Raw genomic sequence first — 271592 nt, 5'->3', positions numbered from 1 at the left:
CGCCCGCGGGACGTTTAGCGCAATATTTTAGGGTGTGTTTGTTGCTTCAAAGGAGCCGAAGTCTAGTCCCAATGTAGTCGAACCGGTGTAATCCTTTGAGTGGCCACCGTGAGCGCCCTTCTTAAGGCAACGTGAATTAGCATCCGTGCAGCTAACTGAGTGCTAGCCCTAAAATGCAGCTCTGTGGTGGCGCTTGGTTACCTTTCAACCTCTCGTCGGGCTGGTTCCAGCAACCACGGCCCCCAGAACACACACGCTTTACAATCCAGTTAGCATAGAGAGGCTAGCTAGCGGGGCCATTTCAGAGGCTTGATTGAGCTTTTGCCTGTCGATCTGGTGGAGCTGAAGGTTTTCTGCCCTTTGTTTTGTTTGTAACGACATTTCCATGAATGTATTTTCTAATCCACACTTAAAGCTACGTCACGATCCGATCTCCACCTGAGAAGCTCCGGCCTTTTCCGATGGCCACATCAGTTCACACACACATTCTGATATTTTCAGGATCTTTTTCTCCTCTAGCTGTTTGGGCTTTTTTGTGTGTTTTGGCCTTTTAACTTGATTTTCTGGCATTTTTAATTTGATTTCTGACATTTGTTGCCTTAGTAGGACTCTTGTTTTGTAGCGTAACTTGTTAATTAAAATGCGCGCACACACACACACACACACACACACACACACACACACACACACTCGGGTGGAGACTGTTTGGGCATTGAATTATTTGTCACATCACTGCTTTTATCCTGTCCCGGCTGGTTGAAGCCCGACAGTAATTCTCTCTTTTTTAGTCAGGTTTTACACATGTATAAATTGTAATTATTATTAATGACGTGTGATCGTTTGCTCCCCACTTGTCTGAGCTGTCAGGTAGTTTTGCTTCGATGTCATTGGGCACAGACTTTGATCCTGTTGGATTTTGTGTAAAGATGTTGACGTCTCGCTCGCTCGTGACCTCAAAGGTCACATCTAGAGAATCTGTGCAAAGTGTTTTAAAAAAGAAAAACCCACTTATACTGAAATAAAAATCCAAATCTGTTGTGTTTGGAGTGTTTTTTTTCTTCTCTAAACCGGGTTTGTTCGAGTATCAAGATACTTTATGCTGTAAACCACTGATTGCGAAATGATTCAATGAGGAAAAGTACTTTTTTTTGTTGTAAAACATATAAGTATTTGGAATTAAACGGCAGAATGCAAATATGCTAACTGGAGTTATATATTTATTTTATATTTTAGTTATATTCAATGATTTGGAATAATAAAAATCCACCTTTTCGTTCTCAGAAACCTGATTTAAATGACGTATTTTCAGCCCTCGTAGCTGTGGTTGCTGGCAGCCGCCAGCAGGGGGCGGCAGTCACCGCGTTTCCGGCCGCGCGCTTCCGTCTGCGCGTCAAAAAGTGTCGCGTGAGGTCAGCTGACCTACGGAGAAGATTTCCGCTAAATTCAATTCAGTTAAAAGAGAAAAGCACGACGACGTGTACAAACAATAAAATCAAAGATGATAATTTCATATAAAATAAAAATTAAAACGTCCAGCTGGAATATCTTTAATTTAATTGATATGTATTAATATGCGGCTTATGTTAGCTTCGTTAGCGTCTGCCTGTTAGCATGCTATCAGCATTTTACAGCTACATCTGAAATTACTTGTTTTTGTTAGCTACATACTTTTGTGGCATCTCAACACACCTTTAAATCAAAAGGAGGAAAGCGCACGTAGGACAAAGTAATTTAAGATCCTGAAATATATATTGTACCTGTATTAATTTTTTGGTTCAATGTTTGGATTTAACTTACTGAAATTCAATTTAGAAGCACATAAACTCAACCTATTGGCGTTAACGGTTTCTGTGGTGCCATAGAAGCCTTTACTTACGTTTTATCTGTGGGCCAAACACTAATGTTAGCAAGACTCAGGACTAGCATCGCACAGCTGGTGTTTGCTTGTTCTGGTGACGCAGGTCCAGCGTAATCAGGCTAAAAGCCCCACACAAAGTTAAAGTTTATTTACGATTTAAGTTATTTGGCTTGGCCGCAGCTCCTGTTCACCTTCAGAACGCCATGTTTTAAGGGAACTTTATGGGTAAACAAGTTACCGTTAAAGGCAAGATGTTTTTGGTTTTTTTTAACGCTAACTTCAAGTCATTATGTCATTTTACGCGTCTTTGACATCACCGGTGGTGATATTTTCATCTGGGAACTGTTTCTTCCAGAAACGTTGAGGAAAACATGAGGAAAAAGGACAAACATCCACTATCGCTAACGCACTTAGTCAAAGGTCAAATGTCAGAAAAGGTCAGACTGCAGCCTAAACACACACACACACCCAATCCACACACACCATAACAAAGCATTCGTCTGCAAAGGCCACGGGGTGGTCAGGAGGTTCTTGAAGGTCAGTAGACGGGTGTTAAGTCAGGAGATGAAAGAGCTGCCATCATGCTCGGCTGAAGGACGATTACCTTCAGAGCAAAGGAGGATTATACACATTTGAACAGCAGCTCTGCCTGGAAAACCAACATTTCCTGGCTGATGCAGAGACGCCGTGGCGGCAATGACCTTTAGCCACACCTCCAGGTGACCCCACAGCACTCGTCAACGAGTCCGTCCCCGAAAGACGTCGACTCTTGAGGCCGATGGGTCACAGCAGGAGGCCTCAGGTGAGAAGAGCAGCGGGAAGCTAAAAGCTACGGCTAAACATCAGCATTAGCCTGAGCCGGTATCAGCAACAATTAACGGCAGGTCAATAAAACGTCTCTTTTATTATTGTAAAAATGAGGGGAAAAAAATCTTCAAACTTTCAGATATGATTAAAGTAGCTGCAGTAAAGAAACAGGTGGAACGGTAATTATTGTTTAGCTTTAAGATAATTACAGTGTGTGTGTCTGTGTGTGTGTGTGTGTGTGGTATCCAGTGGCAGCTCCGTCGTCCTTGTCTTTGACCTTTCTGACAGGTATTTGAGGTCCACTTCAGCCGGTGCCGCTGTTAGAGGCACCACAATAATTGGATCTGTACGGATGTGGCGGCGCTGCTGCCAGGATGCCTCTGATTGGACGAAAATCCCGCTTGTTCCGGCCAATAGCCAGGATCCGTGTTCCATCCTTCCTAGTAACAGGGGTCCCCAGCTGAGTCCTGCTACGAGCTAAACGACTGCTAACTGGTGGGAGTTGTTGTTTGTTTTGTTTTTTACTGCCAAAAGAGACAAAATTTGGAGAGAAAAATGTGATTTTAAGATTGAAAAATTTAATATGGAGTGGCGTACACTTATTAAAAGATGAGCAAAACTTGTTTTAAAAGGTTCAAACCTTTCATTTATCTGTTTTCTGACCCCTTTTTTTGTTGTGTTTGCAACGAGCAACTTTAGCATCTTTACGTAATCAAGCACTAGAAATCATCAAATATTCCCCTTTTTATATGTATCTTTAAATTATTAATGTGTCATTTTTCTCAGTAATTCTCTTAATCCAGGTTTCCAGGTTCTGATATTTAAATCAAAGCTATTTCAGATCTGTCTTTGATCTTCGTTTTTTTCCCCCATTTTAATTTATTTTGGGTTTTTTTTCCCCCTTCGGTCTCAAAATGACAGAGGAAAAATTCCAGATTAATTATTTCACTTTTCTCCATAATTCCAAATTTTGTTCCAAGAATTATAAAAAAAATTACAACAAAACTAAAAAAAAAAACTTCACTAGAATTTATTCTAGTAATTTCTAGAAAACTAGAATTTACTGCTTCCTGCAAATCCTGTTGGTATTTAAATCAAAATTCTTTTTTCCAGTTTAATCTGATTTCTACTTTCCCACATTTCAGAAGTTCAAACTTTCCTTTCTGATTCTCTTCTGTATTTCTTTGATCTCTTTGATCTTTAGAATCTCAGATTAAGATACGAATTCTCCCAACTTTCTCCGTTACGATCCTCCCTACGTTCCCTCATGGGTACTCCCTGGTGTAATCTGATTACTCCAGTAATCCCACCTCTCCTGCGGGCTCAAACTTGTGCCGATGTCTGTTGGATTTCTGGACGTGTGAAAATATTTTTATCTGTGGTGTGAGAATGTCCCCCCCCCCCCCCCCCCCCACACACACACACTATAAAGAACATGTTTGTCCTCGCCGATGCGCCACGATTGTTCCTCAGGCCGCTAACGTCCGTTACAAATCTGCTTACTTTCAGATTCCTTCAGCGTGGCTGCGGACAAAGGCGGCGCCATACGTGGAGGACGCCATACCCGAGGACAGGCCGCCAGGGTGTCCCCGCCGCCGCCAGGGTGACGTCCTGATGGCGGATGAAGACGCCAGCAAAGGTTGACAGGAAGTGACAGATCCATCGCATGGATGACGATTTTTGGGAGGCTTTCATGCTAACACCATCATCAGACTGGTTATAGTGGGAGGGCGGGGATGAGGACACTGGTTATATATGATGTTATACATGATGTATAGTGGGAGGGCGGGGATGAGGACACTGGTTATATATGATGTTATACATGATGGTATAGTGGGAGGGCGGGGATGAGGACACTGGTTATATATGATGTTATACATGATGGTATAGTGGGAGGGCGGGGATGAGGACACTGGTTATATATGATGTTATACATGATGTTATAGTGGGAGGGCGGGGATGAGGACACTGGTTATATATGATGTTATACATGATGTATAGTGGGAGGGCGGGGATGAGGACACTGGTTATATATGATGTTATACATGATGGTATAGTGGGAGGGCGGGGATGAGGACACTGGTTATATATGATGTTATACATGATGGTATAGTGGGAGGGCGGGGATGAGGACACTGGTTATATATGATGTTATACATGATGTTATAGTGGGAGGGCGGGGATGAGGACACTGGTTATATATGATGTTATATACGATGTTATATATGATGTTATTTATGTTATATAGGATGTTATATGTGATGTTTTATTTATGATGTTATTATGATGTTATATGTGATGTTTTATTTATGATGTTATATATGATGTTTTATTTATGATGTTATTTATGATGTTATATATGATGTTATATATTATGTCTTATTTATGATGTTATATATTATGTTTTATTTATGATGTTATTTAAGATGTTCTATTTATGATGTTTTATTATGATGTTATATATTATGTTTTATTTATGATGTTATTTATGATGTTATATATGATGTTTTATTTATGATGTTATTTAAGATGTTCTATTTATGATGTTTTATTTATGATGTTATATATGTTTTATTTATGATGTTATTTATGTTATATATGATGTTATTTAGGATGTTATATAGGATGTTATATATGATGTTATATATGTTTTATTTATGATGTTTATATATGATGTTTTATTTATGATGTTATTTATGATGTTATATATGATGTTATATATTATGTCTTATTTATGATGTTATATATTATGTTTTATTTATGATGTTATTTAAGATGTTCTATTTATGATGTTTTATTTATGATGTTATATATTATGTTTTATTTATGATGTTATTTATGTTATATATGATGTTATATATGATGTTTTATTTATGATGTTATTTAAGATGTTCTATTTATGATGTTTTATTTATGATGTTTTATATATGATGTTATTTATGATGTTATATATGATGTTTTATTTATGATGTTTATATATGATGTTTTATTTATGATGTTATATATTATGTTATTTATGATGTTATATATGATGTTTTATATATGATGTTCTTTATGATGTTATATATGATGTTTTATTTATGATGTTTTATTTATAATGTTATATATGATGTTTTATTTATGATGTTATTTATGATGTTATATATGATGTTTTATATATGTTATTTAGGTTGTCTCAATAGACCAACCTGTCTTTTCCCAACTGTAACTGACTGGTTTTGACTCCTGGTTTTGACCCCAGTTTGGGAGCTTTTAACCAGTTTGACCATGAATCCGTTTCTCTTTTTCATGGTTTATCACAACAAAACTGATAAAATAATCTGCACATGAACAAAAATCAAGTCTGGGCAATAAAGAGAGCTTTGATCTTATCAATCTTTATTTCATCCACTACATTATTTTTTATTTGATTAAAATGTTGGATAATTTTTTTTTGACAAAAGGAAGCTGAAAATGTGATTTCCCTTTAAAAAAAACAACTAAATTTTAATTTGGATCAGTAAATGTCTGTTATTATTATGTTATTTTGAAATTTGACCCGGTTAAAATCTGGATTTCAATTTAAAAATGTAACTTGTTTTCAGCATAATTCCAAGGAAAATAATCCGATTATTAAATCTTGATTGGTTACATTTTTCTCTTATTCAGGTTTTGGTTTTCTGATAAAATATCAAATAATTTTTTGATAATAAAATAGTGAGAAAATGACTGTTGTTTTTCCTCTTTTCTAATTATTTTATTTCTTGTACATTTTACATTTATTGAATAGGCACCATTGATATAAATATATAAGATTTAACATGATTAAACTGTCAACTCACCTGAAAATTGTTCTCTTCATTTCTTATGTAATTATTCTCTGAAGTGACTCAGCATTTGTAGCAACAAAACGATACATTTGTCACGTTTATTCCTTAAAGTGAAGAACATTGCTTTGATCTCAGGGATGGGCGGAGCCAGATGAGATCGCCCGTCACCGTCGCGTCGCTACAACTCTGCAGTAAAAGTTGGTGAACGAGACTTTTCAGCAGCTGCAGGAAAGGTTGGCCACTTTGGATGAGGATCAGAGGAGATTTTGTTAGCGGTAACGAGTCTTAGCGTAAAAGCTAAGTTGAGAGTGACTGATCTCCAATCAGACCTCGATCCTTTGATCTCTGTCACCTGAATCATCTCATTAACAACCTGGAAAATCTTTGATCTTAATCTGTCATCAGATACTTTAAACAAACCAGTCAAATAAAGTTAAGTTACTTTATGGACGAGCCAACATGTCGCTAACGTGCGATTACCGCTCGTCTGATCTCAGGAAACAGATTAAATTAGTTTATTTTCTGTCTGACTAAAGAAATAAAATTCACCCCTAAACATTTGAAAGTGAAACGTCTTGTTACTATGGCGACATATATGTTGAAAAGCAGGTAAAATCTGAAGTTAACAGCTAAAACAGTTTTACGTGGATTTTTATGCATTTTCTTTAATTCGTGGTAAAAATGTGTCCATCGACCTTTTTTTTTTTCCTGCCACACAATCAAAAATGTTGTATTTACAGGATGTGTTGCTGGTGTCTGAATATTCCTGTTGGTACATTATGTCGTAAACCTTTTTTCTTCTCCGTCGTGATCCACACACACAGTCGACAAACTCGACGTGCAGTTTAATTGAGCTATGCTCAAAATTTGACCTCATGGCGTCCCGTAGAATCCGGTCCTTGTCCCAGTTTCCATCCAGTGGGGAAATTCGAACCTACGCTAACATGTCCTCCACCTCACCACTAGGTGTCGACATGCTATCGATTTCCAATGGCATTTTATGGGCGTCTTAGTCGGAGGACTCCGATATTAGCGGGACTAACTTGAGTTGGACGAAAGCAGGACGTCAGGTGACGCCGTTGCAAAGCGTTCTTGAGTTGTGCTACTAGCTTGTTGCCGAGGGCAGCCGCGCCTCATTAAATTCTAAAATCTTCTCTGTCCAAATCTGACCAACTATTTCCTGTAGATTTTATCCCGTCACGTGTTTATCGGGTTACGTTAGCTGGCGCCGCGGACCTGTGTGCTCTCATTGTGTCTCTCTTGTGTCGTGACGAGGGCACGTCTCCCCGGTGATGAACCCTCGTCAATTTAATTATAGACACACTGCCCCCCCCCCCCCCCCCCCCCCCACCCAGAGGCTCCTGTGGCTAATGAAAACATAACAGACCATTTGGCTGGATCCCAACCGACCCTACCGCCGGCCCACCCCTGCTGCTCTCGCCCAAACTGTCCCGTGTCGTCCCCCCAGCAAGTCACGTCCCCCTCCCTCCGAGACAGTCAGCCTCTGGATTTATACCCCTCCAACATTCTGCGACCATTTTGCCCAGTTTGAGCCCCTGGATCCCTCCCAGCCTCCCACCTAGACCACCAAATCTGATCTGTCCCCACTGTATTGGGAGGGGGCGGAGCTTATTCAGTTGTTGTAGCCTCCCGCTAAAGGGCGATCAAGAGGCGTTGTTACTGCGTTTAATAGGCGCTAGCCTCTAAACTTAACGATAAAGGCTACGTGGTTCACTCTGCCCCCCCCTCCCCCACCTTCGCTCCCATTTTCTGGTCCCAGATTCTGAGGACTGGTCCACTCAGCCCGGCACCGGGAGCCTGTCTGGTCCGTCTGAATGCAGCCTGGGAGACACGGAGCCCTGCCAGCTTCCGATGTCATTACTGGGATACGACATGGTCAGACAAGCAGACGCGGACACACACACACACAACACACACACACACACACACACACACACACACACACACACAGGCACAGACCAGTTTAGCCCACTGTCATGCAATAAATTAAGCATCCTGGATATAACGATAATGGACTGTTGAGCCATAACACTTGTTTGAACGACTCTAAAATTAATTTATGCGTTTATATTTTCAAGAATACATTTTAGTTTCCTAAAATCTGTAAAATCAAGAGTCAAAAAAACCCAAACTGTATATGTGAAACAAAGTTTTAGGGGTTTTATTCATATATAAGTCTAAATTTGAAAAAAAAACCGAAGCTCTGAACTTAATTTGGATCTTAAATTTTACGCTGCTGAATTGTCATGAAACATGTTTCAATTGTGACTTTTCTTCATCAGTTTTTGGATTTTTAGTAGAGCTAAAAAGTAAATACCATTTCACTATAAAATACAGCCAGATGAAAGGAAACTTTAACCGATATTTGCTTTGATCTTTACTCATTGAAGTTTTACGTTTTATTTTAGACAAACTGGCTGAAGCCGCCGTCCTGGACGTGGGTCGGCACCTTTTGAGATCTTTGTGCTCATAAAAGTTTGTTTTTTTTCCGATCAGATTTGCCTGACTTCATTCTGACCCCTTTTAGGGTCCATTAAAGTGAACAAAACTAATAAAAAATGTTGTGTGATCACAGGTAACAGATCATTTCCTGCTTGACTTCCAAACAAGGGTATTCTCTGTGGCAAATTAAAAGAGTAAAATCGATCACAATTGTTAGCGGTGGTGCGTTAGCATCGCTTCCTGGTCGTCTTTTGTTCCCACATGTTTCCACAGGAAGAGTCTCCCATCACGCCTGAGCTGATGTGATTAGTCTGAAGGCTTACAGGACGCAGATGAAAAGAATCCAGACGGAAGCCTTTTGTTGGCTTTTCCCATCACACTTGAATAGACGCTCTGTGTCTCCGAGGATAAAGAACGCTTAATTCACTGACGGGCTCAGACGGAGTTTGACTCAAGGTGGCCACCGCGGAGATGGATCCAGAGATATGGTGATCGGGGGGGCAAGACCAATATCAGGCGGGAAAAAAGACAAAACAGAACAAACACCTGTGGAGTCCCACAGGGCTCAAGACTCGGCACTCTCATTTTATCAACCAATCCGTCCTGAAATCAGCTTTAAGTTAACAATCCCGACTCAACGGCTCCCAAACAAAGAGTGAGATTCCCTCCAACTGCGCCACATGAACAACACGAGTTAGCTAAAACACCAGTGTTTTGTTGGGGCAACAAACTGTGTTTGTCTTCGTCACTCAGTGGTTGCTAACTGATTAGCTCACATCAGAGCTAACATCAGAGTAGCATCAGAAGACCCAGTGTCACCACAAACAGTTTAAAAAAATAAAAAATAAAAACAACTTCTACCAGAAGAGAGTCTGACCGGAGTGGGCGTGTCCTCCTTTAAGGCCTTCAGAAGGGGGCGTGGCCACAGCTGGTTCACCTTTATCATCAGGAAACAGGTGATTAGCTGTAAAACCTCTCAGACTTTTCCCAAAAATACGCACACTTTCCTGCTTTTCTGATTCTAATGATGCTAATCAGAATAAAACATCTAAACTGTGACAGAAGGACACACCTGTCAGGATGTGCTTATCCTCAATCTCCTTAAAATTCGCCACAATATTAGACAGAAGCTTTTACTCGACAGAAGAGATGCATGATGGGAGATTGAGTTCCCTGTGTGTACTCATTCAAACTCCAGAAGAAACTGCGTTCTTTTGTTCCCTCTCCCTCCCCTGAGCAGCTGAGTTGGGGACCCGACTCAATCCCGCTCTTAATAACGCCACAATCAGTGATGGAACCCATCGATAGTTTAAGAAAAGCCAATTTGACGAGGAGCGGCGTCGCAGAGAGAGATCCATTTGAGGGTGGAAACCATTTTTACTAAAGCTAGAAACCCAGATAAGGCAACTTTTTATCCGATATGTCTGGAACCTCCAGGGAGTTAGCAGGGAGTTGCTAGCATTAGCTGCACGAGGACCGTCCAAATGTGCCTCCCGGAGAAGAGTCGCCACTTCCTGTGGAACCTTTGAAAGTTGGCGTCTCCGTGCCGACGTCAACTTGTCGGTCGCTAACGGGACCGGTTGTGTTTCTGTCCCACAACGTCCAGGTAACAGTAACACCCGGCAACAGTGGAGCAACACGACCGGAATTAGTGACGGCGAGCGGGTTAGCCGAGCTGCCGTCCGGCCCAATGGAGCCGCCGTGTGATTGGCCGGGAGTTCTGGCCCGCATACCTGATCCCAGCCCTGCTATAATCGTCCTTTTCCTGCAGCCGGGCTCGGACAACGCTCCTTTCTCCTTTTATCTCAGCCCGCTTTACTCTGGCCTCAGATCAGGTTGCTGAAAGAAAACCGCCGTCCACCCCCCCCCCCCCCCCCCCTCCCCGCCCCCCTCGCTCGTCCCCTCTCACTCCCTTGTCCGTCCTCGTCCCCTGTCCCCCTGTCTCTCTCTCATCGACCCCCCCCCCCCCCCCCCCCCCCGATGGCAGCAACCTTCTCCTTTGAGTAAAAATCCTACTGTTTTCTTGTGCTCCGACACAAAATGGCTGCCGTGAAATTCCAGCAGGGACGACACGTTCAAAAGGCGGTTAGGGAGGACATTCCGGACGGGAGCCGCTAACAGGTGGATGAATTCTAAATATAATTCTGAAATCGTGAAGTCGCGGCCTCTAACGCCGCTGTGGGAGTCGAATGCGTTCTGAAATCGTCCCCTTTGCTGGAATCACATGAAACAAATCTCCTAAACACAAGAGGACGGAATCTTTTGGACGCCGTCGGGTTATCGAGAGGTTCCGGGTCTGGACGCCCTCAACGCGGATCAGAGCAACTTCGGGAATGACGGACGGATCGCGGCTGAACCTCTTTAGACCTGCGAGACTGAATACGATCGTGCCGGACTCGTGTGGCCGCCGGTGTTCCAGGCGTTGGCGTGGAGGGGTCCTCGCCGGTGTTCCAGGCGCCCCCCCCCCCATGGCTCGCAGAGACCAGGTGTTGCTGCGTGTGAATTTTCAGTGTCACAACAGGCACACGGGGAGGACAAAGGCGCCATTGAGGAGGCGACCACGGAGCAGAGAGCAGCACAGGATACTCTTACAGAGCCGCCGCCGCCGGTGCCAAGTCCTCCTCACAACAGACACTGTGTTCTTTTCCTCTCCGCTCCCGCCTTTGTCCTCCTCCTCTTCCCACTCTCTCCTTTCCTTTTTCTTTCCCCTTTTTGTCCACAACAGGTCGGTTTGCACCGGAGGGCGTCTAAGAAAGAGCTGTGGGCTTTCAGGAATGTTCTCCCCTCCTCCCGGGTCCCGACAGGTGGAGGATGGAAGGAGGATGAAAGAAAGGAGGATGAACACCTCTGAACTCGGGGAAAAGCTCAACGACCACCAGAAACATCTGTTTTTGGGAGACAACCTTGATTAAAGATGACTAAAAGATCAAAGCCAACGGCCACATATTGGACCAGATATTGAAAAGTCATGTGTTGGCTGGACCAAAGCGCCAGGATGATGAAGATGATGATGATGAAGATGATGAAGATGATGATGATGACGACGAGCCGTTTTGGGATGAAACTTTCCCGCGCTCGAAGGAGGAAGGCAGGATTGTGTGGAGCGGAGCCGTTAGCAGGAGGGCGGCTACAGACACCTGAATAAATAACAGGCTGCACAAATGCTAATGCGTCTGAAAGGGGACCTTTAAACAAAAACCCTGGAAGCGCAGGGAAGGCTGCTGTTGCCATGGTTACAGACTCCTTGGAGACTCCGTCTCTTTGCTGTGACAAAGTTAATTGGCTGAATCAGCTTGAAATCCAGCGTTCAGTCAGGACGAGTGTCGATATCGCTGCATCTCTCAGGCCGATTCCGCCCTCGTTTACATGTTTTTGGTTTATTTGTCCTCAACCGCCCAGCGATCCGTCCCAAAATCGGACCTCATGGACACCTGGACAGGCTGTCCTTTCAGACAAAAGGCTAAATGCTAAAGTTAGGCCGAATCAAAGCAGATGAAACAATCCTGAGGAAAAAATACAGCTCCTTTCCCTTAAAATGAAAGATTTGACAATTAGCATGTTAGCATAAGCTGTAAACTAGGGAGGCCAGGGCGTCCCCAGCTAATCAGACAGATGTCTCCTGGAGGCCTCTGGCTGCTAACGAATGATGTTCACGCTCAGCTAATTATCATTCAGCCATTAGCACATCTTTGTCTAGTGTGTTGGCTTTGGCTCCACCTGGTGGTGAGAATAGGCAGCAACACCTGCATTTGGAGAACAAAATAGATTTTTCCATGAGAGTTTCCACTCCAGAGGTTCCAGAGGTTCCTCTATTCACCTTTAATGCAAAACTGATAGTCGGAAACGGTGATCGCTATAGCATCATGCTAGCTTCATCGGAGGGGGCCCCGGGTCGAGTGTTGCATCGTACATGAAGACGAAATCCCCGATTCACCCGTTTAAATCAGGCAGTGATAAAAAGACACGGACGCTTTTTAAAAAAAAACACGTTTAAATCTCCATTTAAGCTGAAACGGGACGAAAGAAACGCTTTGCCGCGCTAAAGCTGCAAAGTTGGGAATTCCTGGGTGGTGGATCACCTGTGGCAGCCTGTCACATGTCTGTGTTTTGTCTTGTAAATTTCATTCAGACCAACTGGAGAAGACAGTTTAGACTCACGCCCACCCACACACACACACACACACACACACACACACACACACACACACACACACACACACTTTTGGGGTTTGAATAGATGCCTGCAGCAAATATTGCAGACAATGAGACGGTGAATAAAGCCGGATTTAGGTGGAAGTGAGTGAAGCGAGACGGGTGTGGAATGATTATACGTGTGTGTGTGTGTGTGTGTTGTGGTGGAGGCACCAGCGCTTGTCCGCTCCCCGTGCACGTGCACTGGAGTGGGTGTCAGTGTGTGTGTCTAAGATAATCAAGCGTCCACAGAAGCGTGTCATTCCCCCATTGTGCGTGAGCGGACCGCCGGGGACCTGGGAAGCATCGGAAGTGCTGATTTAGGACCAGCATCCTCTCTGGCTGCTGGGCGGAGACACCTCCCAACTCTTACCTTCCGTCCACCTGCCCGTTGAGCTTAGGGCGGCGGGATCACACGCGCGCACGCGTGAACGCACGCGGACCGGAGGTCCGGGCAGCGGCCGCCGGCCGTCTCCGCGCTCGGGAATTCTCAGGATGGGCTTTCTTCTTGTAGATATTCCACGCCGCGCTGCGCCCTCAGATTTCACGCTGCAACATTAACGCGAACTGACACAGCGGATTAAAGGCAGACAGCTGGAATGCCCGGACCCTTTGTGCCGCGTGGACCTCAGCCAAGAGCTCTCGCGCTGGGGCCAAGAGGGACCTGGGAAAGAGGGCGCTCCTTGGAAATAAACAGGAGAGGGGCTGGGATTTACCTGGTGGAGGAAATCCTGCTGCGGCTGCACAGGTGAACCCGGAAAAGGGATCTTCCGGGTTTGGGAGATGACCAAAACAACCTGTGGGAGAAGCAGGAAGCCAATTTGAGCATTTTCTCCTTCCCAACGTGTGTTTCCGGAGCTCGCCGCCAGAGGGCGCCTCACGCGGCTCCACGCTGCCCCTGCTGGCGGCGCGTGGGATTGACCTTCCGAGGGCTGTTTATTTCAGAAGTAGCTGCCGATTTAGCACATACGCAGGAGCGTCACGTGCGGCTCCGCTGGATAAATCAACTCGGAAGCTGCTCCGATTATATTTTCCCTGAAATCCGGGCCTTTTCTCTCAAAGGTCACCGTCTGGATAATTATGAAAAATAGGGTCGTTATGTGCGGCCTCAAACAGCTGCCACCACAACATTTTAATACCTCAGCGTTCGCTTTAATCCGCCCTGCAAATGAGATTCGCACAAATAGGCGTTTAAAGGCGAGAAATAAGGAAGAGCGAGAGAGGGAAAGTGGGAAAACTCCATGGCAACGGAGCAGCCCGGTCACGCCTCATTATGGCAGCCTGGCTGTTTGTATTGGACGGCCAGTTCCGGAATGTATCCTCCCCATGCTAATAGCCTTCAGATGCCATCGGCTCATTGCACTCATCAATGTCACCAAACACACACACACACACACACACACGCACACACACACACACACACACACACACACACACACACACACACACACACAGGCTGGCACTTCTGTGCCCTCAAATATTTCCCCCCAGAGATCTGTCTGAACCGATAACATAATCATTCCTAAAATCCCGCCGGCTGGGACACTGGACCGTCCCAGCGTCTGTCCGGCGCGTCCGTCTCCGTAATCTCCGATATTCGGTCGCAGTTATCTGCTGCCGTGCAGACGAGGACGCTGACGCACGTTCGCTCGGCCAGGTTTCGGGCAGAAACGTGCGCAGACGAACCAGCCTTTCAGAGTAAAAGCGTAGCGCTTCTCTTCCTGTTGGGGGTCGTTCAGGCTCAGCCCCCCACAGACAGTTTTAGGTTCATCCAACTCCCCCTGCCCAACACTAATCCCTGAACGCTAATCTCTGCGTCTCTTTTTAGACTTTAAAGTTTCTTAATTAAAGGTGCCGACTCATTTTAACGTGACGCTAATGGGACGCTGCGCTCATTAGCTCTTCAAAATCGGATTCCTGCGTTAGTTAGCTTAGACAAAATGCACACAGATGGCGTAGCTCAGCTAGAATCAGCTCAGCGTAGCGCATGTAGCTGGTCTGACGCCCCCAGTTAGCACTGTGATGCCGATCTACGCATGTACAACATTTCGCTTATGTTTCCTAGAAACAGCCTCCGATAGAGACCTAGCATAGCCAAGTATTAGTGAAACGACGTGGAGACACCGCGACGCTTGTACTGAAGTATCGGCCATCGCTGTTGTTGATTTAGCTGTGGTGGCTACCTCGCTGGCTAGCTTCTTTAGAGATTGTCGCAGTCAACCGAGAACAACAAAGTAAAACATTCCACATCGCCACTTAGCTAGGAGGGCTAATACGATAATACGACCACTGCAAACGGCTCCAGTTGCGTAAGTTATGCACGCCAATCGAGCGAAAAGTGTCGTCCGATTTCGCTGCTCACGTAAACACGCTTAATCATGCCGCTGTAGCGCCGCGAAAAGAAGAGAGGCTAATGCCGTCTGCACAGACGCTCTTTTGGGACTTTATGGGGATTTGGTTTTTCCCTGGCAGCTCCTGAGAACGACGCAGGCTCGCTAATCTGCGCCACACAAGGCTACTTCTCCTGGAAAAAAAAAAATCCCTTCACGTTAAAGCTAAAGACGCTAGCAGCGGCTGGAGAGGGCGAGATGGAAGGAGGCCGCAAACAAAGGAATAAAAAGAGCAGATGAGGAAGGATGGAGGGAGGAGCTGAAGAAAAGGGTTGATTAAACTGTGGGGGGCAACAGGAAGTCTGGTAGCGCCTTTTACCCGCTAACGCCGACTGTCTGTGTCAGGCAATCGGCCGGGATAGTGTTAGCATTCCCCCGGTGCTGCGAGTCCAAACACGGCACCGCCCCAGGAACCTTTGGCAAGCAATTGCTCCGACGACAAATTCGCAACACAGCCCGTGTTTTTCAAATAAACAATCTCGACGTAGCTTAGCATCTACTTGAAGACAAAAAGGACAACACACGAAGAAGAACCTGGGATTTTTCTGCTTTCTTGGCCCGACTTTCACGCGTCCTAATCGGCCGTCTGGCGCCATCTTGTCCCGCTCGCCTCTCCATCCATCTTTTTCTCAGGCGCTGTTGGTTGCCGCGGTTGCGTCGTTAGCAGCGCTAGCGCCGCGGCTACCAGCTGAAGCTGAGGGTTGTGTCACTCTTCACCTGCAATTCTGAAAAACACTTAATGAGTAACAGGCGATCACACCCCCATCAGACTAATGAACCACCCACATACACACATCCCTGTTCTTCTATATTTGTGAGGACTCTTAGGCATTCCCCAGCTCTGTACCCTAGCCTACCCCCAACGCTAACCTCAACACATCGTCACACTCAGACAGTCCACTGAAGCTGTGAGGACCAACAACAATGCCCTCACTTGGCTTGTAATTTGGTACTCAGTATGTAGCAAATTCAAGAACACACACACACACACACACACACACACACACACACACACACACCCCGCTGGGTAGATGGACACCCATGCCAGAACTAGCAGAAGCTACAGGTAGCTCAGGTTGGATTTGGAGCTTGTTGCAAAGGGAGATCAAAGGCGGCAGGTGATCAAAGCCCCCGACAGGTAACAGTGGCGTCACAGTCGTTCCGGGAGGGAAACTAAAGGAGATCACACACGGCGCTGCGAATGGACCGACAACAAAGTCGAGGAAGAGCTAGCTGCTCGAGACACCTCTGTCCGATTCCAGGCTGGAACGGAGGCATTGAATAGAATTCCTCTGAAAAGATGAAAAGAAAACCTACAAACAGAACTTTCATGAGTGGAAAACAGGTGTTAGTAATACCAGGAGGTCCAAATGTTTGCTGTTGGATGAGGAGCTTCCTGGGTCCTTTTCCCCAGATGCTAAAATGCTAAGGTTGGGAAAAGATAAAGAACAAAAGAAGCTCCTCCTCCTTTTCTACTGGTTACTATGCTAGATGGTAAAGTGATCATAGCGGCGTTTTGCTGTTTTTTTTTAGCGCTATCGTTGCACAAACGGTAGCGGCGAAGAACACGTGGCCTCAGTGAGCCGGTAGCTTTGTTTGCAGGGCTCGTGGTAGTCGGATGTAATGGAGTGTGGCCAGCCGGCGTGTGTTTATATGTGGGTTTCCTGTGTCTGTGCTGCCTGATAAGTGCCCTGCGATTGTGCGTATCTGTGTGTGGGTGGGTTGAAAAGGCACATTAAGGCCGACAGGCGAGATAAACGGCTACAAAACACCTACGGCAAAGACTGTTTATGTAGTTCCGCACAGTTGGCTATAAATAGCCCGTGATACGAGGCCTTTCATGGTTTGATTGCGGTGGGATGGCGGGGCTCGTGACGCGGCGCCGCAGGCACGCGCGGAGAACTCAAACGACGGTATCAGCTGGTTCATCCGTGCGTTAAACGACCCCGGCACCTATCTGCCAGGAAAATAAACAGCGTTTGCAGCTGGGCGCAGATGTTGCCCTGTAGGCCGTCGTGTGCGTGGCGGCGTGCATGCAGGCGGCCGCTGCTCCCGACGCCGAACCCGGACGAAAGGGGAGCACGTTTTTCCTGACGCGGTGGACGAGGCCGATGGGTTCTACCAGTCTGGAGGAGTTCCGCGCGCTGTCAACACAGGGACATCCTCAGAAACCACCCGTATGCCGATGATGCGCAGGTGTTTGCGTCAAACGCCAATCACAGCGGGAAAAAGAAACAGCAGGACTAGCATTAGCATTAGCATTTGGGAGCGAAAACGGAGACTTTACAAACACGTCAGCAAAAACGGATGAGGGCTGTTTCAGATAAGCCATAATTAGCTTCCCATTAGGATCCAAAGATCACAGCGAGCCCGGTGGCCTGAATGTAGCCCTGCCCCTCTTCTTATTGTCTCCTCCCGTGAGGGGGCTCAGACCCGGGGGAGCGGCAAAGCTAGCAAAATAAAAGCATGAAAGACTCAGCATTGGGCTTTCGCTTAAACTTTCATCGGCACCTGAGAACAGACGACAAGGAGGAAGCCGAATCACTCAGGAAGACGGAGGTCAAAGAAAGGTCAAAGCACCGAGCCCCAAGAGGTAAAGGTCAAGGTCACCTTCAAATCTGTCCACCGACTCATTGGGAGACTGATTAAATTCCTCTGACGTGCTAGGACGCTCCTCTGGTAGGAAACCCAAACTTGATGACTAAGGACCCTCTTAAAGGCTATAAAAGACAGTCGATTTAAGATAAAGTGTCCGTATTAGTGTCCTTATTAGTGTCCTTTTTAGTGCTCTATCTACAGAACCTGCAGCGTCCGCTCATCGTCTCGTCTTCCTACTGACCAGCAGCACTTTAACGTCCTCTCAGCTTCACTTTCAACGGGTAAAACAAGCAAAACCCCCCGAGTGGATTAAAACCTGCGAATATCTCTACTGTGGCAGAAAAGTGGGATCTGCGCTTGATGGAGTGGAAAAATGCTCCAGTTCTGGTTCCGTGAAACACCTCCGGGGTGTCCTTCATTTGGACAAATGGAATAAAACGTCCCCGAGGGTACAAAGAGTCCACTGAAGCAGACCAGATTTCAGGGACCATTTAAACCAGAAATCGCAGCGTTTCCGTCTAAACTCGTTCTTTGTGGGGGGAGGGGGAGCGGGTGGGGCTGGGGTGGGGGGGGTCCCAGGATGGGACGTCCAGGTCGCCGTTGGAGACCCGATGGAAAACTTGTCTGTCCCGTTACAGGTTCACCAGACTCAGATCGGGACCTCTGGGCTACCGTTAGGACTACCGCGTCGGCCATACTGGTCCCAGACTGTGGCCCCGCGGCGTCCACGTCCCCCGCAGGTCTCCCGTAGGGTCCTATAGTTTTGTCCCCTCCCAAATCCTCTCCTGAGACGGCGCTGCGCCACTGGCCGACATATTGTTCAGTCTGTGGGAACCAACAGTGAGAACCGGAGCAGAGGAACGACTCAGGGTCCCACTTTCAGGAGCACAAAAGCTTCCCGGGACTGAGAGACATGAAAGACGTTGAGAGAACGATGCCCAGTCTTCACACTTGACTGGTCCTTACCCACCGCCCAGCCCTCCCTCCTCCCACCAACCTTCCTTTTTTCCTTTTCCTCTCCAGCACACACACACACACACACACACACACACACACACACACTTCTTCTTTGATTCTTTTGACAGCTACAAGAAGAGGGCCAGATCAAAGGCGGCCCCGTTGCCACACAAACCCTCTGTCCTCTACATTAACACACACACACACACACACACACACACACACACACACACACACACACTCTTTCCCTCTGTCTAACACTCGCCAAATCAACATCTCAGGTAGGTTTAGGTTGAGGTTGAAGGTGCAATGACGGCGCCGTTTCTCCACCAGAAGCTACTTCCTGTTACTTCCTTCCTGCCTTGATTTTCCACACCTCCAGACCCCCCCCCCCCTTCCCGGAGCATCACAAGTGTCAAGGAGCTAAATCCGGCTCCACACCTTGCGAGGGACCGTATGCTTCCCTGTACCTCAACGCGGCACCTTCGTTCACAGCAGTTCTCCTGGAAGTGAGATGTGAACATTGCAGATGTGGAACATTCAGCTTTAGAGGCTAATTCAAATTTTCCATGATGCTAACAGCGTGCTAGCAAAATGGGAAAACCCACTTTTGGCCTGAAATGTGATTTTCTGACAGGAAATTCCATGAAGACGTCAGAGATTTGCCCCGGTGGTGGGATCCAGCATAGCTCAGGATATATGTGGCCGTAGGATTCGAGCTACGTTAGCTATCCGATTAGCTGAGAGGCTTTACGTTTTTCCTGTAACGCAACAGTTCGAGGGCGTTACCGCTGACATTTAAGGTCAGAGGTAATAAAGCAAACAGCTTCTTATTTAAATAACACACATGTCAAACTTCCCTCGCTGAATGATTTATGTTATCGCTAATAGCGTGTAGCATTGACCTCATCTCCAGTGTTTAACGTTCAGACACGACGACATCATCCGTTTAAACAATGCCGTAAAGGTGTCTATCCTGACATGCTAATTAGCAAGAGTTAAGCTACAGTTGAATTAGTAAGAGTTAAGCTAGCATGAGCTAAACTACAGTTTGAACTACTGTGCACTACTGTCCGTTGAGTACGTTTAAGTATGTAAGTATGCTTCAAGTGCCCCTGGGGACTTGGGAGGACTCCGTATCCCACAATGCTTTTCACCTTGCCCAGCGACAGCAGCAGCTAAGGAAGGACGTACGTCAAACTACGGACCTCCAAGTTTGAACTGCGGCCACGACAGCTCTCTTCCGTCGTGGACGGGGACGTTAGCCTAATCTAGAAAGCGCCTGTCGGCTGTTTGTTGCTACTTGCTAACACGCCGTCAGCGGCGGGCGTTAGCTCAGAGTCTTGTTGGCGCTTCAGACCTGGTGTCACACACCAGAGGAGCACAGAGTGGGAGGCGTCTGTGGAAAACACAGATCTCCGTGTCTGAAAAGCGTGTTTGGAGCTTGTGCGGCGGCTGATTAAACCATCTTTGATGTCTGCCGTACATCAGCCCAAAACTCTTCCTCTGCTCTTTAAGCTAATAAGCTTAAATCTTCCTGCCGCTAAAGCTGCAGCGAGAGAGAGGCAGCGAGTGAGAGACACTGGGAGAGAGTGGGGGGGGGGGGGGACCTTTAATCCCGGCTTTGATGAGACACTGAAGGAACACTAAAAGTTCTCTCTGGAACTTAAAAGCCATGTCGAACCATCCGGCTGCTCTGGGAGAAGGATAGCATCTGGGAGAGAGCTAGCGTCCCTCGGTTTCTCTGGTTCCTCATACGTGACGGCGTCAGAAGAACCCGCAGACACAAGCACAAACTTGACATGACCTCGCTTTCTGCAGCCGCAGCACTTGGCGGCTCAGCCGGCGGAGATTAAGCTTTTGTGGTGGGGGGGGCGAGAGCGAGGGATTAGAAAAATAGGAAGGAGGGCGAGAGAAAGAGTGGGTCAAAAGAGAGATCTGCTTTATTGTTCCTATGGCAACATCAGCCTATTATGGCGGGATGCGACTTGAAGGAGGGAAGACCCGAGCGGGTCGGACGGATCCATGGAAACCTGAGCAAACGTTCCTCTTTGCTAATGCTAACCAGCTAGCTGTTGCACAGCAGCCTCCAGTCTGAGCTGATGGCCTCAACGACCTTCGTCGCCATCCCCGATGACGAAGACGCACGTTTTCCGTCCCCATTTAACTGTCTTGTCGCCATGTCTTCACTCAGCTGCTTTGATGCTTTTATGTTCGGATGGTAACCGCGTTCTAACGTTGCTAAACTTTTATTAGCCTTATCGGGTGAGTCGACAAAGAGCAAATATTGTAGCTTTTATGTGAACATTTCCTGAATAAACTGGATGCTGGGCTGTTTAATGCTAGCTTTGAGTGTCGGATTTGCATAATTGCAGCTAATTTTAGCTTCACATTCCTTTATTCCGTCTGGGTTGCTGCCGTTAGCTTCAGAGTTACCTAAATGAACTAGAGATGTAGTCAAAATGGAGCTAATCACGCTCATTAATGCAGGATATTGAGGCCACGCCCCCTTTCTTAAATCCCGCGCACTACACTTGTAGATTAAGCATGTTTATGCTAATAATATGACATAATGTCTAATGAATAAATGCTAATAAATAAAGCTAAAATGCAATGTTAACACAATTGAGGAGTGCTTATCTCTGCCGCTAGCTTATTTCTGTCTATTCAATGGCGTCAACACAATGCTCCATTTGTTTCGCTAACCATACGTCTGTATTCCAACATTCGCTAGCTTCATTTCAAAAGAGAAAAAGCACAGCAGCGCCTTGGTTGAGATTGTCGTGAATGAAGGCTTCCCGCGCTGGCGGCAGCACGCAGTAGCGCTACTGTTAGCAAGGTGGAAATGATTTAGGAACAGGAAGTAGCTGCTCCTTGCGCATGGAAAGCTCCCCGGTGCACATGCCCTCGTGCACACTGAACGTAAACAAACACAAGTGCGCTAATAAGGGCTCGTTACGGGTTTTTCCGTTTGTTCTGTTATAAAAATAAGATGGAGGGATGTGCAGGAAGGAGGCGGGAGGGGAGGAGAAATCAGATATGGAGGCCAGGATGGAAATATCTCGCTTGTTTTCCTTTTTTCCTCGCCTGCGCTGGGATCCCTCCCTCCCTCCCTCCCTCAGCCGTGTCCCGCTAAAAGTGTTCGGGGAACGGTCCAAGTGGAGCTCCAGGTGGGCCCCTCCGAGTCCGGCTCATGTCACGCTCTGCCTGGAGGTCAGTGAGTTTGTTCTGGCGGCGGCTAACAGACGTCACATCTGATCACCGCTGGAACCGGCGTGCAGGAGACTCGTCAACGCTGTTACCGCCAATGCTAGCACGTTGGAAACTATTACGAGCTGTTTCATGGCCCAGTTCACGCTGATGCTACGTGTGTTATGAAGCTAGTTAAAAAATAAATCAGCCCTGTGTAAATGTAAACGAAAACGCCGTCAACTTTATTCCCCCTTCAAACTACCGTGAAGTTGAAAATGGAAGCGTAAATATTGGACGTATTATTGCAGCTACTATAGCGGGTTTAGCAGCTGCTTGTTGAGCTGTAGCTAGCAGCGCGCCACAGCTTGGATCATCTCGGTTGTGCACTTGTTGATCCAGTTTGATGCTCAGTTCTCGCAACACTGACGAAAAATGAACACATGACAAAGAACTAGACACACTACGTAAGCTAGCACACAGTTAGCATCTAAGGCAGTGAGGATCAGAAAGATGAGATGAGAACCTTCACGTCTCTCCACAGACTAGCAACGATTAGCCTCAGACCTTTAAGGAAGCGTTCTCACGTAGACGCCAGCCACCAATCTTTGCTGGCTCGAGCTAAATCCGATCAGAACGCCCTCGGCGGCTAATAGCATGCTAACGGAGGCACACGGCTAACGAGTAAAATGCTTCAGTGCTGCAGAAACAAAGGTTTAAAGAGATAAAACAGACGCAGAAAGAGAAGGAAAGAGACGGTAAGAAGTTGCTGAAGCAGCCTCACGGGAGATGATGTCATCCGAGTGACGTCATCCGAGTGACGTCATCGGTGTGACGTCATCGGTGTGACGTCACTCGGGCTCACAGTTTAATTCTACCTCAGGTGATTTACCTGTGAAAATGAAAGAATCAGATCACGGTGATACTTTGGTTGTTTTCTCGTTATGTTTCTCGTTATCGTCCACGTTTCCGATGTTTAAAGGAGCAAATTCTCGTCAACATTTTCAATTTTGCTTTATTCTAAAATTGAGTGAGGGAGAAAACAGAGGAACGATCCTGCAGCCGATCCGGTTTCGTTTTTAAAGTTTATTACCTTCACCGATGCGCTAGCCGGAGTTCATCCGTCCGTTTAGCAAAACAACTCAAAATGTTCTGAACCGATTTTCATGGAATCTTCAGGAAACATTTGTCCAAGGAAGGTTATTAAATTATGGCCATTTCTGATGGACTTTGATCTTACAATAAAAACACCTAAAACATCTTAAATCTGAACATTAAAATCTCGTGAGTTTGTGATTAAGGTCGTAAAATATTATTCGATAACATTTTGACAAGTTTTGACGAGTTTTATCATTTTAAAATGACAGAAATCAAAGCTCATCAATTTAACAGTTTAATACAAAAAACCTTCAAAGCAGCTGATAAACGGAGTAAATCAAACATGAATTTCCGTTAATTAAAAATGTTCAGTTTCATTTTTAATCATTAAAACATTTAAGTGTTGAAATTCGGATTCATCAAGAAGCTTTGATTTTTAAAGTCATAAAAGTCTGATTTGATCTTTTGTAAACTCATCCGATTATTTTTTTCTTAACTGGATCAAAAACAAACAAACAAGATCCAGCTGTTCCAGACAAACTTTGGATCCTTTGAAAGATGAAAAAGACCCAAAATTGAAAAAAAGGAATAAAATTCAGACTTTAATCTAAAAGTTTGGTTTTCTAAAATGTTCTAAAATTTTCAGTTGTGGCAAAAACATTTTAGAATAATTATTTTGATTAAAACAATCTGAAGTTTAAATATCTGATATAAATTAGTATAAAGTTCCGATTAATTCCAAAATCCTAAAAAGGGATCATAAATTATAAAATGTTAATAAAGAACAATTTAATTTGAAGCAACTGGCCATAAAATCCAGTTCAGAAAGTTTAATTAATTGTGTTTAAGAATTTAATCTGTATTTCTGTTGGCAGGAAAATTAAAAAGTTTTATTTTTGCATTTATTCCTTTTTAAAGCCTCTTTTGCTATTTAAAATAATTCACTCACTAATTCATGTAACTTTTATTAAAAATCAAAGGTTAAATATAATTATTCACAAACAGAAATGTTACATTTTCAAAACTGAGAATTAATTAACATTAATTATTTATTCTGAAAATGATTTTTTAGAGTTTATTTTGTGAACTTTCATATCCGTCACATATTTGAGTGAAAACTGAGGAATTCTGGGAAGTTTGATGTACCGATACTGTAAAAACGTTGCTGCTGTGATCTTTAAGATCAAAGAGCCGTCGGCCTCCTCCTCTTCCTCCCTTCCCTCCTTCCTCCCTTCCCTCCTTCCTCCCCCGTCGGAACGCGGCTTTTGGCCCAAATTCAGGGAGACGGAGACCTTCCTTTGATCTTTACGTCCCGTTTGGTGCAAATTTCCTTGACATCCAGCTCGAAAATGGAAATAAAAGTTTTTAAAAATCCTTTTTTTTCGTGCTTCAGCTGTTTATTTGCTTTGATCTCAGATCTCCATGGCGACCAAACGCTCAGCTAAACTGCGAATGACGGCGAGTTACGGTGAGAGTTTAACTTTTATTCCTGGTTTTAACTCCGAAATGTTCAGAATCTGGATTCATTTGTCCGTTGATAAAAACACTTTAAAAACACTTATTTTGACTAAGAATATTTTAAATAACTGCATTAAAAAAAACGCACTGATAGAGCTAAAAAAATGCTTTAAAAGCTAAAATAATTTCAGGGTTTCGATGTAACTGCTTCTTGTATCACTTTAATTTACGTGAATTTGTCAATCAGCAACGTTTTTGTCGTGTTTTGTGTCTTTGTTTTTTAAGCTAAACGTCTGGACAAAGACAGGACTCAAACTCACAAACACTCGGGCTGATTGTGGAAATCTGCTGAGTCACTCGTGCTAACGCAAAAATGTGGCGATCCGTCATCAAACTACGGGAAAAACGAGCTCAGGAAATTTACCCAGAATCCTAATCAGGATGCTACAACATTAGCATGACTGTGAAATGTATCTTACTATATGTAACATCAGCCCTGTGCCTACAGTACGCTATTAGCATTTCATAACTTTTCTCTGGAATGAATGCTAGCATAATAGCATGGATTCAATTTATACCAAAACATGATGAGTTTATGAATTGTTTAATTATATTTAATTACAATTGATGTACCATCATCAGTTAGCAAAAGAGGCATATAAAGCAAAGTTAGACTTTAGATATGCTAACATAGACACGTTAAACTGTGAGCAACTGCTGAAGAGTTCGCTTGAAGCTAATGTAGCATTATGCTACCGAATGTTAGAGTTGAATCCTCCTTTAATCAAATATTTCTTTAAATAAAAGCAGCTTGTTGTTGTAGCTTGTTTTCAGCAGCACATGCTAAGGTAAAGACGTCACTTAAAAATGTCCCAGACACAAAAGACAACATGTTAAATAATGACTTTATTACATCAAACACAGAGAAAAACAACAATTATTACGAGATTTCCACAGATTCCTTCAGGATTCTACAGCGTGTAGCTTAGCTTAGACATATCTGCTAATGTAGTAAAGGGGAAAAAAAGACATTTGCAACATTTACGTCACCCTGATTAGCATCGACATAAAATCTCAAACACTTGGACGTTTTTGACCCATTTTGCTAAATAAAACCAGAAATTTGTCGGACTGGAAGAGTTGACGATACGACACCGGCGAGAAGAAAAAAACACATCAAAGCTTTTATTTCTGACAGCGATACGAGGCGCTTTCATCACAGGAGGGTAAAAACGGTGTTAGCGTGTCACGGCGTCAGTGCCGATGCTACGGTTAATGATCTGTGATGTCATCGAGCTGCTTCCTGGTGACACCGCCGAACAAAACAGGCCGGAACCACAAATGTCGCTGTTAGCGCACACGCAAAACACAGCTAAAGTTAAAAGCTAAAGCTAAAATGTTGCTTTGGGCCCAAAGGTAGAAGTTTACAATGAAGTCACATGACAGTCTCGAAGGAGAAACTACCCAGAGGAAGAGGAGGAAGAGGAGGAGGAAGGGGAGGAGCCAATATCTGACCGCTAGAAGGTGTGTTAGCCTCTCAGATTAATGAGGTTAGCTTTAGTCTGGTTAATCTGCTGGTGTGATGCACCAATCCACAAGCTGCTTTTAACTGGCTTTACACACACACACACACACACACACACACACACACACACACACACACACACGGGCCTCGTCTGTTTATAACCACATTAGTGAGGACCGTATCGATTCACCGTCGATTCATCGTGGTTTTTTTCGCAGCAGCTCCTCAGACGCTGAATCGGGTATCGACCCGCAGCCGATACCTGTATTGATCACTGGTTCCTGGGGATCGATCGCCGCTGGTCTGGCTTTTAATTAACGGCACTCGTTAAAGCGACTGATTATCAGCGATTAATCAGAGCGACGGCATCGATCCAATGGAAGATTTCAGAACCGCTCTCGCCGCCATGAGGCAGCGAGCGTGACGCCACGTGGCGCAGCGACACCATCTTGTTTCAGCAGCAGCTTGGAAACACACACACACACACACACACACACACACACACACACACACATGCGCGCAGCAGCACAGATTATTGATGAGTGTGTTTCAGGGAGTGGCAGCAAAAACACCAATAAAAAAGGAAACCGGGACAGAACGGGTCCACATCCGCCGCCACAATTCCTGAAAATTCCGATTCCTGAACAGTCGAACAAAGAATCCGGACTTCTGGGCGTCACCCTGCGGCAGCCGGGGGCACCTGAAACTCTACGTAATCCACCTTTACAGAAAGAAGTCCACCTTAAAAGGGAGCGCCGCCGCCTCTGACCCTCGGAAACAAACGATCCGGATCAGGCGCTGCATCGTGGGACGGGCCGGCGGGCTCACACGCAGATCCGGATCTGCACCTTTGTTCACCAAATCCGTCAGAAATCAGACGGCGGCGGCAGCGGCGGCGCCCCTCTCATCCCTTATCTGGGCGGGCGTCTGCCTCGCACGGAGAGACAATGGAGAGCGAGACTGCCGAGCTAAACGGCTTAGCCGCTACATGCTAACTGCTTCAGGTTTGATGCAGACCGAGACGGCAAAGAGGCCAAAGGTGTTACATAAGAGGAACGCTAAAGCTGCAGATTAGCAGCAGAGAGAGAGTGTGTGTGTGTGTGTGTTGGGGGGGGGGGCTTTCCATGAGACGGGCTGAAGCGTCTCTGGCAGCATCGATGAAGAGCAAAACCTGGGCTTAGCTAACGCTATTAGCAGCTGCGATCCAGACATCTTCAGCACTGAATGACAGATTCTGCAGCAAATTTAAAGCTCCTCATCGGTGCTACGTTAGCGCTCCGTCCTCCCCCTTAATAGCGATGCTGTCGCTGGAGCAGGAAAGGGGGGGGGGTGCTACCTGCTAACAAGCTACCATGACCAAGTGTATCGTAACAGGAAGTCCCAGAACGAGAGTGTGCAGTCGCTCCGCGGCTAACCTTTCCAGAAGTGCTCCGTCATCTGTCCCAACGGGCGTCCACAATGTCCAACACTTAGGTTTCTCCCCGCCGTGACCGCGGCGCGCAGACGTCGCGTTAGCATGCGTGAGTGAGCTTTAGCATCTCGCTGAAGGTTCGCTGAGGTCAAGCACATAATGTACGGAGCTGTCATGGTCACGCTCTGAACATTACACTGTGCTCCTCTCAAGTCATAAGTCTCGTGCACGCACACACGCACACACGCACACACACACACACACACACACTCGGGCAGTCAGGCCTGGAGAAACAAAGTGTGCTCACAATGGCAGATGCTACATCCACTTGTCCACGAAGAGGCTAATGCTACCACAGCAGCACTAGCATTAATGCTGGTAATGCTAACCAGATGTGCGCCCCGTCGGTCCAAGCTGCTGTTACGTCTGCGGTCCACCAGAACCTCAGGTGATCCAAAAGAATCCATCAGCTCGTCCAACGTTAGCAGTCGCCGCCACCGGCGGCACCGCGGCGACGCACCGGACAAAAAGCAAGCGTCATGCTAAACGCTACCGCCGACAGTCACACCTCGGGCCTGCCAACCGGTCACATGACGCTAAACAGGCCCGCATGCATCCAGACGTCCTCCCGTCGCCGCGGTAACGCACAGATAGAGCTGGCTGTGAATCCCTCTCAGCTCCCGAGAGCCTAACCCGTGGACATGAAGGCACAACGTCACAAGTTAGGGTCTCAGGGACGGAGAGAGACACGACGACAGACCTCCCGGGCCGCTCTGGCTCCGGAGGACCCAGGACCCGGGACCGGGACCCGAGGACCAGGTACTGGAGAGACCCAGCCCCGACCCACCGCCGCTGATGCGCGTGTGGATGCACAACAAGTGTGAGTCTGAGCCAGACACAACATTGGCGAACCCACCGCCGCCCCCACACACACACACACACACACACACAACACACACACACACAACACACACACACACACACACGCTGCGTCTGCCCCCCCCTCCCCCACACAGCACGAACAATACAGCACTTTGAAAAAAGCCTCCTCCGTCAGGTGCAGCTCCAAGAACACCTGAGAGCGTCTCGCCGACTCACGGCGTGGGAAACGCGGCGCCATGGCGCCGCCGAACCCTCCGGCGTGGTGCGCCGGCGCTCGGTTATCGGCGCCGATCCCCCGTTCGGGCCTCACGGGGGAGAAAAGACGAGCCGGGTAACAAAGCGCCTCGGTGCCACCATGGTGGTCTTAAGCTCGGGAGACAGATGGAGGAACAGCGTTCGCTGGTATCGACTCACCCGCCCCTCCGGATCCGGCGTGCCCCCCCCCCTCGCCGCCGTCCGTCCAGCACGTTTCCTGCTCGGGGGGAGAAAAGAGAGAAAGAGAGAGAAATCTGAGATTCAAACCATGGCGACCAGCTCTCCGACGGCCGGGAACCGAAGACGAGGACGGAGGCGAGAGGAGAGCGGCGTGAGGGTGGGTGGAATAAACCATGTGCACGCCGCTCGCTCGCTCGCCCGCTCGCTCTCTCTCACACACACACACACACACACACACAGCGAGTATCAGGATGAGAGCAGCAAAGGAGAGAGCGAAGGGATCGTTCTTTCAAGAAAACGAAACACAGAAACCGAGTGGTTCTGCCAGAGAGACGGAGCAGGTAGAACAGAGAGAGAGAGATAGAGGGGAGAGAGAGGGGCGAGAGACATAGACGTAGACAGAAAGAGCGAGAAAATAAAAGAGCGAGCGAGGAGACGGAATCAGCGCCTGCAGCTCGGCCACAGTGCCAGTGAAGCATACCAGTATGCTGCCTCACCGGAGGGAGAGGGCGGGGAGGGGGGGGGAGAGGGGTGTGTGTGTGTGTGAGAGAGAGAGAGAGAGACATGCACACACACACACACACACACACACACACACTGACGTGCAGGCAGTACACACACACACATGCTTGCTTCTACTTCAACTCAACTTACTTTTTTAATCCGGAGCTGCTGCAGGTCTGAGGCAGGTCGGCGGAAACACACACACACGCACACACACACACACACACACACACACACACACACACACACGCCGCTGCGCCTGCTGATCTCTTGTCTCGCTCTACTTTCCCTCCCTCACATTGTTTTCTGTCTTTCAATCACCAGCGGCGCTGCAGACGGGGGGGGGGGACCATAACTCACCCCTTCTTCTCTCCCCCCAACATCAGCCCTCCACCTCCACCTCACAATCTTGCACTTTTCTGCCCCCCCCCCCCCCCCCACGGCTTCCTGTGGCGATCGCCGGAGGAAAAGAGGGGAAAAAAACTTTTCTGTTGGGGAGAAATATCGTCCATTAATTTGCCTCACAGCTGTAATCGCTTACAGCCAGAGGCCCACTTTTTCCTCTGTATCGCACCGGAGAGACAGAGGTTGGGGTGGGGGGGGTTGGGGGGAGGGGCGTGGGGGGGTGGGGGGGTGGGGGGGGGACGTAGTCCTCCTTCGGCTCGCCGCTGTCCGGAGCAAATCCTCTCCTCTTCAGCATGCAAAAATAAATAAATTCAAAGTCCACTTCCAGGCTCTGCAGCCGCTCCTCGCTGCACGGCTACGGCAAAAAAAAAAAAAAGGAAACAAAAAAAAGCGGCGCCGCCATCGAGCGGCGTTCCCATCAGACGGGAACGAGGGAGAGAAACGAGTGTGGGAGAAAGATGGGACCATAGAAACATTGCTACATGATGTGCTTTGGCTTATAGAGGCTACATTTAATCTCCCCCAGGCTTTGGTATGGAGAGAGAGAGAGGGAGAGAGAGAGAGAGGGAGGGAGGGAGGAAGGAGAGAAAGAAAAGAGATGATGGGGGAGGGACAGATGGAGCGGAGAAGGAGAGAGCGACGTGCAGACGACTGTAGGCTCAAATCAGCGACAGCGGGAAAAAAGCAGAAAGAAAAATCCCTGAGACCACACTGCCCTCTCTCTTTTCTTCCCTCCCTCCCTCCTCTCTCTCTCTCTCCCTCCCTCCCTCCCTCCTCTCTCTCTCTCTCTCTGACTGACTGATTGACCGCCTGCGTCTGCAGCGCCGCTAATCTCCAATCCTCTTTGACCGCTGCCTGGCAGACGGTGCATTGTGGCGTGATTCTATGCAGCTCTATACAGCTGCTGCCGCAGGAGTGTGTGCATCTGGATTTACAGCGCCCCCCCCCCCCCCATCCCCCCCCCCCCCACACACACACACACAGTCAACCTCATTTATCACCTGCTTTGTGTTCACATACAGCCTGTCTTCTGCAAGGCACTAATATTAGCATGCTTTGACTGCAGTGGCAGACAAAGGCGCACACACACACACACACGCGCACACACACACGCACACACGTGTGCACGCATGGGTGAATAGGGTCACAAACACACTGAAGTTTGTGCTTCAAGTTTTAAGCTCAACATTCACGTCATCGGCTCTTCAGCCAGGCGACGACGGTTCAGTTATTGATTCAACAGCAAGCCCCGCCCCCCCAGCTGCCCCCCCCAGCATCATCAAGTGTTGGTTACGCGATGGTAATGGCGAGGAACCGGCCCCGGCGAGCCAGGCAGTGCATCAACGGAGACCCAGATCTGTCACGCTAGCCCACACATACGAGAACACATCAGCAGGCCCTGCAGAACCAGGTGTGTGTGTGTGTGTGTGTGTGTGTGTGTGAGTGTGTGTGAGTATATGTGTGTGAGTGTGTGTGTGTGAGTGAGTGTGAGTGTGTGTGTGTGAGTGTGTGTGGGATTGAGTGAGTGTGTGTGTGTCTGAACTAGACGAGACACTTGCTGAAACATCAGAGTCGCCCTCCAGCATGATTGGCATCTGTCACATCCGACTGACGGACCTTGCGGAGGTCAGGGGGGGGTCGTTGCTCCGGCAACCACCAAAATGAAAACGCGGGCGGTTCGGCAGCAGTTTTCTCATTTCACATCCGTTGATTTCCGTGCGCCTCTCGAATTTATCAAGCCGCACGTCGGTCAGAACTTGCCACGGGAACAAGAATAAAATTAGCACGTAGGCTAAAGGTGCACGTGCTAACGAACGCGCCATAATTTCCGTTGGGTGATTGTTTCAACCTGAAAGCACGAGGATGAAGGAAAGGAAAAAAAGGCCAGGAGTCAGTACACAACAAGTGTGTATGTGACAGAAAACAGAGGAAAATGACCTCACACACACACACACACACACACACACACACACACACACACACACACACACACACACACACACGGCGGATAACCTCAGAAGTTTCATATTTTCCATCCTTTGTCACTGAGTGAAGCTCCAACAGCTGGACACTTCCCAGCAGGCACCAACAGGGGGCAGCCTTTTGCTCCCGTACCTGTTACCTCAGCCGTCCCCGGAAGACCTGAGCCGGGCCGCTTTGTGTCTTCACAATGTATGCGATGCGAGCGCTGGGACACACACACGTTCCACACGGAAACAGCCTGACAGGAAGTGAGGAGATGAAAGCTCGGTGGAAAACGGAGAACTGACACCGCCACGCCGCATCCAAGGCCGTTTCCTTTTTTCTTTTTTAGACTCCTGTCAAAGCATGTCACATCCAGATTGGAAATATTTTGACAATAATTGTTGCCGCTGATGGCTGCTTTCATCGCCGCGGAAACAGAAATTTTCAAACGTCTGGGGGGGGCTTTGTTGCCTCGCGGACGCACATCTGGATTGTTCAGCACACACTGGGAGAAAGACTCCGATCTTCCCGACACACACACACACACACACACACACACACACACACACACTTCTGAATACACCCTAAGAACACTGCTCATAAAAACACACACTTAATATAGCGAAAATGCTAAGACAAACAAGCCCCCCCCCCCCCGCAGAGCCCCTCTACCAGCTGGGACTGGCGTTGACCCGAACGGTATCACCCGCTAGCAGGCTGCTCTGTTCTTTTACGGACGGGTACAGCAGCATCGGGATCCAGCTGTGCAGAGCGCCATGCGTACCTCAGGGAAAGCTAGGAGGTTGTACAGTTATCTCTGGGGGTGTAATTCTCAACTATACAACCTACTACCTCAACCTAGGAGCAAGCAGACCTGGACACAGGGGCGCCGGCGGCTCGGCAGGGGCGTTTGGACTGCTAGCGTCTGCTGGCGTGAGGCTTTGTGTCGCTTAGATAAACACCCTCGATTCAGCTCTTTACGTCCCCCCAAACATGCACAAACCTCCCTCAACCGAAACGCTGATTGCAGTTTTTGTGTGTGTGTGTGTGTGTGTGTCCCCGTCCCAGAAAAGATTTTAACGGCTAACACGTGGGAGGGACTGGCCGTTTGAGAGGAAGCGCGGATTCCTCCCGCCACCCGTGTGGCTTCTCTAATTAGGCCGACGTCTGCTTCATTAGCACAAGAAAGAGCTCGCTGCTGCTAATTGACTGAAAAAGCCGTCTTGTAGCGTCTGAAACGCGCAGGCTTTAATTATATTTACCCCAACTGACTTCTGGGAAAGACAAACTGTCAACGTGACGAGGACAAAACAACGGCGGCGTTCTGGTGGCGCGTCCTTCGCGAGACCCTCCACTGTCGCATTTTAAGCCTTTCCGCAATCTAGCGTGACGAAACCCGTCTGTTTTGTTCGATGATATGTAATTATCACAAAAAGACTGGGACCTTTTTTACATTTGTAATTGCTAAATAAATGCTAGCACTACTGCTAACTATTGTCTGGCTAAAATTCAAAGCCACGCAAAGTTTTGAAACAAAAACTTTCAAAGAACTTTTTTTAAAAAACTGTTAGATTGTCTGATTAGCTTAATTAGCCTCAAATAAAGATTTTTTTCAATCTGCTTGCGTGTTGTTTTTCTTTTTGAGTAATATTTGTTGCCTTAGTAACTTAGTATTTTAGCAAAAAAGAAGAAAAACTATGATTTAAAACATATTAACTGATAAAGAGTTTTAGTAGCCACGTGGGGACATGTCGCTAACTTAACCTGATGCTAATATTAAGACGCTAATTCCATTTAGTGTGTAACAGGATTTGACTATGTAACATAAATGATGTTGATGTTGAAAAAATCGTGCGATCCAGTGAGGTGCTAGCTAGCATTAGCCTCGGTACATCCATTAGTTCCATTGTAAAATTAATATGCGGAGCCGCACACTCTCAATCCATGTTTCACACTTTTTAGTTAATAATAACACAGTTTTTCCTTTTGCGTTGCAGATTTTAACATCCGGGAATGTCACAGTATTAAATTTATCCCGCTACACAGGTAACAAGCACGGTTAAATATCAGTCTCGAACAGAAGCAACGGGCCACACGACGTTTCACTTCAGCCCTGTTGAAAATGTGCCAACACAAGTTTTTAAAAGGAGAAGCAACAAACTGGCCTCAGAGTAACACTTCACCAAACTCCAGAACCAACAAAGACAACGGCGTTTAGCTACTATCTAGAGACAAACGTAGCTAAATCCTGACGCATCGACCTGTGGATTGGCATTGTCGGTCTGGCCCCGCCTCCTCCGTAAACACTCCCACCCACCCGATGCTTTGATCTTTGAAAACCAGGCTGGTTTGCCTGCAAATCATCTTCCCCCCCCACACACAATCTGTCAACAGACTCATAAATTAAAAGCTGACATTCAGAAGGTCAGAAGGTGAATCTGAGGAAGGAAAGGACGCGACGCCTTTAGCTCAAAGCTACAAACGTAACCGCGACGCTTGCTGCCGACGAAGCTCAGAATGAACAGCGCGAGCGTCGCCGACCTCTCCGATGGGAAGAACCCCCCTTTAAACTGACCTTGGATGCAATTTCTGTCCAATGCTGTCCAGACAATACAGGCTGTCACTATTGTCTTGATCAGATCAGAGCGACGTTGCTGTACCAGAGAAACGGTGAAAAACGCCGGCGCGGGCCGCGCTGGTCGATGGGGCTGCGCGGACGCAGACCTGTAGATTCAAGCTTGTGGCTTGCAGTCACTTAACACAAGTTCGGATCTACGGGTTCGAGTCCGTCAGCGGAGCCTGCGTGGGTCGGACGCCGCCCGGAGGACACGGCAGCGCTAGCAGCGGCCAAAGCTGTTTCTATCAAATCTTAGCCAGTTCCACTGATCCCATGATGCATTGCAGCGCTGGTAACGGCGCTGCGGGAGTGTGCGACGGGCAGAAAGATCTAAGTGGCACCCAAAGTCGGAGCCGGGTTTATAAAAACCCGCCGGGAGTTCCGCCGGGATTCATGGAAAAACGACGGAAAGCTTCAGCATTTTTTTCCTGTTCGGCTAATTAACTGCGGAAATAATTAAGTTGTTATTATAATTCTGGAGGAAAAAAAAAGAAGACGTTACTGCCTGAATTTAAATGAGGTCTCTGACGGTGAAGCCGTTGCCGAGTTGCTCAAAGTATCAGTGGGACGACCCGGGCGACACCTCCAGACTGGCCGAAAACACAAAGAGTTGAGTTGGAGCCGCGGACGCCGCCACGCCACGCCACAAAAGAGGGAGAGAGAGAGCGAGAAGGAGCGGCTAAAGGCCAAAACCTGCACCGCTGTGCAGCCAAACCCACCCCGGTCACCCAAATCTACCCGGCAACTGAGGTGGCATGTGTGCAGAGGAGAGAGAGGTTCGACAAAGGTGGAAAAAAAAACCCAAAACGCCAGGAAGTGGCGTGTTGTTAACACTCCATAATCACGCTGTTTTAAACAAATAGCTTCGGCTAACCAACCAACAGGTAGCGTTTCAGGTTTAAGGCCCTTAAATGAAGCTTCCCCCCCCCCCCCCACACACACACACACCCCCAACCACGATGTTGAAAATTCGCAGCCACAAAGCAGCGTTAAAATAAAGCCGAGAGCAGGCGGGGAGCGTGTTGACTTACCGTTTCTGTTTAGTTTCCGACTGTTTTTCTCTACTCTGCAGGGCCTACGGTGCTGGCAGAAGGTACAGGCAGTCGCGTCCGCTGTGGCCCGCCGAAAACCCCCCCAGAAAAAGCAGCGCAAACATGCTAGTACAGTAACAAAACCACCCCGAAAGGGAGCTAGGGGAGAGGGTGGGAAAGAGTGAGACAAAAGAAAAGAGCAAAGAGGAGAGTGAGAGCAGGAGAGGAACAAAGTGAACGATCATAGAAACAGACTCGTTTCTTTGGGTGTTTTTGCAATTTCGGGTTAGCGCGCGCTGGAAATCAGTGCAAATAAGCGATTGAGCCCGTAAAACCTCGACAGCGCCTGACGAGCAAATGACAGGCAACATCTGTTTGTAAAGACGGGCAAAATCCCAGAAACAAAAAACAAAACAAAAAAACCCCGTAAAAAACGGAGGAAATTTCTCTCTTTTTCAGCCTCCAGACTCCAAACTCTCCTCCTCACTCGCTCAGCTGGACCAGGCGAAAGAGAAAAAGGGAGAAAGAGGAGTGTTGGAAATTCAGCGCTGCCATGAAGCCATCCTCCTGTCACCCCTGAACCTCTCCCCTTCCCTTATTCCCCTCCTCCTCCCCGCACACTCCTTCTTCCCCGTCTTCTCCCCCGGCCCAGAGCCCGAGAGGGACGGTCCAGCCGAGGAGGATCCACGGCGCTGCCCGTCCCTTCTCTCGCTCAAACCGCCTCGCTACCCCGACATAAACACCCGGACACGCCGGCTGGTATTCGGTCGTCTCCCGAGTCAGACACAGCCAGGAGCAGACTGGCTGACTCGCACGTACACACTCATGGATGCAGGGGGGGGGGGGGGGGAAATGCATACACAGAAATACACACACATTTCTTGGAAGGCTTCCACACACCAAAACCAAATACCGATCTTTAGTTAGCCCCAGCTGCGAATAGAAAAGAAGGAGTCATTTGGGGACTTGGCTCCAGCTCGGCGAGGCACCGATGCAGACGCCTCCGGCGTACGCGCCAGAGACGCGTCTCACCCCGCCGCCGCAGCGGCGAATTAAAAACATCCTCCGACAACGACTCGGTGGCAGCGTCGGTCGCACACGAGGCCCCAACTCAGCTGGTTCTGGCCGAGCGGGCTCGCGCACGTGAGCGGAGGACAACAATACTTCACTTCATACAACAATAACAGTAATATTCTTCACAATTCTAGGTGACTATTTTTTTTTTTAAAAATCGAGATGACATCGACAGCATTAGCGTGCTCCGGCGTTAGCGTTAGCATTAGCCAGTGTTGCGCTGGACGGCCGCGCAGACCTGCTGAGGAACAAAGAGAACCATGCGAATTGGAAAGTGGGGAAATTGGAATAATTCCACTGATACAGACGTCCCCCCGCCCCCCCCCACCCAGGCCGGGCCGCGTTTCAAACACCCCTGGACCCCGAACCAGCAACAGGTCCAGACACAGAACACCGAATGGTGATTTCTCTCCAAATCTGACTTACAAAAACAACTGTGTTCGTTTGTTTTTGAGTTCCGAGCAAAAACGGATCAGATCCAGAAGAAATCGGGAGCTCTCCTAAGATGAACCCCCCCAAACAAACACACACACACACACACTTGAGGCCGTATCCCTCCACGTATAAAACGTGGAGATAAAAAAGTGGACGCTGCTAAACAACACGTGAAAAGCTCAAAACGCCTGAATTGACACCTGATACGACCTAAAAGCGGCGTGCTATTCACGCACCGTCCCATGAGATCACCTTGGTTTTCCCAAAATGAAATCAGGAGATATTTCCAAGAAACTTTAAAAATATCGCAGCCAATCGCTGCCAACATCCACAGAAGCCTGGACCCGCTAAACGCCGCGTTTGCTCGGTAAACATCCACTCGGCCATGTTGACACGACAGGAAGAGGAAGGAATTGAGGGTGGCGAGATGGAATAAATCACCCTAAAATACAATTTATCGCTATTTTTGGCCCCAGCAGTAAGAAATCTAAACAGTGCAAATCTTAAAACATCCATTTCCTTATTAGGAGGCGGTGGGTGTGGCCTATCGAGGCCCGATGCTCAAGTGTTGCTACATCAGTTTCGGGCCCCACGAACCCTCCAGGCTTCTCCTTAGCATCAACTTCGGACATAAACTACACCCAGACGTGTCGCTTAAACCGGTCCTACCTCCTTCCACCTCCTCCGTGATTGGAACTTCCTGGGATGGGAAGAGGCTCCTCGTCTGTCCTCCGTGACCTCTGACGAGACCAACCAGGCCAACATCTTCTTTGGGGGGGCTTGAAAAACAAATAACGGCCTTAAACTCGGAGTAGATCCACATAATCTGGCTGTAATTAAACCGGCCTGTGTCCGGAGTGGTGCTTGTTGCAGAACTTCGCTGCTTTCACGGATGCTCTGCCTCCGTCCAGCAAGTGGCACCCGGACTTTAGCTTTCTGGGGCCGGTATCGGCGCCGTCCTCGGCAGCAAAACTGGAGGCTTAACCGTCCGACTTTGGACGGAGACCCAAACGCGGACGGCGAACTTGTTGTTTGACATTTTTGCCGGAGTTTTCTGGCAGTCGGATTGGGCCCGAGCGGCTCATCTTTCAGGCGTAGAAATATCACCCTCCTTCCAAAAACCCAGCGCCTGGACCCTCTCCATCTCCGCTCCTCTCCCTCTGCCTGATATTCTGCTCACGCACAACTGCGGCAGCCCTCCTCCAATCGCTGGCATTAATCCACACCTCAGACCCCCCAGACACACTGTCTGCTCTCCCACAATGCACCTCAGCTCAGAAACTTTCCCAGACACATTTGGCCTTTTCTCTATCGCTTATTTCTCCCTCCCTCTCCGGCCCCCTTTCTTTCAGCCGGCATCCCCACGGCTCTTCATCGGCCAGTTTCATTTGCTATGAGCCTTTCTTTCTGGAACTCTCTAAATTTCCCCCTTTTCTTTCCCTCTATTCATCCACAGCCCATCTGACAAAAGTATCTCCTAATCTTCTCCGGAGTTCGCTTGACAGAAAATGGCGGCACCGCGGTCGACCAAGGCGGTCGTCCCGCTCGCTTTTCCCCTCAGACCTCCACGAAGAGAACCGGCTTCAGATACCTCCTATGAAAGGGAAAGGGGGGGGGGGCCTCTAATTCTTAAAACTAGAACTACTTTCTGGATCGCTTTCTCCCTCCCCAGATCAAGGAATGATCTGAAAGCGGTTAGCTAACATTAAAAATCAAGGCCCACGAAAGCGAGCGGCTCCTTCTGCGGTCGAGGGAACGACGGCGGGATGAAACTCCAGAGGCCTCCTCAAGGATAAAACCCCAACAAACGTTGATGGAACCCCAACGAGGAGGCGACGGGGAGCACTTGTTGAGGAACATCCCCCAATGAACTTGTCAATTGTTTCCCGCTAATCTGAAACAGAACGCCAATCTCCTCGACGTTCCTCCAACAGCCAACCTCTCATTTCCAGCTTGCTCGCTAATTTATTCTTTGGCAGCGGAGCGGTAAGAAAGAAAGGAGTCACGATAATCAGCATCTGCTGGCTCAGCCCCGTAGACTCCCCTCGGACGGAGTTTTTTTCCCTCATAAGGGTTTGGATGTTTATCCGTGATCTCGCTTGGCTTGGCTTCTTGGGAATCTTTCTGGAGACAAAGCAGATTGATTTTGGAGCTACAGGCGGACATGATGGGAAGAGCAGATAGAAAACGAAACCAGTCCGATAAGAGAGGGATGGATTTCATGTTTCTGACGCGTGACTGAGGGACCAGATGAAACGGTTCCACTAGAATCAGCACCATATGGTGCCGAGGGCCTTGCAGACGTTCCTCGAACCCTCGAGGAGGAAGTGGCCCTTTCTCTGCTGAGCGGTCGAACCTACAGGGTCCGAACACAGGAAGTACCGCTCGCCGCTCTAATCCGACCAGGACTAGAACAAAGACAATAAATTCTGTTCTTGATGACGATGATCAAAGCTGCTTAAGACAGAGCTTCTGGGGGGGGCGGATAATTGGACCCACCGACCGAGCCAGCTCGTACCGTAATTAAGACGCGGATACAGATTTTATCGTGTGGAGACGAGACGTGGCCGACAGATGACAGTCGACGCTCCCGCTGCGACTGCGACCACGGAGATCCAAGCGGGAACTGGATTCCAGGGGAATTCCGCAGGTGGCGAAACGCCAAACATTTGCGGGGATCGGTCCAAAACCGCCATCAAAGACGGGCATTGAGTTGCCATGTTGTCGCACTTGTTGCTCCAGGGAGGAAGAGGAGGAGGGAAAAGAGGAAGAGGAGGAGCCACGGGGGTCGAATTCCCTCTCAGGAATTCCCATTGAAGGCCTTTACTTCAGCCGGCCACCAGAGGGCCGTCGCATCAACAGATCTCCAAGGCAACCGGGGCGGTTTTGGATCGGTGATCCATTTGGCCAGTGAAACATTGAAATGTTTTGCTTGTTGTCATGGAAACCAGAGTTTGTCCGCTCCGTTGGAGGCGCTGCAGCTGCTATAAGTTGCGTGTTGGCAGGTGTTTGGGGGACCCTCCTTTCTTTAATGGCGATCGTTGGTATCACGCCCTCAGACTCTGGTGTATCGAGCAGATTCGCCGCCGCCGGCCGGCCTTTTGTTTGCTTTTCCCCTCCTTTTGTTTCCTTCATCCTTGCAAACACTCCTCTCTCCCTCCCCTTTCCCTCCAAACCCTCTCTGCCTTCCTCGCGCCTTCATCCCTCCTCCTCCTCCTCCCCCCTCAGAGAGCCGTGTCCTCGTCTGACCCTGCCCGGCCTGAATTGCTTTGGATGCCCATTTGGATCGGGCACAGCTGGTGCCGCCGCTGAAAGATGAGCGCCGTTACCGCCGCCGCTGTTTACTGCCTGTCCTCTGCGCCCTTCTGAGCCAGCCACATCTCCTTAACGATATTGTCCATTTTCTCCACATTTTTACAGTTCTGGTGCCATTTTCTTTGTTTTCCCACAACTCGTCCCCTTCTCCGACTTGCCGGTCACGGTCGCTCCGGCAGGGAAATCGCTAAAGCGGCCTCCGGAATTACACAACAAAACACAGGAGGAAGAGGAAAAAAAACCCATGTCAGCCATTTCAGAGCAGGACAGCGAGGCGTGGACAAGAGAACGTTTGTGCTCCTCTCAGTCCAATCGGACGTCACGGATCGATAGAGACCAGGAAATGGAACGCGCCTGCTGGCAGCTGATTGGGGGGCGGCGCGCTAGCGGCGCTCGCTGCCAGCGGCAGCTCGCTGCCAGCGGCAGATAAGCCGGGTGAAATAAAGAGGAGTGAATCAAAGGCTGTTGTGCAGAGAAGTGAGACGGAGCTCAGATGACAACAGAAACGTCACGAGAAGGAAAACGGAATAGAAATTAAGTCAACATTCTGAAAACCTGCGCTCACAACGGGAAGATTCGGCCAACGGAGGAAGTAGAAAAGTGGAAACATCAGGAAAACAAAAGCCTGGCCAATCGATGTGACACTGGAAACTCCACAGAGACGTTTGTAACCAGAACACCTTTAGTTTATCGGACAGGAAGCGACGGCGCGGCCCAGAGGGGCGGAAAACACCAGATTTTGCGGAACTTTCAGCACAGCGTGATCCGGATCCAGTATCTGAGATGAAAATCTGACCCCCGCTGGCGAAAACAGAGCCTGCAGGAACAAGGAATTCACTGAATTCTGACGAGTTCAAAAGGATGAAAATAAGAAATAAAAAGAAATTGTCCAGATTTTTGCCCTCATATAATAAAACCTTCTTTTACTCGACGCCAGACGGCTAAAAACCCATTTCACCAGCATCTCTGAGGCCAGCGGCCGTTAAAACTCCCCGTTTGCTGCGCTTAAAGCAAACTTTCCCTTTTAAAGATGCTTCAATAAGAATCTAAAACTGAAAAACCTGTTTTCCTGACGCCGCTACAGGCAGAAAAACGACCATCTGAATCCCGCTCGGCACGTTCCAGCCCGAGCATCTGTTTAGCTTTTGTCTTAGACAAAAAAAAAGGGGCAACACTTTTGTTTTTCCCTTTAAATTGGCCGGCTACAGTTGTGTGGACAAATCTGCCTGTTAGCAGAGACGTGCAGAGCGCTCCGAGGCGCAGCTGCACGCAACCAATCAAATTCCTGGCAGAGCGCTCGCCGCCATCCAATCAGACACCAGCGGCTGTAAATTAACTTTGGAAGCAGCTTGAAGTAGTCTGGACGGCGGAGAAATTGCCTGTCAGCCTGATCATGTGTAGCGTAACACTGTTTCCTCCCCGTAGGTCACCGGGCGGCCCCGCCCCCTCCACCGCCCCCTCCACCGCCACCAGCGGCGACTTCACAGACGGAAAGATGCAACTTTCCTCCCAGTAAATCAATCATTTCTGGAACGACTGAAGAAATACGAGGTAAAAATATAAAAACTCGTCGGGCCTCTGATGGGACGGCTTTGATTTGACACCTTTGGCCACGCCCACCTACCTGATTTCCTGTCACATGACCCCCCCCCCACACACACACACACACAGACCCATACAGTTGGGGTCAAAACTGACAATTTAGCTGTAGTTTTTCTTGGGGATTTGATCAGATTAGCAAGCGCAGCTGTGCCGCGCAGACTCCTGAATATTTATTTTGGATCTCCAGAGATGCTAATTTAAACACAGCCCGCACGCGCCGATGGGAAAATAAACACTAAACAGATTAATTAGACGCCCCTGGAACACTTAGCGGGGGTGCGAGGCCTCACGGAGGACGGACACCAGGTGGACGCCACTCATTACTGATGGGAATCATAAAAGCAAAGGAAGAGGCTTCATCCTTAATCCCACAACAAACTGCGCGTTAAAGGAGCAGCGTGTCGGAAATTAACTGGCATAATTATTTTAGGAAAATAAGGAAAACAAGGATCCCGGGACGCCGTCACACCGTGGAAGGTGGTGACCCGAGTTCTGTGGGTGCAGCTCCGGACGTCTGAGGCCCGTTTCCTGGACCCTGGCCTGTAGAAGAAGATGCTGGAAAACCGATCCGCAATTCCAACAACCGGAGGAGAGATTGAAGCTTTTTGTTGGCAGGAATTTCTGGCCGATTCACAGCTAATCACGGCGTATTGTTGCTAACCGCCCCCGACGCGAGCGGGGTCGCCCCCGACGGGCCCGGCTAATCAAAACCAGGTCTTCCTTTAATCAAACTGTGAAGCGGCTTAAACGCGGCGGCGAGCTCGACTCAAGTGTTGCCAGGATGCGGCGGGAGCGGCGGCGGTGGCGGCGGCCGGCAGGAGGCGGCGGGACGTTCCCGGAGGACGCGGCTACAGACGCGGGGCGGCCGACTCTGAATGAAACAAAGAAAAAGGAGGGAAAACAAAAGTCCAAACACACGGTTCAGGTGCTGGAGACGGTGTAACAGAGCGCCTTTGTCTCCAATTAGAAAGGAAATTTACAGCGAATAAAACGGATTTTTGTGGTAAACGATGGATCCAGATATTTAATTAATTTCATACGGTCGTGCTGATTTAAGGATTCGGATCCTCCGGGTCTTTGTCGACATTTCGGAGGGAAAGTGGCGGGAACGCCGTTTGTTGGACGCAGAACCTGTGAAAACACATCTGCATCCAGCTGCTGCGGGACGTGGCGTGAATGATGCTGCTGGATCCTGAGCGACGGCGCTGGGGGTCGCCCAACCCAGCGGGAAAACACGGACAACAGCTCCAGATGTGGTTCGGAAGCGAGGCTGTGCGACTCCGAGCGCTGAATCATTGGTGTTGGGCGGCGCTGGGGGCGGGGCTCCGCTGCCTCTGGTGAGGCGGGATGCTAATGGTTGCGAGATGCTAAATTCTGAGGGCGCCTGCTAGCACGGGGGGGGGGGGGGGGCTCAGCGTTACGAGCGTCTCTTCCTCTGGATTTGAATTTACATGCGAGGGCGCCTGGGTCAAAGGGGCGGAGCCAGGACAAGGCGGCGGTACGAGCCCGCAGACACGTATTTAATTTTCGCCAGCGTGGATTTGAAGCTGCGTTCAAATGGGAAGAACTACTTGACTTTGGAGCCGCGCAGCGGCCATTCACGGCGCTACTGACTCGCTCAGCGGGGCAACATTCATCAATGGTCAGCGGGCGCCCACTCGTGAAGACGGTGCCATCAAAGGCTCCTTCACCTCCGTCAGAGCAGCGGTTCTGAGTCCGAGTGGACGGGAGTTTAACCTCAAAGTTTCCTTCTCAATGCGGAGCCAAATAAGGAAAAAGTGCTGATGAACGGAAGGATTTTATTATTTTCCAAGGTCATCGCCCAGTGTCACATGACCTGAGTGTTCCTGAAAGCGGCTAAAACCTTTTTTTCAATTTAGCTAAATCTTTTATTTGCACAATAAAGGCAGAAATACAATCACAAACGAACCGTCCGGGTGCTAAACGACAACGGAAAGGTCAGAGTTCATCAGCAGCCACCCCAGGCGAGGGCGACCTGCCACCGGTCGCCGACCAGAGCCAGACATGCTAACGTTGGTTTAGCTAACTGAGACCCTTCAGAGACAAAGCGAGCCGGATTAAAGTGGCTGGGAACCAGCTGACTTTGAAATTTTTTTAATTTTTTTTTTAAATGAAGCTTTTTTCCCACCGATTATGCAAATGCCCCAATTAAAACCTTCCATCAGCCATCTTTCACCTCGCGATGCGTTCAGGGTCACGCGGTAGCAGGGAGTTCTCGTTAGTCCGACTATTTGATTTTAACTCTGATCGGCCTCATTTGGTGGGCTGGGAAATAAGCCCCTCCCACCCCAACCGGAGGCTAACCCCTCGCGTCTTTTATCGTAAACGAGCAGCGTCGAATGTTTTACTCAAAGTGGCTCGGCGCCACTTTGGCTGCGTCAGAGAACAAGGACGAGCGGCGACGGCTCCTGCGATGAAACGGGCGATATTTTTAGCCGAGACAGAAAAAGGTCCCTTCTAGTGCGGGAGGAGACAAACACGAACCCGTTTTCATCTATTTTTACCACAGGAGGCCTTTTAGCCGGCGTCTCTGCTGACTCGCGTATTTTTGATATAGAAAACGTGGCCAGACGTGCGCCGCGCTCGTGCGCCTCGCTCATGCGCCGCGCTCGTGCGCTCAGCCCTTTCGGGCACAATGACCCCAGCGGCTGGGCAGCTTGGCTGCACATGAGAAAGCGTTTATTTCCAGCAGGCTCCTCATTTATTAGCACGTGCGTTTTAAGAGGGCTAAAGCGGAGGCGCGGACGCCGGGGAGCCGCGCCGCGCCGCTAAAGCAAGGAGGGCACTTTAGCCAGGGCCCCCCCGAGCGGGCGGGCGGAGGGGGCGCAACGCGGGGCGGCTGGGACAGGGGATCAGGGCGGTAAGCCAGCAGGATACACTCGGGTGGATAGCATGTCTTTAATGTTAGTGATGGACGGCCCAACTGGCGCCCCGGCTGACTGGCGCTGGTCCTGGCGTTCTTCCACCGGCTGAGCAGCTGTATAGCTTGGGTGGCTGTTGCGAAACACGCAAGGAGAGTCTGGAATGACAGACAGGCGGACGGACGGACGGACGGACGGACGGACAGGCCGCGACAGCAACAGACCGGGAGGCCAAACTGGGAGTCGCCCGGTTCGGGCTTTAAACTACGGGGCTAATTGGTGGATCAGGTGGTAGCATTTAGCATTAATATCTCTATTCTATAGAGAAATGGGAGGTTTCGGAAAGCCGAAATGTCCCAGTTCACCTCACGTCCCGCCATCGTTTAAGTGAAAAGTCGTCCCGATCGGTCGGAGGCCGTAGCCGACGGGTCGAACGGAACCATTAAAGAGGTGAGATCGAGGGGCGGGACGATAAAATGGAGGATCCGCGTGACGTGACGCCAGGAACGCCTCTTTCAGGAACTGGTGAATAATGACGAGGAGACGAATATCCCAGATTATTTATGCTGCGGCCAAAGCAAAGGATCCTTCTTCTTCTGTGGTTTTGTCTTTTCTCCAGGTCCCTGCTGCCGACTCCTCACCAACTATTTATTTGAGAGGAGCAGAGATCTTTATTTGAATCCGAGGCGGATAAACACGGCGGCCTCTGACCGGATGCAGTGGGAATCTCGCGGGAATCTTTAGGAAATCAAGCTGTGTTTGGCTGATCGGGCTTTTTAGCCGCTGCCGCTTCTCCCGTAAATAAACAGCGGCGGATGGCGGTCTGGGATCCTCGCGAGTGTTTGGTTCAGCGGCGTTGGAGGCGTCTGGACGGGCGTTGATGGTGTTATTGTTCAATCTGGGATATTTGGACACGAGCGTCGGCCTCCGGCGGGAATAAAGCTCGTAGCTGCGAGCTAACGCTAATGCTCAACCGATTACTGGCGAGTTTAATGGCATAAATAACCCCCCCCCCACCCACCCGCCCACCCAGCCTACGGCGCTAGCAGAACCACACCAGCGCTAATTAGCCGAGTCAATTGAACCCACTCATCCAAAATAACGTATAACAAGGTAACGACACACGTGAGCCACAGCTAAACCAGTTCTGGAGTCGACCACATTTTTCTGAGGTATTGATATTCAGTCCTGACCCCCCCAAAAATCTGGAATCACCTCAGCAACCGTACCCCCCCCCCCCCCACAGAACGTGGCTACTCGCCGTGCACCGGGAGCCTCCCGCCGGTTCTTATAAGAAACCCGAGTCGCACATTAAAGATATGCAAATCCGCCTGTCTGGGGTGAGGAGCATTAGCTAGCGTTAGTAGGATAGCTGCCGCTATTTTTAGCGTTAGCATGTGCACGCGGGAGCGTGCGCGCGCGTGCGTGCGCCGCTCCACGCCGCGGTGCGCGATGACTTCCTTAAGCCCGGGCTTTCATGTCCTGGTGAGACGTTCTGGGCGCACAGATATGTCGGCAGAAACATTCCGCCTAATTGAGACGCTTCCCAAATGAAGCCGTCAAGCTTCAAACGGAATACGCAACAGCAGTTGAAAGAGAATTCTGGGATGGAGTGAAGGAGCCTCTTCTTCTCCCCCCCCCCCCCCGGAACAAGTACAGTGCATTAAATGATTACAGGTTGGCTCCCGGACAATCATCAAAGTTGCCGAGGAGGTTGTAAAAAAAGCCGCATCCAGGGAGCGTTGAGGAGTCAAAAATAGCCGCCGTGCCGCTCGCGTCTGCATGTCGGGTGTACGTGGAGCCGGGGGGGGGGGGGCTTTAACTTCTTTATTTCGTACACACGGCCTTGACATTACTCAATGTCAGAGCGCTCCAACCTGGAGGGATTTTCAGGTGACGTAATGCAGCCTCAGCCATGTTGAACTTTTCCGGGTTCCTGGAAACGGCGCCGTCGTTTCCAAGCGTTCGAAAATCACCCCGTCGACATTTCCAGCCCAGAAGAAGCATCTCTTAGATACGGAGTCACGGCAGCACAAGGAGGCCTCTGTCCTCTGGAGGAGGGGGGGGGAGGGGTCCCGCAGCGATCCTAATCCAGCGTTAGCACCTTTTCAGGTGACGCGGGCGCACAAAACGGTAACGCTAACGTTAGCAGCCTGTCCCACAGTTGAATGGGAACGCTGGCCTCTGCGATGCTAAATCGGCGCCGCTTCCTCCCTTCGTGGCGCTGTTGCCCGGGTCGATGGCGGCCGCAGCCGAGGGCGGCGCAGAGCCGCTCGGAAAGGAAAACAATACGCTGCTCCGCTCCGGAACGTTGACGGGGAACTCCGGGACCCGACTGTGTTTGTCAGTGGAGTCTTTGTTTGGACAAGACGGGCCGAGCCCTGAGAACAGCAGGCCGCTGAGGCCGGCGGCGGCCAGCGATACCAGCGGCTACGGATAGCATATGGCACCGGGAACAGGATACTGCACAAACAAACACAGAGCACTGGGATGGGACGATGGGATTACATACGCGTGTGTGTGTGTGTGTGTGTGCGACACTTAGCATAGCAACATTTTTTTCCCTCCGTCAGCATTTTAAATGAAATCCGTCTTCGTCTTCGCTTCAGAAACATCGGAAACATGTTCCGCGTGTCGACATTCGGGCCCGGATGGGGGGAGGGAAGCGAGCTGGAGATCTGGGACACGTAGCTGCGCTGCTGCTGGACGCCGCCACAGAAACGCACGCCGTCGGGGCCGATTGCACACAACTGGAAAAGGAAAACGCGAGCCAGCGATTAATCACACGGCCTGTGGTGGGACCGCCGAAAAGGGACGTTAAAAGGGTTTATTGTGAAGCTTCGCTAAAGCTGGGAGCCGCTCCGCCTCTGAACCACTGATGGAAACAAGATTCACAACCACCAACAACTTCCTGGAACATCTGCCATGGCGCTTAATTCGGTCATTGTCAGACCCCCAGAAAATGAGAGAAACCAGCTAGCGGGTGCTAGCATGTTGCTCCCCCGCGCAACGTTAGCAGACGTATCGTGGTTTCAAGGCAACGCCGTGGAAACGAGCTGGTTTAGCATTCGCTGCTAAGGTAGCCAGAAGACAGAGAGGTGAGCGGGGCGTGATCCGACGGTCGGAAACACGGATGAAGACGCGAGAGGCTACAGGAAGCACAAATCAATCCAGACCGTCTGATCTCACCTGCGTGTGCGAGAGGTCACATGACAGCAGGAGGGCGGAGAAACGTCGGCCTGGCCGAGCTGTAAAGCATCAGGAAGCTAATCTAAGCTAATCTGAAAGCTCTCGAATAACGGCCGCTTTTATTCTGTCGGGGCTCCAAATAGCACAAGAGGGGCTAATGCTAATAATAAAGATGAGCTAACACGTCCGAGATGGCGACGCCAAAGGTGAGCGAGGCAGATGCACGGCGGCCCATTTATCTGGTGATCCGGACTCAGAACCAGCCGTCTGATCATCAGACTCCAGGTTCTGACGTCCGTCCCGAGAGCTCCGGGTCTCCCTCCGGGGGGGCGTGGCGATAGACGCCGTTCCTCCGTCCGCTCCTCTGGCGTCGCAGCGTGGAAAGTTTGTTGTGTACTTGTGGAGTTTCTGGATCGGACCGGGTCGTTTTTCATCCTGACAGCTTCATTAAAGCCCTGAATAAGCTGAAAATGTGTGTGTGTGTGTGTGTGTGTGTGTGTGTGTGTGTGTGCAGCTCCTCGTTGCCCCTCTAGTCTGCTTCCTTTTCTCTCCTCCTCACATCCATTGTCCTTCTCTTCTCCATCATCCATCTCTCCACGCCTCATTACCCTCCCTCTCCCCATCCTTCCCTACCTTTACACCTCCTCCACTCCGCTCGCCGCCATTTTACCCGCCGTCCTTCCTCCATTACGCTTCCTCGGTCGAGCGAGAGGAGGGAAAAAACCACACACCCTTGTCTGGCGCCTTTGTCTCCAGCCTCCGAACCTTTCCCCACGTGGCCATTGGCTGTCTGGGGCGTTTGCTGCGTTCCTATTGGCTGATTGCAGCAGGTGAGGACACTTGATCAATGCTCTGCAGTGGGGGAAGCCGGAGCCAGAGACGCAGCCCCCATCGGCACTGGCAGGTCTCCAGGATTCTCCACACGGGGATGGCATGACCTTCACATGACCGTGACCACGCACGCACACACACACACGCACAGCGGCTGCAAATGAGCTAGACATCATGTGGTTTCCCAAAATAAGCCCGGGACACGCCCACAGCTCCGCCCTCCCCTCTGCAGAGGCTCGGTGGGACGTCCTGAAGGACAGCACAGGTTCGGGCGGTGCACGCCCACGTGCACTGCAGATGTCTGGTTCCAGACCGAGTAGAGGTCCTGGAAAAGTCTACTTCCTGGTTTTAGACCAATCCCGGAGAGCCAAACTGTGGAACGTCTGAAGCGACGCGCTCGCCTCCGATCCTCTGGGCTGTTAGCATCGTTAGCTAAAGCTGAAAAGACGTTAGCTCAGTGTGCAGTTCCAGTCCCCGCCCTCTAGGGGGATCACGTGACCTGGTCTGATCCTGCAGATGAAAGTGGCCCCTGCTGGACGCAAACATGTTTCCTCGATTTCGCCTCTGCCCTCCGTCGCCCCCCCCCCCCCCCACCTGCCGTGCAGAGCCGACCGGCCCCCCACGTAGCGAAGACCCATTAACAGGCCGCGGTTCTTGTAATGATGCTTCTCCTTATGTCTGTGCAGCTGCCGCAGTAACGGGGGGATAAACGCCAGATTCCCAACATCCGGATTATTGTCAGTCGGACATTCTGGGCCGTCGGGGTTGTTTATTTAAATTAAACCGATCCATGTAAAATGCCGCCAAAAGGCCGAGTTTTCCATCAATTGGTGAAAAAACGTGGACCATATTACGCCGCTGTCGCTAACGGCAACGTAGCGCGCAACTAATTAACAACGCAGTACCTGGGTGCGAGGTGTGGTGGCGCCAGAGAGCAGCCGTGCGAAACACAAGCGTATTACGACAAAATCAAAGCGTTTTTCGCTAGAACCCACCCGCTCTTTCATGCTAGCACCTCTTTTAGCTGCTTTGATTTGGCCACTTTGTATTTTTAGCTGAACACATTTTGGAGAGAATCGTGACAAAAGTGAAACATCTAGAAAGTTGAGGTTTTATGAGCGGTACTTACTGATGTGCGGGGCATCAGGACGCACCTGTCCGCTGCGTGGAACACCTGCGCACATCTACGGGGGATAGGAGAGAGTCCAGATTAACACAGACAAACACCTGGAACAGTCTGGATGTTCTCAGAGGTGCCCCGCCTGTAGAGGTGCTAATACTGTTAGCAGCCGCGCGGCTAGCGGCTGAGGACGAAGAGCCACGATTCATTCACGGTGGCGTCCTCGTCGCGGACAAACCGACCTCAGACGGCGTGTTAGGCACCGTCTGAAGGTGACCGCTCACTCGCTCATTAAACATTAGCAACAATGCTAAGTTAGCCGACACCATCTGGAGAGTAAAAGAAATAATAAACGGTTTCGGAGACGTTAGCACAAAAGCCTAAATAGAGCATTCTTGCTAACACTGGCAACCAACCAACACCCCTCGTCAACAGTCTGACGCCCGCGGACGCACGTCACCGCGGCGACGCCATCGAGTGCTAGCGGCCGACTCGTCCTCCTGGAGGACGCAGGTTCTCGGTGCTGTGACGCGTCCGCGGGAGGACCGGAGCGGCCTCCACATCCCGTTAAAGCGGGATCCGTCCCAGTGCACGTGCACGTGCTCCGTGCGCCCCCCTTAATTGTTAGAGTTGGCTTGGAGGTGCTTTAAGGTCAGCGGAGACCAGAGGGGGGAGGAGCTAGAGCTCAGCTGTGATGTAATCGGACGGAGGCTGTGCCGCAGTCACTTTAGGAGGCCGTATCCTCAGATGCCCCCCCCCCCCCCCCCCCCCCCACGCTGGTGTCATTTATCTCCTCCAAATTCTCCCTTTTTTCCCTCCTCTCACTGCAACAAAAATCTCGAGCCGCCGTCTCCCGGCGCTCTAATATTATCTCCTCCCCCCTCTGCCCCTTTCACCCCCCCTCTCGGCTGTCAGCTCGTCCATGCATCACTGCCTCTGCCCCCCCCCCCCATCCCCCCCCGGCAGCAGAACAACGCCTAATTTCAGCGCAGCGGCGACCGTCCACCCTCGCCGCTGCGCTGGTGGCTCCTCCCCCTTTGGTGCACCTCTGCAGTTTGATGCTGCAGCAGCAGCTGGAGACGGCGAGTTAACGAGTTCCAGAGGACTTAATGCAGGCGAGGAGATTTGCTCCTCTCCCCCCTCCTCTCCTCCCTCCTCTCTTCTCATCTCCTCCCCTCCTCCCCTCTCCTCCCTCCTCTCCTCTCCTCCTCCCATCTCTTCCCTCCTCTCCTCTCCCCTCCTCTCCTCTCTCCTCCCCTCTCTCTCCTCCCCTCTCTCCTCTCCTCCTCCCCTCTCTTCCCTCCTCTCCTCCCCTCTCCTCTCTCCCCTCTCTCCTCTCTCCTCTCCTCTCTCTCCCTCCTCTCCTCCCTCCTCTCCTCTCATCTCCTCCCCTCTCTTCCTCCTCTCCTCTCCCTCCTCTCCTCCCCTCTCTCCTCTCCTCCTCCCCTCTCTTCCCTCTCCTCTCCTCTCCTCTCCCTCCTCCCCTCTCTCCTCTCCTCTCCTCCCCTCTCTCCTCCTCTCCTCCTCCTCTCTCCTCCCCTCTCTCTCCTCTCCTCCTCCCCTCTCTTCCCTCCTCTCCTCCCCTCTCTTCCTCCTCTCCTCTCCTCTCCTCCCTCTCCTCCCTCCTCTCTTCCCTCCTCTCCCCCCCTCTCCTCTCTCTCCTCCCCTCTCCCCCTCTCTTCCCTCCTCTCCTCTCCTCTCTCTCCTCTCCTCCCCTCTCTTCCCTCTCCCCTCCTCTCCTCTCCTCTCTCCTCTCTTCCCTCCTCTCCTCTCCTCTCCCTCCTCCCCTCTCCTCTCTCCCCTCTCTTCCCTCTCTCCTCTCCTCTCTTCCCTCTCCTCCTCTCCTCTCTTCCCTCTCTCCTCCTCTCCTCTCCTCTCTTCCCTCCTCTCCTCCCCTCTCTTCCTCCTCTCCTCCCTCCTCTCCTCCCCTCTCTTCCCTCCTCTCCTCCCCTCTCTTCCCTCTCTCCTCTCTCCTCTCCTCCTCCCCTCTCTCTCCCTCCTCTCCTCTCCTCTCCTCTCCTCTCCTCCCCTCCCTCCTCTCTCCCTCTCCTCCCTCTCCTCCCCTCTCTTCCCTCCTCTCCTCTCTCTCCTCTGCCCCCCCCCCCCATCCCCCCCCGCAGCAGAACAACGCCTAATTTCAGCGCAGCGGCGACCGTCCACCCTCGCCGCTGCGCTGGTGGCTCCTCCCCCTTTGTGCACCTCTGCAGTTTGATGCTGCAGCAGCAGCTGGAGACGGCGAGTTAACGAGTTCCAGAGGACTTAATGCAGGCGAGGAGATTTGCTCCTTCCCCCCTCTAAGAAAGAAGAGAGGAAACGAGAAGAAAAGGAACTCAAGAGAATGAAACTCGAAGAGAAGAAGAAAAGAGAGGAAAGAAGAGAAGAAGAAAAGAGAGGAAAGAAGAGAAGAAGAAAAGAGAGGAAAGAAGAGAAGAAGAAAAGAGAGGAAAGAAGAGAAGAAGAAAAGAGAGGAAAGAAGAGAAGAGAAGAAAAGAGAGAAGAGAAGAAGAAAAGAGAGGAAAGAAGAGAAGAAGAAAAGAGAGGAAAGAAGAGAAGAAAAGAGAGGAAAGAAGAGAAGAAGAAAAGAGAGGAAAGAAGAGAAGAAGAAAAGAGAGGAAAGAAGAGAAGAAGAAAAGAGAGGAAAGAAGAGAAGAAAAGAGAGAAGAGAAGAAGAAAAGAGAGGAAAGAAGAGAAGAAGAAAAGAGAGGAAAGAAGAGAAGAAGAAAAGAGAGGAAAGAAGAGAAGAAAAGAGAGAAGAGAAGAAAAGAGAGGAAAGAAGAGAAGAAGAAAAGAGAGGAAAGAAGAGAAGAAAAGAGAGAAGAGAAGAAAAGAGAGAAGAGAAGAAAAGAGAGAAGAGAAGAAAAGAGAGAAGAGAAGAGAAGAAAAGAGAGAAGAGAAGAAGAAAAGAGAGGAAAGAAGAGAAGAAGAAAAGAGAGGAAAGAAGAGAAGAAGAAAAGAGAGGAAAGAAGAGAAGAAGAAAAGAGAGGAAAGAAGAGAAGAAAAGAGAGAAGAGAAGAAAAAGGGAGGACCCTCTCCTAAGCCCCGAGAAGCGAATCCTGACGGAAGGAGTTCCTCCTCTCCGATCGAAGCCTATTCCCTCCCTCGAGAAGAAAATAGATCCTCTAGAAGAGAAGTCCGAGCTCTGGACCCTCTAAGACGAGAAGATCTCTAAATCCGACTCTCCTCAGCACTCTCTTCTCCTCCTCTCCTCCCCTCTCTTCCCTCCTCTCTCCCTCTCTCCTCTCCTCCTCCCCTCTCTGATTGATGGAGGGTGGGGTAATCTGCAATGGTTGCCATGACACCAGACAGCCCTTGCTAGGCGAAGGCACGTAGCTTCCTCTCTGCTCTATTTCCCTGGAGGCCTCCACTCAGGAGTGTGTGTGTGTGTGTGTGCGCGCGCGCGTGCGTGTGTGTGCACATCTGTGTCCGCCGATCTGGGACGCACAAAAGCAAAAGTTGGAAGAAAACACACATATTTGCCGTCTCTATACGTCGGGCCGAGGGGAAATAAAGCAAACCGCAAAAAACTGCGGCGCAAACAAGCCGCGTCAATAAAGCTTCTGTTTTTTTTTCGGTCGGTAGCGAATTTACCGAGATTCTGCCGCAGAACTCCTGCCCGCCGTGGGGTCAGAGCGGCCTCGTTAATCACCTCCGCCCGACCTGAGACGGGAACAAACGCTCCCACCGACACACCCCTTAAACAACGGTAGTGCCGGTTATTGTGGGCGTGTCCACGCCGGCTCCGACCATCTCCGGTATCTTCCTGCAGACTCCAGCCTGGATGAATAATTTAGCAGGCTACATTTCCAACCATCTGCTTCCCTCCCTCGCTCCATCTACTCTTCTCCTCCATTCCGCCCTCCTCCCCGCGTGTGGTCAAACTCAGCCCGCCCTCGCCGCCGTCCCCACCCCCAAAAGTGACGAGGAATGGAGGTCACGGAGGGTCGAACTGCAGGTTGGACGCTGGTCACCGTGCGAGGGCGACAGTGCCGGTCAGAGCCCAGCAGAGGTCAGCCAAGTTCCTCGCTGCAGGAGGAGCAGGCGGCTGCCAGTTCCTGCCGCGGCGGCGTCCTCCGCCTGCAGCCGCCGCGGCAGAGCGGGCGGAGGACGTTTGATCCGCCACATCTGCGATGAGGTCATCTCGCTGTTACAGATCAAATCTGGTCGGACAGGCAGAAGAATCCACCTCCGAATGGTTTTAACACGCTGACGATCCGCTCTGGCTTCTTCCTGGATCGACATGACAGCAGCGCCGTCGCTCTGATTAGCATTAGCATTCAATCCCAGGCGTCCGTCACAACGCGGTTATTGACGCCACAATGAGCAGAAAGTCTCATTTTCACTCCCACGACACATCAAAACGAACACAAACCTGAAACTAACGAGTTGGCGCATTAGCTTCGTTAATACGATGAACTAATTAAAAGGGAGAAACTGCCTTGATTTTCCGACTTATTAGCTTAAAATTAGCATGGAAAGGTGCACCATTTGTCTTTTTGCTGCCCTGATCTCCCGGTTCTGGGAGACAATTAATGAAACAAACATTAAAACCACAAACGAGGCCTTCGTGTGTGAGCCTCGAGGGCCCGCGTGCTAAAAACGACTGCGTATGTCTTCGCCCGCCGCTCTGCTCGCCGCTCGCCGCGCCGCTCGGGTTACCTGGCAGCCTGACAGCCTGCCTGTGAACCCGGCTGGGGCGCGTCTGCCCCGCCGCAGCGCCTCCAGCATCGATTACAAACACAAACACTCCCCGATTCCCCCGACGTTTGCGTTCGCCGTGACCGGCGATGACCGCCCGCGTGTATTTATACTCGTCTCTGTCCTGCGGCAGCAAAAGCCCCGCCTTCCCGAACCCGGGGAAAAAAAAAAAAAGTCTGGTTGAACACATGTGGACGTCGTCTCACCTCGCCAATCAGAAAGGGGCGGAGCTAGCGCAGGTGGGCTGGACCGCTCTTCGCTCAAAGACGCGTTTGACGGCAGTTAGAGCCTAAAAACCCATTTCCTCTGCCGGCGTCCAAACTTCACGGGCGCAAACGTGCTCGCTTCAGCCCTCCGACCACGTGTTGGCGTTCTGCATCAGCTCCGCCTTCGCCTGCAGCTGGGGGTTACTTCCTGTGTCAGAGCACCTGTGACGAATGCTAACCTGGCGCACGCCGCGCAGCGACCCGTAAAATAAACAAACACGTGCAGCCGGCGCGACGGTCGCCGTAACAACCGCCCGCCCCGACCTTCAGACGTGCGCGAGCGTGAGGGGCCGCCGTCGCAACCCGCCGCCGTCACAGAGAGGCGTGTGTCAGAGGAACAGCGTGCTGAGCAAACTCGCGGCTACAGCCGGCGCCCGCTGCGGGTTCTTGGTTCGAATCCCGTCAGGGGGGAGGAAGCGCCGGCGCACACCTGGAAGGTGAGCGGCACATCTGGCGGGAGGGAGGGAGGAAGGGAAGTAAAAGAGGAAGAGGAGGACAAAGAAGAGAAAGTGTCTGCGGCGATGGGGAGGGAGCAGAGGGGGAGAGGGGGGGAAGAAGCAAGCGAGGGGGGGCTAGTGAGAGTGTAGTGGAGGGGCTCGAGTGAGGGGGGGCAAGGGGTGGGGGTGGGGGGGCGCTGGAGCACAGCGGGGCCAGGCTGAACCGAGTGAACTGCAGTGGAGGTCAGGGAGTCCAACATTCCTCTGGAACACTGTGTTTACACTGCGTAGCAGAGGGGGGGGGGGGCAACCAGAGGAGGGGGGGCCTGAGGGGGGCGCGAGGGGGACGACGGGAAGGGAAGGAAATCATCTGCTGGAGACGCTGCTCCGCGTTCATGTGGGGGGGGGGGAAAGAAAGATATAGGAGAGAGAGGGGCGGAGAGAGGAGAGAGAGGGGGAGAGAGAGAGAGAGAGATATATAGAGAGGGAGAGAGAGAGAGAGGGAGAGAGGGGGAGAGAGATTATTCTGGACCTGTATGTGTTTCTAAAGCAACAGAGTAACTTGAAGCCCACACACACACACACACACACACACACACACACACACACACACATCCATCACTGAAGCTTCACAGAATCGGGACAAAAGTTTCAGCTGACAATTTTCAAACGTGAATGTTTATTTGATTTATTGAATTTCCGCTACTTTTCAAGCCTGGAACTTCTAAAATCCACCCCCCCCCCTTTTTTCCCCCTCAAGTGCAGCAACCAAAGAACCACTAACTCATCCCTCTAACACCGGTTTGAAAATTTCACTTCACTAGATTTAAAACAAAAAAAAGATCCATCCAGACATCAAAGACACTTTTTTTTCAACAATTTCTCCGACCATCATTTTAAAAGTAGGCAGAAACCTGAGACATTAATTCCGGCCGCTGCGTCCTCCAGCGTCAGCGGCTCGGTGCCGCTCCGCCGCTGCAGCTTCCTCCCGTCACACGTTTCCGTTCTCCATCTGCTGGCTGCAGCGAGGAACTGCTCACGAGGCCGCAGCCTTTGTTTCCACGCCGCCGCGCAAGAGTGACGAATAAAACCGGTCTGAGATGTGCAAAAAGTGGCTAAAAAGAGGGGGGGGGGGGCAGAGGGAGCTGGGCTGTGACCTCATCGACACCGCCGACTGATCACTGACGGTTCAACTTAAAGGAGTCGATTTGAGAGCCTTGAAGGAGCCGGATGAGCGTTTGGAGGTGGAGGACGCCGCTGACACGCCAACAGCTACGGCGCTCTGCTGCGTTCAGGCTCAGCGGGAGAACGGAGCTTCCCCAGCCCACAAACTGCTGAAATGTGGCCTAAACCACAGAAAAGGCACCGGAACAACTGGAAACGGGATTATTGAGCAGCAGCCGGAGCGGCGTGACCGGGACGCCGGGCCCGGAAACATCAGCTGAGCGTTTGAACCCAAATAAGCAGCAGAACGTTGCTAAAGACGACGGTAAAAAGGCAGAAGCAAAGATTTCAGAGGAAGTGATGACGCGGCGAGGCGTTGGATCGGGACCGAGCCCGGGCGCCAATGGGCGGCCACGGCTTCGACAATGCCTCCCCGTCCCCGACACCCGGCCGAGCCCGCGCCTCCCGCCTCCGCCTCCCCCGGCGAGCGGGGACCTTTGCTCTCTCGCCGTGACAGGCGGCGTTCTTTTGTCTGGGTCCTCCAGACTCTGGCCGGAGCCAGACAAAAGGGGCGAGCGCAGAGGGGACACGCGGGATGACAGAGGGGACGGTGGGGGGGCGATCAAGGGAGGGGCGGAGGACCGGCGAGCGGCGTTCACCTTTTGTCCGACACGCTCCCCCCCCGCCTTCCCGAGCTTGTGCCATTCATTTCTGCGTGCTAATCCAGCCGCGCGGCTCCCAGTTAGCGCCTCGAACACCTACAGCGTGGTAATTATTCATTTAGCGCTTCCTCGGAGGCTTCGGCGCCTCTTCCTGGTTCCATCCCAGGGCGGTCCGCTCCGGGCCCCTCGGGAGCCGGAACGTCAGGGGAGAGGAAGCGAGGGTCAGGTGGTCGGAACATCTCAGGGTGCGTCGACCCAAACGGACCCTCCCCGAAGCAGGGATCGACCTTGACCGGCAGCAGAACTCGGCCCCTCGGACGTCTGACGACGCTAGGGAGCTAACGCTAACGTTCCAGATCACGCACGCCGATGTGCTGGGTCGCACTCGCACGGCGGCGCTGCGCTGCCCCCGTTTTTTAACGGCTCTCTGGAGGAAGGAAGCGGAGAGGAAGTGTGTCTGTTAAACAGGGACAAGGACACGAGACGACATTTTCCACCGACGACGGGGAAATAAATAGAGGCGGAGTAAAGTTCCACAGTGAACTCGCTGAACTCACGCGCACGCACGCCGCAAGGCTTCCTGGGTAATTACCAGGATTTAACCACGTTTCTGCGTCTGAAACCTGCCGAGTCAGTGGGCGTAGAAAGGTGATAAAGCATCGGGAAATAAGACGCATTTTAGCAATTTAAACGTTTAAAAGGGGCTTTTAGCTTCACCCTCCGACAGGTACAACCAAGGCGCCGCCTTGCTAACGATTTATGGGCTGCATCCTGCACCGGCTAACGCAGAGCTGTGGTAAATGTCCTACAGCCCCCCCAATAAAGGGGGACCGCTGTCCAACACCTGGTGAAGCACACAACCGTCTGAAGCCGGCTTACGTCTGCTCGCCGCCTGCTCGCCACGTCTCCATTAATCAACAACAGTGTGACTATCCGAGTCGACTCACGGGGGGGTGGGGGGGTGATAGAACCGATTAAAACTGCTTCATCGCAGACAGAGCAGCAGAGAGAGGCCGCTAACGCGTTAGCTTCGGGCCCGTTGGGTCGTTTGAATGTGGCACGAAAGCTCCTGGAGGTCGATTCAGACGTCTCCCTCGCACATATGAAACGGGAACATTTAAATCTCACACACACACACACACACACACACACACACACACACACAGTGCCCACCTGCATTCAACCTCTCGAAGAACCTCCTGCAGTCCGCCACACCCTCCCAAATTCTTCTGCTCCATTATATTCAGGTCCGGGTGGAGCCCACGGCCTCCAGGATCTGAGCTCCAGGAGAGCCCCTCACATCACAGCACGCCTGCCCCACATTCCTCCCACGTCTCTGGGGTAGCCGAGCACAGAAGGCCCCCCGAGAGGAGCGTGGCTGTGGCGGTTGGGGGGGGCGGGCAAAATAATTACCTGTCACACGGGGGGAGAGTTTGCAGTGAGATGCGGTCATTTTGCACGCCGAAATAAAGCAATAAAGCCGCGCTTTAATTTACTGCGCTCTCATTCGTCTATCTTCCATCTCGGCACTTCCTGTTGCCGCTTCGCTTTCTCACATTTCTCCACATTTCATTACTGCCTGTCAATCATCGGGCACGCTCGCGCACGAGACACTTGTGCGGCTCCAGGCAGCGGTTCTGCTGCGAGGGAAGTCGATCTGGACGCGGGGCGGATGGTTAAACACTTCCAGCTTTACGTGAAATATGAAGCTTTCACTCAGGCCCCCGGCGCGGCGCCGCTACGCACACGGCTAATATTTGAGCACCGAGGGTGAAGGAGACACTTCAGTTACTCCCGACCAGGAACAATTACAGCAGCGCAACGTGGGTTAAATGTTAGCGCGGCTAGCATAACCGCACGCTAAATTTATGAGGATAAATGACAAAAAAAATCACGTTGGAGCCAGATTAGCCTGACCGACGGGGGAATTTGGAGCCGGAGGTCAGCCTGATGGTTCAGGGGGCACCGGGACACGGTGCTAACCGGGGGAGATGCTAAATTAGCACCTGAACAAAACGAGCCTCAGCTCGATTCGCTTTTGTCCAAAAACAAACGTTAGCATGACCGTCCCACACAAACTTCTAACCCTGAAACTGAGATCAGTGTTGTCCAGGTTAAGAAAATAGAGCCTCCCTGATCCATCAGGCTCCCTGCCGGCCGACCCGGTAGAGGATGGAAGGGAAGGAACGATAATTCCCAAACCTCTCACGGGCTTTACGACAAAACCAATATTATCGGAGGCTCTCGGACCGTCTGTCCACATCAGCAACGTCTCATCCTGACGCTCACAGGCTTCAGGTGAAATTTCATTGCGACTCAACATTACAGCTCCGAGGATTACGGGATTATGGTCAATGTAGCCGCCCGGTAGTCATGGCAACTCGCTGCCTCCTCTCCCGCTGGCAACATTAAAAAGTATTTAAAGTAGTGGGATTAAGTGAGAGAAACTGAAATGAAACGTAACGTTAGCGGGGCTGAAGATGAAACACTTCATACGCACCAAACGGGGATTTAACGAGAAATCTAACGATGTTACACAATTCCGTCTGCTACTACGACCCAAAATGGGATCAATTTTAAAAATAATATAATAATCTGTTGAGCTGTCAAGGCTATCGTGGCGCTAGCATGGACTTTAGCTTCATCCGTAGCTCAGAGCTCTCAGGTAGTCCTGGGATCTCCAGCCCACACACCCCTTCGTCCACAGCGCTAGCTACATCATAGCTAACCCTGCATTTGCTTCCATAGCGCCCCCTGGAATGCGCATGTGTAAATACACCTCCAGAACACAGGCTAGCTTGATGGGCTCATTTGATTGGCATCCGTAACCCCACAATCCAATGATTTAAGCTAAATTACAAGCTGGTTGTGGATTGTTCTGTTCCCCTGACGGAGGAAATCAGAACCGGTCCCAGAACCTGTCTCAGAACCTGTCCCAGAACCTGACAACGTCAAGCAGAAACGTTGCCGTGACGATTCGTGACGATCCACGCTCGCAACTCTCCCCGAGGAGGAAAGACGTCACGTCCAGATGAAAGGATGTCCCAACACAAAAGGTTGTGCTGGCTCCCTGTCATTTAAACTCAAGGTCACACACACACACACACACACACACACACACACCACACACACACACACACACACACACACACACACACAGAATGTGCTGCTCCAAAAAGTTCTTTCAAGCTTCCTGATCAAAGAGTTGACAAAAACATTTTTTAAGCTGTTTTAGAACACTAAAGGGTGTGTGTGTGTGTGTGTGAGTGTGTGTGGGTTGGGGGAAAGGGGGGGGGGGGGGGGGGTGATTGATTCTCTGGTCAGGACCCCTGACCAAAGCCCTGGCTAACATCTGGAGTTGGTCCTCAGGTGCCATATGTTGCTCCCTCCTCATGTTAATGTCACGTGACGGCCCAGCAACGGGGTCCGGAGTTCAATTCCCAGCTTGGGGCCATTCTGTTCTGTCAGGTCTGGATCTGGGCTCCCTCAGGGATGGGGGGTAAAAACAAAGATCCCGTTTCACTGTAGTTGGGACGCCGTATCAGATCCGTCTCTGCTTTAATCCACGAGAAAAAAAAATCCCCCAAAAAACTCGGTTTGCTTTTCTACGTCCACTTTTTCCACGTTCAGCAGAATTTGCTGGGTGCTGCGAGTCGTGGGTGGGGTCCACGTGGTGGCCGGACACAGATACTCACATTAGCATAAGCTTTGGCCACCAAGCTAACGCCTCACAATAACCGATAAATGGCCGTGAAATTAGCTTTGACTGGATTTCCACAACAAAGATGTAATTCAGAAGAACATTTTGAGGCTGTTGAACGACCACAAGTTCCACAGAGAGGTCGCTAATTTCTTAAAAACAAGAAAAATATCCTCCCTGTAACTTGCAAGCCTGGTAACCTGTTAGCGACGCTAAAATACGCTTGGTTTTGGAGGGGAAAAAACACAGCCTTTTGTCTGTAGAGATAATAGCGAAACAAAAACCCGATGTTTAGCTCACTAGCAGATTTTTTTTTTAGCGTGCTATTTTTTTTGAAGGCGATATAAAATCGTGAATTAAAAGCACTAAAAAAAAATCAAACACCAGCGCCGGCTCACCTCGCCGGCGTCCCCCAGCACCTCCGACCATACGGGGAGCAGCACCGGGGCCGTCCCGGTCCGGTTTAACAGTCCGCCCAAGGCCAGACGCTGGGGAATTCCAGCTGAATTCAATTTCACCTCTGGCCTCTGTCGCGGCAGCTTGAGCCGCGTCGACACAAAAGGCCAAGTTTCACATTGAACGTGAGAACCCCCTCATCCCCTGACCCGCATTAGCATATGAATGGGCCAGAAAATGGAACCGGGAGCGAGCGGGAGACACACGCCGGCCAGCGGGTTCAGCCCGAACGACTCGTTTTCAAACCTTTCACCTAGAGAATAGAAACGTATCAGGACGCCTCGGATTGGGCCTTCAGAGGTCCCCCTTCCTCGTTAGAACCGTTCTGACGGGTTCTGGAAGGTTCTCCGCCTTCTTTCCCTGTTTGTTTGTGTCCGTGTGACTGAAAGGAGGCTGAAGAACCTCCAGACAAAAGAGGTTTAGACAGCAAAACCAAACAAAAGTTCGCCCGAAGCCGACCAATCGCTGCCACTCGCCGCCGCCGCGCTGTGCGTCTCCACGCCGACCTCGACGTGCCGGGAATGCAGACCAGTAAGGAATTATGGGATGTTTTCTCAATGTCAGGTCGTTGAGCGGAAGACGCTTCAATTTAAAAAAGACTGAAAACGCCATTTCTGACAGGCGGAGCCAGCAGGCGCCTTTTCCTGCTGATTCATATTTGGTTATCAGCGCGGCGAGCGTGGCCAGACAGCCCCCCCACATCGCCGCCCCCCCCCCATCCTGGCATCAGAGCCTCTGGCCTCCAGACAGATTTTATCATCTCTATAAATCTGTAGCGGCTCAGACGTGGTGAAATGAGGTGACCTGCGACTCCCCAGCAGGACAAAATGAAGGGCTGTAATGAAAAAGATGAGTGGAGGAGATGGGGGGGGGGCTGATTCCAGCCCCGAATGGCGTTCCACCTTTTCCGACTCAAACAGGAACAGTTGCTGAGGAGGAAGTCTGAGACAAGAACTAAACGTTGGAGCGCACGTGCGCGTGCCAGCCTCACTGTGGTGGCATAAAAGAGGAATTAACCTCTTCAGAATCATCGTCGCCGTTCCGGTTCAAACTCGGAACCAGAGGATCCGGAACGTTGATGGCCGGCTCGCCAGAAACCACCTTCAGCATCTGGATCCAGGACAAAAACGAAGCCTTTCGTACATTAGAAAGATGCTTTTGCTGAGATATTTCAGGCCCCCGTTGGCCCCCAGGTAGCCAAACATGGCTAGCTTTGCTATTTTTCTGGGAATGGCGAGTACGGAGCAGCTGGCTGGTACAACCCCTGCAGACAAACAGCTCCAGCGCTGACCTTAGTCCCAGTGTGTGTGTGTGTGTGTGTGTGTGTGTGTGTGGGTGTGTGTGTGTGAGCAACCTGACGTGGCCGGTGACGTTAGCGCAGCCTGAAATCTAAACACACTCACCACCAGCTGATCTGTCGTGCGGACCCTGACCTGTGGTGAACCCGCCGCACAGCCTCGGCCCGCCGCTTCCTCCCGTCCCATCTGATGTGGCGCTGTCGGGACCCGTCTCCCGGCCGCCCCCGTTCATCCTTATGTAAGAGGATAATCCCGCGCTCGTTAAAATGGCACCGAGGGTGAAGAAGCGTGTAAATATTTGATCTATACGGAGCGCCGAGGACGTAGAAAATCCAGCTTTTTACGTCATTAACAAACGCGCGCGTGTGTGTGTGTGCGTGTGTGTGTGTAATATCTGAGGCTATCTGCCTGTTTCCAAACGACACATTCTGATAGCACAGCTTAGAAGAACCAGGCCTGAGGAAGATTCCTAGAACAGAAAGAAGCTAACGCGATTAGCTGCTGATTATTCTGACATCTAAAATGACTGATTACCTTCCACTAAGAGCTTTTCCTAATTCCGTTTTTTTTGTGTGTTTACGTATTTCACTGTCGGATTCCTCCTCCGCAGTTGAAAACACGATGATAAAACTCACTGGTTTAGCTAGCTAGGAACATTTAGCCGACGCTGCGTTTAAATCACAGGTTTCATCTCAATGTTTTAAACTGCATTTATGTCCAATCAGAGGAACAGGCTAACACAGCAGCGCAGTTGTTATAAAGCGATTATTACTACAGTGTAGAAGGAGAAAATGGCAGGAGCCAAAGAAGAAGAAGAACAGTTCTGGTGTCAGTTAGCATGGGCCAAAAAAAAAAAAAGTTAGCAGAGGGACTATTATAGACAAGCATAAAAAGTAGCATCGTGCTGGACCAGAGCATCCCCGGACTCGCTTTTGTCCCTCTCACCTTCAACAACAAGTCCAACTTCACGTGGAGGCTAGCTATGCTATGCTAGCCGCTCCTCCGGCAAAGACAAAAACAGAAAATCTACCGTTAAGCCTCTCTTTATCTTCTGTCCCTCATTAAATTCTGAATAAAGCAACAGAACAAGTGTGTGCGTGTGTGAGTGTGCGTGTGTCTGTGTGTGTGTGTGTGGGAGAGGGGTGACCCCGCTCAAGGTTTCCAGGTTGAGCGGGCTGAAACAACAGGGAAGAACAGAGCCTCGATTAGAGCTGGCCGGCTGCTGATAAGAACCGTTGAAGTCACCGCGACGACCAATCAGAAGCATGAGGAGAGGGGTCAGAGGTTGAGGAAACAGCCCCGGAGAGGGAAATAACTATTTAAAACGCTATGGCCGCGCTTCCAACCAGCCAGAAAATGCAGGGAAGGTGGAGAGAGGGAGGAAAATGGGTTTGAGGCGGAGGGGGAACAAGTTCAGGGGCCTTTCAGAGCCGGACCGCCCGCGAGGTGATGGATCACGGAGCCTCTGCTGGGTCGCCAGGGGTGGGGCCCGCTGGGAACGCATGGGAACGCTGTCTTCCAGGAAGCAGGGAGGCGTCCTCGCGGTGAAATAAAGGATGAATTCTGGAATACCACAGTTAACGTAAAGCGGCCACGGCAGCCGATCCGGACATTTATCCGGGATAAACCAGCACCGACGTTCCGTCGTTTGGCTTCAACTCAAAAAAAGGCAGAGAAAAACTGCTTGAATGGTGGTTTAATAAATCTCTTGATGACATATTTTTACTGTTTTTACCGGAATTTAAGAGATTCTATTTTGGGCCTAACGGGAAAAGCGAAGAAATAAAGATTTCTCCACATTTAGAGCCGAACAAACACCTCTGAAAATGAATTAAATTGAATATAAACATTATTATTACTGTCGCTGGTTTTCTTCTGCGCTTCGGCCCACCCAGCTCAGGTGCAATGCATGCTGGGATGGCTGAAGGTGCAGGTGAAAACACTCCGAAATAATCTGACGTTTGGCAACTGGAGAAAAATAAAACTAAATTGTAAAAAAAAGAAAAAACCCAAATCCATCACAACCACGAGGAGCAACACCTGATTCAGGCGATTCCCTTTAAATCACACAAATGATCGACCCAGAATTCCCGCTTTGTTTGTTTGGGTTTTTTTTGCCAAATGCGATTTATTTAAAAAGCTTTTTTTTTTACATAAAAAAAAAAAAAAGATTTTTCCCTTTACACTCCAAAAAAAAGTTGAGCGTGTTTTTTTATTAATTTAGCGCCGTGAGCCGGAGCGGCTCCGCCCGTCCCATCCGTCCACGCACCCGCCCGCCCGTCCAACGGCGCCTCTCGTTGCGACCACGTGGCTGCGCTCGTTGCCTCAGCACGTGCACGCCTGCGAACATCTGAGCCGACGGGCTGGACGCGGAGCAGCTGGACTTTCACTACCCCCCCCCCCCCCCGAACTAGCGACTGTCACTCACCCGACGCTCCTGTTTCTCTCACAGACGACCAGGCGTCAAAGGAAAGTGGCGGAAAAGTCGGAGCTAGTTTGACAGAAAGCAGGTGAAGGAAAAAAGAAGGGAAGAAAGAGAAGGAGAGAGAGAGGGAGAGAGAGAGGGGTGTTTTCCTCCTGAACACTGACCTGGACAGCGACGTTCCGCTCCTGTTTCTCCTCCTCTTTCACACTCCTGATATTTCCTCGCTTCCAAAGGTGGAAAAGTCGAAGGGAGGGCTGCGGAAGAGAGAGATGGATTTTCTTCTTCTTCTTCACTTCCCTCTTCTTCTCTTTCTGCACTGGCTGAAATCTGCACCTCCTTCTCGCTCTTCCATTTAAAAAAAAAAAAAACCTCTCTGCACGCGCACTACTGGGAGCGGGGAGGAAAAATAACATTGTGAGCGAGGGAGAGAGAGAGAGAGAGAGGGAGGAGAGAGAGAGAGAGGGAGGGAGAGAGAGAGAGGCAACAAAAGTCTGCCTCCTGTTTAAATCTCGGGCTGCGAAGCGAAGCGTACTGGGCATGCCCACGAATGAAAGGGAGCGCTTTGTAATCAACACTCACTTCCTCTTCCCTCCCCCCCCCCCCCCCCGAACTAGCGACTGTCACTCACCCGACGCTCCTGTTTCTCTCACAGACGACCAGGCGTCAAAGGAAAGTGGCGGAAAAGTCGGAGCTAGTTTGACAGAAAGCAGGTGAAGGAAAAAAGAAGGGAAGAAAGAGAAGGAGAGAGAGAGAGGGAGAGAGAGAGGGGTGTTTTCCTCCTGAACACTGACCTGGACAGCGACGTTCCGCTCCTGTTTCTCCTCCTCTTTCACACTCCTGATATTTCCTCGCTTCCAAAGGTGGAAAAGTCGAAGGGAGGGCTGCGGAAGAGAGAGATGGATTTTCTTCTTCTTCTTCACTTCCCTCTTCTTCTCTTTCTGCACTGGCTGAAATCTGCACCTCCTTCTCGCTCTTCCATTTAAAAAAAAAAAAAAAACCTCTCTGCACGCGCACTACTGGGAGCGGGGAGGAAAAATAACATTGTGAGCGAGGGAGAGAGAGAGAGAGAGAGGGAGGGAGAGAGAGAGAGAGAGGGAGGGAGAGAGAGAGAGAGAGGCAACAAAAGTCTGCCTCCTGTTTAAATCTCGGGCTGCGAAGCGAAGCGTACTGGGCATGCCCACGAATGAAAGGGAGCGCTTTGTAATCAACACTCACTTCCTCTTCCCTCCCCCCCCCCCCCCCCCCCCTCACCAAACCCCCCCCCCTCCCAGCTCATTGGGGACCAGGAATGCTGCTCTGACTAAAGTCCGTAAACACTGGAACGTGACCGAGTTGTGGATAAAACGCAGACGCGGCGTCCCGTGATTCCATCCCGTCCCCTTCAGGCGGCCCGGCTTCACCGGTGATGTAACCACCAATCCCCCGCCAAATTTAAAAAAAAAGCAAAAAAAAGCAAAAGGACGCCGCTCCGCGTGACGGCGCCATCCGACACATCTGCTCAGAATCCCTCTAAACTTGAGCTCTGATTGAAGGTCTTCCCGGCCTGATGCCCCAACAGGTACAGGAGGCGTGTCCACACTTTTAAAGGGGCGGTCCTTAATATCCTGGGTGCCCCTCGCTGACCCAGATCCTTCCATCGGGACGTTATGGATCCTATCGAGGCTCAGTGGGAAGCACAAATCCAGGATTCTGCGTTTCCCGTGTGGAGTGAAAGGAACGCGGCGCCGCTGCCGTCCATCTGGAGCCTCTGAGGGGTGGAGATAGCAGCCAGGTGGAGGAAGGGGGACCAGACGGCTGCGGGCTTGACCCCGAGAGGTCAGAGGTCATGGGAAACAGCGGGTCAGTAGGAAGATGAGAGGTCAATGCCACGGCTGGATAAGACGAGGGCAGAGGAAGATCCGTTGCCGCGTCGACCAAATCAAAATTAAAAGCGGCTAAAGTCAAACAAAAAGGGGGCCCGGTGGGGGGGGGGGGGGGGGGGGTGGACATGGAAGACAGGGGGTCAACAGTCAACACAGGAAGCTCATGTGAGCTGGCACCGTGAAGGAAATCGAGTGATAATCTGGGGGGGGGGGGGGGGGTTGTTTTCACGGGGATGCATATACGTGCGTCACCGGTACATCCGGGGTGTCATGGCAACAACGGACATTTTGAAAGGCTGATGCAGGAAAACTGCCGGATTTGAGGGGTTTACTCAGCCTCGCAACTGCAACTTTAAGCTGCTTTGTTCTTCCGCTTGGCCACATTTGAGGGGTGACATTTGCTCTTATCGGCATCCTTCCACGGCCTTTACAACATCCCTCCCTGTCTGGCACCTGCAACTGGAGCTTACCTGCCATGTCAGAGCGCACTTGCTATTGTTGTTGATGAGCCGATTAACTTGCTAACCTGTGGCTGACGGTCCGGGTAGCTTTTCTGAGCAGACGTCCCTCCAGTAGGGACGAGAAGACAGAAGCTGGCAGCATCAGAAGCGTCTCAGCCTGCGGACCACACCGGCCTGCCCCTCCTAGCTTGAGCCTGACTCATTAGCCCTCTCATCCCAGGTCTCAGAGGACCCGTGACCCCGGCTATTGTCTGGCTCGGGCCGATCCTGACAAGAGCCGTGGCGCTGAACAAAGCCTTGTCATTAAGTCCAGCTTGGCTGCCCCCTCAGCCGCAACCCAGGGACCCCCCCCGCTCCGCCGCCTGTCTGGGATGAGAAGGTCAGACAAACGCGATGCACCTTCATCAACCTTTAACCTGCCCAACGAGCAGCATCTGAAAGGCAATAACGGACGGCCGCCCGTCCACCTGCTCCTGTGCAAACACAGACGTGCAACGCGTGTTAAGCTGCGACGGGAGGCGGGGACCAATAACTGCGGAAAGTCCTTGTTTCTTCTTGTCCTCTCAGTCAATAAAGCAATAACACGTAGCCGGAGAGCACGCCAACGTGTTGAGCGTGCTCGCGGTATTCGTGCTGGCTTGCCTGACGGGGATAAAACCACAGGGAACCTTCTGGAAAACAGACAACAAAATCAGAGCTGGGAAACGCCAAAACCGCCAATCGCAACGTTTTAAAAGCTGCATTAATGCTGCGGGGGGATTCATCCCAACAATCAACCGCTGCACAAACTTCAGCCTAAATGTGGCAAAACTAGTACGGAAACTGATCGAGATTTCAGTGAAACTTCCGTAATTTGCAACAAACGCTCCGGTTTTTAACCCTTTGCATCGCAGCTCGATGGGGGACGTCCCTTAGTGCTCAAATCTACCTTCACCTGCTGCTGTAGGGTTAGATATGAAAAATCCCAATACTTTTAGTCATTCCTTCAGCAAAACACAGGGTGGGGGGGGGGGGGGGGGGGCAGAAGGAGCCTGTGACATGAGGTGAAAAGTGCAGGGAGCGCGTACGGAGCACTGGCGCCACCACGTGGACGGGACAAAGACTGCAACTCGAAATATCTGGAGCAGAACTTCCACAATCCAGAATAAGAGTTGAAATTCCTACCTGCCCGTGTCCACGTCCACGTCCACGCCCCCCCACCCCCCTTCCGAGCAGCATCCACCTCCAGGCTGCATTAAAACCTGTGTCTGAACGACATGATGAATCCTAACACACACAGATATTAGTGTCCAGCATTGTGCTTAGCTTCAGCTTTGGGCCACGTTTAAAAACAAAGTATACATACAATTTTAATTTACCAATTCAAAACGGTAAATTATGTTAAACGCCTGTGCTCTGAAGAAGTGACATATTAGCTACAAATTCATTTGGCAATTATAAAAACGTCTTTAAAATGTTAAAAGACAAAGTATGACCGACTGAATAGGAAGCCCCTTATGGCCATGCGTTAGCATCAGTTAGCGTTAGCCGAACGGTACACAACACAGCATAAACCTGAGCGGTTTAATAAAATTATGCATGTCTGATAATTCATCCAACCTTTCAGAAGCTCCACAGCGTTTGGATTTCTCTGGAGTTATTTTTTTTTTTTTTAAAAAGCAAAACATTAAAATACTAAATCGTCTTCGTTTGAGTGAAAGTTCAAATGAGGTTACGAACTCTGTCCATCCGAGGGCGCCATTGCCTCCCACCTGGTTTTGGGTTCAGCTCAACCGGACGGATACTTTTCATTTTTCTGTCACTGCTCAATATTCTTAAACAGTGTGTTTACACGGACGAATAAATATCGTAAATGTGTGTAGTTGTTGTTTCGTTTTTTTAAAATAAAGTTTTCTAAAATGCCAGGGGTTTTTCTTTGTCTCATAACCGTGTGGTTGAGCTAGCACAATACCCAACACTGCCCCCGCCATTTCCGGTGGCGCAACAACGTTTGATAGCGTGTTTGGCGGGAAGAAAAATGTCCGTAAAATCAACGTAAAGTATTAATCAGTGTGTATTAATCCACAAACAAACACGTGGAATTTGTTATCAAGTCAACTATACTCAGTGATGGTGAAGCTAATTTGCACGTGTAGCTCATAACACTACAAGTAGTTCAACCTAAACAAACTAAATTGCTAAACAAAGAACTATTGCTAAAAAGCAACTTCTTGTGCTTTTAACTCAGCATTTTAAAAAACAAGATGTATTATATGAAACAAAATATCATAGCGTACAAAAATAAAATTACAGCAGAAATATGCCTATAAACCGTTGTTTTTTTTAAGTAAAAAAGCTTATATTTTTGGTCCACATGTTGTAGATCTCTGTAGCTGTATGTCTGTATGTATCTGAACAAGTTGTACCAAATCCTTTCTTGTACCAGGGTCTAGCTTCATGCTGAAAAGTCTTCCACAATTCAGGTAGGGATGTGGTGGCTCCAATAATAAAAACCTCTTCCAGGTCCATGTTCAAATTTAAAGAAAATTCTAAGGGCTTTTCTATCAATGCAGGATGTTTTGTCTCAATGTGGTGAAGCAGTTTCAGGGCTTCTTAACTTCCTGAGCTAACTGGTCAGAGCATATGAACATCTGGTTCATTTTGGTGAGGGCTAGCTTGTGTTGCTGATGCATGAAAATGACCAAACGGGACACCATAAATTGAAAATATAAGATATTTTGATAGAAAATATAAAGACGTCAATTAAATGAAATACAAATTAGAAAATAGGTTCAACTTGAAAATACATATTTTAAATACATGTATTGAAATGTTACCCCTCTTCTTCCCCTTGTCCCTCATCCTCGCTTGGTGGCTTTGTCATCTCTGCCAGATCTTCATCAGTCAGCGGATGTGTGTGCGCATCAATCAGGGCATTAATGTCATCAGGAGTTATGTCATTAAAGCCGTCTCCTCCGAGCTGTTTAGCTAGATTCACAGCTGTACCTACCGCGGAGCGACGGATCTCGTTAACGGAGTCTCCGTTCGGGTTTTGCACTGCCTCTGGACACAGTTTTTTCCAGCAGGCATTCAAGGTTTCAGCTTTCATCTCCTGAATAGCCATCTGAATATTTTGGAGACATGAAGCAATGGAGTACCGACGCCAGTAGTCCTTTAGTGAGAAATCTTGATCCGAGTCCACAGCATCAACAAGATGTTGCAGGGTGTAACAAGAGTCCAACGATCTTTTTGGGCCTTAAATTGTGCGGATAACGTTGGTATCCAGCGGAACATTCTTTTCCTGCAGTTGTTAATCCACAAAGCTAAAGCAGACTCCATCCTTACGATGGTCTTGTGGCGGACAGTTAAAACCCTTTTTGCATCCTTGTTTAAACTTATTGCTGCTGTCCTCCTTATGTTATTTTCCTCCTCCTCTATGGAACAAACCGAAGATTCATTTATGCCGTGATGACGCCCGACAACTGCATAGCTTCTACCTTCCTTCAGCAAGTTTAACTTTTTCGGCGATATTTAGCATCTTTGTCAGCAAGGTTGTCTATAGCCTGTCATTCAAAATCATTTCTGACATCCACATCCTAAGAACAAAACAAATAGACACGACGTTAGAATGATGTCAGGCAATTCCAGATTTTACTAACTGTGTCACAGTGGGAGTGTGGGTTCTTACATTTCTCTTGTAAAATAGAATGTAGCCCAACCTGCTCCGTTGTTCACAAACTTCAGCCCCATTTGTTGGATAGACAGTTGCGTCATTGAGCATCATCCAGGGGTCTGAAAAGTCATCTGAGCTCCTGTCTGGATAAATACAATCGCAGACATAGTGTCCTGAAAGAAGGGAGATTGTTGCAGTTAAGATTTTAGCTCTTTTGAAGGTCAGACAATTGTAAAGGTTACCTCTGTGTAATGTCCCGAGATGACTGATGACGCTGACCAGACTGTAGCAGGCTGCACCCTTCAATAATGTTGAGAAAAGGAGATGTTGCTAACGCTCATAAGATATTGTGTGGTAGGGATACTTTTTACCTGTGCAGATCGAACTATGATGTCCCTCTGAAGCTTGACAGGGTCGGATATCTTTGAATTTGTAAAGAAACAAAATCGCTTCAACTGGAGGATGAACACACTGCAGGAAAAGGTTGACAGTTGTCAGGTTGACAATTTCTGACGGTCGTCTGTCGCAAAAACGCTTTGGACCACGTTGTGATGTGGCTCACCGTGGTAGAGATTCCAAAGATGAACTGAGAACTGATCTACATCCTTCACACCACTCACACTTGAACAGAACTTCTTCCTCCTGTTAAAACAACGCAAAGACAACAGGCAGCGTAAGAAGAGGCAGAGAACAAGAAAAAAATCAAACAGAACCAACTGTGCTCACATGACAGGATGAGGACCGGCAGAACTCACCGTAAAGTACCTCTGCATCATCTCCTCTACCGTTGCTCCAGGTATCACATCCAGAGACAAGTTTGTATATTGGAGCTTCCTCACGCTCTTTATATTGCAGCTTCATAGTAAAGAAATATTTGACATTAAAATGACATTAGCATCATGCTTCTGACAATAGCAGCAACGCAAGACTGCACTTTTACCTCTTGCATTTTCTGACAGAGTTGACGCAAAAATCCATGTGCTTTTTCACGGGGCAGACGATGCTCTGAAGGCTTTGCTCTGATGCGGCTCTCATTGCCATGCTAATCTGATCCAGGACCGTGGTCAGGAACTCATGAGCGTCCTGCAAACACAAGACCAGGGCGTCTGACTTCCAGCTGGGATGACGAGAGACAATGAACTAAGTGAAATCAGCCAACTCACATGCTGGAGGTTTCCCATGAAAGCAGGAGCATTCATACTGACGGCCAGTTTGAATGACAGAAGGAGCTTGACTTTAGCTTTTTGGTCTGTTGAGGTGTGGCTTTTCCTCAGCTTCAATAGCTCCTTTAGCATTTTGGCTCCAGGGACGTGTCTCCAATCCTTCTCCAATGAACTGATATCATTCATAAAGTCAGTCAAAATCAGGAGACTCTGCAAGCTGGAGTTCATGTAGCAGGTCTGGCCGATGTTCGGAAGCCTACAATGATACCAGAATAACGACTTACCACTGACTGACCATACCGGGCCGATCGGATGGGAGGAACATCTGGTGGATATACTCACCCAAACGATTGAACAGTCGAAAATGTTTTTGCAGGTGTCGTTTCAGCCCTGGGAAATTTGTGACCGATCTCCTCTGACCTGGTAGATCTCTCCTCTGAAAATGTCACCTTTCTTAAAATACTGTTATTATCTTTCTGAGCCTTGCAAAGGATGTTCCTCGGTACTGCCTTTATTTCTTCTGGTTCTTGTATTTTTTCTTGGTTTTTCTTGAGTGCAGAAGGAAAAGGCCTGTTGAATAAAGTCATTGCCAGTTAGAGTTGGCATTGGAAACATTTTAAAATTGACAGGTTACTTTCTACACAAATGGGAAGTACAGTGTTTGAGAGTTTAATTGTAAATGACCAGTTTTTAGTACAACATTGGGATCCTATCTGTCCCATTTATTTCAATCCTGAGCCAATCTATGCTGACCTGGTTGGATTTTTAATTTTTAATTCCCTAACATTTGAAAGCCAGTAGGAGTTTAATTCATATTTATAATTCAAGATAGAAAAAAGGAAGCAAAAAAACAGGAATGCTTACACTGAATATGGTGATGGCTCTATAATGGTGTCTGGGGAAGAACACTGAGGAAACACAAAAAGGCCATGATGTCTCAAATCAAACGTATCCAACTCTAATTTTCTGAACATGACTTCAGTTCTGTTGAACATACCATGCAGCATGAAAACAAGCTGTGCCACCAAGGCGTCTTTTCATGTGTGTCTTCATCATCAAGACAAGATACGGTGGCTCCCTCGTAGGTATCGCTAAACAGAAATTGTCTTTAGGGTCTTGTTAGACCAAAGAAACTGACAATTAAGAGTCACAGGCTACTTCAGTGGCCTTGTGTAATAGAATTTAACGGTACACCACTAACAAGTTAAATTCTTGTCTGGTTCAAACTTTTGTTGGGGACTTTCTTTACTGGTTGTTACTGATTGTGATTAAGTTATGCTTTAAATTTATAACACTAAAATTAGATAATCCATTTAGAAAAAAATAAAATACATTTCCTTAATACAACAAATATTGACATTACATGTAACTGTCTCCAAATTATTATTTTTTCCAATTAATTTTAATACCTTTTTTTGGAGTTCTTATTAGGAGATGCACTTTTCTAAACACAAAGAAAAGGAACATTGAGAATAATAGGTTTTTCATTTATACAAAAAAATGACAACAGAAAAATGTACCTGTACATAAAACATACCTTTTCTTGAATAAGAAGCTTTAAGTACTTCCAAATCTTCATAATGATTGTGTGAATATATATTATATGCTGGATGGGGAAGGGGAGGCTGTAGTATTGCTGAATTGTCTGAATTTAATTATATATGTTAACTGTTAATATTGTTTTCCCCCAACACATTAAAGTGTATATTGCTTTGTTTAAATCAGAGTCTGGCATTGAATCAAAGACAATTTTTCAACCTTTGGAAAAGTTTTTATTTTGTCCTTTTAGATTTGTCCACCTTTACATTAACAGCAATATCGAACCCAACAAAATAACAGGGTGAAGGTGCCTAAATGCATAAAAGTGAAGCTTTCCTTATTTTCTAAATGATGAGCCCAGAACCAAAGTGCAGGAAGCTCATTTCCCCACATATTGTGTGTTACACCCAAAACTAATAAAAAATTAATTGGAATATGTGTCTGCCACATATATTGCTTGTCTCGCATACGTGTATAGTTGTGTGTATGGAAAAGAGCGACACACTTTCACATATTTTTATTGCAGCTTGTCAGTTTTTGACAAAAGTTCAACAAAATCACATCCTTTGGTCACGAGCCATCACACTCAAAGCTGAGTAAACCTCAGGTACACGTTGTCATCTGGGCAAAGCTGATAGGAAAGATCTGAGAGAGTAAAACATGGATTTAATCATATGATGAACTTTTTCACCACCTGCAGCCTAAATCTGGTTATTGGGAGAACATTGATGAAGTCCTTCTAAAAGATGCCTAGATGGTACTAAATGTTTCACCAATAAGTGACTTATTATGGTCTGTTAGGGGCCAAATTATCCACAATTCCCACCTATATTTATCAAGAGTGCAGTTCACTTACTGATAGGTCTCACTTCTTTCCCCTCTGGGGTGTAGAGAAGGGTCTCCCAGAATCTCTTGTTATCCCCTTCCCCTTTCCGCCACGTACGGTCCACTGCCGGGCACGCTCTTGGTTTCAAAGCTGCCATGTGCAACAAAATTAGTGTGAAGCAAAGTGAGCGTGTGGAAGTAACTGCGCCCTTAGCAGAGTGGAGCACCGCACGCACAACAAATGACTATCATTGGATACCTTACCTGAATTTGTGGTAGTTAAATGCCTCCAAGGCTTCAAGGAGGGTCTGATCTTTTACCATCATGACCCTGAACGCCTCGTCTCGGTTTTGTATTGTATTCTTGAAAAACAGTGAGAATTCACACAGTTCTGGAGAGAGTAACACCGAGTCATTAATGGAGAAAAGCGGTTAAATGGATGCCATTCATGTATTTGTCTCACCAATTGGTTGTATCGTTGTTTGGTTCTCCATGTTCTCCTATTCTAACACTAACACACCTTCTGATCCAACACAAAGAAGTGACTGAATTTTATCGGAGCTGGAAAAAGGCCACGACAGTGAGGGAAGTTGAAGAAAAAATCCTGGCAGCAAGAGTTGCGCGTTTCCTGACTGTCAGGTTTAGTTTACTAAACTTTAGTCTGAAAATCTTCAAAGAGTCGCCTACAAAAGGCTTGAATAATCATTTGGATTGTATGTATTAAATAGATTAGATTAGATTGGATTAGATTCAACTTTATTGTCATTACACATGTCACAAGTTCAAGGCAACGAAATGCAGTTAGCATCTAACCAGAAGTGCTTAAGTAGCAAATAAAACTGTGCTGGTATATACAATATATACACACAATGATATATGTTTATTATATCAATCTATATGTTTGTATTTACAGAGTTCACAGATATGTAAAGGGTATATAAAAGTCATTGCAACCAAGATAAATATATATACAGGCTGTAACTATGGTGCTGAATTTCCTACAGGATCAATAGAGGTTATTTATGCAGTTTTTAACTATGTGTATGTTTTAACTATACAATAAAATATGCAAATATGTCTCTTGTATAAATTAATCATTTTCTTCTCCACCCAGCATCCATGCCGATTCTTTATTTTGCTGAAACAGGTGTTGGACCGGGGCACTTAGTCCTATTCTGGCCCCTCTCCAGTGGCTGCCTGTAGTTACTTTTAAGATTCTTTTTTTTGTTTGTTTCTGCTCCTAAATTGTGGAACAACCTGCCATTACATACTGGACAGGCTCCTATACTTTTTAAAAAGCAACCTTAAAACACATTTTCACACTGGCTTTTAACATAGTACAAGACTTTGATCCTGCTTTTATTGTTTTATTGCTTTTAGTATTTGTCTTGTGTTCTTTTATGGTTACATACATACAGCATTTTGTATCGACTATAGTTTTATAGTGCTTTAGTTATAAATATTGTTAGTATTGAGCAATGTCGTAGTTGGACAGAAGTAAGAATTTTCCAAATAAATTTCAACATTAGAGAATAAAGGAGAAATGGACTGGTAATACTGGGACCTCACACTTTGTTGGAAGTGATTGTGACCCAAATCCCTCAACCTAAAAAAAACCTAAAAACATGTCTTCACCATCAAAGAAACCTTTGAAGACATGAGGACCAGCCAAAATGTCACACACATCCTCGTATTCCTGTCTTTCATAGACATGTTACCCAGCTCAATAATCACAATCTGCCCTCAACCTTAAAACCAACATCTTAGCCCTCAAACAGACCTTTGAAGTCATGAGGACCAGCCAAAATGTCCTCACTTTGCTAGTAGAGAAGTACAGGAACACACTCATTCTGGTATTTCTATCTTTCATAGACATCATACATTAACCAGCTCAATAGTCATCAAAAAATACCCTCTGACTCTGACCTAAACCTAATACTGGCATCAACCATAAAACCATGTCTTAACTCTCAGACAGCCCTTTGCTAGTAGAATGATTTTAGTAGTCATGTAGGACCCACCCTAAAAACCATGGAAAATCAAACATTGGCATAAAGTCTTCTGATAAATGTTTGACTTGCCAGTTTTGTTGGAGCTCACAAGGCCACAGCTTGATAAGCACCTGTTAGCAAATGTGTTGCGCTCTACTAATGACATTAAAGCTCCTTACAAAGACTTGAACAGAACTCAATTGCTCGTAAGATTTTACATGAAGTTGTTTGAAGGTCCGTTTTTGCCACAAAGCAACACATTTCCCCCGATATCCCAGTATAACCAGACCCATTCAGCCACCCTGGATGTGCATGTGTAATTATTTGAGCGCTGGTGCTGATTTCAAACTTGTTGCTGCTTCATCACCATTTGGTAAAATTCAGGATGATTGTTTCATTTGGATTTGGAATATAACATCCGATACCTGCAAAGTCAGCAGCGTGTTAGAGATTGTAAAAATACAACAGAGATTAAAGAAGTGCTTGCAGTGAACTGACCAACATCAGATCTATTTAGTTGGCCATCTGGAGTCCTGACCAGTAGCTCCCAGTATGTACGGTCTTTATCACTTCCAGCCAAGCCATTGACGCTCTCCAAGTATGGACCGTAGTTTGGGTCTTCCGTGTAGGTGAACCTGGCAGAAGAACCATCTGACTGATCAATATTTCACCTATCATTGGCTAACATACATAAAACCCAAATGAGTCCCCCCCCCCCATGAGTAATATGTGACATTCTTACGTAAACCCTGCGCTGGAGTTCATGAGTCTGTTGAGTCCACCCAGCAGGATCCCTCTGTAGACTGTGCCGGTGCTGTAGTTCAAAAGAGGCGTGTTGTTCAGGTTGCCCTGCACCACCACAGCAAAGGGAACTGACACATTGTACGATGACTGAGCTGCATGAAAAGAATGAGACGTTTTCACATCCAGTTAAAGATTAAAGGGTTGGAGTTGTGTTGTAAGTCCCTGTGAGGCTAACATTCAGGTCGAGCCGCAGGAAGTACCAACAGCAGCGCTACGGAGAGCAGAAGGAGCTTCATCATCATGGCTGCTTGGTGGGCGACAGAGCTCAGCTCAGCTCTCCGGCTCCATTTTTATTCTCGTCTGCAATGTTTACACTGCCAGCTTGCTTGATCTGACTGGAAATCCTGATAAGGTTTTCCATTAACTCTGCTCAGACGTCAAACATTTGCAATGTTTTTGTACAATTTGGATGAGTCAAGATTGTGTACCCTCCCTCTCACCCCAAAAGGGACAAAGTGGTTAAGAAGACGAGAAGTCAAGGTTTCTGTGAGCAGCCATGTGCAGCTGTCAATCATGGTGGTTGTGGACATTCACAAGCATGTAAAAACCGGACAGAAAGGATGTCTCGCTCTAATAATTCAGGCTCCTTTTGAGTTTTACTTTATATCCCATGGTCGAGCAAAACCGCAGCTGCATTTAATTGATAGAACCATTTAAGTGTGGATCAACCAGTCTGTGATGACTTCAGCCAGAGAGGGTGGAGCAGCAGTCACAGTGTCACCATCAAGCAGTGTTGTGTTTGGTTTTGTCGAGTCCGAACACGTCAGGATTCTGCCCGTAAGATGTGCAGTTGTGTTGATGAGTTGTGTCTTGCCACCTGTTACATCGCCAAAGAATCCAAAGTATTCACCTGAGAAATTTAACGATGTTTCCAGTATACACAGATTTGATACACACGCACACACATTTTTATTTTCATGTATTTAATAGACCCAACCCCTTCAATAAGCCTACCCAGACCACCCGCTGTTGTGATTGGACAGTCCGCTGTCGTATTTTTCTATTTAAAATTAAATCTGAGTACAATTGGACTGTTAGGTTCAAACGACCTGAAACATGAGAAAAACAAATGAGGCAAAGACAACAGTTTTGAATTTTACTTGCAAGGAGAACGGAGAGATGTGCTCAGTTACAGATCTCCAACACATTCTGACGCACACCTCCTGCCATCCTAACTAGGAGGTCCCTAGTTACCCAGAATTCAAATGCGTCTAAAAGGAGGGGGAAACACAAGATAGCAGGTCCCAAGCAAAGCAAAAGACTGTAAATCATAATGGTGAGATTAGACGTAGGTCTTCACTGATTTGATTAGCTTAGCTCGCGAACAGCACATTCTTCCATATCAGACAGATTAAAAGAACACCTCCTGGGTCATACTCTGCAGCTCTGTCTCCAGTCAATGTCACTTCCCCACAGCAGCTGCATTTCTGTCGCCCTTGACCAGAGAAGTACGACTTGACACATCAAGCATCATGAACATTAAGCATTAGCAAATAATAAGAAACATTAAGTAATGAGAAACAATATAACAAGAATAAAGAATATAACAAGGTAAAAGCAAATAAGAGATAACTTTAATATAATGGATCTAACATTTCCCTCCTATTTATCACATATTTGCTTCAAATTCTCATAGTCATTTAACAACCTCTTCCAGTAGATTTTCAAATTCATGTTTATGAACACAAATACATTTACACTCAGAAGAAAGTTAGTTCAATTCACTCATAGTCTTCAGAGTCTGTAGTCAAATCCAGCTCTTGTCTGTAAATTAAGGGATACAACTCGGCCATACGTTTTTTCCATGGGAGTGATATCTGTGGTGATAAGGCGGTTAATAAGAGAACGCAGGCAGGGAATACAACAACAGTGAGACTACCATCCGACGCAGTGTTGTTAGGAATGAAGGTGCAACATTGATCTCCCAACACAGCACACACACCACCTTTCTCAGCTAACAACATATCCACTGCGATCCTGTTCTGGAATGCCATAAGGGAAGTAGCCGACAGTTGGCTATGAACAGCCTCAAAACCTCTCTGAGTCCAATTTCCTAAACGTTGAACATTGTAATGGATGTAGTTGATTCTGTCTACATTCTTATTTATTGTACACCACCAACAAATAGAAGATTCAAAACCAGCAGCTACTTGATCCACTAATGCAGGGGTCGGGAACCTATGGCTCGCGAGCCAGATGTGGCTCTTTTGATGATAACATCTGGCTCGCAGATTTCGGCTTTTTAATCTTATCATTTGTTTTAATCCATCAATCGATTTTCCACTGCTCATGTCTTGTTCAGAGCTGCAGTTGACTGCAGGAGCGATCGTCCATTATTTTAATTGGATGATAATAGCCTATGTTGGCCGTTGCTGGGCCGTTGCTGGGCCGTTGCTAGGTAAACAGGTACACGCCCCCTTTTGAATCAGTCGGCTCGGTCATTAGCTCAAAGCTAACCCTTCGGCGATGAAGATGACGAAAAGAAAAAAAGATGACGAGTATCGTTCATTTCAGGACGAATGGACTGAAGAATTCGCCTTTGTGGAGAGAGCAGGTCATGCGGTGTGCCTAATTTGCAATGAAAAAATTGCATCGATGATCTCCACCAGCTAGCTTGCTTGACATCCAGTCATTCAAAGCGCGCTTTGGAGAATTTCGTGAGCGCTCCAGTCTTTTTAAGTTCATCACCCATCCAAACGAGTGTTCACTGAACACAGCCGACCTGAGTTACATTCCTGATGTCACAGTCAGAGATTTTGAAGCAGAAGTGGCAGACCTGAAGGCCTCAGAGATGTGGGTGAATAAGTTCAAGTCACTGAATGAAGATTTGGAAAGGATTGCACGACAGAAAGCAGAGTTGGCTAGCAAGCACATGTGGACAGAAATGAGTAAACTTCAACCCGAAGACGAGCTGATTATCAAAACTTGGAACGCGCTTCCAGTCACATACCACACACTGAGGCGTGTGAGTATTGCTGTATTGACAATGTTTGGATCTACGTATTCATGTGAGCAGTCATTTTCACATCTTAAAAACATCAAGTCCAACCTACGATCACGTTTAACGGATGAAAGCCTCAATGCCTGCGTGAAGCTTAACCTCACCAAGTACCAACCAGACTACAAAACCATCAGCAAATCCATGCAGCACCAGAAGTCGCATTAATGGTGAGTATTATAACAACATTATTTAAAAGAATAAATTCAGAGGCTTGTTATGCTCACATTTAATTAAATTCAGTCTTGAAATATATTATATGGCTCTCACCAAAACAAATTTCTAAATATTTTGCTTTTATGGCTCTCTGAGTCAAAAAGGTTCCCTACCCCTGCACTAATGTATACTCATCCGGAACACCGCGTGGAACACCGATAGCATCAATATATGTAGGAACATTTTCAGATAACCATGTAGATCTTTTATTACGACGCCACTGTTCAGGCATAAATCCATGCGTGTGAGTGACTAATTGATCAGCCGGCGTAGGAAACACAGAAATTAGCATAAGAAGTGTTACTAAGCACATAGTCCTGTAGCTCTCATAGGCAACGTATCAAACAGTCTCTCATCCCCACACCACCACCAGAAATAAAATAAATAACAGAGACACAACTTCAGAACATTATAATGCATGCATGAGCAGCAGGGTGCAACAAATGAACTTTCCAACAGACAAAAAATATACATCATTTTACAGTAAGAACAGTTTTTCGTTTTGCATTGAAGATTGTATCAAAATACTTTCAGAACGAACAAGCGATTTAAAAAGGTGTTTAGTGAAGCTGAAATAATGGAGCTGGTGAGCTTCAGGTGAATGAAAAGCTTACAGGTCAAATACAGCATAAGAGCTGACCTGCTGGTAGTTACAGGCCAAGGATAATCTTTCCATGCTGCAGCGTTGTTTCTACCCAGGATGCTAGGTCTGCTAAGGCTGGTGAAAGGAATTGTCATGGTTGTGCTTGCATTTGATGGCAGACACACCTGTGGTGCTATGGAAGGAATGCTGCTGCAGTCACATTGGTCCTTTAGGTTGTTATTTACACTTCGCCTGTCATGCCATATTTTGGTAACATTCAATCTTAGACCTGGGGGTTTCCAGAGGTATAATACAAATAAAAACAAGCATATGAAGAAAAAACACACTCCCAAACATTTAATTGCATTCTGTAGCCACTTGGGAGTCATTTGAACTTATTCGGTTTCAACTTTGTTGGAGTGAGTTGGAGACTTTGTATAGCTATTGTGATTATCAGGAATACTATGATTACAGTTAGCACCGAGGCTAGTATGCTACAGCATCAGCCAATCTTCTGTATTTTTTTTTTTTTGTATTATCTTTGGTTTATTTTACCCGCTGCTGTCCCTGTGAAGTTTATGAAATCGGTACACTATTTATGGACATCAATAGACCATAACCTGTTGAAGTAGCCTCCCTAAGTGAGTCGGCGGCTCTGAAACCTTCACTGACGTTCGGGTCTACCCAGACTCTATTCGTCTAAGTCCACCCTATTATCAGACTTTGCATCACCTTCCCGGTCGGAGTTTTCAACAGAAATGACCTTCTTGCAATGACTGAGGTGTACCCAGGTTGATCTTTCAGCTATTTTAGCAGCGGTAGGTGTAGACAAACGAACTTGGTCAGGTCCTTCCCACTCAGGTGAATACCAGTGTTTCTTTTTTACGCTTCTCACTAGGACCCAGTCGCCTGGCTCCACCGTTCTGTTGGGAGACAGAGGGCGTCTCAGTTTCATGACCTTGCTTTTGTTTTTCTAACACTTTTCTCATGTAATCAGCTAGATTAGACTCGTCATTTGTCTCCCAGTAGTTTGTGAACTGAGGAAGCCTGTACGGTCTTCCAAATAAGACCTCATAAGGAGTTAGGCCTGCGGTGCTTGTAATGTTTATATAGAGCTTAGCCAAATCGACACATTGTGTCCAGTCTCCCCGTCTCTCCCATGCATTTCTTCAGTCTGTTTTCAATAGTGCCATTAGTTCTTTCAACTAAGCCTGCGCTCTGAGGATGATGGGAGCAATGGTGTTTTAAATCAATATGAAACATAACACTGATCTTTTTAACAACTCGATTTACAAAATGAGTACCATTATCACAGTAAATTTTTTCTTCACTTTTATTTAATTCTATGAAGTCCATATTTATAGTTTGGAATGGCTATTGGGGAGCAGGAAATTTTCCTCTCCTTGGTCTCAGATTTCCCTGTGAATTATGTCTTGCACACGTCAGACATGTTCTACAAAAAATTTTGTCCTACCGTCCCTCCTGTTGAGACATGTGTTACACCATGACTCAATATAGCAGCCCATTTATACAGATTTTTTGGTAGGATAGATTTTCCTGCTGGTCATACATAGATTCTTCTTTTAAGGTTGCTCATTTTTCTTTGATGAGCCATCTATAAACAAAAATGCTCCAGTTTTTAAAGGTTGATCTAAATCACTTCTACTTTTTGCAGTTTGTTCAGCTAATTCTTGGCATTCATGTTGTTCTCCGTCATCTGTTTTGCGCCTGTTTTGTGCCTTTCCTATGTCTTTCCTATGGCTATATCTCTCAACTTACTTTGTTCCATCTATATGTCTCTCAACTTACTTTGTTCCAGCTATATGTCTCTCAACTTACTTTGTTCCAGCTATATGTCTCTCAACTTACTTTGTTCCATCTATATGTCTCTCAACTTACTTTGTTCCAGCTATATGTCTCTCAACTTACTTTGTTCCATCTATATGTCTCTCAACTTACTTTGTTCCAGCTATATGTCTCTCAACTTACTTTGTTCCATCTATATGTCTCTCAACTTACTTTGTTCCATCTATATGTCTCTCCTTAATGCCTCAATTTCCAGGTTTGTCTGCAACTCCAGAATATCTGTAGTGCAGAGTTTGCCTGAAAAATTCAACTTTCTTCTTCACCTTTCCTGACTTATTTTCCCCGAACCTTCTGCATCTCCTTCCACAAACTTTTCATCCCCCTCAAGTTCGGCATCCTTTTTCTTGAACAGCGGCATGTTGTACTATGTGGTCTCACAGAAAAGTTCTCTGGCACACAAAGGGAGGACACTAACCCTTCTACTGTGCACTATCTGCACAGCGGTGTTAGTTTTAAGGGATGAAACCCGTCCTTTGTCCCCTGATCACCAGTACTTTGTTTTCTTATGAGCAAAATAATAAAACACAGGACTAGCAGAGTTCTCCTATCAACTCTTTCAATGGCTTAGTCCTCCATTCACACACAAACACAATTTCCTATTTTCTTAACTTAAAATTATCTTAAAATTACGGCTAAGTTATAACCCACTTAATTATGGCTAAGTTTAACCAGGTCTCACCTCTGAGGCAACAATTTGTTGTGAGTTTAGCTGTCCTTTGAATCCATAATCAGTTATCTACTTATCTAGATTAGTGAGTTTCTTTGGATTTTGTTCGTCGATGAATTTCCAGTCCTTACACCGCAATTCATCTCTGGGCCTTTGTGACTTTGTGACTTTGTCACCATGTGACTACCATTTGTGTTGTGAGACAAAAAGCTTTGTGGATTTACTGCAGTGATGGGTGAGATTTGGCACCATCTGGTGGTCAGACAACACCAGACCAGCTTTCCCAGGTGAGACAGGGATTATAAAAGAAAATACAGTAATTTAGATGACTTCTTGATGTCTTTGTCATCTCAGTGGGAAATAAACACTGGGCAAAATCAGACTATAGTCTTGTGTGTTCCATAAACATAAACCCATACCTGCCAGAGACTGTAAAGATTATAACAAAAAGGGACATTTCTCTGAGCCGGAGGAGCCATCCTCCCCATGTGACACCAGGAGCTGCATACCAGGTCTTCGTCCGTGGATCTAACTCCATCCCACCTATCTCGATCCGCCCTCCAGCCTCTGTTCCCCGGCTGGCAGTGATGCAACAGACTGGAACAGTTTGCTCCTGAAAGCAGCAGCCGTTGGGGATAAGAGCATCCAGACATCCGGACGGTCCCGACAGCAGCCAGCGTAAGAACTCTGTCCCGTTTTCAGCCTTTTTAATTGTGTTCTGGATGAAACAGCAGCTACGGTCACTCCTGTCTGCACTCATGCAACACTGTCTAGGCTAATGATGTGTCTCCTGGGTGCAACACTGACTTTTGACAATAAAAGTTGTAAATTGTGACACACGGAAGCCTGAAAACAAGCGGTGGATGCTACTATTGCATGAGCAGAATACATGAGGAATAATAATGAATGAGCAGGTTATTTAAAGTCTTTGTGTTTAAATAATTTTAAAAATTTGATTGTCGTACAACAGAAGAAGCATCTCAAGAAGTAATCTTGTAAAAATGATGTCTGACATCAAAATGACCTGAAAACACCGTAGAAACACCGTAGAACCTTTGTTTTGTGAGCAGAAGTTGCTGTGGTTGCTTATTTGAGGCTCTGCTGGAGGAATGTTCGCCAGCGCTTACATTTTCTTTCTAAGACTTATTCCAGTGACTTAATTCGGGTTCTTAAAAAGTCATGGGAGAGCAGCACTGTTCACCTACTTCCTTGGTCCCATGTTCAGGCTTCTTACATTATGTAAGAACAGTTCTTTGAGACCCACAACGAGGGTTAAGGAAGCCTCTCGAGTGCATGTGCAGCTGATAATATTAGCGTCCGGGTGACACTACAGTGCTTATTATCATCGTGCCAGCAGCACTCAGACGAGACTTGAGGTACTCGTTACTCTGTACAGAACTTTTGTGACGTGTCCACACTTTTGTGACTGGCACTACAGTGTTGGATAGATGTATAAAATTATTCAGGGATCGTCCACTTTAGTTGTCTTTCATTTAATTGTTGCTCTTTTTTTATCTATTCTGTACGACTCAAGGGACTGTTTGTTGGACCCTGGTTACACCAGGACGTCGGCATTATTTAATGCCCTCAATTAGCTCTGTGGTACTGCAGCCTTTATTAATGCTAATATGTGGTTAATCCAGAAGGATTCAGCATTGTCAGATCCAGAAGTGTAACTGAGGCAAAGCTGTGGCTAAAGTGAAGTGGTGTGATCCCAGGTCACTGAGTTTCTCTCCTCCTCGCTCACCTTTCTGGACCTTCCCACTGAATTGACTCGTGATACGTTGGCATACGTAACCTGTCTTATCAGGATAATTTGACATCCAGAAGATTTTCCATTAGCTTTATTTTCAATTCCCATACATTAGCTTGACTCGGAGCTTGGTATTTCACCTGAATCTGCACTTTTTCCCAAGAGGGCAACCCTAACCCCTCTGGTTTCACATAGATCAAGGGTAGAAAAGTTGATTTTAATCCCCAAGGGGATTAAGACCCTCATGAGTCATTAAATGAGACTTCTGTCTCGAGGGGGAAAAAAAGAACAAATTACTGTACCACCTTAGAGTTTGGAACCGTTTTTTTACTGTCGGCATAGCACGAAGTAGATTAGACCTATCACCATTTTGAAGATCTTTAATCAGCTTGCAATCACAGGACAGTTGCATATTTCTGCTTCTTACAGTCTTGCCAGAAAAGTGGAAATGGATTTTGTGTGATGTTGTTCAAACCGTGAACATCTTTTCCCAGGAACTGTATATTCGTTCCCATGGAGGCTGCACCTAGAAGACATGTCTGCGGTGGTACAGCAGGTGTCCTCTGATTGGAAGACAGACCAGAATGGCGCTCGCTTTCGCCAATCACGAATGAGGGAAAAAAATAGATACACGATTAGTACAATGACATTTTTCTTAGGACATCTACTAGCATGAAATTTGATAGTATGGTCGGTCCAGTTCTGGAGAAACTGAGTCGGGGCAGTAATAATGTAATAATGTTCCTTCCGTTTCTTCCCTCCAAAGACTGAGAGCTAATATGGACAACAAGGCACTGGAGCCTGACTCTGTGAGCCTCCCCATGGAGGAGCCCATTGTGTGTAATGGGGGCCAACCCCAGCAGCACCTGAAGAAGGTTGAGAACCAGATCACCGAAGCGCAGCGTTTTTCCCACCTGCCCAAACGCTCAGCTGTGGACCTGGAGTTCGTTGATCTTTCCTACACCATCCAGGAGGGCCCATGCTGGAGGAGGAGAGGTGAGGAGGCCGCAAGGAATGGAAATGATTGATTTCATCCTCTACTGTGGCAGAGGTTTGTGATTTCTAGCATTGTTCAAATGCTTGGTGACAACACCAGGTTTCAAGGCCCTACTGAAGTGCCTGTCTGGGAGGTTCTGCAGTCGAGAGCTAATTGGAATCATGGGGCCTTCGGGATCTGGGAAATCCACCTTAATGAACATTCTTGCTGGATACAGGTGATTGTGAATTGTTTCACATCAATGTTTTTGAAAAAACTACTACAGGTAATTCTTTTGTTTCTCCCTCCAGACAAACTGGAATGAAGGGCCAGGTCTTGATCAATGGAAAACCCCGGGACCTGCGGACATTCAGGAAAATGTCCTGCTACATCATGCAGGAAGACAAGCTGCTGCCACATCTGACTGCACGAGAGGCCATGATGGTGAGCAGAACCAGGAAACCCAAACCCTGTCCTGAAAATGAAACTGCTGTTTACAGGAGAGAGAAAATCCTGCTAAACTCAGAAAAAAAGACACTTTTTTCTCTGCTGCAGGTTTCTGCCAACTTAAAACTGGATGAAACTCTGGATGTCAAAAAAGAACTGGTGGGCTAGTGTCACATTCACTAGTGTAACATGGCCTCTTGCCCAATGACCCTATCCGAAACCGATTGACGGTTTCACTTTTGAGTTGTTCTTTACCTGATTTCTCCATCTAGGTCAATGAGATTCTGACCGCACTGGGGCTCCTGGATTGTGCCCACACTCGCACCAGTTCACTTTCTGGTGGTCAGTGTAAACGACTGGCCATTGCCCTTGAACTGGTCAACAATCCTCCGGTCATGTTCTTCGATGAACCCACCAGGTAAATGTCGCCCCGAAGGTTCCTGTGGACATAACAACAAAGAGCTTATAAAACCGGCCCTTCATGTTGTCTCCTCTGACTGTGTTTTTAGCGGTTTAGATAGCGTGTCTTGCTACCAGGTGGTGTCTTTACTGCGTTCTCTGGCAATGGGAGGACGGACCATCATCTGCACCATTCACCAGCCCAGTGCCAAACTGTTTGAGATGTTTGACAAGGTACAAGTCTGTCAACAAATAAAGGAATGAATGGGCAGTTTAGAATTACCTCTTGAGAGCAGTGTTGGGAACTCAAAGCTGCTCAATCAAATCAACTGTCAACGACAGATGTTCTACACAGATTCTTGTTTTTAACAGGCTTTTGGTGTCATTTGTTCCCTTGCAGCTTTACATTCTTAGTCAGGGGCAGTGCATCTACAAAGGCTCAGTCTCATACCTCATCATCGGTAACGATGCAAGCAAGGTCTTTAACAACACCGGATTCCTCTTCTTCTCTATGCTCTTCATCATGTTTGGAGCACTGATGCCAACCGTGTTGACATGTAAGTAAAAGGAAGGGAGTGATCCTGTCAAAATCCAGTATGTTTCTGTTAAACTGAACTTTCATGGACCTTGTGGTAGTTCCTCTGGAGATGTCTGTGTTTCTGCGGGAACATCTGAACTACTGGTACAGTCTAAAAGCCTACTACCTTGCCAAGACCATGGCGGATATTCCATTCCAAGTGAGCTGCCTCTAGTTAACTACAGAATGCAACTCTGTCACCTAGCATCATTTAAAGCATAAATCTTGGTTGTTTGCTTCAGCGAGTTCTAACTGAGTCAACTGTGTTTGCCAGGTGATCTGCCCCATCATGTACTGCAGTATTGTATACTGGATGACAGAGCAGCCTCCTGAGGTCAGCCGGTACCTTCTCTTTATTGCCCTGTCCACCTGTACGGCCCTGGTGGCCCAGTCCCTTGGTTTGCTGGTGGGCGCTGCCTCCACCTCGCTGCAGGTATTGCAGCTTCTGACCTTCTAGATTTCTTTCTCTTCTCTGGATAACGTGTGTTTTTCATCTCGACCAAGGTCGCCACGTTTGTTGGACCTGTTACTGCCATCCCAGTTATCCTCTATGGATGTGATTTTCTACGTCCCAGGAAGATCCCCATCTCCTCTGCTCATACCTGTGTAGAGGAGAAGCCTCCATAGTAGTTCTGCTGCATGGAGAGCCATCTGACGATGCGGCTGGCGTAGCCCAGGTCTTCGGTAGTAGGAGAACCACTGAGTTTGGCGAGCAGAACGTAGGAGCCGATCTCCACTGACAGAGAGCCAAACCCCTCATCTGTGCTCTGGGACCAGTGGATTAAGCCCCCTACGCAGGCCACAGGTTCAAATGGGTCAACAGGACCAGACTGCAATGGTGCCCTTCAGGGCTTCTGACTCACCTTCCTGGGAGGCAACCGAATCCAAGTGCTGCAGGAGGAAATCACGAGTCTTCAAGTCTCCAGCCAGAGAGAAGACGTAGGCCATGAGAGCTGTCGTGTAGGTGTTGTTCAGGTTGTTGGTGGATTCTTTGAGGCACATCATGCTCCTGTGGACTGGAAGATCCTGCAAAATATACCGTGAAAATGTTTGGGTTTTTTTAAATTTCTGCGACCATTATCGATCTAAGTTATATAAAAATCTGTCTGTGTTTTCTTCTATTCCTGGACCGGTCCAGCTCTTTAGCTTCTGTCGACTTTAGCACCGTCGAGTACTTACAGTAGCCGACATGTTCATCTCCAGTAAGGCGGCCGTGATGTAAGCGCTGAGCGTCACTTCATCAGAAACTCCACCCTGAGGAGAGGAAGCACCAGTCAAACCATCAGCATCGCCCACATCCAGGGTTGGAATCTCGGGGCGGCCCATTAGATCACCTTCATCCTGTTGTTGAAGAGTTTTCCAGACTGCGCAAAACAGCCGTCTTCTTTCTGTCGGCCCAGCAGCCAGTTCTTGGACTCGTCCATCTTTGTCGGGTCGATGTAGATGAATGCCTTCGCTTTTTCAAAAGATCTCACCACGAAAGCGGTCAGCCTGCGAACAGATTATCATCAGCTCAGGAATCTAGACGTAGCGACCTGAGCAGCCTGACTAACGTTTCTTCTCACCAGGTGTTCCCGTCTCCGATTCCAAATGCGCTGTAAGATCCATCCCGGTGTTTGTAGTTCAGCTGCCTCTGATATCCTGGATAAATTAAGCGCACATTCAGATTAGGATGACAGACATATTCATCCTCCATGATCCGGCTCCTCACCGCTGGTCAGGAAGTGGATGGCCTTCTTTAAGATGTCATCTGTCAGCTGTTCTGTGCTTCTCAGGTACTGTAGGATATAGATGTTGGGGGCCAGGAGCGCCATGTTCTGCTCCCCGCATCCGTACGGCATCTTCAACAGTCCATCCAGGTTCTGCAGAGCCCGGCCCATGATGTCGCCTGCAGGACAGCCGGGTTGAAGTACGGCGAGCGCATTGAGCAAAATGAACCCGTCCGTCTAACGACGTGACAAAACCCATTTGAATGAAGTAATCTGATTACCCAGCACAGATACTAAAGCTCGGGCTGATCCATCGATCGCATTATCAGGAAGTTCTAGTTCGACTTCCTCTTTCAGCACCTCATCTGGAAATAAAACACACGCATGAAATCCCGTTTCAAAGGCAGAGATAGAAATATTTAGCATAGAGCAATGGTTCTGATGGCCTTTTAGTGCTCTATGGATAGAACAGTGGAGGGAGAAGGGGCCTTTTCTGATACCAAAGGCTACCAGCAGGGGGCAGATAGGACGCAATGTCCATTTTTAGTGAAACCTGGATGTGAACTGGACTGACCGTTTGGACACAGCAGCCAGTTATTTATTTTTTTCATCTCCGTCCCTTCGGCCTGAAATTGAAATAAAAAAAACAAGGCATGACCTTCCCATCGCCATGACAACGTATCGCACATGCTGTCAGCTGATGGGGTTTTACCTTCACGATAAGCGACCGCGTGACCGTGTCGATGCGACCTCTCTCCGGCACGCTCACGATCTCGTTGTCACATGATGCGTGTGATGCTATGGCCTCGGCGCTCACAGTTACGTTCACAACGCCTGTAAAGGTGACGAAACACAATAGTTTTATGAGAAATTCAACTGTCTGAGAGCCGTTGATGTGGATCATTTTAACATTGTCATATAGATCAGTCTAACGTTTTTCGATGGCCTTACCCAACACTGAGGGCACCATGGTCCAGCTCAGGGTTTTGCGTTCGCTGCCACACAGACAGGAAGTGTACTCGTTTCCGGACAGAGGTGTGAGGGTATATTCATCCGATGGGGTTGCTTTCACGCTGACCTGTTGAAGACACGGCTCAAAATATTTACAAAAAAAATATAAAAACACAACTACAATCCAGAGAAGATGAGCGAGGCATCGCGCACCATCATGCAAGTGGACTGGTAGTTGAAGACGGTTGCCTTCAGTTCAAACTGCTCGCCGCGGATGATGGAGTACGGCAGGCTGAGCTCCAGGAAGAAGGGCTGGAACACAGTGATCTCGTTCTGGGGAGCTAGGCCGAAACCCTGAGGGGACAAGCAGAACGCCTCCGTCTTCCAGGTGGTGATGGTGTCTGGGACAGTGAGGGGCAAATCCGTCTGTGCAGAGTCTCTGGAGGTAGCAAAGAGGCAACACACAGATTCAGCTAATCTTCAATCACGCAAAAGGAGTTTCCCATGGTGGCTTAATCAGATTATACTTTGCTCAGGTGTCAGAGGATTCAGTTACGTCTCACCGATTGGACATGGTAGGAATTATATCATTAGCGTTAATATGGCTAGCAACTAGAAGGCGGTGTTTTGGGGACATTTTTATGGAAGCTGAGTAGATCAGAACCTCACCCGACTTCAGCCAGTTTCCACACCCAGGTTTCTGGGAAGAAAGTGCGGACGGTTTTGATTATGCCTATTCCTGGTGCCCCAAGCACACCATATATCACACGTGGTGCTAACCCGTGAAGAAACACCACAACAAGAGTCATTGCCAAAATTTCAGTAATGTACAACTTTCGCATCATTCGTTTTACAAGAGGGGGAAATAACAGCTCACACATGCCACGATAGTACTCCAACCCTTTGAATTTCACACATGATGGCATCTTGATTAGCAAATTTGTGGCAACCTTCAGACCTAAACTCTGGTTAGCACAGGCAAAAGGAAGTCACGATGAGTTAGAGTTTGCTTTTTAGTGAATATACCACATAGTGTTGAAAGAACGAGACAGAATTTACCTGAAAAACTGAATGAGCATCATTTTCCTCATCACCAGGTGGAACGGGCAATGTATATCTTTTTTGCCTCAAGTGTAAACACGGTTCAGAGTCCTCAATTTCATATGGGATACCAGAAACTGTACTCACAGGCAGCAAGTTAAATATCTGAAAATGAAAATGGAAGCTGAAGCTGGAGATGAACCCTGGCTAAAGCATCTTCACACAACAGAACAAATATCCCTATGAAGAACCACCTTCTAGCTGGTCGGACTGGGCTTCTCCAAGAACCTTAACAAATATGTCCTGATTAAATTTGGTCCTGGCATTTACCTTGTCAGCGGTCATGGTCTCCCCGGGCTCTAGGATGAGGACGCTCTGGTCAATGGCGCTCACGCCACACAGAGAGTTTGGAAGAGCCTTCAGCTTCAGGTTGACTTCCTCTCCCGGGACAGCGGAGGTCGGGGAAAACTCCACAGACACCTAACACACAGAGTAGAAGTTTAAAGGAACACACTGTTTCTAACACAAGTAATGAGGCGACAATTTAAATTAAAAGTCCAGCGTGTGAGATTTGGCTCCATCTGGCTAAGAGGTTACAGATCACAAGGACTGAATAACCTGGAATCCACCTCCTCGGCCCTCCTGGAACCTTTTTAATCCAAACAGCAGCCGTTTCGTATGACAGTGTGTTAGCTTGGACTCGTACGGCCACTGACCTTGTTAAGGAAGCATTTGGTCACGGTGAAATCGGCCTTGTGGGCAATCACGTTCTCGCTCGGGAGGATGACGTACGCCATGACCTGCAGGGCCGGTGACAACTCTGGAGACATTTTCACACTGAAGGATATGCTGCCCTCCGTCACTGAAAGAGAAACGGAACGTTGATGTCGGAAAAGCAAAGCACTCAGACTTCCAAAAGACGCTATGAAAAACTGGGGTGGCCTACCGGGATCTTTCAGAATCTCCACCATTTTAAATCCCTGAGTGATGATTATTCCTCTTGACACAATCTGGGAGAATTTGTCACAACACAGTTGATCGCGATAATCTGAGGAATTTGACCTTTTGTACAGTGTTAGCATTACAGTTAGCACTTGTGTTGAGGGGCATTTTTCTTTGAATTCTGGGTAAATGTTTCTAAAGCGCCCTAGTCGCTGCTCACCAAATATATCACATCCACATTTCCTGCAGTTTCTCCCACGAAGTTGTATTTGATGGAGATGGTCTCCTCTCCATCACACGAAAGAGCTTCCTCCTTTTTGTTCACGACCAAGGAGCTGACAGATTTGGAAAAAGGCAAAGGCGGCTGGAACACGGACACTGTGTGGTGGGCGCTGTCAAAGAATGGTTCCAGGAAGTTACGGTCTTGTCGTACGTCTGAGGCCTGATTGGACGGAAGGTGCTTTTAGAGTTTGTCAAATATGTTTCATGTTTTTATAAATGATTCTATTCTTAAACGTTATATTGATGTCCTCTGTTACTGATTCCATTTCGTTCTGACCAGCAACTTAACATAAACCCGACTCCCAGTGGCCCCTTGTGTGATGTCACTGGGGCCCGGTGATGTGTGATTGGCCACATTCAGTCACCTACCTTGAGTCTGATGTCCTCTCCATTGAACAGTGTTGTGTTTAATGAGAAAGTGGCAATTCCCTCGGCATCTGTGGTGAGGTTCAGTAGCACCCAGTCCTGCCAGCCTATAGTGTTCAGTAACTGGATCTCCATGTTAGGGACGGGCGTATCGTTGTGGTGAACCGCTTTAATCTGCCGGAAATGAGAAAAGGGGCATCCCATAAAATCACCAAAGCTTCTAGACTCTGACGGCCTTGAAAACCATCTCTTACGCCCACCTTCCCCTCCAAAGTGGATTCCTCATTGTAAATCTTGGGTGTTTCAACAAAGATCAACTTTCCAATTATATAAGAGAGCGCCACAATTTTCTCCGCTGGAAGTGAAGTTCCTGTGAGGAAAAGCAGCCGAGTTACAGCAACACAACATCCTGAACGAGCAGTAAGACTGGCAAAACTTGCCTGTCCCCTCCTCCTCCACGCTGGCTGTGATGTGGAGGGAAGGGTGAAACGCCTTAGCTTCTATTTTGGTGAAAACCGACATTTTGGGGTTGAATTTGGCACAGCCGGTCTTGTCCGTCTGGATAGCAAAAAACAAAATTGGAGAGTTGCTGAATGTTTCCCGACAGATTTCTGATTATTGATCACGCTGAAGCCTTTTTGCTGATGATTTTATAAAGCTAAAATTGATGAAAATGCATTTTAGTTCTTAAAAGCCCAGCGTGCGTGCGGTTTGTCGCCGCCTAGTGACGCCATAAAATGCTTGTGTGGGTTTTTTTTAAACTGAATTGATCTCTGAATCTTGATTTCACTCCTCTGCTGTGACCACTTCCGCTCATCTTTCAGCGGAGGTGTTACATTTTTCGATGGCTCAGAACCAGAGTTAATAACACTACAACACCTGTTTCGCCTCTTTGAAACACAGGCCTGGGATCTGATCGGTCAAATAGCTGCTCGGTCTCCGGCAAATCTCGATGTTCACCATCCCCGGCACAGGTTGTCCATACGTGTATCTGTTTGGATCAAAGATTCAAAGGGTAGGAGAGTGGCTGGTAATGGCTAAAAACACAAAGTGGATACAAGAACTTACTTTGCACAGACGTCCATTTCCAGTTCCTCTTTTCCAACGGTTACCTTGTTGGGCGCTTGGAGGCTCACCTTAAATTTTGGGAGGACTGAGGGACAGATGAGTTTTGGTTTAGGGGGGGAAGGGGCGGTTTGGTGCCAAATGAAAAGCTCTGCAACTTACCATATTTTTCCACCTTAAATCTCTTGTTTACTTGGTTTCCCTTCATCCAAACTGAAATGGTATACCATCCCTCGCGGACCTCAGAGTTGAGGGAATAGGACAGCTGCAGTATTGCCCCGTTGGACGTGGCGTTCAGCCACTGCCCGATCCGGTTTTGTTCAGGGTCCTGAGTGAAATCAACGAGGGAAAAAATTGCAGGAATCTGGAATCTACTTCCAGAACTTACGGGGATGCAGAACAATTAGTGTGAAATTTCCGTTTTCCTTACCAGAAGTTCGATGACATCGTACTGGAAGAGAGAAAAATAGAGATAAATGTGAAATTTTCCTCATAATCACAACTATGACTGGATACTTTGACCCTTCATCTGTGCCAGCTGTTTGCACACATGGATCAAACTGGTATCAGAGGTCAAAGGACACAACCTACGCTTTGTTTGGTTTGCCCGATTTCGCTCCTGCAGCTGGACTTTTGCATGGTTTCCACACATCATTACCTAACCCATGTGTGTACTGGTTCAGAAACACCCCCGGGGAACTCACCAGCCCTTTTGCAGGTCTCAGCTTGGTGTCCAGCGTGACGACTCTGAAATGAACTGAGAGGCGAAAAAAACGTGATTAAGCGGATTCTTACACACAGCCGACCGACCGGTCAGGTTACCTGTTTGACCAGGCAGGTAGATGGGCTTGTCTGTTTGGACGAAGGACTTCAATGGGTAGTATTTGATCATGATTTTTCGTGATTCCGTCAAGGAAAACTGCGCTCCGCGTACAGTGACGATGAGATTGTGGACCTTAGATTCCGACATCTCCGGAGCCTGTGGAAGAAACATGGAAACATTAGAACTGACGATGACCAGAGAACCAATCATGCAAGCTGGACGTTGAGGACCTGGAAGTTTGTGCATTGGTGGAATTGTTTGTCTGAAACTCTCTCAAAGATGACCATTTTGTTGTCGTTGTAGGTGAGAATGGCGGTCATGGCCAAAGACTCGTTGGGCTGCAAGAGACTGGCGCACAGCCTGCTCGTCGATCCAACTTCGATGACGGCGGGAATGGTCACCATGAACTGTCTGCAGCCACAGAAACATACAAGCATGACGGTTATCTCACCGACCGAGCACCAAATCTGATGGGCGTAAGAAACCTGGAGCAGGGAAACTCACGGTCCGGCGGCCACGCCATCGAAGAAGACCCAGTTGAGGCAAAGGAGCAGCGTCCACGTGCAAGTACGACCTCCCGGCAGAGCCATGGCTGACTGACTGACAGAGATGATCTGCGGAGTCCATTAAATAGTCTTTAGAGCCCTGCCCCAGTCTCTCTCTCTCTCTCTGTCACTCTCTGTCTCTCTGTCAGTGACATCAGACCTGTGACGTTCCTGCGTTTAAAGTCTGCTCATTATTGGCAGCATGTAAAATTTGAGTGGGTGCAGGTTTCTATCTGTCTGTTAGTCTGTCTGCACACTAACAGAATAATGTCCTCAACTAGCCAGTGTGCTAACTTATGGGTTAACTTCTGGGTTTAGTAGCTGGTGGTCTTTTAATGCCCGCCAAATAACGCCAATGAAGCATGTATAACCTCATATATAACGTTCCTACAGTTGCTGAGCACAAATGTGAGCGGTTAAAGGGCCGCCGATCTTGTTTGAACACAGCTGAACCCGATCCAAGGGTTTGCACAAAATAAATAATGTGGGAATTGTGGTGAAATATATCCATCTATCTCTCTATTCATCTAGTTATCTGTCTATCTATATATCCATTTAAAAAAACATACAATTCTATTTACAGAAAAGAACGACATGCTCACACAGGGCCTTGCAGTGAGCTGCAGACTCATTTAGGGGTGAACCCTGCGTCACCTACCCATATATCCCTGGGGACCCCAAAAGACACATAGTGGTCAAGAAAAAAAGAAAAGAGCAAATATTGCATTGTCATGTGTATGTGGACTCTAACACTGTCCCACTGCTGATGGTTTTTTCTGTATCTGCAGAGGAGAATGGCAGAATGATCCTCAAATCCAGGCGTTCTGAGCTTGTGACATCGTGCAACAGAAGAGGCTGTCATCGCTGCCAAAGATTTTAAACTAGAGCAATTTTAACATGGTTTTGAACATGATTTGTGTGAACGTTGTAGTTTTATTGCGTGTATGTATCTGTAGCTGTATGTTATGTTGTTTCTTTGACAGTAACTTTGATAAAATTGGAAAGCAAAAAATTAACCTCAGTGGGCGATTTCTGGCTAAATAAAAATTAAAAATAAAAAAGTCCTTAATTATTAAAGGTTGAATTGAAAGTTAGTGCAAGGTTTTTTTCTTTTCCTTTATTTTTTAAAAATCAAAACATTTCAATCAATCATTTTTTTAATTCACGGGAAAAAGTAGGAAATATGGTATCAAAAAACCAAACAAACAGAAAATAACCTGAACCAGAACTAGTTTTTTAAAAATCATTGAGGTAGAAAGTCGATTGTTGTAAATTAATCTTTATCCTAATTTTACTGAAACAGCATTTTTGTACGTACAAACTTAACAAATCTTTAACGATAGTTTAAAATAAATCCCCTCAGCCTGGATGTATGTTGTTGTCTAAGAATGTTTCCTGTTGGCTGTTGCCAAACACCTTCATGTAAATGATCAAATGACTAAAAGTGAAACTGACAATATTGAATCGATGCACAACTTTACTTCAAAAAGCAAAACAAGAAAACCATCCAGAGAGATGATGCCACTTGATTATTTAGTCTGCAAACGAAAGGAAAATGTGTTAAATTTCACTCAAAACACACACTTTTCATACAAAGTGAATATGAGCTCACAATTTAGAATGAAATGTGTAACACAACAGGCACGAACCGCGACAGATGTCAAAGTTAAGATACGTTGAAAGGGTAAGATATGTTGAAAATTATGTCTGCTAATGTAATGAAAATGTTTGGTGTATTATATTTGCTGTATTATAACTCAATCAACTTACCTACATCACAGGTGACGACATATTCCGTCTCTGCCTGGTCACCTGATAAGAAACAGAAGAATTAGATTAACATAAAAAAATAATTCTAAGTTCAAATTTAAACCTAAACTCATGTGTCATGTCCGACGGAGCAGAAAAGGTCTTACTGGGCTGGTAGTAGTCGTAGATCTTGACCAAAGCTGGTTTCAGGTTCTGCACTGGGACCTCCTGGATCAGGGTTAAAGTGTGGTGGATCGGGGTGTCCTTCGGCAGCTGTTGGAGACAAGACTGAGGTTATCACATGATCTAACCTGGAGATCAACCGTCACAGCAGATCTTCCTGACCTCAGTGATGTAGATCAGAACTTGGCCCTCGTTCTCGTCAACGCGACCCACCAAGAGGGCTTGACGGAGCTGCATGGGGTCAATATAAGAATGTCAGCTTGATGGAGAATAAAGTTCTTTACCCTCAGACAGTTTTACTGAAGTATTAAATCCTCTTGAGCAGGGTGTACTTTACTCACATTCGCCACAGACTCGGGGTCGGGAACAAATCCAGACAGCATTGTAACCTCCAGGATGACCATGTTTGTGGTCTGTTGCTTGCCCCTGTATCTGTAACACATCCACAAACGCTATGCTCTAGTGGCGTTGTTGTAGTCTCGTTTGAAGCGGTAGCTGACCTTTACTCACAGGGACGAAAGCTTCAGCGTGACTCTGTTTTTCTGAGTCTGACACTCTGGTTTTGCCTCCACGAAGAAAATGTCAACGGTGGTAGGAGTTGGAATGTTGTAGTGAAGAGAAATCTGGGAAGATGTTAGGACGGATGTTATGTGGCAGGTCTACTGAGTCGAGCAGGTATGATCCGGTTCTGTGATTCTAAACATCTACAAGCTCTGGGTACTCATTTTGTGGACCAGTACCTGTATTGAAGCACACATTGAGCCCTCCACTTCCAGGTTGACTTTTCCTCCCAGGTCCTTCAGCAGCTTCTCGTGGTAGACCAGTTTGTTGTTCTGGTTCACATCAAATACCAGTTGACCACTGGGGCTATTGACCTTGACCGTGCTTGAACCCTTTGTGCTGTACACCAGAGAGGAGTAAAGGGCCAGAGCCTGAAGAGCGACCACCGTGTCCTACAACAACGACAGCCCAGTTATCCTCTATGGATGTGATTTTCTACGTCCCAGGAAGATCCCCATCTCCTCTGCTCATACCTGTGTAGAGGAGAAGCCTCCATAGTAGTTCTGCTGCATGGAGAGCCATCTGACGATGCGGCTGGCGTAGCCCAGGTCTTCGGTAGTAGGAGAACCACTGAGTTTGGCGAGCAGAACGTAGGAGCCGATCTCCACTGACAGAGAGCCATACCCCTCATCTGTGCTCTGGGACCAGTGGATTAAGCCCCCTACGCAGGTGACAGGTTCAAATGGGTCAACAGGACCAGACTGCAATGGTGCCCTTCAGGGCTTCTGACTCACCTTCCTGGGAGGAAACCGAATCCAAGTGCTGCAGGAGGAAATCACGAGTCTTCAAGTCTCCAGCCAGAGAGAAGACGTAGGCCATGAGAGCTGTCGTGTAGGTGTTGTTCAGGTTGTTGGTGGATTCTTTGAGGCACATCATGCTCCTGTGGACTGGAAGATCCTGCAAAATATACCGTGAAAATGTTTGGTTTTTTTTATTTCTGCGACCATTATCGATCTAAGTTATATAAAAATCTGTCTGTGTTTTCTTCTATTCCTGGACCGGTCAAGCTCTTTAGCTTCTGTCGACTTTAGCACCGTCGAGTACTTACAGTAGCCGACATGTTCATCTCCAGTAAGGCGGCCGTGATGTAAGCGCTGAGCGTCACTTCATCAGAAACTCCACCCTGAGGAGAGGAAGCACCAGTCAAACCATCAGCATCGCCCACATCCAGGGTTGGAATCTCGGGGCGGCCCATTAGATCACCTTCATCCTGTTGTTGAAGAGTTTTCCAGATTGCGCAAAACAGCCGTCTTCTTTCTGTCGGCCCAGCAGCCAGTTCTTGGACTCGTCCATCTTTGTCGGGTCGATGTAGATGAATGCCTTCGCTTTTTCAAAAGATCTCACCACGAAAGCGGTCAGCCTGCGAACAGATTATCATCAGCTCAGGAATCTAGACGTAGCGACCTGAGCAGCCTGACTAACGTTTCTTCTCACCAGGTGTTCCCGTCTCCGATTCCAAATGCGCTGTAAGATCCATCCCGGTGTTTGTAGTTCAGCTGCCTCTGATATCCTGGATAAATTAAGCGCACATTCAGATTAGGATGACAGACATATTCATCCTCCATGATCCGGCTCCTCACCGCTGGTCAGGAAGTGGATGGCCTTCTTTAAGATGTCATCTGTCAGCTGTTCTGTGCTTCTCAGGTACTGTAGGATATAGATGTTGGGGGCCAGGAGCGCCATGTTCTGCTCCCCGCATCCGTACGGCATCTTCAACAGTCCATCCAGGTTCTGCAGAGCCCGGCCCATGATGTCGCCTGCAGGACAGCCGGGTTGAAGTACGGCGAGCGCATTGAGCAAAATGAACCCGTCCGTCTAACGACGTGACAAAAACCATTTGAATGAAGTAATCTGATTACCCAGCACAGATACTAAAGCTCGGGCTGATCCATCGATCGCATTATCAGGAAGTTCTAGTTCGACTTCCTCTTTCAGCACCTCATCTGGAAATAAAACACACGCATGAAATCCCGTTTCAAAGGCAGAGATAGAAATATTTAGCATAGAGCAATGGTTCTGATGGCCTTTTAGTGCTCTATGGATAGAACAGTGGAGGGAGAAGGGGCCTTTTCTGATACCACAGGCTACCAGCAGGGGGCAGATAGGACGCAATGTCCATTTTTAGTGAAACCTGGATGTGAACTGGACTGACCGTTTGGACACAGCAGCCAGTTATTTATTTTTTTCATCTCCGTCCCTTCGGCCTGAAATTGAAATTAAAAAAAAACAAGGCATGACCTTCCCATCGCCATGACAACGTATCGCACATGCTGTCAGCTGATGGGGTTTTACCTTCACGATAAGCGACCGCGTGACCGTGTCGATGCGACCTCTCTCCGGCACGCTCACGATCTCGTTGTCACATGACGCGTGTGATGCTATGGCCTCGGCGCTCACAGTTACGTTCACAACGCCTGTAAAGGTGACGAAACACAATAGTTTTATGAGAAATTCAACTGTCTGAGAGCTGTTGATGTGGATCATTTTAACATTGTCATATAGATCAGTCTAACGTTTTTCGATGGCCTTACCCAACACTGAGGGCACCATGGTCCAGCTCAGGGTTTTGCGTTCGCTGCCACACAGACAGGAAGTGTACTCGTTTCCGGACAGAGGTGTGAGGGTATATTCATCCGATGGGGCTGCTTTCACGCTGACCTGTTGAAGACACGGCTCAAAATATTTACGAAAAATATATAAAAACACAACTACAATCCAGAGAAGATGAGCGTGGCATCGCGCACCATCATGCAAGTGGACTGGTAGTTGAAGACGGTTGCCTTCAGTTCAAACTGCTCGCCGCGGATGATGGAGTACGGCAGGCTGAGCTCCAGGAAGAAGGGCTGGAACACAGTGATCTCGTTCTGGGGAGCTAGGCCGAAACCCTGAGGGGACAAGCAGAACGCCTCCGTCTTCCAGGTGGTGATGGTGTCTGGGACAGTGAGGGGCAAATCCGTCTGTGCAGAGTCTCTGGAGGTAGCAACACACAGATTCAGCTAATCTTCAATCACGCAAAAGGAGTTTCCCATGGTGGCTTAATCAGATTATACTTTGCTCAGGTGTCAGAGGATTCAGTTACATCTCACCGAGCCCCTAGTGGACATGGTAGGAATTATAGCATTAGCGTCAATATGGCTAGCCACTAGAAGGCGGGGTTTTGGGGACATTTTTATGGAAGCTGAGTAGATCAGAACCTCACCCGACTTCAGCCAGTTTCCACACCCAGGTTTCTGGGAAGAAAGTGCGGACGGTTTTGATTACGCCTCTTCCTGGTGCCGCAGCCATACCGGTTTCCGCCATGGCCATGACACGTGGTGCTGAAAAGCGGTATACTGAAGAAACACCACAACAAGAGTCATTGCCAAAATTTCAGTAATGTACAACTTTCGCATCATTCGTTTTACAAGAGGGGGAAATAACAGCTCACACATCAAGCCACGATGGTACTCCAACCCTTTGAATTTCACACATGATGGCATCTTGATTAGCAAGTTTGTGGCAACCTTCAGACCTAAACTCTGGTAAGCACAGGCAAAAGGAAGTCATGATGAGTTAGAGTTTGCTTTTTAGTGAATATACCACAGTGTTGAAAGAACGAGACAGCATTTACCTGAAAAACTGAATGAGCGTCATTTGCCTCACCATGAGGTGGAACGGGCAATATATATCTTTTTTGCCTCACGTGTAAACACGGTTCAGAGTCCTCAATTTCATATGGGATACCAGAAACTGTACTCACAGGCAGCAAGTTAAATATCTGAAAATGAAAATGGAAGCTGAAGCTGGAGATGAACCCTGGCTAAAGCATCTTCACACAACAGAACAAATATCCCTATGAAGAACCACCTTCTAGCTGGTCGGACTGGGCTTCTCCAAGAACCTTAACAAATGTGTCCTGATTAAATTTGGTCCTGGCATTTACCATGTCAGCGGTCATGGTCTCCCCGGGCTCTAGGATGAGGACGCTCTGGTCAATGGCGCTCACGCCACACAGAGAGTTTGGAAGAGCCTTCACCTTCATGTTGACTTCCTCTCCCGGGACAGCGGAGGTCGGGGAAAACTCCACAGACACCTAACACACAGAGTAGAAGTTTAAAGGAACACACTGTTTCTAACACAAGTAATGAGGCGACAATTTAAATTAAAAGTCCAGCGTGTGAGATTTGGCTCCATCTGGCTAAGAGGTTACAGATCACAAGGACTGAATAACCTGGAATCCACCTCCTCGGCCCTCCTGGAACCTTTTTAATCCAAACAGCAGCCGTTTCGTATGACAGTGTGTTAGCTTGGGCTCGTACGGCCACTGACCTTGTTAAGGAAGCATTTGGTCACGGTGAAATCGGCCTTGTGGGCAATCACGTTCTCGCTCGGGAGGATGACGTACGCCATGACCTGCAGGGCCGGTGAAAACTCTGGAGACATTTTCACACTGAAGGATATGCTGCCCTCCGTCACTGAAAGAGAAACGGAACGTTGATGTCGGAAAAGCAAAGCACTCAGACTTCCAAAAGACGCTATGAAAAACTGGGGTGGCCTACCGGGATCTTTCAGAATCTCCACCATTTGAAGTCCCTGAGTGATGATCATTCCTCTTGACATAATCTGGGAGAATTTGTCACAACACAGTTGATCGCGATAATCTGAGGAATTTGACCTTTTGTACAGTGTTAGCATTACAGTTAGCACTTGTGTTGAGGGGCATTTTTCTTTGAATTCTGGGTAAATGTTTCTAAAGCGCCCCAGTCGCTGCTCACCAAATATATCACATCCACATTTCCTGCAGTTTCTCCCACGAAGTTGTATTTGATGGAGATGGTCTCCTCTCCATCACACGAAAGAGCTTCCTCCTTTTTGTTCACGACCAAGGAGCTGACAGATTTGGAAAAAGGCAAAGGCGGCTGGAACACGGACACTGTGTGGTGGGCGCTGTCAAAGAATGGTTCCAGGAAGTTACGGTCTTGTCGTACTTCTGAGGCCTGATTGGACGGAAGGTGCTTTTAGAGTTTGTCAAATATGTTTCATGTTTTTATAAATGATTCTATTCTTAAACGTTATATTGATGTCCTCTGTTACTGATTCCATTTCTGGCGTTCTGACCAGCAACTTAACATAAACCCGACTCCCAGTGGCCCCTTGTGTGACGTCACTGGGGCCCGGTGATGTGTGATTGGCCACATTCAGTCACCTACCTTGAGTCTGATGTCCTCTCCATTGAACAGTGCTGTGTTTAATGAGAAAGTGGCAATTCCCTCGGCATCTGTGGTGAGGTTCAGTAGCACCCAGTCCTGCCAGCCTTTAGCGTTCAGTAACTGGATCTCCATGTTAGGGACGGGCGTATCGTTGTGGTGAACCGCTTTAATCTGCCGGAAATGAGAAAAGGGGCATCCCATAAAATCACCAAGGCTTCTAGACTCTGACGGCCTTGAAAACCATCTCTTACGCCCACCTTCCCCTCCAAAGTGGATTCCTCATTGTAAATCTTGGGTGTTTCAACAAAGATCAACTTCCCAATTATGTAAGAGAGCTCCACAACTTTCTCCGCTGGAAGTGAAGTTCCTGTGAGGAAAAGCAGCCGAGTTACAGCAACACAACATCCTGAACGAGCAGTAAGACTGGCAAAACTTGCCTGTCCCCTCCTCCTCCACGCTGGCTGTGATGTGGAGGGAAGGGTCAAACGCCATAGCTTCTATTTTGGTGAAAAACGACATTTTGGGGTTGAATTGGCACAGCCGGTCTTGTCCGTCTGGATAGCAAAAAACAAAATTGGAGAGTTGCTGAAAGTTTCCCGACAGATTTCTGATTATTGATCACGCTGAAGCCTTTTTGCTGATGATTTTATAAAGCTAAAATTGATGAAAATGCATTTTAGTTCTTAAAAGCCCAGCGTGCGTGCGGTTTGTCGCCGCCTAGTGACGCCATAAAATGTTTGTGTGGGTTTTTTTTAAACTGAATTGATCTCTGAATCTTGATTTCACTCCTCTGCTGTGACCACTTCCGCTCATCTTTCGGCGGAGGTGTTACATTTTTCGATGGCTCAGAACCAGAGTTAATAACACTACACCTGTTTGGCCTCTTTGAAACACAGGACTGGGATCTGATCGGTCAAATAGCTCCTCGGTCTCCGGCAAATCTCGATGTTCACCATCCCCGGCACAGGTTGTCCATACGTGTATCTGTTTGGATCAAAGATTCTAAGGGTAAGAGAGTGGCTGGTAATGCCTAAAAACACAAAGTGGATACAAGAACTTACTTTGCACAGACGTCCATTTCCAGTTCCTCTTTTCCAACGCTTACCTCGTTGGGCACTTGGAGGCTCACCTTAAATTTTGGGAGGACTGAGGGACAGATGAGTTTTGGTTTATGGGTGGGTGGGGGGTGGTGCCAAATGAAAAGCTCTGCAACTCACCATATTTTTCCACCTTAAATCTCTTGTTTACTTGGTTTCCCTTCATCCAAACTGAAATGGTATACCATCCCTCGCGGACCTCAGAGTTGAGGGAATAGGACAGCTGCAGTATTGCCCCGTTGGACGTGGCGTTCAGCCACTGCCCGATCCGGTTTTGTTGAGGGTCCTGAGTGAAATCAACGAGGGAAAAAATTGCAGGAATCTGGAATCTACTTCCAGAACTTACGGGGATGCAGAACAATTAGTGTGAGAATTTCCGTTTTCCTTACCAGAAGTTCGATGACATCGTACTGGAAGAGAGGAAAATAGAGATAAATGTGAAATTTTCCTCATAATCACAACTATGACTGGATACTTTGACCCTTCATCTGTGCCAGCTGTTTGCACACATGGATCAAACTGGTATCAGAGGTCAAAGGACACAACCTACGCTTTGTTTGGTTTGCCTGATTTCGCTCCTGCAGCTGGACGTTTGTATGGTTTCCACACATCATTACCTAACCCATGTGTGTACTGGTTCAGAAACACCCCCAGGGAACTCACCAGCCCTTTTGCAGGTCTCAGCTTGGTGTCCAGCGTGACGACTCTGAAATGAACTGAGAGGCGAGAAAAACGGGATTAAGCGGATTCTTTCACACAGCCGACCGACCGGTCAGGTTACCTGTTTGACCAGGCAGGTAGATGGGCTTGTCTGTTTGGACGAAGGACTTCAATGGGTAGTATTTGATCAGGATTTTTCGTGATTCCGTCAAGGAAAACTGCGCTCCGCGTACAGTGACGATGAGATTGTGGACCTTAGATTCCGACATCTCCGGAGCCTGTGGAAGAAACATGGAAACATCAGAACTGACGATGACCAGAGAACCAATCATGCAAGCTGGACGTTGAGGACCTGGAAGTTTGTGCATTGGTGGAATTGTTTGTCTGAAACTCTCTCAAAGATGACCATTTTGTTGTCGTTGTAGGTGAGAATGGCGGTCATGGCCAAAGACTCGTTGGGCTGCAAGAGACTAGCGCACAGCCTGCTCGTCGATCCAACTTCGATGACGGCGGGAATGGTCACCATGAACTGTCTGCAGCCACAGAAACATACAAGCGTGACGGTTATCTCACCACCGACTGAGCACCAAATCTGATGGGCGTAAGAAACCTGGAGCAGGGAAACTCACGGTCCGGCGGCCACGCCATCGAAGAAGACCCAGTTGAGGCAAAGGAGCAGCGTCCACGCGCAAGTACGACCTCCCGGCAGAGCCATGGCTGACTGACTGACAGAGATGATCTGCGGAGTCCATTAAATAGTCTTTAGAGCCCTGCCCCAGTCTCTCTCTCTCTCTGTCACTCTCTGTCTCTCTGTCAGTGACATCAGACCTGTGACATTCCTGCGTTTAAAGTCTGCTCATTATTGGCAGCATGTAAAATTTGAGTGGGTGCAGGTTTCTATCTGTCTGTTAGTCTGTCTGCACACTAACAGAATAATGTCCTCAACTAGCCAGCGTGCTAACTTGCCGTCTGGGTTTAGTAGCTGGTGGTCTTTTAATGCCCGCCAAATAACGCCAACGAAGCATGTATAACCTCATATATAACGTTCCTACAGTTGCTGAGCACAAATTTTTCAGACAAACAATTCCACCAATGCACAAACTTCCAGGTCCTCAACATCCAGCTTGCATGATTGGTTCTCTGGTCATCGTCAGTTCTGATGTTTCCATGTTTCTTCCACAGGCTCCGGAGATGTCGAAATCCAAGGTCCACAATCTCATCGTCACTGTACGCGGAGCGCAGTTTTCCTTGACGGAATCACGAAAAATCCTGATCAAATACTACCCATTGAAGTCCTTCGTCCAAACAGACAAGCCCATCTACCTGCCTGGTCAAACAGGTAACCTGACCGGTCGGTCGGCTGTGTGAAAGAATCCGCTTAATCCCGTTTTTCTCGCCTCTCAGTTCATTTCAGAGTCGTCACGCTGGACACCAAGCTGAGACCTGCAAAAGGGCTGGTGAGTTCCCTGGGGGTGTTTCTGAACCAGTACACACATGGGTTAGGTAATGATGTGTGGAAACCATACAAACGTCCAGCTGCAGGAGCGAAATCAGGCAAACCAAACAAAGCGTTGGTTGTGTCCTTTGACCTCTGATACCAGTTTGATCCATGTGTGCAAACAGCTGGCACAGATGAAGGGTCAAAGTATCCAGTCATAGTTGTGATTATGAGGAAAATTTCACATTTATCTCTATTTTCCTCTCTTCCAGTACGATGTCATCGAACTTCTGGTAAGGAAAACGGAAATTCTCACACTAATTGTTCTGCATCCCCGTAAGTTCTGGAAGTAGATTCCAGATTCCTGCAATTTTTTCCCTCGTTGATTTCACTCAGACCCTCAACAAAACCGGATCGGGCAGTGGCTGAACGCCACGTCCAACGGGGCAATACTGCAGCTGTCCTATTCCCTCAACTCTGAGGTCCGCGAGGGATGGTATACCATTTCAGTTTGGATGAAGGGAAACCAAGTAAACAAGAGATTTAAGGTGGAAAAATATGGTGAGTTGCAGAGCTTTTCATTTGGCACCACCCCCCCCCCACCCATAAACCAAAACTCATCTGTCCCTCAGTCCTCCCAAAATTTAAGGTGAGCCTCCAAGTGCCCAACGAGGTAAGCGTTGGAAAAGAGGAACTGGAAATGGACGTCTGTGCAAAGTAAGTTCTTGTATCCACTTTGTGTTTTTAGGCATTACCAGCCACTCTCTTACCCTTAGAATCTTTGATCCAAACAGATACACGTATGGACAACCTGTGCCGGGGATGGTGAACATCGAGATTTGCCGGAGACCGAGGAGCTATTTGACCGATCAGATCCCAGGCCTGTGTTTCAAAGAGGCCAAACAGGTGTAGTGTTATTAACTCTGGTTCTGAGCCATCGAAAAATGTAACACCTCCGCCGAAAGATGAGCGGAAGTGGTCACAGCAGAGGAGTGAAATCAAGATTCAGAGATCAATTCAGTTTAAAAAAAACCCACACAAAAAAACCATACAATTCTGTCTAAAGAAAAGAAAGACATGCTCACACAGGGCCTTGCAGTGAGCTGCAGACTCATTTAGGGGTGAACCCTGCCGTCACCCATATATAGCTGGGAGAGGCTCCAGCACCCTCCCTGGGGGCCCCTAAAGACATATAGTGGTCAAGAAAAAAAGAAAAGAGCAAATATTGCATTGTCATGTGTATGTAGACTCTAACACTGTCCCACTGCTGATGGTTTTTTCTGTATCTGCAGAGGAGAATGGCAGAATGATCCTCAAATCCAGGCGTTCTGAGCTTGTGACATCGTGCAACAGAAGAGGCTGTCATCGCTGCCAAAGATTTTAAACTAGAGCAATTTTAACATGGTTTTGAACATGATTTGTGTGAACGTTGTAGTTTTATTGCGTGTATGTATCTGTAGCTGTATGTTATGTTGTTTCTTTGACAGTAACTTTGATAGTGAATGCACTGTGTTGGCCAGGTCTCCCTTGGAAAAGCAATTTTTAACCTCAGTGGGCGATTCCTGGCTAAATAAAAAATAAAAATAAAAAAGTCCTTAGTTATTAAAGGTTGAATTGAAAGTTAGTGCAAGGTTTTTTTTTCTTTTCCTTTATTTTTTAAAAATCAATTTAAAAATCAAAACATTTCAATCAATCATTTTTTTAATTGCAGTTTGATGACAGACTAGTAAACAAACTGCAAGACAACATAATAAACACAATAAAGGGTTGAACTGTTCTCGGAATAACACTGGTCTCTGCTGTTAGTCGTTGGTGTAGTTTGCATTTCAGGCCGCAGGGGGCGACACTGCGGTACCAGTCCGTAGGGGTCAAAACTGCTGTATTAGGCCGTAAGGGGCGAAACTGCGGTATCAGGTACTGGTCAAAACTGCGGTATTAGGCCGTAAGGGGCGAAACTGCGGTATCAGGTCGTACGGGTCAAAACTGCGGTATTAGGCCGTAAGGGGCGAAACTGCGGTATCAAGTCGTAGGGGGCAAAACTGCGGTATAAGGCCATAAGGGGCGACACTGCGGTATCAGGCCGCAGGGGGCGCCATTGTCCCAAACGCATGATAACAACACACGAAGAAGAATGAGCGCTGCTATAATGTGACGGCAGCCAAGAGATTTTTGAAATCAAGTGAACTTTTTGAATCTCCTGGAATCTACTAGATCGTTAAAGAGGATTTAAGAGAAAATAAGTGATAAGGCGGAACAGAAGGTGGCAGTAATGCAACTTTCCGGATGACAACCTGCCGTTAAAACGCACAGAAGAAGACGTTTCTCCTCGAAGCCTCCTTACAATTAACGTCTGACGTAAGTTAACGACACCTTTTAATCGCGTCCTTAATTTTAACATTTCTTCCCGTCTCGTGTTTAATGAGCATTTGCGTGAGATTATGGGGTGCTAAATAAATCAATAGCGCAGATTTGAAAAGGGCTCTGTGGTAAGAAAGTTCAAATAAATCCCGTACTTAAAATTGACGTCTGAAATAATAAATAGTAATGTATTACTTTCCATATTGTTGGAGGTTGAAAATGCGATTTGCACAGTGTGTGTACAAATAAAAAATATCTGCAGAGGCATGCAGATGTCACTGATTAGTAAAAATATGGAGTCTAGCACGTTTTTCCACATGATGTCCCCCTTCCCCCCCCCCATCAGCAGCCTAAGGGGAGGAATGTCACCTTTAGTTGGGGCCGAGTTGATCCAGACTCCTGTGCAGCTCTACCGATACCTCCTCCGATGCTGCAGGCTGCTGCCCACCCCAGCTGTGCAGCAGCATTACCGTCACGCCATAAGACAGGTGAGATGCTCCAGCACAGAGAGCCTGTGGACCGATGCTGTGTAAACACACACAACCCAACAGCAACTTTGTCTGGGTTCCAGAGTTACAACAGCCACTCGGATGAAGACGACCCTGAGAGGATACACATGATAATCCAGAGAGCCATCGTGGATGCGGACTGGATTCTTGATAAAGTAAGATGTGGAATCACTTTCCAGGTGACCTGAGTTGTTTTTAAAATCTCTGATTTACAGTACGCAAAGAAGAAATGAGGCCTCGTTTTTCAGAGCGGCACCTGGGGAGATCGGTGGGATTCTGTCAGTCTGCAAATATTTATTATTTTAGATGTAGTTGATCTTTTATGGCTCACTAATAAATTATGTATCAATAATCATGTTGGGTTTTCTTTTAAAATGTCAATATCATTAACATCTACCTCTAAAATCCAGCAAAAAGCAAATGCTCGGACAAAAAATACCTCAAAACTATAGTGAAATAATGAGTAAAAACCCCCACATTGGATTTATGTAAAGCAAGAAGATATTTGAATCCTGCAATATATTTATTCAAGTATAAAATTCATCCATGAAGGAGGATAATGAGTAAACATGATCGGAACTGTTTGCACCAGAAAAAAGGCAAAAATAAGATTTAAACTTTAAAAACAACCATCAACACACATGCATTAACTCATTTAAATGTAAATATTAAAACCAGATTTACAGAGTACTTCTGTATAAATAATTGTTATAAATAAGGATTTTTCTGTGTAAAATAGTTCCAACTTGGGTCAAGATTATTGACGATACTGAGATCTTTGGTGTGAAATGATCAACACACACTCGCTGAGCCACACGCAGGCATCGGTGTGTCAAAGGTCAACACTTGCTTCAGTGGAAACGGCATCTGAGCCGTTCCACGGGACAAGCGGGGCGGCGAGAGAGGCACTCGGGAGGTCAGGTGGCAGACGCCTCAGGGACGTCCTTCACTTCTGGAGAACAAACTGGTCGATGAACTCGTTCTGCTCCGGCTCCACTTTGCGCAGAGCTTCATACTCGATGCGATAGCTGAAACACACAGCGCAGGTCTCACCCGACGATCCGCGGTCGAGTTTGAACGGCGATATCGCATACAAACAGTGTTTACCGCTCGTGCTGCAGCTTTTTTTCAGCAATAAGAGTTTGAAGTTGCTGCTGTTGAGCCTCCCGTTGCTTCGCCACCGTCTTCAGCAGGTTTCGGGCTCCGATTGCCTGGATGGAAATGAAGGAAAACGGTGGCTTATTTAGTAATATAAGTAACAAACCGCACAAGCCTCCAAAGTCACAGCAGTCGGTTAAAAAAAGAGTTGCATGGGGTGCTGAATGGGTTCCCAAAAGTCCAAAAACAGTTTGAAAAGAGCCTTTATATTGTGAGCGCGACAGGAACATGATGATCTCTGCAGGCAGTCTTCAAACCTTCATCTTTTCTGTCTCCACTTCTTTGGTCATCTCATCCTTCACCTCAATTAGACCCTCCACTATTTTCTGATACTGGCTAATTTCTGCAAGGGAGAGCAGATATCTGTGATTCTGAAGGATCCCACATGTTCAGCGGTGCAGAAAATGGCTATAATTTATTCAGCACGCACTGTTGACAAACTCTTTACACTCATCCTTCAGGTCTGAGCTTTCCTGTTGGAGATCAGGTTGTAGGACCCTCGGCTGACTGCGTTTATGAAGATGTGAGCCCTCCTCTGATGGGGCTTCATCCATGGTCACAGGTCCTGCACAAAACAGGATTAATAAAGAGAAACGGGACTTGCAACTGCAACTTTGATGCTCTTTTTGGAATGGAAAAACACGTCTACTCTCAAATGACAGCTCGTGACGTCATTGCTCAACAGAAACAGTCTGGTGAACTTTGACCTCAGCCTGGAGCTCGCCATATGGTACGATGGATCACTTTAAAACACAACGTTATCGACTCCAGCCTCCAGTATCTGGAATTTCTGTTCACACAAACAGCTATGGCTAAATGTCCATATCGATGTAAGGTTTCTTTACCATCTTTATAGTCCCAATTGCTTAGGTTATACATAACATGGCGCTTTACGATGATTCAACTAGAACCAGTCAAAAAAACAAAAAAAAACACACGATACACAAGTATAAATGCATACGTATGTTTGGTTTCAGTGCTGTGGAAACATTTTCCAGTCTACTTTGACCTATTGTTGACTATTGAATCAATGAAACTCAGCTAGCTAGGTAGCTTAGCTCCATTAGCTTCTGTTCCACAAGCTCATTCAATATCACTTTTTAAACACGCTCATTGCTTTGGAACGACTTAACAGCAAGCAAAGATTGTATTCAGACGGGTCAGACCTACTTCCAGAACACTCAACGGTTCGGGTTTACCCATTCGAACGGACCTCGCCGTTAACGAAGGTCCTGTGCTGTCTGACTATGTGGCAGAACCCATCATCCCAGGCCCCGCCCCTCGTCCAGTTGCTAGGGAAACCAAACACCCGGAAGTGTATTACAAGATAGTTTATTTTTATTGTTAGTATTGGTAGTAGTTCTTGTTAATGGCTTGCGAGAATGTCTAAATAAAACCATTCTGTCTGAATCAAATTGATTCTATTGAAATGCTTTGATATTATACTCCGACGTGGTCAGTGCCTTCAGTTTCTATTCCTGTCCGCTAGGGGCGCCGCTGTGTTCTGTTTGTAACATGTTGGAACCTTTTAGAAGAACAAGTAAAAGGAGAAAGTTTGAGGTTGTGATTTTAGCGAAACAGTTTTATACTCGTCTAAATTATTGTCTGACTAGTACAATATCAAGATAAGCAGATAGTTATACGGCCACGAGTGGGATTTGTTAATGTGGAGTTTTTTTTCCGTGTATGGAGAGTTCGGTGAGTAAACCGTAGAGGTCCATAAACCAATGCCTGCTTAGCTGGTTGGTGTAGCCAGGGAACGCAGCATGACGTATTCCATTGAAAATGTAATTATTTTAATTTGGCGTTACTTTATAGAGCTGCATCTTTGCCATCCGCGAGGGATAAAAGACGTTCGAGATTTGATTTTGCGTCGCCACCATTTCGGTGTGTTTTTCGCCGTTGTAATCAGTTCAGTTTAAGTCCTGTTTTTACCTTGTGTGTCTGGTATGAAGCTATTCGGTATTAACAAAACACGCACCGAAGAAGCAATACACGCTGGAAACTACTTTTACGACTTTTAATAGTTTCCAGCTTTTCTGTAAAGCCTTAAGCCCTCGAAAGTGGTGCTGTAAAACTATGGTTGGAAGCTAGTTCGCTTCTTTTTAACATGGCGTTTAGCCCACGTTTATAAATACCTCCCTACATACAGTAATAGCCATAAAAGAATAGGAAATTAAAAATTCTTGAGATTAAAGTTTACCATTCAACACAAAGCTGCAAAAAAACACAAATACGTTCGAGTAGACTCACAATGTTGTCATGATAGTCTTTATAGCTCACAAATGATTTACATACTTCCCTTCTTTGACAATTAGTGGCGTTGTGCGAGGCAAATGTGCACGGTGGTAATTTACCTATAAAATCGTTTTTTCTTATCTGCCCTCTCCCTGCTCGTGTTTCTTGCCCAGCCACATTCCAGATAATGGGAAGGGGAACTGAGGAAAAGAGAAGTCGGGTGAGTGATTTCCACGCCACGCTGCGATCCTGCCTTCGACCACTGGGTGTCGTGTTTTAGCCCGTTGCTGCTGTGGATTAAAGAGCTGTGATTTCAGGAATGATCTGGAGCAGTGAGAGGTTGTGGAGTCCTCATCAGTAGCTGTCACCACGGCGGGGGACCCTCGGACCTCCGTCTGCAGGGTGGTCATCTACCTCCAGAGGGACATGTCCGAGGACAGCTCCCTGCCCCAGCATCATGTTCAGTCCTTCTGTACCCGCCCGCCCCCTCCGCTGTCCTGTCCCAAGACCAAGATTTGCAGTTATCGTGGCGCGATGGGCCTGGGCAACAAGTACGTCAGGCTCAACGTCGGGGGAAACCTGTTTTACACCACACTGCAAGTTCTGACCAGAGAAAACTCCCTGCTGAAAGCCATGTTCAGCGGAAAGAAGGAGGTTTTCACCGATAAAGAGGGTACGTTTTCTCTGTAATGATTGAATCTGTTAAGGTGGCATCATTGATTTAACAGCTGTAGGGAATGATGCTTGTCATATTATGTTGAGGTTCTAAATACCAGAACTGGAAATGTTGATTTAAACCACGTTATTATCAACATGCATATCCAAAAATAATTCCCAGTAAAGAAAGCAGGAGATTCCATGAAGCTGCCAGTCTGTGTCTAAGTCATTACAAAATCGCAGTTTGAACCCATTTAGGCTAATATAAGGGTATACACGGTGCTCATCTTGTGCCTGTCCAGGCTGGATCCTGATCGACCGCAGTGGGAAACACTTTGGAAGCATCCTGTGTTACCTTCGGGACGGCAATCTCAATTTACCCAAAGGTCGGCAGGCTGTCCAGGAGCTTCTGGCTGAAGCCAAGTATTACTTCATCCAAGGCCTAATGGAACTCTGTCACAACAACCTGCAGGTCAGACACGTAGCGTTCACGGCAACCCCTTCAAATTCCGGATTTTCTTAGTAGAGTGTTGAATGTTGTCTTTAACTTTGTTGGTCTGGGACTGCCAGGGCAACAAAGAGCAGCCCCTGTGCGAGATACCTGTGGTCACTTCCGTGAAAGAGGAAGAGCGGCTCATCCAGACGTCTTCTAAGGCAAGCTCAAATTTGGGAGTTTTAAAACCACGTGTGGAGGAAACAACACCTACGGGAATCATTTAGACTTTTCCAGCACTGCTAAAACTTCTCTGTTGTGTGTCATCTTCAGCCCGTGGTGAAGCTGGTGTACAACAGAAGCAATAACAAGTACTCCTACACCAGGTACCAAATGTGCCCCCAGCAGCTGCTGCTACCTTCATTACACAGATGATAGATTTCTTTCCTTCTGCAATTGACCAAATAGTTTCTAATAAAGTCATGAGCCAGGGGCCACAGAGCGACGTGAACAATGCAGCACTTCTTCTTCTTCTTCTTCATCACTTCTCTACTTTCCTCAGTAACTCGGACGACCACCTGCTGAAGAACATCGAGCTCTTCGACAGGCTGTCGCTCAGCTTCAACAGCCGCGTCCTCTTCATCAAAGACGTGATCGGCGACGAGATCTGCTGCTGGTCGTTCTACGGCCAAGGCCGCAAGCTGGCCGAGGTCTGCTGCACCTCCATCGTGTACGCCACAGAGAAGAAGCAGACCAAGGTAAGACGGACACAAAGAAAGCAGATCAAAGCACCGGCGCTGCAACCTGCCGCACGCTGACAGTCTGCCATCTGCTCCTCCCTCAGGTGGAGTTTCCTGAAGCCCGGATCTACGAGGAGACTCTCAACACCTTGCTTTATGAGACCCTGCCGCTGCCAGACAACTCCCTGCTGGAGGCCACGCGCCGCAGCTACACAAACTGCGGCTCTCACAGCGAAGAGGAGGAGGCGCCCGGAGGACCGGAGCCCCGCGAGCGCGTCCGCCGGATCCACGTGAAGAGATACAGCACGTACGACGACCGACCGCTGGGCCACTGAAAGCACAGCTTCGGCGGGGAGCATTCGGACTCAACCGCCACCTGTTTTTAACTCTTGAGATCTTAGGATGACTCGTGTTTAGGGCAGATTTCATACTGATTTCTCTATTTTTCCTTTGAACCACTTGTGTCGTCGAAGACGTTCGAACCCTTCTGCCGAGCCCCGGACGTGTCTCGGTGCACTTCCTGAAGCCCTTTTCCATCACTCTGAAGTGCTCCTCCCCCTGATTGGACAAATGCGACCCGCCGTTTAACAGAAAGGAGCTCGACTACGCCAGCGCCGCTGTAGCCATGGCAACGACGGCGGCGGGTCTGCATTTGTTTTGGCTGTGAAGCGCCGGTACTGGACACGATGGAGAGCTGCGATCATGTCGAGAGTTTCGGGTCCAACAGCATGTGTTTTTGATGCGTGTCTCTTTTATAAATTGGATGTGTTCATTAGCCACAGTGACGAGCATTAAACATTACATACACACGACCCGTCAGACGTTTGGGCATCTTCTCATTTAACGTTTCTTCATTTCTGTGACTATATTCGCTCAGAACTGAAGGAGCACGTTTGGGGATTAAATGATGGTCCAACTAAACCCAAACTGGATGCTCAGCAGATGTCTTGTATATCCTGCTTCATAGTCTCGAGGAAGCAGTAAAAATAAAGCAAAACCACTGACTGTGTCCAAACATTCATTTCCTTGTTCTCCTGCTCCTGCTATCAGACCATCAGCAGAAAAACCACCAAGTCTTGTCAGACTCGCTCGTTTGTATCGACAGAATCCGTATCGGTTGCACCTTTTTCCCCCTCTGGCAGCTCCTGTTGCAACTTCAGGTATCAGGAAAGTAAAAGTTCTTAACAGCGACTTTTAAAAGAGGATAAATGAGTAATAAATAAACAATGAGACTGGATAGATGGGAGCTGCTTTAAGCTGATGTCCTCCCTGCACTTCCTGCTCCATAAGAAGGTAAGAGATTGCCATGGTTACTTGCTGCCAGCCATGTAAACATTAGATCAATTTATTAACCAACTCTGATTTTTACTAATTAGGGATGTTTCTCTGGGCAGGCGTGCTAGCATCCAGAGACGATGGGGGGCCCACATCAATACTCAGATATACATTTTACAGGTAAGTGAACCAAAACACATCGATTAGACACTTTTCTGCAGGGTGGAAAGCAGATTTATGTGTATTTCAGAAGATCGTTGATTTAAAAGTAGCGTTTATTTTCCAGCTGCTACGCGTAAAACTGAAATGATCCACATTGATTCAATGTAGAACAAGGAGAAGAAAGATCACTTGATTAATGGACAAAAGTATAAGTAAATTAGGTTTTATAGACCCTCTGATGGCTGCAGATGCACTGTTGGTCCAGAAGGAGGCAGAAAAGGTAAGAACATGACCGTGTGGTGGTGGTGGGGGGGTTCTAGCCGGCCCTGACGTCATTTATTCTGCAGCAGTCCCTGAGAGTGATGAGCAATGGGAGCTTCAGAAAACACTATTTTTAGAGTCCATTTTTTAGAATCAGCTGCGGTTCGTGCCAGTCTTGTGAATGAAGTCATTTCTGGCCAAGTGGTGACACATTGAACGCCAGCTTTCTTTCATTTTAATTGCAGAGTCGTGCGTGGGTTGTTTGGTGTATCATGTAAAGAGAAACATCCGAGGGCACCTGGCTGGAAAGGTGAGGTGGCCGTGGCATATCCTGGCTCTAGTTACCCAGTGTGGCTATCTTTATCAGTGGTAAAAATGGTGATCTTTGTTGTCATCGAAGCGTTCTGTGATAATGAGGAAACACTAGATGTGGATATGAACATACAGCATGGGTGTCCCTGGACCTCGAAGCCCCCCCCCAGACATTTCTATGTACGGCCCTGTCGGCGTCATTCACTTGCATGGAATCCAGAAACGCAAACGAATGTTGTTATAACGCCCAATAACCAGTTTTACGCAATTACTCGGTCGTTTTTTCCCCCATTTTCTTTTCAAGAGCGGACAAAAACGGGGCTAAAAATAACTTTGAACGCTCCACAGGTTGGAGTGTTGGTTGCCGGGAGGCAGCAGGTTGAGGCGGGGCTGGATGCTCGGCGAGCCCCGGTGTTAGTTCCCCCCCCCCTCCCTCCGCCATTGACCGGTGTGGCGGGGAAGGCGGATCCTCTGACGTCGCCGTCGAAAGCTGCTCGGCTGCGTCAAAGTCGAGCCGAGCCGAGGAAGAAGGAAAGCAGGGATAAAAAGGGGCAAAGAGGTCCGACAAGGCCGGTGGAGCGACCGCGTCGCCGAGACCAGACACGCGTCGTGCTCACCGCGGACGGACACAGGGACGCGCCGCCATGGAGCGCCCCGCGGAGGAAGACCACAAAGAGAAATTATTATGGAACGTCAAGCGGGAGGTAGGCGCCGCTCTTAGCCTCGGTTTACCACCTTTAATGGCTGTTTGCTCTGATTAATAACATGAAAAGCCAACCGACGAGGTCCGTGGGGGTGTTCCGCCCACGTCGGGTGTTTCTAACGGGGGTGTCGAACCGGGCGGTCAAGTTTAACAAGTGATGCTGAATTAGGCGACCCAGCTAACAGGAAGTTGCCTGCAGGTGGAACAACGTGATTCTCTATAATAGTTCACATTTGACAGTTATATCCCAGGTGTAAATGTCTTATTATCAATAGTAATAATGCATTTCAATCATAGACGCCGCTTAAAACACCCAAGGACACTGTAAAAAAACCCAGATAAAGCCTAATCCTGCCTTATTATATGGGTGTTCTGCAGTACATTTGTGTTCTTGTATCTACAAGAAACAAAAGTTTATTTCATTTGTTTCCAATGAAAAAGAATGTATCCCCCCCCCCCCCCCATATCTAATCACCCAGCAGCCTGAATGAATCACAATAGTAGTAGTAATAATAAAATAAGCTTCCAAACTAAAGCAATCATGAAAGAAATCCCAACGCCGTCTCCACCAACATCCAACGCTCCAACGCTGCTACAGGCCGGTTTGTTCCTGGTGATTAACGTCTGGCGTCTCCCCAGCGAGAAAGAAATCATTACTCCTTTCACCTCTCTTCCCACTCCCGCTGTAATCCTCGCTGCTGCCTGTTGCCCGAAGTTGCCACCAGAAAGGTTCTCCCTGCTTGGAAATCTGGCTGGAAGTCAGGAAGAAAGCAGACCGACGGTGTGCAAGGTGTGGCTGGTGAACAGGCCCCCCAGTCCGAGCCCAGCGAGTCCAGGATCCACCATTGTAGAAGAGCAGCTGTTCTCCTTCACCTGTGCAGCAGCATCTGCTGGGGTTTAAAACTTCTATATCTGACGTCGCTGATGTCAAAACAAAGGTGGAGAACTCGGCGTAAACTAGTCCCCAACATCCCAGAAAACCTGGACACGAGCGACAGTCTGGATTCAGTGTTACATCGCGAAGAATCGCCACGCGTGTGAAGGTTGTGAGTCGGTCTCGACGTTACTGCGACAAGTCGACGCCACACCGATGTTTTGGGGGGAAACGTTCGGCTCTGGAAGAGAATAGAGTCGTCTGCATAGCGGCGTCAAACACGAGGGTTTGGCGGAGGTGGCGCGCACGCCAGGCTGGGTGGTTTCCTGAATAATCTGGAACGATTACGCAACCTTTCCAAACAAAGAATCCCCGCTCGCGTCTGTTCGGGATGATATAAACAACAAATATCTGTTAACGCACAAGCCCGGAACCACGGAGTCTAATTGGAGCTCGGGCTGCGATCAATTTCCCCCGACGTGATTTAGCTGCTGCCGCTTGAGAAGCGCATCGATCTGTTGTGTTGCAACTCTTGTACGTTGTCCCAAACCCCCCCCCCCCCCCCCCCCAAATGCCCAGATTTTCCTCCGTGCGTGCCCAGTTTGCGCCTGGTATGAAAATCAATGGTGCGATTGACCTGGCTGCGCCTGTGAGATGCTAATCAATGCCCTCTGACCTTTGAAAGCAAAGCCAACATCGGTGAATCCAAACTCGCTCCCCGTCTCCCTGTTCACCGCTCATCTACCTCGCCATTGCTTGGCAACTGAAAGCCTCAGCCGCTCCTGACGTGGAGCGGCGCCAGGTGGCCATTAATATCGCCACGGCGAGGTGTCAGGTGATCTCCCTCCGCTTTCACCTCCTACCGTGTTTGCACAGTTTTTGTTTTGAGACGTTATCTGCGATTAGGGACCGGGAAGTGACAGGAGACGCACGTTGAATCCAGCTTCTCCTGTTAAGTGTCCGACATCATATATATTTGTACATTTTGGGTGGTTTTATTCCCACATTTTATGTAGGTTTAACCACTGATGGTGCTGCCCTCTTGTGGTGGGATGTCTGAACCACGTGATGGTCCTTACTGTCATGGAAACTTTAAAAGAAAACAACCCCAAAGGTAAACAGGAAGTTCAGGAAATCTCTTCAGGTCTGCCACATCCCTCCTCTGACCGGGGAGCCACAGGCTTCCATTTTTCTAATCCCATTTTCTTTGTTTACCACGGCGAGCTACCACCGTCGCCGTATTGCAACCGGCGGCCAAACAGCATTAAGTTGCCTCCTCCCTGAAGAAATATTCTGTCATTATGCAGCTCTTCTCCCTCAGACTCCCTCCAGGACAGATCGTTTCTCCCCGCCTCCTTTCATCGCGTCTCTGTCGCCGCCGTGAAAACCAGCACAGGGATCGAGGCGGGATGGGAAAAGTAAAGACGTTCGGACTGTGCTCCCCTACCGCACGCTCCCTCCTCCTCATCAGGCCTGCTAGCGCATGAATAATGAGCTCGTTATTGGTCGCGCGGCCCAAACAATAGTTGATCGCCGCTGGCGTAGCCGTGTTATGTCGCAGCTGCTCGGAGCTTCTCTTTGATAGGATTCTACAGCTCCGTAAGATAAAAAGTTCTTCCTTTGGAGCTTTTTCTTGTTGTACAGCTGCACATCTGCTACTTTCTGTTCATTTTGTTGTACGTTCGGCCTGTTGGTACGGTCCAAATGTAGCGGGACCACCAGGCATCGCTGGGGGGCAACGTTACGCGTCTACTTTTTGCACACTTCTATCAACGCGTTGCTCCCACTCTATGTGACCGTCGGCTAACGAGCTCTTCCTCTCGCCCCTCCCAGAAACTAAATAGCATCGGGTTTCTCAGAAGCTCGCCAGCGCCACTCAACCGTTTTGCCAGGGCGTGTTGTTTTGCCCCCCCCCGCATTCATCGGTGATCCCGCTAACGTCGGGAATGCTAGCATGTTCTGATGGAAGCTGCTTTACGGCTCTGGATCTGTCTCTAATTAGCCAATAAAAAGTGCACGTCCTCCTCCCCTAATTTTAAAATAATCCCCTCTTGATGAACAGGTTAATTCAGTATATTCAGATATATCTTTACATAGATATACATCCTCTATTGCCACTTGGGAGGGGGAATTAGGGGGCTGTCATCCTAAAACTAGCTGCCCTCCATCAAACGGGGCAAATATGAACTCCTTGTCGGCTTTATTATCAACCAGCGACTAATTAATCTTCCTGCCTTCAGTTGGATCCAAAGGAGCCGACGGTGTTGGACAGGATTAATTACTGACGACAGTTAATTCTACGGAGGGATCGACCGGCACGCCGAGTCGGAGCCGTCGGTCTCGCCGAGGCGCCCGTCCCCAGACGGGAGCGCTCAAAAACTAGCCTCGTTTCACACCACCTCCCCCCCCCCCCCCCGCCCACGTCAGGACGTTAATGAGAAGTCAGTGGTGCAGAAGTTTGGGCGAACCTGTCGGCGGTGCTTTTAATAGCCGTCAGAAAGGAAACCGTCAGGCTGCGTCTGTGCTCGCCGCCGTGACTCCTCCCCCTTTGTGTGTGTTGCAGGTGAAGCAGATCATGGAGGAGGCGGTGACCAAGAAGTTTGTCCACGAAGACAGCAGCCACATCATTGCACTGTGCAGTGAGTACCCTCCTCACGCACGCACGCGCGCACGTACGCGCGCACGCACTTGTTGAACTCCCCAGCAGGTGACTGCGGGCTGCGTCTCGCTGAAGGACATCCATTGACGTCACCGCGCCTCTGACGGCGCCGCGGCATCAATGGAAAGTTAATAATCACAACGCCGCTAATGGAAACCAATTTCAGAGGCGAGCGGCAGAAAACACAGGCCTCCTAATGCGCGGACACGTCCACGTGTGCGGACACGCCGCACGGCTGCGCTCACACTGGGGTGAGTCACGGCGCCCGGGACCGCCACATGACCCCCCCCCCCCCTCGGAAAAACCCCACGGAACATCTGAGATAAGTGGCGGCCCTCGCTGCTCGCGGTTGTCCTGCTGTTTCACCTGTAATTAGTCGTTAAATGAGTCGTGCGGAGCAGATGCGGCGAATATCGCCGGTGGCGGTACGGACTCGTCCGTCCTCCGTGTCCTCCCCGTTCAGTCCGCGTTCGCTGCCGCTTACGCAGGATCCCCGGGGATGACCGGCGTTGGCAAAACTGCACCGAAATGACACGTTTATCGCACAGCGTTGCCACGGTTACCAAACTTGCTTCCAGAACGCCATTCGCACGTGACCCCGGTACGTCCTGCATCCCGGTCCAGCCAGGACATCAGTCCTGGGAAGCAGCACAGGTCCTCCTCCTTCCGGCTCCTGTCAGGAGGACATTTTAACAGGCTTCCTTCCTCACTGCTGCGTCCCCACCAGAGTTGATTATCCATCAGCAGGTCCAACGTCCCTCCTCACAGCGCCTGTCCCCGTCCTTATGATTGTCCAGCCTGGCTGCAGGACAGTGTGGAAATTAAACTGCCAGTCATGGCTTTTAGATTTGAGGCCTGCTGTCGTCCTTCCTGATGTAGCTAGAGACAGGAGACAGAGGAGAGAGACAGGACAGAGGAGAGACAGTAGAGGAAAGACAGGACAGAGGAGACAGGAGAGGAAAGACAGGACAGAGGAGAGACATTAGAGGAAAGACAGGAGAGGAGACAGGAGAGAGACAGGAGAGGAGACAGGACAGAGGAGAGACAGGAGAGGAGACAGGAGAGAGACAGGAGAGGAGACAGAGGAGAGACAGGAGAGGAGACAGGAGAGGAGACAGGAGAGGAGATAGGACAGAGGAGAGACAGGAGAGGAGACAGGAGAGAGACAGAGGAGAGACAGGAGAGGAGACAGGAGAGGAGACAGGAGAGAGACAGGAGAGGAGAGACAGGAGAGGAGACAGGGAGGAGACAGGGAGAGACAGGAGAGGAGACAGGACAGAGGAGAGACAGGAGAGGAGACAGGACAGAGGAGAGACAGGAGAGGAGACAGAGGAGAGACAGGAGAGGAGACAGGACAAAGGAGAGACAGTAGAGGAAAGACAGGACAGAGAGAGACAGGAGAGACAGGAGAGGAAAGACAGGACAGAGGAGAGACAGGAGAGGAGACAGAGGAGACAGGGGAGAGACAGGACAGAGGAGAGACATTAGAGGAAAGACAGGACAGAGGAGAGACAGGAGAGGAGACAGGAGAGGAAAGACAGGACAGATGAGACAGGAGAGGAGACAGGGGAGACAGTAGAGGAAAGACAGGACAGAGGAGAGACAGGAGAGGAAAGACAGGACAGAGGAGAGACATTAGAGGAAAGACAGGACAGAGGAGACAGAGAGACAGGAGAGGAAAGACAGGACAGATGAGACAGGAGAGGAGACAGAGGAGAGACAGGAGAGGAGACAGGGGAGACAGGAGAGGAAAGACAGGACAGAGGAGACAGAGGAGAGACAGGAGCGGAGAGGAGACAGAAGAGAGACAGGAGAGGAGACAGGAGAGACAGGAGAGGAGACAGAGACACGTGTTCCCGTCCTCTGTTGTTCAAATGATGAAACTAGAAGTTTCCCCAGTAAAGTGAGCAAAGGTTCCACCTGCTGTGGTGGGTGTGCATGGACGCGTGCACGAGACGCCTTCCCATCCCAACGTCCATCAAATGGGGCGTCCGCTACACCTGCCTGACCCCTCGTGCACACTAATCTTTTCCCTCTTGAACTGGAAGCCTCGCGGGAAATATGGAGGCTAAAGATCAGATGCTAATGATTAGCGCTGATGTCGGCGCAGAAATGAGTCACTTCCTGACTCCTCTTCCTGCGTGGCGATGTTGGCTAACGAAGGTCAGATTGATTATCGGGTGTCCTTAGCGAGTAGCATTCGCCGGCGTCTGTCCTCTCGTCTCATTTTGAGGGACGGATCACCTCAATTTAACGCTGAAATCCCTGTTATTGCTCTCATTTATTCATTAGAAAGGCTAACGAGCGGCGGTAGCTCAGTGTGTTGGGAACTGGGCTCGGTTGGCTCTCCAGTCCAGGCAAAGTAGAACCTGACAGCAAGCTAGCAACGACGTTTAACAGGAAGAAACCATGAGCAGGACCAGGAAGCCATCATGCTGATAGCCGCCAGCAGACGAGCTTATCTGCTAACAATGCAAAAATGCTAACAGTTTCTGCCCTGTCAGATGGAACCAAAGCTGGTTTATATTTCCTCTCGTCCGTCCGCGGTTCATAATGTGCCAGCTAACGGCGGCGACCTTGACATTCCCTGCAGTTCTAGGGGCCGGTCTCTCTGCGTGGTCGGCGCTGGCTGTTGCGTAACCGCGTCTCTGTGTAGGAGTCCGAAGCTTCTCCGTGATGTTTAAACCGGGAGCAGAACTGGCTCTCGTTAGCCTCGCAGATGGAGGAGGAGAGTTGTGGAACGTGTGAGGTCTCTTCAGGAGGACGCAGCATAGCTTCATGGGTGTGCGACGACAGGAAGAGGCAACAAGTCCTCGGCAGACGTGATAAATAGAGAACAACATGCATGTGAATCAGAATGTGGATACGAGGTGATTAACCAGCAACGAGCTGTCCTGAAAAAAGAGCAATTAGAGAGAAAGAAGAGGATAATGGGCTCATTAAGAAACGCTCCTCATGTAACGACCCGTCACAGATTTGCCATCTTGGCCCCTACATAGATTTTTTTTCTCCAATAAGAAAAAAGAATGATGGGAAAAATGAGGTTTGTATCTGTACAGAAGCATAAAGACTGGAAATTAGCATCGCCACACAGAAATTAGCAGTATGTGTGCGTGATTTACTGTTCATGCTAGTGAACCTTTACACCTAAAACTGGCTAAACTCCATATCATTCCACATGGATCATATGTTGAGATCCATTTTAGTGGACAGATGTGGAAGGTCCGGCAGATGTTTCAGTCCAGCCTTCATTCACCGTCTCCTAATGCTAATGCTTCCTGCGTCTCCCTGCAGCACACAGCTAATTAGGGGAGACATGAATCCAAAGTCAAAAGAAGGGGAAGCGTCAGGTGTTCCGCTGATTGGAACTGGTTTCCATGGCGACCCAACCACCCGTGGAAAAATGTTTCCAACTTGGGAGCGAAAGTGTGGCAAGACAACGAGGAGCTTTATTTTTCCAAGTAAACTGAATCTAGCAGGCGGTTTAGCTAGCCATGAGCTACTAGAAACCCTCTGCTCCCTCCCTGAAAGGGAGGTTTGCAGGAAGTTAGTGCGCGTTTCCACTGCAGGAACCTCCCCTGAAGGGCCATTTACAGGAACCTTTCCAGGGCTGGAGAGTCCCAGCTCCAGGGTTAGCACCTGCGTGGGGCTCCAGGTTTACCTGGTGCTGATTGGCTAAACAGAGTCTTTATTCTGGCCTGTTCCTCAACACGCCGATCTGTCGGGAAGCTTTAATAAAGCTTAAGTTTGCAACTTCCTCTTGATTTATTAGAAATCATATGAATCGAACGGTGAAAAATCTCCTGGAGTTGCAAACGATGCGCATTTTTCTCACTGACAAGTAAACAGATTACCAATAATATGTTAGCCTGAAATGTAACGTCCTGTAAAGTACGAACTAACCATTAGCATGACATTAACCACCAGTAGTTGGTGCTGGCTGAGTGTCTGGGACTCACGTCTGCCTTCAACAGAGTACATTTCTGTTGTGTTGTGTCTGAAATGGCCAATAAACCAAACGCACAACGGCTAAAAGCGCCGAGTTTTTCCACGAACGTCTGCATTTTCACCCCTGCTTTAAGTTCTCTTGCAGCTGGGGACACATTTCAGCTACGAGTGGGTGACGCTAACCAAGAAAGCGCCCGTCAAACCAGAGAAAATCCACAAAAACTGCGGCGAGATTTGCTGATTGCTGGGAAAAGGCGTCGCATCCTCTAATTGCTTTAATCGAATCTGCTCGACTCCTGTTGCAGCCATTACTGCTTATTGCTGGACCGCGGACTCGCTCCTGGAGATGGCTTTTTAATTGCTGTTTTTTAGGGGGGGAAACGGCTCCACGCTCGCGTGTTTGCACACGTCCGCAGCTCTGTTTTGTCCTTTTCTGGCGTTTGCTGCTGCGGATTTACAGAGTTTAACATTTAGGAGTTGCCTTTAGCTTGACGTCGATAAGATTCATGCCTCTCGTGCCCATCTGAAGGGCAACGTACACGGATAAATTGCAGCAAGATGTGTATTACGATGGCAACGTTGCTGCCGATACCTGTGAATCATAGCTAGCTTGTTATTAGCTTTGCGCCGCGGATGTCTGGAAGGCTCATATCTATTACGATGGTAATGAAGAACTCTTGCAATATGTGTCTCCGCCTGCGTTTTATTGATTTGTGAGCTTTAACGCAGATTTAATCAGGTTTGTGTGTTGGAGTGTAATAACACTTTTAGGGGCTTTGGTCCAGCAGCAGAAAATAAAGCGGCTCGTCTCTTGTCTTTGCTTTTATTGCCGCGCGGAGCTGGAAGCTATTTTTCTTTCTCCGAGAGAACGTAAATCGCTTTTTACATCCGAGAAGTCGGCGAATCCAAGGAACACGGAGGTGGATATTTTCATAATGCCTCCCAGCGTCCAGGTCTCCTGGTCACAGAGTGATTAAATATTGATTTAGCCATTGGAACCATCGCCGCTCATCAAATATGTAGGACGGCTACGATGAAGAGGGAAGCGTTTAGCTCCCGTCGCCGGAGAGACTTTTAACATCTGCTTTCACTTATCGCCGCACGGCTACGGGAACGTGACGCGGAGCCCACCTGCCGCTCAGCGTCCACGCTGCCGAGGGCGTGTACGGCGCCGGCGTTCAGTCACGCGGAGCCTGGGAACACGAGCAGCATTTCCTGGTACACGGCGCAGATGACAGGACGTGGAAGGACACCTTGTTCTGCACGTTCTTCTGCCGTTCTTCTCATTTATGGCCGGCTTGGGACAGAAGGGTCAACAAAAAATGGTGCTCAAGGGAGAAAATGGACGGATACCCACGTAGTCAGGTCATCCATGTGGATTATCCCTTTAATTGGTGACGCTGGGTGGAGCCATGAATGCTAATGCTAGTGGCTATTCCCATCAGCAGGTCTGCTGAGACGTCGGCGAGGCCACGGGAGAGGGAGGTTTGTGGGAACTCGCCTGTTCTCACCTCTCCCGTGCAGGGTTTAATCCCTCCAGCTCTCTCCGCTGGTTCTCTCCCCCCGCTGCTGCTGGCCCGGTCCAACCTCTCTCACTCCCACACTGGGGAAGCGGACTTCCTGCCCTCTTCTGTGGGCGGAGACAGGAAAGGAAACGCCAGATCAGGAAGGATTCGATGTTCCACTGCAGGAACGCCTCCTGATGCTGAATCCTTTTGCTGGTGGGACAGAAGCAGAGATTCTCAACAAGCTCGACTCCCCGTTTGCTGGAGAAGCTGCTGCCACTTTTAGGTCTTTCTCAGCCTGGAATCCATTTCACACCAGAAGGATCTCATCCCTCTCTTCCCTCCCTTCCCTCCCTTCCCTTCCTTCCCTTCCCTTCCCTTCCCTCCCTTCCCTTCCCTTCCCTTCTCTTCCTTCCATTCCCTTCCCTTCCTTCCTTCCCTCCCTTTCTTCCCTTCCTTCCATCCCTTCCCTTCCCTTCCCTTCCTTCCCTCCCTTCCCTCCCTTCCCTCCCATCCCATCCCTTCCCTTCCCTTCCCTTCCCTTCCCTTCCCTTCCCTTCCCTCCCATCCCATCCCTCCCTTCCCTTCCCTTCCCTTACTTTCCCTTCCCTTCCCTTCCCTTCCCTTCCCCCTTCCCTTCCCTCCCTTCCCTTCCCTTCCCTTCCCTCCCTTCCCTTCCCTTCCCTTCCCTTCCCCTCCCTCCCTTCCCTTCCCTTCCCTTCCCTTCCCTTCCCTTCCCTTCCCTTCCCTCCCTTCCCACCCCTCCCTTCCCTCCCTTCCCATCCCTCCCTTCCCTCTGACAGTCGGCATGATTAGTGCTCCACTCCACTGGTAATGAGCACATCTGTCTTGGGGAGGGGAAAGCATTGATTCTCTGTAATGTGACGCGATGCCAGTTAAGCGGCAGCGTCCTCTGAAGAATGCCAGGCTGGGAGCAGAGAGGCATATTTTCCTGTCCCGCTTTGGTCCCGCTTATTTAAATAAATCCGCACTTTGAAGGAAATACTATCCCTCCTCATAAAGGAGAATAGTGGGGCACTATATTTTAAATATTAACCTCCCGGGGACTCCTTGTCCTCTTTAGTAGAAGGAGGAACTCTCCCCAATAAGAAGAAAGTGGAGAGTTCAGGTACGGCCGAGGCCCTGAATCCTTCCGCAGACAGTCCACCTTCCGGGACCCAAAGGTCCAAATAATAAAATAGTTCTCCCCGGTCGGTTAATTCCTGCAACCGGAGAAGGGGGGTGCTGGGAGTCAGGGGGTGAGCAGAGACACCGTGAGAAGATGAGTGCAGAGGTGTGAAAAGGGGTGTGAATCACCTGGCAAACACACCTGCAGCCAAGTGGACCAGAGAGACGAGAGGACGAATCCTTCCTCTCTCTCCAGGATCAGACCTGGCATCCGCTCGCCCACTCCTCCTGTCTTGATCTGTGTGACTTCTTCTTTGCTTTTCCTGCACTTTATATTCATTCCCGCTCGCCGCCCCGGCTGTAATTAGCTTGACTAAACGGCGCCCTTCGCTCCCCCCTCGGTGTGGTCGATCAATTGTCCCCGCTGTCCAGGTGTCCTCGCCGTCCTACGACCTCCGTAAGGGGCTCATTTCCAACGGCACCTGAACGCAGATGCAGTCGTCATGCCAACCTGGCTGACCCCTTGACCGCCCCTCTCTCTCTGTCTTTTCTTTTCCTCCCACATCCTCCCATCCCACACAGGAGAGCCGTGACCCCCCCCCCCCCCCCCCCCCAGAGACTGAGTCAATTTGCACTAAATCTCTCGGAGATGGTGCCGCCTGCAGATTTCCCAGGGTTTACACTCCCGACCTGCGGGGGGGAGATAGCGCCGTCACCACGCCGCTGCCAGCACAGCAAATAGCGCTGAAGCATTAGCCAGACGCTCAAATTTAGCCGTTTGAACGGTGAGGTTGTCCCAGTGTTAGGACTGTCGATCAAATCAGGGCTGATCCGGAGGCCCCAAAGCCTATTTCTTAGTTTAAGATTGATGTAAACTTCAGGGAGTGTTAACAAGGATTAGCTAATACCGGCTGATTGAGATTTCCTTGTGGGAGTTGGGCAGCGAGAGGAGAGAGTGGGAGGAAATGAGCGAGTGTTTCCCATCTCCCTGGCTAAAATCGATCTCGTTTCTGTCACTTTCTTCCCTCCTCCGTCTCGTGCGTCAGCCCCCGGCGGCCTCTCGCCGTCGTCCCCGTCCCGGACCGCGCTGTGTTGCCTCGGTGACTCACGGAATCAGACGGGCGATGGCTTAATCCACATTTAATGGAGGAGTTCTGGAGAAAATGCTAGCAGACGTAGCTCTGTGACACAAATGTTATTTAGCTAACCTACTCTTTTTATTTGTGGGTTGGAGATCAGGTTTCCACTGATAAGTAACGAATTGCTCAAATGGATGTTGCAGTTGGGGGGGGGGGGGGCTCTTACCAAAGCAGCTCAGGCTCCCCGGTCTTTACTTTTGCTTGCGTCCACGTCCAGTTGTGCCGCTAATTGGCTCATAATCTGTATCTAGTCTGGACGAACAATTACTGGTGTGAGTCAGGATTCAGGAAACTCTTTTTATCCCCATGGGGGGGGGGGGGGTCAGGGGGTGAAATGGGCACATTGAGTTCCATGAGACGCCGTATGCGCGTGTTACTGCAGCGACAAGGACACACACGCATCTCGTAGCGCCTGACATAGCCGGCGTTATTAAAGGCATCGCTCACACCTGTAGCAGCAGCTCTGCTATCTTCGTGTTGCCTTCAATGTCTCTTCCCTCATGTTCTTCAGAGTTCTGGTCTTGGCTGAGCAGTTAGCGACGCGACACGCTGAATTTCCCCCCCGACCCCGCAGTCGTTTGTAACTCAGTTTGTCTCCAAATGTGTGTTTAATGGAGGTCATAAATTACACCTTACCCCCGGCTGTGTTTGCTGTTTATGCTAATGCTACGTTCCAAACTGTGATTTAATACCAGATCTAGCGAACAAGACGGGCGTTATTTGCCTTTTCAGCCGCAGATTGTCGTGGGATTTTATCAAGACGAGACGATAACAGAAAGTGAGAGGGCTGGAGCCTCCTAATTAGCTGCGTTTTGATTAAATCTGCTTAATTACCTCGGCGGCGACAGTCCCACATTCCAACTGCTGCTAATTCAGAGGCATTTTGGTTTGCTCCCTCTCTTATGGCAGTTTTTCTGCCACTGCGATGTAACGATGGGCCAGCATGAGCTACGTGCACGAGCTACGTGCACTATCTCGAGGAGCCAAACCATGCATTCCATTTATGTTCCACCGTAAGATCCAAAACAAAACAGTTTTATTTGGAATAAGCCCGAGTCTTCCGAATACATTAACAGCAGCGTTCTCTTTCAGCCCTGATGAAAGCTCGTTATGTCGGAGCGACTACAGAGGGAGGGACTAATGGATGGCGCCCCATTACTGTTTACATCACTTTCTCCTCCATTTTCTGCTCTGATGAGGCTCTGACGGAGTCCCCCAAGGCTGTGTTCTCGGGCACTTTATATTCAAGATCTAACCCTCTGTTAGCCGCAGCTTATGCTACACTATAGGTCATTCCTGTATGGTTTCATGCTCATGCTGCGGTTTCTCGTCCTCCCCCAGCTGCCATCGAGGCCTGCTTGGGTCACCTGCTGAAGAGACGGGCGGCCGGATTCCTCCGCAGCGACAAGATCGCCGCCCTCTTCACCAAAGTGGGCAAAGTCTACGACACGGCCGGCGAGATCTGCCGCAAGGTGCAGGAGCAACTCCAGCAGCAGGCCGATCTCACCCGGTTGGTTCCCCCGCTGTCTTCTCTCTCACTTTGCGGCCAAATTCGACCTTTGTCTTTAACCTGGCGAGCGACCGCTGCTTCACCTCGAATGTAACTGGAACCATGTTGGGCTCGAGTCGTCGTCGGCTGTTTATTGATTTACCGTGCGCGTCGTCCATTAGCCACATTAGTCACCGTCTGGTGATGTGCGTACACGCTGCTCAGCCTTCAGCCGTTACCAGGTGTCCAGCGGGGGGGGGTTAGGTGTCTTCTAGCACCCTGATGTATGTGTTAGCTCCGGCTATGATAAACGGTGCAGCCACTTAGGTGCGAGCTGAGCGGTTGGCCAGCCCATTATTTGTCCATCAGACGGAGCCGCCAGGCTTCCACATGTGTCTTCGGGCGGCAGATAGAGGAGCAGGGTGCACGAGCGGAGGTGGGAAGCTGTTGTCGTCAGTTTAGCCAAATGGGTTTTGGCTAGGACGCGCCGCTGAGCCCTCTGTCCTCATCAGGCTTCATCTGTCACGTCCGATCGGCCTTTATTTCCCGAGACAAACCGCACGCTCGTTACGGTCTGCACCGCTCCGGAGCAAGCTCCGCCACACCGCACGCAAGCACGAATCCGCGCACGCCAGTGGGTTTCCACCCTCCCCCAACCCTCATCTTGCTGTCATCCCACCTCAGGGCTCCATCTCTCATGCACCCTGGTTGCCACGGCAACGTGGTTTACGCGACTGGCGGCGAAAGAGGCAGAGAGCACGATGGGAAGCGCTAAACTCTGCGTGTGTGTGTGTGTGTGTGTGTGTGTGTGTGTGTTTACTGATAAAGTGATCAATGACCAGCACGCCGCCCTCTTGTTCTCCTCCCGCTGTGGGAAAAGAGCAAAGTTAGCATCATTTCCTTTTTCCTCTTTTACTTTTCACAGTCGCGTCTTCAAGCGATGTTCAGGATCTAACAATAGATCCCAAGTCGTTATAGCAACCTGCCACCCGGGGACGTCTTCTGACAACCCTTTCCTCGGTGGGGGGGGTTCTTTCACGCTGCTACTGTCTTAAACGGGTCCAACACAACTTTGACTGGGAGAATCTTTGCGGGTTCATTAAAGCCGATGATGCTAACAGCAGGTAATCGCTAATCAATAATCCTGCTAACTGAAGCCACGGCGGACCGTGGCAGCCTCTGGATCTTTGGCCGGGCCTTTTATTGCACGGCGTCGATGGGATCAGATGCGCCTCCCCTGGGCCTCGCTCCACCAGCCTTCAGACGTTCAAAATGTCAACAAAAATGTCAACAAGCTCCATCGATGAGAATAAACACCGACTGCGTTTTATTTAGATTATGTCGCCGCCGTGTTTGCATGACGTGACATTCGGCGCCCGTTAAAGGTCCCGCGGCGTGAAACATGTCGTCCCAAAGGCCTGAAACGTGGTTGCTAACCTTCTGAAGGGTCAGGGGTGAGGTCAGGAGGTCACCAGGAGGCTGGAGACCACCGATAGACTCTTCCTTTGATGCTGCCAGCACCGTACAAGAGTTGATTTCAAGATGTCTTTCGAATGAGTTAATCCGTCAGTAAAATCTCTGCAATTCCGCCTGACCTGTGTTTAGGCGCGTTTTCCGCCGTCGACCCTTAAAAACGGTGCGTTCGGGTGCCGCGGAGCGAAGGAAATACGAGGAATCGAGGCAATAAAACAACAACGCGGCTGCTTTTAGAAGAAGAATCTCCTGTTTTACATTTACGTCTCTCAGATCTTTCTGCTCCCTGGGACCAAACACGCGTGCACGTGCACGCCCATGTGTTGTCAAAAATGGTAGGGGCCGCACGTCGTGACTCCACCACGCACAAACACATTTGGCAGGTGGGGGGGGCGTCGTGACTGTGGCAGCACAAACACACAGTAACGCATCGTGTGTGTGTGTGTGTGTGTTCTTATACTTGCTACATACTGAGAACCAAAGTCCCCATTCTACTGGCAAAGTAAGGACATTTTGTCTGGTCATCAGAACTTCAGAGGGCAGTTGGAGGGGTAAGACTGTTTTCAGGTGGGGGTTAGAGTAGGGTTTAGGTTAGTGTCGGGGTTAGGGGGTTGGTTGGGATGGTCAGGGTTCCGGTAAGGAGCTGGGTAATGCATTAAGCCTGTGAAAGTCCTCACAGAGATAGAAGTATGAGGTTGTGTGTTTGATGAACCTTGAACAAGAAAAACCTTCATTGTTCATCTGCTTCAGCTTTAATGAACCACCTCGCCCACATAAAATAGAATCTTCTACTCTTGTTAATATAAATACCCACGATAAATATTGATCCATCTTCAGTTTTTACACACTATTGCATTTAGATTATGTCTGTAGCTTCTGTAAGCACAAAATGTGTCAATTGTATGTGTTTCAGCTGTGATTTGTTGGTTTTTTTCCTTTGATGAGTGAGGCAGTGACCTGCACACTCCACTTCCTGCCTCTATGACCTCACTTCCTGGTTTATTTTGAAAGGACCGCGCTCTAAACACTGTTGCTGTGCAGGAGAAGCCAGAGCGTGGGCCACGAACCTCTGAGGCGTCAGGGCTCGTCCACCACCTGCCGCCCCCCACAGCCGCTCTCCGCCCAGGCCATCAAGCACATCTGGGTCCGGACGGCTCTCTTTGAAAAGGTTCTGGACCAGATCGTGCAGTACATCGTGGACAACTCCAGGTAATTACTGGTGCAGCATCACAGCATTCCTCTCCACTGACAGAAGAACACCCCCCCCCCCAGTTCTGCCACTTTATTTCAGAACATTTTTGACACAGAGTCCATTTGCTAACGTTAGCATCAGGGGCTAATCCCGACCGTGGTTTGCTTTCAGGAGCTCTGGCTCCGATTCTTTTGATCTAGCTCTTGTTAAAATATAAACATTTGATTTGTGGCACAAGTTTCCCTCTTTTAAATGGTGACTGTTGCTGCGTTGGGAATTATCAGAGGCCGCTGTTGTGTTGGTTTTCCATTTTCATTAGCAGCAGGGTCTCTGCTCTCATTGTGTTACAAAGAGATTTGCCCACAGCCTTGAGGCAAAAACATATTTTTAATAAGGTTTTGCGCTTATGAATCTGTTTATTCTGGGGGACAAAACACATTTTTGTGCTCTCATCTCTGCAGTAAATACTATGAGAAGGAGGCTCTGATGCACGACTCAGTCTTTGGGCCCATCCTGGCAGCTCTTCTGGGTGAGTACCACGAATCAAGCTGGAGCTGACACGAGTTCCCAGTAGAACCAAATCAGAGTCCGGGTGCAGTTCACTCCTGGACAGTCAGACAAACTGAGTCTGGGAGGCGTCACCAGTAGTCCGACACCAGGCTGCAGGACACTGAGGCGGAGGATCGCAGGTGGACGCTCAACAGGTGAACCGAGCAACGCAACTCACCGGTGACCCCTGGTGGACTAAAAGGGCTGTGTTGTCCAAACCAGGAGCCTGTCTGACCTCCTGCTCTCCACCTCCAGGAGCCACGGAGGGTTCGACCCAGAACTCAAAGACCAAACTAAATGAATGGGCGTGATGTTTAATGGATTTAATGTTCTGACACCGCTAACGAATATCATCGTCACAACGTTTGAACATGCTGAGCCACCAGTTTAATCTCGTCATCGATGTCCTCAGTGGGGCCTTGTGCTCTGGAGTACACCAAACTCAAGACGTCAGACCATTTCTGGACCGACCCGTCGGCCAACGAGCTGGTTCAGCGCCACCGGATTCACGGGGCCCACCGGAGCCAGGACACGTCGGCGGGGCGCCGACCTGCTCTGGGGGTGAGTCTTGTTCCTGTCCGTCATCCTGAAACAAAAGACTGTTTCTGGTTCTGATCAAAAGGGTGAAAATAATTTCCAGATCCGAAAGAGGCAGTCCAGCAGCAGCATGTCTGAGGACCGGTTTGCTTCGTCGGCAAGGGAGTATGTGGAGTCTCTTCACCAGAACTCCAGGACGCATCTTCTCTACGGCAAAAACAACGTCCTGGTGCAACCGGTACGGCTGCAGAACCCCCCCCCCAGACGCCATATTTTCATTACATCTGATCCCGATCAACACGATCAAAGCTCCACGTCTTGGTGCCGCGGATATTCTCCGTTCCGCTCCTTGGGTTTATAAAATAGTGCCCCCAGCTGGCGTTAGCACGCTTCCGTCGCTCCCCTGAAGCTACCGCTGCCCTCAGATGAAGGCATAAATCCATCGGGCAGATGCACAGCCAGCCATTTCCACCCACTCAGCTGGTGCACCAACACAAATTTGTTGCATATCTGACGTTACACAACATGCACACGTTGCAATTTGTGTGTGTGATCTGTGAAACGATGCTGCCTCTTCGGCGTAGTTGACCGTGGGAATGTGGAGCATATATTTCCCTCCCACAGCGCTCAGCCTCTGACACGCCGCGCACATGCTCGACGCTGCCAGGAAAAATGTTGCCGTGCGCACACCTGCAACCCTTCAAAGCACCCCCCCGCATTCGTGCACGTTGAACCTCCATACATTATCACCGTGTTTCGCTAATCCGAGCTACTGGAGTAACGCTGGAAGGGGGAGGAGGAGGAAATAGATTGTGTTTCTGTTAGCGTGCTAAGCTAATGGTCTCCTCCTGGGTGGACACAGACTGTCTTCATAAATTGTGCAGTTTACAAAGAACAAAGGAATGTAAAAGTTAAATCCTGTCTCCCTTTCGTCCTCCTTCCGTGGTAGAAGAAGGACATGGAGGTGTTACGAGGTTATTTGTCCCTCCACCAGGCCGGGGATAACCTCACTCTAAAGTGGACCCCCAACCAGCTCATCAATGGCACGCTGGGAGACTGCGACCTGGAGAAGAGGTAGAAAAACTCCCGCCCGTTACATAAAACCCAGTACAATCGTCCTGATTTAGACTTCACGTTGTGTCCTGGAACAGCATCTACTGGGACTACGCGCTGACCGTCCCCCTGCGGCAGATCGTCTGCATCCACTGTCATCAACGCCGTGAGTACATGGCCACAAAAAGGCCATTAGTTGTTTTGAGAAGGTCAATATCCACTGATTATTTTTTCCCAGCTGACTGCGGCGGTACCCTGGTCCTGGTCAGCCAGGATGGGATCCAGCGGCCGCCCCTCCACTTCCCTCCCGGGGGTCACCTCCTGGCCTTCCTCTCCTGTCTGGAGACGGGCCTTTTACCTCGGGGTCAACTGGAACCTCCCCTCTGGTCCCAGAAAGGAAAGGTGCGTTTACGTCCACGTCTCTCCGTTGTTTGTCGCAGCTCAGCATGCTAACCGGCTCGCCGATCCAGGGAAAAGTCTTCCCCAAACTGAGGAAGAGGAGCAGCGCCGCCAGGCTCATCGACCAGGACGGCAACGAGGAGGAGCAGACGGCCGCGGACTACGTGTTTCGCATCGTTTACCCCGGATACCGATACGACGCCAGTAAGTAAAAGTGGGCGGACGCGGCTGCGGAAGCTGTGCAGGATTCTGTGGCGACGGCCGCAGCGTGGCATTTATTTTCCCGGGGTCGGCAGAGGTGGCGCTGTTCTAACTGTGTTCTTTGTTGTCCCAATGGTGTAAGCAGTCACTATAAACTACCACCACACCACGGGCAGCCGCGCTCCGTCGCTGGACGACGATGAGGAAGAGGAAGATAGGCTCCATGCTATGATCTCAATGATCTGCTCGCGGAACCTCACAGACCCTAATGTCATGAAAGGTTTTTATCACCTAATCACACATCCACCCGGTCCCACCCCCGACTTCCTTGAATCCTCACCTTGCTTCTGGCATCCCGCCCGCCTCCCCCCCCCGTCGTACCCCCCCAGACCCCCCCCCCCCAGCTTTGTCTGCCTGTTTGTGTGTACCTGTGTGCTGCCTGATGCTGAGCCCAACAGTGTGGTGCCGGTCACTCCGGGTTAGATCTTTAATCAGCGGAACACCTGAAACACATCGCAGAAGAAGTCAGATGAGTTTAGAGTGCCGGCATGCTTCCCCCCGGCGAGTAGACGGCGTTTCCTCGCTTTCGCCACTTGACATGAGGCCACTTTACTGCTCGCCAACCCCGGTATTGATTGTTTGGTCTGGACGTAAAAAGAGAAGAGCAGAGTGGGACGTTCCTGGATCAATAAATCCCTCTTTGACTGATATCTGTGAAGTATTCCACCTCAAGTGTTTTTAGTCCTCCTGTTGTCGACTAGTTTAAAAACAACAGCGATCCTAAAGATTCCACGTTTTCAGAGCGGCGTCAGTGACGTTGGGTGGCATCAACACACTCATTTATCAGGTTTCTTTAACCTTTTGCTCTCTCCTTGTTTCTCTCCATATTTAAATTGTGACCTTAACTTCAAGGACGTGTTGCTTTCTATTAAATCTAATTGAAAATAATGACGGGTTTTGTTGTGTTTCTAGAGGAAAACAGGAGTTTGAAGAGCCAAAGGAGTCGGCATCCTCTTGATGGATGGATGCTGTTATTGTAGCCCTAATCCAACCAGTCTGTAGCTTTCACTCAACAATAAGATTCATTTTCAGCTTCCACGCTCATAAATCTCCTGGACAGTTACAAGATTAAAGCGGCAGCTTTTTCACAGATTACGGTCAGATGTGCTCTTAATGCCGCAGCTCCCGCCGCCCCTGTCTGTCCCCGCTTTGATCTGTCGCTTGGCTGGGAACTTGTGTCGCGCACGTCGGAGAGCCGCCGGTTTTTAAAGTCTTGTGCCAAGAAAAGGGGGGGGGGGGTTTAATATCTGGATCGTACACACTCAAACGTCTCAAACGTAGGCCGAGGCGTCGGCCCCCGCTTTATACCTCAGACATTAATCTGCTCATTTAGAGAGCAGAATTCTCTTCCTTGTTCTTTGTGTTTAATGTTGAGACGGCTAAACACAAAACCTGGGATTTATTTGGGGGATTTGTTGTGTTTAACTTTAGTGTTTATCTTTGGAATTTGTGCAAAACACATTAATACATTGTTAAAAGACTCAGATGTTTCATTATTGTTGCGATATTTGGCTTATGAGGAGAAAACAACTCTACTGAGGGAGTTTTTGCCAGCTCTGCTGCTAAGCATTCTGGGATTTGCAGTGCATTTGCAGCTCTTGAGGTCTCTGCACTGTTGGGTGGTCAAATCTAACTTGTCTTTGCTTTTGGTGCTCTCCTTTGATTTAACATGATTCTGTTTCCTTCTTTTGTCCTTTCATTTGTCACCTGCTACATGCTTGGCAGACTTTTGCATGGGTTCGACGCGCCTGTTTCACCTTTGTTTGTGTTGCTGAAAGAACGACTTGTTGTTCCCGCATATCTGTGATGAAGCTCTCAGCCTCCTCCTCTCTCCTCTGTCTGGCTCCCCGAGTTGTGTGTGCAGTCGTCTGCTGCGATGCTGTTCACTGTAATTCTTCACTAACCCCGCCACCGCCCCCCCGCCCCCCCTCGCCACCTCTCTCCTCCACCCCTCTCATTACGGTCCTGTGGGGTTCCGCAGTAGTAGAGACGTGGAGTTCTCGTGCCAGCAGTGTTGCATTACTGAACCCAGAAGTAGCAGTTAATCAGTCCTAAAGTAAAGCGGGGGGGGAATGTTGGTCTCTCTTTTTCTTTTTTGACATTTTTTATGTTTAAACTTGTTTTGTGGGGTTACGGAAGCACCAAAGCGCAGCTTCATATTTATGACAGGTCATCAGCTCCAACCTGAAGAATTAAGGTGAAGAGCATTTATTTAATGGTTGTTTTTTTATTTTGGTTTCCTTTGTGTGCCCTCTTACTGGTGTTCTGTTTCTGAGATGATTTCTTGTCTCTTGTCCCGGGTTTGTGCATCCTGCATGGCCTGAGTGTCAGCCTCGTTCCTGACCTCTCCTCTTCTATCAGTCCCTCGCTTCCTTCCCCCTGTCCTCCTCTGCTTCTTCTTTCTCCTCTGGCACCCCCCCTTTCTGAATGACCTGAACCAGCATGGCTTCCCATCATCCTCTCTGCTGCCCCCCCCCCTTCCTCCAACTTTGGTTTCCTCTCTGCACTTGTATCTTTCCAGCTCTCACATCTAACATGAGTGTCAGACTTCATCCCCTCATCCCTTAGTGACACAACAAATACATGGAAGTGTGTATTTATGGTTGAGCTGAGGGACCTACGTCATAATATGTAAGACACAGATGGATTCCTGGTCATTTACTCAGTGCATGAACATCCAGGGGGCAGAGGCGCTGTGTTAGCGTTGAGCTAATATAGAGTATGTCGTAACCACCTCACCCTATTAAAGGCCAGCCTGATCAGAAATACTACGACTTCTTTTCAGTGTTTGGTGGTCGTTGAAGCCGAAGAGCTCCGAGACGTTGGCCCACACCGGGATCCCGCCATGGCGCTTTACGATGATTGCAGTCAATTACCTTTATCTCGTCGTCTGCTCACGCCGTGTGTGGTCTGTGCTTTCTTTCCAGGGCTGTAGCTAACCGCGGGACCGACCCGACGGGCGACTGCGCCCTAATTGAGCCTGTAAAATGGGGTCTGTTTTCTCAAAATTGCTCCATGGCCGCAGAGGAGACGGAGCGAGAGCTAGGCTCCGTATGATGGCTAGCACTTGCACCAAGTCCATCCCTCTGTTGTGTGTCAGTGTCTCTGCCTCCTAGCTGTGCGTGCACGTCCGTACTGACCTCGCACAGAACAGAAACAGGTCGTAGCCGCGGCGAGGCGGCACTTTAAGATTAAAAACTGAAGCCCTCCCGGTTTTTTATGGCCCGGAAGCCTGCCTCCCTTCTCACTTTCGCTCTCTCTGGATTAGACCACGGGGATATGATGGAGATGCAGGGTTTCGGAGGCAGCCCGTCGTCATGGCAACAGGCCGAAGTAACCACTCAGGAGGCCCCGTGCCTGTCCTGCTCCTCGGCCAACGTGTCGTTCGACTACCCGGCCGGCTGCACGTGCATACACGACCAGGCAGACATTCACACGTATGTCTACAGAAAGAATTTCAGTTTTATTGATCCTCTTCCTGGGTAGTTTTTGTTGACACGTGACTGTTAGCGCCTTTAACAGCACTTGGCGTGTTTCTTTCCCAGCAGTATTCCTCTGAAGATGCTCTGCCAGAACATGAAGAGGCAGATCGTCTCCAGAGCTTTTTATGGATGCAAGTATCTCTTTCCTCTGTTTGTCCCTCAGTTTTAGCTGCTTCTCTTTTTGGTTTAAATGCGCCGTACCAAACGTAGCCGCACTTCTCTCCATCGCATCGCATAAACTGCTCATTTGGCGGGGAGGTTAATGTCATCTGTCGAGGTTAATGTGAAGGATTCTGTGCAGCTTTGTCCTGAACCTGACAAAAGTGGCACCATCAGGGGACTTAAATTCTGTTAAAAATAAGAACGGTTCAATTGTTAAGCATTTTATGATGCTTTAGCTTTAGCCGTTGAGTCGTTAAGTTGGAGCTGCCTGGCTGGAGAGGCAACACTGACCTGCTGCAGAGCAAAATTTAGAACCATCACAGTGATTCAGAAAGCCTGCTGTTAAATGGCTTTGCTGTATAATGAAATATTTGTCTGACTTATTAAAAATAAATAAATAAATAGTGCTGGCTGTGCTCCGTAATGACATTAGCGGGTTATTAAAGTATTGTGTTCACAAGATAATTGTTTCTAACTGCAGCATCAGTCTGGAGATCTTCTTAATCCTGTTACTGTAGCTCGTTTGATCAGTGTATCGATATCATCAATTAAAAGGGAAACAACTGTGGTGCTTTAGCTGCTAATCATCTCTTCCTGCAGCAGCACTGACAATTACTGTAACTAAGGACTGAAAACTGCACGAGGTTTTCATTGCTGCAAAATTAGGAGAAAAGACCACAAAATGGTGGAGACGAGAGTTGATGGAAGCCTGAGCGCTGTGTTTGGTGCCATGTGCTACAGTTTGGGATGGGCTTGGGCGATTAGCATATTCTTTGAGGGATCGCAATCCTCAAGGTAGCGTCTTCTTCGTCGCAACCTTCCCCCGACTGTCGGTTCCTTCTCGATCTGGTCGGTGTGTCTAGCTCCACCTTGTGGTACAATAGTGGAACAACGGTTGAAGAAAAAGCTGGCGGTCTAGGGTTAGGGTTAGTTTAGGATAACCTGACCTGTCCACCTGTTCGCCAGGGCTGGCCTACTGCCGACACCTGTCCACGGTCCGGACTCACCTGTCAGCTCTGGTCAACCACAACATCGTCCCCCCAGACAGACCCTGCGAGGCGTCTGGAGGCCTGAGCAAAGAGGTGTGGAGCAAGTACCAGAAAGACTGCAAGGTAGGTGACGAAGAGCCATAAATCCCCCCCCCCCACGTCCTCATGCACCCTCACACCCTCAGGCCAGAGGAGTTAGAAATACAGCAGAGATCAGAGAACGCAGAGTCATCGCCGCCGCTGCTGATAAATCCTGATAGAGCAACATTTCATACGGACGCATGTGCTGTCCCGCAGCCCCTGAGCCGGAGCTTTATGCCCTCATCCTGGGGCGTTCGGGCCAACTTTTACCCAGATGGAACTGCAGCGTGAGTCAAGGCGGAGCGGAACGCGCTCTCCCTCGCCGTCATATCGGTTTTGCCCTCTCTTCTTGGATATTAATTGTCTCCACCTCTTCCTTCTAATGAATACCTATTGAGTTCCACAGGAGTGAAGTCTCATTAGATGCCATCGCAGTTATTAAAGAAGCCGCTGTGATCATTCATCCACTCCAACAGAGTCATAATTACTAATTTACACCCTATTCATACCAGCCCTTTATCTTCTGTGCTCGCCTGCGTCTTCCTCCGTACAGCTGGCAATTGCTCTTCCTCTTCTTGCATTATTGATGCACTTCCTCTCAACGTTCGCGCCGCGCTCCTTCTTCCTGTCATCATTCTTCTTGTTGTGGCCTTTGTATGCCTGTTAACCTGTGTGTGTGTGTGTGTGTGTGTGTGTGTGTGTGTGTGTAGAACTATAAGGAGCTGGAGCTGCTCAGGCTGGTTTATTATGGCGGCGTTCAGCACGAAATCAGGAAGGAGGTCTGGCCTTTCCTGCTGGGGCACTACAAGTTTGGAATGGGCAAGAAAGATATGAGCCAGGTACGTCTCACACACACACAGAACGTCGTTCTTCTATCCTTGTTAGGACTTTCTTTGACATAATGCAATAGTCCCTGCTCACTCTTAACCTAAATCCAACCCAGTAAATGTGCCCTTATATCCAAGACTTCACCCTTAAACAACTGTTTAAACAACTAAGTGCATCTCAATGGCTCTCTTTATTCTGTGGGTGCAGATTGATGTGAAGATCAGCGAGCGGTACCAGCAGGTGATGAGGGAGTGGAAGGCCTGCGAGGTGATTGTGAAGCAGCGGGAGAAAGAGATGCAGTCGGCCATCTTTGCCAAGCTTTCGTCGGGCAGCAGCATCGACAGCCACGTCCTGCGGCTGGTTCACAGGGACTCCACCCTCAGCAACGAGGTGCTCAGAGCCGGTCCAACATACGATTCGAGGGAATGATTTGCCTTATTAAAAAGGACCGTCCCCTCCTCCTTCAGGTCTTTATGTCCGTTGATGAGCCAGACCCAGGCAGCCAGGAGACCCCCAGTGGATGGGACAGTACCCCCACCATGACCACCCTGGTTCCTCCGGCCGCCGTCCCCCAAGAGGAGAGGCCTCTGGTGGAGTTCGACTCCCCTGACTCGGGCCTTCCGTCCTCCAGAAACTACTCTGTGACTTCGGCTCATTCCCAGAACCTGTCCAGCATAGACGACGGCCAGAGCACGGAGGAGGAAGGCGCCGGCGGGGAGGACGCCAGGACTCCGGGCGTGCTGGGGGGACGTCAGGACTCCCTGAGCGAGGACAGGCTGTGCAGCCAGCTGGACAAGCTGGTGACCAGCGGAGCGGCAGCGGACGCGGTCTCGCCGTCGCTCTCTTCATACACGGTACGTATGTCATGAGGTCTGGAGCGCGTGGAGAAGACGTGACGGGCGCGTCCCCATTGCACAGATCGAGCTGCTGGACACCGTCGCCCTGAACCTCCACAGGATAGACAAAGACGTGCAGCGCTGCGACCGCAACTACTACTACTTCACCGCAGCCAACCTGGAGAAGCTCCGCAACATCATGTGCAGGTGTGAGAGCCACCACACGCACGTCAGAAACACCTGTGCGGCCGGAGACGGCTGCCACAGGAAGCCCAACCTGCTGACTTTATGTCCTCTCCTGCAGCTACGTGTGGGAGCATCTAGAGATGGGCTACGTTCAGGGCATGTGCGACCTGCTCGCTCCGCTCATGGTCATCCTGGACGATGGTGAGACCTTCGCGCCGCTCACACTCCATCTCCTCGTGCACAGTTGCGCAACATCTATCTGGAGAACACAGCAGTCACACGGTACATTGACGTACATTGCGTGTGTGTGTGTGTGTGTCAGAGTGTCTGGCGTACAGCTGCTTCACTCAACTAATGAAGAGGATGAGTCAGAACTTCCCCAACGGTGGAGCCATGGACACACACTTTGCCAACATGAGATCACTGATTCAGGTAATAAGTGTGTGTGTTATTTGTATTATTTTGATAGTTTAATAAGGGAATAGTGGCCTATGAGTAATTATACAGCCACCTGTGCCCCTTCTTATTGATATTCCCTCTTGGGAGTGTAATTTCCCTTAAAAGAAGAAACGAGATTTTCTCTCCTCCGGTTCTGACGGCAGATTCTGGACTCGGAGCTGTTCGAGCTGATGCAGCAGAACGGGGACTACACTCACTTCTACTTCTGTTACCGCTGGTTCCTGCTGGACTTCAAGAGAGGTGAAGCAAACAGCGACTTCCACACGCGGGTTGTAGATAGGAACGAGGGCTGATGTGGTTCTGTCGGTCCAGAGCTCCTGTACGAGGACGTCTTCGCCGTCTGGGAGGTGATCTGGGTGGCCTCCAGGATTTCCTCGCGGCACTTTGTCCTCTTTCTTGCCTTGGCTCTGGTCACAGTTTACCGTGAGATCATCATCGACAACAACATGGACTTCACGGACATCATCAAGTTCTTCAACGGTGAGAAGCGATTCCTCTGGTGGGGGGGAGCCCAAAATGGACTGGTTTGAAGCTATTTTTAGCTATTATTTATACAGAAACAAACAGTTAAAAGAAGCCAGTTCCTCTTCTCTTAATGTCCAGAAGGATGTGGCTGATTGATGCTCTTGTATTTACAGTTTTGATGAATGAATGAATTAATTCTATTAATGTCCCCTCGCCGTGTGGCGCCGCCTAGTGGCCGTAGCCCAAATTAAACCCTGCACATTGGGAAAAAGCCCGTTTGAGTTTCTATAAGTGACGAACCTCTTTTGTCTTCTGCAGAGATGGCTGAGCGTCACGATGTCCAACACATCTTGAAGGTAGCTCGTGAGCTGGTGCACAAAGTCCAGTCTCTGATGGACAACAAGTGACAGCAGAAGAAGAAGAAGGGGAGCGTCTTCCTTCCGTCCCTCAGAGGGACAGAGTTTTTCCAGGCCTCCACCTTTCCAGAGCCCATCCAGGGAGTCCAGGTCTGCTCTCTGCCCAGGTGAAGGCCCCGGGCATGGTGCCGGAGCACCTCTGAGGTGGCCCAGCTCTGGAGATCAGCCTCAATCTGTTTACATGTACCTTTTGTCCCCTCGGAATGCCCATGCTGTCTGTCCAGACATGTGGAATTGTCTGCATGCTTGTGAGTGTGATCACACTGTGAACGCATCCTTCGGTTTACCCGGTCCTGCAGTGCTTGTGTGCGTGCATGAAAACACCCACACACCCACACACACACACACACACACACACACACACACACTCTCCTCCAGTTTTCCAGTCTCTTGACTCTGAACGTGTTGGGTGCCTGAAACGACGTTCCGTATTTTCAGAGAAGCAGAAGTCTTTGCCACGAAGAGGTTCTCATAAGTGACCAAATGGACTGTGCCAACTACCTGATCGTGAGTGTTTTCTACTGACAAGCATGTGTGTTCCCCCCCCCCCTCTTTTCCTTTTCAAAAGTCTTCAGTCCCTCACAAATGTTGCCTTTATGAGAAACAGCCCGAGGTACTTAGTTGCACTTTTTGGTGAGCATTTCCTTCTCGCTGTCTGTGGAGGCCTCACCGGGGTCGGCGGGGGGGCCAGAGGCAGAGGAAGGGGCAAAGTGAACCGTACTGAGCCCCCGAGGTGGCGCTTTACTCCTCGTTCCAAGAATAAACCGTAACAGCAGAGCACAAATTAAAGAGAGAAGCACACCGTTGGAAATCGCTTACAGATGAGGCTTTTAAGATCAATTCTGCTCGTTTTACCTTCCAACAAAAAGTGACGTTTTAAGCCAAATTCTCAGTCGCGGATTTGAGGTGTTTATTTATATTTTTTTAATCGTCGCGGTAGCTCTTAGAAATTCTCCCGGCCCTCCCGTCGAACCCTGTGGCACCATCACAGCTGCGACCGGTCCCCTTTAATCTGGACCGGGACTGGAGTCAAACATGCTCACGGAAAATTGGCTAAAACGGAGGAGAAGATCTCTTTGTCCTCACAGAAGCTGGTGTTAGTACCAAACCTTCCAGTATTGGTAGAGTCAGTATTCCATCTCCACCCTCTCTACCTGAACAAGGCTGCGTTCGATCGGTCGTCCAGCGGACCGGCGCCTGTGATTCCCGTGCCAAGAGTCTTCCCCATTGCTGACATGTACTGTAGTCATCCCACTCTGAATTCAGTGTGATCCCAGGAGCTGAGCCTCACCCCCTGCCCCCCGCTGCTGCCACAGTGAGGGGTCAGGGAGGGTCCAGGTCCATAGCAGAGCTTTCTTTCCCTTTTTTTTTTTTCTTCTTCCAATCAGGACCTTGTGTACCAAAGCCTTGAAACAGCCCCCTCTGTGGCATGACGACAATGTGCAATTTCATACAGCATCTTGAGACCGACTGTTTATCACGTGTGTAAAGTATTTTTGGAAGAAAAAAAAAACAAAAACATTAATCTTGGATGATTTAACTACTGTGCAAAATTCTGTTGTTTGAGAAAATCTGTCAGAGTCTATATTGATGTAAATATAAAAACCGGAAGCCCAATATTTCTACGAGGACGGTCGGAACATATATAACTTATTTTGAGATCTATTTTTATGTTGGTTTGGCAGCACTAGTCAGAGGTATTACTGTGCAGAAATGCGGAATGTGTGCAGACTATGTTACACGGTGACTGTTAAGTGTTCTTTCTCAATGTCGTGCACTGACTTTGGATTTCTATTTATTCAGAGAGCCGATGATTGCGTTGCTGATTATGTATCGATCAGGATGTATCATTTGCCTTGATTGTATTATTATTATTAAAAAAGAGGTTGTTCATTTATGGGCTGCTCCTGTTTCCGTTTTAAATGCATCACCCGATATGGTGGCCGTGTCCCATCACGAGTGTGTAGCCTAAACTAGCCGCTAACTAGCATTCTGATTGCATCAAAGACGTCATTGTGTAATAGAATTACGTTGTGAAATTTATTAATGCAAACATTTCATGATTTTAAACCCGCGTTGTCATTAAAGTTATGGCATAAACCCGAGGGCGCCTCGAGATGCAGCACGTGCATTTTGAAGGTCAGTAAAAATGGCCGCCGTGACGTCATTAACATGGACGTGTTTCACCTGCGGCCAGTGGGAACGGCAGGATCGTCCTCGTCGACGGAGAACTTAATCGTGTTTTAATTTAGTCATGAGTGGACCAGCAAACGTTCCTGGAACTCAACTTTTGATTAGCACGGATAGAATATGTGGCGCGATCCGACCGCTGCTAGCTTCTCGGCTAAGGTAAGTCACGCGCACACATGTAACGACTCCAATTCTGACGCGTAAATCAAACGTCACATTTAAACGTATGCGTGATCATCTGATCACAAATCAACCACTATGTTATGTAACCTCGGATTTCTACCGTCTATCAAAAAATGTAGCCGCCGCAGAACTTTAGTTAGGTCGATTTCTCGTCCCTTAATTGTGACACAACTGCGTATAAATATTGGATCTATTCAAAGTTGTACTGCTTTGTCAGACTGTAAGTGAAGGCATCACAGTTGATGGACAGTTCTAGTAGCCAATTGTACGCGGCTGTGGGCGGGGAAAGATGGGACGCAAATATAAACGCAAGTTCACATTTTCCATGAGCCGAACTTAAATATCTAAGACATTTTCTATGTACACAAAGGCCTGTTTCCCTCAAATGTCATTCAAATGTGTCTAAATCTGTTGGTGAGCCAAGATCCTGCATCCACCTCGCAGGTGTGACACAAATCAGACAGCTTCATTATTACACAGGTGAGCCTCACAAGACCTCTAAAACGAGCAGGTTTAATGTGTTGGGGGTTGCTGGTGTCAGAATCTGGTGTAACCACCAGCTCAGTGGAGGTCTGGTGAGAGATTATTGTTCAGTGTAACGTCTACTTTGAGCCTAATTTTGACCTGGACTTGTCTGAATTATCCAGACTTCTTCATTTCATGTAACTTTTTAATTTTGAACCCTTAATAGAAGGTTGAATGGCTGTATTTCTGCAACAGTCTGTTGTGGATCATTCATTCAAAAGTTAGTGTTTTGAGAAGTGCACATTCCTTTATACACTTGGCCATCTGTGAGCCTCGTCATCATCATCGTCGCCTTAAAACATATAAATTAGACACCAGTTTGTATAAAACAAAAGCATGTTTATCACGGTCAATACTTCAGTCTGAGTACCCATGACATTGCACAATACAAAGGCATGAAAAAAGTAACATTAAAATAAGTATTGCATCTTCCAAAAGCTAATTCGTCGTTCATAAATACGCACTGATTTGATGTCACGCTAGTTTCTGACAACAGAATCACTTTCTAAACAGGCAGGACATTTTTAAAGTGATGTGAAACAAAAATTACAATCAGCAGACATTCTGTGGTTGAGACAAGTGTCTTTCTCACTGTACAGTACAACGTTAAAGGCCAAGAGATGAGTGGTGGCGGCCCCCAGGAAGAGGCCCGACGCTGCTGATGAGACTAGCCATGGGACCTTTGCAAGGCATTCAGGACGTGGCAGATGAGACCTGTTTGAATTGGAAGAAAGGGGACGTATTATTAAACTTTTCCTTAAGGTGGAAGTATTTTTTTCTTCAGTCAATTACAGTTTTACAATCTAATTTTTAAGATGTTGAAACTTGTTTCCGGGTTTGTCCGCCAGGGGGCGACAACGCACAAAGTCAGTCACAACCAGGATCACTCACGAGACAAACACGTGTTTGTTTACCTGTTGGGGTGGATCCTCTCCTAGCTGGGGTTGGGATTCTCTGCAGACCTCTGCATCTGTGAAGGAACACATGGAATAATCAATATTCAGTGACTCCCTGCCCTGATGAGGAGTTTTCACCCTGCATCTCCCATGACCGTTTGTCAATGGATCACTTATGCAAACATGGCAAGCCTACAAAATATCTCCATGACAACCAGCTACAGTGACTGTGGGGGGGGGTCTCTCACTCACAAATGAGCTCATGAGACATGCAAATGAATGAGGTGGAAGCCTTCCATCTGACTACCAGCAGAGGGCAGAGGTGCTCTTCGAAAATGACCCAGTGAACTCCAGAAACATGAAAGTGCCGCCTGAAGGTTACGTAAAATGTCCAGATTAAAACCCGAAGGTTCCAAAACGTTTGACATGGGATGTGTGGGGGGAAAGCCCAACGACAGGCAGAGACGTTACTGTACCTGTGATTGTTCTTTTAGAAAATCTGGAAGCTGAAATTCACCTTTAAAGACCTGGAAAAACAAAGGACCAACTTTAGAAGCTGTGTGACTTAATCAGCTGGATTTTTTTATTTTGTTTTTTTGATGGTTGTGATCAGATTTTCTTTTAACTGACAAACACTAAAACGGGTCTCTCTAGTCTACGTGGTCGGCCCAGATTTCGCCCGTCTGGAAACCTTAAATCCACCCCCTGGGATCGTCTCCGCTTCCCGAGGCCGCCCTGGACGGCAGCGCCGGCGCCTCCTCCCGTGTGCTGCCAGGCGTGTTTGAAGTCGACGCCGGGCCGAAACCCTCAACCGTCAAATCGTTTCCGACAGCGGAGGCAGAGCGGCGAGCGCGTGTTCCCCATTTCCTCATGGCTGCCGTCTTTCCCGGGCTCGCCGGGGCTCTGGGCCAGACCGTTCCCAGTCTGTCCAAACACAAATGACCCAGCAGGCGGAGAAGAACTGGAGCAGAACGGCCAGTGTTTGTGCACGAGATCACAGGCTTATGGGTGATAAACGCAACAGCGCCGGCACTGGTAATCTCCTCGGACCTCGAAATGACCTTTTTTCTACACAGAATATCGTCATTTTGACTAAAATCGTAGGAAAACGAGCCACAATATTCCGACTTTAGCCCCCTAAAGAGTCCAGACGTAGTCAAAACACAGCAGTGGAGAGCAGGCGGGCGTCCCACAGGCTTTAGGAGAGCCCGTCTGGAAGGGAACAGCACATTTGGGTCAGCCAAGTTACACTCGGCAACAAGTATCCTAAACCTTCGGCCCCTCAGCCGGAGCGTCGTGGCCGCTGCTGGGAAACCCGACACATTCAACTGGTGGGTCCGAACCCGAAGGAGGAACTCAACTGTAAACTGCCGAGAGGATACAGCAGCTCCACGTGGCTCCGAGATCCACGATCCGCTCCCAAACGAGCCTCATCCGGCCTGTAAAGCTGCACGTACCCAGCGGCTCAAACCACATTAGAGGCAGACTGGGCTCATTTTAGCCCAGCAGAACCACCAAGCTCTCAATAACCAGTCCAGAACGACCCAAAGCAGCAGCCTCACATCCCAACGCTCCAGCCAGCACCACGAACATCCGTTAGCATCCCCTCGACGCGTGGAAGGCGGCGTCCGGCCGACGCGCTGGACGTTTATTCCTCATGATCTCATTACTGTTACGGGAGAGAAACTGAGAAATTATTGATCCTGTGTCCATCCCTCACCAGGGAACAAGCACAACTTCAAAGCCACTTAGAAGATATCGATCGCGGCTTTGAGAGCCTGACGCCTCAGCCTCACTACGCAGAGACCTGGACCGGTCTCCCAAAGTCAGGGGAGGGGCGCTGGGGGGGGGTTGGTCCCATTCTGCAGCACCCTTCCACAGGTGACACCAGTGACTCCGCCCATTCCGGGCTGACGGACCAGCGCCGACTCCACGTGAATCAAACGGTCGTGCGGTAGCTAATGAGCCAACAGGAGCTAATCTATGCTAACCAACAGCTTCGGTTGACGTGGCCCCATCTGACGGGACGTCACATGACCGGCGTGTCTCATCCTGCTGTCCTGTGTTGTCAACACTTCCGAGCCTCCCGAAGGAAAAGGCGCTCTAATAACCTGCAGATGCCTCAACCGGAGCGAGCTACGCCGTCACCGAGACACGGCGAGGAGTGTTTACAGACGACGCCGCCGCTGAAAAAGGCCAAAAGAACAAACACGTCAGTCCCAGGATGCCGACTTCAAAGGCAGGGAAGCGGCAGAGGCGGGATTTATGCATCAGTCATCAAGAAGCGAGCCAGGATAATCATCCCAACACCAGGAAAACAGGGATTTTCGGACCTCTGAAGGTCAGATTTGACAAACTTTGATCTGCAGAAACCAGAGAAACAGATGTAATGAGCTGGACGGGAACGCCGCCTCCATCCATCACTCCGTAAAACTGAAAACATCTGTCAGCAGCCGCCGAGGTCGTGACCCTGGCTTCCCGTCAGCCACAGGAGGAGATCCCGGCACAGCGCCGCTGGATGACGACGCGCCGAACACCGAGGTGGCCACCGCGTCGTCTGGGACGCCACTTCTTTCCCTCCTCTCCCCAGTTTCCATCAGCATTTGTGGTCGGACACATTTTTCCACTGAATTCCTAAAGTCGCTTCACGTCTGACTGTGCCAATGTTTTCCACTCGAGTCGGAACAGGCCGGGAAACACGATTAATGGCACCATAGTGTGTGTGTGTGTGCGCGTGTGCGCGTGTGTACGCGCGTGTGTGTGTGTGTGTGTGTGTGTGTGTGTGTGTGTGTGTGTGTGTGTCCTAGCTTTCCAAATTCCCTGGAAAAGCCATCCAAGATCAGAAAACTGGGTTAGAGGCCCCTTTTCCACTCAACCTTCCTCCAGTTGGACGGCTCTGAAAGCTCATCCGAAACATTCTGGGATGTCTCGCCACGTTCCGGGCTGGCGAGCGCCGCGTTTTGCCAAGTCAGCAGATCGTTGCCCCTCGGGTTTTTGTGCCCTGCGACACACTTTTGATCGGGAGAAGACAGGAAACGGCGTCGCCCGTTCAGAGGAGGCCCTGATTAAACGCGTTATCGCCCTTCTGATTGCGCCTCTTAGCACGCCGAGCGAGTCGGCATCAGAGCGCCAGGACGACCTTGAGAGCTCGCCTCCGCAGACCGCCAAAAATAACCTGCCGTCTCGTAGCTGAGACCCGGAGAAGCTGCAGCGCCTGTCACCAGATATCAGCTCGGAGCGTTTTAATAAAACATTCTGCTCCAGGAATAGCGAACGCCTTCGCCAAAGCACCCGGCGAGGACGTCGCTAAGCTAAGCTAAGCTAGGCTAACGGAGTTCAAGTTCATACGGAAGAGGAAGAGCAGAACGTCATCCAGAACCCTCGTGTCTGGTACTCACCCGCCTGGTGTTGTCCAGAACTTTGGGGTCCGGCCGACCGTAGTTGGGGGGGTTAGCGTGGGGGTCGTAGCCCAGTCGGGACAGCATGGGGGCGATGACGGCCATGTCCCTCACCACGTCAGCGGGAATCTTCCCCACCCATTTGGACAAGGCCTCCACGTTGACGGGCTTGATCACCTGGTCTGTGGACCTCTCCACCCTGGAGACCAAACAAAGGCGTCACATGATAAGAACCGGGACAAACATGGCGTCCGTCCGGCTTCTCCGCCCTCGCTCCTCCCTCCTCTGCACGACCAGCAACCCCCCCCTCAGGGAATCGGGTCGGGAAGCACGTCAGGGGACGCCGGGTGTTGAGGCGGCGGCGCCATCAGGTTGGATGGAGGCGATCGCGTTGACCCGTCATAAACATTCACACGTTACCTCCATCAATAAATCACGGCTCAGAAAAAACAGCCCCCCCCCCACTAATGTACCAGGATGTAAAACACGACAGGGTGACAGGAGAGTTGGTTCTTTTCACACATTTTAACATATTTTGACATATTTCTGAACCAGAACCAACCGTTTGTCTCCATAAACACCCCACCGCTGGTCACGTGATCACTTCCTGTCAGGCCGCTGCTTTTAATGGCCTGCTGCTCCTCTATTATTCATCTGTGCCCCCCCCCCCCCCCCCAGGCGGTGATCTGTATCTCCGACCGGATGGCTGGTCAGTGAGGAGGTGTGGGATGGGATGGGGGGGGGTGTCAAGTCGCCGGGGCGCCCGGACCCAAGACCAGGTCCCCTGGGGAGACCTTGGTGGAGACAGAGGGCACGAAGTGCTTCCTGCCAGGTGTCGGGGGGGGGGGGACTTTAATGCACTTCGGAGGAGGTGCAGCAAAATGTTTATGATGGGAAGCAGCGGGGGCGCCGCCCCCAAGGCGTCCTCTGATGCTGACCTGATAGGTCCTGGTCCAGGTCTGGGATCAGACCTTTCTGGATTCACAGGTCCTGTTCAGGAAACAAAGGTGCCCCCCCCGCCCCCCATCAGAGAAACCGCTCAAGGCCACCCCCATTATGATTCACTCACAAAACATTCCCATCTTCGCCAGTCGTCTCCTTTGATGCGGGACAAAGCGGTCTCCATGGTTACCCTCCACTCAGGGTTGAGGTCTTCTTTCATTAATGTTTCATAGAGTCATTGTGTGTGTGTGTGTGTGTGTGTGTGTGTGTGTGTGTGTGTGTGTGTGTGCGTGTGTGTGTCTCTCTCCACGGCCCTCGGCTGCTCAGTGTTGCAGCAGACTGGCTGAGGGCCACTTCAGGCTCTCCTGAAGCACCTGAACACACCTGAGAGCTTTTAGCGGATTAAGAGCGGGTGTAAATGCATCGTCACAAACATTCGCAGTGCCGGGGGGGTGGGGGGGGACGAGGAGTGCATCGTTGGCTAAAACAGCTCGAGATGAGGAGCCAAGACTCGTACTTGGCATCGAACATTTTTCTGATTATTAGGATGAATATTAATCAGAATTGATGATTCGAGGATCAAAGGTGACGGTGCAGAACAGTTCTATGAAGTTGTTTAGCAAGGACATGCTAATAGTAGCATGTCCTTGTATAGTGCAGCTTCCAGGAACAACGTGTGTGTGTGTGTGAGTGTGTGTGTGGCTGCGGCTGAATCTTCTGTTTCGGTGCTACGTGGCAGGAAGAGTGTGGGAGCAGACAGAGGTGAGGAATGAGGTCATGCCCCTGCAGCAGGTTCTCCATGACGACCAGAGACCGACCTCAGAACGCTGAAACTCCAGCACAGCAGCAGCAGCCAAAAGGAGGTAATGAGAAGCTTCCTTACACCTGGAATTAAAGTCCTGCTCCAACACTGGAGGACGTGTTCCCAGGCCAGAGTAAGGACAGGGACACCTTTGGAGCTTTGGGGGGTTTTTGGTTCGTGATCCTCTGAATCACATCTGGTTAAAAGCAGAAAGTGCTTCTGATCGGCAGCAGGGAAGTGGTCGGATTAAAACTCTCCCAGGCTGCATTCCAGAGGGGTCAAGCACCCGAAAAAGTCAAGGATCCTCCGGCTTAGAATAACAAACCCGGGACAACGTGCTGCAGATGGGGATCCAGGGTTAGGGAACGCTGGAACAGCTCGTTTACAACAGCGATTTTGGCCTTAATGGTAACGTTTAGACGAGAGGATGGCAGACTTACTTTGAGAGGGACACTCCTCCAGCTTTCCCGATGAGCTCCTCGTGGTGGAGAACCGCATCGTTCCAAGGAATATCCAGGAATTTCAGCAGCGTCCTCATCCACTTCTCAGGGTGGAGGACCAGCTGCTCGTAGTGCACAGGCAGGCACTTGTCGGGCTCCGGCACCAGGTGTACATGGTCTCTATGGCCCGGTTCCACTTGGTCAGGCAGTCCCGGTAGCTGCCCAGGTCGAAGCCGGCGATGGTCACCTTGCGTGAGATCATCGAGTGCACGGAGGCCCGGCCGTCGCGGATCATGAGCACAAACTTGGCGCGAGGGAAAATCTTGGCCAAGTAGGAAAGCGACTTCAGAGCAAAGGGGTCTTTGTTGCACAGGAAGTTGGCGGGCTCCCCGTGCTTGACGATGATCTCCAGCAGGAAGGCCCATGCATGGCGGCGTCCAGCACCTCGTCCGTCACGCCGGCCTCGTCCAGGCGCATCTTCTCCCGGCCGGAGCGACTCCACATCTGCTTCATGGCCAGGATGCGCGGGATGACGCGGGTTTCCTCCCCGCACCGCACCTCCGGGTGGGCGTCCAGCATGGCGCGCATCAGCGTGGTCCCGCTACGAGGAACCCCCCCTATAAATATGAGCGGCATGTCTTTGTTGTAAACAAACGGGGCGCTGAGGTTCTGGCCCGTCCGTAGCGTGGTCCTCATGCTGCCTCCCAGTGCCGACAGCGGCAGGACCCCCCCCAGCTGGCTGCGCCCCTCGATGCGGTGGTGGCACTCCATGGCGTGGCGGCCCAGGTAGAAGACCGTGACCGAGCTGATCACCAGGCAGGCCACCAGCAGGTTCTGCTTCAGCTTGCCGATCATGTTTCGGGCCACAGGCGGGACAAGACTTTATCACCACGGGGCTAATTCAGGGGCGGGGCGGGACGGGGCGGGGGGAGAGGAGGCGAAGGGTGATGAAGGTTCCCGCCCTTTAGGTTTGCTTGCTGGGAACCGGGCATGGATCCAGGTGATGGGTCGCCGACTCCATGAGTCCTGGAAGCACAAACAGCCGCGTTAGTTCCGAGCACAAACCGGGACGGATTCTAAAATAACCCGACGGACGCCTGAATCGAGAAGATTCCGTTTCCGTTGACGGTCCGTCCGCGATCTCGCCGTGAAACACGAAGCCGTCGGAGCTGCTCTGATGAGTCGGCAGAACGAACGAACCCAGAGAGGCGAATAAGCGAAACCTCCGACGTTCAGCTGTAAGTCAACACATCTGCACCATGAAACTTTCCACGTGGGCGTGCACACGCTCGTTCTGTGGACGGGGTAACGCGTTGTCGCGCGCAGACGCTTCCCACACGTAAATCAACACGCCGCAGCGAGCCGGAGGCCTTCCTGTGTGTGGGCCGGGTTGTTAAAGAAACGCCGCTTCTGGGGCGGGAAGGACCAGAGCGACCTTATTAGCCAAGTCAATATTAGGAGCGCGAGCTAGCTACAACCAACACAAGCTGCAGCAGAACTGATAAACCTTATCTGGACCGTGGTTCTGACCCCAGAAAGATGAGGGGAGAGGAAGCGTGGGGAGGTGCTAGCGTGTTCTTCCGCAGCGGGAACGCTGACGGGAATGTAACAGGCCGCGTTCCGAGCCCTGAAATGTGCGCCGCCGCCGCCGTCGCGAAGTTTTAATTAGTCGCTTTGTTCCGTCTCGGCAAACTCGCGACTTTGGAAAGTCTGGAGGAAGAAAGCTGTTCCCCACGCACACACTGTTGCGTTTAGGAACGCTCGTCAGAGCGCATATTTGGCCGGGAACGTCACGGCCCCGATGAGTTCCATCAGGATTAATCACACTGGCCAGAACACAAAAGCGGTAGGATCTGGGTCTACGTTTGGGAACGCTGCCTCCCGGTGCTGCTCTGCCTCTTCTCTCTCGCCCACCCACACATCTCACATCTTTGCGCCCCCCCTTTAGCGATTCGGCGTTACAAGCAGAGGCCGGAACGTTCCCGCTGGAAGTGGGACAGAAAGGCTGTTTGAATGCGCTCTGCACACTTTAACTGCGTTTGAGGTTCGGAGCGGCATCGTGTTCCACCTTCCACCGGCGCTGAAACGTGTCGGCGTTAAATTAATTGCGGCTCCTCTCTCCTGTTACCGACACTGTATCCTGCTCGTGGGAGATCCTCCCCATTGATCTGTTAGGGGAAGCGCCAGCGGCTGAAGTTGCTCTCTGCGGGGCAACGGTGAAACCAAACCACAGCAACACTTAATAACGAGGACGGCCCGGAGAACCGGCCGGTGACTGACGGTTGGGAAGCAAACCACAACCTGTTCAAGCATCGGTTCAAGGGCGCTCTGACACGCGGAGCGTAGCAACGGGGGATTGAGGAATCGGCCATCCGATCTGGAGGAGCGTCCAAGCACCGGAACCGCCCACAGGAAGAGGCCGAGGTCACACCGGAGCGGCCTGACCAGATCCCATCGTCACACGTGGGATTTTCCAAAGTAAAAACATTTAAGGGACGACGGAGCAACAATCGGGGGGGGGGGCTTTTCAGGAATCCTGTCTCGGTATCTTCAACGTAAACACGGAACGCCATTCAGTTTCCATCATCTGAAATTTACACAAGTCACATTCCGGAAGAAAAAGAGGCTGGAGGCGCGATAGAAAAGCCTGGGCTGTCCTGGCAGCTCCCCAAAGCCCCCGTTCGGGTTTCCAACAAAGCCCAACGGTTTCCCAAAGTCTCCGAGGCAGCGGCAACACTTGTTTTCCAGCAAATGCTTCCATTACCTGGCTAAAAACTCCAGCACAAGTTTGTTAGCGACGCTAACCCACCAAAAAAAACAAACCCGCTCCTCAGAATATAGCTTAATGAAGCGACCTTTAACCCCATCAGGCCTGTGATTTGGTGCATTCTTCAGTCCCCCCCCCCCTCAGGCTCCATCATAAATCACATCCTAATGAAAACCTCAGCACACACGGAGAATCACGAGAAAGATAATCCAGAAGTACTTGTTCCAAGCTAGCACGCTACTCTGACATTATGTGCAGGGATTACAGGGCAAACACAACGGAAGAGGGCAAACAAAGTCGTCCTCCACCCCCCTCATTAGAGCTCGAGTCAACCTTGTGTCCTCGGGGGATTTCATTTGCTTACGCACACGCCGCAATTTATGGCCTGCGAGGAGCCGCTGTGTGCAATTAAAGGAGAGACGGATCTGATGAATCCGTTCAGGAGGAAAGAGGACTCCTCAGCCTCCATGTTGGTGTTACAGCCCACAGCAAAGAGGGAAACATCAACCTGTCCTGTTAACGACCCAATCTAAACAAATTAATGAGGTTGTTTGTGCTTAACCACCCCCCCAGATAAAGGATCACACACACGCGCGCGTGCACGCCGTCCAGTTACCACGTCACACACACACAGACGTACTTGTCAACCATCTAAGGGGGGGTTTAAGGCGGCTCCTGTCCAGAAATGATGACATTTGCCTTTTAATTAGCTTAATAAAACAGCTAAGGAACAGCCACCTAATAATGCAGCAGCTGTTCCTCCATGTCGTCCAACATAAACGCTTCAGTGTGTCGACAAAGACGACGCTGTTTGAGGCCACAACGGGTCACAGGCCAGCCCACACACACACACACACACACACAGTAAGACATCAAACAACCTGATTGGTTCATCCCACTTCCTGGATGCCGGGTTTAGAACCTGCCGATAGTCATACAGGTAATATAGAGAATTAAGCAAGTATTTCCTCAGCTCTGACCATGGATCATCACCAGCTCACCGTGGATCACAACAAGTCTTTAATCCGGCTGCTCCCTTGATCTCGTTGGCGTTTGCCAGCAGCTGTGGTCGCCCAGCTGCAACGCTGAGCTCTAAAGACGCCCAAGAATTCCTGCTGAACGCAGCAGAACCCTTTAATCTGGAAACAAATCACATTTCAGCGTTCTGGGAGGACCTGAAACCCCCTTCAAACAGCCTATTTTTGTTGCAACAACCGGGCTTCCGTTGTCATCACACATGCAAGGTGTCGCACGCAGAGGAAGTGCTGGGCTGCGTACGGCTCAGCGGCGTCCGCAGGATCAGAGCGACGCATCGCTGGGGCAACGCAAGCTCAACCTGGCAAACAACCAGCAGGTGTAGCCAAGGAGCGAAGGCGGTGACCCGTCCGACGCCTGGCTGGGACGCGAGTAAAAGTCCCGCGTTGGAACTATGGAGGCGGAGCAGCACGTTCTTGTGGCGGCGTTGCTCGGAGACCGGCGTCAAATCAGCCCGACCAAGGTAACGGCGGCTTCAGAAGCGTTCTGGGCTCTGACCTCCCCGTCCGGCCCTGCGGTCAAGACCTTCGGGGTGTGGAGGGGAGCTGATCCCACATCAGAAAGGGCTCTTTGGAGACACTTCACAAGCGGGAGAGGAGGCGCACAGCTGCCGGACCCCGATGATCCCGATGTGGCAGCGGGGGGGCTGCTTCAGATGGACGCACGAGTCCGAAGAATCCAGGTCCACAGCTGGAGAAGCGGTCGCGTCCCTCCGGCCTGAAGACCACCTCTGCGCCGCAGATGTTCCTGCTGGACCCGAGCGTCAGCGCGTCTCTACCAGGAGCCACAGTATTTTCCAGTCCGACACAAACTGGGAAATATGAAGCCCCCCGTGTGGAGACGCGGGGCTACTGTCTGATATAGTGGAAAAGTTAAATGTGAAGACTCTTTGGGACTAATTTAAACCACATGTGGAGGAAATGTGCTAGATGTGTGGACTGAATGTGGCCCCTGTATCCAGCTCGCACGGCGACTTTAACCCCTGGGACTAAACGGGGCTGGATTATTGACCTTTAGCGGGTTTCAGACGGGACTCCAGCAATTACGTGCAGGTACCATGTGTGTTGAAGCTCGACGCTTGTAAAGATGCCCTCGGCGATTAATGCCAGTAAATATCGCGATTCGTCTTTTGCCCTGTATCGTAGAAGCCCTCCATCAACACTCCGCCCCGGCTAAACGCACCGACAGCCATGATTTTGTGTGATAATAGATCACCCCGAATAGCGTCTCCACCAGCCGTGGTAGCCCACACGAGCAACGTTATATAAGGAAAACGAAGATTGGGCTAAGCTAAAGGTAGCCAGAACCGAGCGGTCACGGACCCCGAAGCTAAAGAGGAGACGGGTTTTACACCAACGCCACAGCGCCCCGAAAACCTACCGACGCTGCGGTGCGACGCAGGAGACTCCGGTGTGTCGCCGAGGAAGGTCCGTCGCCGTCCAATGGGCTTCTGGGGTCACTTTCCGGGCATTTTCTGTGTCCGGAGACGGCGTCAGGGGGTGAGCTTGTTGCGCTGGTTGGAGGACTGAAGTCGGGGAGAACGTCCAGACCAGACCGCTCGGCTGGTCATGAGAGGCGAGCTGTGATTGGTCGGGAACTCGGAGAGGAGGAAGTGTGTCTGAGATGCTGATTGGTCCAAAGTGTGGGGGCGTGGCTAATGTAGATTTAAAAGAGCAGGACCTTGGACGTTATGAGGATCAGTGCAGATAAGCTGACGCATGTTGTTGTTTCATGGGTGCGTTTCAGTCTATTTGGTTGTTTAAAATAAAAACCTTTTTCAAATGCCATCCCTGTGAGCATTGGCACATACATGAGGCATCAATCTCACGTATCCACATTGTTATTGGGCTATCGGGGGAGGGTACATTTCATAAAATGGCAGTGGTCAAAGCTTTGTTGCATTACGGGGTCACATGATGAAACCGACAGAGTCGAGTGTGGTAACCACACGTGGACTGCAGAAAACAGCTCTTTGTCAGTCTATCTGGCAACAGACTATAGCCATCGGTCTCAGAGTCTGATGTTTATTGTCAACGTTCTGGACAAACGGCAAAGATTTGTTGCTTAATCTCGGAATTTCTGATTTTACAGAAATGCGAGATGTGAACGATGGTGGTCCTGGTCCCCACTGTCTTGACAGAAGTTTATTACGAAACAAGCAGCTAAGCAAACACACTTCCTATCAGATTTCCATCTGGGAATAGTTTACGGAGCACCGTCTAGCCAAAAATCCTGAATACACGAAGAACAGAATCATTCAGATTAACAGGAGATCGTCGCCACACGATGAAGAAGAAGCAATTTCTGTCTCAGGGAGGAGGACCACCCTCCTCTGAAGGTCAGAGAAAGGCCGAGGCAACGGCACTAAAAGCACATCGCGGCCCTCTAAAAGCAATCTTTTAGGTTTCAGAAGCATTTTCTGCTGCTAGCGAAACCGCTGGAAAGAGGCGACAAAAAGGGGGAAGAGTCAGCAGCACTCAGCGTCTCCTGCGGAGTTCAGAAGTGCACGTCATCCGATACGAGCAGACGGGGGAAAGAAGAAGAGCAGTGTGGCTGTTTTGATAGCCGATACGGATTCTTATCAAAGCAGCGGCGACTTGAATTCACCCTCTTCCTGGGATTCAAAACAACATTTACCTTTATTTTAAAATAAGACAAGGAGAGTAAGAGTCACACGAAGGAGGAACGCGGCCCCCCAGCACATCAAATACCTGGAAATGTGATTTATTGAAATAATGAAACGTATGGATTTATCCCCAGAGCGTGTTTCCCATGAGACTCATTTCCATCAGCAACAGCGCCAACTGTTGAGGGACGACAGGATGTGACATCACCGCGTCCTCCCGAATCCACTCGACCCTCCATTCAAGATGGTAAAAGGCTGTCACGGTTCACAATGCTCCCCCAGAGGACCTTTTCTCAGGGGTCCGTCGCGCTGTGAGAGCGGATGGGGGACGGGAGGAAGCGGGAGGAAATGTGCGACGTCCAACAATGCCCTTCACCTCTGAGGGGGGGTGAGAAGGTCAAGGTGCTGAGGTAACTCATCGCTTATAGAACGTGGCTGTACCTCCCTTATATCCTAGGCATGCTATGCTACATGCTAAAATTGCCATTTGAGGTCATCTTGGAAGAAGAAAGCTAACAGCTGCAGGTCCAGAGCGGCCCCTGCCCGCGTCCTCGGCTCAGCCTGGATCAGCGCCTTTAAAAACATGTTAAATCTTCCTTCAAAACCTGTTTTATTATTTCTGAATCCGTTGCTCAGTGGATCTGATTGAAAGCAGGAACTCAGAACTAACCTGTAAAATGAGATTTGTCATTTTCTGCCTTCCTTTCTAAATCTTTTTCTTATGCAAGATTGGTGAAGAAATCTGCCGCCGGTGCTGCGGTTTGCACATTTCCGTGGGTGGTTCTTGTCCCAAGCACAGATAAATTACAGGAGTGGAAGAAAAATGATGTGTACTGAGTTTTTGGACTTTTTAAAATGTCTGGAAGTGCCACCCGGTGAATATCCACGAGCGCTGACATCAAACGCACCCCAACATTACAGCTGGCTAGGAGCTAAAATGCTACATAGCTCCAGCAAACCTTTATGTTCTTTATTGCGGAACAGTCTTGTGAACTTGTGTCAGCAGAGATTTCGGTACGTGGCGTTGCGCAGCTCCTAGCCTGAGCCAAACTATTAAACCGTAAACATGACGAGGACGTCCTCCCCCATATGGTGCGTTCCAGGCTGAGGATGACCTCAGTGAGGCAGATCTTATGGCTCCAGATGCAGGAGAGGGGCGGGGTGACGTCAGGGGGCGTGTCAAACAAGCCCCGCCCACGCAATGAGCCAAAGGCTCAAAAATGGCCTCCAAGGCTTTTGAGTAAAAGGAAAAAAAATGTAATCAACGACTGGAGGAGAGTCGGATTCATGTTGTGGGATGAATGAAAGCAGAGCCAAACAGAAGGATTTAAAACTAAATGCCCCTGGCAGGGTTGTAGCAAGCTTCTTCAAGATTTTTCTGTCCTAATTAGCAGCGCTGCATCTGCCCTGACTAGCGAGCGTCTTTTCATCCCCTGCCAGCAACGGAGTGCTGAGGGTAGCAGAAGGAAGCGGTGGCCCAGATTCCCAAATATCCAGAGTGTAACGAGGTGAAGCGGCTACATAAAGAGATTCCACATGAAGAACTTCTGCTCTCCTTCACACTTCTTTAACGAGTATTTCAGGATCTGACGCTACACCGATGATTTACGGCCTCCAGAAAACATCAAAATAGCTGCTCAGCGTTTTGGGAATGATGCCAGGCCGAGGGAGATTGATGTCAAATCCACGTTGGGGCTTGAAGCACGAAGATATAGCATTGGGATGTGATTAGCTTAGCGGAGCATAAATCCGAACATACATGCAGTTTGGCAGCGGGCTGGCTCAGAGTTTAATCGCTGGCTCGGCGAGTTGTTTTTGTACTTTACATGTTCTCCCGTGTCTGTGTGGTTTCCCCGGCAACCGAAAATATGAATGACTCTGCAGGCAGCATGTGGGTCACGAAGCTCTGACATCTAATTTACCCGTATGAGTGATGCCTTCAAGGCTACCTTCTCTGCTTGGAAGCTAAATTATTTTCACAACGGAAAATATGGGAAAGAAATCAGAACCCAGAAGTCAGACTGGACCTGTCGGGACCTGGGATGAGGCCTTACGCTGCTCCCGAATGCTCATTTTAATGCTCTTTGCACCTTTATTAGGTAAGAAACCCTGGCTGCCACAGCAGCAGCAGCAGCAGCAGCAGCTTCCTGACCGGACCTCAGGACTAATGTGCTCTGCCAGGTCCTTGATGGATGCTCTCACAGCACCAGCGTGTGCAGCTGCGCTCCATCTCAATTATCTCCATATGCAGAGCTATCGATCCCGCATTAAACACAACGTCTCTTTAATAAATGCTCCAGAAAACAGAGGGTCAATCTTTCCGACACTGCTCGTTAAGTTGATGCCAGAGGAGCGGCTTCCTCTCGGACGCTCCTGCTCACGAGCCATCAGCCGATGCTGCTCAGGCTGCAATGAAGGTGCGTTTTAACCTGCGGCTCGTGCTAGCCGCTAACAACTTAGCACGCCTTTGAACAAGTACTGTCCTACCTGTGCGTTGCCGTCATGAGAGAACATTGGGGAGGAAAAAGTGCCTTTTTGGACACAATCAAGTTCCTAAAGTGTGTTAAGTCTGTAAATGCTACAGTAGATGCTAACGGCTGATGATGGGCCACTCTGGACGCCTTTAAAAGATTGCTCATCCATCCCGTGTCTGGGCGCGTCCACGGCGAGGTGGATTGATGATTCGGGCCGAGTCTGCAGCCGCTGGATTTATGTCCCGGGCAGCATTTTCGCTTTACGCCAAACCTTCCTCGCATCCTCTCTGCTGCAAACGAGCTAACGGCGGCCCAACCGGGCCTAATGCACTTATTGTTTAATTGGTCCTGACACTTTATTGTATTTTCGTCCCACTTTGCTGATGCTCCAGGGAGCGCTGGCCCTCGCTGGTGCCTCATTGGTGAAACCTGAGCTCGATCAGGACGATAGACTCCGCCAATAAGGACCTCCTGATTGCGCCGTGTCAGAGCTTCTGTCTCCGACTCAACTTTCGGATCGGGAGGAGACGGCTCTGGCCAGCCCAATATGTCGCCCAGACACGTAGTTGCACTTTTTAGCTGCGGGACTCTGTGTTCGATTCGTTAGCGCTGCTCCAGAATCTGACCTGTTTCCATGTTAGCTGTTTACAATGAGGAGACGTGTTTGGACTCACCGCTGCCATGGAAACAGCACAACAAGGCCCCATACACAGATTTACAAGCTTGTATGATGGTGTTGGGATTTGTCCTCCTCTAATATCGGCCGGGCTGCGTTTGAATGTGGGGTTTTCTGAAGGATCGGCATCGGAAATGAGAACATACACAGAACAAGTCCCCAGTCAACCAGAACCAGAACTGTTCTGTTGAATACACAGGTGTCTGGCACGCTTCACGCAGCCAGGCGTGATACCTGGCTCACCCTGATACTGGCGAGGCCAGTAGAGGTCCCAACTGTACTAGCAGGAAATGCTTACGACCATTATGGCTCATCTGCTAATTAGCACCAAACCAACAGAGTTGATGGTAATGTGGGGGCAGTTAGACTGTAATTCCACTGAAAGCACACAACAAATTAACAAAGATAAAAATGAAAATAACTCTCAATGTTTGCAGGAAACAACTAAAATCAGTGTGTGTGTGTGTCGGTAAATACTGTTCAGTGACAGCAGAGATAATGGACGCGGGAGAACTTCCTTCCCCAGGATGTCATGAACGTTACAATGTTTGCCCAGCGAGCTTCATCTCAGAAGATCGATGCAGAAAGGAGCGCGGATCTGTTTACACAGCTCCTAATATACGAGCCAAGACAGATGGCTAACGTGCATTACAACAAATATTCCTCTATCACACACACACACACACAGGGCAACATTAGCCGAGTCACATGTGCAGACGTTAAAATCTAGACGTGGACTTTTAAATCAATGCTTCCCGTCACTGCAGGTGCTAAAAGCCGGAGATGTTCCAGGTATTGCTCTTGGCCATAATAAATATTTGAAAAGCTGCTCCCCGACCTTTCTGTGCGATGCTGCTGATGTCACGGTGACGTCAGGTGAGTTTGTTTTCAGATAGCAGCGTCCTTCCTTTCATGGGTCAGCGACCAGCGCGACATGTGACCAAAATGGTCGGATCTGGGAGGCTGCAGGGGGTCAAATCAGTTAAGAGCTGCAGACCTGAACCTGGTGGGGGGGGGGGCATTGTCCAGGGAAGACAGAACACGAGAGCAGAGCCTGCTGGGAACACAAACAGTTCCTGTTATCATTCCATCCAGCAGGATCTGATGGTATTTACTGCCCGGGGGGGGGGGGGGGGGGGGGGGGGGGGGGGGGGTTCTGAAGACAGTACTGGCTAATGGCAGATAGCCGCCATGTGGACAAACAGCCATCACAGCAGGAGTGGAGACACAGGAACAGATCCAGGGGCAACAAGAGGGCTCCAGTTGACTCGTTCCTCAACTCAAAGGGTCCAAATATTCAGACGGGACGGAGTCGTTGACACACGAGTCGGCAAATAGAGCGACATGTGGTTCAAGGGAGCTGATCTTGGGCTCGTAGGTCCTCCATGTCCCCGTTTAGAATCCTACCTGGATACAGGGTTAAAGGCCATCAAGGTATCTTATACTTTTATTTCCTGCACTGTGTGTGTGTAATTTTGTTGAACAACACTTGTTAGCTAGGGTTCGACCCCATGTCAGATCCTGAATACATGCGTTATTTTACAACCAGAGCTCCTGAAGGCAACAGGTAATGTGCAATTCAGCATCTTTTAAAAAACAAAAAAACAATTAAATGACTTCATTTTGCTTAGAACACCGATTTAATGAGACTCTCCAAGCAGGAGGCCACAGAGACAGTTTGTAAAAGGTTTTATTGCCGTTTTCTGTTGCACTTGAGCCGGGTCGTTTGCCGTGTGCACTAAAGTAGTTGTGGGTCCAGAGGGAGTCACCTCAGGTAGTGGCACTCCAGACTGATGACGGCGCTCTGGCTCCGGATGATGGGCGTTCTGTCGGCCTTCCTGGGATTGTAGATGAGCTTGAAGGCGTAGACGAAGGTGTTCTCCCTCATCTAAGGAGAAAGAGAGAGAGCAGGTTAGCTCCTGATGGCACCAGGAGACGGGCAGGAAGTGGAGAACGTCCTCACCTCCAGCGTGCTGCCGCAGCTGTGCAGCTCAGACTCAAAGGCCAGAACATGAGCCCAGTCGTCCACCTCAGTGGGAGAACAGCCACCAAGCGTCAGCTCCTCTGGCTTCACCAGTTTCCCCGTTCCCATCAGGTCCTGCTTCACCTCCACCTGGATCTTGCTCGACCCGCACCTCACAGCCAGGCGGTCGGTCTTCACCGTCTGCCGCTGAACCAGATGAGGGACTTTTTCGAGCAGATCCACCAGACCTTCTGGGAGCTTCCGGGGGAGCTTCCCAGCTGCGGGACGGATCCGATTGCCCTGGGGGTTCCCCGTGTTCCGAGCAGGCTGCCTGGAGTGGTCTCTCTCAGGGCTTGCTGCACCCACCGCCACGTCCGCCATCAAAGCAGGTTTCTTCACGTCGCCATCCCAGAAGGTTGGAACAACCACGTTGAGGACACGAGCGTTGCTAAGGCTGAGACACGCCGCCACAACGCCCCAAACAATCAGCTGCCTGGCCTCCATCACCGCTGACACCTGAGGGCCCTGCAGCCCTTTTAAGGCCGCTGACTCCGCCCACTCCATCGGCACCTGAAACCATGTGTGGAGGTGCGGATGCACCAGCTGCCGTCAATAATGTGCAATCAAGCTCATCAAAAGAATGTGAGCAATGTTGCAACTCTTTCATATTCTCAAGGCTGGGGGGGGACAAAGGGGCAGAGCCGTTACCATAGCAACGGCAAGGCCTGGCAGTAACAGCTCGCAGGATTTCGTAATTTACCCGAGGCTGAAAGGTAAATTGGCAGTAAGAAGAAACATTCTTGTAGTAATTTTCCTGCCTCTGATGACTGATCAGCCGATGCTGAGCTGGCACCTGAAGGCACCGTGGTCACAAGCGTGTGTTCTGTCAGCCTGCTTCGGGCAGCAATAGATCACACTTGACACAAATAAAGAAAACGATCAGTCAAGTCTTCCATTAGAATGTAAATTGGAAGTGATGAAAACTGACACTAATGAGGTGCCAGCACAGTAGCGAGTACTCACAACCAACCCTGCGATTCTCTTCTGTTCCTGTTAATTTAAAGCACACTAGAAAGACAGGTCAAGATTGTGCCACGTCTACGTTCCGTTCATAGTCCAATTTACCTGGTAAAAATAAATAAAATCAATTGAAACACGTGGTGGATCCGATAGATCGTTCCTTGGATTTGTGACAGCTCGCCCCCTGGTGGTCTGGCGAGGTTGCGCAAGACTTTCAAGTCTGCGTATGAGTATGAAACACAAATACACAATTATTCACAGGATTTTCAAGGGGTTTATTTGTTAAAAGCGTCACGCATGTAGCTACGATGCAGGACACTTGGACTCACAAAACTAAGACGACCAATCTGTCCGTTTGGGAAGGATAATCTGCTCAAAGGTTACAAATGGAGGCCCAACTTGGCCCAAATTACAGCGGGACTTCCTGAGGCCATTATAGCTGATAACTTCCTTTACTTCTCCCGAATTTAAATATTCCCAGTTCTTGTAAACCGAGTGTTGGTATTAAAGTTGATGATATTAATCCCGATGGTCTCTTCTTCTCTTTACTAGATTTAGGATCTTCCATTATTATCTGCTGCCACCTGCTGGTTGAGTACAAAACTGTTTTCAAACTAAAGCTGGATTAACGGGGCAAAATAACGACAGAAAATAGTGGAATATATAAAACATTTTATTAGCAAAATACATTTATGATTTATCTTCGCAAAGCTGTAAGTAGATTATGTATGTTGTTTAATTTTGTTGGTATTTCCCCAGTTTTTGAACAACCGTTAGCTCAACAGGTTTAAGATATTTTTAGAATTCACATATCTGGAAACCACCCAGGCTCTGCGTCTTTGCAGCAGGAGCGTATGTCTTTGTGGTTCCCCCACAGTGTTTAGTAGTAAAAGCCTCTCCAGAACCAGCAGGTGCAGTTGAGGCCTGAAGCGACGAGCAGGACGATCAGCAGCGTGATGAGCAGGCCTAGACACAGAATGGTGGCCACGACGGCCCACACCAGCGTCTTCTTGGACATGTCGATTAGAGGAGACGTGAGAGCCATGCGAGCCCTGCGAGCTCGCCGGCGGTCTTGTGGAGGGTAGCGGGACAAGTTGATGTTCTCCATGCCCAGAGAGCGGACCAGACACGCCCTGTGGTGGCTCAGCTGGTCAAAGGTGTGTTTACCGTGGTAACGGCCCATACCGCTCTGACCTGGAGGGGACATAGAGCAGAGGTCTGAAACCCACCTGACTCTGGAGTGTATTTGTGGCCCAAACCAGGCAGGGATGCACGCGTTGAGTCTCACCAACGCCGCCGAAGGGCAGCGAGCAGAGCGTGTAGTGCATCAGCACATCGTTGACCGTCACTCCTCCGCTCGATGTCTCCTCGATCATCCTTTTCACCGCCTGAGAGACGGGACAGAAACGCTGACAAATCGAAACGCGTCCAAACCACGCGTGTGGTATTGTTCTCACCTTCTTGTCGGAGCAGAAGAGGTAGAGCGCCAGAGGCTTCTCCCTCTCGTTGATGAATCGGATGGCCTCGTCCATGTCGCTCACGGTCACGATAGGCAGCAGGGGGCCGAAGATCTCCTCCTGCATCAGCCGGGAGTGTGGGGGCACGTCCTTTAGCACAGTTGGAGCTGCAGCAATAAATCCAAAACAACATAAAGTTTAAGAAGCTTCAGGGATGCCCAAACCCCGTCCCTGAGGGCTACAATCCAGCACCCTTCTGGGTTTTTTTGTAGTTTCCTACCGATGTAGCGCTGTGAGGCGTCGCTCTGTCCTCCCACCACGGCGGTGTAACCCTCCATCAGCCCCATGATTCTGTTGAAATGACGCCGGCTGATGATGCGGCCGTAGTCCGGCGAGGATTTGGGATCGGGGCCGTAAAATTCCTGGGATGGGTCAGAGGGTGTGAGTTTGACTTATTTAGAGACACAACAAGAACCAGAGTACCGCATTCACGTCCGAGGCTTCGCCGCTGCGTAACCGGGAGAATCAGAAACCCAAACTGAGGAGTCCAGACAGACCTGAGGCCGGTTAAAAGTGCAGTGAGCGTCTCCTTTACCAGCAGAGTCTGTCGGATGCACTCCACCACTCGGCCCTGGATGCAGGGTTCACACAGGATGTAGTCCGGGGCGATGCACGTCTGGCCGCAGTTGGCAAACTTCCCCCAGGTGATGCGCCTGTACACACACGAGCACGTCACCGTGTGGGGGAGATTTTTCAAGCAAACTGAAGAAATGACTAGATTTCTATATATTATGGAAGTTCTTCTATATGCCCTTAATTGCTGAACATTTTTTAACGAACTGTGTTTACGCAGCATCATCTCTGTTACCGGCAGGCCACTCGGATGTTACAGTCCTTATCGATGTAGCAGGGGCTCTTCCCCCCCAGCTCCAGGGTCACCGGGGTGAGGTGGCGAGCCGCGGCCTCCATCACCAGCCTCCCCACCGCGCCGCTGCCAGTGTAGAAGATGTGGTCAAACCTGAGCCTCAGCAGCTCCTGAGTCTCGGACGCTCCCCCCGTCACCACCGGGTACAGGTCCTGAAGCAGAGAGAGAGATCATCAATAAGGACGGACGGAACGACGCTGAGACGTCTCTGACCGGGTCCGGGTGACGTTAGCACGCGCTGATACAGCAGTCTCTATTAGATCTGCTCACTGACGCCATCAACAATAGCGGCTGGTGTTCAGACCTTGTCCAGATAGTGGGGCAGCAGAGATCGGAGGAGGACGGAGGAGGACTCGCTGAGCTCGGACGGCTTCACCACTGCTGCGTTCCCTGCGGAGCCGCAACACAAATCGTATAATCGCCGACCCATCGTTGTGCTTGGACGATTCACTTCTATGAAACAGACAACAGCGATTTATATTTATCCCTACCGGCAGCGATGGCTCCCACCAGGGGGAGGAGGGTAACAGCCCAGGGGTAGTTCCAGGCCCCAATAATGAGCACCACTCCCAGGGGCTCCAGCTGGATGTAGGCCTCGTCTGATATGGTGAGGAGGTTCTTCTCCACTGGCCTCGGTGCCGCCCATTCTGAGAGTTTCTCTATCGCCAGTTTGATCTCATTTTCGATGCTTATCAGCTCCAACAGTGGAGTGTCGTACTGGCTCTGGACCAAATAATGAATTATATTCAACACAGCGTAAGATCACTACAACCACCACTGTTTTTTTCTGTCTGACAAAGACAGCCGGAGCGGTCCCGGTCATGTTCCCTGAGGGACCCCACACGGGGCGCCCACGTTTCCACGCACCCTGTTGAGGTCCTCTTTGAGGGCGGAGGAGATGTCCGTCTCCTTCTCGGTGATCATCTTCAGCAGCGCGTGGAGCTGCTGCAGCCTGAACTCCACGGCTCGAGTCCTGCCGCTCAGGAAGGCCTCCCTGGCCCGCTGCAGGGCCTGCCGCTCCATGTAAACAGCCGGTCAAGAAATGGCCAACCTGAGGCACGTATGCACCCACTGACCTCCCCGGTTGAAAAAGTAAAGCAGTAAAATTCCCTTTAGAATAATCTGTGAAAGATAAAAGCTGATAAAGTCTTTGTAATTGGCCCAATATGAAAGCTATCTGATAAGGAGCCATAAGTGGAGGCAGATCTCTGACTTAAACAGGGATAAACATGGCTGGGGCTCCCAATAAACACTCAATAAACAAGACAGCCACACCAGATGCTTATAAAGGTTTATGTAGGGGAGCAGCGGTACGGTTGCATGTTGATGTGTTTATTGCTCCACAGGTTCAGCACAAACCCTCATTATGATCCATTCTTTAAAGATTAATCAAATATTAAATGACCTGAGCGCTGATGAGCAGCAGGTAAAGAGTTGACTGACCTCTGTGGGGGTCCAAACGCATCCAGTGGGTTCTCCGAAGGCTTCCGCTCAATCGGCCCGCGCCGCTCCAACCCCACAGCCGCTCAAATGTCCGACACGCCGGCTGACTCTCATTCCACGCCAGGCTGCGCCGGGATCATTTTCCTGGGTGTCTGCTCGCTCGCTGTGACCACCAGCTCTGCTCTGACCGCCTCAGACACCCACAGCCTTGATAACACCAGACCCCGCCCCCCCCCCCGGCTCCACCACACCCCCCTTAGACTCACCCACTCAGATAAACACACCAGTCCATGCTTGTGCTATGCTAAATTATCTCTGTACCTTGTAGCTCGCATGCTTCTGCCTTTACAGCCTTTTGTTGAGCTAATTTTTTACCGGCGGGGGTCAATGTATGCCGACGTACCGGCCGCCGTTGCCAGGTCGTAAATATGAGCACGCCGTTGGCAGAGTGATCAGAAACTAAAGGGCAAGGCCACAAACGCACTGACAAAGAGGCTTCACAGGGATGGAATTCATTTTTATAAAACCATTTAAAAGGCCAGTAAAGTAGCAGCATTACATGTAACGGACAGGAAATGTCTGACGTAACACATTTTTTTAATTGCCGACATTGGTGAGAACTGTTATGGACCCGGGGGAAGGCTGGAGTCCACCCACAGCTGCTCCTCGGCTTCACTCACCTCAGGAACCTCTGCAAGAAACGGCGATTTTCGAGTTTAGATTGAGCGGCGGGCGACAGCAGGGCAGCACGTGCTGTCAACAAAGGTGCTGGGACGGGACAAAACAAAGGGGGCTATTTAGCAGAAAAGACTGCAGCATGCTGGGTAATTAAAGAGCAGAGGGCAGATGAGGGGGCAGATTTCCAGGACAACACCCTGCTTTGTCTGCAGGGGACAAAGCCATTGTTGTGTGAGGTCACAGGCATGTGGGATTGTGGGTATGCGGAGTGGTGGGTACTCATACGTTGGGAAAGTGCGTTTGTATACTAATGTTCTCACACACACACGCCCTTTTCGTGAAGCTCACACCCTTCCTGACATAAACAGGAAAAACATAAACATAAACATCAGTGAGGTGCCAGTATATGTCAATGTTTATGTCCCGTACCTGCACCACAAACGCAGCTAAGCCGATGAACGTCGCCATCAGGGCCACGCGCTGCAGCCTGCACACGTTGACCTGCTTCAGCAGGAAGAAGCGGGCCCAGCCCAGCTTCTTGGCGGTGTGAGGCGGGTAACGCATGGAGTTGACCCGCTCCATCTTCAGCTGCTTGATCAGGCAGCTGCGCAGGTGGCTGAGCTGGTCGAAGGTGTGCCGGCCGTGGTAGCTGCCCATGCCGCTGTTCCCTGAACACGCCATGGCGTGAGTCAGGTGTATCAAGAGCAACAGAGGAGGTCGGGTGAAACTATCCGCCACTCACCGACTCCTCCGAAAGGCAGGGCGTTGACACTGAAGTGCACCAGACAGTCGTTGGCCAGGAAGGCTCCACTGGACGTCTCCGCTATCAGGCGCTTTATCAGCTGTCAATCAATCACCTCCGAATGTGAGGGAGAACAACAAAACGGCCAAAATGTCTGCTGCCTGCCCACCTGTTTACCTTGTTTTGGTTGGAGAAGACGTACACAACCAGAGGTTTTTCTCTGTCATTGATGAACCGGATGGCCTCGTCCACGCCGCTCACGTTGACGATGGGCAGCAGAGGCCCGAAAATCTCCTCCTTCATCACCTTAGATTCTGCTGTCACATCTTTTAGCACAGTCGGGGCTGCAAGAAAAGAGCCGAAAGGGGGGGGGGTCTTTAAAAAGTGACTAGACGCACATAGATATTTTATATTGATCTTTTTACAGCAGGATGAGGTGGTAATGGAGCGGCACCAGCACTTCAGATGTGTAAAGAATTTACCAATATAGCGCTCAGATTCATCGCTGTCGCCGCCAACAGCAACCTTGCCCCCCCCCATCAGAGCCACGAGCCTCTTAAAGTGCTGCTGGTTGATGATACGTCCATAGTCATCGAAGGTCTTCGGGTTGTCTGTGTAAAATTCCTGTGATGAGATGTGGAAAAGGGAAAAAAGAAATATTTCCCAGGGCTGCTGGTGATCTTATAAATCCAGTAGCAACAGTTCAAGCCTAATGGTGAAAGCACCCCCCCCCCCCACAACATTAAGCACCAACCTTGATGTTCTTGGTTATCTCCTCTATGACTCGGCTCTGGATGGAGGGTTCACAGAGGACGTAGTCAGGGGCAATACACGTCTGGCCGCAATTAACGAACTTTCCCCAAGTGATTCGACTGTCAGTGGCGAGAGATAAAGTAAGAAATTTGACATGAGTCGTTTACAGTCCTGGTTTATAGTTCACGCTGACCGGCACGCCACAGCGATGTCACAGTCCTTATCGATGTAGCAGGGGCTCTTCCCTCCCAGCTCCAGGGTCACGGGGGTGAGGTGGCGAGCTGCCGCCTCCATCACCAGTTTGCCCACCGTGCTGCTGCCGGTGTAGAAGATGTGGTCAAACCTCTGCTTCAGCAGCTCCTGAGTCTCAGACACCCCACCCGTCACCACTGGGTATAGATCCTACGGAGGACAACGGGCAATGTTAAAAGCTCCTCAAATGTGCTGATAACACAAACAAAATCAAAGAAAGGAGTGCACCTTGTCCAAATAGAGTGGTAGAAGTTCCTCCATGACCTTAGAGGAGTGCAAGCTGACCTCAGACGGCTTTATTACTGCTGCATTACCTGGAAGTTGGACAAGAAGTGTATCCTTTAGTGGGAAACAGCGCCATCTAGTGGCACCGCGGTGGATTACAGCATGTACTTGGGCCAGAAGTTTCTTCTGCTGCAACATGTATCACATGCTCACATTAAGACTTCTTTAACCTAGTCAGATATTACTAATGGCACTGCCTTTGAGCTATTCCTTCCTGTCACAGCAGAGCCCTCAGTTTACGCTTAATTATGCTTTTCAGTTCTAAGTACACAGGTAGAATATGTCATCTGTAGATCCGCCTGAATTGTAGTTGATTAAACATTACTAGCTGCACTAATTACCAATAGAACCAACAACAAATGCGTGTGGATGCAAGGGTGCGCTTAGTACCGGCAGCAATAGCTCCAACCAGTGGCTGGAGGGTAACAGCCCAGGGGTAGTTCCATGCACCGATGATGAGCACCACTCCCAGTGGCTCCGGCTGGATGTAAACCTCGTCTGACATGGTGAGGAGGTTCTTCTCCACGGCCCGAGGAGCCGCCCACTCCGCTAGCTTCCCCACAGCCAGGTTGATCTCTGCCTCTAATCCCATAGTCTCAAACAGCTCCGTCCCGTGTTCACTCTGAAAACAGAAGCAAATATTCATCGCCGTGGTTCAGGCAGGTCTCCATGCTGGAGCACTATTCTTATAAACATGTTTCTTACCAACCATCACTTAAAAAACAGAACGTCCTGTATTTAGAAAGAAAAGAACGTGTCCCTGATTGAGGTCAAAAGAGACACACTCTGTCCCACATTATCTTGGTAATCAAAAACAGTCTGACAATTATAAATGGGATTAATGAATGATGGGGTGCTTAGTAAGTACATTTTTTACAGCAGCCCCCTCACACAAAAACCCAAACCTTTCCAAAACAATAAAGGAAAGAAAAAATCACCTGTCGGATTGGCCCCTGGCGACCCTTCTGCCAGGTGACCTTCAACACTTTCCCACATTTCTCCTGGAGTTGCCAACTCACCCTTCCCAGGTCTTTTTTGACAGCCGCTGCAATGTCCTTCGTTCTCTCAGTGACGAAGCGCAGCAGATTCTTCAGCTGCTGGAGCCTGAACTCCAGAGGTTTGGTCTTCCCTGTCTGGAAGGTCCTCCTGGCCCGCAGCACAGCCAGCTCTTCCCGCGACATCTCGAATGAAAGTTAAACAGGCGTCAGCTGCAATTTCTAGAATTTGGAATTCAATTAACCTTGGCCACTATAGTTGCATTCTTCACCTTTGCATGCAAAAGTTGATAACGATTGAATCCAGTGCGCACAGACCTTGTAATTTGCAACAACACGCGGTTAACCTGCAGCCTCTAACAACTTATTCTGAGATAAGCAATTGTTTTGTCTTGGAGAACCTGCAAAATGTCTCCCGGAATGGACCGTTAACGCTCCCATAGAAAAGGATACGATGCACGCATGCGCAGTAGGTTTTCCCCTTTAACCAGCACGAATGCAAAACTTGGTCAAGTGTCGCCTCAGTCAGCTACTTGTGTGTTATTAACGCGTCGTGGCTTGTAGTTATGAGTTAGTTACGCAACTAAAGTGGACCGGCAGCCGCAGCAGGAGCTAGCTTTAGCTTGGTGGCTAATAACAGATGTTAGTTACGCACCAAAACATGGGCTATTATATAGGAAATACAGCAGTTATGAAAGTCACGAAAGAGGTCCAAAATAAAAAAACACAAGGCCAAACCTTTAAAAGGAAGTTGTCGTCTCTGTAATATTGTTTCTTATGGTACAGGAATAGATGGCAGCTAGGCTAACCAGTTATAAAGTTAGCTGATCCGGCATAAATGTCTTCAGCGATTGGCTTGGGCTTGTGTCAATCATACAGACGAACCAATCAGAGAACAGATTCAAACAAGCTCCTCCTACCAAAACAAAAACAATATCCTCGGGGCGCGTGCAGTCCTCCAGGATGTCGACAAGCCTTGTTACGAATTAGGCTTCTAATATAATAATAAAGCATTTATAGAGGAGGTCATCACAAATATGAACGAATGCTCTATTGTGATTGATTCGTTTGCCATCTATTTTTGTAAACGCACTTGACGGTAGTTTCATTTAAATCGTAACCTGGTTATAGATTAAATTTCAGATCCATATAGTCAGTGTTCCCTAATGACGTTATAATTTAAAGCCAAATCAAACCCAGACGAAAAGCACATATTTTTTCCTCTTTTTAATAACAAATACTGTTTGTGTTCTATAAAGAACAAAGAAATACACCCCATGGTGAGCGACGCATACATGACAACATGTCTTTTTTTTAAAAAAGAATAAAATAAAACTGGTGTTTGGAAACTGTTGCATTTTTCAGGGCTGTGACTGACAGTTGGGTGGGTGAGGGGGTCTTCAAAATGCATTCAGATCAAGCTGGACAGGAGAAAACATACGTACATTCAACATTCTAGAGGTTCTACACGTAAAAATGCAGGCTTGGTACCCATGCTTTAAAAAAAAAAAAAGTCCATCCTCCGTTAACAGTTTATGGTGGGGGGGGGTTGGAACGGTTCTCTGCTCTTCACTCTGGTGTAGTAAAAGGCTTCTTGTGGTTCAGAGTGCTCATGAGGAGGACGAGGGACATCCAGATATGTCTTGTAAAAAGAACAGTACGGAGAACAACAGGCCCACAGACCACCGTGGAGCCTGAGAACACGTCTATATACAGATTCTACAGAGAGAAAATAAAAGAAAGTATTCACACCTGTACAGAGGAGCAAGCCTGTCTGTTATCTGGAGAAGAAGGCACCTCCTTGTCTATCATCAACTGGACTACTGGCCTCAATGCACGCCTAGCAAGCGCACGCAGACATATATACAGTACTGTAGGGGGGGTTGGGGGTTGGGCACAACTCAAAGGGAGGCAGACGGAGAGGATGTTGGGCAGTGGCGTTAAAGTAGGACAATTTTCCGGAAATGAATGTGAAGACAGATTTCGTGAGATCTTACAACAAACAGTTCGGTATAAAGAATTCAGAGCTGCCATGAGTTCTGTTTTAATTCTTTGGCACACCCCTGTTGTGCCACAATAGGTTTTCCCTATCAAACCCTTGGCAGGCATGAGCGAACGTATCAAATTCTATGTACATATAAAGATTTGTGCTCTCTGAAAGAAAGGGAGACCGATGGCATTGTCAACGCCCCAAAAACTGATATCTAACCCCAAAAGAAGGGAAAGGAATCATCACATGCATCACAAGTATATACAGGTTTGCAAATATCAAGTTTTGTTATTTTAGTTACAGATACCCACAGAGCATAAACCAGAACTCAAGAGAAGTAGGACCAGTTGCCCGTGGCACGTAAACTGCCACGTCAGGCGAGTAAATACAGCGAAAAAAAAAGACAAAAAAAACCATAACACACTTTTCCAGAGTTGGTGAAGGAAGTACCCAAGTAGTTGCTTTGTTCTAACAATAAATGTTGCCATTATTGGATAACTGCTAATAAATAAAACTGGTGTAAAGCAAGTGGATCTCGGTCAAAACTGTAAGATTTTGTTTTGTTTTGTTTTGGTTTTTTTTAAAAGAAACTACTAATTCGGTAACATGTCAAGTAATCCGACCGATCAGCGTCACCATCCGCTCCGTGGAGGATGATGCCAACATTTACTGGAGAGGAGCTTTTGATCGGCTCCTCGCCGGAATATCCGCCGTGTGACATCGTGAACAAACGGTGTCTCAATGAAGTCAATGGATGCTCTTTTTACACAATACAAACATTTGTAGGAGCCATGTATTCATCTGCATACGTGAATCAAATCCCCCAACAAGAGGAAAAAGGTACAGTCCAGCAAATAGTGACCTTTAGCTTACCCCCCCACTGAGTTGCTAAGCCTTATGGGAAATCAATGCATTGTTAAGCTGGTGATACAGAGAGCAGGCAGGTTCGGAGAGATCGGAAACCCTTCACACGTCTACCTCCAGAATGTTTCGACTCCTCTCAATCCAAAATAAAGTGCATGAGCTAACGACACGTGGAAAAATTAAAAACATCCCAACACTATTATAGCTTCTGTAACAGAATCTGATGTCTTTAAATACGAGTTTGTAATGAGTGGATCTGTTACAGTGATCGGCCAGAAGCGTATTGCTGAGCTCTTCCACTTCCGACCATTGCAGTCTTCAACATTCTCAAACACACCAATGTTCTTCTGATCCAATAAATAAAAGAGTAAATAATCACAGAAATCACACAATAAACAGGATACTGTTTTTTTTCTCCCATCTTTAAGTGAACTGCATCATGGGTAGGTTGAGTCTCCCACACAGTCAAAGTCTGGTCCATCCTTGTTTTCTTTTGGTTAAAAAAAAAAAAGAATACTAAAAGATGGAGATTGTTTTGTCGTAGCATAAGGAAAGAAAATGCACTTAAAAGTGCACGCATTACGTCTTCATCCAGGTTAGGCCTTTGCTTCTTCTGGATCTGCTTTCTTCTTCTTTGGTAGTAAAATTTGTCCATCTGCCGCTTGTCACAGTTCAGGCCGGGACGAAGCCGCTAAAACCAACAGGCGATAAGTTACAGATGAAGCCCGTTGGATGAAAAGTGCCAGAACTGCTACAGGAGGGAGTAGGTGAAGATGGTCCCTGCGTGTGTGTATTCATGCATGTGTGTGTGTGTGTGTGTGTTGCTACTCGTATAGCGTGACAGTGCAGTAGCAGAGGGCTGAGATCCTGCGGTCCACGCTAGCCTTGTCTGCAACCAAAAACAACAGATCATCAGTGATAAACTCATGAAACATAGGCCGCGTGTTCGTCTCGGGTGGTTCACTCACATTTGACCACGTTCTCGACGTCTGTGGGGTCCTGCAGGATCTTTGACAGGCCGTCGAGCAGCATGGAGGCCTTGCTGTAGCGGTAGGCGATATCTTCGGTCTGCTTGAACATCTCATCCAGAGCTGCTGACTGGACCTGAAACACACAGAAAACCACGGCAGACTCTTACTCAGAGGTCATGTAAGGTTGGAGAACAGCAGGATCCTCCCTCTCTCTCTCTCTCAGGATGTTTCCCTGACACTCACCATCTCCACCGCGTGGTTGTAGATGAGCTTCTCTGCGGTGACGCTGTTGATCTCGTCCACAAAGCGCTGCTTATCAGAGAAGAAGTGGTTGAGTTTGTCGGTCAGCTGCCGACAGAGGGAGATGCAGCTTTTGTAGCGCTCATTCAGGTTCTTCACCACTGAGAGGAGATGGGGAGAGATATTAACACCACCAATTATCTCTTAAATCTGCCGCACCGGTGTAAATATTCAGACATACTCATCAACACCTTTACCTTGTTTGACAGCAGTAGAAGGATTGAGCTTGGCTGATTTAATCTGAGCTTTTGCCAGATGAAGGGAGGAAGCCAGAAGCTGGGCTGCCTTCATGTAAAGCACCAACTGCTCCACCTGCCTGTAGGGGGCAGCACAAGCACGTCAGATAAAAGTTGGGAATGCAGCCTCGTGAATCAATCTTGGATTACAACTAGTTATCAACTGTTTGACATGACCCTTACCCCCACTCTTTGCTGAGCTGACTAATCTGGTCCACTACCACACTGTCCTGCGGAGGGTAGAGCGACGCTGCTGAAACCCCGAGCTCTGTCCCACCAGCTCGGACTGCTGCCATCTCCAGGACGCAGTCAGTGAAGGAAAGCATCATCCGAAGGTGCATCAGAGTGTCCGTATGTTCGCGCTGTTCCAGAAACACATTTAAGGGAGTCAATGATCCACAGAAATATCGCTTAAGTCATGTGTTAGGGAACGGAATACAATCCGCTTTTCAAACAAATACATAAAATGCTAAAAATATAAATAAAGGAAACACACTCCTTACCTCCATGAGGGTTTCTTCAGGCAGCTCTGGGGCTTCAAAGGTGATGAATCCTTCCAAACTGGGCGGTGACGTCCCATAAGGGACATATCGCAAGCTGCTGGGTGCCCCCTCCACTCCAGGACACATCTGCCCGCCAAAAAAACCTCCTGGAGGGGAGGAACCTATGGCCATGCTCGGAGGAGATCCAACATAGACCCGGCCGCTGGTGGAGCACAGCGATCCAGCTGAGCTGTTGGAGCCCACTGAGAGGATGAGGAGGGGGGAGCGTCATGAGAAACCTTGTAGCTCTACTTCAGAGACCTGATGATGGAGGTACTCACCCGAGGTGGTGCGGGGGCGCGTGCCCAGGTGGCTGCAGGTGGGAGGAGTGCTGCTTTTGGGCGGTGAACCCACAGTGAAGAGGACAGTACGAGGGCTAGCTGACCCACCCTGGTGCTGCACGCTGGGACCTGCAGGGGCTGTAGAAGGAGTGCATGCTCTAACTTTCCATCTGAAAGCAGCACTTCAACAGAAGATGCTAATGATGTCACGGCGTAATACCTGTGTCCATCGGTCTCTCTGTGTTCAAGCTGTCGGTGCTGCCCTGATAAGCTTGTCCACCCAGAGTGATTCTGATTGGCTGCTCAGACAGACGACCCGTGCTGACGGATCTGCATCCAATACGACAGACAGCATTAACGGGGGTCAAAGTAACACAGAGATTAAACTAGCAACTTTCAGACAGCAGGGAGTGTCAATGACTCTCATACCTGCCAAAGGTCCTGCTGCCTTCAGGGGCAGCTGGGCGTCCGGTGTGATATGGGCTGCAGTGGTGGGCGCAGACATCCCGTGCATCTGCTAAAGTCCTGGTGGGCATGGGGCTGTCAGCCAGCGCCATCAAGTTACAGGACGCCTGTGTTTTGGGGATCTTGAACGGTGCCGAAATGATCTGAATCGAAGAAATATATCAGTTTTCGATGGATATGTCACATGATGTCACATTTAAAGTGAGAAAAAAAACAAATTAGCTCACCTTAGTTGGGGAGCCAATGATGGTGGGCAGTGGTGACTTCTGCAGCCACTCGGACGTGCGAGGTGAAGAGCCGAGGAGCTTCGTGGGGGAGGAGCCGAGATTGGCCGGCCGGCCTAGCTGTGGGGAGTGACTGCACAGGGACGAGGACGGCTGAATGGGGTCTGACAGCTGCTTGTGGAGCTTTTGTCTTGTCTGGTAGAACTCGGTCAGAGTGGGGGCGCTCTGAAGCCTAGCTCCCAGGAGCTGAGAGGACGGGAAGGGGGAGCCTGGGGAAGGTAGAGGACCTAGATCACAACGCGGTCGAGCTGACGTTTAGCTCCAATAAAAACAGGAGGTTTTACAGAGACTCAGTGTTTGCAGTAAAAATCACTAGTTTGTGTGACTTTCCAAAAAAAGGACAAGGAAGTTCTGTTCTGTTCCTGTTATTCATAACAGTTACCATGACAGTGATCTCCCTGAGACGAATGGAGAAGGTTGTAAGACGTCTGCAGTTTAATATAACGCCATGATTCACACTGACTCATGCCCTTTGTCAACAACAGCCATGAAGCACGGGAGAGAATGAAAACAAAGACATTTGCAGTTCTTTGTCTCCATTATGAGAGATAGATGATGTATTTAAAACAGTGAACTCACCGCCTGAGGAGCTGCGGCTGCGAGACTCATGGCTCTGAAGGTGACAGCAGCAATGACCCAGTTGTTCTGGGATAGTGCCCACTGAAGACACAAACAGTCATTTTACTGTAAGCAGCGGTTTTGGGGGGGGGGGGGAAACAAAGCTAATGCTAGCTTAACCTAGCGGAGGCATGTCTGGACATATCCTTACCAAGCGGTGAGGGAGAGTAGGGCCGTGAACTACCAATAGAGAGGCGCCTGCCTATGGTCTGAGGGACATCTGCAGAGTTGGGGGACCCTGAGCCCACTTTTGGGAACCCCATAGGACTTGTATTAGAGCGTCTCACTGTGCCAGCCCTTAAACAACAAAAAAATACATAAAGAATGAGCCACAGGAACACAAATCTTAGCATAACATCTGTTACAATAATTGCACTATTTACATCTGTTATTTGCACTATTTACATCTGTTATTTGCACTATTTACATCTGTTATTTGCACTATTTACATCTGTTATTTGTACCATTTACATCTGTTATTTGCACTATTTACATCCGGTTATTTGCACTGCTTTCCATACTTTGCACATGTATAGTTAAAACATTCACATAGTTAAAAACTGCATAAATAACCTCTATTGATTCCCATAGGAAATTCAGCACCATAGTTACAGCCTGTATATATATTTATCTTGGTTGCAAAGACTTTTATATACCCTTTACATATCTGTGAACTCTGTAAATACAAACATATAGATTGATATCATAAACATATATCATTGTGTGTATATATTGTATATACCCATCACAGTTTTATTCGCTACTTAAGCACTTCTGGTTAGATGCTAACTGCATTTCGTTGCCTTGTATCTAATAAAGTGATGATATAAATAACAAAAAACTCAAAAACAAAGAACCTGTGGGAGGTTTTGTAGATACTGTAGCTCCTTTAAAAAACAGTCACCCATAAACAAAAGAGCAGGAGTTGGAAGAGGAGCTGCAGCACTGCGCGAGGCCTTTTCAATGACACCTCCTCCACTGAAGTCAGTGAATTTCCATCTGAATATCCAGTCAAGCAGCCTGAAAAGTGCAGATGGTGTCGATTTCACTGCACGTGCCCCGTTGAGTTTGGCGCAAATGTCTGACTCTTTCCTCTGCTTTGTTTCTGACGCCGTTATATTTCACAGTTCATTGCCTCTCAATGCATAGAGGCTGAAGCCAGCAGCGGGAATGTGCACGCATCATCAATTTTCCTTTCAAAATAAAACATAACAACGATTCCAGCTGCTGATTAGCACTATTCTACAGCACCCTCAATCACGCTGCAGTTAAAAACATGAAAATGAAGCAAATTAGCAACGTTCAGCAGCCCGTCCTCGGCTCCATCAAGTGGGAATAACAATACTGACACATTAAGTCAGACATAATCCTCCCTGAGCAGATTGGGGAAGCCTGACAAACATCCCAGGTGGACTTTATCCATCCCCCCAGATGCGACAAGCCCTGAAGCCAAAGCCAGAAAGTAAAAAAAACAAAAAAAACAAATAATATCCCCATACACGAACAATAAACATAATTCAACTTTTCAGACAGGTGGATAAGAGGAATAAAACTTGAACCCAATACCTTCTCCATAAATACATGGCTGATGTAACGCAGGAGAAACATTCTGGGTGATGACACAACGGCCTGGTATTTCCACATCAGGCCTAATAACTAATTTTACAAACTGGATCCCATTACAGATTCCAGCGAAACTCCAAAAGCCACAGACACGCCCTGCCCCTTACCTCGGCGAGCTGTACAGCGTGGTGGTTGGGCTGCTGGAGAGGTTCTGCTTGATGCGCTGGTAGTTCCGGATCTGCGTGGGCACTGGGATGGGGGTGGTCTCAGCTCGGGGGGACACCATCGGGGTCTGCCCTGAGATCGGTTGCGGCTGGCTGCAGGGGAAGATCGGGCGAACGAGAGGAGTTAGCAGCTCCAAAAAAAAATAAAAATAAAAATTGCTAATGTTGTCCTCAGTGGTGTCAGCACGTTTAAAATAAAGTTCCTGTAGCCTCAAGTGATTTCTTTGTGTCCTTTCAGGATGGAAGCAGGTTGAGGAACTTAACTTTTGCCTGACTGAGGGTGTGAGTGCAGTTAGTGGGCGGGGCTTCCAAGTAAACACAGGGGCACCTTACGACCTGATTGGTGCTTGCCTCCGCTGGGGGCGGGGCTAAATAACAAGTCCCGACCAATGGAACGTGCCCGGCATGTCCTCTGTTTGGAGCTGAGAGAAGAACTGCAGCTCATTTACATTCTTTGTTATTCCGGAGAGGACAAAATGTTCCTGTACATTAAGTCATGACCCGGTCACAGAAAAAGGGGGGTCTGTGTTTACATATAGGATAAAAAAAAATGGGAGGAACAGAGGAAATGGCCGTTACAGAGCAGCACCAGTAGGAAACCGGTATTACGTAACGATGTTCTGGGAGGGGAGAGGGGAAAACACGTGAGGCAAAGAATCGTCTGAACAAAGACACCAAAGAGCAGCTGCTTTGTTGGGATTCTACAAATCTGAGCTATATCATCTACACATCTGAGAGTTTTCCACGATGAAGCTTCTAAGGCTTTTTCTTTCTAGGCTGGCGAACGCTTCACTGATCCCATTCCAGTCATTTTATGACTGAGAAACACAGCGGGCGCGTTTGACCCTCGTTACAAAAGGAATGTTCATTGAACAGCTGTTTTAAATGGTGGAAAAGGGAATAATTGTGGGAGAACTGTGTCCTGTTTTAAACCAGCAGCATAAGAGAGGAGTTATGGTCCAACAACTGCTGAAACATCTTTGTTCCTCCACATTTTAGCTGACTCTTTTTTTAAAAAAAAATATTTTTCTTTATTATCATGCGTTTCACTCCTTCCGACCGGGAACTTCCTTGACCAAGATAAACAACACACAGTTGAGAGGGAAAACAAGGGTGTGACTCTGAGAAAACTGCTGATGTTCCCAAATTGCAAAAGACACCTACTCAGATGAAGAAAATACCAGTTCCTCTTGTGTTAATGGTTGACTATTTATGCAAGCAGTGGGGGGATGGGGGGTTAAAACTGGCCGCAGATACAGTAAGAGGAGGAAGAGGTCCGCTGTAGTCACATGCAAACACAAGAGAAAGGAGACGGATGCAAAGCAGCATGTGAAGTTCTGCCATTTGGAATATTAAGTGCTGACTGCGAAGAGTTCTGAAAACAGCTCTGAGCTGCAAGCGTGATAGATGTTTTCATCTGTTTCATTTATCACCCTTCCGGCTGTCGACAAACAAACCCAACCCAATAATCTTTGTCCGCTTTGTCCCTTCCAGAGGAACTCTAATCATAACAGACCGGCGTCACACGCGCTCCTTTATTACAGCGGTGCCTGACTTGCATCACAATAAATATGCAGTAGGAACAGTTTATTTAACAAATCAGACCTGACCGGCGGAAGTCTGTGGACCTTTGACTCCAGGCATCAGTATATGTTCAACTTTTCTTTAACTGAATTAAACATTGAACTGTGCATTATGTTCACAAGTCTCAGAGTGATTAAATGCAAAAAGCCACAAGGCTGAAGAACACGTGAGGGTGTTTTGATCCTGGGACACGCAGCTGAGGGTGATCGTCATTGCAGGCCAATTCTGGAAGATTTCACACCTCTATCCTTATCCCACGGACCTCAGAGGGTCAGTTGTTGTATTTACCGCTGCCTCGTTGTTGCTCAACGGCTGATTCATCACTCGTGTGATCGTTAAAGGAAAGTCCGACAATGAGGTCGCTGGAGGTCAGACAGCCAATAATAGAAAAAAAAAGAAACGCAGGAACTACTGACACACGAAGAATAGATGTTGCAATGCCTGTTAAGTTGAGGTTGTTTATGAAACTGGACTCGGTTTCAGGCCTTTTTATGTGTGTGGTCATTTTACCTGACCTTGTTGATCTCTAAGAGCCTTTCTCTAATGTCCATATTTGAACATTTTTTAACAGTTAGCTTCCTGGCTAACATAAGTATCCAGCAAGAACCATTAATTTGTAGGTTTAAGTAGGTTTCCACTCACCCTCCACACATGAGGAACTCGCTGGATGGCCGGCGCCCCACTCCCATTGGCTGGTCATCTGAGGAGGAATGACAGGATCATGTGATGAAACACCCTTGCAAATGCCCCCCCCCCTCACAACAGCCTGCACTTTGTTCACTGTCTGAGTGGAGGTCCGCCAGGTGGGCCCATGTAGCAGGTACAAAGCATGATGGACAGGTGTCGGTTTACCAGTCAGAAGTTTTAGAGCTTTTGCCAACTGTTGGCGTCTAAAGTTACAACGTGACGGGGATAGCAGCTGGCTAAGTTACTGGCTTGGAGACGTGTTATTAAATGCGAGCGGGTTTTTGAGCTGCGGGTATCCATGGCAGGTGAAGGTGGCATCACAACATGTGCTCTGTTGCCATGGAGTACAACTTGAGACACCTGTGCGGTTGCATGAAAGACGAGTTCAGCGTATACGGACTAGCGTATCGAGTTCATGTTATTGAAAGAAACGACTATTTTAAGATTAATTGGAGGCAACCGAACCACATTTACCTGCAATAAAATACACCCCGACGTTCTAGATGATCAAAAATGGGAGCTTTCATAGGTCCAGACCAAAAGACCCACCTCTCAGACAAACACTAAGTTGCTGTATGCCAATTTGCACACCGTGTGTTGACACTTACAGCTGTCTGCAGAGATGTGAGGCACTAGGACAAAGTCATCAGTGTCGCAGGAGGAGTTCTTACTGCTGGTGCTCCCTGCAGACTCCTTGGACAGCTGCAGGAAATTGGGCGGACCGAGAGGAGGGGACGACAAACCGTCTTCTGCCAGTGTCTGCATGTCAGGGAGAGACTGTGCGTGTTTGCAGAAGGAGAGGAGACAAAAAAAAGGGTTAAGAAGTGGTTGGCTTCACTGGGGTTTTGAGGTGGGGCAAAGCCGACTGTCTAATCACATTAGAACACCAACATCCTGGGAAATGGACTTAAACTTTGTTCCCGCTGCGTCGGTGTACTTAACGAGCACTAGCTTTATTGGTGGCGTTAGCAGAAGTAAAAATGAATTAAGTTGGAAGAAAATGAGATCTTTTTTAACCATGTGTTGTTTAAAAAAAAGGAGAAAATCAAACTCACAGGTGGGGAGTTGTAGCGGATACACGGAGAGCTGCCACAGGAACTGTCCGTTGCCGTATTGGAGGTGCTCGGGACGGGGACTGGACAAGCTGAGGGGTATGAATCAATAATCAGCTGGATGGACGTCAACATGTAGGACACTGTTTGAGGGAGTGCATTTTCTTACACTTCTTGATGGCAGATGACGGCTCCAGAAAAGGATGACTGAAAAAAGTGTCTGCAAAGTGAAGAATCGGAGTAAGTTAAGAAGATCTTAAGATAAAACCAAACCATCGGCACTTACCAAAGTCCATCCTGTCCTTCTGATTCCTCTGCAGCAGCCCGAGCAGAAGGTCCCGGAGTTGTGGGGACGTCTCACTCGGGATGCTGGGTAAAGACAGATGGGATCAGGAATCCTTTTTGGACACCCAAACCACACAAAACACGTATCTTTTCAAGCTTACATAGGTTGCAGATTCTTGTTCTTCTCATAGAACATCCTCAGATCTTGAGGACTGTTAGCCTGCAAACACCAGGACAGAAAATTAAAGGGCACTCCCAAAAACGCACGTCTGCGAGCTAGTCGTTCAGAGTATTAACCTGGAACGGTGGTTTTCCAACCAGACACTGGTAGATGACCGTGCCGATGCTCCACAAGTCAGCCTTGGCGTCGTAATTCTGAGACATGATGACCTCTGGGGCCTAAAGGAGCAGAGCTAAACAAGTAAAGATCCAGAGCAACCCACACACACAGGTTCGATTAAAACGACCTTGGATGCACTTGGACAAAGTAAAACACACTGACCATGTACATGGGTGACCCACATAAAGTCGCCGCCATCATGTTGCTCTGGAGATAGCGTGCAAAGCCAAAGTCAGCTGGGGGACAGAAGCGGGACAAGAACCAGTCAGGACACGTGCATCACCATCATTATTATTATTATTATGACTGCTAACAGAGCGGTGCTGTGTGGTGTCTGGGCTCAGGTGGAGATCACGTCAAGATTACACAGTAAACAATCCATCCACTTCCCCCGAGGAATGATTAAGATTGTACCTATTTTGATGCGAATGCCGCTGATGTTGGACTTCTTGCGTCCGGCGTAAGACAGCAGGATGTTCTGGGGTTTCAGGTCGCGGTGGATGATGCCTTTGCTGTTGAGGATGCGCATGGCTGCGGCAATCTGCTGGAGGAAAACTCTCAGCGTGTCCTCCCTCAGCGTCCCTTTAGCTAAAAGAGCGACATTTAAAAAAGGCATAAATGAAAACCTCCAGTCCAGCTCATTGAGACAGACGTCTCCTCAAATGGGGCTGAGAGCGAGGCGTATCGATCGCACTCAGGTGCTTCCTGCTGCAGAAACAAACCCGATCATTTACACCGCTCGTGAATAATGCAAAATAACCAGTGGGGGCTAAAATAGGTGTGAAGTTATTACTTGCATTCGCTACACACATTACAACGATGGCGCTAATTGAGATCATTTGAAGCTAATAATTGGCTGATTAAAGTAATAATCCAACAATAAATCACGCAATTGGAGACAGTGGAGCCTATTCTTCCTCGTGGCATCGGTATAAGTCTAATCCCACGCGGGGCTAAGAGGATTCCTCCTTTTTTCTCTGATTCCAGTGTCGGCTCATCAACATTACTCACAGATTACTCCCTGCCGACCTCCGAGATGCTAACGTTGTGCAAGTTGAAGTGTTCAGTTGTGACATGCTCTTATACGAGTGGACTCAGGAGGTAAAATGACATCAACGGGCTGGAAACGTCCTGGCCAACTACCGTTTTAGCGTCGCTCAAATTACCCCCACTCCCCAGTCTGACCATGACCTTTTCTGTAAACTGTAAATGTGGACATGTGGGCCAAGTAGATTATGTGAAAGCACAGTGATAACAGAGCTGTGCAATCAGTAATGTGATGGAACAGCGGTGTAAACACCTGAGTTTATCTGTGGGAGGATTGGCAAACTGTCCCGGCGCCCTGAAATACTAAAAGCCTCGCAAATTTAATCGGTGAAAGTGTTCCCAGCTGCTGTGACAGCAGATTAAGAATGTTGTTGTCTGGATCCTGTAACAGATTTATCCCGATATCGGAGAGTATTCATCACGGGACGAACACGTGTGCAAACAGGAGAAGGCACGTACACTGAATCAATCAAGGTGGAGAGAACATTGGGAAACGGATGTGCTCTCCACTCCTGAGAGGGAGCACGAGATTATTGAGATTCTTTCACCGTTAGTTGATTCACTAGTTAACCATTAGCCTCGTAGGTGAAAAGAGTTTAGCGCTGCCCGACTGCCTCATTTGCTGTAGTAAACACCTCACATTGTAAAACATTATTAGCAAGCGAGGTGGCCCGAAAGATTCTGTAATCCCCCCATGTTTCCAGCTAATCTGGGGTCAGCAGCACCAGGGGAAGCTCCAGGGGGGGGGGTGAGGTTTAAACGAATACTTAAGGTTAGCAATAAAAACAGGCACCTTTATTTGAAGGAATACAAAGAAGAGTGTCTAAGAAATGAATTAGCCTGTCTGTTACAAACACTATAAAATAAACCAAACACGCATAAACTTTGCCAGCATCCATTCGGTAATGACGAGGAGCCTTTAAACTTGTGCCACGGCTCAGATTATAGCGAATGCTAAATGCTACGCCATGAAACACGGTGCTGAGAGAAGAAAGGCTTTGTACTGTCAGAGCGCGCTGCCCACGTTGAAAACGCAACAGGCCGAGCCATTCATCGACGCACGTGCAAGACACAGTCTTTCGGAGTTCACACGCGCAATGATATGCAGGCATTCCTGGATCTGTCATCTTTCCTGTAGAACCAGTAACTTTATCATGAAGCGTCTGAGCGTGAGTTTCAGATTACTGCCACGCTTACCTTGCAGGTAATCAGCGAGATCCCCTCCGTTGCAGTACTGTAGGAAGACACAAAGGAGTATCATGAGTATTAATAACCAGCAGGCGGACTTAAACCAGCCAGAGTATTCATGGAGCTCTATTGCAGCTATAGATGCTGTTCTTGAATTTATTGGAGATTCAGAGGCTTTTTACATTTGTTTTTCACATTTCTGGCAGCGGAACATGTGAGATGACAGAACGTAAAACAGTTCATTCTTGCTTCCGCCACAGTTACAAGCGCCAGAAGACATTAAATTCATTATCCACTCATCTGTCAGGGGAGAGAAAACGTATTTTTTGTTGGGTCGTTCTGCCTTGAGTGTCACAAAAAGCAGATGAAATTAAAACAAACTCCTGGCCACAGGTGTAAAAAGTCATATTTTCTTTCCCCCATAACAAACATAAAAACTGAGTAAAGAGCAGAAATCTAATGTTGGAAATATTGCAGTTGTTGGTGATAAACAAGATTCCAGAGGATTATTACTGGACTGCTCTACCGAGCTAAACATAGCTCAAAACATGAATCTAAAGCAGAGGCTTTCATGGAAAGCCATTCCTAGAAAACGTGGGGGGGCGGGGGGTTGTTTTCTGTAACATGAGGTGCACTCATGGCTTGCGAAAGGAGCGAGGCGGTTTGAAAACACGTGATGTTGGCAAGCCCAGGCAGCAAACCGAGACAGTGTGGAGGAGAACAAACAGGGAAGGAGGAACAAATGCAGCTGGATGTAAATCACCGACGGATAACCATCGATGTTCTGCTGCGGGGGGGACCATAAATCATGTCCTGAACCCAAACAGAACTAGTTTAGCAGCACAGATGTTATCTAAAAACAAAACAACATGTGAAATCTGCACACAGACACATTTATTTACTTGCCTCCATGACCAGGAAAACCGAGTTTGGAGTTTCCTGGAAGAGAAGAAAGCGACAGGATCAGTTGCCGAGGACTTTTGGATAAAGGCTCATAAAAGTTGGTGTCATCACCCTAAGGCTAAACAGAATAACTGTTACTTCTGCACCATTAAGATTGTTGTTTCTTAACCAAACAAGAACAAAGCCGCCCAGCTCGACGCGCAGATACCTGCTGACCTTTGGCACCGGGAAAGTGCCGCCGTTTAAGGCGAGTGGCGTGTGACCACCACGGGCTAATGGGCTTGGGTTGTTTGGTTTGTAAGGAGCTCAGCCTTTTCCAATCCTACTGTGTTTTCTCCAACTGGGGCAGGTGGTGGTGGGGGATGGGCTCCCTGTGTGTGTGTGTGTGTGTGTGTTGAAGGGGCTTTGAGGGGGTTACGTAATGAGCAGGCACACATTCTGCTGTGCAATCTCTATTAGAGCCGGGGGGGGAGGTTGTGAGCGAGGGCCAGGGGTCAGAGTGTGACTGAAGTATCACTGTGTCATCACAGAGGGAGACATGCACGCAGAGGCGGATGCTGGTCAGGCCTGGAGACGTCAACGACAGCTGATATCGATGAACGGCGGCGTGCTTCTAAGAAAAACCGCTCGCCTGGAGGAACGGCGGCGGTGTTTGTTTAGGAAGCAGGGCAGCCGCACTTGCCCCCAGTTCGTTACGTTGCCTAATTGCTGAAGAGGTGAGATGAATTTCAAGAGGCAGGTGGCGACAGCGACGCACAGGGCAGCCTTTGTCTGCCAGGACTCAGCAGATCCAGCAGTTATGAAAGTGCTGCTACGCTAATCAGGGGACTTTGGGCGCCGGGCTGAGCTTGAAACATCCCATTCCACAACAAAACGAGATACAACGGGTGATTTGCGTCACCGCGTTTATGGTTTCACAGGTCAGACAAAGGGACAGAAGTAGTTTATTACCTTCTGACACATGCGGTGGACCTCTGGAATAATCCAGAAGACAAATAAACACGGTGTCTAGTTCAGATATTGCGTCACACTGCAACTTCAGAGCTGCCCGTTATGTAACGATATGTTGGGGGGGGGGGATATGGGAAATGGAGGGGGCAGGGAGTGTGTGAGCAGCCCCGTCCTCATTTACTTGTGTCACACAAGCGTAATCCTGGCGATAGGGAGTAAATAGATGTCATCTGAGAGCAGCAGCAGGAAAACGTCAATTATGGCCGACTGGGGACAAAAGGTCAAAAGTGCTCGCTGGGCAAAGGGAGGGGGAGTGTTTATTATTTTGCAGGTGTACAATTTGTCTCAGCACTGGCACGCGCGGTGCGCACAGGCGGCTGATTCAGCCACAGGGAGGAGAGGAAGTCACATGTCACATGACTGTTACAAAAGCTCCGGGACAGGAACCGCGACACTGTCGCAACCCTGAAGATTTCGTAATCTGTCGGTCCGCCACAAACAAAAAACCACGTGTGCATGCGACCGTCAGACACGCAAAGCACATATTTGATGATTGGATGCATGATTGGGAGCAGCGGTTCCAACAGCTGTGAAGGAATGTGGAGAGGTGCCAAGGAAGGACGGACGGAGAGCACGTTTTCTAGGAAAACCCGCAGTTTTAGACACAGACGAGGAAGGTGGGGGGCCTCTATTGAGCCTGGAACACAATGTTCTCTCAGTGAAACACCGGCTGATGAAAACTGGCGCATAAACATCTTAAAAACCGCCATCCACTTCCTGTTTATCGAAACTGTTATCTACCTTTTTGGAACGGCGCTAATAAAAGCCACAGATATAATCCTGAAAAGCACATGGTTGGTTTTGTGCAACACTGGGATGGAGATTTGCTGCACATTAAAGAGGGTCCTGACAGAGATCACCTCCCACGTCAACCCGACGACCTCCAGAGAACGTGAAACCGCTCACGTTTCCCCGCGCACGCCGGCGTTAGCAAAGCCCTCCATTGTGAAACCAGACACACAAAAGCATGCAAGCATTGCTTTGTAGTGCTAACAGAGGTCCTCCTGCATCCTGCCATGTCCACCGCATCAACGGGGGAATCTAGCAGCTCCAGAGGAAGCGCGTGCTACACGAACACCTTCGCCTTCTCTGATCAAATGCACGAGCGAGGTGTGTCGCACATACCGATGTTCCATTTCCTGTTCGGTTTTGGCGGACCAGTCATGTTAGAGCATGTGGTTGGCGTCCTCGCCGTTAACCACATCCAACAACCAAAACCGATCTGAAAATAGAGGCTATAGGCGGCGACGTTTCCAAAGGGCGGCGACCTTTCTGAGTGGAAAGTGGCTGCGTTCTATCCTAAAACATCGAGCGCCGGAGCCATCAGGCTCCAGAGGAGGTCAACGTCTCGTGTAACAGAGGAGAAGCTGAAGTTGGGAAGTGAAGGGCTGGCTGCTACATTAGCATCGCTGTCTGTGCCGAGTCATGATGGAGAACCTCTGCCACCTTCATCTGGAGCAGATTATTACGTAAACGGGCCTGAGGAAAGGATGAAGAGATGGGCGGAGGAGGACAAGGGTGGACAGACAAAGCCAGGCCTACACAAACACAGGAAGCACCGCTGCTGTGTGGGAAGTGCTTCATCATCGCTGCAAAGGCTTTCTACTGCTCACAGCTTTCTGTTTATCAAGGGCCCCTGAGAGCTTTGGTCACCGTCAGTTCAGGGCGTTGTAAAAAAAAATATCACGGGACACGTTCAGACCGAGAGAATAATAGATCTTATAATCATCTGCCCACAGGATATTTCACTCTCGTCCTGTTCTCCCTGGGTTTATTTGAAAAAACAAGCAAATCCGTTTAAGCAGCTTGGCTGTAAACCATCAAGCGCCTCTGTGGCGAGCAGCTAATATCACGACAGCTGTCGGGCACTCGAGCGACACCCACAACGGGACCTGTATTCTTAAACCTCTGCTAATGAAGGCGTGAGAAGTACGTGATGCTCAGCCAGGCGCAGCTGAAAGGAAGCTGTTGAAGGCGGCTCGTGCGGCATCTCGCCCGTCACAAGCAAGTGAAAATGGGACTTCATGTGTTCTGCTCTGCTGTCCAACCTGCTTTGAAGAAGCCATCACGGTGGACAGATCAAAGCAACAAAGACAGAGGAGATGCGGAGGTCCACACAGTTCCCTTTTTTCCCCAAAGACAAACAATGGAGGAATAAAAACGGCACCTTGTGGTTTGTCATGCAAGTTCTTAGCAAATGATGACCGAGTCACGTGTCGAGTGTTTGCATTCGAAGCGCCCGTGTGAGATTCAGACGTGCGTGTCTGCGGCTGTGGGGGCGACAGGTGTGAACCGCTGCAGAAGCATGAACCTGGGTCAGCCAGGTTTATTAGGAAAGACCCAGATACAGGGAACGAAAAGCTTATCAGCAGTGACTTTAAGCACCGCTGATAGTAAAAATCAATGCACTCGACAGGCGAGCGTCAGGGCTGCTGCTGCAAGATAAAGAGTTGCTTTATTTGAGATTAAACATCGCTTACCTGGACATCATAAAGCCCCACAATGTTTTCATGCTGCAGCTCCTTCAATGAACACAGACAAAGAGAAAAATCGGAGGTTATTTTCTGAGTTTGTTCCACGATCTGAAGGTTCTCTCAAGTCTCAGACCGGGCCAATGTGACGATAAAGACAATTACGGGTCACGCTCACCTTCAGGATTTTAATTTCCTTGCCAAGAAGGATCTGGGACTTGGACAAGTTCTTCTTATTAATGCTCTTGATGGCCACCTCCCAGTCGGTCTTCTGTGGACGGCAGTGAGAAGCATTTAAAGCTACTTTAAGGCAACGCCATGGGCATCATTCCACATTTTCCCCCTAATAAATATCTCCTGGCTTTTATGATGAAAGCACATTCACTTCCTGCTGAATTACTCTTTCAGCAGCCCTTTGTGGACGGGGATGAAATAGCTACAGCTTTTTCAACACGCGGCTTAAACTTTCCCTCAGGATGCCGTTTGGCTGAAGCGGATCCTGGTCTTTGTTTTGCAAACTTAAAGGGCGACCCGCTAGCTAAAGAAAAGATAGAACGTCTCATTATCTGTCGAAACGGACGAAGAGTGCAAAAAGAATTTGAAAAGTGGCAAGTTAGCGCGATTTTGTTAGCAACATGAACTGGAGAAGCCTATTAATAACGCATAATAACCCAATACCAGCGGCACTGCAGGAGCATTTTAATTTACACTGAGGCAGAAAAGGGCCTGTGCTAAAAGCCACGTCTGCTGGCCCGATTAAACTGTGTCAGCATCACTGGGCGGCCGGCCGGCCTGAAGAAGACAGGAAATTCACCCATCCCAGATTCCCAGTAACACTCGGCCACGTCGGTTTTCAGGCCATCCTTTTGTGCTGAATGACGACACGCTCGGATGACGGCGAGAGGGAGACAGCAGACGTCCAGAGAGAGAGGACAGGGACCTATTTCCTGCCTCAGAGGATGAGATAATGTTTCCAGATGAGCTCCTGCAGTGGGTATATAAAGACTTTCAGTGGTCACATGAGCTCAGGACAGACACCCAGGAGAGAACACAGCTACGCCCTTCAGAAATCCTCACTCAAGCCGTATGGACCATCGGTAAACAGAGGCTGTCGGCTCGCGGTGTAACGCCGGAGCATAAGCTAAGCTAACGGCTCGCTTGGAGATCACCTAATGCAGAGTCATGCGAGGCACGCTGAGCAAAAACAAAAGGCGAGCTTTCGTTTTTCCAAAATAAGGCGTGAGCTCATTCATGAATCACCCCCGTTGACAGAGCCGAGAGTCTCCGCGGGATTAGCATCGTTGTTCAAAGGTGTCACGATCGTTCATCGGGAGGCATCTTTCCCAACGGATCATTCCGGCTAATGTGACGCTGACATGTCACTTTAACTGCATGACATAAATATAGCTCAACTCCCAGCATCTGGCCTGACAGTATTTCATCCTTTATAGACGACCACGGTGTTAATGGATGGATCAGAAAACAAGGAGGATGATTAGTTTGCTTTGAAAATAATCCGCGACACAACTCACGTGCAGGTGACTCTGACCTTCCTGCACCTCTCAGCTGTGGAAATAATCCTATAAATAGTCCGACCGGCACGGAGATGACGGGCCTTAAACTGGAGACTGATCACATGCTGGTGCCGACATAAGGTGAGCATCACCGGACCTGACCTGGTGGTTGTTATCCAGACATCATGAGACGGAAGCTGTTCTGCAGCAGGGCACGTGTTAGTCTTAGTGTGTGTGTGTGTGTGTTTAAATGCTCCAAGTTGGCTTTCATTGAGAGAACCAGGACCATCTGTTTCACACTAGTGTCAATAGGGGCAAATGATGCCAGCTGCATCACACACACACACGCACACACACAAACCTTAATCATATGGATTTACATTTACAGGAGAAAATTGTCCCGCAGTTACATGGAGGCTTGTGTCCCTATTTCCTCAGAGTCATTCACTGCTGCCTGACTAAGGCATTTTATGAATGAACCACAACATAAACGCATTTGTCTCTCACGCTGTAGCTGATGAAACGCCTAGAAAGGGTCCGTTTAGTCATAAATTGGGGAGATGCTGCCACTCCAAGTAGGCGACGGCCCACGTACTCCGCCGAAGAACTGCATTTAACACTGCGCCTGACCCAGATTTTAAAAATGAAGATTCACGCTCCTCCCTGCAAAAGAAGGGAGAGAAAAGACAGCAGACGTTCCATTACCTTCCTGTGTCTTCCTTTGAACACCACAGCAAAGGCTCCGTGTCCAACCAGATCTTTTCGGCTGTACTCAAAATCTCCCACGGTCTCCATTGCAACGGGATGATGGTCCAGAAACGATGGACGGCTTAGAGTTGTTGCTCTCTTGCTCAGAGACGTTTGCAAATTTATCCGCCGAGTCCTGGGGATGCTGCACCTTGTGCTGCCGAGTTATTTCATGGTAAGCTGATATGTGTCTTATTGCATTAAAAAAAAAGGAGGCGGTTAGGACATGGTGCACTCACATGTCCTTTGGAGGATGAGATGTGTGCAGAATCACACAGAACAGACGGCTCTGAGCCTTGATAACAAAAATCCTGAGCTAAACTGTATCAGTACCAGCTGTCAGTCTCTGACCCAGTTGGGTAGCTTGGGTGCAGCTTTGCATCACTACCAAAATAGGCTCAATATCTTGCTCTGTCCAAGTCACCTGACCTTCAGTCTACATGATGGCACCAGGGCTGGACATGACCATGCAAAGATTGAAAACAGATGCAGACATAGAGCTATCTGTTAGCCTGACAGTGACATAACCGTGCGGCTACACCTAGCGTCATCGCTGATGCCCGGAGCAGGTCACAGCAAACCTGTTTGGAATAGCACACAAATCGCCTGTTATTTGGCTAGCATTTTACCCAGCTTCATCTATTTCCGTCTAAAGATACGCTCGAGGAGATATTATAAGAAGCTAGCGGACGGCTAGTCCAATGTTAGCATTAAAAAAAAAATCTGAAGGATGCAACACAAATGTCACAACATTTGTGCCGTTTGTCCGACGATTTTAGTCCTCGGTCGTCTTCGAAAACACGTCCTAGATGCAGGAGATGTTTTCCTCCTCTTGGAAATCGCTGCCGTCTCCCCAGCGGACATTAATTTTATCCATGACACACAGAAGAATACTTTGCTGTTTCCTCCATCGACAAGGCGGACGGCTGTGAGCAGAGGCCGGTGAAACGGGCTAGAATAAAATCCAGGCTACGTTACGGTGGATTCGCGAGTGTATATAAACTGTACTGTACTGATAAAAAAAAAACAAAATCAGTTTAGGGTCTCTGACAGTGCGACAGGGAGCAACTCCACCGCTTCTGTCGTCACGTTGAACAATAACGGAAACGAGTTCTGAGCGTGTATATAAGCGCGACGCGTCCGCGCAGGACGGCCGCAGCACTCCTTCCGCCGCGAAAAGTAGTCCGACTTCTGAGCATTGGCTGCAGTAAGAGACCCCACTGAGGACTTGCTTTACTCTGTTATTTCACAACCCTGACAAAATAGACTGCAATCATAAAATCTATGCGCGAGTGTCTATGGGTTAACTAAATTTAAAGTCTGTCACGAATATCGAAGCAAAGCTAATTCTGACATGTATGCCTACATCGTTTATGTTTTTTGTTTTTTTTTTAAAATTATGTGTCATTACATAATGATGATCCCGGAAAAATAATCTCAAAATCATATTGCGAAACAATTAATTGCAATAGATAGCACGCCTGTGCATAGGTGTCGCCCTCTAGTGTCAGAAAATATAGTAGAAGCTGTTCTCTAAAATTTTTAAATGATCTGAAATTAGTCTAAAGCTTTGTAAAATGTTTTTTCTTTCCCTTTTTACTCCATTGTCCATCAGTAATCTTTAAAAAAAATCCCTAAATGGAAGGTTTAAAGGTTTTTAATCATCAAAATAGTTCATTAAAAATGTAAGTTCTGAACAAAATCCTAAAAATGACACAATTCCAGGAATTAAAGATTAATGAGATGATCAAAGAAAGAATAAATCCACATAATAATAAACTAATAAACACTGAATGCTTAGCTAAAATAAAAACTTTATTTAAATAACTCACAAAAGTAAACTCATTTTCAAATGACATGCAAAAATAGAAATAAAAGCCCAACGCATTACAAATGCAAGCTTTTATGATAAAGTATTTCTAAAGACACTTCAAGACTTTATGGGTGACTAATCATTTTTCCAGGCACAATGACTTTTAATGATTTTAAAGCAAACCAGACCTTAAATACCAGGAGGTCATTAATGGTAAAAGCGATGTCATAAAGTCAATCCGATTGTCTGAATTAAATATTTTGTTGTTCACTGGCTCTTTTTATTTTCTGGTGTCTCGTCACTGGTGAGATATTTAACATGCGTCCATATACACCACATCTGCAGGAAAAAAAACACCCCAACAGATGCTCAGTCGAATTGCATTGACTTCAATAAATTAGATTTCTTGATATTTCTACCTCCACAGACAGAGCCAGCAGGCGCCCTGTAACCAGCAGAAAGGTTCCCAGACCCTGGATCCAGACAGGCAGCTGCAGCCAGTGGGTCATCAACCCCTTGTGATGCATGTAGAGCCACAGGGGGAGGCAGTGGAGCCCGCTCACCACCCACAGGCCCAGAGGGGTCCGAAACCCTGGTGCCAAGGGGAGACGACACGACCTCCATAGAAAACCTGGGATCCACATCACGTTTATTCACTCTCAATCTCACCGTTTGCCATGACGGCCTGTACGAAACGAGGGCTGGCGGCAAAGCTGTCCTTCCAGTGGTCGCCTCTGGCGTTGTGGTTGCAGACAAACACGCACCATTCCACAGTGCTCACCAGCCAACCCCACTGAAAGGCAAGAAAACACGTTTACACCAAACATCTATGTGATCTGTGCAGATCAGAAGCTGGTTCAAAGGATAGTTCAGGTATGAAATCATAGACCAAGAGATACAACCAATATCAGCAATAAAACTGTTGTACACCCTCATCTATCTCTTAATTCAGGACTTAAGGTTGACATCTGGAAACTAAAAAACACTTTTTAGTTAATGCAAAGGCCTCACTCATTAAGTGAATTTGCTCAACCATCTCTGTTCATGCCCCAGTTCAGCTTTATGACGCGGCCTCTGTTTCTTTAATCGTAGAAGTTCGATGGGTGACTTAAGCATGTTAAGATCAGAGTCCTGCACTCAGTGATCACACAGGCACCTAATTCATGAAGGGTGGTGGGTTGGATCCGCTCACCTTGAACAAGCGGCTCCACAGCATCCCTCTGCCCACGTTATCCACCACTACATCCAACCAAGCTCCAAACCTGGAGCTCTGATCCAGACGCCTCGCCAGCCAGCCGTCCACTCCTGCACGGATACATTCAGTCATAACAACCTACCTGCGACCTGCACTTGGAAATACCATGTTAAATTCCTTAAACGCAGTATTGTACACGGCATATGGCAAAAATAAATGGAGAGCGAACAGAACTTTTAGTGTGTTGATGTAAACATTCACAACATCAAGGTTTCAACCATGTTGTCAGCCTTTTTACCATCCAGAGCGATGAAGACTGAGTGAAGGGGGACAAACACTGATGGGGTCTCAGAGGCAGCCCATGCAGCGAACACCAGGCCAATCCTGACATACCCTGAAAACAAAGAGAACAGCCACAACGCTCCTCAACATCACTGGACGTGAGATTCATTTCATACACATACAAAATGTAATTCTCAAAGAGACAATTGCAGCTTTAGGAAACATTTTAAATGGTTTTGGATGGGTTTTTTTGTAGTAACACAGCTAATCTAATCTGAATGATCCAAAATATATTTAACTGATTTCATAAACTTGATTGCTCATGAGTTTCTTGTGTTCCACCTTGGGGACAAGCTTCCATAAGAAAACAATAATTTTACAAATCTGTCATTTCAAATCAGAATATATTTGTTGTCTTGCTCTGAATATGGCGCAGTTTAAATTGGTTTGCATGCGAGTCTTTTAACTCTACTATATGACAAAAATCTGAAATAGAAAGCATCTCAATAACAGGCGCACACTTTCCCATCTAACCTGGAGACAGTTTTGGTGCTTTCAGTTTTAAAGTGCTGCTCGCTGCTCAGTCAACCCCGAGTTTTAATAATTCCAACAATATTAGTGTGCAATATTAGCTACAATTGGCCAGTGCCCTATTCATCAAAGTGGTTTTCTTTAAATGTATTCCTCACCGATAATATTTGGCCAGTAAAGCAGAATCTCGAATCCCATTTCCGGGTCGGTTATGGGACGCGCGACTCATCCGGAAACGAAGATGACGCAATTGGCGGACGCTACAACTATAATGCGCGTAGAAGAAGAAGATGATGACGCAACGTATAGCGTCAGCTAGCAAAACAAAATGTAGCATTTGTAGTCGCATTCGCAGACCGGTCCTCTAGGTTGATCTGCCCCAGCATGGTTCTATCAGGGTATAGACATAGTATACAGAGAATCCATTAGATCTATATGTCGGCGTTTTTGGAGTTTCTTTTACTGAACCGGTGGCGTACAAGGCCGTAGCATTAGCGTTTACCCACTTGCCTACCAAACGTCAGTCACAAAATCTCTGAATTTAATAACACAACTTCTAGTCAGAGGGATCTAGATAGATTTTGTTTTTTTTAACACTTATTTCAAATGTTGTGAGATAAATTTATATTTGGATAAAATATGACATGAAATTATGGAGAACAAACACTGTTGTATTTTGTAGTCCTGCTGATCGTTGGAAAACAAGAATCCGCTGAGAAGCGAGCAATGAACTACAATCACTGCGCATGCGCAGTTAGATGGACAAACTCGCTGATTACTTTTTTAATCGTGTACAAAATAGCGATTACAAAATGTCTGCAGTTGTAAAATTACTATACCAATAATCATATCCCTCATAAAAAGGTAAAACACATTTTCGAAAATTACAATTATTAGACTGTTGAGGGGAAATTATTTGTAGAGATGCAGAATCTTTTTTTTTTTTTTAATCTCCGCCACGGTTGTGACAGCCGGCCTTTGTTTGATTTTAACGGATTTTAATGATTTTATTTAAAGTGGGTCAGGAAGTTCTGGTGATGTTGCGGATTTCAGGGGGACTTTGACCTGCAAGCCAAGGGGCTTTCACTTTAATGCAACCTATGGTATATAAGTCTTGCCATTGTCTATATACTATACTACGGCTGTACGTCGCAATGTTTGCTTGGCAGTCTGCGCTCTTCGAGTGTTTATTTCTAGTTTTTAAGTTTCTTTTAATCAAATCCAGCCGACGGTCACAGGTGGGTGTTGTTACACATAGTCGCCACACGGTGGTGCTACTAGCACTCGTTTAGCCGTATCCCGACATCGACAGCTTGGTTTGACAGCGCTTTATTCTCTTAAAAAAATCGATTTTCATCGTTGTTACGAACTAAAGAGAGACCGCCACCACTTGGAGACAGTTGTTTTTATCAGGTCCGCCTCGTCATCGGTCGCGTTTTCTAACGTTTAAATGGATATGATCAACTGATCCGTGGAGTCGGATCATGTGACAGACTGGAGGCGTCGCTGAAAACATTCACTCGTTCATCGCACACACTCGCGCACACACACACCTACACACACACACACACACATACACGGCACTGGGCACCCATTGCACAATAAACGGACAGGGCGACAAAACAATCCCGACCTGCTCACTTCGCCAGCAGAAATGAAATGAGGGGAGCATGGGGGCCAAAGAGTCGAGGATCGGATTCCTGTCGTACGACGAGGCCGTGAAGAGAGGTAAGCCGAGCCGAGCCGAGCCGAGGCGGAGCGGGCTAAATCCGCGCTAACTGTCGGCTAACTGTCAGCGCAGCCGGGCGCCGCAGCCGCGCGTCCCCGTTAAAACACGGCGCTTCTGGTTCCCTGAAAGCCTTTGCGAGATGGGCATCGGAACACGCCGCTTTAAAGGGCCCGCTGGTACTTCTGGATCTCGTCTTCGGTTCGGCGTGCAGAAATGTCGGGGGGGAAAAACCTCCCGGGTTTTAATTATATGTTCGGTTTGACCGAAGCTGTGCCTGTGTTTGACGCACTCGCTTCGCACCCCCAGTGTGCTCGACTGGGCTCGTTGTGACACCAGTTGTAGACAATCTAGCACATTCTCCCCGATTCCTTTAGATCCCCCCGATTCCTTTAGATCCCCCCCCCACCAAGGATTCTGGATCCACGCAGACTAGTTGCATGTCTTTGCTAACCAGAAAGGTGACTGACAATCACCAGATTTGTGGATGTTGTTTGGCTTGAGGCTCTCCCCGTAGGTGCTGCACGTTTGCATGTCGGTCCAGTCGTGGCTAACCGGGGATGGGGCCGGCCAGAACACGGGGGGGTGTTCAGCTTGGAGCCAGTGATGACCGTTGCCTGTGCCCCAAATCTTGGCTGTTATCATCCAGCTAACGTCAAACCGAGGGGCGCTAACCTTTGTGATAGCCGCACTCGGGCTAGCTTCTCATGCTAGCCGGGTCGCCGCAGCTATGTCCTCCAGGGTGTAAAATACCTTCGCACTTTTCCCCCACCCCGTCGTTTGTCACATTTCAAAAGCACGATTGTGTTATTTTCTCGTGCTTAGCACGTTTTCCCACCCAAAGGCTCCTATGCGGCTAAAAGTGTTAGGCTAATGCTAGCTGTGCATTGGATTTAATAACAAATATACCTGTCTGCCGTTTAAATGGCTGCATTAAACATCTACAGTAAGTCAGACAGGGACTTTACGGCCTGTTTATACAGCAGTGGAGTCATGGCGACCTCTACAGAAGCACTTTGTTGTCATGGTTAAATTGAAGGTGTAAATCAGCCTGTGTGCACATATAAGGTGTATTGAAAAGGAGCCGATGGCTGCTTTTGAACTTTAACCCCCCCCCCCCCGTCCAGGTGAACTTTGTCAGCGCTCATTCCTGGTTAAGATATGCTGTTACACATTCATCCAGGATGGTGCCGTGTACACGATGACGTGGAGCAGCATGTATGCTTCATGGCCCACACTAGGCTCGCCCTTAAGACCTGAATGGCCGTTTCCCCGATGGCGGCTCCATGCCCGGGGCTACGTGGGCATTCCTCGGAGCTGATTGCCTCTGATGATCACATGTGACCACACACAGGCCCTGGAATTATCCAGCCATCCAGACTTATCTGGCCAGTCACATGGCAGCCTTCCTAAATCCCACTACAGACCCGAGCACATCAAGTATAGGCTCAGGTACCCCCCTCCCCCATTCCACCCCCCCCCCCCCCGGCGTCCTCCGGGGTCGACCATGGCGTCCTCCGGGGTCGACCATGGCGTCCTCCGGGGTCGACCATGGCGCCTGATGGCCGCTGTCCCGGCCCAGAGCGTCCGAGTGATGTCACACGGGCTTTTTTAGAGGCTGCTTTGCATTCTTACCATCACCTTGTAGATGAGGATTTGACTGCTGCTTCCACCCCCCTGGTTGCTATGGAAACAACGGCGCCATTGTAGGCTGATGCTTGTTTTACGTGAATTAATATGTCTGAAACGCCGGTGCCTAAAGCGTTTACACTCTTGCTGACCTCGGGAGGAAGTCCTCTTGGCCTGCGTTCTCCTTCACTTCCAGCTCGGCTCCGTTTCCTGTTGCAGCGTCTGCGTTTATGGGCTGTAGATAGCAGGACCGTCCAGGAAACGGTTGGAACAGTAACCTGCGCCCGATAGCGTTCGGAAACACGACACTGACGATGCAAATCCTGTTTTGCACGTGAGCTTTTTAAATTGCAGCTCGCCACGTGTAGGAGACCCATTTGTTAACGTAAAGGTTTTACTATTTAACTTTAATTGCAGCTTCCATGTGTGTCACGATGCTTGTGGAAGCCCAGAATTCCCATTAATGGTTCGGTTCTGAGCGGCCCAGCCAGCAGGTCTGGGGTGGAGCTCGGCTGTAGCTAAATTTATGACACTTGTCTGATCTGTGACCTTCTATCAGCGCTGCGGGGCCGTCGGGCCGTTACGTAACGGCAGCTGAATGGGGAGATGATTCTGCTCTGGTTTTAATACATTATTTATAATATATTTATAGGCCTCAGCTCTGCACGGTTGCCACCATTAAAGGTTGAGATTAAAAAGAAAAATACCGTCGACAGCGCCGGCTGGTGAAGCCGCGTCGTCCTTTTTTCAGCGCTACCCTCGTTCCAGTGACACATATACACATAGGAAGGCAGAGGAGGTCGTACGTGCCCACAGTCGCCATCGCCGCCGCTCGTCATGATGTCGCCGAAGGTCGTCTGGATGCAGGTGTCAAGTGGGATCAACCTGTCAGGAATGTGGCTTCTGATTGGCTCACGGGAGGAAGCTGCTGTGTTATAGTGTAAATCGGGATCTAAAAATCTATTTTAAAGGCGTTTTTAGATGGCGTTTGTGCTTTAGAATCCACTCCAGGTGCGCTCTTTTCCGTCTGGGGCACGTGCACGCTGCAGATCAGACGTGTGATTAGTGCCCCACTGTGTCTCTAAAGCCTGTGATTCACAGCCTCGACCACAGTCATCTACAGTCATAAGTGCCCCTCTCTCACGCCACCTGCCACCGACCTTCGTCGTGCACGTGCAGGGGAGCGTCTCGAGTTATCGTGGCGTGGGCTGCTGATTAGCGACGGCTGCGCTAATTAAACCGATGTGGAGGGAAAGCGGATGTTTTAATGAGCTCCGCCTGGCAAGCTGCAGAAATATGATGGCAGCAGTGTTTGAGAAGGACTTCTGCCCCACGGAAGCTGGAATATATTCATTAAGGAGTAATTATCCAGCCGTCAGCACCAGTCTAACCAGCTGTTGTAATTGGGACGCTCCATCAAGCCTCTCATTGCTGCGGTGGGTTTGTTCCCTGCGCGTCGTCATGGCGGCTTTTATACGAGACGCGGCGCTCTGGTGCGTAGGAGTGAGAATATTTCCTCACGAGCCTCTTCGGTGGCGCCGCTGCCAGTTCACGAGTTAAAAATGACCTCCCCTGTTTAAGGTTGTGCCTGTTTAAACATGTAGAAACCGTCATTAGACATAAGACATAGTCGATTTTCCCAAGTTATGATTGGCGCTCTGCTTTGGGTGAAGACGCCAATCGTACAGATGTGGTGATCCTCTGATTTGTGTGTTTTCCAGTCACTGATGTGGAGCTGAAGCGGCTGAAAGATGCCTTCAAGAGAACCAGCGGCCTCAACTGCTACATGACCCAGCATTGCTTCTACAGGGAGGTTCTGGGTGACGGAGTTCCACTTAAAGTCGCGGAGGTGAGTCCCGGGAGCTGATCCTGTAGATGGCGCCGCGGCGGGTACCGGGACACGGGCGTCCGGGCCGATCCGTCCAGCTGCTGACCTGGACCCTGAAGCTGCTGCGTCTGTAAACTAAACGCCATGACGGCACCTTTCCAGAGGTGATCTCGGCGGTGAAGATGTCACCTGTATAGAGATGAATGGCTGCTTCCTGTTCTGTTTAGACCCAGAGGTGCCTCATCACGTCTCCTTTAGCACGTGGCCCGGCAGAGCGGACGGTTGGGTCCGGCCGGGGTTTTCGCTCCTGTAATCGGGACGCTGACCGGTGAGCTCATCCGTGTGGGAGTGAGCGCTCTGAAAAGGTTGAAACTTTGTTCCTCGTCATCCCAAACGCCGCCGCGCACGTCCGCGTCTCCATGGCAGCAGCTGGCAGCTGCAAGGACCGATTCACCCTCCTGTGGTTTGATAAAAAAGGCAACTTGTGTTCAAACTCTCTTTCTTTTGAAGCCACTTTCCCGAACAGCTCCTGGGCTGCTGGAGTCACCACGTCCGTTATAGCAATGCTACGCTAATTTAACTCCAGTTTTGGTGAATTCCTCCCAGATTCATGGATCAAATATTAAACAGGATGATTTAATCTTTAGCAACTTTGATGCAGGTTGATGCGTTTCCTTCCTATTGTTACTGGAAAACACGACCTTCAGTTTGTCGATTACGTGTGATTAAATATTAAAGTGAATCCCCGAGCGTGTGTGAAAACGGTCACTGGGAATCATTAATTTTGTCGCTATTATCACATCAAAGGGGAAGTGTTGGGTACAATGACTTTGTTGTGTTTTTAAAAGGTCACATGATCTGCGCACTCGGTTGTTTTCTACAAATGGAATCTCAGAATCACGACGGCCCGCCTGGCGCCTCACGCCCACGTTCGTGCGGCTCATCCCATTAAAGTCAGATTATAGGATTTCGGGTTTCGCCAGAATTGTCTTTGTCTTTCACGGCGGGCGATGTGGAAATGTATGGAGGCTCCGCCCCCTGGACCTGCTGACGCGGTGACTCGTGTGGTTTCAGGTGATCTACACCTCGTTCGGAGGCTCGTCCAAAGGGCTGCACTTCAACAACCTGATCGTGGGCCTGGTGCTCCTGACCCGAGGGCGCGATGAGGAGAAGTCCAAGTGTACGTTGATACATTTTCACACTCACGCAGATTTTGGTGAAACATTTTCCCCCTTAAATGGGAATTACAAATAACGTGAAACAAAGCAGCTCTTGATTGACATGTTACATCTCCATTTCCAGGAACTACTTGTAAATGTTTCCTTTTGTGTGTGTGTGTGTGTGGGTGTGTGTGGGTGTGTGTGGGTGTGTGTGTGTCACAGACCTTTTCAGCCTCTTCGCCAGTGACCTGGGCGGATACGCAGCGAGGGAAGAAATCGAGGCCGTCCTGCAGATTCTGGATGGGGAAATCCCGACCTCGCTCCAGAAGTGTTTCATTGAGGTCGGCCAACTCGGAGTTCCCAGTGCATACGTCTGTTTAGATAAATGTTTAGCAAAAGTCCCCTAAAAGACCGGTAACCTTTGAGATTTCTTCTCAAAAAACCCCAGTGTCGTTCTTGTTGCTGCAGAGCGAGAAGGTGAGCTACGAGCGCTTCAGGGCCTGGCTCTTCCTGAACAAGGAGGCCTTCACGCTGTCCAGGTGGCTTCTGTCTGGAGGCGTGTGCGTCACCCTCACCGACGACAGCGACACGCCCACCTTCTACCAGACCCTGGCCGGCGTCACACACTGTGAGTTTTTGTTCTCCTTCAGACCAAACGGCACGTCGGAGATAAACGACAGCTCCAAGGTGTCAGCTGGGAGTTTCCCGGCTGCATCTTCTTCCCATCATTGGCAACCAAATGCATGCTGGGAAATGACTGACAGACTTGATTTATCACCCCCATTCAGTCCCCCTCTGTTCTGGTGGTGGAGGTGGTTTCTTATTAAAGCTAGCAGACATTTCCCCTGTTGATGATGATGATGAAGAATGCTAAATCTGAAGTGGGTCGACGGCAGCTCGCTCACTTTCATGGCATTTTAAACCGGAATCGCAGCTGTTTGCAGCTTTAATGGTTCCGTGTAAGGCGGCAAATGACCGTTTAAATGTCGGGTCCCGCGGGTCCCGAGGTGCCGTTGGACTGTACTGAGCTGCTGAGAACTCAGCAAAATTAGCTTTTAAATGCCATTTTCGACGTATTTAATGAGCACACAACAAGTTTAAATCAAAGAACTCGACTCATTTAGCTTATTTTTTAGTTTTTATCAATTGTAAAACGCGCTGACGCTTAAAAACGTCTACGTTCCAAGGCCATAAACGCAGGAAAAAAGGAAAATAAATGGATACATTGTGGATAATGGGAAATATGAGGAGATTGTTGCCTCACAAGCCTAAAATGTTCCCAACAGGGCTTCATCAAAAATGAGATAACTATACTACAGTTTTAGTTTGGTTGTTCTTGGAGCTTTAAACTCACCTTTCATCCTCGGTCAGTGATATTTAGGTCGATGCCACTGTGACTGGTGCTTTTTTCTTTCACTAACGTACATTTGAAAGTCAAAAAGAAGCTTGATCCTGACGTCCTTGAGCAAAAGTGGCATTTCTATCAGGTAAAAATGAAAGTTCGGCCTCCAAAAACAACAAACTCTATGCAAACGTGCGCAAAGAAAGGCATCAATTTGCCCCAACTTAATTTAGCCGTTGATAAAAGTGGCGCTCATTTCACTCGTTAATAATCCCTGAAGTAAAATTGCAGGATTCATAATTAAATGGTCTTTATCAGTTCGATAACATGGGTAATGTTATGGGTAATGTCCCGGTAATGTTGCGGGTGCTGCTGTGTGTGTGCGATTTATTGTTTCTCCACAGCGATGCGGCGCTGTGAGGGTAAATTTAACCCGGTTGGATTTGTCTGATTCCGGATGGATGACTGGTAGGAACCGGGAGAACCTGGATGCGTCCCTTAATCTGCCTGCTCCCGCTTTATCCTCTTAACTTTGAGAGGGCGAGCGCCACACACTCGCTGTTCAGTGTCACTCTTTCTAGAAGGTGACGCCTGACTCGTGGCGCAGCTTAGCGCGGCGAAATCCGGCGGTGACGATAACTCATCGATGGTGAGAACCTTCCGCACCGGGCGACGTAGCTCGCGATGCTGCATGCTAGCTGTGGCAGCACCTCTCTAAGGATGCTCCCTGGATAATGGTATGGTACCTCTGCTGCCACGTGGACAGAGTTGCACCTTTAGGTGGGTACGAGGGCGGGGGGCAGTTGTTGCCAGTAGTTCTGCAACTACTACGCTCGTGCTGTGTTTGTTATTGTCACACAGCTACAGGAAGTCGCTGCATTATTCACCCATCGGGTGTTTCGCAACATCAGGAGTAGACAGCAAGGCGGCAGGGGTGAAAGTCTTTAGTCTCATTTGCCACAAATACATCAGGATCCTTCAGTGTTTGTCAGAATAAACAGCCAAACCCTGTGACAGTCAGTCCTGATTAGAGATTTGAGCTGATTTGACCTGCTGACCACAGAAGATGAGGCCTGCAGGAGGTGATCTGCAATACTGACCCTTATGGATCCCTGCAGCTGGTCATAGTGGAGCATTATACTGGCACTGGCTGCTCCTGAAGCCCGGCGTTTGTTGTTGAGGACTCGGGCATGTTTGTTTTATGATTATTGCACGGGGAGTGTTGTGTGTTTTTGTCGAGTTAGCAACTGAGCTTTGAGACGGAAGGTTAGTCGCGTGTCTCCCGGGCAGACTGCCTGCCTCAGCTCGTAGTCCTCAATAATTTATCCCTCTCGTATTATTTCCTCTATGTTGTCTCTATATAGAACCTCTCACGTTTTAAATCATTGATTCGATCTTCGGAGCTCCCCTAGGAAGTAGCCTGCTGGAGTTAAAACATCTGACCCGGCGGCCGCCGTAGTCTTAGAGGATCACCCCTGGATCAGTGACTCTCCGAGATGGTCGTTTGTTTAACCTGTGTGTCATCATTCCGTCTGCGAGCCCGACCAGGAAGTCAACATGTTTGTCTGTGTTTTGACACCTGTCATTAGTTTCGGCTCCATACCAAAAGCTAGCTAGTTAGCTGCTGAATCCTATTAGGCTAAGCTGTGGATTAGCATTTTGAAAGAGGGAGGCTGGATCACTGAGCCATGGCAGAGATGGCGTTTCTATATCTGTCTGATCTCTGCCTCTCTGTTACAGGTTAGGTCAGACGCCACTTGACCAAATGGTTGTTACAGTATATGTTGGGTTTACTTTGGTCTCAGTTGTTTGGCCATTTTTACCGTTGAAATATCGAGCGCCACGTTTTTAAAAGCTATCACGGCAATCACGAAACTTCACGGTTGGACCTGCCCCTACCCATTGTCTACCCTCCCCGTGACCCCAAAAGGGATAAAGTGGTTAAGGAGAGGAGATATCTTTTATTAGTAAAACCTGAATCAAAAACGTCTCCTCTGACCATCAACCAGCAGGAATCCTTGAGTTCTGTGTGAGTCTGAACTTGGTGAATGAGACCGGCGCTGCAATCCGGTCCTTTGATACGGAACACTGACACCCTGTCTTCCTCTATTTAGTGACTGATTTTGTAACGCCTAATTCCTCAATTAGATGACTAATTTTTCAAAAAGAATCGAGTGTCAAGGGGCCAAAACATAATCGGCAACATGTGCCATGACAAATGCAAATGGGAATAATTCAGATATTCCCAAATAACAATCTCAAAGTGGGATGTTTTCCACTTTCCACCATTTGATGCGGCGCTTTATATTTTTGGGCTCCAGAATCTCTGGTGCAGCTGCGGCGTTTGTCTCTATAAATCTGCCCGCCTTTCCTAGCCGAGTGTTTGGTGAAGAGGACTTTCATTCACGTTTCCTGAATGTGCTTCTCGCTGCTGCGGCGTTGCCATTCGCGGATCGTTCATGCCGCGTTCAGTGAACGGACCGGCGATTAGACTGCGCCAACGAACCCAATGAATCAACGTAACAAACGGATTCTAGGGATTCAGCGCCGTCAGAATAACTGCCGTTCCCACCGCTAACAGGAAGTTCTGGTTAGCTTAACCTTTTTGGTGGTACACTGGTGCCACAACCTCCTGTTTCTCTCCACTCCACCTGTCTCGTTAACCGATCTCTTGGTCTTTTCTGTCGCGCAGTGGAGGAGTCGGATATTATAGATTTAGAGAAGCGATACTGGCTGCTGAAAGCCCAGTCCAGAACCGGCCGCTTTGACCTGGAAACGTTCGTGCCCCTGGTCTCTCCTCCCATCCACGCCTCACTGAGCGAAGGTAAGAGCGCGAGCGTGCCGCCGTGTGTGGAGGAGGAAAGGCTTTGTTTAACGGTGGTTTCTGTCGCCCAGGCTTGTTCCACGCCTTCGATGAGAACCGGGACAATCACATCGACTTTAAAGAGATCTCGTGCGGACTTTCGGCGTGCTGCCGGGGGCCCATCGCCGAGAGGCAGAAATGTAAGCCCTGAAAACGCCACAGGCCGTTTCCATAGGCGGTGGTGGAAGAGTGAAACGTCTCCGTCGGACCTGTGTCACCTCAAATATGTGTCGTTTATTCGGAGCCTATTAAACGGAGCTCTTCTGTGCTCCAGATTGTTACTAATGCTCTTCCTCTCCTGGGTTCTTTCAGTCTGCTTTAAGGTGTTCGACGTGGACCACGACGGGGTTCTGTCTCGAGATGAACTTCACGAGATGGTGGTGGCGTTGCTGGAAGTGTGGAAGGACAATCGGACAGACACGCTGCCTGTAAGTTTATACAGCCCAGACACAGACGCCATTGTACTGGTCAGGGTCAGGCGCCTTCATCTGGTCAGAGCGCCATGCTGCTGTTTGGACCCAACGTGCGTTTATACTCCAAGGTTTATGCCCCTCTCCTACGACCTTCATCAAAAGCTGTCATGTCTGAGGCTGGGATGGTGAATGTTCTGCTGGTCTGTGCTAACGCGCCTTATTATCACGCAGGAGTTGACCAGCAGCGTTTCAGACATAGTCGAGGATATTCTGAAGATGCACGACACAACCAAGGTGAGAGGCGACGCCGGTAGACAGATTTCTCCTCATTCAGGTTTTAAACACCAGCTTCAGTGCTGTTTTCCCCCCACGCTTGTCTGGTTGGAGCTACGGACGCAAGCTAAATCATATCCTGTGGTTCTGTTGTTTGTGGCAGCTGCGTCACCTGACCCTGGAGGATTACCAGATCTGGAGTGTGAGCAGTGCGCTGGCCAATGAGTTCTTAAACCTCCTTTTCCAGGTGGGTGCACTTCATCCTGATGTTATCCTGATGTTGAAATTGTTCCTAAAATTCCCATCCTGGTACAGGTCTGCCACATAGTCCTTGGGCTCAGGCCTGGAACCCCTGAGGAGGAGGGACAAATCATCAGGTATCTTTTTCCTTCACCGTTTTCTTTCCATCCACTTCTGACATTTGGATAAATGTTGCGTTTTCTTGTTTAGGGGCTGGTTGGAACGGGAGAGCAGACATGGGCTGCAGCAGGGCCAGAACTGGTTCCTCATCTCCATGCTGTGGTGGCAGCAGTGGAAGGATTATGTTAAATATGTAAGTCAAGCAGACAGTTGTTGGTTTAAACCCTTTCTGTTCCTCTGCTCGCCACAGTGGAGATGTAAACATCAGAAATATGACACAGAGGAATCATTTAGCTTCCCAGAAAACTGAAAGTTTGTAGTGCAAACCTCGGCCAGCGGCCGGTTTGCTGTGTTCAGATGCAATCAAACCACACTGTGAATGAACTGGTGAGTGCAGCACCTCATTAATTTATCTGAACAATGACAGGGAAGTCCCTGCTGTTATCTCCCTGTCCAGGAGCATAAGGGGATTGTGCTGGAGCAGCCATCCCTCCTGAGCTCACTCCGAAATTCAGTCAACGCGTCCACAGTGGAGCCCCTACTTCCAGACCGACTGGGAGGACTGGGAACCTTCAGCTTCGTCAGCCCCTCCGAGGAAAGGTCCCCCGACGGCGTGTCCAGTTCTTCAGAGGCTACAGAAACAGGTTGGCACGCCCATTTTTCCCCAGAGTGCTTCAGGTGATGGAAACACCTAAATGAAACTCGCCAATTCCCTGTTTGCAAACATTTTTCTGTCTTCTCCTCCTGCGTGTGTGTGGTCCCTCCTGTCCCAGCAGCCCTGAGCCCCCAGGTAGCTCCCTCCAGCACAGAGAGCTGTTTTGCCCGTCAGCACAACACATCAGACAACAACAATCAGTGTTTTTCTGGAGCCAACGGCCACATCCCCTCACAGCTGGCTGCACAAAGACCCGGGGCCATCGACAACCAGTCTCTGGTCAACACCGACCCCATGAAGGCAAAGATCTATGCTATTTAAAAAGCTTTGCAAAGTCCTCCGGAGTGTAAGGAGTCTAATTCAGAGATGTCTGGAGAATCGAGCGCTGTTTTCCTGTTTACTAAAGAACAGAATGCAGTTGATAGCATAACCACTGGTTGGTTTCCAGAACTGCCTCTGGGCACGGGAAGCTGTCTGTTTCTCTCTAATTCTCATGTCCACGTTTGCTCAATCCTCATGTGCGCTGTGTCTGCAAAGGCTCCCACGCTGACCCTGGAGGGCGGCAGACTGAAGCGCTCCCTGCAGCTCGTGCCTGGCCGAGACTTCGAGACGGTGCCAGAGCCTGTGTGGCGTGCGCTGTACCACTGGTACGGTGCCAACCTCAGCCTGCCGCGGCCAGTGAGTGCGAACGCCACGCATAGCGTGCAGTCGGTGCGAGGAGCCGAGTGGAACATTCAGTCAAAGTTGTGTTTAGAATCAGTAATAAACTTATAGTGGTAAAACAATGTATTCCCCCAACTGACATTGATTAATGTGGGACAATGACGATCCCTGGAGATACTTTAAAGTTAGTTTAAATTCCCATTTTTATTATCATCCAGATATAAATAGCCAATTTATTCACATATTTATTTTTACTTTGCCTCAAACTGATCATAGACCTCTGCCATGTTGTGTCTTACACCCAAAACTAATATTTGCCGACAATGGAGTTTTCTGCCTCATTGAAGCTATTCCATTTAACCGGAGTATTAGTTTCGGGTCATATGTGAAGAAATGAGCTGCTTGGCGGAGGTCTGTACTCTCTGACTATTGATGTTGACAAGTGTCCGTTTCTGCTCAGCATCTTCTCCAATTCCAAACTCCGCTCCACCAATTTCACATCTCAGGTGTGAGTTTGTTTAGGCTGCTGCACAAACTGCAGCTTTGACGTAGACTAAACAGCAGATTCAGGTCCAGAAGGTGCTTGTCAGCCTCAACAGTGACCATTATGAAGGCGCCATCCTCTGCTTCCGCCTCCGCAGGTCATCCTGGACAGCAAGACGAGCCAGGCAGAGCTGGAGCTCTTTCCCCGCTACCTCCTCTTCCTCCGCCAGCAGCCGGCCACTCGCTCCCCACAGTCCAACGTCTGGGTCAATATGGGTATGACCACCATGCGAATGTTCCCACCGTATATGATCCTGCCACGAGGTAACGTAAGCCTGCAGCAAGACCAGAACAAGCCGTCGCCAGAACGCTTCACTGCCCCCCCCCCCACCCCACCCCCTTAATCCCGCTAGAGTCGACTCATCCAGCTCTGGCCGTGAATGAAAAGTTTGATAATTAAAAACTTTTAAATCTTCACAAACTTTGCTATCCCCTCATTCGCTTTGTAGGCAATTGTTCCGCTTCTGTCCTCGCAAGGACGATATCGGGCATATCTCGTTGTCAGTCCATTAACGGGGGCCTTTGATTTCATAATTAACCCGGACAGATACAGGCCACAACCTCGTGGCTGGCGCTAACCGTCACGCTACGCCTGTGGTCCAAAATTAGCTCTCCACTCGTTCTACAGTAAATCCAGAACTTTTTTTTTTTTTTTAGTCACATCCAGCTCTGAAAGTCCAGGTCCAGTGTGCTGGGTTTCTATATATAGACCCACGGGCAGGCCTTGCAGATGACTTCAGTATTTATTGTCCATTTAGGTTGTGTGTGCTGGATATAAATGAATCACTGCTGAGATAAAAGTGCAGAGTGGTCCAGTGCAGCCAGTGTTGGATCCCTGGTGGAGCTGTGGCTTCCATCATGACTCAAACTCAGCCTCAGCTGATCATTAATGCTTCAGGCAGGCGGCCAAATATCTCAAAAGGATCTAATTGCACAGCCTATTCCACCTAATGAGATGAGGAGCAGCGCACTGGAACGAGCGCGGAGAACTGAGGGCATCTGTGTGGCGTCTAAGGCCGCTGGAGCTGGAGAAAAAGCCCTAAATTTCCCAAACTGCCTGGTTTGCTGTACGCTTCGGTGGCAAAGTTGTGTTGATTTAAAGCTTACAAACACTGGTGATCGGGTGTTGATTTTGCAAAAATTAATCTCACTAATCGCGAATGGATTGATTTATCCAATCAGAGTTGACTAAATCACTAAGTTAATTGACCAATCAAGTTTTCTGTGATTGATTTGTTTAAAAAAAGAAAAAAAAAGCTTGTCTTGCTGCCTCCTTACAGCTCGTCCTCACCAGATTGATAACGATGGACACCCAACACGAGGCCGGCGCGTGTGAACGTTCGTGTGTTCTCTTTGTGCATCAACAGGCAGCGTTCCATCCCCCAGTGCTCCTCTGAAGAGGGTGCTGGCCTACACGGGCTGCTTCAGCCGCATAGACACCATTAAAGATATCCACCTCTACCTGTCCCAGAGGCTCCGCATCAAGGAGGAAGACATGAGGCTTTGGCTCTACAACAGCGAGGTCTGTCCCACATTGGCCCACTTCACTTTTCCTCCTTTAAACATGAGTTTAAATGGATATTGCTGTTTTTTGTATGGTGAAGAATACTGGTTGGAATGTGGACTTTAGATTTGTAGGTGGAACCCCTCTCTGGCTTTTTCTATAAGGTGCTGCCCAAGAAGGAAAAATAATCTTCAGCTTGTTTATTCTCCAGAACTACCTGACCCTCCTGGATGATGAAGACCACACGCTGGAGAACCTGAAGATCCAGGATGAGCAGCAGCTCGTCATCGAAGGTACAACAAAAGTCTGGGATCAGCTGAGCATTTGGAGCCCCTTTAAAACGTGAGTGTTCAAGAAAGAAGGCAGGGAAATTACATGAAATTCTTACCCACAGTCAGGAACAAGGACATGAGCTGGCCTGAGGAGATGTCGTTCATCGCCAACAGCAGTAAGATGGACAGACACAAAGGTGAGCTGGGTGACATTTAACTTGTTGTTTTGTGGGTAGTTCAGGCAGCAATGATGAATTCATAACTGTCCTAATTTCTAATATAACCTGCATACGGACTTCCTGTTTACTCTGAACAATCTCATGACGAGGGGGACGATGTTCTCATGCAGGTTGAAACCAGTTTTGTTTGATTTCAGTTATAATCAGTTAGTGGTTACATCTGCGTCTGTCGACCCAGTCCCTACAGAAAAAGGTGCCACTGGCCTCAGTAACCTTGGCAACACCTGCTTCATGAACTCCAGCATTCAGTGCGTGAGCAACACCACGGCTCTCACAGACTACTTCCTGTCAGGCAGACATCTTTACGAGCTCAACAGGTGCGCCGATCTTCCCGTCGCTGACACGACTGTGCGGTTCTGACACTGAGTTTTCCTGCAGAACCAACCCCATCGGAATGCGAGGTCACATGGCCAAGTGTTACGGGGATTTGGTGATGGAGCTGTGGAGCGGGACCCAGAAGAGCGTGGCTCCGCTTAAACTCCGCGTAAGCTCTGCTCATCCTGCTCTCCCTGCAAACTGAATCTGTTTGATCTGCATGCATGGGTGCACGAGCTCACGCGTGTGTGACGTCTTCCTCTCCAGTGGACGATAGCAAAGTACGCGCCGCGGTTTAACGGCTTCCAGCAGCAGGACTCCCAGGAGCTGCTGGCTTTCCTGCTGGATGGTCTCCACGAAGACCTGAACAGGGTCCACGAAAAACCCTACGTGGAGCTGAAGGACAGCAATGGCCGTCCGGACTGGGAGGTGGCCTCTGAGGTCAGATCACGCGTCTCATCTTCTTTACTTGTGATATAAATGGCACAGGTGCAAAGCAGCCATTTTGAAGGACGACGAGCTTCTCCTCTTCCTCGCTATCGCGGAACGTTGGAAACTGGCCGCGTTTAAATCCGAAGATGAGCTTGTTGTGACGTGCCACGCACCTCACACCTGCATCTCTATGATCTTGGAGCTGCCAGTGTAAACCCTCAGAATGTTTAGATTTTTGTCCTTGGAACATAATGAGATTAGCATAAATTACCGGTGACCTATCCAGGTTAAAAGAGACGCCGATGTGACAGTTTGAATCATTTTTGAACTTTTTCATCTAATCCCCCTTCACTTTAAATATAGATCATTCCATGAGAGTGACAGGTGGGACGGGTACCTCTCAAAGATTTATAGACTCATGCAGCCAAAAGCTCTTTGGAATGTTTTCCATCCGTCACCAGTGCATATTTATGAATTTGCATAGAAACGCTGCGTGTGAATGATGCCAAAATTCCCGTTTTCCTCTCCACAAAGGGGCTCAGACTTGTTGCTTTGCTTCGGCCTGTCACAGCAGTATTTATACCCGTGGATGCGTTGCCAGCAGTGCATATTTACAATTGGATTGTTATGGCTTAGGTTTATACACTGAGCAATACGGATGAGTTCTGTTCATCGGCCGTCACGGCGCTCGTGTTTAGCACGCTGATCCGACACTAAAAGGCGGAATGAAAAGACTGCCGAGACAACCGGAGTCATCTCATTGGCTTCGCTTTAATGTACAGGAAAACACCTGTGGGGCTGTAAAGTCTAAAGAAATAACAAAACTAGAGCAAAAATACCTCTAAGTTGTATTTAATTCGAGTACATGGATAAAGGTTCTGAGGAGATTTAGGAAAATAGTTCTGTCTCCTCCTAAATCTGTTCTGTCTCCTCCTTAATCGTGTCATCTTAAAGGCCTGGGAGAACCACCTGCGTAGGAACCGCTCCATCGTTGTGGATCTGTTCCACGGTCAGCTCAAGTCCCAGGTGAAATGCAAGACGTGTGGACACATCAGCGCCCGTTTCGACCCCTTCAACTTCCTGTCCCTGCCCCTGCCCATGGATAGCTACATGCATCTGGAGATCATCGGTGAGGAGGCCGATGGGAGGATTCTGATGTCGAAGGCCAGCTTTCAATACAAATGCTGACGGCGTGTGGTGTTTTGGTGGATTTGCAGTGATTAAGCTGGAGGGTTCCACTCCCGTACGTTACGGCCTGAGGCTGAACATGGACGAAAAGTACATGGGGCTGAAAAAACAGCTGAGCGAACTGTGCAGCCTGAAGCCGGAGCAGATCCTCCTGGCTGAGGTCCACACGTCCAACATCAAGGTGCAGACACGGAGCAAGAAGCCGCATTGGCATCAAACATCTGTCCACATCAGCACAAAGAGGAGCGCTTATTTTCCTAACTCTGAATTTATTTGTGCTCCAGAACTTTCCTCTGGACAACCAGAAGGTGCGGGTGTCTGCTAACGGTTGCCTGTGTGCGTTTGAAATCCCGGTACCGGGTTCGTCCATGTCCCTGAGCTCGCCCACACTTACAGGTGCAGCAGAACAACCTCCCCGTTATTGCTGAACTTCACCTCATAATAACATTTATTTCCTTACAGCGTCAGATAGCAAGTGTGTGAGATTTGTGGCGCGTCTCCCCCTTTCCTCACGTCCCCATTCTCTCGTCAGACCTCACCCCGACAGCCAACGGCTCTGTGAGTGGCGACGGCCTGGCCGACAGGTCTGCGCTCATCCCCAACGGTGGACCCAACATCGTGGTTCCCTGCAGCCCCGAGATGCCCCTGGGCAACGGGCTCGCCAACGGGCGCGTCACGCCGCTCCAGGAGAGTCCTTTCATCGGCTACATCATCGCTGTGCACAGGAAGATGGTGAGAGCTCTACCGTAACGATCGGTCAGGATCTGTAAGGAATAACTGCAACAGGATTTAAAATGACCTAAATTCCATATTTGTGTTCTCAGATGCGCACAGAGCTGTACTTCCTGTCGTCTCAGAAGAACCGGCCCAGTTTGTTCGGCATGCCACTAATAGTTCCGTGCACAGTCCACACCACTAAGAAAGACCTGTACGACGCGGTCTGGATCCAGGTGTCCCGGCTGGCCAGCCCACTTCCCCCCCAGGAAGCCAGCAACCACGCCCAGGACTGGTACGCCGTGTTCACCCACTTTGGTTCCGCTTTGCTTTTCGGTTGTAAAAGTCAGCTAGCGGAGCTTTTGTGGTCAGCTCGGCTAAACTATTCCACATCCCATTTTTCTTTTGAACCCGCAGTGATGATAGCATGGGCTACCAGTACCCCTTCACGCTACGGGTTGTCGGTAAAGACGGCAACACGTGTGCCTGGTGTCCGTGGTACAGGTAAGACAAAGGCCTGTAGAAATGGTGCTAGACGCCACATCTCAGGAGATGAGAAATGAACATTTTAGCTTGATTAAACGGCTTGTGTGTTTCCAGGTTCTGCCGAGGCTGCATAATAGAGTGCACAGATGACCGAGCCTCGCTGGGAAATGCTTATATTGCCGTAGACTGGGACCCCACTGCCCTGCACCTCCGCTACCAGACCTCCCAGGAGAGGGTAAACACACACACATACACACACACATGCTGTCTTTGTTCAGTCTAAAATGGGATGTTTGAGATTTGCTTGGATAAAGAGTTAATCAGTTTTAGGTGGTTGAAGCACATTGTGATTGATGATCACATTAAACATACAGTGGCCCTTTAAACCCGGTCAAAGTTATGATTTGATTAGTCGTGCAGCTCAAATCTTGTTTGAGTAAACCTGCTTTTCTGCTGCAGTTCTGCATTTGACCACACGGAGTCACTATTGTGCTGTTCTCTCGTCATAATGTTCACGCGTCAGTCTTAAGTGGTCTCTGCGCCATTGCTGCACCTTTCAGCTTTAAATACTTTTAACACTTGTATGTTTTGTTTAGGGTCTTGACCATCATCTTTTCCCCACAGATTGTGGAAGAACACTGCAGTGTGGAGCAGTCACGTCGGGACCAGGCCGAACCCATCAGCTTGGACAGCTGTCTGAAGGCCTTCACCAGTGAGGAAGAGCTGGGAGAAGACGAGCTCTACTACTGCTCCAAGTGCAAGACACATCGGTTAGCCACCAAGAAGCTGGACCTTTGGAGGCTGCCCCCCATTCTGGTCAGTCTCAGTTTGGGGAAACTGTACGCTGTAGGGACGACAGTGAATCCAGCGTCCGACATTTTCAACCCTATACTTTTCAGATTGTCCACCTGAAGCGCTTCCAGTTCGTGAACGGTCGCTGGATCAAATCCCAAAAGATTGTCAAATTTCCGAGGGAGAATTTTGACCCCAGTGCCTTCCTGGCTCCCAGAGACCTGGGGCAGCATTGCCTCCAGTCCCGCAGCGAGAGCGAGGACCTGCTGAGGGTCGGAGAAGACAACCTGTCCTCCATTTCGGCCCCCGCTGGCTTTTACAACCTGCCCAAAGGTGCTTGACTTTCTGTTTTTACCATGATGTGTGATAAGGTTCTTTACTGGAGCATAACCAAAGCTGTGGAGGAAGTGTACTAAACTTTGCGGTTTCCCCTACAGCCTCTCCTGCCTCAAGCAGGAAGTCGGCGCCCTCGCTCAGCCGGACCAGCAGCCCCTCCAGCAGCCCAAAGAGCGGCGGCGGAGGCCGCAGACCAGCGCGCTTGCGCCTGGCCAAGCTGGGTGGCAAGCACTGGCTCTCCAACAGCAAGGAGAACCTGGACGGAGCCGCAAACCCCGAGGCCGAGCTGCACGCAGAGGCAGAGGCAGAGGTAGAGGCAGAGGTAGAGGCAGAGGGAGGCGCCGCTCTGGCCCCAGAAGAGACGACAGAGTCGTCACTCAGCACCGAGGCGTCCAGCAGCCATTGTGACGTGGTCCTGGTCAACGGCGACAGCAACGGGCTGAGCTTAGACTGTAGCACAGACAGCAGTTTGGACCCTGACAACTCACTGCTGCAGCACAGAGACAACATGTGTCTGGACGCCGTCTACAACCTCTATGCAATATCAGTGAGTGCAGCACAGGAACACTGGCTTCACTCTTTCCTCCGCACACATGATGCGTTCAGAGCAAAAGCTGAAGGCGTTTGTTGTCTCCTTCACCTCCTCAGTGCCATTCAGGAATCATGGGAGGAGGCCACTATGTGACATATGCCAAAAACCCGAAGAAGAAGTGGTACTGTTACAACGACAGCAGCTGTAAGGTAGGACATTCACACGTGTTCACGCTGGGCGTCCTGGTCCGGATGGGAGACCTGTCCAGGTGGATTCTCTCCCCCTCCTCAGTAACCTCGTTCACGAACAAGCAGTGGTTGACAGAAAAGAAAAATAAAGCATTTTATGCTGTAATCTGGTGCTTTTTAACCCAAGTGCAGGTTCATTTGTGCCCCCTCTGGCCAATGTGGACATGTCTCCACTGAGACGTGGACACAACGTGCCTCAATGGTGACCACTTGTGATTGCAACTGACCGGTTCTGTCTCACCAGGAAGTGCATTCCGAGGAGATCGACACCGACTCTGCTTACATCCTGTTCTACGAGCAGCAGGGGGTCGAGTACTCGCAGTTCCTGCCAAAGATCGATGGCAAAAAGATGGCCGACACCAGTAGCATGGATGAAGACTTTGAGTCCGACTACAAAAAATACTGTGTCCTCCAGTGATGTCTCATCGTCTTCACCCATCACTGCCAACCTGTGCTGCTCTCTGGCGCCTCCTGCTGACCCCAGAGGGAAGCACGAGTCCTGAAAACGACTAGACTACCACAGCACTTTCTGCTCTCGCTCTCAAGCGTGATTCAGCGCCTATTTTTGCCAAGATGACAAGGTCAAGGTTTCTCTATTACGGACAAAGGAGCGCCACAGCTGAGCCCGACGAAACAAGCCTTCCTCTTTCCTCTCCACCTCCTCTTCCTCACCATAGACGCACTCTTGCATTTAAATTTCCACATTTAAATTATTGTGCATTTACCACATCGCTAGATGAAAACAATACTCACCTTAAGGTGATTCCAGGCGCCCCACCAACCCGCATTCATGGTAAATCACACCTCAACTTTATTTTTTTTTTAAATCAACAATGTTGTCACCTTTTTTTTCTAGTGCCGGTGTCATTTGGGACGTTTAATCATATGCTACCTCATCTTTTCACGCAGCCAATCGCACCCTAAATGTTTCCAGCAGTATTATGACACTTCAAATGCTTCCTTCCAGCGGAGGAATCTTTGATGCCAATATTTCAGAGAAGAAAAAGCCCTCGTAGGACGCGTCCGCTGCCAAATATCAGTGGTGGGTGACAAACTAAAAGCTTCAGCGTCTTTAGCACAGGTGCCATGATTTCACAACAGATGACTCGAGGGTTCGATTCTTTGTTTGGGCTTTTTTTTTTTGTAAAACTGTTCATTTTCTGGAGTATTTGGGAGTTCCCCCACATCAGGATTCTAATTTCTCAGCACTGTTGCACCTTTCTGTTGATATTCGGACTCACCTGTGATATTTATGTCGGACCCCTGAACACGAACAGAGTCCTCCTGAGTTCCACCTCATAGTCGCCTGATCAGCCGTTTGAGAAGTGGAAAAATAGCCGAAGCGCTCGTTTACCTCCGTCTTTGTCCGATTTATCCAAGCTGAGGAATCCTTCCTCGCCCCCAGAGTAGAGCTGAACTAGTGTCAATTCACTTTTAATGCTTTTGTTCCGCAGGCCACTTTATCTCCAACAGACCCAGTTTGTTTTTAACTGGCATAAATTGTATTTAATTGGCATCTTCTGGTATTTTATCTAATTTCTGGTGGATTTCCTCTGTAATCGGCGTTTGTTTTGGGTTTCATAGCCGTTCTGTGTTTTAAACTCAAGTTTTAGGACGCTAACGTCCATTCTTAGACTCATTATTTACACTGAACAGGTCGGTGGTTCGATTCCCCACGTTGACCGGCTGCCCCGTTATCGGAACGTTAATGATGCACTGGTTAATAAAAAGTGTTTGCGCCACCTTTTGATCTGCGCGGGGAATTTTAGACGATGTCTAGCCTGTGTGGCGTGGCTCAAAGGGAAGAGTTTGTCTCCGGGGGAACCCCCGCTTCGGATTTGTTGTCAATGTTCCGTCAAACCAGTACTTGTGTGTTTTTCAATGTACCTAAATTCCGGGTGAATTTCAGCACAATTCTTAGAGAGAGAACAAATTTTTGAGGTGAAAATTCTCAATTTGATGTCTGCGGTAATCTCTTCAAGCCCCTCCCCCTCTCCATGGTAATCCCTTCAAGCCCCTCCCCCTCTCCTTGGCAAATCCACCAAGCCCCTCCCCCTCCATTTAATCCTTTCAAGCCCCTCCCCTTTACACGATAATCCTTTCAAGCCCCTCCCCCTCCATGGTAATCCTTTCTAGCCCCTCCCCCTTTCCCGCACTTCTCCAAGAATATTGGGCAGGCAGTGCAATCTACTACTGAGCTGTCTGTCGATGTCTGTAGCCTCTTTTTATTTAATTTCAGTCGGATCTGAACCAGGTTTGTTAATTTAAAGAACTGTTTTTTTTGTAACGTGTTTGTTGAAAGAAAGTGACATTGCACTGAAGTGAAAAACGTGTAAATAAAACCGTTTTGTAAATAAACCAATGAAAACTATTTGAATATGAGCTGTAAAATATACCGTAGTTGTATATGGAGTGATGCTGTCCATCTGTAACTCAATACGCAAACCAATTAAATTCTGCAGAGGAAACGACCAAAACTGACCGATATGCCTTTTTCTTCTGGACAGCGTTTCAAACTGCATCTTCTTCATCTTCGTCATCGTCTTATTTTTAACGCAATGGAACTATATTCAGGTCTAACAATAATATGTCATCACAACTTGACCCTGAAGCAGCAAAGATACACTCCAGAGCTGAGTGTTTTGAAGGTTTCAATGGGGATAATAAGCATTTCCAAAAACTTGAGCGCTCTATTACGAGTATATCGTTTTGCTTTGGCCTTGTCGTACAGTTCTATGCATTTCAGAGCTAAATTTGCAGGATTTTATCATCTCCATGATCTTGAATTTCCAAAGCGTAAATCTCACAAAGTATAACAGCATCAGCCACAATCCAGAAATAACATAAATACCAAGATTTATTTTACATTTTAATGGTCGCCCATCCTTTGTAAAGTTATATTTGGTGGCCATAGAGCTCCGTTTCACATGTCAAGGCACCTGCAGCATTTCATTTCCTGTTCTGCCGCTGCGGTTGAAGATGCGCTCAGAGTTCCTGCTGGGGCGAAAGCACAGACGGGGCTCAAGGTTTCCACCTCGCGTGGTCAGATTCTCGACGGGTTCCTGCCTTTCAAGTCCGGACCGAGAAGAGAGAAGCCGAGCGTGTGCTGCTTCTTGCTGAAGATGGATGCTGAGAGACCGGTGAGGGGCGCTTCTTTGTTACACTTGGTTAAAGTTGCGTGAGGACTAAAACTCTTTTAGCTCTGATTACGTAGTTCCAACCTCCACCCCGTCCGGCTGGCACCATGACTAATTCCAGCGCTGCCGTTGCTTTAGGTGAGCCGTCGGGTTCCACATCCAGGTTTGTTGTTGACTGTTTGAGCTGATTTGGACCCTGAATCGCTCTTTCAGATCAGTGCCTGGATGGAAACATCCACATATACATCTCAATAGGAGCCGTGAGCTTCCTCCTGCCGGTTCTTCTGATGGGTCTCCTGTGTCTCCTCAAGTAAGAAAGACTTAAATTTTACAGAGAATTCACAAAATCCCTTTTCTGATTATGTAACTGTGGGAAAAGGTCAGATTTTACGCCCTTTAACTCGACCTTTCCCACCTCACCCGTTTCCTGACCAAATCGTAGAATACAGCGTCGCATGGCTTCTTATTTTGCAGGTACCGCTCTCTGGTCCGGACCATTCGAGAGCTGCGGAGCAGCGAACCTACAGGTAGCGCTCCTCCGAAGGAAGCCCCCAGGCCCACCAGGCCGACCCTGGCCGTGGAGGAGGAGGTGGCGGAGGGAGAACAGGAAAGAGCTCCTTTACAGAGGACCGGCCCCAACGCATCGTCCTCCAAGAAGCTGTGGAAAGGGCTGCAGCAGGTCAGAAAACACACACACACACACGCACGCACGCACGCACGCACGCACGCGCATGCGCACGCGCACGCCCACCCACACACATTGGCCATCACATCACTATTTCTCACCTCAAAATATTTGACCTATTTTAAGCAGAAGAGGAAATGTCTCGTGAGAACAGAGTCGAGTGTTTTATCTGATCTCTGCCGCCTCCTGTTTGAAGGGACCTCGTTTTATCAAGTCCGACCTGAACCTGATGCAGCTGATCAAAGCCGGGAAGGAGGGCGTCTTCTACCAGGCCAGGATGACCCGGGGGACGTGCAAAGGTCACGGCATGTTCACCTGCAAGCTCAGCAAAGAAGGTGACAACAGATGAACTGGTTGTACTGGACAACAGAACCGGTCTAAAGGTCGAACTGGTTGAATGTTTCTTTTTCCCTTGAGGTGTCCGTCAAAAACACGTGGAGACGGAGGTTTCCATCATGAGGAAGCTGGTGCACCATAAGAACATCCTCCAGTTACTGGACTGGAACACCAGCGAGGGTGAGACCAACACATCTGTCTCTTTTTGTTGTTCCCCTGTGAAGACGCCGCCGCCTGTGTGTGTAGAACCTTACATCCTGATCATGGAGTACGTGAGCTACGGCACTCTGAGGACCTTCCTGCAGACCCACAAGTCCCACCTGAGCATGGACCCCGAACTGCAGAGCCTCCTGACCATCGCCTCCTACCACATCGCCCTGGCGATGCAACACCTCAGATCCAAAATGGTGATGACAAAGAAGGGTTTCATGCATTTATCCGCGCTGAGATGCTGAAGCCCTCGCTCGTCCCTGCAGATTGTGCACTGCGACTTGGCTCTGAGGAACATCATGGTCAACAAGTTTCCCTGGGAAGTGAAAGTAGCGGAGTTCGGCCTGGCCCGGGACCTGACCCGCATGGCGAGCCGCCGCAGCAGCCGATGGAGGAGCCATCGGGTAGGAAGGCGCTCCTTCCTTTTATAGGACATCTGGCTCACTCTTTCCTTCCCCACATCTGGAAACATGGAGTAAAATCACAGGCCGAAAGACGGAACTCTGCAAACGGAGACGTCGTAGCAGCAGCCACACGGCGCTCCTGCCCGGCCACCGTCTGAAACAACAACAGGAAACATTTTCAGCCGTCTGCTCTCAGCTCATCCGACAGGGCCCCACTCACAAATTCCACCACCGCTGTGGTCTGAGTTTCATGATAATTAGCTGAGCCGGAGGTCACATTTGTGTATACGCACGTATAGATTTTAAAAAAAACCTGAACATTTTCCATGTGTCTGCAACAGCAGCGGGTTCCACTGCGCTGGTACCCACCAGAGTACTTCAAGAATCACTATTACGGCTTCAAAGGAGACGTGTGGGCGTTTGGCATCGTGCTGTGGGAGATGCAGTCGTTCGGTGAGTCGGGGGCTCCCATAGGAGCCAGCAATCGTAAAGTGTGGGGATTGAGCCCCGATTTAAAAAGCAGCGTTTCTCATCCAGGCACGCTGCCGTATCCAAACCTGGAGACATCAGAGGCTGTGATCTACCACATTAGCATCGGTCATAAGAACACAAATCCTGAAGGATGCAGGCCAGAAATGTGAGTGAAAACACATACACCTGTCGTTTTAGACATGAGAGCACATCTCATGCAAATAAGTCCTCCACTCTAGTCGGAGCTGATCATTAGTATGTTCCCTGATGGCATCACATACATGTGCGACCCTTTGACCCCGCAGCCTTCACATGATGCGCAACTGTTGGCTGGAGCCGTACAGCCTGAGACCTTCCTTCACAGAGGTCGTCCTTATGCTGGAGAACATCATGGAAAACGACGCGGTAAGGAACACCCAGCTGACAAGTCTTTTTAGAGATCGGTTCTTAATTAACCTGCAGAAAGTCCCCTGTTCTTGGTTTAACAAACAGCTCAGATGTTTAGTTCTACAGGAACTGGAAGTTCTACAGTAATGACGGTGTTTGTTCATGCGAATATCCTTGTCACAAACATTTGTTTTTCTCTTTTTTTGGCAGGATTATGTGGATGTTCAGAATCCGCAGCTTTTACTACAAGAAGACGCAGAATATAGTGAAACTCTCTAACGTTGGAAGAGCCGCACTCTCAAAAATTAACATTAATCTGAGCTGGGATGAGTTAATAATTCATCTTCCTTTTCGACTGACGTGTGACTGAGTTTATAGATGAAAGTGTAAATATTTTGGAGTAAACTGCATATTTTTGTATTTAATTAATCCTGAGGCACTCAAACTTTCCTTTTTGTGTTGTTTAACTCTTGATTTAAAAAATGAAAGTAATTAATAAGGGGGTGGGGTGGGGCAATTAATGTTAAAATAAACAAGTTAGCCCATATTTTTAAAAAGTTAGTTATAATTTTTTAATTAGGAGTGCAGATACTACCATATTTAAACTACCCAGCTAAGCATCCATTAAGCTCCTTTGTTTTGTGTAAATGTAAAATAATACTAATGTTACCATAACATTACTATAAAAAAACTAGCTGCCAACGAATTCTCATAGTTTAATATCATTTAATATCATTTAGTCATAAAAATATTACGTCAGTTACATTTTAGCTGACGTAATATTTGTATTGATAAAATTCCGACATTTTAGAGCAGCACCTAAAGTAGCATTTTCCCTGCGTGGAATGAGGCCACCGGAAACGCCCCCAGCTGCCTCCGCGAGCCAATGGGATTCTTCCTGGTGCGCGGAGCGCGTGAGGCGTCCAGCACGGCTACGTGGTGAACTTTGAAGCTCCTCAGTCGAGTCTTTTGGAGTTGCCTTCGATCTCTGATCACAATGATCCTGCGCGTGCTAGAAATCCTCTTTTTTCTCTACTTTGCCTCTCACATTCCGATCACTTTATTTATCGATTTACAAGCTCTGTTGCCACAGCACGTGTATCCTCAGCAGGTGAGCGTCACTTACCTGCACAATAACCCCCCCCATGCTCCCCGTCACACTTTTATGACTGTTTTACCTGTCTGCAGCTGAAAGATGTCCTCAGGTGGTACTCTGACGAGTTCAAAGACCCGATGGTGGTGGACCCGCCGGAGTGGTTCAAGTCCTTCATTTTCTGCGAGGCCCTGATTCAGCTGCCCTTCTTCCCCGTTGCAGCTTACGCCTTCCTGAAAGGTGGGTGAACCTGGACTTTCTTGATGGCTTCGGCTGTCATGCACGGGTCTTTTTTAAAAACTGAACACTGTGCAGATAAAGCAACGTGGATTGGGCCCGGTTGTCGGAACCATCTCGCGCTAAACACTGACATCTGCTGGACACTGTTTGTCATTACAGATATTTATGCGTTTATATATATTTGTTGTTTTTTAATATATTAAATGAATCCTCTTTAAAGGTCGGATGCAACATTAACAATAACACGTTTCTCCACTACTCGCTAAACTTAAGGCCCACATTTTATACCTTTTATCATCACACGATAGAAATTAGCTTCGTTTCGTTAGTTTTATACCTTTACCTGTCTGGAGAATAGCAATAGTGGCAGTTAGCTATTATAGCAAAATCACAAAGTGTAATTCTACTTTTCTTTACCCCTCAGGCGGCTGTCGGTGGATCCGGACTCCCGCCATGCTGTACGCGGCCCATGTTGCCACCACGCTGCTCCCCATCTTGAGTCACATCCTTTTCCATCAGTTTCCCGGGAAGCCGCTGGCGGGTCCTCAGACGCCGCGGGAGCGCTGGCTGCTCTTCTCCATATACGTCCCGTATCTGCTGGTGCCGCTGCTGCTGCTCCTCACCATGCTCTTCTCATCCACCTACAACTCCGAGCGCAGGAACACCACCAGCAAGAAGAAGAAGAAGTGATTCGTAGCTGGTCAAATTTCCTTTTACTTTTAAGAGGTAATTTATAAATTTGTACATTTCAGTTATGAGTCACGCTGTGTAACAGTTCTTTTAATGAAAATGTCAATAAACAATCGGCACGGTTCATTTCTAAGTATTTCGTAGTATTTCCTTCATCTGCGAACCAGATATTTTAATTATTCTTAAATTTGTTTTTATAATTGCGTGCCTCACTATATTCTAGACGGAAAATATTGTTTTTAATTGAAGCTGTGTCAAAAAATACCAAATATTGGACCTAACAATAGCAAAAACCATCAATTATCAGCAAAGAATTGTAATTATATACACTTTGGTTAAGTAAATGTCAAAAAACTCCCAAATGTTCCTTTAATTCACATCACACAACAGCAGTTAAAGACAAATATTTTTAATTTTTTGTGTGCACTGTTCCTTTAATGTGTGAACACACGAGTATAACGTGGCGATACAACTTTTTTTTCCTTAGCTATCGGTGAAGCAATAACAGGACGATGGTGAAACGCCCCCTCATCACATTTAGTGGGGGGAGAGAAAAAAAATCACGATCAAATATATCTAAAACGTTTTAGTCCGTATTTCCCGGCGAGCTTCAGCTCGAACTTTTACATTCTGTCAGCTGAGCCCGTTTCTGTGGAGGAAAGCACCATAAACCTTAAATCTGTTCCGTCAGACCAGCTTTAGCTGAACAAGCCCCTTATTTTTATTCATTTTCACTGGAGAACAGAGAAGAAATCCACAGCAGAAGTTAACGACGGAGAATCTGATGCCAAAAGGGTTTGTTAAAAGTTCAGTTTCTCACTTAGCAGGAAGTGGTTCCGGATCCAAACTCTCAACTGTAACATTCATCCCACTTTTGTGTGTTGGGGGGGGGGGGGGTCCAGTGCAGTCCGGTGATTTTCAGGATGGGGGAGGCTGAGGAAGCCCCGAGGAAGAGCGTCTCATTCCTCAGCCGGAGCTTCTCTCGGTCCAAAAGAGAAATGGTGAGGCGGGTCCTGAAGGCATCACAATTGCTTGGTGGTGGTGGTGGGGGGGGGTCATCCTGGAAATAGGAACATTTCAGACAAACCCCATCGGGTTTCCTTCTACAGAGCTACAAATGAGCTTCACCTACAAATTAAACTGTTTCTGAAACCACCCCCTGTACCCTACATCGTGCCCTCAATAGTGTGGACGCCATTTTGAAATGGTGTCCGAAATGTTAGCGAGCATCGCTGGACCCTATGTAGTGCGCTCAATGTATCCCACAATGCACTGCCAAAAGTAGCGTACAACCCATGCACCCTAACTCGGAAAATATGTCCCATCAGCCTTTCCGGTATCATGTGACAATCAATGGCGGGTAAACGAGGAGAGATGACTTACAAATTTATTGTTTAACATTTCATACTAAAGCGTCAAAGCTGTTGTCCGAATGTGTGGACAACTGTGTGGTTTCGGAAACAGCCTAGGAGTTGGGGAATATATTTGATTTCAGCAGGTTTAGAGAGCGCCCCCAACTGGTGAGGCATCAGAACCTGGAGGAGCAATGTGGAATCTTAGCCCGGTACCTTTCCCTATTTCTACTGTCGGAAAAACCTGTGCTAAAACAGACGGCGCTGCAAAGGCCGACGTCCAGCTCTGTTAATCTCTTGGAACATGATATTCCAAATCAAAACTCGGCAGCTCAACGTCTAAAGAAACAAAAACAACAATCAGCCGGCTGCTCACAGAAAAAGCCGAGAGCGGACGCTCTCGAAAACCCGTCGGCGCTCCACAAATCTTCACATTCACTCATCTACACGGAATTCCGCCTTCATGTTGACGAAACATTCTTGGACATGGTTCATCAGAATTCCCTCTGAAATGTCATCTTAATACTGGTGAGCTTTCCAAACGACCCCTGACCTCTCGCGTGGGCGACACCTGACGGCCAGAACGTGTGTGTGAAGGGATGTTTCCAGCCCTGTAGTGAAAGTAACCGATGGGAGACGTATAAACACAGAACAGTGGAACCAAGAGGCCAGAGGAGGGCGGCAGCCACACACACACACACACACCACACACACACACACACACAGGTGCCTGTTCCAGTGGCCTTAAGGGTATCGTCTGTTTTAAGCACTTAAGACTCACAGGTCTGTGCGATCGCTGTGAGGGGGTGTAAGGCTGATAATCAGTGGAGCACCCAGATATTCACCTGTGTGCTCACACACACACTCACACACACACACGTGCAGCGTCCTCCTCTTCCAAGGTCAGCCGCAGCCTTTTTGTCTAACAGAGGTTTTCCTTCAATCCCCCGGGAAGAAAAACACAAAAAAAACATACGTTTGGCGTTCTGATGGGGCGAGAACTAAACCGGACAATGACCACATCGGAAATGCGTATAAAAAAATATACCCACTGGGTCAGCGCCCTCCCGTGATCTCAGTTCTCCTGTTCTTCACTTTCATTTCCTGGCTAATAAAAACAGGTCTTTGACATAAACTTTAGGAGTACAATCTGCAGCAGTATTTTATTGTACAAGTGTCAAAAATATCCAACTTTTCCCACCCGTCCTCCGGTGTCGGGGCCGTGGGGGTGGGTGCGGGAGGATTTCACAGACGTGTTTGTGTGATCCAGATGCCGTCGAGTCCCTTCAGCGCTACACCGCTTTAAATATAAAAGCAAAAAAAAAAAAAATGAAGAAGATATTCCTAAACTGAACAGTAGAAGGCGAATGACACAGGATAGAAGGTCGTTTGTCGTCCCGTTTGTCCCGGAGAAAAGCAAACATCCACTCTCCCGTCTGAAGATGCGTGTTGGTGGCTCCTGTTGAGGTCTGATAGATCCTGTCTACATCTGCTGTGTGTGTGTGTGTGGTGTGTGTGTGTACTGGCAGCTGCAGTGACCGTAAAGCCGACTGATTTTGTGGTGACGCCTGAATTTAAAACACGTATCACTAATAAACTGTGAGCAACTGAAACGTCACATCCGGGGCCTCCGTGTGTCCGGACCAGGCGAAAACCTCCGTGTCTTTGTTTTACTTTCCCTCATTAAAAAAAAAAAACCAAAACAACCAAAAACGGATAAAATAAAAATTAGCCAAGACACGGACGGGTGGGGCCCAGACTCTGCGCCAATAGAAAGGCTTGCACCACCTCCTGGGTCTTCTGGGGGGTGGTGTTGACGTCCTCCAGGGCGTCCGCCACGGCAAATTGCCGGTCCCTCAGCCGGTTCCAGTTGGACAGAACGTTGTGGTACTCAAACACCTTCTCGTAATTTCCCACCGAGTTGTAGAGCTTGATCAGGCCCCTGTAGTCGTACTCCAGCCCGCTGTAGCCCTCTCCGAAGAGCTTCTTACCTGTGGGGAAACCAGCACGATTAACACTTCAACCAATCTCCAGTTTCCCCACAATCTCAGTAGAGCAGAAACAGACAAGTCGCCCCCCCCCCGACCCGCCCCCGACCCTGACCGATAGCGATGGAGCGCAGGTAGAGCCTCTCTGCGTCTTCGTACTGGTTCATGTCGTAGTTATAGAGGGACGCCAGGTGACCCACAGACAGGGCCACCTCGTAGTCTTCGTGGCCCAGCAGCTGCTCCTTAATCTGGATGGCTTTAATGTGCATCTCCTCCGCCTCCTGGTGGCCGGGAAAACCAGAATATATTCATTCGATTCAACGGACCAACGCCGGTGAACTCAAAGGAGCAAAGTAGCGCACCTTGAACTTCCTCATGGACTGATACAGGCGTCCTAGGTTGCCATAGTGTTTGGCTGTCTGGACGTTGAACTCCCCAAAGGCCTTTTTTGCCAGCTGCAGAGAGGAGAGATGGAGGTCGTGCGCCTCCTGAAGTAGACGCTCTTCTGTCTCCTTGTTGTGGCAGTCGATGGCGATTTCCTCCAGGATGAGAGCTGAAGAGCGCACGGCAGACACGTAAGCCCGGGGGCCAAGATTGGCCAGCCAAAAGGAAAACGTTCTAAAAGAGGCTCCAGACGTCCTGGAATCTTCCGCCTGGCAGAAGCCCGCACCTTTCCTGGAAACGTACCTTTGACTCTCTTGGAGGAGGCCAGCAGCAGATGGTCCTCAGGCAGAATGTGAGTGATGATGTCTATGGCACGTTCTGCGTGGAATCTGGAGAACAAACAACAGCCCAGAGAGGCGCTGCGCTTTAGCACACGGCTCGAAATGATCGTAGAACTCAGCTAGCACGTCGCGCGTGTTGTGAACGAGCGCGCACCACATGGCCCCGCCTCGGTGATTTGGTTGTACTCACAGCGCGTTGTCGAATTTCCCAGAGCTGTACTGGTGCACGTAGGAAGAGTAGGCCAGGTCCTCGTGGGCGGTGGCGACGTGGATGTTTTTCCCCCCGAACACGGACTGTCGGATGTCCAACGCCGTCTGCAGTGGCACAGAAAGGAGGGAGCTTGAGCGCACCCTGGTCACCTGCTCGCCTTTATTACCAGCGGCGCTCGTGTTTACCTGGTAAATAGCGACCGATTGGCATATGTTGTCTACGTTTAATAAGTAAAATCCGTAGTCTAGCAGGGTGTCGGAGTACTTGGGATGCTTGTGTCCAAAATGTTCCCTGGAAGAGACAAAACATCCGTGGCAAGGCCTGATAACAAAAGGGGATAAACCCCACCACAGCAGGTTACCTCGCTAGAAACACCGCGTGTTTAATCAGCTGCTCCGCTTTCCTGAACTCCCGCTTCACGACGCAGGCCTGCAGCACAAACACGCGTCAAACATCACCGCCCGGCAGCGGCGTGCCCACAAACAATCTCGATCCGAGCTTTGAGAGACATTAGGAAGTGTGTGAACCTTGGAGGCCTGCCGGAGGACATCTACGACTACTTTGACGGGCAGCCCAGGAGTAATTTCCTTCATAGCTTCTATGCACCACCTGTATGCCTGGAAAAGCGGGAAGATTCATTCAAGCCTGGAATCCCAAGCTTTTTATTTTAAACCCGTAATAAACAAACCATTGCGCACCTCATCGTAGTGGCTTTTGGCGAAGAGCAAGGCACACAGCTCGCCATACAGGGCAGCCTTGTTGGCCTGGTGGCCGTGTTTGGCTAGTTTCTCCATGTACGACTGAGCAAGCTTGAAGGTCTCCTCCCCCAGGTGGTACTTACAGTTACCGTTGCGGACATGAAGCAGCCTGTGGAAGCAAAGGAGGGGGGAAAAAAAACAACCCCCAAAGCTGAGTGGCTTTGGAATTTATTTCCGGGACGCAGATGTCAACAGCCGTGAATAAATGTAGCCAAGCTGACCTGACGCAACATTCCACCGCCCGGAAGCAGTGGAGGATCTCACTGTGGAGCGTGCAGAGCTGCAGGCACGACAGAAACACCTTCTCTGCGTCTCCGTACCAGCCCGCGTCAGACAAGAAGCCACCTAGGACGAAAAGACATCAGTATCGCCATGGCAACTGGCGAGCAGAGCAATGGCAGCGCTCTCCAAACCAGTGAAGTCGCAGCTCAAACTACGACCTGGCGGAGAGGCTTCGACCGCTCTGTCGGTACCGGCGGGAAACCTTAGGCCGCCATCTGATTTACCGAGCACGAAGCCGAACTGGATCGCCTTCTCTTTGACGTGGGCGTCGGATTCGGAAATGTAGGAGCAGCGGCGGCTGAAGGAGTTCGCCAGGACAGAAGCCACCTTCACACCGTGGTCCATTAGGGCCTGGAAACAGTGGTGCAAGAGGTGTCTGCAGAGGGGGGGGAACAGGTCAGAGGCTGGAGCCCAGAACGAGAACGAGCGATATCCGGCGTGGACCTGACCTTAGTCACGCTCTTACCGTTTGTCCGAAGCCCGCAGCACTTTAGCGAACACCTCCAGCTCGCAGAACTCCCCCCCCAGTTGGCAGAGCCGGCCCTGCTGGTAAAGCTGAGCGAGAAAAGACAGGAGAAGAGGCGAGGTGAAGACGGAGACACTGACGACACAACAGCTTTAGTGGAGTCGCCGTTCAATTCTCCTGCGGGGTTTAGGACAGAGGGACGAGGTGACAACGGCCCGCCGCTCAAACAAAACCCCCAAAAATCTGCTGATGTCTGGTCCGTCATCAAAACGCACCGAGCTGGAAGATTTTTTATATGGGTGATGGAGTCTACGGCCTCAAAGACCGACGTGTGACGGCAACCGCGACAGACAGCCGCCACGCGCAGTTTTGGTCGTGATGTAACGGCGAGCCTGCAGCCACCCCGCAGGGCTCAATGGGGCAAATGAACGGTGTCGCGCTCCAGCTGTTCCGCTGCGTGACACAAAAGCACGAATCACAAGGTTCCCATTTTCCCCGATTAATAACGCGCGTTTCTCCCTCCCTCTCGCGCAGCCGTTCATTTCCTGCCTGAACGAAGCCCCTTGCTTCGGACGAGCTCTTTCCACGCTGGTGGAAATGATGGCGACCAGCATGTGGAGTGAAACTGGGCTGCAGAGATTGACTGATAACATCCGGTTTCCTTCGAACGTGCAGGTTCAGCCTGTTCCGCAGCATCTCCGCATCACACCCCTCTCCGGTGACTTCGGATCGGCTCCGTTTACAGACGCAACATCAATGTGGGAACTACGAGCCAAAGAGTAACTCGCCTGGCCAGGAAATGTCTGTAAAACTTTGCATTCCAGCATCATAAATAGTTGCAACAACAGCAGCGGGACCTTATATCGGCGTTCCAACACCCGTCTGTCTGGGTCTCATGACACATCTCCCAATTCTGACCCTCAGTGGGGGTAGCTTGAATCAACCTTATTCACGATACGGCTCTTTCCAAGATCTGCCTCAGGGAGCACGTAAATGCAATTAAGCATCATTACTGATTGATAAATCGTAAATATGCAGCCATATGCAGTTTAGAATTGTCAGCTGTGCCAGTTTAATGCACCCGTGGCTCATAATAACTACAACAAGTTCACTGTAAAGGTACTTCACAACAACGTGCTGGACGGGCTCAGAGATGACACCAGAACCACGGCAACCATCACTAATGACGGCGTTTTGACCGATCATCGCTTGTGCTGGTGTAGCAAGTCAAGTGGCGTCCCGCTGCGAAAGGCAACGTTTTCACCCCTTCCACTTGCACTTGCCCTTCCATCTTGAGAGGGAGGGGGTGGACGGAGGGGAGGGGGTAAAAAGGAAAATTGGGATCCTGCCCAGGTCTCCTCTGTGTTGGCTGTGTGAAGTCAATACAAGACTCCTAGAAAATGACCTAGAACGGCTGTAAAAAGCAACCCGGCACTGATCGTGTGTCGGGTCGATGGTCAGAAACAGGAAAGTCACGAGGCAGCGGACCCCCCCCTGGTGGCTGGCTGCAGTAACAAAACAGGCCCATCCTCCGTTCTCTGAGATTCTCCAAAGGTAGAAGTCCAAAGTTCTCCTTTTAGATTTTCCACTGGGTGACTTTGGAAAAGTCTGTGTTTGGCTTCAGATATTTGTCGACCTAAAGACAGAGTAAAACCCACTCAGCACTGTGTCGGTAGCCGTTTGGACCTTGAGACTCCTAAAATCACCTCTACCCCATCTTGGTTGTTCCCATTTCAATATCTCTATCACGTTTTGTGTGTTCTCGCAACTAAAATCAGAAACCAAACGCACCATTGTTTCACTGGACTCTCGCAACACTTTAATCAACCCTTTAACTCGCGCTCATGTGACTGGCACCGGCACATGCTCCGCTCAATAATTCGATTAGGTTGCGAATGATCTGCATAATCATCCGAAGGCACCGCTGACAAAAGCAGTCGGAGCCGAGCTGAGGTGGATTAGGGCCACGGATCACTCGCTCGTCCGAGCGCCCCTGTTGATCACCGCCATCCCGCCTCCGTCTCCACCAACGACCCGCTGTCCGGACCGGAACCGAGCTGGCACCCACCAAATGATTCTCCTAATTGACTTAGCAGCAGCATTAGCCACCGCAGAAACCGTGCAGTTTCTCTGCTGTCAGTTAAAGCCGAGGCGTTTTAACCTCCCAATCTTACCTTATAATAGACATCGAACTGTATGTTTTCCGGGAGCGAGCGTATGTCCCTTCTTGATCGGCTGTAGTTGTCCACCACAGCCGAGATAGCGGTGTTGTACAGCGTCTCTGGGATCCATTCGAGCTCCATAGCAGCCATGTTGTTTTCCCTCTCCAAAAAATCCCCAGCAGCTCCAAACCTCCCCGACTCTCCCTACATTCGCTCCCTCGCCGCGACGAAAACGCTTCCACGGCGAGACCTCGTATAACATTCGACTCACTTCGTAGCGAGGCCACCAAATGTCCCGGGCGCCCCTAAAAGCCTACGGTAGCTTCCATTTTTCGCCTTCCTCGCCAGTTATTCATCAACACACCAGTTCCGTGGCCCCGTCTTGACGCGCGTTCGCCTGCTGACGCGCTGACGTCATGGCGGCCGCTCCATCGCCGAACAAAAATAATAACTAAATTAAAAAAATAAAAATAACTGTTTTAAACGCACGCCGATAAACGTTTTCTCCATGTGGTGTGTGCAGATAACGGCCTTTAACGACTTTGGAACATTTGCAGCATTCTGTCGATACTGTTCGTTTGTTTTTGCTCATATAGCCTCGCAGGTTCCAAACTGGACACACTTTGTGTTTCTCCGCAGCTTCTGCAGACGAGTCCAGGACTGATAGAAGTCGACTTACCCCGAACACATCCGACCTAAAAACGTGAATACGATTCACGCGTTAAAACGGTAATTCGGGTGTTCGACCTATAGGGGGCAACAGCTCCAATTGTGCAGCCATATTTAAGGTGCCAGAAGAAGACTGCCCTGTGACGTCACCACGCCCGAGCATGCCTAATAAGCTCCAACATAAACAAAGGCAGGACGTTGCGTTAATTCATTTTTGCTGTCCTGTAAATATATAATAATAATATTGAAATCTTAGGGTGAGGATTATTTCTGGAAAAAATGGAAAACACAATAGTGGCGCGGGTGAGCGTTTTCACTGACCAAGGGGGGAGGAAATACATGGAAGATGTGACCGAGGTCGTCGTGGAACCCGAGCCGGGAGAGGACGAGCCGATGTCGGAGGAGCCGGAGGATCGCCGTCGGGAAGAGGGTACGACCAGTTCTGTGACTGAGGACGAGCACGATGGGCAGACTGGAACTGAAGGATCCTCGCTGGTGTCGAATGCACTATGTGAAACTGCGCGAATGGAAAATGCAGATAGTACAGTGGAAACCGTTGTATGTGGAGGTCAAAGCCCGCCGGGTGTTCAGCCCAGCCCCGCCGGTCGCTCCCGCCGGTCGGTGGCGTTCTTCGCCGTGTTTGACGGACACGGGGGCCGTGAGGCTGCACAGTTTGCACGGGACTATTTGTGGGAGTTTGTGAAGAAGCAGCGGGGCTTCTGGTCCGACTATGATCAGGAGGTCTGCTCGGCTCTGCGCAAAGGATTTGTAGCCTGTCACCATGCCATGTGGAAGAAGCTCCGTAAGTTTACAGACACACCAACTACTGACTGAAGACAAATGTCACCGACACACGTCGAGTACCATAGAACGCTACTAGAACCTGTAGATTAAATCATGCATTTTTTAGACCAATGTCAACGGTCACACGTTTTCATCTCATTACAGCAACGTTGGGACAAATAAATCCCAAGTGTTTAGCAACGTTTCTCCATCTAAACGTTAAACATTACTATTGTAAGTAGTTGGTTGCTTTAATCCTGACGTTCTCAGGCAGTTCATAGTTCAGGCATCCAAATGGAACAAAGGGAATATCAGTAATCATCCTTATCAAATCGCATTTTAGTGGACACAGAATCCTTTTAATGTCATATTGTCTTGGGACTTACTGTAGTCTAATCTGGTATTGATTTCATTGTCATTGTGTCAGAATCCAGGTGTTTGTACCCACAGACACAGATAGTCTGCTCAGGTGTCTTCTTGAATATGTCCGGACATGTCAGCTGTTGTGCGTGCGTAAAGCGCATGTCTGGTTTGGAGTGCGTAAGGAAGACGTGCTGCAACACAAACGGTGTGGTGGCGCTGGGTTCAGCACACCAGAGGGACCAGCAACAGATAAAACTAATCTGATTCTTTATTTTTTATTGCAGTACCATCCACTAAAGAATACACAACCAGCTTTTTTTGCGTTGTGCTCGCCCTATATTTATTAACACACGATGATTTACTCTTTTTAGCTGAGTGGCCAAAGACTCTCACAGGCCTTCCGAGCACATCGGGCACCACAGCCAGCATTGTGGTAATCAGAGGAAATCGCATGTACGTGGCCCACGTCGGGGACTCTGCTGTGGTTCTGGGGGTCCAGGATGACCCTTCGCTCCCATTCATCAGAGCTGTGGAAGTCACACAAGACCACAAACCAGAACTACCTAGAGAGAGGGAGCGTATTGAAGGTTTGGGAGGGAGGTAAGACCTGGCCCAGTACCCCCACAACTTCCCTTATCAACAAGGATACAATACAAAAGAGGTTCTACTTTGGGTGATAGTATCTGTCACACAGTCGTTTGTCTCTCTGCTTATAAGATGTGGTAGTGATATGTTTCTCACTCAGCTTGTTATAATTAATGTATTTCCCTGATCTCTGCCTATTCTCTCCTCTACCTCTCCTCCCTCTCTACCCAGCCCCCCCCATCAGCAGGAGGGTCCCCCCATATGAGCCTGGTCCTGCTCAAGGTTTCTTCCTGTTAAAGGGGAGTTTTTCCTTGCCACTGTTGCTTGTTGGGGGTCAGGCGCTGGGATTCTGGAAAGCGCCTAGAAACAATTTTGATTGCAACAGGCGGTATATAAATAAAGACTGATCGATTGGCGAGACAGCAACACAAAATTCTGCTCACGTCACAGTAAATTCCCCCACTTTTAATGGCTAATTTAAAAGCAGACCGTTATGTCAAGAGGACAGTGTCTTTGTAACTAAACAAGTATGTGTATTTAACAGAATGTTGCCTTCACTGGCTATTTTTAATTTCATTTTTTATGCCAACTCATCCACCGAGCGTGTTGAAGAAAAGGCACACCCTGTGCTCTGTGATAACTACCATATTCTGATTAAATAGTGCCCTCTGTCTTTGCTACCGTCTGTCTGCAGTGTAATCAAGAAATCTGGAGTGAACCGTGTTGTGTGGAAGAGGCCGAGACTCAGTCACAACGGTCCCGTCCGCCGGAGCACCGTCATCGACCAGATCCCGTTCTTGGCAGTAGCCCGGGCGCTAGGTAGAAAAAGAAATCAGTCACAGTAACATTTCAGCCCCAATTGTTGAATTATTGGGACTAAACGATGTTTTGAATAACATTTAATTCAATATTGTGTCATTTCATCACTCGCCCACATGGACTGTGATTATTACTCGCGTTTTCTCTAAAACAGGAGATCTTTGGAGCTATGACTTCTACAGCGGGGAGTTTGTCGTTTCTCCCGAGCCGGACACTAGCGTAGTAACTCTCGACCCTAAGAAACACCGCTACATCGTCCTGGGAAGCGACGGTCTGTGGAACATGGTGCCACCTCAGGAGGCCATCTCCATGTGTCAGAACAATGATGAGACAATGGTGAGTAAAGCTCAGAGAAACCCGTGAGCTATTGTTTTTGATTCTCACCCTCTCGTTTTAACCTACAGGCACCGTGTGGGGTGTCGAACGCTCGGCAGCTGGTCAGTCACGCCCTGCTGCGGTGGCGCCAGCGGATGTTGCGTGCTGACAACACCAGCGCCATTGTGATCGCCCTGCAAGAGCCCGGGGTAATCCAGGACACCCTGAACGATGAGGAGGTGCTGCTGGACTTATCCAAGGTGTCCCAGTGTCCTTCCACCCCTTTGTCACGTGCCGACACTCCTCTCCTTCAGGTGAGCACGCAGTGAGGCTGAGATGGACTGTCCTCCTCTAACGCCTTCATATGATTTGTGTGTTCATAGGAGAGTATTTTTAAATCCGTGGGCATGACTTTTTACCCCGTTCTTCCACAGCACTCTCCAGAAGAGGAAACTCTGGCCACATGTGAGCTCCTTCCTGCCCTGGAGCGACAGGATGGCCTGTCTGAAAGCAACAGGCTGTACCGCAAGAACCTCGCTGATCCATTCGCTCTGAGTCCGCTGTGTCCAAACAGCAGCTCTGAGCTGCCCGGTCAGTCCAGTCCGACCAGCAGGACACTCGGCAGCAGGACCCCCAAGAGCAAACGAACTACTGGCGGATCTCCGTCGCCGGGCCGAGCGGCTAAGAGAGCTCGGTGCAGGACCGCCGAGAGGCCGCCACTGGTCCAACACAACGCAGAGAAGAAACAGAAGGAGTCTGCTAACGTGTCCACCATCCTGCAGCGGCACAATAAGTCCACGGTGTGCGTGTGTTGAGTCAGAAAGAACAACCCGTCGCTCGCCTCAGGGCTTCGACCCTCATCTCCAGTTGAGTTTCTCCTCTCGTCCTTCTGCACATTCTCACTTGTCTTTTATTCTCTCGGTCAAAGTTCCTCCCATTCAGAATCACACGTGTGAGTCATGGAATAAATACAACTAATGATGCTGGTGTAAATACTCTGAATTTTATAGGCAAATTTTGAAACGTAGGTCAATATGTTGTTTTAAAATATATATTATATATTTTTATACTTTGTACTGTATGAGAAATTCCACTAGCTCCGCCACAGCTTTGCTCTCCTCCTCACTCTCCATTCACACACCCTGTGTTCAAACATATTTATGTTTTAATTATTCACTGGCGATTCCTGTCGGAAATAAACTGAAGGTGCTGCTACAGTCACAAATCATAAGCTACTACATGTTGTGTATTGATATATACAATAAATATAGGGATCCATAGGATTTTTAATGTTTGACTCTTTGTACATTTGACAGTGAGGGTCTGAGTGATGCAGTGTGCTTTTTATTCTCAATTGCTCCGTGCTGTCTCCGAACAATGTTTTAATTTGGTGTTTGTGACTCTGCCTGGGCCCCCCCCCCCCCTTCCACCCAGCAGGCAGTCACGACAATGCCTTCCAGCAGCCTTTTAGAGGCTGTCCCCTATGTGTCTTAAGAACAGGCGTCTCCCTCTGAACTTGTTAAAGCTTCCCTTGGTTCTAAAGGGGACCAACACAACCCTGATGTTTACAGCTCACGTTGGCGGCGATGTTTTATTTGCTGCCAGGCTTCTGTTTGGGGTGATGTCATTTTAGGCCTGGCCATGCGTCTGCGATAATGTGGGGAACGCTCCCATCTCATCCATGTCGGTCCCTACGGACGCTGTTTCACTTTGTAAGTCCATCCTGGTACTATTTTTATGTTCTGTTGAGTCTGATGGAGAGGTCCCTGAGCCATTGTCCCTCCACGCTGCACCTGCAGTGCTATTGTTGCTGTTGTAAGCACAAGGCTCATCTGGAAGTGAATACACTCTGCATGGATTTTCTACCAGAATACTTTTGCACTATTAAGGTGACCTTTGTCATCTTTAAAGGGAGTTTGTCTTTTCCCGAGAACAGAAGTGATCCTGCAAAACAAAAACTTCAAAATCAGCTTTTAATTGAAATGAAATCCTCCTTCATTTGCCTCGGAGGTTAACCAACAAGGCTACACATGATTTTTTCTGGAATGGTTTTGTTAGATGTCAGTGTTTTTATAAGTTCACTGACATACACAGGCTGTCTGAGTCTTTGTAAAACCTTTTGTTACATGATTTATTTTCATGAAGTGCAATTCCTAACATGATTTTGTAGCATTGTGGATTGGTTCAAGAATATTGTATTATTCTAATTATTATATTTGTTTGCAATATAAGAGGATTGATGATGTTCCTGTATGACATTATTGGGCTAAAAATACCTGTATGACTTAATATTATTTTTTGAGTAGACTGCTTAGTTACTTCCCTGATTCAGTTGGAACTGCTAACAGCATCAAACGCATGTATACAGTGTAAATGTGAAGAAAGAAAAAACAAAAACACCTGGAAATGAACCTATTTAAATAAAACAGTAGCTCTTTGAACCTGTACCTTGATTCTGATTCAGTTTTAACTTGTTATTTTGCTTTTCTTTGCACATTGATGCACCTGACTATAATTTCACTTTTTTCTTTACCCTTTCAGGTGTTATAATTATTCTATTTTCCCATTCAGGTTTTCACTTAAGACCTCCAGTCTGTGAACAGCTTCTGAACATGCTGGAAACAATTAGGACAATATGTTATAAAAATAAACTGGTATACCGTTTACATGTGACAAACTACCACTTTTTCATGAAGGTGCTTTAACACTCTGATCTCACTTATTTTAAATGTCATATCCTAAGGCAAGAATGCAAACAAAAAGAAACAACCCTATGGATACTGTACATGGGACGGGGGCCTGTTTCAGAGATGAGGTGAAACTCCTGAGTTAGTCAATACTGAGATGAGGGAAACTTTGGTTCCCTGTCACTTATCAACCAGATTTGAGTTTAACAAGATCAATATTATTTCTGCCTGTGGAGAGAGACAACACGTTATGAAAGAACTTCCTGACCCCTCTGGAGCCTCTGGTTTCTCTGTGGTTGTCTGCTGACCCAGACTGTTTAACCTGGAATTCATCTGGAACTAATGGAGGCATTTCGGTGTCAGGGTTGCATGTATTATCTCTCACGTTTTCCTGCCATTCCAGTTTATTTTCTCCGTTGTTTTCTGCCCTTTTTGTTTTCTGCCACCGCACTTGTCTGGGTAGCGTCGCAGGCGTATCTTAGCAACAGTGACTGCGCTTTCTATTGGTCAAGAGATCTGCATTCTCGTAGCAACAGTGACGCCGCAACATATTGATGTCTCATTGGTCAACGAGAATAAAACTATTTTATTAATCCAATAAAGGACGTGTCGCTAAGTGTCCGGATACCGTTGTCCAATTAACTCGATCAGAATTTTTCTGCCACTCGAGGTCTTTTGCGGCTGACGCGGCATTTAAAACAAACAAACAAACAAAATATGTTCACATTCTGCATAGGGCAAATCTTGTTGTTTGCGTTCGGATGATAAGGCTTTTTAAATACTTGTACACGTGCAAAATTCGGGGTAACTTTGATTCAAAGTTAATTGACCGAACACTTAATTGCTGTCCTGAAACCGAAAATCTTGACTTTGACGGCTCAGAGTTGGACAATCTCTGGACGTTCAGGTTTTGATTGATGTGTAAACGTCACTTCCGTTATATACACGGCTCAAGTCAAGTCAGCAGGCGATATGTGCTATAATGGTTCCAGAATAAAAGTCGTCCGTAAATAAAAATCCCAATTGTTTTAATCCAAATCCAAATTAATTTTCACAATTTTAGGGCAATCCACTATCAATTTATTTAAAAAAAATCCATATTTGTTTTCACAGAAAGAAACTACATATCACTAACCCTCAGGGTTCATTCGACGTTTCCGATAAACCGGCCTTCCTTGACTTTTCACGAGTTTTCATCCGTTTCCTATCTTAAACCTGTCCATTCTTCAAAAAGTCGAAGATAGGAACGTAAAATGTATTTCCACTAACGAATGCTGAAGCATGACGATGACCCTTTTTATGGACTTTATTTTGAAAATCCCGGAAACTAGCTTGGAGCTTGATATGTTTGACTTCCTGTCGGTCACAATAACATTGTAAGGGCGGGAAGACACTTTGGAACAGTGAAATGAAACTTAGGAACGTGTGCTTGCCAGACCGATTTACTCAGAACAATGTCTACGGTTTAAAATTACGTATGATTGTCGGAATAATATCTGTAAAAGTTAGTATTTAGCTGTTGATAGGTAGTTCGTAATAGCAAACTAGAGTCGCAAACGTCAGGTAGGTGACACCTTCAAGTTCTGACTGGCAAATAGGGAAATATGAGGATTTCCCGACAAGAATTTGATTAGATTTATTACCCGTGTTGCAGTATAAACTGACATTATGGGATACATTTTACAGAACATGTCTGCTCATGTCCGTGGTAATCTACTGGTTTATAAGAAGTGTGTTTGTTTTCCCATCAGTGTTCTTGAAAGGCAGGAAGAGAGAAAAATGCCTGCATCCCCACTGGAGTACACCATCGGGGGGGTGAAGATCCAGTTCCCCCGTAAGGCCTATCCTTCACAACTGGCCATGATGAACTCAGTGAGTGTCATCCTCCAGCACCTGAACCAGCCAGTCAAGAAAGCGCAATAACCAGTGAATCGTTGAGGTTTTGTTGTTCACATACTCATCATCTTTATAACAGCCAACAGTGGGGTGTATGTCTCTATTACCCCCGTTCTTTTCTTAAAATCTAGAAAATAGCCATAGAAATCTGGTCGTCACTCCTAAATTTTCCAGTAACAAGAACCTCTGTGATTATAACGGACATCTTAACATCTTTTTGCAGATCATACGAGGGCTGAACACGGGGCAGCACTGTTTACTGGAGAGTCCTACAGGAAGCGGAAAGAGCTTAGCCTTGTTGTGCTCGACTCTGGGCTGGCAGCAGGCTCAGTATGGTTAGTGGAAAGCGTTGAAGCTTTGCCTTGAACCTCATAGAGAGAGATTCTTTAAAATTTGGTGGATAGAGGCTGCTGCTTCTTATTTGACCGTCTTTCTGTGTTTGATTTCAGTGAAACTGCAAGAAGGCAGGAATCCCGTGGGGGAGAAGGGATGGACAGATAAAAGTTTTGGAGACTGTAAGAAGTTGGATGGAACCAACTCCTCCTGCCAGTGTGTCTGTCACAGTAGAGCCAACGTCAGTGCCTCAGCTACAGCTGCAGACACACCTGCTGTTGTAGACCTGACTGTGTCACCCTGCAAGGAGTCAACCCTGCCACCTCCTGCAGCAGCAGCAGGACAAAGTATGAATTAGGATGGACCAGATTTTTATTTTTAATTAATAAACCTGTAGTCCAGCCACTTCAAGGCAATTTTCGTGCTGTGTTCAGGGCCTTCATCTGAGGGAACCCAGGCCAAAAAACCTTCTCTGGCCTCCCGCCTGTCTCAGAAGTTCCAGGTGTTCCGAAAGGCTGCGCCTGAGGAAGATGATGATTTCCAGCCAGACAGAAAACGCCTTCGCACTCCAGAACAAAAGGTACTCTCTGATGCATTCCGAGACTGGATTCCCCCCACAAAATTCTAAAATAATCCCACTTTACCTAATAACACTGCTGTTTGTGGCTGCTCCTCCTAAACGTGCTATTTTATCCACCTGCTTGATAGATTCCCATGTACCGTGACAAAGATCAAATGAAGCTGTTGTTTGTTTTAACCAAAGTTGAAGCTTTCCTTGATCCGTTCCCCAGAGCTGTAAGAGGCAGCGCCTGGAGCAGGGAGTCATATTCATAGATGATGATCAGGAGCCCGAAAATGTCAGCCCTGGTTGGACAAAAAGCCAGAAAGCTGGGATGGCGTCACCTTGCTGTGTGAGTAACATTACCATTATTACACCAACATGTGCGTACGACTTTAATTACACCCCCTGCTTGGACGACTCTGGTACCAACCTTCACTTTCACCGCTTGGGGGCGCTAAACGTCTTCACGTTGAATGGTTCTGAGAAATGCCTTATGCGATTTTTAAATTATGCATGTTCACTCTTCTGCTATGACGTCACGGGGTTCTGATGTTCACAGCCAGAGACTTCTTTACGACCAAGCACATCTAGAAATATTATTGGGATTTATATTTGCTCATAGGAATGTAGCTTCCGCCCTGGCTGGAGTCACCGATGTGATCGTACATTTTATCTGGCCCAGGATTGACAATCGAACATGCTGATGCGTCCTAATGTTGCACCGGTGTCCTGCCTGAATTTAGAAACTGTGGACAGTGTTTTGTGGAAAAAGAGGTGGAAGGAAAGTGAAGTCGAGGAAGCTCCAGTTTCCCTGCAGCTACATGATCCGGGCTCTTTTGTCCCGCGAGCGCTGACTGACGGCCTGAAAGGGGCTCTTTGAAGCAAGCTCCAGTTTTAATTAAGAGGGTTTGCCTCGCCTGGCCCGCTGATCTGTGAAAGCCACGGGGATAAATATTGAATGGGGTTCACCCGCTGGTTACTGCGCCCGAGGGATAAACAGGTGCTTTGGAGGGCAGATATTTGCCAGGGCCTCTACCTGCACAACATGGTCCTGCTGGGGAGGAGGAGGGTGTTTGGTGTCATGTCTTCTGAGGGTATCGGCTATAGAAGCGCAACCTTATTGGAATGAATTCCAAGCCCTTGAAAAGCTGTGGAATGAGGAGCAAATTGGTGTCCAGTGAGAGGCGCCAGTGATACCGAAGCGATCCAATACCTGCGGCCCCTCAGTGGCCTCCGACTGCCCGCCCCCCCGGAGTGTGAGATTTCCATCTCTCAGGTGTTGGCAGGGTGTAATTCAATAGAAACCTACCTGTGAATATTCGGAGGTGTTCAGTAACACCACTGACCTCTGTTCTGCCAATTCAAGGCAGCTTTAGCTACTGCATACCCTTCCCGCCCTGGCAGTGGCGCTGCAACAGGAACTTACCTGCGGGTGGAGACCAGAACCCTCAATAAGATCCTCAAAAAACAAGTGTTTTGGAAAAATGTCACCGCTTGTAACAGTTTAAATGCTTTCAGCACTTTACAAGATGTTTTTCTTCTGCTTCTGTATCCTTAAAATGATGGAAGGAAGAGCCAGAATCTCACCCGTGACTGACGTGTCCGTCAGCTGCCGCGTTACTAACTTTCCTCCTTGATAAATTATTGGCCTTAACTCCATTATTAGCAATCTGCAGACTTGCTAATGTCAACAATTACTTTTTCCTGGCTCTTTTGCGTTGTTTTGCAGCAAGAGCATGCGGATCTCAAACCATCATCAGCTGCCCTCATTGGCCTAATCTCCTCTTTTGCTTCTATTTTAAGCTAATATTAATGGAAATCAGTGTTTATTTTCCTCCCGTACAGACATCTTGGAACCTAAACATCGGGGTGGTTCTGCGCTGAAAGGCCTGGTATGTTCCGAGCTGGCGTCCTGTCAGCCCCCTTTTGCCAGTTATCTGCATTCCTTTGGAGGGATGTCTGCTCGGTGCAGCGAGGCCGGGCTTGGAACCTTGTTGTTCTGGCATCTCAGGGAGGCAGGCGTGTAACAGGATACTCTTGTGTCAGCTGTTTCCTGCTGTAGCATTTGACAAGGGCCCCTATTCATCAGCACGGCCTTTTACACCACCCCTCCTCCCCCCACCTGCCAATGAATAAGTAATTATTGGCCATCTTAGGGCAGGATATTTGGATGGCTCTTTTTAATGTGGCGGCAGCAGGTAAGGTGATCAGGCCCAGGGCCCAGGCTGCAGAGCGTGACTGTTCCAGAGGAGAAAGGTAACTTGAACTGGTGTTGGGGGGCCCTGCAGCACCTCTGTTTATTTTGCACGTTGGCTCAGGGCTCGTTATCCCTCTTAACTCTGAGAGCCAGCTCTCTAAGGGCTGCCTGTGGCCTGCACTCCATCACACATTGTAATATTTGATGGGCAAACACGCTTGGAAAATCTGAGCCGGTGGGTAACCGGAGCCACTCGTCTGTCGTCAGGAGTCCTACCTTCCGATCCCCGTCTTAAGGTGTGATGCATCCCAGAACATACCGCTCATTCTTACGGGAATGACTCGGGTCATTTTAGATTAGCTGATAAACATCTAAAAGTCAGAACGTCCTCAGTGTCATCACCAAACCTTTAACATATTTAATTTCTGCCAAGCTTATTGTGAATATCTGCATAGATTTAAAGAGGAAGTTTTACTTTGTTATTGACCTGTTTTATCACAGATTTACTGTTATCGTTTGCAGCTTGCAGTCGAACAAGGAAAAGCTACGTGCATTTAAACAGCAAGATATTTGTTCTGTATTTTATGTTGATCATTTTGACCAAATCATCATCAGCTTTTTTTTTTTTGAATTATTATAGGATTTTGAAACTCAACTCTACATAGCAGGATGTGAGTGTGACAGAATAGATGGATAAAGAATGTGATTTGAGTGACATAAACTCCTCCTCTCGTCTAAAAATTCATATATCAAACTATAAAGAACAACCAAAGCACAAAAATTAGTGAAACAGAAACGCTGTGTGCTGTTTCACATCATAGAATGAATTGTTTTTGCTGTTTTTCATTCGATAAGTGAAGAATTAACGCATTAATTAATTAATGTGGTGGCATTAAGGCGCGTTTGAACCCCTCCAGCTACATTTTAGGAGACGGCAACAAAACCTGCACCTTAAACAAAACCCCTTAAGTTCATACGTTGGATTTATTATTGGTGATATTTTTTAATTACATCATGCCAATTTTCAAAATGTTAACATTATGTAAATGACCTTGCACACCATTGATGCAGTGCTGCCCAAATTATGATGAAGATGCATTTACATTTAGAATTTTAATGACTACAGTAGTGAGAAGTCACATTCCATCGACACTTTCTGCAAAAATGAGCCACACAGGTTGCTGATAGTTCCCCAAAATGTATTTTTAATTAAAGTAGAAAGCCTATTAGTGATTTTAATCTGTTTTATTTGGATTGGGAACGTTAATTTAAGGAAATAAACATGCGAATTAGTGTCATGTACTTGACCTGGTAAGTCTAATAGAGGCCTTTAACATTTACTACTGGACAGTACTGGAGAAGCCTGTGATTTGACTGACAATGAATTTCCAAAGAATGTCCCACTTAAAAGGGTCCCAAACATAAGCAGGATCAGTTTCATAAGTGTTGTCATCTACACTTGACCTGTGGGGTGGGGGTATCGCCACGTCACCCAGTGGCCCATCGTGAGGCGGCTAGATTTTCTGGGCTGTCACAATGGCGTTCTATCGTGTTTCAGATTCAAAAGGTCACCTTGTGCGGAGTGACAGGACACCTTATGTATGGATACAAATTCTTTATGCTTCCCTGTGTGTGTTTCAAAAGTATTGGACACCGGCTGTCAGCCTGTTCAGGCGGCGGATAATAGCGGTGAGCTGATGAGCCACTTGTTGTACATGAAGTATAGTGATGGATTGAAATATATATGTACAAACAGACATTGCATGCCACTTTTCTTTGTTTCTTATCTGTTTTGAGACCTCAGCATAATAATAACAGCAGCTCTGTGACGGGCTTCATTTCATTTACCAGATGTTAGAGCTGCAGTGAATGCTGCTTTGTAATTCCAATATATAATTTTCTAATACTTGACCCTTTTTCTCCACACAGGCCACTGGCCCCTGCACACAGTGCTCATGTGCATCCAAAGACGGTGCGAAGGACCAAAACAGCAACCGGAGGGTTCCCAAGATCTTCTTCGGCACTCGCACGCACAAGCAGATCACTCAGGTTGCCCATGAGCTGAGGCGCACCGTCTACTCCAAAGTGCCCATGACGATCTTATCGAGCAGAGACCACACCTGTGTCAATCCGGAGGTGGCGCCCCACTCCAAGCGCAATGAGCTCTGCAAGGAACGGCTGGAGGCCAAAGACGTGAGGAAGAAATCAAACGCCATACATGGTTTTCGGGCCAAGGCCTTTTCATCACACACCTCGCAGCATTTCAGACCACATGCTTTGAGATAAAGTCAAAATAAGTAGTGGTATTTATTGATAGGCTGCCATTCAAGCCCACAAAAAGCAGACTCTGAAAGGATTAATACCTTGTTATCCAGGCACATGTAGAAAAGTACCGGTCCATCTCAGGCCATCCTGTTGCATGCGTACCCCTTGAAAGGTACCGCCTGCATGTATGCTTTTGTCCACCGCCACCCCTCAGGGACTGTATTGCCTCCCTCTGGAGTGTTCTGGACTTGAACTTTGTGGTCCCAACAGCGGTCTTTACCTTAAACACACACCTCACACCCTCGCGTCATGATAGATCTTTACGACAGATTTCGCCCTGTAACAGAAACCTGCAGCTAACTACCGCCAGCAGACAATAATGCCGCCTCCCAGCAGCAATTACGCTGCTACAATATCCACAATTGGTCCAGCAGGCTCCTTTTGACACACTGAAATGTCACAGAGCATTGGGGGAGCTCCTTTTCCAGAGACATGAGACACTTGTTGACCCCCCGTACTTTCTACAGTGGAGGCGCCTACTGTAATGGTGACAATTACACTGTCATTAGTGGTGTTTGCCTCCCATGGCAATTGTCTCACTTTGTCACATGAAATAAGTGGCCTAGTCGTAACCCCTCACTGGAGTCTCCATCACCTCAGGGTCTAGTCTCGTCAGCGTCAGGTTACCACCCTGCACGGAGGCGCACTGGCTTGTAAGCAGGAGCAGACATTGTCCAACCAGTGTCTCCTAAAACTGCCATAAATGTGTGCGCAGCAGTTAATCCACCCAACTCCTCTTTCACCGAGCAGACGGGGCTCGCTGTAAGCAAAGTGTCCCAGCTTAGCACATGATTACGGGTGGAGATGTGATCCATGGATTATAGCTTTGTCTGGAGGTTCCTGGCTCCACTGATGTACAGTATTAACTGCGTATTACTGCGTCACCTGGAGCTGATGAATTCATAAAGGACAGGGTGGGACATCTAAAGAGTTTGACAGAGTAATTGTGTCCCGGTACATGCGATTGCTTACACCTCTTTTTTTTATCCAAAGTATGAGTGTCAGCACATGATAACCTCTACAATAGCTGGAATACCCCATCACAGGTTGCCTCAATACTGTCTGCCACCTCCGCTTAATCCTGAAACTCTAGATGGGAAGAGAAATGTAACACACTGGTTAGCTCAAGTAGAAGACAGTAGCGAAACTTTGTCACCACGGTTTCCTGTTGAATTTGACTTGAAATATCAGCAGCAGGTACATAGAAATGTCACTGAACAAAACAAAAATCAACATTTTAATTATTTATTTTGAGCAGGTTCCCAATGTTTTCCTGTAAATAGCTAACGACGGCATGCAAAACGACACCTCCGACACTGCTGAGTCCATTGTCTCTCTCTTGTGTGTTACAGGGCAGGTCGTGCCGCTACTACCATGGTGTCCAGAAAATGGGGGAACAATACCTGCTACAACAGGTCCATGGGGTTTCTGAGGCCTGGGACATTGAGGACCTGGTTTCTCTGGGCAAACGTCTCCGCTCCTGTTCCTATTTTGCTGCCAGAGAACTTATGGCGGAAGCTGTCATCATCTTCTGCCCCTACAACTATCTGCTGGACCCACTGATCAGGGAGAGCGTGAGTTTGAAAGAGCAGCTTGGAGATATAGCGACGGTAGAGGACCGGATGTGATTTAGCATCTGCCTTCTAGATGGATATCAACCTCTCAGGCCAAATCCTGGTGCTGGATGAAGCCCACAACATTGAGGACTGTGCAAGAGAGAGCGCCAGCTTCACCGTAAACTACGACAGCCTCCTGGCGTCTAGGGACGAGCTGGAGAGCATGGTCAAAAACAAAATCAGAGAAGCCAAGCACGAACCTCTGCAGAACTTCTGCTACAGCCTGATCAAGTCAGTGAGGCGACACTTTGAAACCATGACGTGTGACGCGTTTTCTCTTAGCGCCTTTTTCTTTACGCCGCAGCTGGATCCAGGAGAGCCAGAGCCTGATGTCTGAGCGAGGATACGAGAGCGCCAGCAAAGTCTGGAGTGGGAGGGACATCGTCGGCATCTTTCACACCCTGGGCATCACTGATGCAACCTTTAACATGCTGAAGGTGCAGCTAAGATCAACAAGCTTTAGAACACCATTCGAGGTCGGATATCTGAGCATGATTAGCACATCTAGGAGGAGCGCGACCACCCAGGGATGCGGGATAAGCTGATGCTGATCGACATAAGAATCATTGATCATAAGCATCTGTACTTAAAGGATGGCTTCATCCTCCTGTCTGTTTCATAGGCCAACTTGGCTGCAGTGTTGGAGAAGGAAGAGCGACTTGGTTTTGTTAACGGCAAAGAAGATGTGGTGCAGATCCCGACTATCAGCTCAGCCACCTCCGCCGTCCTCAAAGGTCTTTTCATGGTCCTGGATTACCTCTTCAGAGACAAGTGCAGGTCAGACAGAAACTGATATCAGGAAATCTTTGAGCGTAACGTTGGTTGATTCTTCTTCTCTGGTCTGTGAAGGTTTGCAGAAGACTACAGGGTGGCTCTACAGAAGAGCTACGCTTGGACCAATCAGGTCCCGCCTGACGCTCCCGATGCCCAGGGCTTCTTCGTTCGGCCTCGCCAGAGACAACGACAGAGTATTCGAGTCAAGGCGGAAATGCTGACGCTCAGCTTCTGGTGTCTCAACCCTGCTGTGGTGAGAGGTTAGATGTGGTATAAGGAGGCCGTTATAATCTGTTTGACCCACCTAAATAAAGTAACCATTTATGGTCAAGTTCCCAGAACTTGGAATCTTAATTAAGCTCCAGTTTTCAGCTCTGCTCAGGTAACTTTGTGTCTGCATTGCTCAGGCTTTCTCTGACTTGAGTAACTCGCTGAAGAGCATCGTGTTGACATCGGGAACCCTGTCACCGATGGGTTCCTTCTCCTCTGAACTCGGGGTAAAATTCTCCATCCAGTTGGAGGCCAACCACGTTATCAACAAGTCCCAGGTCAGTCAGGCACGTTCTCAGCAGTGCTGCAACAGAATTGCTGAGTGGTTTTATATAAATCACATCTGGGTTTTGCCCAGCTTCATCATCTGACCCTCTCTCCTCAGGTTTGGGTGGGCACTGTTGGTGCGGGACCCCATGGCAGAAAACTCTGTGCTACTTTCCAGCACGCTGAAACTTATACCTTCCAGGATGAGGTGGGGGCGCTGTTGCTACACGTCTGCCAGGTCATGGCCAAGGGTGTGCTCTGCTTTCTGCCATCTTATAAGGTATTTAGATAACCTGCAAAAACAGGAAATCTTCCATCATTTAAAATGATCAGGCAGCGCACTGTATTAAAATCTTTGGCTTTTGATTTTTGGTTTGAGCTGTCAAAGTTAAGCAAGATGGGTAAAGTTGAATTGGTCAAATTCACCAAGAGTTAAGGCTGGTATCTCTAATATTTAATGTTTAAAGCTTTTTTTTATATAAGAGCCAAATGATTATGATTGCTGTCATATTCAATCCTTTGTTTTGCTACGTTAATATGGTGTTCTCGTTTTAACCATTAGAGGGCGCTAGAGACCATATTTTGGACATGCCTGCAGCGCCTTTGTTGTTTGACAATATCCCAAGTTTTTCAGAGGAAAACAATGTTTTCCACTCCTGTGCAGGATCCCAGTGCTAAAAGGCTGCTCAGCGTGGTGTCATGTGTCCTAATAGATCAGTACTGATCAATAGAGCCACTTGTCAGGCACTTGCTCACTTGCTGTCACCCTTAGTGAAGTGTATCCTCTTTCAGTTAATGAGAGAGCCCGTGAGAGCGTACTCATAGACACTTTGTCCCTCTTTGTTTGTTATGCGTTTTTGACCCTGAATAATTAATATGTGATGTAACTCAGTCATGATGTCTGCTCGCTGCGGGTCAAGTTGGTTTCATTTATCATGGTGAGATTGTCCCCTGTGCACACGCTGACGTGTGCGTTTTATCAATGGCAGCGCAGTGATGAATTGGAAACACCTGGATACTCTGGTGTACTGTGCAAAAATACACGCTCTACTTTTAACACACATTGGATTTTCCCTGTTGTTTTCACTTGGACGGCATCACATTTTGGGCTCTCTTTTTTTTATTTTTGCACATGCACCTCCAGCCCTCTTGTCTACCTTGTGGCTGAGCTGTAATACCTCCTCAGAACGATTGGATACTCGGCCAGGCCCTAGTGCAAAAGCCTCCAAACCATGCTGAGTCGGGTAGCGCTGAGTAGTGGAAAAGCGCCGCAAGCCTCAAAGTCTCATTTTCCTTTTCTGGTGACCTGTAATACACACTCCAATGTGACTACAACCTGTGGGATGTTTTTTTACTATCACTATTATTAATAATCATGTTGGAGTCCTTTATCTCTCTCTTTCTCTGTGGATTCATAAATATTTAATCTGCTGCCAGCTCTTAAAGACGAGGAGATGTGGGGATCTGTAGGCCAAGGGTATTAACTGGAGCCTTGGAGGCCTCGTTGGTGCCACTGAGTCCTGTCTGTCCTCTCTGTGTGTTTGTGTGTGCGAGAGGGAGGACGGGTCCATCCACACATCCAATTCCTGGGTATCGATGTAATGCTTTTAACTATTTGCACACCACTGGTGCTTTTGCTGCCAGCAAACAAATGTGTGAAATGATTCATTTCACTTTAGTCATTTTATCCACAGACCTCCAGTTGTCTCTTGGGTTTGTGCACGACTGGTCACGTGCACGGTCTGCAGCCAGATCTGGGAAAGCTGAAGAAGATAACATTTTAATAGCAGTCACAACCAGTCATTTTTTCCAATTAACATCCCCTGAACCTTCAGCAGACCCTGGTTCTGTGCTGGATGAGTGGACGAGCGCAAGGCTGGAGAAGGGGCCGTGTTGGTGTTTGTTTCTTTTAAAGAAAGGAAGCAATACAAGGGGGTGGGGGTGCAGAGGTGAAAGGATGGCAGGGAATACAAGATGCTTTTAAAGGAGGTTGAGATAAGGGCCATTAGGTGATGTCGCCTGGCTGTCTGCATGAAGACACGCCCAGCGCCGGCACTCTGGGATCTGCTGAACACGTGTCGAATCAAAGCTGGACTGCGGGGTAAACAGCACACACTGTTCTCAGCAGCTCCAGTGCTCCGCTGGAACTGTTATTTTAAACCGAAGCAGTTTCTGTCTCTGTTTGCGCTCGTGTGTTAGATTCATGGGTCAATTTGCCCAGTGTAGCATATCCCTCCGTGCTGATGTGATGTTTTATGTGAGGTTTTACAGTGGAAACTTCAGGGTTACTGGTGTTTTGACTAACCTGGAGCCTCTCTTTGTGAGTCTTAACAGTTTCAGACGGGCCAGATGTAGCCTCAGCAGTCTCCACGATACAGCAAAACCCAGGAGCATTTTCTCGCTGCTGCTATTGTCAAAACACAAGGAACCTCGATGACTCGAGGGCTTCGGCCATTGCTTTGAAGCATTACAATGAATTAGAATTTTAGGCACTTCATTACTGGCTCGTGGAATTAGTGACAAGTGGTTCCGAGTGGCAGCACTCTACAATTGTGTGGCATCAATTGTGTGTTACTCTGAACTGAGTGGCGTAATTGCCCTCTGTTTGCTCAGTAAATGTAATCGTACTAGCCATCTTGTGCCGCTAATTACGCATTGTCACGCTAATTCATTACCAACAAACATCAGCAATGATCTCTATATCAAACAATTGTAAAAAAAAGAAAGACAGACATGGTGGTGGGGGTCTTCTCTTGGCAGCAGGCGTATTTTTCCAGTGACGAGTTATCGGTTGGTTTGTGTGACCGACGAGGGAAGTGTGCAGGCCGGAGGTGGCAGGTGGCTTCTTGTCACCAGTCTTGGCGTGATGGCTGCTGTGATATTTTGAATCTGAATAATTTACACCCCAACAACACGTCTCCCCACGCCACGGTGAAATGTGGCTCCCGGCTGCATGTTTCATTAATGCCGTCGCCTCCAAACTCCTTCCATAATTCAGCAGGCACCGGAGAAGCTGCAACGTGTCGCGGCACAGCTTAGTGGCACCAGGGACGCGCTGGATGGAGATAGAGGCCGGATGCGGAGGAGGTGAAAGATGGGGAGATAGTAAGGAAAAGGAGGAGGAGGAGGAGCGGGGAAGTGTAAAAGTGCGAGAGCCCACAGGTCACTGCTTCTGCGTGGTTGTTTCGCCACCTTGTCCCAGTTGGCTGGAAGACCTGGCCCACTTAGCTGTGGCAGAGGCTGAGAATCGTGCTTCCAGCGCCTAGAAAAGACAATAAATTATTCACTCCTTGTTGTGTTTTTTTTTTTTTTTGGGGATGTGCTAAATACTGCTCATTTCCCAGCATCAGAATTTCCTCCTGGCAGTCACTAATTTAGCTTTGCCCCCCTATTGTCTTATTAAGATGTATCAGACAAACCCCCACACAGCTCACAGTGTCCAAGCTAATAGGGTGAGTTAACTTCAGCTATAGTTTAAAAAGTCTGTATTTAAATGGGTCCATTGACATTTCAGCACGTGGACCAACGGATCAGATAAACACCAGGCCTCTGTCAGATGTCCGTCCTAAATTATTCAAGAAGGTGCACATATCTGTAATTTCTGTGCCAGGAGTGTTAACACTCACATGGCTGAAAGCCGGGCCCAGAGGTGCTGCGGATCCGTTGGCCTGCGTGGTGAAATGCTCCACTTCACACCTACATCTGTGCAGCGTGGTCTGCCAGGCCAGGATGGAGGTCTCTGGCCCACTACTGCGACAAGCACAGGTCTACCAAACCCGCAGACATATTTTGCTTGTTCAGTTTCCGTATGTTACATTTTACAGCGGTACCGTGTCATTAATCACAATGGGCCCACCGGCACCTGTTGGTTCAGAAAGCCCACTTTAGTGGTGTGAGCTGACTGGACATTGTTGGATAATTCAGGAATCCATATTCAACCTGTTGTGGCAGCATGTTTTATATGGAGGAAGGGACTAAGCTATTATTTAACATATATTTCTCTCTGTTATTAAGAGGGAAACCTGAACTTTATTCCTTGCGATTGCTTTTAGTAGTTTTGGCAGTGATGGAGACTCTAGTTTAATGCGCCGCTGTCACGTAACTTTCATTAGTGGTGGTGGTGGGGGGGGGCAACGTGTACTCATTGCCTGGTGGAATCACCTCCTTTCCGAGTGCATCCTGGCAGATAATGGCTGTTTTGTTTAGTGGCAGCCTCAAATACATAGCATGAATTATTCACCCCCCCTGCTGAAGATTGAACCGAAAAGCAGTTGCCGGACAAACAGTTTGCCAAGTTGAGGACGCACGTAAGTGGGGGTCCTTGTCGATGTAACGCTGCATATTTAGCGGATGCGCCATGTTTTATTGATGCAGAGAGGCCCAGCTTTGCTCCAACCTGACGAAATCTCCGCCGTGCTTCGTTTCCCCACTACCAGGCAGCCGCATTGGCATGCGAGGAACGATCGGCACTGTTGGGCTTTCTCATCTCCCTGTTGTTTGCCCCCGAACCTACGGAGGCACGTTGGGCAGGAGCGTGTTCACGCAGGTAAACACAAGTGGACAGACGAGGACACGACGTGAGCGAATGCTCCCCACCTTCCTCTCGGGCTCAGGCTCTGAGAGTTGACACTACCTGCCTGTTGAGAAGTTTTCTGCTGACTGCGGGGAGAACTTCTGTTTGACCCGACTAACACATTTCCAATTCAGCGGAGCTGCTCTTTGATTCTTGAAGCCGTGCTTATTCAAGGATATAATCTGCACAGCACAGACAAGAGTGGGACCATCTTAGGATGAGGGCTTTTAGATCAATGTGCCTCCACTGAGACCTGCTGACTTTTCCTTCACTGACAATAGTACAGGAACAGTGATTTCATTACAGCCGGGGCTTAAACACAGGTTTCTGCCCAGCGCACGAAAAGAAAGCCGGCCTTTGTTCGGAGTTTTAGGTTACAGAATTGGAGCGCGTTAGAGTTCTTTATGGTGCCGTTCCTCGCAGTTATTTAGATTCTTACAGTTTTACAGCGTCTGAAGATGTCGTCCTGCTGGTTTTTCTTGACACGCAGCAACATCGCAACCGAATGTTTACCCTGAAGATCTCCTCCTCCTCTGCTGGGGCTTGTTTGTAGGCCACGCTTGTCCTTATTTAAACCCACATCTGGCCCTGGTCACTTTAAAGTATGGCTAATCATCCAACCCTGCACCTGCTTTGTTTTTCTGTCTTACTCACTTCCTTTGGATCAAATTATATCACTCAATTGGTGAAAAATCCAAAAAGCACACGATGCATTACATTAATTATAAACTACTTCAAGTCTTTGTTACCCACATAACGACCGTGAATGACTTCACCAGTCAGCAAACCGTTATAAGAATTGTGTTTCTTGTGTTTCGGCATTATAATTTCGGATTGTTTACCACATTCCCGCTGTTGCCTGGTCAGATGTTGGACAAACTGCGGGATCGCTGGAGCAACACGGGTCTGTGGGAGAAGCTAGAGCAGCAGAAAACTGTGATCACCGAGCCTCGCGGCGGTGGAAAAGGCGACTTCGACGAGCTGCTTCAGACCTACTACGAAGCAATCAAAGGCTGCCAAGAAAGAGGTGAGGCTCACTCGGCACGCCGGCCGCTGGCCCTGGAAATACTCGGAGGTAAATCTCACGTCCGTCGTGCGATTCTTGGTTACAGACGGCGCTCTGCTGATTGCTGTGTGCAGAGGAAAGGTGAGTGAAGGGCTGGACTTCACCGACGACAACGCCAGGGCCGTGGTCACCATTGGAATTCCCTTCCCGAACATCAAAGACCTTCAGGTAACCACTCAGTGTGTGGAGGTTATGCACAGCATCTCAGATTAACGCCCTTCCTCAGTCTATTGGGTTTCCCAGGTATAAATAAAAGGAGCATAATTGATCGAGGATGTATAGTTTCGTTCATTATCCTTTCATATGTTTGAGCTGATGTCTGGCGAAATGAATGCGTGAATCTGTGAAGTTTCTCCCCTCTCACATCCTGGATAGATTGAAGACAACGAGGTATCTCGCAGACAGACTCGCGCACGCACACGTGAGCCCTCACCGGATCGGCGCATCGTTTTGGTGATCCGTAAAAAAATCCCAAAGCGACGTTGCTGTGTCTGCCCTATCCTTAGCAGATAAAGTTGACCTTTAAGTTTGACTCCCCCCCCCTCCTGCCTGCCACCTCTCCCCCGTCCCCCTTTACTCCTCCACGTCCTCCTGTCAGAGCACAACGAAGCTTTCACTAACCTGTTCTGTCATTGTGGCCAGACGTGTGGGTGATTGAAGCTTCCCGGGCCTTTAAGGCTGTCAGGGTCACCACTGTCAACTCTCGCTGCTGCGTCTCTCTTTCTTTAATATTTACATTTGGATTGCCGTGTTTCGTTTTTGGTATTTGTGGCAAAGAGGTGACAGTTGTAAAGGAAAATTGTGGCACAGGTTAATTTGTGCACATTTTTAATCATGTTTCTTGCCCTCCCCTCCTCAGACGCACGGTCCCCCACCAGTCATAACTGTGGTTCTTCACTCAGCTGGAAATCATAGGACAAAATCTTCCTTTCAAGGACGATTTTTGTCCTTTAACCTTACTTTCCATCATGCTAACACTGGCATTCACAAAACAGTCTTCTTTGGTTAAAGGGAGGTCATTTAAATTAAACCATTTACATTTTTTACTGGCCTGGATTATTGTGAGGATGGCCCATGTATTCATTAGCGGCTCACATCAAAATCCCCCATTAAAGTCCCGTGCCCCCCCCCACAGGAGTACCATTGGACACTGAATGTCATTATTCCACATTTATCTCCACCTCTTACGAGCATTAAAATGCTTGGATTTTTCCCCTCCTTGATCAGGTCCTCTCCCTGTTATCTCTGCTCTCAGTGGAAGAGGCACGGTTGGCCCCCGCAGAAAAGCCCTGGGGGGTTTTAAGGTCTTTGAGCTAACCTCCATTACACTGCTGAGAGGACGAGGACACTGACACTAATGACGCTCAGCCTCGTAGCGTTCTCAACAAGCAAATATACCCAGCCAGCATTCTGTCAGAGGAGATAATGGGCTGTTTTTCAGGGGTCATACACACGTGCACGGGCACATATGAGGTTGTACCCAGTATGGGGTAAACATTATTACTGCTCTAGCAGCCAACACATCCACCCTCCTGCTCTGTGTTTGACAAACGCTTGCATCTTGTCCTATACATTAGAGACTTTATTCCAGACCTTTTTATATATTAACCGATGCAATTGAGTCTTGTCTCTTATTCTTTACAGTGCGATCAGTCAATCTTTGCAGAGCCGAATCGGAAGAGCAAGGTTCAATATAGCAACTGTTGTTATAGGAAGCTCTGCCGTCCCCAGTCGACCTGCGTTCATTTTGTTATCGCGTTCTCACCCTCACCAATGCTTCGTATCACCGCCTGATCACGTTTAGACGACGTGTCGTACGTCAGAAACCTGATCTGGCTGCAGCTGCAAACACGTGCCTGATGAGCGAGCACGCTCTCCTAAGTGCACGCAGAGACCCAGACATATGAATTCATTCATTTTACGCCACACTGGCACGCCAGCGCCCCATTGCTGGGACCAGAGCTGTAAGCCCAGCGTCTCTCCATTAAAGCCTGCTCCAGTGCTTTTAGATGCCTGCATTCCCAGACAGGCATAACTCACAGACACTGCAGATTAAGCACATAGCACGGCATTTTACTGGCCTGTTGTGTTATCGTGACACAGATCAAAGGTTGAACTTGAAAAGTCCTCTGCCAAAGGTGCTTTTACATCGACGGCGAGTTTTTCCGATGCCCTCTTTTACCGTGAACGGTCACGTCCTGCGTGAGTGAGTCAAACAATAAGTGGCTTTAACAAGCAATAAAAAGTCACTTACCAATGATAAGGCGTCTGGGTTGGTTTAATGAAGGGCTCCGGTAGGCGGCCTTTGTTAGCCACGACCATGACATTGCATTAATTCTAAGCATGAAAAATGTATGGATAAGGCGTGGGGGTGGGGGCTTAATATAATTAAAGAGGACTACAGGTCTCCATAGATGCGACCACAGCAGATATGTGATTATCAAACGTGCAACGTGTCCCTTTTATTGTGCTACTGTTTTTCTCGGACACGGACACTGCGCAGGTATGTCGAATTCCACGTGAGCGGTGGTGCGAGCGGATCCGCGAGCGGGTTCGGGAACGCCGCGATGGCCCGGTACACATAAACGCGCACTCTTGAAAACGCGCCGCTCGGCTGTCATCCCAGCCTTTACGTGGCAGACGAGGCGCTCAGCAATCTCAGTGACAGGCACAAGATGTCCCGGACTGCCAGGGGCGCGCGCGCTGACACTGACGTGCACGTCCACACACACACGGCGCAAAATATAAAATGGAAGCGCTCAGCTGCGAAGCATCCCTAGTGGTCAAATCTATGTTTTCGGGGATATCCAGGTAGCTGTAGAGGAAGCGAGTGATCTCTTGACATTTTAACGAATCCCTTCAAGCTTGTGGTTTCTTGCACATTTGCGACATTTGCTAGCAGCCAGAATTGGCTTTTTCACATATGCAAGCTGTCATGTTAGATCGGACGGCGACATGGCGCAGACCGGGGACGCGATGGCCTCACACGCTGAAACAGACTGTGATTGGATTTAGATGACACTGCCAGGCTGGAGGCTACTGGCCTTTCTGCTCTTGCTGTGTCTTAAGAAGTGGATTCTTTACCGTTCTGGTGTCTCATACGTTGGCAAACATCTCGCCAGCCAGCCAGCAGCATCGACCAAGACTTCCTGCGCGGCGGCGGCAGCGGCAGACGGCCTTAACATGGTCTTCTGCAGATTCAGAATTCTCAAATATCCCGGCCGATGCCGTCTCAAAGCCTCTCTGTGGCGTTTTCTTGGCGGCAGGTTTATCGCGTTTATCTGCACGCTCCCCCAGGTGAGGTGTCATTAGTCATGGTCCAACTTTGGGGGTGACATTTAGGATTTCTTGTGACTTCACTTGTTTGTTTGTGTACACGGGCCCAGTCAGGCCACAGTGGCATTGCGTGACGCGCGCGAGGGAGCAGGTTGTACCTGCCACGGCTCTGCGTTTGGTGGCTCAGGGCGAACACATGGTACCTGTCAGAAGCAGTTAAAGCCCCGTTCAGCGGCCTGCCCCGCATGGCATCCCGTCAGACGGTAACTGAACTTTTCACTTGTCAATGCTGAAAGGTTAGCGCTAAAATCAGCAGCGACAGATGCAAATGGATGGATGCTTCCTTGGCATTTTTGTGCAGGGATGTTTCGTGTCGCCTCGCTCGCCCACCCCGACCTCCGGCCACCCCCTCCGTGGCCTCGGTTCAGCCCCCCCTCGCTGAACACATCTGTCTGAAAGGACAGCTGTGTAACAGGCCTCCGCAGGTCTTCAGTCAGATTTCTATTGGTAAACCAATAAGCAGCTTATCAAAGATGCGCTACCAGTCTTTAAATCCACCGGTCTGTAATTTCAGGTGGAACTGAAGATGAAGTACAACGACCAGCACGCCAAGTCCAGAGGTCTTCTCTCGGGGCATCGTTGGTATGAGATCCAGGCCTACAGAGCTCTTAACCAGGCCCTGGGGAGGTGAAGCTCAACCCATGAATGTTTTGAAAGTATACGACTTGTGTGTTCTAACTTTTCAACCCCCGAACCGTCGTGTCGCAGGTGCATCCGCCACAGGAACGACTGGGGCGCGCTGATCTTGGTCGATGACCGCTACAAAAACAACCCAAATAAATACATCACAGGTAATTGTTGCCTGCCGGTCCGAACGAGTCTGAGTAATACTGAGTGTGAACAGCAGGTGGCAGTAGTTATCCACTGTAAACTCTACCGGTTGGCTTGTGTTTGCACTCAGGTCTGTCAAAATGGGTCCGTCAGCTCGTCCAGCACCACGACACCTTCAGCAATGCCATGCAGTCGCTGGGAGCGTTCTCCCGGGAGCAGCAGAAGGTGGCGTTGATTCCGGCAGACGCTCGGACCTCCAGCTCAACTGCAGCCTCCCCACACAGTCACGTGTGTGTAACTGTGGAGGACCAGGCGGCAGAACCTTGTTCCACAGCGTCACTTGTGGAAACACCTGCACCCCAGCAGGATGCAGCACACTCTGTGTCCAACATCGTCCCTCACACGCAGGTTAAGTCTGGAGAAGTTGAAAATGCAGGTGAGCTGAGTGCAATTATCCCAACCACTATTTGTTCATAGCATCAAAACATTACAAGCTAATATGTTAAGCAGAAAGTAGCCTCAGTTTCAGAGGCCTGTCCATGTGAAGGACAAGATACTTTGCTCCCACCCATTCGTGATGTTTATTAATCAATGGTGCCGAAAGCCCTCAAAATACATAAAGAATTAAGAGCAAGACTTGTTTCCCAAATGCAGCCTCAATATGTGACAAGATGAGTGGAAGATGTGTGATTTAATTTTGTTGTGCTGAAGGCATCCAACAGTTTCTAAAAAGCACCATTATTTTGTCTTTTTGTTCCTCAAGCATGACGTCACCACGGAGAAAATACGCCGGGTTTGCTCATCGCCTTGGCGAGCGCCCATTGTGTTGGGGGGTCACGTCGGGGTTGAGCTGTTAGCCTGGTTGGATTTGGGTTTGGTGGACAGGGGTGGCAGCAGAGCGGGGGCGGCACACCTACCCCCACTCCCCCGTGGTCGGGGAAGGGTTGAGTAGATGTTGGGGGTGGGGATGTGGGATCAGTTGAGTGGCTTGCCTCATTACTGTAAGGTCTTGTGCGTGCCTGAGTGGCGCTGGAGCGAGCTGATGAGCAGATGTTGGACTGTTGCTTTTAATTAATTCCCCTTGACCTTTGTTTGGGTTACACTGAGCGTAAGGCCACATTTAGATTTACTTATTTTTCTATATAAATCAGCCTCAGCAGCCCTGGTGTTTCATGATGAAAGCTTCTTTTCTACTTCATGGCCTTCGTGTGTTATTCTCGTGTTTTTAAACAGTCCCTGAGGGATTTAGCAGAGTGTTTGCGATGTTGTAGCAAGGCTGTGCACTTGTGCTGCATCGGAAATGCATTATCACCAGAAAATGGCAGTATGAAAAATGTTTTATATTATTTTATATTCATACATGAAGAAAACCCATATGATTAAAGCCTTTTGATTGAAAACAGTAATAATTAAGACTTGAGACAGTCTGGACACATCTAGAGGGAATAACCACTCTCCATAGCAACCAAGGAGATATTAGTACTGGTACAGTGAGTTTATAATATACCACCATTAGCATGCTAATATTATATTTAGCATCAGCAAAACAGTCCCAGATGGGTTTACCTGACATGATGGAAGATAAAACTCACAGGGAATTAATATTCAGCTGTGTATAAAATATGCAAATGCGTATTAATTCCTGCGACTGTTGCGTGGCTTTGTGAGCATTTTAGATGGTAAAGATCTGTTTTCTTTTTAAATGCAGAGTGCTCCAGAATGTTGCCGATTCCCCCTCCGGCAGCGCCACTGTTAAATCCCAAAGCAAGAGCCGTGCACCCCATTTTCACCTCCAGTCCTGTCAGACCCAGCTTGAAGAAGCCAATCTTTAAAGGAAAACCACCCTCAAACTCCAGCCTGCCTTTGGAAATGTCTGATTTTGAGGACAAAGAGGGACAGATCACCTCTTCGTCAAAAGACAACGAGGCAGGTTTGATTAAAGCAGAGGTTCCGGACACTTTCAGGGAAGTAGAGGAGAAAACTGATGCAGGAGCAGCCTTCTCCGACTGGGAAGACGGACCGCCCGGAGCCGCCGGTGCTGGAGAAGAAGACGAGGACGAAACGATCTTCTTCACCCCTGAACTCTTCGAGGATCCGAGCAATGGTGGCAGCCCTCACACTGAGCCAACCACCGAGCCGCCCCCTGGGACGAGGGGTCCTGCGGCCTGTTCAGATGAACCCTTTGAGAAGGTTCAGGGTGGAGCCTCCTGCACAGGAGAGAGCCCCGTTTCAGAAAGTGAGAGAAAGAAGCCAGAGGGAGAGAGGGAAGGAATCAGAGGTGAGAAGGAAGGTGTGGAGGGAGGACAGGTGGATAACCAGAGCAGAAAGACAGACAAGTGGCTTCACAGGGTGTCCAGGTCCAGGCAGAAAGTCCCGTCCAGCCCAACAGGTAACTAAGCACCTAAGACATGCTCAGTCCAACAGGCTTTATAAGGAGAAGTTCAGTTTTCAGGGCCACTTCTCGTAATAACAGCAGAACAGATTCAACACTATCATTAGGTCAAAGAAGGGTTTTTTTATGTTTCGGATATGGTCTACAGTAGCGTTTCCTCAAATCGCTCTGTTGGCTCCGCCTCATCGGCTCCTCGCCGTGCGAGGGCGTCGACGAGGCCGCAGGCGTCTCAGAACAGCTTCTCATGTAGGGTGACAGCACGTCCTATTAAGCCCATTAATTCCTCTCCTCAGTTACAAACAGAACGGCGGCGCTGATTGAATGCTTTAACAAATCATTAAAAATGCTTAAACCTTTTTTTTTGTTTTTTTTTACATATAGAAATGGAAAATCACGGCGCGCTCTTTAATGATGTCTCTCTAGTTTGAGTGTGAGAATGAAGCTGCTTTAACACGCCTGATTGGACCTGAATTATGTCATTAAATGTTGTAAATTGTGTTTGTTGATGCACAGCTTTCATTGCAAGCATCCCTATTTCCTTAATTAAATATATTGGGTTTTCTTTGACATCTTCATGGTTTATTTTGCAAACACATTGAATCAGTACGTCACTTACAAAATAATAAAACTGATCTGTTGATCAGGACTGTTAAATGCGCTACATAACAACCTCTAGCTAATCTTTACCAGATCTTATAAATGAGCATCTCAGAGCTATTGTGCACTGTAGCTACCATAGCAACACTACTGATTTTACAGATTAATTTTCAGATTTGTAGAGCCCACATGTATCATTTCTATGATTCATCAGCTCTTCTGCAGTTTATTAGTTCTGACCGTCACATATAATCAGCAGTTTAAAGCCCATATTTAATTGTATGAGGGACGGCGGTCATTTAATCAAGCAATGCTGAATGCACAATCCTCCCGCCGCTAAAGCAGACAGGAAAAATGAGATTAAACATGATTACACTGATGGGATTTGTCTCATTACAGCCCAAACTTGGCCGATGTGTGATTTGTGTAGACAAGCACAGCAGACAAGTGTTCCATTAAGGCCTTGCCTTGCTCATCAACCGCCGCCTCACCGAGACCCTCGTATATGTATTCGTGCACGACCGCTCGTTAGCATCATCAAAACACAGCACAAAGAGGGCGGTGGATGTGTGTTAAAAGCACTTAATAGAGACCCCACATTACCGTAAGGCAGTAATGGCTGCGAATTACTGTTTTTTCCAATTACACTCATTCCGCCTTAACCCCCGAATCAGTGAAATTGGGCTTGTATAAGATTATTATACAAGAAAAAGAAAAAAGATCCATCCAAAAAGCGCTATGTCTGAACTTGCACATTGCTGGGAAATGGAACGGTCGCGCTCTTCGATGGTTTAACATTTAAGGCCCGGGTTTGCATCGTGGTAAACAGGAAAGTTTGAGGTTTCTCTCCGTCTTTTGTCACATTCCTCTTTATTCTTTAGCTCTCTCTGTTTCCCAACAACGCCGCACTGACAGGTGGAGGCCGGGAGGCGAGGTGTGTAGGGAGGGCGAGCCGTCAGATCCAGATCAGCCGGCAGAGAACAGGGAGGACCAGAGCAGGTGATGAGCCACAGCTAGCCGCCCCGGCTGCAGAGATAAGTAGAGCGGCACAAGCTGGCAAAAAGAATCGCCAGGACAATATCTGTGTTAATGGAATGACTGGGAGACTGTCTATGAGCACGAGGGGAGGGAAGGCTCTTAAAGAAGAGCGTTTTCCCTCCACGATGACTTGGTCTGACCTCATGACGCCTGGAGAAGACGACCTGGGATGGCTGCACAAGGCTCCTCGTCCAGCGGTGGGCGGGCCTGAAAGCAAGAGAGGTAACAGGTCCAAAACGCTTCCCATTCTCGGGTGTTGCACAAAACAGACAAAAGACATTTTCCCCCTGTTCAGAACTCGCGTTGGAATGGATGGAGACTGTCAGATGTACATATTTTGGTTGCTAAACTGCTCTTGGGTCTGGATGAATCGTAAACTAAAACCGGCCTTCGTGTGTCTCTGTGAAGCCTTAAGAGTGCGACGCTCTCGCAGGCCGAAAAAGCGCAGGCGTCAAGCAGCTTCCCAAAAAACAAAGGCCAGAACAACGTCCACAAAGGTCGACTTATTCTCTATATCCTTGTGTACAGATTTCTGTCATTTCCTGTCTTTGGAGCCCTCCCATAGGGCGCTCCATACAATACTCCAATACCAAGTTACCTCTAGTATTGTTAATGTTAAATCTCTACCAGCAGTGCTGTATAACGCAGTTTTTCAGGTTTGTTCCTGGTTATTTATTCCAAGACAGACTTGTTTTTGTTGCAGAAAGCGGACCCGCCGTGCCTCCGGGGACTCTACTGTTCATCCTGCGTGACAGAAATGCTTCCTGCGGCCGAAGGAAAGCTCTGACGCTGCGGTTCAGATGCTGAAGCCGGTAACGGTTGGGTCAAATTTGAGTTTTCTCCTTTCAGGCGTGTTGCGTCGCGTCATCGATGAGCGGGAATGCTTTGCTACTCTGAGGACGATCCAAAGTGCTTCCGCAGGAAGGTCGTCCTCCTGCCGGTGCGCAGGACGCCGGCCGGCGGCGGCTGACAGCGAAGACTCCCTGCTGGTGGTCCAAAGTCTCACATCACTGGAGGCCTTAAGAGCTGCTCTGCAGCCCGTCTGTGGCAGCGGCTCAACTGGTGCGTCAGAAACGGTCGTATCAACGGTACCAAACGCGTCACTGCAGTCCAGACAAGTTGCTCGGCAACAACGGAGGGACTCGCTATGGCGTTCGCAGTCACGAGAGGAGCTCTTGATTCTCTTTCCTGTAGGTTATAACGCCATCTGGAACCCCGGGGAGGGCTCCGTCACCACATTTCTGCAGTGCAAAGGCTGCTCGTCTCAGAGTTCTGGTCTTCCTGCCGCTGTAGTCGCAGCAGAGGTCCGTTACCCTTCCGACACAACTCGAGACCAGGTAAACTTTGACCAAATGCTCAGTGTGTGGCTGAAATACTGGCAGAGCGCCTGTGAATGAATAAAACTCAGGTTTAAAAGTGAAGAGCGACGGCCCCAAGGGGGAGATGAGTCCACGACTGCCATCTAGACGACTGTGTTTTTATAACTTTTTCCTTCAGAGTCCTCAGAAAGTGTAAATGTTGAGTTTAAAAAGGAAGTGACAGTTTCCATCCATCCATCTACCCTGGATCTGTTGCTGCTCAGCTTCAGAATCGAGCTCTGAGCCTCTCTTATGACAGTTCTCCCTACTTTATACTTCTTGACCCAGTATTTGTGACAGCGATTTGTTTTACAAACCTGTTTTTAATGTGTTCCAATGATGTCGGGCACTAAATTAACGTCCTTCATAAAGTGCCCCCCATCACATTTACTGTTGAAACAGTCACGGCTCATCTTCACATATCTTATCTGAACATCTTCTTGAATGACTTAAACCTTTAAGCTCATTATCATTTTTTTCTGTTTCCATAATGTGATTTACAGTCAGAAAACACCCCCCCCCCCCCAGATTTCCAGACTTTTCACATTTATTGCTGTAAATTACAAACAACAAGCGGATTCATCACTGGTATTGATTGATGGATGTCTTCTTTTTAAAACTCGGTTCAATAATCTTCGCCCTGGCTGTGTTAATTCTCAACCGTCACATCTCACCAACGTGTGATTCCAGCATTAATCAAGGCTGCGCTCCACCGACTCCACGGTTCCTTTTGTTGCAGGAGACTTTACATAAATGCCAAACACGGTGGGGATTATCTCGGTGACCATCAGATTAAAAAGATTAACCCTGGCTGACTGGTAAATTCAGATTTAACTGTAACTTTCAGACTCTGCGTTACTTTCAGATCTGAATTCTAGGTGCTTTTCTTCCAGCTTTTGCATAACTTGAGCCAGGTAAATATAATTGTTCTTCTTGCATCCATATAAATGTGGCAGACCTTTAAGGGGCCGATTGTAATTACTGGTAACGTTGTTGTGCCATCAGTGGTCCTACTGTCACATGATCACTGATAAACAGTCAATATTAGGAGTGGCTGAACTTGTTTGGGTAATAGTCTTGTTTGTGCCGTGGCCTCAGAGTTCTGACCATCTGGATCACAGTGTGAATCTCCCTAAGCTTCCCCCCCCCACCCTCCATCCAGGGGGGCTAGGAGGACACTTCTCTCTGCTCCTCTTCTTCTTCTTCTTCTTTTTTTTAAGTATCGGATGCTGACACGATGCGCTCGCATGATACGTTTCATATCGTTCAAACGGGAATTTGACAGACGCCATATTGCTGCCAAAGCTCCCGCCAGACGCCCGAGCTCCAGTCGGCATCCAGATGGGGCGGCCCTCCCTCCGCCGTGGGCGAGCAGCGCGTCGCAATGTCCGCGGCGGACCATCGTCATGTCGACCTGTTAATCCCAATTTGTCATTGTTGTCATAAGACCCGCTCCCCATCAAGCGCCTCTGTGTTGCGTGTGCCAAAGCACGGCGCTCCTCATCCCCGCGACACCTGCCTGTAAATCCTGCCGTCATAATCCATACGCACGGAGGACGTATCGCCCTCGTCCCTCCAGCCTCCCATAACAGGAGGGCACGCAGACACCATGTGTGTTGTTCATGTGCTTTCTTGCAGCACAGACCCGATTGGAAGATGAAGTGACCTTTAATAAAAGGCAATTTTTATGCCCCAGCGGCTATTAAAGGTGGTTATTTTCATCTGAGCGATTTTCTATTTGTCACCCAAATGAATTCTGTGGGATGTTTAAATAATTCAAGCTGCGGGGAGAAATTTAGCTGTAAAAGTGTGTGTATTTGTAAGCACAAATTCTGGAGACGCAGATTGATTGAACAGAAAATTCTTCCCTCCTAACATAGACAAATATTGAAGCTATATTGAAATAATTCGGCCTGTGTCGCGCGTAGAGTCAATTATAGAGATTACTTATGAAAAGCGACCTGCTGAAACCTGATCGGGCATAATTTGGTTGTTTTGTCCACGTTAGCGTCGAAGACGTTCAGTCGAAACGAAGACGAACAGCTTTAGCCGTGTTGGCGACTCACTAATGAAATTGATTTCTTTAAGCGTATGGTAGCCTGATAAGGATTTCCTGACCAGATCATCTGATAATAGAGGATCTTTTGCAATCTGTCTACTGGAGCAGCTGCTAAAACTTGGCTTGAGTCATAGGTTTGGAGCTCCTTGGTCAATAAACCCAGATTTGTTTCAGAGGGTCAGTCGAATTAGACACCTAATCTGCCTACGTGGTTGTATAAGTTGAATAATCTTGATTTAGACATCCGTTGTTTGGGCTCATCTTAGTGTGCTTATGGCATAAGCTGGTTAAGGCTATAAGTGTGATTGTGGCAACCATTTGTCAGCTGAAAGCCTGGTGTCTTCCCATAGCCGTGCACTTTGTTGTAAGTTCTCAGCAGGAGAGCATTAATGTCTGGCAATTAGCCATTTATGACATTACCCCATTTATGTTAGAACACTTACAGAGATAAGAAACTGTGATCCATTAAACTACTTAGTTACTTAGAGGTTAATGTTAGTGGAGGTTCATCACCATTCATCGTCTGTCAGTTTCCTCGCTGTTGTGCCGGTTCTATTTTGTCACTATAAAGCATGAGCCCGTTCCGTTTCTACTCCACTGTATTTATGAAAACATTAAAAAAAATCACGGGGTTTTCTCTTTTAATTTGGCCTCAACGCTCCATCGATGCATCGACAGTGTCCAGTAGATAATGAGTGATCTTATTTTGTTCCTTCTTCGGGGAGCGAGAGGCCTGAATATGGTCGAACATTGGTGCATCCAGGATAAGGAGACGGGACGTAGCAGGTCCAAAGATCCCACACAACCAGTCAGGAAATTTCCCGTCTTGTCTCGTTAACAAACTTTACCGCCTTTCGGTCGAACTGAAGGCGAAAGCTGCTGCGTCATGGATGCAGGAAAGATTTTTAATAAGCAGACAGCAAAGGAGTGGCAGCTGAATAGGCAGGGAGCTTAAAGTGATTTGTTTTGTCTGAATTAGAAACACTAGCTCTTCACAACCAAATGTTTTAGCCCCTCTAATTACAGTTTTGCCGCAACGGTGATCTGAGCTCCTCGTTATTAAGCGTTTGCCGTGCGAAGCCGTTAACGATGGAGGGGAACGAACACGTTGGCACCGAATGTTGACGCTCAAGTAATGCGGCTTTTTGTTGTCTAATCCAAGACGAAGGCTTTGCCTTCCCTCGGGTTTTATGAATAAAGAGGAATAATATCAGGGTGTGTAGTACAATTCCAAAGGTGGAGGTTGTTTTTTTTTAATCTTTACGCATGCAGATATTTGGAAACTCCCTCGGATATTTTGCTTAAGCACTCTTATACCCGGGAATCCTTCTGCAAATATGTCAGCAGATCAAACATGTTACTTCTCACTCATCTTGCTGCTTCGCTTTTCTCTCCCAGAAATGATGGATCGCCGTCGCTTTTGACAAAGTTCAGGTGAAAGGTGCGGCACTAAAGCTGTCAGAAAGCACAAGGCGTGTTGAGAAGTGGGAGGAGCCAGAGGGCAAAGCTGTTGGTGGTCCCGTCCTGTGCAAATACACAGAGCGATGTGCGTCGAAACGTCTTCGAGGAATTCAGACGCTCTCGAAAGAGGAGGCTCGTGGTGCACGGAGACATCCGTTGGGATGAGATAGCACCTTAATGGTTATATTCCTCACAACATACTGGTGTTTTCTCTCTCTTTCAATGACCTCACACCTATTTTCACCTCACACAATCATTCCAGCTCCCGAGGAAAAATCCCAGCAGGGTAATGACTGGAAAGTGCTTTGTTCTGGCCTCTTAGTGGAACCTGTGGGTGCTGACAGACAAGGCCATTTAAGAACGGGAGCTTTTAAAACCAAACAGGACACACTCGGTGTTTGTTGCCACGGCTACAGCCGAGAGCTTGCCCTGACTCATCACACGTTCAAAGCCGGCCGGCACACCTCACCGTGGGAATGACACTTCTGAACGCATCTCTGTTTGAACAGGTTGATTCCACTTTCCCTGTGTGCTCTCGTCTGAGCATTCAGGCAGCTTTTCTCATTTATAAAGAGACGCCGGCTGAATGCACGAGACTCAAACTTCAAAAGTCGACACTGAGGTGTGGACAGGCGGACGTGGAGACATCTGCCGAGCTTATACGGATCTGGGAGCGTTTCCACTGCCTGCTACATTTGGGTGGCATGCTGCTCGCTCTCAACCTGTCAAAACAGATTTGCTTAAGATGATCTATTACCGTCAGTAACACGTGGCCTCATTATTTGAGTTTGGGAGTCACGGCGCAGCTAAAAACACTCATGTTAGTAGCTGAAGGTAGAATAAATAGCTGGCACGTCTCCTCCTGGGCATCAGCACAGGAGTTCGGTCACGCATCAGCATCCACTCTCGCTCTCGACGCCCCCGTTCGTGTCGGAGAACAAAGGCCACGGTCGTCCCTGCGATACATAGCCGCTAGCGCAACCGGACAACACCTCTAAAGCAAACAGACCGAGCTGGGCTTTGTAACAGCAGCATAATGCTCGGCCTTTGTCCCGTCCAGGAGCCTCCTTCTCCACAACAGGTGCCACTTGAAGTCGCTTTTCCGACTCATTGTTTCTTCAGTTCCAAAAGCCTCTCTGCCGCTCTCTGTTTTTAATATTTGCCCTTTTGGTCGACGTTCAACTGGCAGCCTTTTATGAGAGCGTGGCCTAGTGAGGGCACATTGTGTGCGTGCGCCTGTTTCTGCAGGTAGGATGTTGGTTTTCCCAGTGAGAGATGCCTCGCTTTGATGGCTGTGATGTGGTTGTGGGGTCATCTGGCACTGGGCCCTCTCCTCAACCAGTCTAACCCAACCTTGCAGGCTAATCGGGCGGAAGAGAGAATTCATTAGAGTTCAGCTGAAATTGGTTCTTGGAAAGTTGTCCCAAAGTTTTTATCCAGCAGTCATTTATTTGTTTTGTGTTCTTGAAAGCTAAATGTGGGTTTGTGGCCGCTGCTGTAATCAGTTTCATTATTCTTAAAGTAGCCAAACTTAGCTGAATCTTACCCGTGCAGGAGAAAATTAAACCGAGGCCCTTTAGATTTAGCAACATCAAGCATTTGTGAACCGAAGCGAAATGAGAATATTCTGGCTTTTTCTGGTAATTTCAAGCAATCATAAAATGGCCCTGATAGGAAGGTGACCAGACATTAAGGAACCATGTCAACCTATAGACTTATATCGTTGACAACAGTAGTTGCCAGTTTACCAGCTACCGATGCTTCAAGATGCCTGTGAGACTCTACAGTATTTAAGTATGTACCGATTTTAGCCCCAAACTTACAGATATTTCCTTTTCATCCATCATCATATGATTTCAGCCCTCAGTAAATCTTTCGTTATTCATGTTTTCTTTAAACTGGAATTCTCCCCTCCGAACAGAATTCCGAATTATTGGCTTTCATGGTGTGTTTTTAAACGCACTGCTGAATTTCCCTGGGCTGCATTCAGGTGTTTGTAATTGAGCCACTTTCTCAATGACAGGATGAACACGGTGACCTTGATTTGTGACCTCCGGGGGTCAAAGAACAGAAAATTTGGAGAAAATCTCTAAAGTGTTTTTTTTAAATTTTTATTTTAATCAGCCCGAGCCTGAATTATCTTCCACTTTTGGAATCAACGCACGTTCCCTCTTCAGTAACAAAGCAAGAAGCATGTGTGACGGTTAAAATGTATGTAGCCAGAAAGCATTCAGGTCTTTAATTTTGACTCTGTTTGGACACTGTTTGCTCAAACGCTGTAAAACTGGGAGGCGGAATGAGGAGATGAAAGGCAGCAGAGAAAAGAAAACATGTCGGTAACTGCCGCGTTGATCCCCGTTTGCCAGGAAAGCCATACATCAGTCAAGTCATGTAGGTGGCAGAGGTGCAACAGCAAATAACTCACCGGGTCTAAAGCCGCAGGATCATGAGAGCGCAAATACCGTTATTGACAGA

The 271592-nt window shown here is 48.5% G+C and overlaps 22 protein-coding genes and 5 long non-coding RNA genes across 69 annotated transcripts in view; 11 read left to right on the top strand and 16 right to left on the bottom strand.

Moving 5' to 3' along the window:
• The window catches only part of sorl1 (sortilin-related receptor, L(DLR class) A repeats containing), an 18312-nt gene extending 17272 nt beyond the window's left edge, over positions 1-1040 (top strand). Inside the window, 1 exon segment of the mRNA XM_057050010.1 lies at positions 1-1040. This exon segment is cut by the window's left edge and continues 669 nt beyond it. The gene's annotated coding sequence lies outside the window, so the exon portion shown is untranslated.
• A 42515-nt stretch (positions 1041-43555) lies between these two features.
• On the bottom strand, positions 43556-65537 carry LOC130535187 (uncharacterized). Its single transcript, XR_008953046.1, has 3 exons — positions 65309-65537; positions 50051-50105; positions 43556-47651 (listed from the first exon to the last, which is right to left on the bottom strand). It is a non-coding gene; the product is annotated as an uncharacterized LOC130535187 (long non-coding RNA).
• A 4786-nt stretch (positions 65538-70323) lies between these two features.
• Positions 70324-73039, bottom strand: LOC130535162 (ubiquitin carboxyl-terminal hydrolase 29-like). Of its 2 annotated transcripts, XM_057050072.1 has the most exons (9): positions 72625-73039; positions 72283-72538; positions 72060-72202; positions 71875-71974; positions 71682-71761; positions 71491-71590; positions 71362-71419; positions 71135-71292; positions 70324-71042 (listed from the first exon to the last, which is right to left on the bottom strand). In XM_057050072.1, exons 1-9 carry the CDS (start codon positions 72867-72869, stop codon positions 71013-71015), a joined length of 1170 nt encoding a protein of 389 aa, XP_056906052.1. In that variant the 5' UTR covers positions 72870-73039; the 3' UTR covers positions 70324-71012. The 2 variants fall into 2 exon arrangements, with proteins under 2 accessions (XP_056906052.1, XP_056906050.1); XM_057050070.1 differs by having other exon boundaries at positions 70324-71292.
• Positions 73040-73175: 136 nt separating this feature from the next.
• LOC130535183 (uncharacterized) lies at positions 73176-75355 on the bottom strand. Its single transcript, XR_008953042.1, has 5 exons — positions 75110-75355; positions 74911-75037; positions 74678-74797; positions 73280-74466; positions 73176-73190 (listed from the first exon to the last, which is right to left on the bottom strand). It is a non-coding gene; the product is annotated as an uncharacterized LOC130535183 (long non-coding RNA).
• A 1488-nt stretch (positions 75356-76843) lies between these two features.
• LOC130535176 (transcobalamin-1-like) lies at positions 76844-77775 on the bottom strand. Its single transcript, XM_057050096.1, has 4 exons — positions 77617-77775; positions 77380-77533; positions 77136-77272; positions 76844-77062 (listed from the first exon to the last, which is right to left on the bottom strand). The coding sequence occupies exons 1-4, from the start codon at positions 77681-77683 to the stop codon at positions 77001-77003; spliced, it is 420 nt and encodes a 139-aa protein (XP_056906076.1). The 5' UTR covers positions 77684-77775; the 3' UTR covers positions 76844-77000.
• Positions 77776-85716: 7941 nt separating this feature from the next.
• Positions 85717-88514, top strand: LOC130535365 (ATP-binding cassette subfamily G member 4-like; the record flags this gene model as incomplete). The annotated part of the gene is made up of 10 exons (XM_057050346.1): positions 85717-86520; positions 86621-86738; positions 86812-86944; positions 87056-87106; positions 87220-87365; positions 87457-87580; positions 87747-87903; positions 87983-88083; positions 88198-88356; positions 88428-88514. Coding segments are annotated over exons 1-10 (1293 nt in total), but the record flags the coding sequence as incomplete, so codon positions are not given.
• Positions 88505-95831, bottom strand: LOC130535144 (pregnancy zone protein-like). Of its 2 annotated transcripts, XM_057050026.1 has the most exons (29): positions 95607-95831; positions 95333-95513; positions 95102-95258; positions 94984-95036; positions 94710-94730; positions 94442-94607; positions 94283-94367; positions 94094-94205; positions 93655-93772; positions 93475-93584; positions 93218-93388; positions 92787-93008; positions 92571-92634; positions 92341-92486; positions 91955-92104; positions 91643-91789; positions 91461-91548; positions 91253-91358; positions 90797-91022; positions 90584-90710; positions 90345-90466; positions 90207-90258; positions 89914-89997; positions 89635-89811; positions 89489-89564; positions 89258-89414; positions 89103-89177; positions 88787-88949; positions 88505-88713 (listed from the first exon to the last, which is right to left on the bottom strand). In XM_057050026.1, exons 1-29 carry the CDS (start codon positions 95690-95692, stop codon positions 88520-88522), a joined length of 3636 nt encoding a protein of 1211 aa, XP_056906006.1. In that variant the 5' UTR covers positions 95693-95831; the 3' UTR covers positions 88505-88519. The 2 variants fall into 2 exon arrangements, with proteins under 2 accessions (XP_056906006.1, XP_056906005.1); XM_057050025.1 differs by having other exon boundaries at positions 91253-91548.
• Positions 95832-97111: 1280 nt separating this feature from the next.
• On the bottom strand, positions 97112-107654 carry LOC130535143 (alpha-2-macroglobulin-like). Its single transcript, XM_057050024.1, is given in 38 exon segments — positions 97112-97185; positions 97418-97459; positions 97564-97669; positions 97742-97810; positions 97921-98011; positions 98090-98202; positions 98320-98532; positions 98614-98801; positions 98875-99037; positions 99189-99263; positions 99344-99500; positions 99575-99650; positions 99721-99897; positions 100000-100083; positions 100293-100344; positions 100433-100554; positions 100672-100798; positions 100885-101110; positions 101340-101472; positions 101568-101658; positions 101751-101897; positions 102063-102212; positions 102449-102594; positions 102679-102742; positions 102895-103116; positions 103330-103500; positions 103587-103696; positions 103767-103862; positions 103865-103883; positions 104202-104313; positions 104391-104475; positions 104547-104712; positions 104816-104836; positions 105090-105142; positions 105208-105364; positions 105439-105619; positions 105716-105825; positions 107610-107654. Coding segments are annotated over 38 exon segments (4350 nt in total). The 5' UTR covers positions 107640-107654; the 3' UTR covers positions 97112-97180.
• Positions 107655-108617: 963 nt separating this feature from the next.
• On the top strand, positions 108618-109743 carry lyrm9 (LYR motif containing 9). 2 transcript variants are annotated; one of them, XM_057050100.1, is made up of 4 exons: positions 108618-108879; positions 109232-109370; positions 109454-109546; positions 109607-109743. In XM_057050100.1, exons 2-4 carry the CDS (start codon positions 109245-109247, stop codon positions 109622-109624), a joined length of 237 nt encoding a protein of 78 aa, XP_056906080.1. In that variant the 5' UTR covers positions 108618-108879; positions 109232-109244; the 3' UTR covers positions 109625-109743. The 2 variants fall into 2 exon arrangements, with proteins under 2 accessions (XP_056906080.1, XP_056906079.1); XM_057050099.1 differs by having other exon boundaries at positions 108621-108879; positions 109229-109370.
• A 126-nt stretch (positions 109744-109869) lies between these two features.
• Positions 109870-112994, bottom strand: ift20 (intraflagellar transport 20 homolog (Chlamydomonas)). 6 transcript variants are annotated; one of them, XM_057050095.1, is made up of 5 exons: positions 112907-112994; positions 110980-111114; positions 110807-110892; positions 110499-110602; positions 109870-110419 (listed from the first exon to the last, which is right to left on the bottom strand). In XM_057050095.1, the coding sequence occupies exons 2-5, from the start codon at positions 111101-111103 to the stop codon at positions 110338-110340; spliced, it is 396 nt and encodes a 131-aa protein (XP_056906075.1). In that variant the 5' UTR covers positions 111104-111114; positions 112907-112994; the 3' UTR covers positions 109870-110337. The 6 variants fall into 6 exon arrangements, with proteins under 6 accessions (XP_056906075.1, XP_056906071.1, XP_056906070.1 ...); XM_057050091.1 differs by lacking the exon at positions 112907-112994 and adding an exon at positions 111720-111858; XM_057050090.1 differs by lacking the exon at positions 112907-112994 and adding an exon at positions 111716-111840.
• On the top strand, positions 112058-115429 carry tnfaip1 (tumor necrosis factor, alpha-induced protein 1 (endothelial)). 2 transcript variants are annotated; one of them, XM_057050075.1, is made up of 9 exons: positions 112064-112247; positions 112368-112436; positions 112961-113007; positions 113105-113460; positions 113747-113916; positions 114015-114098; positions 114211-114263; positions 114440-114635; positions 114722-115429. In XM_057050075.1, the coding sequence occupies exons 4-9, from the start codon at positions 113214-113216 to the stop codon at positions 114950-114952; spliced, it is 981 nt and encodes a 326-aa protein (XP_056906055.1). In that variant the 5' UTR covers positions 112064-112247; positions 112368-112436; positions 112961-113007; positions 113105-113213; the 3' UTR covers positions 114953-115429. The 2 variants fall into 2 exon arrangements, with proteins under 2 accessions (XP_056906054.1, XP_056906055.1); XM_057050074.1 differs by lacking the exon at positions 112368-112436 and having other exon boundaries at positions 112058-112247.
• A 320-nt stretch (positions 115430-115749) lies between these two features.
• Positions 115750-145337, top strand: sgsm2 (small G protein signaling modulator 2). 9 transcript variants are annotated; one of them, XR_008953035.1, is made up of 28 exons: positions 115752-115910; positions 115994-116072; positions 116561-116625; positions 116976-117331; positions 120768-120843; positions 129925-130093; positions 132587-132754; positions 133199-133266; positions 133699-133847; positions 133927-134061; positions 134773-134897; positions 134975-135042; positions 135115-135278; positions 135347-135479; positions 135619-135756; positions 138805-138973; positions 139082-139149; positions 140147-140292; positions 140961-141089; positions 141286-141468; positions 141546-141932; positions 141997-142121; positions 142219-142301; positions 142423-142532; positions 142703-142799; positions 142872-143039; positions 143343-143547; positions 143879-145337. XR_008953035.1 is itself a non-coding variant. In XM_057050032.1 (27 exons), exons 4-27 carry the CDS (start codon positions 117272-117274, stop codon positions 143429-143431), a joined length of 3204 nt encoding a protein of 1067 aa, XP_056906012.1. In that variant the 5' UTR covers positions 115750-115910; positions 115994-116072; positions 116561-116625; positions 116976-117271; the 3' UTR covers positions 143432-145337. The 9 variants fall into 9 exon arrangements, 8 of the variants coding, with proteins under 8 accessions (XP_056906012.1, XP_056906009.1, XP_056906011.1 ...); XM_057050032.1 differs by having other exon boundaries at positions 115750-115910; positions 134776-134897; positions 143343-145337; XM_057050029.1 differs by having other exon boundaries at positions 116012-116072; positions 143343-145337.
• Positions 145338-145602: 265 nt separating this feature from the next.
• Positions 145603-147106, top strand: LOC130535184 (uncharacterized). Its single transcript, XR_008953043.1, has 2 exons — positions 145603-145789; positions 146938-147106. It is a non-coding gene; the product is annotated as an uncharacterized LOC130535184 (long non-coding RNA).
• On the bottom strand, positions 146657-158263 carry tpst1 (tyrosylprotein sulfotransferase 1). The gene is given in 8 exon segments (XM_057050073.1): positions 146657-147052; positions 147253-147308; positions 147711-147761; positions 150633-150831; positions 152817-152976; positions 152979-153237; positions 153240-153842; positions 157999-158263. Coding segments are annotated over 6 exon segments (1137 nt in total). The 5' UTR covers positions 153672-153842; positions 157999-158263; the 3' UTR covers positions 146657-147052; positions 147253-147272.
• Positions 158264-164015: 5752 nt separating this feature from the next.
• On the bottom strand, positions 164016-164936 carry LOC130535167 (uncharacterized). Its single transcript, XM_057050079.1, has 2 exons — positions 164358-164936; positions 164016-164282 (listed from the first exon to the last, which is right to left on the bottom strand). The coding sequence occupies exons 1-2, from the start codon at positions 164919-164921 to the stop codon at positions 164160-164162; spliced, it is 687 nt and encodes a 228-aa protein (XP_056906059.1). The 5' UTR covers positions 164922-164936; the 3' UTR covers positions 164016-164159.
• A 1096-nt stretch (positions 164937-166032) lies between these two features.
• LOC130535159 (aldehyde dehydrogenase, dimeric NADP-preferring-like) lies at positions 166033-169421 on the bottom strand. Its single transcript, XM_057050064.1, has 10 exons — positions 169203-169421; positions 168627-168881; positions 168251-168482; positions 168064-168149; positions 167703-167911; positions 167430-167547; positions 167115-167256; positions 166835-167001; positions 166666-166765; positions 166033-166571 (listed from the first exon to the last, which is right to left on the bottom strand). The coding sequence occupies exons 2-10, from the start codon at positions 168780-168782 to the stop codon at positions 166258-166260; spliced, it is 1524 nt and encodes a 507-aa protein (XP_056906044.1). The 5' UTR covers positions 168783-168881; positions 169203-169421; the 3' UTR covers positions 166033-166257.
• A 277-nt stretch (positions 169422-169698) lies between these two features.
• On the bottom strand, positions 169699-173791 carry LOC130535160 (aldehyde dehydrogenase family 3 member A2-like). Of its 2 annotated transcripts, none has more exons than XM_057050065.1 (11): positions 173646-173791; positions 172932-173093; positions 172303-172534; positions 171856-171941; positions 171569-171777; positions 171377-171494; positions 171105-171246; positions 170800-170966; positions 170623-170722; positions 170310-170548; positions 169699-169893 (listed from the first exon to the last, which is right to left on the bottom strand). In XM_057050065.1, exons 2-11 carry the CDS (start codon positions 173091-173093, stop codon positions 169879-169881), a joined length of 1470 nt encoding a protein of 489 aa, XP_056906045.1. In that variant the 5' UTR covers positions 173646-173791; the 3' UTR covers positions 169699-169878. The 2 variants fall into 2 exon arrangements, with proteins under 2 accessions (XP_056906045.1, XP_056906046.1); XM_057050066.1 differs by lacking the exon at positions 173646-173791 and adding an exon at positions 173180-173609.
• A 328-nt stretch (positions 173792-174119) lies between these two features.
• ulk2 (unc-51 like autophagy activating kinase 2) lies at positions 174120-195176 on the bottom strand. Its single transcript, XM_057050036.1, has 27 exons — positions 194033-195176; positions 191992-192084; positions 191823-191864; positions 188335-188367; positions 187438-187474; positions 185608-185781; positions 185356-185429; positions 185151-185252; positions 185015-185073; positions 184855-184937; positions 184738-184788; positions 184572-184660; positions 184125-184293; positions 183472-183529; positions 181189-181338; positions 179610-179755; positions 179420-179500; positions 178784-179049; positions 178521-178699; positions 178312-178421; positions 178092-178229; positions 177772-178013; positions 177452-177630; positions 177230-177348; positions 176976-177133; positions 176730-176865; positions 174120-176650 (listed from the first exon to the last, which is right to left on the bottom strand). Exons 1-27 carry the CDS (start codon positions 194120-194122, stop codon positions 176586-176588), a joined length of 3123 nt encoding a protein of 1040 aa, XP_056906016.1. The 5' UTR covers positions 194123-195176; the 3' UTR covers positions 174120-176585.
• Positions 195177-195871: 695 nt separating this feature from the next.
• On the bottom strand, positions 195872-198170 carry si:ch1073-145m9.1 (uncharacterized). 2 transcript variants are annotated; one of them, XR_008953039.1, is made up of 7 exons: positions 198054-198170; positions 197381-197476; positions 197080-197192; positions 196557-196680; positions 196307-196479; positions 196029-196226; positions 195872-195994 (listed from the first exon to the last, which is right to left on the bottom strand). XR_008953039.1 is itself a non-coding variant. In XM_057050080.1 (6 exons), exons 1-6 carry the CDS (start codon positions 198091-198093, stop codon positions 196155-196157), a joined length of 618 nt encoding a protein of 205 aa, XP_056906060.1. In that variant the 5' UTR covers positions 198094-198170; the 3' UTR covers positions 195872-196154. The 2 variants fall into 2 exon arrangements, 1 of the variants encoding a protein (XP_056906060.1); XM_057050080.1 differs by having other exon boundaries at positions 195872-196226.
• A 1036-nt stretch (positions 198171-199206) lies between these two features.
• On the top strand, positions 199207-220885 carry usp32 (ubiquitin specific peptidase 32). 10 transcript variants are annotated; one of them, XM_057050015.1, is made up of 34 exons: positions 199207-199623; positions 202972-203099; positions 204153-204258; positions 204461-204579; positions 204707-204866; positions 208273-208404; positions 208476-208583; positions 208756-208871; positions 209088-209150; positions 209293-209376; positions 209445-209506; positions 209580-209682; positions 209947-210133; positions 210263-210444; positions 210682-210822; positions 211449-211614; positions 212718-212872; positions 213066-213147; positions 213249-213323; positions 213544-213682; positions 213744-213849; positions 213948-214121; positions 215067-215241; positions 215330-215481; positions 215585-215696; positions 215833-216032; positions 216125-216309; positions 216432-216518; positions 216615-216735; positions 217125-217316; positions 217400-217625; positions 217730-218175; positions 218277-218443; positions 218483-218631. In XM_057050015.1, exons 1-34 carry the CDS (start codon positions 199566-199568, stop codon positions 218583-218585), a joined length of 4812 nt encoding a protein of 1603 aa, XP_056905995.1. In that variant the 5' UTR covers positions 199207-199565; the 3' UTR covers positions 218586-218631. The 10 variants fall into 10 exon arrangements, with proteins under 10 accessions (XP_056905995.1, XP_056905991.1, XP_056905996.1 ...); XM_057050011.1 differs by having other exon boundaries at positions 209917-210133; XM_057050016.1 differs by having other exon boundaries at positions 199208-199623; positions 210266-210444.
• A 193-nt stretch (positions 220886-221078) lies between these two features.
• Positions 221079-221953, bottom strand: LOC130535185 (uncharacterized). The gene is made up of 2 exons (XR_008953044.1): positions 221741-221953; positions 221079-221668 (listed from the first exon to the last, which is right to left on the bottom strand). It is a non-coding gene; the product is annotated as an uncharacterized LOC130535185 (long non-coding RNA).
• On the top strand, positions 221241-224467 carry si:ch211-167j9.5 (tyrosine kinase receptor Cad96Ca). 6 transcript variants are annotated; one of them, XM_057050058.1, is made up of 11 exons: positions 221336-221548; positions 221623-221683; positions 221759-221855; positions 222020-222224; positions 222427-222565; positions 222648-222746; positions 222813-222973; positions 223043-223180; positions 223522-223633; positions 223718-223817; positions 223957-224467. In XM_057050058.1, exons 1-11 carry the CDS (start codon positions 221336-221338, stop codon positions 224183-224185), a joined length of 1554 nt encoding a protein of 517 aa, XP_056906038.1. In that variant the 3' UTR covers positions 224186-224467. The 6 variants fall into 6 exon arrangements, with proteins under 6 accessions (XP_056906040.1, XP_056906038.1, XP_056906037.1 ...); XM_057050057.1 differs by having other exon boundaries at positions 222648-222973; positions 223957-224056; positions 224249-224467; XM_057050056.1 differs by having other exon boundaries at positions 222648-222973; positions 223525-223633.
• On the bottom strand, positions 221961-222468 carry LOC130535189 (uncharacterized). Its single transcript, XR_008953048.1, has 2 exons — positions 222332-222468; positions 221961-222203 (listed from the first exon to the last, which is right to left on the bottom strand). It is a non-coding gene; the product is annotated as an uncharacterized LOC130535189 (long non-coding RNA).
• Positions 224468-224714: 247 nt separating the features above from the next.
• On the top strand, positions 224715-226197 carry tmem97 (transmembrane protein 97). The gene is made up of 3 exons (XM_057050088.1): positions 224715-225149; positions 225227-225371; positions 225796-226197. Exons 1-3 carry the CDS (start codon positions 225036-225038, stop codon positions 226059-226061), a joined length of 525 nt encoding a protein of 174 aa, XP_056906068.1. The 5' UTR covers positions 224715-225035; the 3' UTR covers positions 226062-226197.
• A 257-nt stretch (positions 226198-226454) lies between these two features.
• On the bottom strand, positions 226455-234430 carry appbp2 (amyloid beta precursor protein (cytoplasmic tail) binding protein 2). The gene is made up of 13 exons (XM_057050047.1): positions 234018-234430; positions 231844-231932; positions 231602-231753; positions 231317-231440; positions 231036-231204; positions 230865-230954; positions 230699-230766; positions 230523-230628; positions 230317-230441; positions 230089-230174; positions 229764-229954; positions 229517-229682; positions 226455-229404 (listed from the first exon to the last, which is right to left on the bottom strand). The coding sequence occupies exons 1-13, from the start codon at positions 234153-234155 to the stop codon at positions 229142-229144; spliced, it is 1767 nt and encodes a 588-aa protein (XP_056906027.1). The 5' UTR covers positions 234156-234430; the 3' UTR covers positions 226455-229141.
• Positions 234431-234527: 97 nt separating this feature from the next.
• On the top strand, positions 234528-239986 carry LOC130535156 (protein phosphatase 1D-like). The gene is made up of 6 exons (XM_057050054.1): positions 234528-235476; positions 236192-236420; positions 237100-237224; positions 237379-237560; positions 237629-237853; positions 237974-239986. Exons 1-6 carry the CDS (start codon positions 234954-234956, stop codon positions 238352-238354), a joined length of 1665 nt encoding a protein of 554 aa, XP_056906034.1. The 5' UTR covers positions 234528-234953; the 3' UTR covers positions 238355-239986.
• A 1607-nt stretch (positions 239987-241593) lies between these two features.
• brip1 (BRCA1 interacting helicase 1) overlaps positions 241594-271592 on the top strand; it is a 59194-nt gene continuing 29195 nt past the window's right edge. The window contains exons 1-25 of one of the 10 annotated variants that reach the window (XM_057049706.1): positions 241594-241789; positions 241978-242098; positions 242346-242457; positions 242572-242802; positions 242890-243035; positions 243247-243366; positions 247144-247407; positions 248892-249113; positions 249187-249386; positions 249460-249592; positions 249778-249932; positions 250005-250182; positions 250337-250477; positions 250585-250746; positions 255907-256066; positions 256152-256273; positions 259956-260068; positions 260150-260232; positions 260343-260648; positions 261921-262601; positions 264117-264461; positions 264535-264567; positions 264648-264736; positions 264943-265301; positions 265434-265576. In XM_057049706.1, coding sequence (XP_056905686.1) covers positions 242006-242098; positions 242346-242457; positions 242572-242802; positions 242890-243035; positions 243247-243366; positions 247144-247407; positions 248892-249113; positions 249187-249386; positions 249460-249592; positions 249778-249932; positions 250005-250182; positions 250337-250477; positions 250585-250746; positions 255907-256066; positions 256152-256273; positions 259956-260068; positions 260150-260232; positions 260343-260648; positions 261921-262601; positions 264117-264461; positions 264535-264567; positions 264648-264736; positions 264943-265026 — 4173 coding nt within the window. In that variant the 5' untranslated portion in view covers positions 241594-241789; positions 241978-242005 and the 3' untranslated portion in view covers positions 265027-265301; positions 265434-265576. Of the gene's footprint in view, positions 241790-241977; positions 242099-242345; positions 242458-242571; positions 242803-242889; positions 243036-243246; positions 243367-247143; positions 247408-248891; positions 249114-249186; positions 249387-249459; positions 249593-249777; positions 249933-250004; positions 250183-250336; positions 250478-250584; positions 250747-255906; positions 256067-256151; positions 256274-259955; positions 260069-260149; positions 260233-260342; positions 260649-261920; positions 263172-264082; positions 265302-265433; positions 265577-271592 lie in introns of those variants that run through there. The other 9 variants (XM_057049707.1, XM_057049701.1, XM_057049705.1 and 6 more) reach the window with 9 other exon arrangements.

Source organism: Takifugu flavidus, chromosome 12, assembly GCF_003711565.1.
Source record: "Takifugu flavidus isolate HTHZ2018 chromosome 12, ASM371156v2, whole genome shotgun sequence".
In the NCBI taxonomy this organism is placed as follows: Eukaryota; Metazoa; Chordata; class Actinopteri; order Tetraodontiformes; family Tetraodontidae; genus Takifugu; species Takifugu flavidus.
Note: the sequence above shows the minus strand (reverse complement) of the source record. Positions and strands in the feature narration are given on the sequence as shown.

Excerpts from the sequence above, each read along its gene's own strand:
- ulk2 (XM_057050036.1), bottom strand. The coding sequence starts at position 194,122 with ATGGAGACCGTGGGAGATTTTGAGTACAGCCGAAAAGATCTGGTTGGA. Across the intron at positions 191,865-191,991 it reads AGGAAATTAAAATCCTGAAG|GAGCTGCAGCATGAAAACAT; the intron begins GTGAGCGTGACC and ends TGTTCATTGAAG. Across the intron at positions 177,349-177,451 it reads CAGCTCAGCAAAGAGTGGGG|GCAGGTGGAGCAGTTGGTGC; the intron begins GTAAGGGTCATG and ends TGCCCCCTACAG.
- LOC130535144 (XM_057050025.1), bottom strand. The coding sequence starts at position 95,692 with ATGGCTCTGCCGGGAGGTCGTACTTGCACGTGGACGCTGCTCCTTTGC. Across the intron at positions 89,998-90,206 it reads CTGGCTGCTGTGTCCAAACG|ATGAGGTGCTGAAAGAGGAA; the intron begins GTCAGTCCAGTT and ends TTTTATTTCCAG. Across the intron at positions 88,950-89,102 it reads AGATGAACATGTCGGCTACT|GATCTTCCAGTCCACAGGAG; the intron begins GTAAGTACTCGA and ends TATATTTTGCAG.
- si:ch211-167j9.5 (XM_057050055.1), top strand. The coding sequence starts at position 221,336 with ATGTCAAGGCACCTGCAGCATTTCATTTCCTGTTCTGCCGCTGCGGTT. Across the intron at positions 222,974-223,042 it reads AACACCTCAGATCCAAAATG|ATTGTGCACTGCGACTTGGC; the intron begins GTGATGACAAAG and ends TCGTCCCTGCAG. Across the intron at positions 223,818-223,956 it reads GAAGGATGCAGGCCAGAAAT|CCTTCACATGATGCGCAACT; the intron begins GTGAGTGAAAAC and ends TTGACCCCGCAG.
- ift20 (XM_057050090.1), bottom strand. The coding sequence starts at position 111,752 with ATGGGTAAACCCGAACCGTTGAGTGTTCTGGAAGTAG. Across the intron at positions 110,893-110,979 it reads GTGTAAAGAGTTTGTCAACA|AAATTAGCCAGTATCAGAAA; the intron begins GTGCGTGCTGAA and ends TCTCCCTTGCAG. Across the intron at positions 110,603-110,806 it reads TGGAGACAGAAAAGATGAAG|GCAATCGGAGCCCGAAACCT; the intron begins GTTTGAAGACTG and ends ATTTCCATCCAG.
- LOC130535160 (XM_057050065.1), bottom strand. The coding sequence starts at position 173,093 with ATGTCGCGGGAAGAGCTGGCTGTGCTGCGGGCCAGGAGGACCTTCCAG. Across the intron at positions 171,778-171,855 it reads TACCACTCTATTTGGACAAG|GATCTATACCCAGTGGTGAC; the intron begins GTGCACTCCTTT and ends TGTCCTCCGTAG. Across the intron at positions 171,495-171,568 it reads GACATCGCTGTGGCGTGCCG|TCGAATCACTTGGGGAAAGT; the intron begins GTCAGCGTGAAC and ends CGCCACTGACAG.
- LOC130535159 (XM_057050064.1), bottom strand. The coding sequence starts at position 168,782 with ATGGAGCGGCAGGCCCTGCAGCGGGCCAGGGAGGCCTTCCTGAGCGGC. Across the intron at positions 168,150-168,250 it reads GGTGGGAGCCATCGCTGCCG|GGAACGCAGCAGTGGTGAAG; the intron begins GTAGGGATAAAT and ends GCGGCTCCGCAG. Across the intron at positions 167,257-167,429 it reads GCATCCGACAGACTCTGCTG|GAATTTTACGGCCCCGATCC; the intron begins GTAAAGGAGACG and ends GACCCATCCCAG.
- sgsm2 (XM_057050029.1), top strand. The coding sequence starts at position 117,272 with ATGGAGCGCCCCGCGGAGGAAGACCACAAAGAGAAATTATTATGGAAC. Across the intron at positions 141,090-141,285 it reads GCAAGAAAGATATGAGCCAG|ATTGATGTGAAGATCAGCGA; the intron begins GTACGTCTCACA and ends CTGTGGGTGCAG. Across the intron at positions 143,040-143,342 it reads CATCATCAAGTTCTTCAACG|AGATGGCTGAGCGTCACGAT; the intron begins GTGAGAAGCGAT and ends TGTCTTCTGCAG.
- tmem97 (XM_057050088.1), top strand. The coding sequence starts at position 225,036 with ATGATCCTGCGCGTGCTAGAAATCCTCTTTTTTCTCTACTTTGCCTCT. Across the intron at positions 225,150-225,226 it reads AGCACGTGTATCCTCAGCAG|CTGAAAGATGTCCTCAGGTG; the intron begins GTGAGCGTCACT and ends ACCTGTCTGCAG. Across the intron at positions 225,372-225,795 it reads AGCTTACGCCTTCCTGAAAG|GCGGCTGTCGGTGGATCCGG; the intron begins GTGGGTGAACCT and ends TTTACCCCTCAG.
- tnfaip1 (XM_057050074.1), top strand. The coding sequence starts at position 113,214 with ATGTCCGAGGACAGCTCCCTGCCCCAGCATCATGTTCAGTCCTTCTGT. Across the intron at positions 114,099-114,210 it reads TCATCCAGACGTCTTCTAAG|CCCGTGGTGAAGCTGGTGTA; the intron begins GCAAGCTCAAAT and ends TGTCATCTTCAG. Across the intron at positions 114,264-114,439 it reads AACAAGTACTCCTACACCAG|TAACTCGGACGACCACCTGC; the intron begins GTACCAAATGTG and ends TACTTTCCTCAG.
- usp32 (XM_057050011.1), top strand. The coding sequence starts at position 199,566 with ATGGGGGCCAAAGAGTCGAGGATCGGATTCCTGTCGTACGACGAGGCC. Across the intron at positions 204,580-204,706 it reads TCCAGAAGTGTTTCATTGAG|AGCGAGAAGGTGAGCTACGA; the intron begins GTCGGCCAACTC and ends TTGTTGCTGCAG. Across the intron at positions 204,867-208,272 it reads CCTGGCCGGCGTCACACACT|TGGAGGAGTCGGATATTATA; the intron begins GTGAGTTTTTGT and ends TCTGTCGCGCAG.
- lyrm9 (XM_057050100.1), top strand. The coding sequence starts at position 109,245 with ATGTCACCTTTAGTTGGGGCCGAGTTGATCCAGACTCCTGTGCAGCTC. Across the intron at positions 109,371-109,453 it reads ACCGTCACGCCATAAGACAG|AGTTACAACAGCCACTCGGA; the intron begins GTGAGATGCTCC and ends TCTGGGTTCCAG.
- LOC130535176 (XM_057050096.1), bottom strand. The coding sequence starts at position 77,683 with ATGATGATGAAGCTCCTTCTGCTCTCCGTAGCGCTGCTGTTGGTACTT. Across the intron at positions 77,534-77,616 it reads TCCTGCGGCTCGACCTGAAT|CTCAGTCATCGTACAATGTG; the intron begins GTTAGCCTCACA and ends CTTTTCATGCAG. Across the intron at positions 77,273-77,379 it reads AACTCCAGCGCAGGGTTTAC|GTTCACCTACACGGAAGACC; the intron begins GTAAGAATGTCA and ends TTCTTCTGCCAG.
- LOC130535156 (XM_057050054.1), top strand. The coding sequence starts at position 234,954 with ATGGAAAACACAATAGTGGCGCGGGTGAGCGTTTTCACTGACCAAGGG. Across the intron at positions 235,477-236,191 it reads TGCCATGTGGAAGAAGCTCC|CTGAGTGGCCAAAGACTCTC; the intron begins GTAAGTTTACAG and ends TACTCTTTTTAG. Across the intron at positions 236,421-237,099 it reads ATTGAAGGTTTGGGAGGGAG|TGTAATCAAGAAATCTGGAG; the intron begins GTAAGACCTGGC and ends GTCTGTCTGCAG.
- appbp2 (XM_057050047.1), bottom strand. The coding sequence starts at position 234,155 with ATGGCTGCTATGGAGCTCGAATGGATCCCAGAGACGCTGTACAACACC. Across the intron at positions 231,933-234,017 it reads AGTTCGATGTCTATTATAAG|CTTTACCAGCAGGGCCGGCT; the intron begins GTAAGATTGGGA and ends TTTCTCGCTCAG. Across the intron at positions 231,441-231,601 it reads CCAGTTCGGCTTCGTGCTCG|GTGGCTTCTTGTCTGACGCG; the intron begins GTAAATCAGATG and ends TTTTCGTCCTAG.
- LOC130535162 (XM_057050070.1), bottom strand. The coding sequence starts at position 72,869 with ATGACTTTATTCAACAGGCCTTTTCCTTCTGCACTCAAGAAAAACCAA. Across the intron at positions 71,591-71,681 it reads TCTTTGGAATCTCTACCACG|TGTGTTCATCCTCCAGTTGA; the intron begins GTGAGCCACATC and ends CTTTTCCTGCAG. Across the intron at positions 71,420-71,490 it reads TCATAGTTCGATCTGCACAG|GGTGCAGCCTGCTACAGTCT; the intron begins GTAAAAAGTATC and ends ACATTATTGAAG.
- si:ch1073-145m9.1 (XM_057050080.1), bottom strand. The coding sequence starts at position 198,093 with ATGGGATTCGAGATTCTGCTTTACTGGCCAAATATTATCG. Across the intron at positions 197,193-197,380 it reads AGTCTTCATCGCTCTGGATG|GAGTGGACGGCTGGCTGGCG; the intron begins GTAAAAAGGCTG and ends GTATCCGTGCAG. Across the intron at positions 196,480-196,556 it reads ACAGGCCGTCATGGCAAACG|GGTTTCGGACCCCTCTGGGC; the intron begins GTGAGATTGAGA and ends CCTTGGCACCAG.
- LOC130535167 (XM_057050079.1), bottom strand. The coding sequence starts at position 164,921 with ATGGAGTGGGCGGAGTCAGCGGCCTTAAAAGGGCTGCAGGGCCCTCAG. Across the intron at positions 164,283-164,357 it reads GCTGCGGCAGCACGCTGGAG|ATGAGGGAGAACACCTTCGT; the intron begins GTGAGGACGTTC and ends CTTTCTCCTTAG.